Source organism: Phacochoerus africanus, chromosome 8 (assembly GCF_016906955.1).
Source record: "Phacochoerus africanus isolate WHEZ1 chromosome 8, ROS_Pafr_v1, whole genome shotgun sequence".
Classification (NCBI taxonomy): Eukaryota; Metazoa; Chordata; class Mammalia; order Artiodactyla; family Suidae; genus Phacochoerus; species Phacochoerus africanus.
Window position 1 is genome coordinate 60,239,579 of NC_062551.1, and position 239,146 is coordinate 60,478,724.

At 45.1% G+C, this 239,146-nt stretch overlaps 5 protein-coding genes, 2 long non-coding RNA genes and 1 pseudogene across 23 annotated transcripts; 5 read left to right on the forward strand and 3 right to left on the reverse strand.

Moving 5' to 3' along the window:
- The first annotated feature begins 49,193 nt into the window (after positions 1-49,193).
- LOC125132848 (zinc finger protein 239-like) lies at positions 49,194-56,206 on the forward strand. 2 transcript variants are annotated; one of them, XM_047790642.1, is made up of 3 exons: positions 49,194-49,386; positions 53,781-53,872; positions 54,863-56,206. In XM_047790642.1, the coding sequence occupies exon 3, from the start codon at positions 54,929-54,931 to the stop codon at positions 56,036-56,038; it is 1,110 nt and encodes a 369-aa protein (XP_047646598.1). In that variant the 5' UTR covers positions 49,194-49,386; positions 53,781-53,872; positions 54,863-54,928; the 3' UTR covers positions 56,039-56,206. The 2 variants fall into 2 exon arrangements, with proteins under 2 accessions (XP_047646598.1, XP_047646597.1); XM_047790641.1 differs by lacking the exon at positions 53,781-53,872.
- A 42,422-nt stretch (positions 56,207-98,628) lies between these two features.
- ZNF667 (zinc finger protein 667) lies at positions 98,629-125,467 on the forward strand. Of its 9 annotated transcripts, XM_047790625.1 has the most exons (8): positions 99,411-99,488; positions 103,330-103,413; positions 104,037-104,215; positions 109,184-109,300; positions 109,585-109,676; positions 111,168-111,294; positions 112,806-112,898; positions 122,629-125,467. In XM_047790625.1, the coding sequence occupies exons 5-8, from the start codon at positions 109,644-109,646 to the stop codon at positions 124,206-124,208; spliced, it is 1,833 nt and encodes a 610-aa protein (XP_047646581.1). In that variant the 5' UTR covers positions 99,411-99,488; positions 103,330-103,413; positions 104,037-104,215; positions 109,184-109,300; positions 109,585-109,643; the 3' UTR covers positions 124,209-125,467. The 9 variants fall into 9 exon arrangements, with proteins under 9 accessions (XP_047646577.1, XP_047646580.1, XP_047646578.1 ...); XM_047790621.1 differs by lacking the exons at positions 99,411-99,488; positions 109,184-109,300 and adding an exon at positions 98,629-98,867; XM_047790618.1 differs by lacking the exon at positions 109,184-109,300.
- Positions 125,468-140,843: 15,376 nt separating this feature from the next.
- On the forward strand, positions 140,844-146,737 carry LOC125132858 (uncharacterized). The gene is made up of 3 exons (XR_007136339.1): positions 140,844-141,228; positions 145,809-145,906; positions 146,707-146,737. It is a non-coding gene; the product is annotated as an uncharacterized LOC125132858 (long non-coding RNA).
- Positions 146,738-148,139: 1,402 nt separating this feature from the next.
- ZNF583 (zinc finger protein 583) lies at positions 148,140-183,294 on the reverse strand. 6 transcript variants are annotated; one of them, XM_047790615.1, is made up of 5 exons: positions 182,621-183,294; positions 166,272-166,371; positions 157,120-157,246; positions 156,736-156,831; positions 148,140-150,289 (listed from the first exon to the last, which is right to left on the reverse strand). In XM_047790615.1, the coding sequence occupies exons 2-5, from the start codon at positions 166,278-166,280 to the stop codon at positions 148,812-148,814; spliced, it is 1,710 nt and encodes a 569-aa protein (XP_047646571.1). In that variant the 5' UTR covers positions 166,281-166,371; positions 182,621-183,294; the 3' UTR covers positions 148,140-148,811. The 6 variants fall into 6 exon arrangements, with proteins under 6 accessions (XP_047646571.1, XP_047646569.1, XP_047646568.1 ...); XM_047790613.1 differs by lacking the exon at positions 182,621-183,294 and adding an exon at positions 168,147-168,285; XM_047790612.1 differs by lacking the exon at positions 182,621-183,294 and adding an exon at positions 168,129-168,186.
- Positions 178,455-199,048, forward strand: ZNF582 (zinc finger protein 582). Its single transcript, XM_047791395.1, has 8 exons — positions 178,455-178,475; positions 179,692-179,779; positions 182,445-182,788; positions 183,022-183,193; positions 185,158-185,263; positions 187,015-187,355; positions 187,611-187,706; positions 197,613-199,048. The coding sequence occupies exons 1-8, from the start codon at positions 178,455-178,457 to the stop codon at positions 198,932-198,934; spliced, it is 2,490 nt and encodes an 829-aa protein (XP_047647351.1). The 3' UTR covers positions 198,935-199,048.
- Positions 195,964-197,271, reverse strand: LOC125132160 (solute carrier family 25 member 36-like; annotated as a pseudogene).
- Positions 199,049-200,615: 1,567 nt separating the features above from the next.
- LOC125132857 (uncharacterized) lies at positions 200,616-222,146 on the reverse strand. Of its 2 annotated transcripts, XR_007136338.1 has the most exons (4): positions 221,941-222,145; positions 220,800-220,881; positions 202,646-202,793; positions 200,616-201,297 (listed from the first exon to the last, which is right to left on the reverse strand). It is a non-coding gene; the product is annotated as an uncharacterized LOC125132857 (long non-coding RNA). The 2 variants fall into 2 exon arrangements; XR_007136337.1 differs by lacking the exon at positions 200,616-201,297 and having other exon boundaries at positions 221,941-222,146.
- A 341-nt stretch (positions 222,147-222,487) lies between these two features.
- Positions 222,488-233,802, forward strand: LOC125132846 (zinc finger protein OZF-like). Of its 2 annotated transcripts, none has more exons than XM_047790633.1 (5): positions 222,488-222,585; positions 226,709-226,781; positions 227,067-227,138; positions 228,150-228,272; positions 231,156-232,499. In XM_047790633.1, exons 2-5 carry the CDS (start codon positions 226,751-226,753, stop codon positions 232,250-232,252), a joined length of 1,323 nt encoding a protein of 440 aa, XP_047646589.1. In that variant the 5' UTR covers positions 222,488-222,585; positions 226,709-226,750; the 3' UTR covers positions 232,253-232,499. The 2 variants fall into 2 exon arrangements, with proteins under 2 accessions (XP_047646589.1, XP_047646588.1); XM_047790632.1 differs by having other exon boundaries at positions 222,490-222,585; positions 227,035-227,138; positions 228,150-228,276; positions 231,156-233,802.
- Positions 233,803-239,146: the final 5,344 nt, after the last annotated feature.

The window sequence follows — 239,146 nt, forward strand, 5'->3', positions numbered from 1 at the left end:
ATAAATAAAAATAAATCAGGAGTTCCCGTCGTGGCGCAGTGGTTAACGAATCCGACTAGGAACCATGAGGTTGCAGGTTCGGTCCCTGCCCTTGCTCAGTGGGTTAACGATCCGGCCTTGCCGTGAGCTGTGGTGTAGGTTGCAGACGCGGCTCGGATCCTGCGTTGCTGTGGCTCTGGCATAGGCTGGCAGCTACAGCTCCAATTAGACCCCTAGCCTGGGAACCTCCATATGCCGCAGGAGCGGACCAAGAAATAGCAAAAAGACAAACAAATAAATAAATAAAAAATAATAAAATAATAAATCAAAGTACATTTGATTTACAGTGTGTTAATTTCTGCTGCAGAGCCAACTCACTCAAATATACATTCTTCTTCGTGTTCTTTTGTATTATGCTTTATCACAGGATAGTGAATGTAATTCCTTATTCTACAGTGTAGGATTTGTTGTTTAGCCTTTTTTTTTTTTTTTTTTCCTTTTATGCCCCCCAACACACACACCCTCATTGCATATGGAGTTCCTGGGCCTGGGATCCGATCTGAGCCACAGTTGCAACATGCGGCAGCTAGGGCAACACCAGATCCTTTAACTTACTGTGCCAGGCCAGGGATCAAACCTGCGCCTTGTCTATGCAGAGACCCTGCCAAGCCCATTGCACCACATCGGGAACTCTCATCCATGTCATATGTGCTAGTTTGCATTTATTAACCCCCAATCCCCAATCCCTCCCTCCCCAGCCCCCTGCCCTTGGCAGCAGCCAGTTCTCTGTCAGTCTGTTTCCCATCATTTGGGTCTGATGTTAGATTCCACATATAAGTGATATCATATGATATTTGTCTTTCTCTCTCTGACATACTACACTCAGTAAGATCTTGTCTAGGTCCACCCAGGTTGTTGCAAATGACATTATTTTGTTAGTTCCTAACCCAAATCTATCAAATCAGAAACCCTGGGGGTGGGGTCCAGGCCTGTGGAAAGCCCTTCAGGGGACTCTGAACCTTTGCATAAAATAAATCCTATAGCTGTGGAGAAGATTCCAGAGGATCAACTTCTCAGAGGCAATCTGTTTTTTGTTTTGTTTGTTTGTTTTGTTTTGCGTCTTTTTGCCTTTTAGGGCCACACCTGAGGCATATGGAGGTTACCAGGCTAGGGGTCCAGTCGGAGCTACAGTTGCCAGCCTACACCACAGCCCCAGCAACTTGGGATCCAAGCCGTGTCTGAGACCTACACCACAGCTCTGGGCAATGCCAGATCCTTAAACCACTGAGCGAGGCCAGGGATCGAACCCACGTCTTCATGGATGCTAGTTGGGTTCGCTGACCACTGGGCCACGACAGGAACTCTGAGGCAGTGTCTTCTTCTCAGTGGCCTCGGAAAGGGTTCCTCCCTCATGTCAGTGGGTTGGCAAGGACGTAGCTGGGGTGGGGGTTGCGATGTTAAGAACCGAGGTGTAAAATTTTGATTCTTGGAAGTTCAGCAAAGTGAAATCTCATGGTGAGAAATTATTTTGCATTCTTGACACTAAGAAAAAAATTTCTTACAGGGAGGAGCTCAAGGTCTGAGGAGCGAGGGAGAATTGGAAAAGCAGGGCACTATCATTTTTTTGCTGCTTCCAGTTTCACACTGAACAAGCTAAAGTGTGAGATTGCAACTCGTTTGGAACCAATGTATATAGTTATTATGCTAAATATCCAGCAGAGGGCAGCAAAGATCTCCTGGTGTCTCCAAGTAATTCTGGCACCAACATCGAAAAGTCCCAATAGTATTTTCCATTCCTGGGTATATATCAAAAACAAAGACACTGATATGAAAATATGCATGCACCCCAATGCGCACAGTAGCACTTTAGAATAGGCGGGATATGGAAGCAATTCAAGTGCCCATCAACAGATGAATGGATAAAGAAGATGTGGTATTTACACGTACAGTGGAACAGTTTCAGCAGAGGCACAAATAAATGGCCATCATTTTAATGTGCACCTCTTTGTGGAGGTGGGTCTCAATATTGCTGCCTATGGGTTTTGTATTGAAGTTTAGCTGATTCGTAATGTCATGTTAGTTTCTGCTGCACAGCAAAGTGATTTAGATACATATATATATGTATATGCATACTTTTATTTATTTTTGTCCTTTTTTTAAATTTTTTTTTGTCTTTTTAGGGCTGCACTGTGGCATATGGAGGTTCCCAGGCTAGGGGTCCAATTGGAGCTGTAGCTGCCAGCCTACACCACAGCCATAGCAATGCCAGATCCGAGCCGCATCTGCGACCTACACCATAGCTCACGGCAACACCGGATCGTTAACCCACTGAGCGATGGCAGGGACCAAACCCGCAACCTCATGGTTCCTAGTCGGATGCGTTAACCACTGTGCCATGACGGGAACTCCAAGCCAATATTTTGTAATAACTCTACATAAAGTGAAACCTTTAAAAATTGTTTTTAAAATAATAAAAATAAAGGGGCCAAAATTAAATTAAAATATAAAATAGCCCTTGGAATCTAAAAAGTAAAACAAAGAACAATATAACGAAACAGAAAGAGTCACAAATATAGACAACAAACTAGTCGTTACTAGTGGCAGAGAGAAGGGGGAGGGGCACGATAGGTGGAGGGGTTTCATTGGCACTAACTACTCTGTATAAAATAATTTACAAGGGAGGGAGTACCCGCTGTAGCTCAGTGGAAACAAATCTGACTGGCATCCATGAGGACTCAGGTTCGATCCCTGGCCTTGCTCAGTGAGTTGTGAGCAGTGGTGTAGGTAGCAGATGCGTTGCTGTGGTGTAGGCCAGCATCGACAGCTCCGATGTGACCCCTAGCAGCCGGTGCAGCCCTAAAAACACAAAAATAAAAATAAGTTACAAAGATGTAGTGTGCAGTAAGGAAATACAGTCCATATTTAATAACAGTGTGTGGAGTGGATTCTGTAAAAATAATGAATTACTGCGTTACACACCTGAAACTAATATAATATTGTAAGTTAACCATTTCATTAAAAAAAAACTGCTTAAAATGGGGACATGTTTTTCTAATTGATATCCTAAGGAATGAGTATCCACGTAAAAAAATGAACCTTGCTGCTGTAGCGTGGGGGTGAACTTGATCCTTCTCAGTCGTTCACACGATCTGGCATTTTTTTCCTTTTATTAGAGTGGTATATTTAAATGTTGGCATAAAATGTTTTGTTTTGTTGGTTTTGTTGTTGCTGTTGTTGTCTTTACCCGCGGCATATGGAGGTTCCCAGGCTAGGGGTCTAATCGGAGCTGTAGCCTCTGGCCTACACCACAGCCACAGCAACGCCAGATCTGAGCCCTGTCTGCCACCTACACCACAGCTCACAGCAATGCTGGATCCTTAACCCATGGAGGGAGGTCAGGGATTGAACCTGCATCCTCATGGATACTAGCTGGATTCATTTCTGCTGTGCCACAACGGGAACTCCTCATTGTAGTTCTTTTTTTTAAAATTAATTTATTTTTTTGTTTCCCCAAGACATTATTTTTTTTTCTACTGTACAGCATGGTGACCCAGTTACACATACATGTATACATTCTTTTTTCTCCCATTATCATGCTCCATCATAAGTGACCAGATATAGTTCCCAGTGCTACACAGCAGGATCTCATTGCTAATCCATTCCAAAGGCAGTAGTTTGCATCTATTAACCCTAAGCTCCCCATCCACCCCACTCCCTCCCCCTCCCCCTTGGCAACCACAAGTCTATTCTCCAAGTCCATGATTTTCTTTTCTGTGGAAAGGTTCATTTGTGCCATATATTAGAGTCCAGATATAAGTGATATTATATGGTATTTGTCTTTCTCTTTCTGACTTACTTCACTCAGTATGAGAGTCTCTATTTCCATTCATGTTGCTGCAAATGGCATTATTTTGTTCTTTTTTATGGCTGAGTAGTATTCCATTGTGTATACATACCTCATATACCCAGATGAAACTTTCCTTAAAAAAGACACATGCACCCGCATGTTCATTGCAGCACTATTCACAATAGCCAAGACATGGAAACAACCCAAATGTCCATTGACAGATGAATGGATTAGGAAGATGTGGTACATATACACAATGGAATACTGCTCATTGTAGTTCTGATTTGCATTTCTCTGATTTTGGCGATGTTGAGCATCTTTTCATGTTCCTGTTGGCCATCTGCCTGTCTTCTTTGGAAAAAATGTCTACTCAGGTCTTCCTCCCATTTTGAAATGGGGTTGTTGGGTTGTGTTGCTGCTCTTGTGTATTGTGAAGAAAGCTGCTGTGAACAGGTGTGTGCAAATTCCCGAGTCCCCATTTCCATTCTTTGAGGTATATACGCAGGCGTCACACTGCTGTATCATGTGGTAATTCTGTTTCCATACTGTTTTCCGTGCTGTTCCAGAGCATTTTCCTTGTGTCCCCCATGTACGAAGGGTCCCAGTTTTTCACATCTTCTCCAACACTTGTAATCTCCCCTTTTTTTGAGAGTGACAGTGTGAGCTGAGAGCTCATTGTGGTTTTGATTTCTGTTTCCCTAATGATTCATGACAAGCATCTTTTCTTTCTTTCTTTCTTTCTTTTTTTTTTGTTAAATTTTATGGCCACACCCACTGCATATGGAATTTCCCAGGCCAGGGACTGAATCCAAGCCACAGGTGTGATTCCTGCCACAGCTGCAGCAATGCTGGATCCTTTACTGCATGAGGCTGGGGATTGAACCTGAGCCACCACAGTGACCCACGTCCCTGCAGCAACAATGCCAGATCCTTGACCTGCTGCACCACAAGACAACTTGAAATTCTTTGTATATTCTGGATATTATTAACCCCTTTATCAGATGTATGATTTGCAAATACATGCTGTCATTCCATAGGTTGCCTGTGTCCCTTGGGTGCCAAAAAGTGACTTTAAAACGTTTTTCTAGGAGTTCCCGTTGTGGGTCGTGGCGCAGAGGAAACAAATCTGACCAGGAACCATGTGGTTGCAGGTTCAATCCCTGGCCTCGATCAGCGGGTTAGGGTTCTGGCATTGCCGTGAGCTGTGGTGTGGGTCTCAGACGTGGCTTAGATCTGGCGTTGCTGTGGCCGTGGTGTAGGCAGGCAGATGCAGCTGCGATTGGACCCCTGGCCTGGGAACCTCCATATGCAGAGGGCGTGGCCCTAGAAAGCAAAGAAAAAAGGTTTTTCTCGCAATTTCATTTCAGTCTAATTGAAATCCACGCATTATCCGTTTATGACTTAACACCTGTTGAGGTCGTGTAGCTCCGTGAAACCGTGATCCCAATCAAGGTGATTTCTGTCCTTTCCAAACGCTTCCACATGGACCCGTGGGCTCCGTTCCACCTTCCTGCCCAGGCAACCACCAGCCTGCTTTCCATCATCACAGCTGAGTGTGTATTTTTTGGAATTTTCATTAAGCAGAGTCATGCCATCAGCAGCTGTCCCTTGGGTGTGATTTCTTTCACTGTGAATTTTTATTTAAAAATTGACCCTATCACGCCCTGTTTCAGTAATTCGTTCATCTTGTGGGTGACTATTATTCTGTTGTGCAGAGGTAACGTTCTCCCCTTATCTGTCCATGGACATTCGAGTTGTACAATGTGACTTTTTTCTAATGCACAAAATCTCCTGTATACATGGGTGTGTTTTTGGATTCTCCATGCTCTTCAATTTATCTGCTTGAGTAGCTCTGCTCCAGGAACACACTTTTTTTTTGTCTTTTTTTGCTATTTCTTGGGCTGCTCCTGCGGCATATGGAGGTTCCCAGGCTAGGGGTCTAATCGGAGCTGTAGCTGCCGGCCTACGCCAGAGCCACAGCAATGCAGGATCCGAGCCGTGTCTGCAACCTACACCACAGCTCACGGCAAGGCCGGATCGTTAACCCACTGAGCAAGGGCAGGGACCGAACCTGCAACCTCATGGTTCCTAGTCGGATTTGTTAACCACTGCGCCACGATGGGAACTCCGAGGAACACACTTTTAAGCACAGTCATTTTATAGGCATCTTTCTCACTCTTGTTCACTTTATTTTAATTCTAGTTTCCTGTGTGGGTATGTGCACTTTCTCTTTCAGTGTGAACTTTAGAATCTACTTAGGAAATTCCACATTTAAAAATCCCATTGGATAAATGCTGGAGAGGGTGTGGAGAAAAGGGAACCCTTCTATACTGTTGGTGGGAATGTAAATTTGTGCAATCACTATGGAAGAGGGTAGGAAGTTTCCTTTTAAAAAGTAAATAGAGAACTACCACATAATTAAGCAATCCATTCCTGGCCATATGTCCAGAGAAAACCATAATTCAAAAATATACATGCACCCCTGTGTTCACTGCAGCACAATTCACAATAGCCAAGACATAGACTCAAACTAAATGTTCACCTGCAGAAGAATGGATAAAGAAGACGTGGTACATGTATACAGTGGAATACTACTCAGCCACAAAAAGGACAAAATAATGCCATTTGCAGCAACATGGATACAACCCAAGATTCTCATACTAAGTGAAATAAGTCAAAGACAAATATCATAGGAGATCACTAATATATGGAATCTAGTAATAATGATACAAAAGAACTTATTTATGAAACAGTAACAAACTCACAGATCTTGAAATCAAACTTATGGTTACCATAGTGGAAATAGTGGTGGGAGGGATAAATTAGGAGGTTGGGATGATCGTATACAGACTACTATGTATAAAATAGATAACTGACAAGGATCTAGTGTATGGCATAGGGAAGTCTACTTGATATTCTGTGATAACATGTACGGGGAAAAAACTGAATATCTGGGGAGCTCCCATCGTGGCTCAGTGGAAACAAATCTGACTAGTATCTGTGAAGACTCAGGTTCAATCCCTGGCCTTGCTCAGTGGATTAAGGATTCGGCGTTGCCGTGAGCTGTGGTGTAGGTTGCAGACATGGCTTGGATCCTGCATTGCTGTGGCTGACCCCCAGCCTGGGAACCTCCATATGCCGCAGGTGCAGCCCTAAAAAGCCAAAAAAGAAAAAAAAAAGAATGGATATATGTATATGCATAACGGATTCACTTTGCTGTACACCTGAAACTAATACAACATTGAAACTGAGTCAACTATACCCAATATGATTTTTTAAATCCCATTAGAACGTCTTTTTTTCGTTTTATTACTTTCATTTAGTTTTATTGACTTCTATTTACGTTTTCCTGACAACCACATCTCCAGCCCAGTACCAGCGCATGTCCTATGCCCCATACATAGTTGCTGAAAGAGTGAATGTATAACATTACGGTGCATCCAGAGAATGGAAACCTATGTCACAGACAGACCTTTATCTACTGCTCTGGAAAAATGTCCTTGACAAACCATGAAAAAAAAAAATGTCACCTAACCCTAGGCAGGATGTGGTTCTATCTGCCTATCTGGCACAGGTGCATGCAGATGTGTGTGTGCAAGGGTGCATGCCTGTGCGTGGGTGTGAAAAATCTACACCCGACTAAACGGGTTGCCGTGAGGAGAAGATAATGGAGATGCAAAGAATGGGCAGAGAGAGTCGTGATTTCTCTGCATTTTTTAAGCTGCTATTATTGAAAACAGTAAAGATACTTCCTTTTTGCTTCAAAAACTTTTGGTGACTAGTGGTGGGGAAAAAAAACGCACAGAATTGTATCAAATCTACGATTCCAAGAGTGTAAATCTTGAGCTAAAGTGTGGTCCTGAGCCAGCTGAGAACCCAGGGTGGGGGACCTGGAAAGAGAAGTGAGTGATCCGACAGCAAGGAGGAAATTTTGCCCACAGAGAATAAGCCACTCAGCCAGCAGCTCCCTTCACCACACAAATGGAAAAAAAAAACAAAACCAATCCAGCCTCAGTGTCGACAGGTGGATTCTGCCTCATTACAGCCCCGATGTAACTCTCCTCTTGCAATTTCAAAGTTTTAATTCCCTCTAATGCGTTTAAATTTGTTTGTTCCCAAGCCTCTCTGGCCTGGAGCCAAGGCTTATCTTTCCCTTTGGTCTTCTCTCTGCTCCTGTCGCCTCAAAAAGAAACTGTTTTTCCCAAAGGCCCTGAAGTGGCTTGAATAATTGATCATAATTACACAGCCCAGCAGGACAGATGACGAAAACGGCTTCATCTACTGTGAAGGTCCCTTCGAGGGTTGTTAGGGCAATTTTAATGACCCGCAGAGCACGAGGCTCAACTTCTGCCAGGTGAGGTGCTAAATTGGCATCAGAAAGGTCCCTCTAAAGATGTGGAAATCATTCCTTGTTAACTGCGAGCCTCCAGGGTGTCCTGCTTGTTTCAAGCTTTATTAAAAAAATTAAACAGATCATTACGTGTTTCTGGTCATGAAGATAATGTCCACATGTTTACTGAATACTTCTGAAAAATCCCCGAAAGAAGGATAATGGAGAAAACATGTAAGATGCTCATAATCTCACCATAGAGAGACAATCAGTGGCTTTCGGTTTGGGGTTTTTTTTTTTTTTTTGCTTTTCTACTTAAAAAAAAATTGAAGTGTAGTTAATTTACAATATTGTGATACTTTCTACTATACAGCAAAGGGATACAGTTATACGCATATGTCTATTCTTTTCAAGCTTCTTTTCACTTTTCACTTAGGGAGTTCCCTTCGTGGCTCAGGGGAAATGAATCTGACTAGTCTCCATGAGGATGGAGGTTCGATTCCTGGACGCGCTCAGTGGCATTGCGCGCTCAGTGGCCTTGTGGTGGTAGGTCTCGGATGCGGCTGGGATCTGGTGTTGCTGTGGCTGTGGTGTAGGGTGGCAGTTGTGTTACCGATTAGACCACTAGCCTGGGAACTTCTATATGCCGGGGTGCGGCCCTAAAAAAAGAAAAAAGAAAAAAAAAAGAAAGAAAGATTCTTTTCACTTAGTATGATCATGTCTGCTGTGTGTTCTGATACTTTTCCTGTGAATATAACATAAATTTGCTTATATGCGTAGTATACACATTATATATATATATATGCACACGTACCATATACATTATATATACATACAAATACATATATACATGGGCATACATGTTACACATATATTTAAAATGCAGAACACGAGTTCCCATCGTGGCTCAGTGGAGACGAATCTGACTAGTATCCATGAAGACTCAGGTTCAACCCCTGGCCTTGCTCAGTGGCTTAAGGATCTGGCGTTGCCAGTGAGCTGTGGTGTATGTTGCAGGCATGGCTCGGATCCCTGGGTCACTGTGGCTGTGGTGTAGGCCGGTGGCTACAGTTTCAACTGGACCCCTAACATGGGAACCTCCATCAGCTGCAGCCATGGCCCTAAAAGACAAAAAAAAAAAAAACAAAGTCAGTCTTGCAGATGGAGTGGGGACAGAAGGCCCTGGTGGCGTGGGTCAGGGAGGGGCACTGCAGGGACCCAGGGCATCCCAGCCCTGAGGACCACACCCTGAGTTAGGCAGCACATGAAAAAATTCTGAGACGCTTTCAGAAGGTGGAAAGAGCAGGTGTGGGGAGGCCTGTATGTGGCAGGGGGTGAGCACCAAGAGCCAGCCGGTGGCTCTGCGGTTGTCCCCAAAGGGAAAGCCCAGACGAAGGGCAGGTCTGCAGGGGACAGTGAGTGTTCCTTGTTAGTGGTCGTGAGAGTTCTGCGGAGTGGGAGCCCAGGGACACCCGGAGGGGCAGGGGTCTGGGGTAGCCCCTGGACGTGGCCGTCGTCTGGGGAGGGTTCAGGAGCGCCCACAACCCAGAGAGAGTGTGCGGAGAGAGCCCTGTATCCGTGGGGGCTCCAGAGCAAGGACCATGGGAAGCGGGTCTGTTTAGGACCCAGGGCGATGATGGACGTGGTCCTGGTGAGGACAGGAAAACGGGACTGCAGAGCAAAGTGGACACGTGAGGGGACAGGGAAGCGCTGGACTTGCTGGACTTGCCCGGAGCAGGGGACGCATCCTGGCCGGAGGGTCGGCTGGAGACGCTCCCAAGGCCTGACCCCCACGCCCTTGAGGGACGTCCTGGGCGGGCAGGGAACACTTGCTCCCGGGATGCGGGCCGCCGGGTCCTTTCAGTGCCTCCAGGTCCAGGACGTGCAGAAACTACACACCCACGAGCTGCAGCTGCCTGGGGAGCTGGCCTTTCCCAGCCTGGTGTCCCGCCCACGCCCACCAGGGATGCATCTTCCCTAACTCTTGCAGCCCCTGGTGGTGTCGAGGGCCCTGCCCCCTCCTACCCTAGGCCCCCCCCCCTTCAGGAAGTCGCAAGGGTGAGGTTTGGGGCAGCGAACCCCACCTTTTCCGTGAGCCTCCTGGGGGCCACGTCCGCAGCCTCCAGCACCTCCCGGGTTCCAGTCTGTGTGGACACTGGGGACAGGCAGAGACATGAGAGTCCCTGCCCCGGATGTCTGACCCACAGTGGAGTGGGGGAGACAGACGCACCGACACACCTGCTGTGTCTCTCCAAGCTGGTCACACACTTTCTCCCATCTCACCTGCTCCAAGCTTGCCAGGTGCCCTTGACCAGATGGAGTTTGATTTCCCTCCGCTTGTACCTGGGCAGGGGGGTGGCTGGCTTGTCCCCAGCAGAACATGGCAGTAAGGCTGGTACAATCTCAATCTCTCTCTCTCTCTCTCTCTTTTTTTTACTGGCCCTGAAGGGCCAAGTAGCCCTCAGTGGACCCCTTGCCCAGAGGCTGCCACGTTGTGAGGACACCCAACAGGCCCGTCCCAAGTGGAGAGAGGGCAGCAGCCAGACAGCCCTGCTCTGTCACTCGTGGTCTTCATTCTCGTCATCATGGGAGAGACCCAGAGCCAGACCCAGCAGAGCGAACCTCCCCAGAAACCCTGCCCCCCCAAACTGTTAGATACTACAATGATCGGTGTTAAGCCACTGAGTTTGGGGTGACATGTCCTGGAGTCAGAAGCCACTTCCCACCCTGTACCTGGGATCCCCCCCATCACCTGGCCCCTCCGACATTTTCCGGGGAACACGCTTTGCAGCCTGCAGCCTTGGTCTGTGGCTAGCACATACGTCCCCTGGCCCTACCTCCAATGGACCCCTTGTGCCTTCTCCCCCCTGCCATCTGTGAGAAGCGGGCGTGAAACCCGTGAAGCCTTGCACTCGCAGAATGTTAGTGGCTGAAAACAACCTTTAAAGGATTCCATGGGCAGGATTTGTGTGCATGCCAAGCAGTTGATCTGAAGGTAAATACCGGCTTTGTGGCTCTAGGCTATAAAATATCATGAATAAATATACATAGGAGTTCCCATTGTGGCTCAGCGGTATCAAACCCACTAGGATCCATGAGGATGCGTGTTCAATCCCTGGCCTCAATCAGTGGGTTAAGGATCTGGTGTTGCCTTGAGCTGTGGTGTAGGTCACAGACATGGCTTGGGGCTTGGATCTGGTGTCGCTATAGCTGTGGTGTAGGCTAGCAGCTGACGCGCCGACTCGACCCTAGCCTGGGAACCTCCATATGCTGCTGATACGGCCCTAAAACGGTAAATAAATAAATATAAAGTATACAGAAGGCCGTGCATAAGTTATATGCAAATACAACACCATTTTATATGAAGGACTTATTGAGTGTTCTTGGATTTTGGTGTCCATGGGTGTGTGTGTCCTGGAACCAATCCCCTTGATTACCGAGGGATGACCGTACGGCTTTTAAAACCCAGTTATTTTTTAAGTCATCTCTATTGGAAATTAAGCAAACAAACATAAGTAAACAAAAATCAATATGTGGGGCATCTCCTAGTCTTTGTTACTGATGTACTGGATTTGTGGTTTTGCAGGGACAAGAGGTCCTCTAAAGAACCTTTCCCTCTCTGGTTTAATATGTGCAGAGTTTTCTAAGATGCATTATGTGGGTGTAGCATCCTTTAGAAGAGACTTTAGGAGTTCCCACTGTGGCTCAGTGGTTAATGAATCCAACTAGGAACCATGAGGTTGCGGGTTCGGTCCCTGGCCTTGCTCCGTGGGTTAAGGATCCGGCTTTGCCGTGAGCTGTGATGCAGACTGCAGACGTGGCTCAGATCCTGCGTTGCTGTGGCTCTGGTGTAGGCTGGTGGCTACAGCTCCGATTAGACCCCTAGCCTGGGAACCTCCATATGCTGCAGGAGTGGCCATAGAAAAGGCAAAAAGACCAAAAAAAAAAAAAAGAAAGAAAAAAAAAGAGAATTTGGGGGGTAAAGGAAGATCATGGCTTCCATGTCTGTCGATCTCTCCTTCAAATCGTTCCCACTCTTTCGGTCTTGGGGGCTTTGCACAAAGCGTATTTAAGCTGCACCTGCCCAGGTCGCCACCAGTTCAGATCTAACTCCAATGGCGCCACCTCGGTTTAGGTCTTTCCTGCCAACCTGAGCTAACACACCATCCCACACCCATCCATCCCAAGGCGAGATTTTACCTTACTTACTTTCTCTGCAGCCGTGACTGCTCCCTGAAAGGGTATTGTATGTCACAAAGAGGATTGTCCTCCTGTCCTAGGACATAAACGCCTTGGGGCTAGAGCGTCTACATCTCTAGTACCTCGACTACGTGATGCATGGACGATGTCTTGCTCATGGTTCTCTCCAGGCTCACAGTCACCTGACCAGGCAGATATGGGGCTGAGCGGCAGCATCCTGTGCTGGCTTAGGGCTGTGCCATTGGTGAGGTAGCCACCAGCATGGGGAGATGGTCAAGTTAAATAAGTGAAAATGAAATAAAACCACGTCTCCTCAGTTGCTTCATTTCAAGGGCTCAGTAACCACCCGTGGCTGCCATACTGGGCAGCACCATACGGAACATTCCCATCATTACAGAGAGTTCTGTTGGACGGAGCTGGTTTAGGGCACCCACTGAACATTCAGGTGCGTGGCTTCAAATCCCCGTCCTGACAGTTACTACCTGCGTCATTGTGTGCTGGCCTTTCATCTCGGAGTGTCTTTTTTGTTTGAATTGGAATATAGTTGACTTGCAATGTGGTGTTAGTGTCAGGTGTACAGCAAAGTGACTCCATTATACATATACCATATACACATATGGGTTCTTTTTCAGGTTCTTTTCCATATAGGTTATTACAGAATATGAAGTAGAGTTCCCTGTGCTATACAGCAGGTCCTTCTTACTTATCTGTTTTACACACAATAGTGTGTATGTGCCTATCCTCCCAAGCCCCCCCACCCAGCAGTTTTCTATTTGGTAACCATATTTTGATTTTGAAATCTTTGAGTTTGTTTCTGTTTTATAAATAACTTCTTTTGTTTCATTTTCATTAAATTCCACATGGAAGTAATATCATCTGGCATTTGTCTTTCTCTGTCTGACTTACTGCATATGACGATCTCTGGTTGCCTCCATGTGGCTGCAAATGGTATTATTTCATGCTTTTTTTTTTGTCTTTTGTCTTTTTTGTTGTTGTTGTTGTTGCTATTTCTTGGGCCGCTCCCGCGGCATATGGAGGCTCCCAGGCCAGGGGTTGAATCAGAGCTGTAGCCACCGGCCTACGCCAGAGCCACAGCAACTCGGGATCCGAGCCGCGTCTGCAACCTACACCACAGCTCACGGCAACACCAGATCGTTAACCCACTGAGTAAGGGCAGGGACCGAACTCGAAACCTCATGGTTCCTAGTCGGATTCGTTAACCACTGCCACAACGGGAACTCCTATTTCATGCTTTTTTATGGCTGAGTAATAGTCCATTGTATGTATGTACCGCATCTTCTTTATCCATTCCTCCGTCAATGGACACTTAGGCTGCGTCTTGTCAGTTTCCTTATCTATAAAACAGAGCCAATAACAGCTCCTCTCTCCTAGGGTAGCAGGAATTACTGGAGACACAGGCACTAGAAGAATGTCTGGTTTACAGTCAATGCTGTAAAAATATTAGCTGTTGCTACAATGTCTCCATTTTTACTTCTACCAGGAAAGCAAGGGCCAAAAAGGAGAAATCATTTGTCCAAGTTCACAGACTCAGGAGGAAAAGGAGCTGAGGTTTGACCCCATCCTCTTCCCCCCGCCCCCGTGCGAAAGAGTAGGTCCTTGTTAGTTATCTATGTTACATATGGTGACGTGTATATGGCAATCCCATACTTTTCTGATTTCACAGCCTGGTCCCTTCCCACGATATGCTGCAGGTCCCTTCTGGGCAAATCTCTTAAATTCCTTGCCCTCTTATCTGTTCAGCGGGGGACAAGAGAGTCCAGCAGACACTCCGTCTGGGGTAGACGTGAAGAAACTGATCAGAGAGCCGGCCAGAGTCCAGGAAATAGGTGGTCAAGGTGAAGGAAAGTTCAGCATCTCAGGACTTCCTAGACGTTGGGAAGAGATGGGAGGAGTGTTGTGTGTGAGGTGGAGCAGGTCACACCCGGTGAGCCTGTGACCCCCTCCCCCCACGTGGGAGTAATGGCCTCGGTGGCAGGGACAGAAGGCTCTTCCCTCCCACCCTGATGAAGCCCCGGGAACTGCATGGAAAGATTGCACTATCTTTTTTAATTGTCCTCTACAGAGCCAGGGGATTGCAGCTGATGGTTTCACTGCTAAATTTAATTATAATAGGTACAGTCACTCTGATTGCATTTTTGTTTTTGTCATACAGGCTGCTATTTGATTGTTATTTTTAGAGATTTTGGTATATTTTTCCACCCTTAAATTTTTAAAATTGAGATTAACTTCACATAACATAAAATTAACCATTTCAAAGTGTGTTCATCGGCACTTGGTACAGTCGCACAGAAAGCCCTTCTCCTTCTCATGAAGCCATCCGCTCCTTTCCTCTCCTGCTCTCAGCCCCTGACAAATCCTAATCAGCTTTCTGCCCCGGGAGTTGACCTGGTCTGGACCATTCACATAAACACAGTCGTAGAATATGTGGTCTTTTGTGTCTGTCTGGTTTCACTTGGCATCATATTTTCAAGGTTCATCCACGTTTAGCCTCTGTCAGCACTTTTCCTGTTTTTTTTTTTTTTGGTCTTTTTTTTTTGCTATTTCTTTGGGCCGTTCCTGCGGCATATGGAGGTTCCCAGGCTAAGGGTTGAATCAGAGCTGTAGCCACTGGCCTACGCCAGAGCCACAGCAACGCGGGATCCGAGCCGCGTCTGCAACCTACACCACAGCTCACGGCAACGCCGGATCCTTAACCCACTGAGCAAGGGTAGGGACCGAACCCGCAACCTCATGGTTCCTAGTCGGGTTCGTTAACCACTGCGCCACGACGGGAACTCCCTTTTCCTGTTTTTGTAGCTGGTGTAACCAGTGTGATAGACCACGTTCTGTTTATCCGCCCATCTGTGGGCCATCAGGTTGCATTCACCTTTTGGCTGCTGTGAATAGTGTGACTTCGAACATGGGTGTGTGTGTGTGTGTGTGTGTGTGTGTGTGTGTGTGTTTTATGAACTGAAGGCTGGTGTCCTCCCCAAATTTGTATGTTGAATTCCTGATCCCCACTGGGATGGTACTTGGAGGAGGGAGCTTTGGGAGGTGATGAGGTCATGGGGATGCAAGGAGTTCCCATCATGGCTCAGTTGTTAATGAATCCAACTAGGAACCACGAGGTTGGGGTTTCGGTCCCTGGCCTCGCTCAGTGGGTTAAGGATCCGCGCTGCGCTGTGGTGAGCTGTGGTGTAGGTTGAAGATGCGGCTTGGATCCCGCGTTGCTGTGGCTCTGGCGTAGGCCGGTGGCTACAGCTCCGATTCGACCCTTAGCCTGGGAACCTCCATATGCCGAGGGAGCGGCACAAAAAATGGCAAAAAGACAAAAAACAAAAACAAAACAAAAAGAGGTCATGGGGGTGCAGCCATCAGGCTAGGATTTGGGTCCTTTCAAGAAGAGACAGGAGGGCTGGCTCCCCCTCTTCTCTCCACCTGGAGTAGATGGCCATTGGCACGCAAGGAAGGGCTCTCCCCAGTCATCGGACCCTGGGCACACAGAGGGTCCCTCTGATTCAGACCTTATGTTAATGTAGCACCTTTGTTACAACTGATGAGTGAATATTGTTCCATTATTATTATTTAATTTTTTCATTAAAGTATTGTTGATTTAGGAGTTCCCATGGTGCCTCAGCGATAATGAACCCGACTAGTATCCATGAGGACACTGGTTCAATCCCTGCCCTCACGAAGTGGGTTAAGGATCTGGCGTTGCTGTGAGCTATGCTGCAGGTTGCAGACACAGCTCAGATCTGGTGTTGCCGTGGCTGTGGCATAGGCTCGCAGCTGCAGCTCTGACTCAGCCCCTAGTCTGGGAATCTCCATATGCCGTGGGTGTGGCCCTAAAAAGACCAAAGAAAAAAAATCATAAGATTTGTATGCATATCTGTACACATGTATATCATCTATTAAATGAATGTATATATCTAATGTTTACATATGATGCATTTTTTGGCCATGCATGCAGCAGGAATCGCATCCATGCCACAGTAGTGATCCAGGCTGCTGCAATGACAACCCTGGATCCTTAATCTGGTGAGCCACAAGGGAACTCCTATGCTATATTTTTAATATCCATATTGAACTGTTCTGTGTGCTTTGTAAATATTTATACAATTTTTTTGCATGATGATATTTTATTTTATTTTATTTATTGCTGCATGAATTTTATTACATTTATAGTTGTACTATATATATACATACAATTAATATTTTTAATAATCCTATGAAGTTGGAAATAACATCGTTCCCTTTTTACAGGGGAAGCTGAGGCACAAAGTGGTATAGTAACTTACTCAGGGCACATGGCCAGTAAGTGTTAGAAGCAGGGATAAATAGGGGAGGGAATATGCACAAAAATCTGAAAATAATTTTTTTTTTGGCCTTTATAGGGCCGAATGCGCAGCATATGGAGGTTCCCAGGCTAGGAGTCTAATCAGAGCTACAGCTGCTGGCCTACACCACAGCCACAGTAATGCCAGATCTGAGCCACATCTGCAACCTACACCACAGCTCAGAGCAATGCCGGATCCTTAACCCACTGAGTGAAGCCAGGGATCGAACCCATAACCTCATGGTTCCTAGTTGGATTCCCTTCCACTGCGCCATGACGGGAACTCCTGAAAATAATTTTTAACTCTGAGTAAAAGTACATCGGGGGATTCCCATTGTGGCACAGTAGAAACGAATCCGACTAGGAACCATGAGGTTGCAGGTTCGATCCCTGGCCTTGCTCAGTGGGTGAAGGATCCTGCATTACGATTTGACCCCCAGCCTAGGAACATCCGTATACCGTGGGTTTGGCCCCAAAGTATGTCCAGTGTTTTCTTTTGCTGTGTTGTTGTTAGAACAGCAGGGAAGAAGGAGGCAAAGGCAGGAGCAATGAGATTCAGGCAGAGTTTATTGATCAACAGAGCAGTCAGGAGCTCTGAGCAAGCAAGACTCAGGCTCCCCCTTGGGAGAGTGCTTAGTTTTTATAGACATGGGTGTTTTGTTGAGCCTGTCGTCTGCGGCCTGGGGCTCTTTGTTCTAGGGAACTCAATCCGTTCCATGGGCCTGTTGGATAAGAAGGAGACTGAACGTCTGAATTAGGCTGGGCTATGCTGATTTTTTTGTTGTTTTAGGCCTTGTTGCATTTCCCACCTAAGAGTTGTTTTTCCGAAATTTGCAATTTATCTAGGATGAGGTTGGCAAACTCTGTCTCCAAAGGGCCAGACAGCAACTGTTTTAGGCTTTAAGGGTCAGACAGTCTGTACCACATCTCGTCAACTCCGCCCTCGTGACCTGACATCACACAGATGATGGGCGAGGCTGTGCGCCAATAAAATGCTATGTGTAGGGAGTTCCCGTCGTGGCACAGTGGTTAACGAATCCGACTAGGAACCATGAGGTTGCAAGTTCCATCCCTGGCCTTGCTCAGTGGGTTAAGGACCTGGCATTGCCATGAGCTGTGGTGTAGGTTGCGAGCGCGGCTCGGATCCTGTGTTGCTGTGGCTCTGGCATAGGCCGGTGGCTACAGCTCCGATTCAACCTCTAGCCTGGGAACCTCCATATGCCGCGGGAGCGGCCCAAGAAAATGGCAAAAAGACAAAACAAAACAAAAAAAACATTAAAAAATGTTATGTATAGGCACTGCCGCTCTCATTCCATATAATTTTCATGTTATAAAACATTATTCTTCTTCTGCCTTTTTTCCCTCATCACTTAAGAATTAAAAAAAAAAAAAATTCTGAGCTCCTGGGCCTTACAAAACAGGAGCTGGACAGGAGAGAGGGGTCGTAGGATGGCAACTTCAGCGTGGAATCATTCTAAAGTGTTGGAGTTTTTTTTGTAATTTATCTTAGGTTTATTACATTTTTTAAATGATTTTTATTTTTTCCATTATAGCTGGTTTACAGGGTTCTGTCAATTTTCCACTGTACAGCAAGGTGACCCAGTCACGCATACACATATACATTCTTTTTCTCACATTCTCCTCCATCATGTTTCATCATAAGTAACTAGATATACTTCCCAGCGCTATACAGCAGGATCGATTGCTTAGGCAACAGGGTGCATCCACTAGCCCCAGATTCCAAGTTATCCCACTCCTCCCCCTCCTCCTTGGCAACCACAAGTCTGTTCTCCAAGCCCATGATTTTTAAAGTGTTGTTTTATGATAAATAAGCAGGCGCCGGCAGGAAGAAGCTGTCCCTGTGTCAGCCCCTGGCAGCGTGGGCACAGGTCTTGGACACCTGTCAGCCTCCAGGCCAGCTGGAGGGCATGTGTGGGCAGGGAGCTTCATCCTTGGAATCTGGGAGAAGAGTGGGTGACCAGAGTCCTTTGTGTCCTGGAAGGAGATCGTCCACCCCAAGTCCCGGCCCCGCCATGCACACATCAGGGCCCCTGTGGAAGATGCTCCTGCTGATTCTGTCTTTCCTGGGACTGGCAGGAGCCTGCATTCCCCGGGAAGGTAAACCTGTCTCCCTCCTCCATCTCCTCTTTCAATGCAAGCCTCCCTGTGGCTGGCCTCAGCCTCCTGACGTCCAACCAGCCTTCTCCTCGCCTCTTATGTAGACATTCTCATTTCCCCTTTCCCTTGGTGGAGGTGGTGGTGTGGATGAGTCCTGGGTACCATGGAGATGGACAGACCTGTGTCCGCATCCTGGTTTAATCACTGACTCCTTGTGATGTTGGGGGTGGGGCAGACCGCCTCCGTACACCTCACTGTCCTCATCTCACCCACGGGCATCGTCAGCATCTCCTGTCCACAGGATTGCTGTGTGTCCTGGATGAGGTTAAGCCTGTGTAGTGCCCAAAGTTAACAGGATCATGGTTACGGAATTCTAGTGAGACCCCAGACCTCAACGATGGAAAGGGACTTGAGTCTTGTCACAGAGCTGTGTTCCTCCTGCCTCATTCACTCCACAAGCATGTACTGAGGCTCTGGTTTATTCCATGTGGATGAAAAGAGAGACCTGATCCCATCTGCTTGGAATTTTCATGTTGGACAAACGCATCCTAGGGTGGCTGTTCAGGAAAGGTGGCAGAAGAGACATTTGGGACCGTACATTGAGGAGTGGGAACTAGCCAGCTGAGGCCTTAAGGGGAGACGGTTCGGGGCCGGGGGTACTGCATGAGCAAAGGTCCTGGGGCAGGAGGCTTCTGCCCCTTTGTGGATCTGAGAAGACCGTGTGTCTGGAGCAGGGGGGATGGGTGGGCGGCACGGTGGGTGGGATTGTGGCTGGTGGGAACCGGGAAGAGGCAGGACCTAGAGCATGTGGGTATCACAGGTGGAAGAGGAAGCTGTTAAAGGGTTTTCTGAAAAAGAATATCTTATTTAGGGGTGTGCGTGTGTGTGCGTGCGCGTGCGTGTGTGCGTGTGCGCATGCGCGCTTAAACAATCAGTCTTGCCCCTGCGCGAAGAACAGACTGGACAGGAACCAGCATAGAAGGAAGGACACCCATTAGGAGGTGGGTAGAGTCATCAAGGTGGAGGCAGGGTACGTGGATGTTTACAAGGCTTTGAGGAGCAAGAGTGCACAGGACTGGGTGGCACACGAGAAGCTGGAGGTTAGGGAAATCGAGGGAAAGGCACCCATGATTTACTTTAATTTAATTAATTTACTTATTTATTGCAATTGGATGATTGACGCTTCCCTTAACTGAAAAGTGTAAGTTCTACAAAGCAACTGGTTTTTAAGCTTTTATTTGTTTGTTCATTTATTTTGTCTTTTTAGGGCCTCATGCAGATCATATGGAGGTTCCCCGGCTAGGGGTGGAATCAGAGCTGTAGCCACCCGCCCACACCATAGCCACAACAACACAGGATCTGAGCAACATCTGTGACCTACACCACAGCTCATGGCAATGCCAGGTCCTTAACCCACGGAGCGAGGCCAGGGATGGAACCTGCGTCCTCATGGATGCTAGTCAGATTCATTCCCGCTGAGCCGTGAGGGGAAATCCACACTTTTATTTTGAAATAATTTTAGGCTTGCAGAAAATAGAATTCCCAAATACCCTAAGGTGATGGTAGGTCATCTTACCTAACCATAGAGCAGGGACCAAAACCTAGACCTTGGAGTTCCCGCTGTGGTGCAGCAGGTTAAAGATCCGGCATTGCTGCAGCGGCACCTCAGATTTGATCTCTGACTAAGGAACGTCCGTATGCCACAGGTGCAGCCAAAAAATAATAATGATAATAATCAAGACCTTAACACCAGTGCAAAACTACAAACTAGGTCTCAGACCTTATTCAAATGTCACTGGTTTTCCCACAAATGTCCTTTTTATATCTAAGGATGCAGTCCAGGACCCCACACTGCACTCACTGCGTCATCACACCTCCTTACTCTTGAGATTAGTTTCTAGAACATGTGACTGACGTTGGCCAATGTTTCATGACCTTGACATTTTTGAAGAGCCTGGGTGGGATATTCTGCAGAACGTCTCTGGGCTTGAGTGTGTCTGGTTTTCTCATGATTATGCTGAGGTTACCCATTTTAGGGAGGAATACCACAAAAGGGGTGCTATGCCACTCTCTGCACATTTTTTTCAGGGATTATGTGATTACGCTTTGTCTTATTACTCAAGATGTTAAGTGCGATCACGTGGTTAGGTGGTGTCTGCCACACTTTTATAGGATCCAGGTACCATTATTTCCTTTGTAATTAATAACTATCCTGGAGGAGATTGTTGGAGACTATGCAAATACCTATTTCTCCTCAAATTTTAGCACTGTTTTAGCAACCATCTGTGGACTTTTCTGCAGAAATGATTATTGCATTTGCGTGATGGTGATTTTCAATTTTTCTTATTCCTGCTACATGTATTGATTGGAAGTCTTCTGTAGGGGAGACCCAATGCTTCTCTATTTGTTTACTCAAGTAATTATATCCATGTGAACTCATGAATATTTATTTTATTAACAAAACATAACAGGTTATTTTTTGATGGGTGAGAGGGCCCCCTCAGATTCTCTTTTAGACGTGCTGTTTGAAGAGCCTGTACAATGTTCCAAGCATCCACAAGTCACTGGTTCCAGGAGATTAGAGCTTAAGACATGGTGTTTACTGCTGTACTAGCCTCTCTCTTCCACCAGTCTCACAAATGCCTTCAGAGCAGGCGCTGAGTCTCATTCATCTGCATTCCCAGCATCAAACCCGTGGCCAGTGTATGTGGCCACGGAATGTTGGCTGGATGGAGACTGGATCGGTGGATGATGAACGAAGGGCGGGTAGATGGATGGATAAGGGGGGATGATGGTTAGATGCTGGACAGACAGTGAACGGATGAATAGATGGAAGAATGGATGGATAATGAGTGTGTGGAAGGTGGGATGGGTAGTGGCTAAATGCATGAATGGATGGATGATGCACCGGCAGATAGTTGGTGGATGATGGGTGGCAAGATCGATGATGGGCTTGAGTAGCTTTATCGATAGGGTGGGTGGGTTAGCTGGTCTCCAGGGATATTTTCTCCTCTGGTGTCCTTGGGCACTGCAGTGATCTGAGTCTAATGACGAATTCTCTCCCTGCCTCCTGCTTCCTGCTCCTGTCGGGATCCGGATGGCTAACATTTTGCCTCCAGTCGCCACGGAAGAAAAAAGTAAGAACCGTCAAGTCAGCTCCTCTCAGATGCCTGCAGATTTTAAGACTCCTCTGGGGATTCTGGGGAAACGTGGGCTTTGTTTTGGGAGCCAAGGCATAACTAGTACAAGCAAGCCACTGCCATGTTTGTCTCATATTGATGCTCACTGCCCAAAGATCTGCCCTCATTCATCCTTCCGTCTGGGGAAGAGAGGCTCCATGGGTGACTAGAAAGCTCTCACCAGCAAGAAAGAATGGTTAGACTCTTTCCAGTAGAGTCACACACTCTGACCAATCCACCTTCATTCTAGCTGGAGCTTCTTGCCTTTTATGGCCTCAGGGACCCTGAACATGCTAATTATTGAGGATCCCAAAGAAGTTTTTTTGTTTGTTTGTTTGTTTGTTTGTCTTTTGTCTTTGTTGTTGTTGTTGTTGTTGCTATTTCTTGGGCTGCTCCCGCGGCATACGGAGGTTCCCAGGCTAGGGGTTGAATCAGAGCTGTAGCCACCGGCCTAAGCCAGAGCCACAGCAACTCGGGATCCGAGCCACGTCTGCAACCTACACCACAGCTCACAGCAACGCCGGATCGTTAACCCACTGAGCAAGGCCAGGGATGGAACTTGCAACCTCATGGTTCCTAGTTGGATTCGTTAACCACTGCACCACGACGGGAACTCCAGAAGTTTTTTTTTTTTTTTAATGTAGGTTATCATATTTACCTTATTAGAAATCTAGAATTTTTCATTTAAAAATATTTATTTACACACCTGTCCACACATACATGGGAATTGCTCAGCATCACTCGCCATTAGAGAAATAAGAATTGAAACCTCAATGAGATACCATTTCACATCCATTAGGATGGCTAGAACCAAAAAATAGATGACCGAACGTATTGGCCAGAAGGTGGAGAGATTGGAATGTTGGTGAGAACATAAGATAGTTCCGCTGCTTTGGACACGGTCCGGTAGTTCCTCAAAATGTTAAATACTGCATCACCACATGACCCAGTGATTTCTCTTCTGTGCAAGAGAATTGAAAATATATATCCACACAAAAACGTGTATACACGTGTTCATGGCAGCACTATTCATAATAGCCAAAAAGTGGAAACAACCCAAATGTCCATCAACTGAAGGATGGAGAGATAAACAAAATAATATCCACACAATGGAGTATTATTCAGCCATCAGAAGAAATGACATTCTGACACATGCTACAAATAGGTGAACCCTGGAAACATCATGCTAAGTGAAAGACGCCAGTGTCAAAGGACTACCCGTTACCGTGTTCCTTTTATATGAAGTGTCTAAAACAGGCAAATCCATAAAGCTGATGGGTATTCAGATGGCTTCCAATAGTTTGGCTCTTTTAAACAAACCCCCAATCAAAACATCTCCAATCTTATGTAATAACATGCATGTTTTAGAAATGAATTCTAAGGGAGTTTCCTTATGGTGCAGCGGGTTAAGAATCCATTGTCGTTGCTGCAGCAGCTCAGGTCACTGCCGTGGTGAGGGTTTGATCCCTGGCCAGGGAACGTCCACATGTCATGCGCATGGCCAATAAAAAAGAAGTGAATTCTATAACTATGTATTACATTATATACAATTATTATGTCAATGATACAATTAATAAGTATATAATATGTAGTTAATATATAATACAAATATATTACATTATATCAATACAATTCCTATATATAATTAATTATGTGATTTTACAATTTTACATATGTATTAGATATCATCTATCTTTAGGATTCATTTATAAAGCTGTAATGTTAAAGGGCTCCCCACATCCTTGCCCAAAGAGTTATCAAGCCGTCTGACCTTTGTCTAATTGTATGTGACAAATTACGTAAAAAGATTGTCTCTTGAGATCCCTTCCCATAAAACAATAGCAAGTAAATGAAGGAACGAAGAAATGCATGCGGAAATTAACTGAGCAGGAGAATATTGGTACTAACCCAACTTTCTGTCTTGCTTTTATCTTCTATGTCAATTCGTTGACACCTGGGTCTGTTGCCCTTTCCAGTCAAATGTAAGTTTTATTTCCTTCTCCGTACATAACTAGGGAGCCCGTCAACCAGGGAAGGAAGGGGTGCAGGTAGCGGGAACAGGGCTGAGCGCCATCCTCGACGTGGGCAGTGGATATTATCCACTCAACCACGCCTCCAGACCCAGAATCTGTAGATCTCTGGGGGCAACTGGATGGACTCTGGGGAGACCAACAAACTTCTATAATCTTGTATAAAAGTGGGTGAGAGAGAAAGTGAAGCTTGGAGGTTTTCTGGGAATGGGCACTTCATAGATTTGATTGGATTTTCAGCAGGACCTTCTGCTCTAAAACACACAGCTGGATTGGATGGGATAATGTGTATCCATTGCTGGGTTTCATGTGATAAAAATTCGGTGCGGAGTAGACAAAGCTCCCTGTTTTCCATGTCTTAACCATCCTGGTCTCTGACTTTTGGTTGTTATGGAGACCCTTCCACTGCCAGCCTCCAGAGACTCGGACGTGGGGGGAAGGGTTTGGATGCCCCAGACAAGGGGATCCCTGGGTTTCTGGACTTCTGGGATAAACATGTCTCTGTAGGGGTGCATGTCTCTTAGAATGAGTCCCAGCTTCTCATTCTGGTGCCCTATCCGAGGGGATGCAATGGGGGATGAAGGATGACCTAATTCATTTCATATTCTCTCTGAACCTCTGTGGGAAAACGACCCCACTGGCTCCCCTGGGTGCTGCCGGCATGTCCACAGTGCTGAAAGGTAAGACTCCTGCTCCATCTCCTTCCTTTTGATTCTGAGGTACTTGTCTGACAAAAGCAATTTCTGCTGACCTTTAGTGAGTCTTTCTTCTCCTGGCTGTCCCAAGCTCAGCTTCTAATCTAGAGACATAAAAAGCTGAGACCTGTATTGTCTCGGTGAAAACAAAATACTGTACCCCTCCTTCCCCCTTAAAGACCGATGGCCCAGAAATTGAGCACGTTGCTGTGGTCTGTATGTGACTAAAGCTAAATCTGTCTACCTGAGATCTGATACTTGGACTGACCACCGATTAACATCTCTGTCTCCTAAGGTCAGGTAGAAAACAGTCACCGTTATCACTCACTATGCAGTAAGTCCTGTAGATGGTGCCTTCATTTGGGCTGCTGTGCAAAATACCATAGACTGGGCAGTTTGAACAGTGCGCATTTCCATCTCACAGTTTTGGGGGTTGGACATCCAAGATCAAGGTGCCAGCAGTGGAGTCCCTGGTGGGACCCACTCTTTAGACAGCTGCCTTCTCCCTGGGCCCTCCTACGGTAGAGGGAGTGCTGGTCTTTCCTGTTTTTTCCTTTTTTGCCTTTTCTAGGGCCACTCCTGGGGCAGATGGAGGGTCCCAGGCTAGGGGTCGAATCGGAGCTGTTGCTGCCGGCCTACGCCGGAGCCACAGCAACTTGGGATCCGAGCCGCATCTGCAACCTACACTACAGCTCACAGCAACGCTGGATCCTTAACCCACTGAGCAAGGCCAGGGATCGAACCTACAACCTCATGGTTTCTAGTCGGATTCGTTAACCACTGCGCCACGACAGGAACTCCTGGTCTTTCCTTCTTTATTTAGGGACACTGATCCCATCATGGGGGGTTCCACCTTCATGGCCTCTACTCAACCTAATTCCTCCCCAAGTCCCCCACCTCCAAACACCATCACCTTAAGGCTTCAACAGATGAATGTGTGGTGGACACATTCACTGGCCACCTGAAACCAGTTCAGTGAGATGAGACCACATCTTCATGACAGCATTTGCAAGTTGGAGAGGCAGGAGGCTAAGTGAGGAAGGGAAGTGATGGCCTGCACAAAGGGCCCTGGCTCAGGATCCAACGCCCCTGCATTCGGAGCCCAAGTTTGTCCTTTCCCAGCTGGACAGCCTTGGAGAAGTCACGTCCCCTCTTGATGCCTGCTTCATGCAGTTAAGTGTGGTGGTAGACGGGAGACACTTTTCAACTCAACCCAAGAAAACCAGGGTCCATAATTCTTCCTGCTTCTCTCCCCTGCCCCCCCCCCCCCATATTCATTCCTAGGTAAGAATGTCGTTATTATGTACATCATCATATTACACTTTCTAATGTGTAATGGCTGTTTACCCTGGGCCAGGAATTCAGCTAAGAACTTGGTGTGGGTTATGGTCCTCGGTTATCTCTGCGGCTCCAAGAGATGATGTCTGCATTTTGCATGGGCCCAGAGTTCAGGGACCAGCCCAAGGTCATCAAGTCAGTAAAACCTAGAGCTTGGATATCAACCATTTAATCCCCACCCCATGGGAACCACATGAAGTATCTACCACCAGATGACGTTAAGTGATACAGAGGGGGGTCTTGTGAGCTCCACGAATACAGAAGTTTCCACTAACAAAAGTAGTAGGATTTCTCCGTAGTGGAGGGCCCAACCCCAACCCCATGATGGGTCTTGATATTCTCATTGCATGTGTGAGGAAACAGAAGTTTTGTAGAGGAAGTTGGAGAGGTCTGTGTTTGAAATCTTGCACATTCGCTCCTCAGCTCCACGGGGCTTCACACACTGTCTCATTTCTCAGTGCTTCGGCTGTCCTCGTCAGCAACACATGGGCTGTTCTCTAATCTGAAAGGGTTGCTGCACCGTCAGTAGGAGGACTGCGCTCGGCACCTCTTTCTAGAGTCATAAAGCAAAGCTCCTCCCTCTCTTGCCTGCCTCGCCGAAGAGTGGTCCATGACCACATCCCAGCTCATTTAAATCTCCCCCGAATCACGTACAGAGAGACCCTCACTCATTTCACCTCTCCTCTCCCCATCACCCACTGTGGGTGCTACTTCCCCACCTCAGCCTCTGATCTTGTTTTGGTTTTCTACCTGCGATTTCATCTCCGTGGTCTCCTGGTCCCACCATCTGGACCACATCTGTCTCCTTGACCACCGTGCTGCTGACTCTTCTTCTGGACGGGCTGCTCTCAGGAATCGTGGGTAAATACCTTGCCGCATTCGGGATGCCCTTGGTCTGTGAACTTGGTTGGGGGAGGGGGGACCTTGGAGCAAGAATTGTCGACCATCAAATATGGGCTTGGGGGATAGAAACCCAAGGAAGGATCAGATATGCTCACTCTTTAGGAACTCAGAGGCTGGTGGGGAGCAGACCCACAAAAGAACAGAAATTAAAGTAGAGACTGTGAGCCTGCTAGTGGTACTGGGGCTGGAATAAAGGACGGTGGGAATGTTGAGGAAACCCTAAATCATGCCTGAGCTGTCATAGCCATCCTGTACCCCCCAAAGAAGAGTTTGTTAAATCTGTTGACCCGGGGACCAGTGAGGTAGGACTATTTCCTTCCATTGCATTTGCATCTTTTTATGTCTTCTTTCTCAGGAATGATGAGCAGGCTCTCTTCAGATGGTAAGTGGGAAGATTCTGTCTATTCCAGTGTTGTCTCTTATCTATAAGGTAATACAGACTTATGGAGTCGTTTGTGTTCTTATTTAGAATAAGTATTTCATTCATTTATGTTTTATTTACTTTGGAAGAACCATTCAGATATTGTCCAATCACTTTTTGTTTCTTTGAGTTTTAAGGTAATAGAGATTTTCATTACTCTATAATGCAAGAGCTAGGATTTTACCTAATGTATGTTCTGTGGTCGATTTTTACTTATTTATTTTTATCTTTTATTTTCTATTTTTTTGGTCTTTTTGCCTTTTCTAGGGCCGCACCTGCAGCATATGGAAGTTCCCAGGCTAGGGATCGAATAGGAGCTGTAGCCGCCAGCCTACGCCAGAGCCACAGCAACTTGGGATCCGAGCTGCGTCTGCAACCTACACCACAGCTCATGGCAACGCCAGATCCTTAACCCACTGAGCAAGGCCAGGGACCAAACCCGCAACCTCATGGTTCCTAGTCAGATTCATTAACCACTGAGCCACCACGGGAACTCCTGTGGTTGATTTTTAAATTATTTGTTTGTTTGTTTGTTTGTTTAAAGGGATGCAGGTGTGGCATATGGAAGTTCCCAGGCTAGGGGTCGAATCAGAACTACAGCCACCGGCTTATGCTAGAGCCACAGCAATGCCTTATCTGAGCCTCACCTGTGACCTACACCACAGCTCATGGCAACGCCTGATCCTTAACCCACTGAGCAAGCCAGGGATTGAACCCACATCCTCATGGATACTAGTCAGGTTCATTTCCACTGAGCCACAATGGGAACTCCAATTTTTTCTAAGGTATAAAAGTAGAATACCACACGGGAAAAGTTGTAGGAACACGAAGCGAAAGTCCAAATCCTTCTCTCCATCCCATCCCCAGTTCTACCATCTAGAAACCACCACCATTACTACTAGTCTCTTGTGCAGTTTTACAAGAAATGTTCACACTTGTATATGCATAGCCTCAACACTTTGAGTTTAAAATATTATGCATTTCAGCAATGGAACTTTACCTCTTTCAGATGTCTGAATAATATTTCATTGACACTCATATGATTTAAGGAGTCTCCTGTTCACAGAAATTTCATTATTCCTTAATTTATTCTTGTTTTACACATTTGTTTTTATGCCATTGCAAGCAATGCGAAATAAACTTTTTTTTTTTTTGTCTTTTTAGGGCCGCACCTGAGGCACATGGAAGTTCCCAGGCTACGGGTCAAATTGGAGCTGTAGCCACTGGCCTTTGCTACAGTCACAGCAACCCCAGATCTGAGCCTCATCTGCAACCTACAGCACAGCTCAGGTCAATGCCGGATCCTTAACCCACTGAACAAGGCCAGGGATCGAACCCGTGTCCTCATGGATACTAGTTGGGTTTGTTGCCACTGAGCCACAACGGGAACTGCACAACGTTCTTTTACAGTCATTGATAATTTTGTTTTTGCATACACATATTTTTAAGATAAATTTCTCAAAGGAATATGACTGAATTAAAGTTAAGTTTGGACAGAGGTTTAAAAAATGTGCAGTTCCACACACAGCCTGAAAGAATGCTAATTTCGCCACACCTTCAGCAACATGGGGCATTATCTAACTTCTTGCTTTTTAAAAAACGAATTTTATTGGACTATAGTTGGCTTAGAAAATTGTGTTATTTTCAGGTGTACAGCAGAGTAAATCAGTTATACATATATATCTTTTCCTTTTCAGATTCTTTTCCCATATAGGTATCTACACAGTATTAATTAAATTAGCGTGTGCTATGCAGTAGGTCCTTGTTACCTATCTATTTTATATATAGTAGTGTGCATATGGCAAACCCAACCCTCTAACATATCCCTCCTGCCCCATAACTTTTTGATTTTTTGATAACGGGATGGCTGAAAGAAATCGGTCCCCAAGTTCACAGGTAGAGAGGCTGAACCCCACGGGAGTTCCTGCAACATCTATTACTATCCAATCTGATGCTATCATTATGTTTTCCTTTAAATCGACTCCGTGTTTTACTTAAAGAGGTAAGCTTGAAAAGGACACCTAATTTTGAAAAAAGGAAAGGAAACGATGCTGGGCTCTCTTGTGGTGCAGCGGGTTAAGGATCCCGCATTGTGCAGCTGTGGTACAAGTAGCTGCTGTGGCACAGGTTCAGTTCCTGGCCCGGGAACTTCATATACCACGGGTGTGGCCGAAAAAGAAAAAAGAAAAGATGGAGTTCCCGTCGTGGCGCAGTGGTTAACGAATCCGACTAGGAACCATGAGTTTGCAGGTTCGGTCCCTGCCCTTGCTCAGTGGGTTAACGATCCGGCGTTGCCGTGAGCTGTGGTGTAGGTTGCAGACGCGGCTCAGATCCCGAGTTGCTGTGGCTCTGGCGTAGGCCGGTGGCTGCAGCTCCGATTCGACCCCTAGCCTGGGAACCTCCATATGCCGCGGCAGCGGCCCAAGAAATAGCAACAACAACAACAACAAAAGACAAAAAAAAAAGAAAAGAATTGTAAAGGGAATCAGATGTAAAATTAGATACTCCCACTGTGTGATGCCAAGGAGTTAAAGCGAAACTGTGCCACCTGAGATCTCACCAGCCCCAAGAGTTCATGTCCAGTTGCACAGGACAGGCGGGGTCTAGAGGAGGAAGCCAAGTGGAGGCGGGCTGGGCTTCCAGGAAAAGTGCCTGGATTCCAACCCAGCTGGGTTCCTTCCAGCATCTGGGACCAGCAACAAGTCCCTCCTCTTCCCCATAGAGTAAGGCTGGTCTTCTGAGCTATAAGAGGTGTTGGAATAAAATATATGAAAAAGTCAAGTATTAGGGAGCTGGTTCAGTGGGTTCATCAGCCCCACCCCCACCATTCCATGGGTTCTGGAGTCCAAAGCCCGCATCACGGTTTGCACTCCTACAAAGATGACAGGAATCTGAAAAAGGAATGGATACCTCACTCCTCTCCACCCTGGGTTGTTCAGCAGCTCTGTGCTTTCTCTGTTCTCCCATCAACCAGGAAGGAGAACCCTCCCTCCCTGGTTCCCAAGAGAAATCTACTCAGATCTATCATTGACACGTTTCCGTGAAGACGACAGTGTCAAGAACAGTCACAGCCTTGAGTAGAGGACATTCTGCTGCCCCCCCCCGCCCCCGTCTCTGCTCGCTTCCTTTCTTTTTTTTGAAATTTGTTAGGTTTCTTTTTAAATTTAATTTTTATTTGACGTTGCAGTACACTTTACCATAATGTGTTAGTTTCAGGTGTACAGCAAAGTGATAAAGTGATATTTATAAACTATGTTTTATATATAGAAACTATGTTTATATTTTACATATGTTATATATAAACCATTTATATACATGTAAATATAGGTATACACACACACACATATGCACACATACCATTCTTTTTCAGGTTCTTTCGCATAGGTTGTTGCAGAATATTGCCTAGAGTTTCCCCGTGCTACACAGTAGGTTCTGGTACTTATCCATTTTACATATAGGAGTGTGTCTATGTCAATTCCAAATGCCTAATTTGTCCCCACCTCCCTCCTTCCCTTTGGTGACCATAAGTTTGCTTTTGAAGTCTGTGAGTCTGTGTCTGTTTTGTACATAAGTTTGTTTGTATCACTTTTAGATTTCACACATGTGTGATCCATGCTGTTTGTCTTTCTCTGAATTACCTCACTGAGCATGAGAATCTCTAGGTCCATTCGTGTTGTTGCAAATGGCATTATTTTCCTCTTTTTTACAGCTGCGTAATACAGTTTCTTTCTTCTTGTCTCCCCTTTCCTTCTTCCCACGTTGCCAAGTGAGCTTCAAGTCCGCCTCCTTCTAACAGGCTGAATAATGCAGCTCTCCACAATCCCTGCCTTCCAATAACCCATTTCATCCATCCACGTCAGTGACCCAGGACCTCCCTCCTTGGAAAACAGCTGGACTTTACAAACAGCAAACTGTGCTTCTTGGTCACTCTATGACGTGACCGTGAAGCTAAGGGTCAATGGCATATAGCCACCACGAGGCAAAATAAACTAATACGTGGCGTCAAGGCTGGATGGGGCAACAGTCACAGGCTCCTGGGGCTGGAAATCAGCTGTACTGACGGGGAAAACCGAGGCCCAGAAAAAAGCAGAGCGTCAGAGGCCAAGTGGCAATTACCAAAAACGTCACGAAGCCCCTTTGAAAAGTCAGTGTGTTCTCAGGGCTCTGCCTGGATTGTTCCTTTTAATTCTCACAACCCCCTCAGAACGGTGCTTGCCGTCATCATCTAGAGTGACCCCGGGCACCCAGCACCTTCCCAGTTCGAGCCTTAAAACTCTCTCACCCTGGGAACCCCTTCGAGTCCCAGGGAAACCAGCACAGCTGGTCATCCTGTCATCATTCTGCTTTTATGGGAGGCGCCCAAGACCTAAGAAGGTGGGGTGAGTTGCCGAAGCTGGTCATTGACAGAGCTCGGTCCAAACCCTTCCATGAGCCTCCACGGTGCTTAGGATGATATCTGAGGTCTTTAAAATCACCTGCAGGGTCTGCAGCATCCAGCTCCAGACACCCTCGTGCCCTGGGGGTCCCCTGCTCCTGCGCCCCCTCCGCGGGTCTCCCTCAGTCCCTCCGAAGCTCCAGACGCCTCCCCGCCAGGACCATGCCTGCCATCCTCCCTCCACCTGGGGTCTCGCCTCGCTCCCCCTCAAGTGACTTCACCTGGCTAACCCCTGCTCATCTTTCAGGTCTCAGACTCAGTGGCAATCCCTTCAAGAGGCCTTCCCTGGCACCCCCACAAGGTCAGCAACCATCACCCCCTTCTAGGATCCTGCTGTGCCCCGTAGGTTTACCCAGAAGCACTCAGCCTGCCCGTATGAAGTTTCTGACTCTTGTTTGCCCACCTTGCCGACTAGACCCAGCTCCCCCGCATTCCCTGTGCATATGGACCTTGTCTGCCTTGCTTTCCATGTACCTCCCACACCTGGCACATAGGAGCTGTCCCAGGGATATTTGTTGGAGAGAAAGCATGACTGCGTTCTGGAATCGGAGCCTTCATCTACCTCATCTCCAGGAGCGCTTCTGCCCCCTGCTCTCCTCTGACTGGTCAGGGATGTTTATGGAAAGGTGACTAGGACCCAAATCCTAATGCCGATTTCTCTTTCTTCTCTGCACGGTTGGAACCTGCATTTTGCATTCTCGCCTGCAGATAGGACCGAAGAAGAGAGTGAGTACTGGGATGTCCTGAGCTCGTGACCTTGAGATGACATTCCCATAAGCCCCTCTGGGCCTTAAAACTTTTAAGGTTCTTTAAAAATCCAGGGGACGGGTTGGTGCAGGCCCTGGCCTTTAGATGTTGGCCTGGGGCCAGGCGCATGGTCAGTACAGCTAGACTGCAGCTGAGGTGTGCTGGGAGCATTTAACAACCGCCTCTGACGGGAACGGTGGGGAAGGGAGCCCTGATGTGGAGCGGCCGCCAATTTCTGTGGTGTCAATGCTTCAACTCTGGCTGATGTCAAGCTACTGATGATTTCCCAGTGGCATGCAAAAGCTTTAAAAATTTTTTTTAAAAAGTTGTGGGTGGAGTTCCCGTCGTGGCTCAGTGGTTAACGAATCCAACTAGGAACCATGAGGTTGTGGGTTCCATCCGTGGCCTTGCTCAGTGGGTTAAGGCCCTGGCATTGCCATGAGCTGTGGTGTTGGTTGCAGAGGCGGCTCAGATCCCACGTTGCTGTGGCTCTGGTGTAGGCCGAGGACTGCAGCTCTGATTCGACCTCTAGCCTGGGAACCTCCATATGCCATGATTTCAACCCTAGAAAAGACACACACACACACACACAGAGTTGTGGGTGATGGGGAAGCAAGTTCTCTCTCCCATCTCTGCTGCTCCTCCCGACAAAGCCTCATCCGCCTTCCACGTCCATGGCCTAGAAAAATGTGTGACATGCAGCTGGGCTGCACAACTGTTTCCCGAAGGAGAAGGGTGCTCCCTACAGCTGCTGAGGCGTGTTATCTCTGCCCATGGGAAGGAAGAGAATGACCCCTGAAGCCCACCTCCCTTTGTTATGTGGCTGATTCTCACACTGGCGCTTTGCACCAGGTGGAGCTCAAGTATCTGAGTGTGTATGGTTCCCCAGACTGGCTCATCTTCAGAAACTTTTTAAAAAGGAAAAAACGTGGATTCCTCTGTTCCACCCAGACCTTCTGCATGAGAATGCCAGTGGGTGGAACCTAGGAATCTACTCCTTCACAAGATGTCTCATCTCTTCAAATCCGATTTGATTCACATGGTTTGGGAGCCCTTGAGACAGAGCGGGTGTTGGCAGACTGCAGCCTGGCCCGCTGCCTGTTTTTGTAAATAAAGTTTCATTGACACGCAGCCTCACCCGTTTGTTCATATATGGTCTGCAGCTGCTGTCACGCTGCAATGGCAGAGTGGAGTGTCACCGCTGAGGCTGTGTGACCTGCAGAGCCTAAAATAGTCACTATCTGCTTCTTTACAGAAGTTTGTTGACCTCTGAGCCAGAGCAATGCCTCTCAGGGTCTCTGGGTTTTTTTGTTTGTTTTTTGTTTTTTTTTTTTTGTTTCTTTGGGTTTTTTTTTTTTTTTTTTTTTTTTGCTTTTTAGGGCCACACCAGCAGCATATGTAGGTTCCCAGGCTAGGGGTATAATCAGAGCTACAGCCGCCAGCCTACACCACAGCCACAGCAACACCAGATCTGAGCCACATCTGCAACCTACACCACAGCTCAGGGCAATGCTGGATCTCTGACCCACTGAACTAGGTCAGGGATGGAACCTGAATCCTCATGGATACTAGTTGGATTTGCTGCCACAGTGGGAACACCTAGACTTTTAAAACTGAAACACGTTCAGCTATTGTGTCAATAGCCCTTCTTTCATTTATAAAGCAAGGTAATTATGTCCTTATTATTTTAAGATCGCATCCCTGTAAGGGTGAGATAGAGAGATATTGACTATTTAGGAGTTCCTGCTGCAGTGCAGCGGGTTAAGGATTCATTGCTACAGCTGTGGCATAGGTTGCAGCTGGGGCTCAGGTTTGATCCCTGGCCCAGGAACTTCCATATGCTGTGGTGTGGCAAAAAATTTTTTTAATAAAAAGTATCAAAAAAATAGAGTGCATGCAAAAACTAATGCATCTGTCACCAAGTTAACAGTACTGCACTGTCAGTTTACTGGTTTCCATAACACACTGGGCTTGGAGAAGAGGCTGCCATTGGGCACAGCTGGCTGCTGGGACACAGAGATTTCTCTGCAACATCTTTCTGCAATGTCTTGTGAGTCTATAGTCAGCACACAATAAAAACTTCAAACTAACTCTAAGAATAGTTCATGAGGCGTTCCTGTCGTGGCGCAGTGGAAACAAATCCGACTAGGAACCGTGAGGTCGCGGGTTCAAGCTCTGGCGTCACTCATTGGGTTAAGGATCTGGCATTGCTGTGAGCTGTGGTGTAGGTCGCAGACGCGGCTTGGATCCTGCGTGGCTGTGGCTGTGGCTGTGGCTGGCAGCTGTAGCTCCAATTTGACCCCTAGCCTGGGAACCTCTATATGCTGCAGGTGTGGCCCTAAAAAAGCAAAAAATTAATGACCAAGTAATGGAAGGTACTTGAGGGGGGCATTTAATGTTGCTCTTATTTTCTTGCTCATTTGTTTTGCATGTTGACTCCCCGACTTCTGGTCCTGCTCCACCTTCCAGTCAAAAGTAAGTCATTCTTCCTTTTCTGTGGGTATTTGAGAGGGTTTCAGTTGCTGGGGCAAAGAGGAAAGAAGAAAGAGAAAGGGAACTTTGGAATGTTCTCCATTTAGGACCTGGGTTGAGAGAGACTCTCTGTTAAGGGGGTCCCAGTCTACCCCCTGTCTCTGAAGGAGGCTCAGGGTGAGCCCACCAGGATCCACACGCCCCCTGAGGCTGCACAGTAGATGCCAAGAGTGTGTGGGATGCGGTGGGTCCGAGGCTCTAAGGCTCCAGATTTTACCAGAAGCCGAGGACCACCCCCCAGAACACAAAGACGTGTTGAGTTGTGTGCATTTGTGGAGGAGGCTGTTGGATAAGGAGGCCCCAAAGGTGCCACTTACTCTTTCCTCCAGCGTTCTCCCTCCTGGCCTCTCCGGAGAGAAATGAGATCAACCTGGGTCAAGGGGATCCTCTTCTGATAGTCGTCCTCATCCCTGGGGGACAAACCCCAGAGAGAACAGTACCTGGGGATTCTGGCCACTTGGATAAGTAGGTCTGCAGAGGGGGTCAGTATAGCAGAAGCATCTAGGGTCACCTAGAGTCTTGGATGCAAGACTCGGACTTTGCAGCCCTGAACATGGACCCCTCTTCCTTCTGGATGGACGACCTCAGAGATCCTGGGTGGACACCTCCCTGCCCACATGCCCTGGGATTTTGATGGGAAGCACGTTCATGGGCCAGGACGAGGCAGAGTGGTGGGAACCCAAAGACCCCTCCCGTGAGGTCTGGGAAGTACTCTCACTTCCGTCAGGCGTGAGGGTCTCTTGGAGAACCAGCAGGTGGGAAGAGCCAGGAAGGAGCCTTCAACACCTTTCTGTCCTGTCCTCTCTGTCTCTGCCGGTGCTGATGACTCCTGCTGGGATTTCTCCTCCCTGCTGCCCGGACCACAACAGTATTGAAGCGTAAGATTCTTGTTCTGCATCGACTCCCCCCTTTTGTCTGTTCCCTTTCTTATCTCTGCAGATGGGGTCCTTTTCTAGCCATAGCTCACCTGTCAGAGAATTTTTTCCACCCCCCACCCCCCACCACTGGAAAAAATAGCTCTACTACTTTCACTTTCAAAAAGGTGGGGTGTTGGAGTTCCCTCGTGGCTGATGGGTTAAGGATCCAGCATTGTCACAGCTATGGTACAGATTCAGCCCCTGGCCTTGGAACTTCCACATGTCAGGGATGTAGCCAAAAATTAAAAACAAAATATGGGATGTCTAATGGGAACCACCTCCCGCCCCACATCAGGGGTATGGGCACCATTATCCATTCACGGCGCTGGTGGTGACATAAAGTAACCCTCACTGAGCGTTTCCTGAGGGCCAGGCCCCAGAAGCAGCACCTTTAATGTGTTATGCTGTGTACTCCTGCACGGCTCCTTCAAAGGGCAGGTGCTGTTCGTATGCAAGGTGCCCACGCCATGGTGACCCTAATACATGGAGACGGAGTGGTATCTGCCTTTCCAGGTCCAGGTCCATGTCCAGGGCAGGTCCTTTAAGCCACTGGCTTTCCCCTCTAACCCACACAGTGGGGCTCTCAGTGGTCTCCCCCGTTAACTTCTCGGCACAGCCCACCTGGGCCCTGCTCTTATTTGCTCCCAATCTCCCCTCCTTCTGATCTTGTTATTTTGTTTTGTTTTGGTTGCATTGCTCATGGCCCCTTGGATGCAACATGCTGGACTTTGCAACCCTGAACATGGTCTTGGCTCCCGGACCCCACTTCCTTCTGGATGGATGACCTCAGAGATCCTAGGTGAATATCTCCCTGCCTGCATGCCCTGGGGTTTTGGCGGGAAGCTTGTTCATGGTCCAGGACCGGGCAGGGTGGCGGAAATGCAAAGGTGAATCTGATGTGTTGGTACCTCGACCCACACGCCACATATGCTGATGGGGAGACAGGCAGATAGTTCTAATTCTATCCAAGTCAATGTCCTGAGGAAGGCCATGAGCAGAGGTGGGAGGTAGCCCCGGGGGGGCTGGTCGAGCCTGTTGATCTGAGGGCAAATATGCTGTTGTAGGCAGTTCAATCTCTGTGTTGTCTCTCTAGGTTTGCTGAGCCTGCAGGTGCTAAATGGTAAGTAGTCACTATGCCATTTGGCCCTGTCATTTGCTTTTGCTCCTGGGCACAGAAAAATAGAGTTATTAGCTTTTTTTTGAATGTTGGAAAAGCCTTTAGATATCAGCCAACGTCATGCTCTTATTTTTTTTTTTTTCTCTTTAGAGCCACCCCTGTGGCATATGGAAGTTCCCAGGCTAGGGGTCGAATTTCACCACAGCCTCAGCAATGCTATATCCTAGCCAAATCTGCAACCTACACCACAGCTCACGGCAATGCTGGATCCTTCACCCACTGAGTGAGGCCAGGGATCGAACCCTCAACCTCATGGTTCCTAGTCAGATTCGTTTCTGCTGCGCCACCACAGGAACTCCCCAAACCTCACACTCATTATCATCATCATCTTAGCATGATAACTGGCCAACTTTTGAATTCCCTGGTGACACAGTGGGTTAAGGATCTGGCATTGTCACTTCTGTGGCTCAGGTCACGCCTATGGCATGGCCAAAAAAAAGGTCTAGCTTTTTTCGTTCGTCCAACAGTGAATACCAGTTAATATTAGTTACCCTGTGCTAAGTCCTGTTCTAGGTGTTGGAGACCTAGCAGGGAGTAGAACAGACGAAATCTATGTCCAGGTGGAACTGTGAGAAGAGAGAGAAAACAAGTAAACAGAGAAGTAGCTTAAAAGTTTGTTGGATGCTAAGTCCTAGGAAGACTGTAGAACAAAGGAGAGGGAAATACAGTGTGGGGGAGGTTGGCACGTTTTTATAGGGTGATGACAGAAGGTGACATTTGAGCAAAGGCTTGAAGCTAGGGAGACAGTCGTGTGTGCATCTGGGTGAGGTATGTTCCAGGCAGAGGGAACAGCATGTACAAGGGCCCGGAGTCAAAGGAGTGACCAGAATCAGGGAGGGCAAGGGGGCTCATATTGCATTCTTTTCTCTCCTCATCTGAGGCACCCGGAAGCACTGATTACAATTTGGTCTCCACCCATTTCATAATTTGCTGATGGTTTCTTTTTCTCGCTTTCTTCCCACTCCTCCCTTCTTTCCTCTTCCTCTTCCTCCTCGTCCTCTTTTTAGAAGAAACAAATGGCTGCAAGGAAGAAGGTAGGTGCATGGAATTGTGCCTGTTCCCACTGAGAGGACAGGGAGCTCCTTCAGTCGGGGCTACGGCAAAGCCTTAACAAGAGGAGATTTCAGGTCCAGGCTTCAGTACCTGGGAGGACGTCTTTCCGAAGGGCAGCCAGAGTCTTCCGACCACCCTGCCCCTGCCTACTGCTCCCTGGTATCAAGGAGACCAACACACTGAGGTCTGAGTGAGAAACACTTTTGGCTTTCCCAGCCGCTTCTTCTGTTGACCACTGAAGAAGTCAAGTGTTCCTAGAGCTGGAGGGGGACATTGAAACCGATAAAGAAATATAGCTGTTCTAAATCTGTGCTCACACAGAAGCATCAGTGGTACCTATATAGAAGGAAAAGGGACAAAACTAAAAGATTTAGCTCAATCCCTGATCCCGGTGGGGGACTCGAACCCCTCTCTCAGTAGATGATGGAACGAACAAGTAGCTAAAACTGAATGAGAATATAGATTGAAACAGTGAACAGCCATGACCTGCCTCACATGTGGGGACTCTGCCCCCACCATTGGCAGAAGACGCAATCTTTTCATGTGAACAAGGAATTTTTTTTTCTTACCAGAATCGGCCATATGTTGGTTCGTAAAGCAAGCCAGTGTCAGGTGGGAGTCATTTAGAGTATACTTTCTGAGCCCAGTGGAATTAGGCTATAAATCAACAATAAAAGAAATCCACGCCTGTACATTAATAAGTATTCTCCTAAATAACCCATGGGACAAAGGAGAAATCTCAAAAACAATTCACATTTTTTTGGTCTTCTTCCAGGGCTGCACCTGCGGCATATGGAGGTTCCCAGGCTAAGGGTCTAATCGGAGCTGTGGCCGCCAGTCTACACCACAGCCACAGCAACACAGGATCCAAGCCGCATCTGCAACCTACACCGCAGCTCACGGCAACACCAGATCTTTAACCCGCTGAGCGAGGCCAGGGATCGAACCCACAACCTCATGGTTCCTAGTCGGATTCGTTAACCACTGAGCCACGACAGGAACTCCTGCAATTTTGAATTGAATAATAATAAGGATAACACTATCAAAACCTGAAGGATATAGACAAAATTGTGCTAGAGAGGAAAATACCATCTTCAATGCATACATTAAAAAATACATTTTTTTGCCTTTATTTATTTATTTATTTTTCGGCCGCACTCTCGGTATATGGAGATTCCCAGGCTAGGGGTCCAATCGGAGCTGCAGCTGCCAACCTACACCATAGCCCAGCAACGCAGGATCTGAGCTGCATCTGCAACCTACACCACAGTTCATGGCAACGCTGGATCCTTAACCCACTCAGCGAGGCCAGGGATTGATCCCTAGTCAGATTCGTTTCCCCTGTGCCACTATGGGAACTCCGTTTTTAAATTTTTTTATTTTGTAAATTAAACTTGGGTTTAATTACACCCATTAATTGGGTGTTGTGCCAATTCCTGCTGTCTGGCATAAGGACCCAGGCATACATATATATATACATTCTTTTTCTCATATTATCTTCCATCCTGTTCTTTCCCAAGAGACTAGATACAGTTCCCTGTGCAGTACAGTAGAACCTCATTGCTTATCCACTCTAAATGTCATAGTTCACATCTATTAACCCCAAACTCCCCGTCCATCCCACTCCCTTCCCCCGCCCCCAAGTCCATTTTCTTTGTGAGTCTGTTTCTATATTGTAGATAGGTTCGTTGGTGTTTACATGCATATAGTAAAAGAAAAAAAGGAAGGGAAACAGAAAAAAACAATGATTTGAGTACCCATCTGAAGAATTTTAAAAAAGAAAAACCAAAATGAACCTGAGTACGAGGAAGGAAGGGATAAAAAGTCAAAGGGAAGAAAAGCACAGTACAGTCAACATTACTTAGCAGAGGGTTCTTCCGGAAAGACCAGTAAAAATGTAGTCCCCTAGCACCACTGATAATAGACATAGTCACGGAGAAACAGTGAGCAAAACCAGCAGGGAAGAAGGGAACCTTATCAAGATCCTGCAGGTATTACAAACACGGTGAGATGATAGTTTGAAAAGCCTTATGCCAATTGAATGGAAAGATTAGATGAAATGGACAAAATCTTAGGAAAACCCAAACTAGCAAAAGAAAAAACCAAAGGTGAAAGAATATCTGAATAGTCCTCTATTAAAGGAACTTAGCTTGTAATTAAATAACACTGACACACACAAACCTCCCAAGGTCGGATGCTTTTAATGGTGAATTCTCCCGAACATTTAAGGAAGAAACAAACATACTGACCTTACATGAAATCTTCTATCAATTTAAAAATAGTCACTTTCCACAAGTTCCCTGGTGGCTTAGTGGGTTAAGGATCTGGTGTTGCCACTGCTGTGGTATGGATTCAGTCCCTAGCCCAGAAACTTACACATGCTGTGGGCATGGCCCAGAAAAAACAAAACAAAAACAAAACAAAACAAAAAAACCTGTCAACAGTCATTCATGATTTTTTTTTTAAATAGCAAAGCAGGAATAGAGGAAACATCTTCATATAATAAAAAGGAGCTACCAAAAACTTATAGCCCTGGTTCACGGTGAAATACTGAGAGCTGCCCCACTGAAATCACCTGTGATTCTGGCTACTACTTCTGTCTTTTGTACCAGAGGTGTAATCTAGGGCAGGTCTTTTTCAGACAAGAGAAAAGAAATGAGACTATTGGGATTACCATGGAAGAAAAGAAGCTATCATTAAAAAAATTTTTTTTTTAACATTTATCTTTAATTCAATCAAGGTTCATACTTCCTGAAATGCTCCTTTGCCGGACAGTGTACTGGGAACCTCAGGGAATAAGTCTGGTCCAGAAAAGGAATCACAGTGTTTACAAACAAGTTTATCTTTGCTAATCCATCCAAGCCAGCTAGCAAACCCCAAGACCAAATGTCAGAGATGATTCAGCTTTACTGGCCCCCAAAAGCATTTGGGAGGAGAGCAGACCTCCCAGGGGCCACATGAATGCCCTGGGCTATGGATCTGATGTTTAGAGAAGCTCTCCCTTTTTACAGATATGCTTGTGTACCTACAATATACCATTGATTGGGAGAATGTACCAGAGGGGTTTATACTAGGATGTTGGTGAAATGTAATTAACAAAATCTCCTCCCAACCCAGAAAACCTCTCCACAAAGGTAAAAGAGAAGGAAACCAGCTTTATTTCAGAATCAGTATTAAACTAGAATGGAAAGTGTTATCTCAAGATATCCGCTCAAGGCATTGCAAAGACGAAAAGACGTCTCTTTTTATGTAGCCAGGTAGATACAACCCGTTACATACATGTTCTCAAGATACACAGTAACTAGACCTCAAGTACAGCACCACTGAGACAGCACCATTTATTATCCGTCTTAAATTCTCCTGGAAGTTGAGGGGACCCTCTGTGCCACCCAATTGGCTTTCTCCAAAGGGAAAATAAAGCTCTCATCGATTTACGCCGGGAGATAGTTTTACACCTCGAAGCAAAGTGTTTGCAGAAGTTAGGTTCCTGCCTTCCCACCGAAACTGGATATTTAACTTCTTTTCCAAGAGAGCTTCCAGGGTCTTTAAGAAGGGCATTTCCTGTGTCGGGTTGTAAAGCTGCCAGGAGGATTATGTAGCCTTTTTGGAAGATTTGCATTCATTTCCAAGGGACAGAGAAAGGAATGACAACTACAATTTTTAAAGTAAATTCTCTAAGAAAAGGAGAGGGGGAGTCTCTTCCTGATTTTTTTTTTCTTTTTCAATGTGTATTTCCCTTTACACTGCTCTATTTTTCGACTGGGAGCCCATTTAGAGAGGTGAGTTATGGCAGACATCCAGAAATCACAAATCGCCAGAACAGTAAAATAGTGTTGAGAGTTTATTGTGCGTATAAGAACAGTTCTCAGACTGGGAGCTTTCAAATTCAAAGTGATATAAAGTCCAGGGGCAGGGTAGCTTATAAAGCGAAATTGAGGAAAGGGTTTGTGCTTTAAAAGGGTGGGTGTTACAATGGGGGTGACAGACGGCGGTGGGATTGGTTAAAGGCGACTGCCTCATACCATTTGGGGGTTGGGGGGGGAGATGACTTAAGTTCCTCTTGTGGTTATCAGAGGCATTTAAAAGAAGTAATTTAGGCTTATTCTCTTGGCTTCTATGAGCCTGGAAATGGTGGGATTCTAGGTCAACTACTTCAATTTCAACCTCACCCTAATGTGTAAAATTTTTCCCGCAGGAAATTATAGAGTAAGTTAAAAAATAATAATTTAAATTTCACTTATGTTCCTGAAAGCTGCTGGATTTAGGTTAGTTTTTAAGGACTCCTAATGGGTTTCACCCACTCAGGGAATTTTCAAGTCCCACTTCCATTCTGTATTTTTTTTAAGTGGCCCACACAGATATTTTATTTTTTCAGATGCATTTTATATTTAATTTTATTTGTATTAGTTGGTTTTCTTTCTTTCTTTCTTTCTTTTTCCTTTTTTTTTCTTTTTCTTTTTCTTTTTCTTTTTTTTTTTTTTTGCTTTTTAGGGCTGCACTCACAGCATATGGAGAATCCCAGGCTAGGGGTCTAACTGGAGCTGTAGCTACTGGCCTACACCACAGCCACAGCTATGCAGGATCCAAACTGCCTCTGTGATCTACACCACAACTCACAGCAACGCAGGACTTTAACCCACTGAGCAAGGCCAGAAATCCAACCTGCAACCTCGTGGTTCCTAGGCAGATTCGTTTCCGCTGCACCACGACGGGAACTCCAGTTGGATTTTTTTTTTTCTTGTTTGTTTTTTTTGGTATATAATACTTTCACTAAAATTTAAAATGGGGGCGTTCCTGTCATGACTCAGTGGTTCACAAACCCAGCTAGCATCCACGAGGCACGGGTTCAATCCCTGGCCTTGCTCAGCGGGTTAAGGATCCTGCATTGCCAGTGTGCTGTGGTGTAGGTGGCAGACACGGCTTGGATCCCAAGTTGCTGTGCCTGTGGTGTAGGACAGCAGCTACAGCTCCAATTCATCCCCTAGCCTGGGAACCTCCATATGCCTCAGGTGCAGCCCTGAAAAGACATAAATTAATAAATTAATTAATTTAAACGGGGAAAAAAACTTTAAATGGAAAAAGCAGGGGGGAAAAATGTTGGGCAGGTAAAAATTAGAGGAGGTCCGAAACGAGGAGGTGGTAGGGTCCGATGGACACCCCTCCCAGCCCCCCAGCCCCCCAGCCCCGCGAGGAGTGTGACTAGGAGGCTGGGGAGGCCATAGTCAGCAGGAGACAGAGGTGGGGCTGGCGCGAGGATGCAGAGGGGAGGTGGGGAATCCGGCCTCAATGGACCAAGTTTCAGCCCGGGAGGCAGATGGGTTGTGCGTGGGCAGTTCAGAAGCATCAGTGCGGACAGAGATCCGCGAGCCGCACGCCTTCACGTCAGTCGCGTCTGTTTGATTCTCCCCAGTGAAGTTTCTCCCAACCCCCATCCCGACCAAGAAGCCACTGAAGAAAAGAACCAGATGGAGCTCCTTGAGATGCGTCTACATGATCCTCACCTTCTTGTTCGTGTCCTACAACAAAGGCGACTGGGTAGGAGCGAGGGGGAGGGGAAGGGGAGAGGGGAGCACGGAGGGAGGAGCCCGTACCTAATGGGGGAGGGTGAATGGACAGGGGGAGGGCGAATGGACGGGGGGGGGAGGGGAGAAAGGATGGGCGGAGCAGGTACCTAATGGGGGAGGGTGAATGGACAGGGGGAGGGTGAATGGACAGGGGGGAGGGGAGGAAGAATGGGAGGAGCAGGTGCCTAATGGGGGAGGGCGAATGGACAGGGGGAGGGGTGAATGGACTGGTTGGGGAGGGGAGGAAGGATGGGCGGAGCAGGTACCTAATGGGGGAGGGTGAATGGACGGGGAGGAGAGGCGGAGGGGGAGGCAGCCCAGAGGGTGGGAGGGAGGACCTGGTACCCAAGGCCCTGGCGGGGTGTTGGTGAAGGTACTGAGGGAGGAGGACCTTTTGTCACCAGTTGAACCAGTAAGTAGAAGCGCCCATGATTTGGTGTGGGGGATGGGAAAGCAGAGGCCCAAGGAGGCAGGTCCCTGGCTTGGGCCTTTGTTAGATGAATGGTTCTCAGATGGGGGTGATCTTGCCCCCCAGGGGCACCTGGCAGCGTCTGGAGCCGTTTCTGGGGGCCACAATAGGGGGAGGGGTTGCTACCGGCTTGAGCAGGTAGAGGCCGGGGCCGCCACTCCACGTCCCGTGTGGCACAGGACAGCCCCACAGCAGACTGGCCCTGGTCAAAACGTCGTGATGAGGTTGAGTGACCCCCAGGGTAGAGGGTCGTGTCCCTACCGGGGGAAGCAGTGAACTGGCTGGAAGATGGGGCAGGACGTGGGAGCAGCGAGAGGGGAGGCGGAACAGAACCACAGCACCCGGGATGTCACCACCAGAGGGAAGGTGGAGAGGGAGGGGGTCCAAAGAGAAGGAAAGAGGAGTGGGGAGAAGGGGAGGGATGGCGGCTGACTCGCCTCTCCCTGCCCTTCCTCCTCTGTTTCCGGTTCACGTCGCCTTCATCCTCCCAGTGTTACTGCCATTACTGTAACCCAGAAGTGGACACCAGGTATGTCCCCGCTGGGGAGGGCGTTTTGTCCTCGGCTAGGAGGGGGGCTTGGTCCCCATGGCCCAGCATTTGAGCAGGGAACCCCGGGTGGGTCTGTGAAACTCCAGTTTTAGAGTCACAGAATTGAATGAAAAGTCCCCGATTCATCATCGCAATCTCAAACCACTGCTTACACCTGAGAGGGACATGGTGCGCTGAAGGAATTCATTTAGGAATTCCCTCAATAAACGTTGTGTGGGAGACTTCTTGTAAGGTGTGGCAGAATACGTGTAACACAAAATTTACCGTTAGGGATATGTGGTACGTGCACCATGTTGTGCAACCTTCACCAATATCTAGCTCCAAAAATGTTTCATCATCCCCCAAGGACTCTCTGTACCCATAAGCAGTATCCCCACCCCCCGCCCCCGCCCCCGCCCCCACCCTCCGGCCCTGGGGAACCACTCATCAACTCTATGTATTTATCTATTCTGGACTTTTCATATAAATGGAACCATATATATGTGTATGGCTTCATCACTTAGCATAATATTTTCAAGGTCCTTCCAAGTTGTAGCAAGTATCAGTACTTATTATTATTACTATTATTATTTTGTCTTTATAGGGCCGCACCTGTGGCATATGGAGGTTCCTAGGCTAGGAGTCCAATCGGAGCTGTAGCCACCAGCCTATGCCAGAGCCACAGCAATGCAGGATCTGAGCTGCATCTACTACCTATACCACAACTCCCGGCAACGGCGGATCCCTAACCCACTGAGTGAGGCCAGGGATCGAACCCCAGTCCTCATGGATGCTAGTCAGGTTTGTTAACTGCTGAGCCGTGACGGGAACACCAGTACTTCTTTTTTATGGCTGAATAGTATTCTATTGCACGACCAGGCCACATTTTGTTTATCCATCCTTCGGCTGAAAGACATTTTTTTCCCTCTTTATACTTGTCACTAGTGTTGCTGTGAACATTTTGTCTACAAGTTTTTGTTTGAACATCTGCTTCCAGTTCATTGGCGTACACACCCAGGAACAAAATTGCTGGGTCAGGGAGTTCCCGTTGTGACACATCAGTTAACAAACCCAACTAGTGTCCACCAGGACACGGGTTCAATCCCTGGCCTTGCTCAAGGGTTAAGGATCCACCTTTGCCGTGAACTGTGGTGTAGATTCGGCTTGGCTCTGACATTGCTGTGGCTGTGGTGTAGGCTGGCAGCTACAGCTCCGATTCAACTCCTACCCTGGAAACCTCCATTTACTGAGATTTTGGCCTTAGAAAGACAAAGAAAAACATTGCTAGGTCATAGGATGATTCTGTGCTTAACTTCTTGAGAAATGCTGTCAATACATTTTTATTGAGTAACTGTTCTATGATGCATCCTGGTTTTGTTGAAATGGTTAAATGGTGAATTCTATGTCATGTGGATTTTGACCCCAATTTTAAAAAAACTATAAAAAGGGATAAAGTCACCATCAGGCTGCAGTTTTTGGACCCCTGCCTTAGACTGTGTGCTCCTCCAGGAGCAAGAAGACCCCTTGATCTATCCCAGGGCAAACCTTATATACTCAATCAGAGCACCATCCAGCATGACCCCAATGTGCCAGGTGGAGGTGGAGGGGGATGGGGACAGCCAGGGAGGTCCCTGTGCTCACAGAGTGCACCCTCTAGTGGGAAGGCAGGGGATAAACCATCAATCACCTGAGTTTCCTGGAAGGTGCTGTGACAGAGAGGAACTGGAGGGGGCAGTGTTGGTCCCCTGGGGATTAGAAGAACCCCTCTCAGAGGAGGAGATATTTACACTGAGTGATGGAGACTAGCTGGCCAGCTGAGATCTAGGGAAGCATGTTCCAGGTGGTGCATCAGCCCGGTGGGTTGGAGGGACAGAGCGAGCAGAGCCCAGCGGGTGAGGAGAATGGCCTGGGATGTAAATTGAGGCACAAATACATTTCCCTCTTCTTTCTTCCCTTCCTTAGAAGTGACCCCTGCTGTGCTTTCTAGCAGCCCTGCTGCACCTCCACTCCGCCGTCACAACTCCTCTGTCTCCCAGGCAGACAGTCTCACCTCTCCAAGAAAACTCTGTCCCCTAGACGGCCGATTTGGAGGGTAAAGCGTTGGGTCCTTTGAGGAATAGCGCCTGTCTGCTCAGAGGCGTGGCAGGAAGGTGTCTCTGAGAAGATGCGCCCAGAGAGTCACTGAGCCAGCGTCTGCAGGGGTGCTCCCCACACCTCCTCTTAAGCCTTTCTCAACACTTCCGCCCGTAGCCGTAATAAAATGTGCACTTGTTGAAATGGCTGAATGCCCAGTTCTTCCACTGAGACGTATATCGATGTAGTGAGGGGGGTGGCAGGGGTGCCGAGAATCCTGTCTCACATTTCATTCTGGCAGCCACCCCATGAGGAAGGTTCGGTTTGGCTGCCTGTCTGACCAGCACCATCTTGGTTGTTTTAAGAACACTTCGCCTTCAGTTCCACCGTCGGTTTGTTTTTATTTCCTTGAAGCTGGTTCTTGGAATTGTGGCTCCTGATGTCAGCTTATGTCACGGCGGCCGTCCAGTCGCCATGCAGTTACCTTCTTCCACCTGGTGGGGGTTTTGGTCTCTCAAACCAGCTCAGAGGCTACGGCTCAGAATATTATCTATAACCCTTGAAGAAGAACTAAAGATGCTGGACTTAGCTTATAGACGACACTATTTTTGTTTGGTTTTGACTGTTTTCCTTTGTTTCTGCCTTTTCTCCTTTCTTTGATTAAAGTTATTCTTTGGCTAAAGACAAAAGCAAGTGGAGGATGTGGAGGGAAAGGACCGGCTCCCTTTCATTCTGATACACGTGTGTATTGTGAATTGACCACTGCAATGGCAACATCCATCCCCTCACAGTTACCGTTTTCATCTTGTGACGAGCTCCTTTAAGATCCAGTCTCTCAGCAGCCCTCAAATACACACACAGCAGATTGCAATGAGCTGGAGAGAGCTTACCAGGGGCCCAAGGCGCTGCAAAGTATACTACTGCTTAGGAAAAGCAGTGATTTTTTAGGAAAAGCCCTTGCAGAGCATTGGTTGGGGGGGGGTGGAGGCTGACTTTGTCCCCCGCCCCCGCCCCGCCCCAGGAGATATTTATTAATCTCTGGGAATGATTTTGGTTATCAGGACTAGGGGGCAGGGTGGGGTGTGGCTCCTGGCAGCGGTGGGTGGAGGCCAGGGGTGCTGCTCTATACCCTACAGTACACAAGCCTCCACTCCCAAATGTCAACAACGCCGAGACTGAGAAACACTGGTTCCCTTTCAGAGTTTCCTCGCTGGAAACAGCCGTCCCCTACCTTGTTCCCTGCTGTCTCCATGGCAACCGGGCATTTCGTAATGAACTGCTGAATGACTAGATGAAGGCCCAGGCGGGCAGGGGGATGCAGGGGTGCTCTTGAGACCCCATAGTGGCCTAGGTTGTCAGGCCTGAAGGTCTCCAACCAAACTGGGAATAAAAAATAACAATAAACAAAAACTAGCCAGTGAATCCGGTGAAGGCTCTGAGTAGTTGCTAGAAAGCAGGCACCCAGGCACGATCATTTTCTATAGACTATTTCAAGAAAGCTTCCCAGAGAGTTTCTGCTGAGGTTCAGCGGTAAGAACCCGACTAGTATCCAAGAGGACGCTGGTTCGATGCCTGGCCCCGCTCAGCGGGTTAAGAACCCGCCTTGCTGTGGCTGAAGCTCCGATTGGGCCCCTAGCCTGGGAACTTCCATATACTGCCGGTTGGACTCTAAGAAAAAAAAAGCAAGCTTACCAGATCCCAGGACGGCAGCCCACAAACGCCCACTCCCCAAGCATCCTCCCACAACCCGCCCAAACACCACAAGTTCACAATTGATGGGCGAACCTCCCCACAAATGACCCCAAGGCCAACGAAAGGGCCCGGACACCGTGGCAAGACCAGGCAAGCAGTGCCAGAGAAAGAAAACGGGAACGCTGGATCGAGGGTCTTTCTCACTTCCACCGGCGACCTAGTTGCTCGGTGACCACTGCCTGATCTTGTGGCCGGCTCCCTGCCCCGCCGCAGCGTGCGGTACTACAACTCCCAAAAGTCTCTGCGACCATTTTCCTCATCCCCCTCCCTCCCCCTCCTTCCCGCTTCCCTAGAAAATAACAGTTGGTGGAACCATTCGCCAGAGCTTTCTAGCCACGAAGTCATCCTTGAATATAAGATTTTTATCATGTTCTTCTTTTTATGGACAAGGGCACTCTCGTTGTCTCCTCCCCTTTGAAACTACAATACCCAGAAGTCTCTGGCCCTCAGGCTGAAGGTTGCCTTGGAGACAGAGAGAGACGCCGGAAGCCAGAGAATGAGGCGGGGCCAGGGTAAAAGAAGGATTCCGATTGGTGGAGTCGTCATAGCGCTGGCTTTGAAGGACAGGTCAAGGGGTGCGCGTGCGCCGTGCGTTGGCCCAGCGCGCGTTCTCGGTCGGCCGAGTCTGGGGGGGTCCTCAAGCCCCCCGCGACACGACGCTGTCGCAGGTTGCGCTGGGCAAAGGCGAATCCTGCGCAAACCAGACGCTCCGGCCGCGTTTCCTTGGCCGGAAGTGCGCGCTCCATAGAAGTGTCCCGGGAGGTAAGTGCGATCCCTAGATTCCCCAGCCCCGGTTTCTGAATCAGCTTACATGTTTCCATGGTAACAGTCCCCCCGCATGTGACATCATAGCTCCCGTTGGGAAAAGATGGGGCAGATTTGAAGGGCTTGCGGATAATGAGCCGCTGCCCCCTCCAACGGGCGGCCTACCCTGTACCCCCAATTTCATCTGCTTTGGGCCTGTTTCCGCCGCTTTGCGAAGTGACCTTTGGAGCCCCTTCCGCCGCCCTCAGTAGTTCTTGGACCCTGGGCGAGGTACACTAGCGCTGTGCCTCAGTTTCGCCATCCGTAAAAGGAGGAGGATGCTAGAATTTGACTCCTAGAGAAGGTTGCTGTGAGGATTAAAGAGCCTTGAGATGGTGCGCCGCACACAATAGCCACTCAAGTGTTAGCGTCTCTGACTGTCATCGTGATCATTGTTCCCTTGGGTTTTGGACAGGTCCCTCCCCTGCTCTGGGGTCTCATGGTTGACTTGCAAACTGGGTGCTTTGGGGGTTGTGTGTCTGTGTCTTTCTTCAGAGCCTCACCCGTGACATATGAAAGTTCCCAGGCCAGGGGATCTAATAGGAGCTGCAGCTACCAGCCTACACCACAGCCACAGCCACAGCAGATTCCAGCTGCATCTGTGACCTACACTGCAGCTCACGTCAATGCCAAATCCTTAACCCACTGAGCCTGAGCGAGGCCAGGGATGCAACCTGCGTCCTCATGGTTATGGCTTGAACCTAGCCAGAATCTAGATTGAGACTTGAACCCATCTGCTGGGACTCAAACCCAGCCTAAACCCATATTGGGACTTGAACCCACAGTTTTTAAATTAGAATCACTTACCCAGTGTCTGGACTTACTGATGTTCAGTTTCTGTATGCCTCTACGCAGAATGAATTCAGCGAGACACAAACTGACAGGCAAGAAATAGATTTATTAAGATAGGATGCCTGTGGAGTTCCCATCGTGGCACAAGGGAAACGAATCCGATTGGGAACCATGAGGTGTGGGTTCGATCCCTGGCCTCCCTCAGTGGGTGAAGGACCTGGCGTTGCCCTGAGCTGTGGTGTAGGTCATAGATGTGGCTTGGATCTGGCATTGCTGTGGCTCTGGCGTAGGCCAGCAGCAACAGCTCCGATTCGAGCCCTGGCCTGGGAACATCCATATGCCGTGGGTGCAGCCCTAAAAAGCAAAAATTAAAAATTAAAAAAAAAAAAAAAGACAAGAAGCCTGTGAGAGATCAATGAGGACAGGCAAGGAGGCTTTGCCCTGGGGATTAGATGGGCTACATTTTTATAATCCAGGGGGAGCGGGGAAGGGAAAAGACTGCCTCTTTCCTCTTTCTTCCAATCGTAGCTCCTCCTTGGTGTCCAGTAAGAGTATTTGACCCTGTAAGGTCAAACTAGGACTATCAAGGTGCTGATTCAAATCAGCAGAAGGGTGGTCCTTAAACTCCTGCCCTTGGTCTGAACCTGAATGCAGGCCTCCCTCCATCCCCCACCCAATAATGACCTGAGGCATAGCTCTTGCCTCCACTAGTCAAGCAAATCTGCTCATTCTGATGGCTTTCTTGAACAATTATTATTATTATTATTATTTGTCTTTTTGCCTTTTCTAGGGTCACACCTGGGGCATATGGAGGTTCCCAGGCTAGGGGTCGAATCGGAGCTGTAGCCACCAGCCTACGCCAGAGCCACAGCAACGTGGGATTCAAGCCGCATCTGCGACCTACACCACAGCTCACAGCAACGCCGGATCCTTAACCCACTGAGCAAGGCCAGGGATCAAACCCACAACCTCATGGTTCCTAGTCAGATTCGTTAACCACTGAGCCACGATGGGAACTCCATCTTGAACAATTATTAACTTACAGTGATCTCCCAAAGTTCCCTAGGTTTCCCTACTTTAATTGTCCCCTATTGGGACTTCTTACCTACCTGTGTAACTATGCTATTCCATGCCTCTCAGTAAGACCCTGGAATTCCAGAAGCTTGTCCTTGTCATGGCCACTGCTTGATGACCATGGTTAGTTCCTAGTCCTTGGCCAGCCCTTCCACCTGTCCTCAGGTAGAAAATGGTGGGGATGGGCTTTTCCAGCTTCTGGTCCAGGCACTGCCCCTGACTTTGCCCGGTGACATGGGACATGCTCTTTGGTCCAAGCTTGCCCTCCATCATCTCCCATCTGTGAACTAACCAAGATGTGCCCAATTGATTTTTTTTTTTTTTACTTTTTAGGGCTGCTCTTGAGGCATATGGAGGTTCCCAGGCAGGGGGTCTAATGGGAGCTACAGTTGCCGGCCTATGTCACAGCCGCAGCAATGACAGATTGGAGCTACATCTGCTACGTGCACCACAGCTCACGGCAACACCCGATCCTTAACCCACTGAGCAAGGTCGGGGATCGAACCCTCAGCCTCATGGTTCCCAGTCAGATTCGTTTCCACTGCACCAGGACAGGAATTCCCCAATTGATGTGAATTACATTTTTTTTTTCTTTTTTGGTTGCCTCAGTGGCAGTGGCATATGGAAATTCCTAGGCCAGGGATTGAATCCCAGGTGGAGTTCCTTAACCCACTGTGCCAGCCCAGGGATCAGACCCGTATCTCCACAGAGACAAGCCGGATCCTTAACCCACTGTGCCATAGTGGGAATTCAAGGGGTGCCCAACTGAATTTGGAGGTTTCGTTCAGTGCTAACATTGCTGTCAGGACATCTCGTGTCCCCCAAAGGCCTTGGTACCCCGCACTTTGTGCTGTTAAGCAGCTTTTTCCTCTTTGTATCAGATGTGGCTTCAACTTCAACAAGGTTGGTTTTTTCCAGTTTTGTACCAAAATCAAGCCAGTTCATATTTCCCTCCCTGGGTCTCTGAAATAGGACTCCAGCTAAGTCAGTGCCCCCATGACCTCTGGAGACATGTGGTCAGGAAGTTATTTTTTCAGTTGCTTTCTCTCTTTTCATTGTGTTTGCTGTTAGGACCATGATGGTCAGGACGGGAAATTTCCCCTTCCACCCCTCGAGTTCTTGTGGCTAGACTAATACTAAAATTGACACAAGACAGGAGTTCCTGTCGTGCCGCAGTGGTTAACGAATCCGACTAGGAACCATGAGGTTGTGGGTTCGGTCCCTGGCCTTGCTCAGTGGATTAACGATCCGGCATTGCTGTGAGCTGTGGTGTAGGTTGCAGACGCGGCTTGGATCCCACGTTGCTGTGGCTCTGGCGTAGGCTGGTGGCTACAGCTCCGATTCGACCCCTAGCCTGGGAACCTCCATATGCCGCAGGAGCGGCCCAAGAAATAGCAAAAAGACAAAATAATAATAAAATAATAATAATAATAATAATAATAATAATAATAATAATCAGAGCATCTCCCTCGCTGCAATCTATTGAAAGTCAGCCCTTGACACAAGGGTTTGTAACGCAAAAACAAAAATATTTTAAAAAGACGAAAAAAGAAAAAAAAAACACAAAAATAATCAAAGTGCCATTGAGGCATATTTTGGGGCACCCTGTCCTGGTCCCCAACATGATACTGGCTTTCTATTTGGAGCAGTACAGTGATGTTTCATGTTAAAAATAAACTTTGTGAAGTTCCCTTCGTGACTCAGTGGTTAATGAACCCAACTAGTATCCATGAGGATGCAGGTTCGATCCCTGGCCTTGCTCAGTGGGTTAAGGAGTATTGCTGTGAACTGTGCTGTAGGTTGCAGACATGGCCCTGGTGTGGCATGGCTGCGGCTGTGGCATAGGCTGGCAGCTGTAGCTCCAATTCGACCTGTAGCCTGGGAACGTCTGTATACCAAGGGTGTGGTGTTAAGAAGCAAAATAAGGAGTTCCCGTTGTGGCTCAGTGGTTAACAAACCGGACCAGCATCCGTTAGGATGCAGGTTTAATCCCTGGCCTTGCTCAGTGGGTTAAGGATCCGGTGTTGCTGTGGGGTGTGGTATAGGTCGCAGATGCAGCTCGGATCTCTCATTGCTGAGACTGTGGTGTAGGCTGGCTACAGCTCTGATTGGACCCCTACCCTGGGAAGCTCCATATGCTGCTGGAGTGGCCCTAAAAAGACAAAAAAAAAAAAAAAAAAGAAGCAAAATAAACAAACAAACTTTGCACATGCAGTGACTCTCAGTCTTGGTTGTATGGATGTCAGAGCTACTTGGGAGCTATTAAAAAAAAAAAAAAATCCTATGCCCAACCCCACCTCTGGAAATTCATTCCACTTGTCTTGGCCAGTGCATTGCTTTTATTCCCAGAAGATTCTAATATGAATGAGGGATTGAAAAACACTGACTAGTTAAAGGTCTGTTGTGCTCTAAAATTTATTAGTTTTGCTCACCCCTAAATCCTAAATGGGTCTTTGCTTGTCCTGCCTTTGGCTTCCTTCCTTCAGTCACGAAGCCCTTCACCTGAACCAGCAGCCCAGGGAGGACTGCATTTACTGACCGCCTAAGGAAGAGTCCTTCGCCTTGCTACTTCTGGCAGGTAGAAGCTGCTGGCATTCCCTGGGGCTAAGGACTGAGTGTTTGTCTGCCCCCACCCCATTCCTATGTTGGAGCTTTAATGGCCAATGGAGCTATTTGGAGGTGGAGGCTTTGGGAGGTAATTAATTGGTTTGGATGAACTTGGCAGTAGAGCCATCCTGGTGCAATTGTTGCCCTCAAAGGGGGATGAAAGGACCGGAGTTCACTCCCTCTCTGCATCCATGGCTTGTTCTGAGCCACTCCACCACCCTGGAGGCTGGAGAATCCAGTCTTTTTTTTTTTGGGGGGGGGGGGTCTTTTTAGGGCCACACTGGTGGCATATGGATCCTTAACCTACTGAGCAAAGCCAGGGATCGAACCTGCCTCCTCATGGATACCAGTCAGATTCGTTTTTGCTGAGTCACATTGGAAATGATCCAGTCCATTTTTTTAGGCTGAGGGCTGAGGCAGGGGGGCGGGGGTCCCTCAGCAGCAAGGAGGTGGAGCCGAGATAAACTTGTTTGGAGCTAAGCCCCCAGGCCTCATCTGGGGAGGGGGTTGGGGGGTGCTTACCCAAGAACAGAAATCCTTTTTTTTTTTTTTTTTCCCCGTTTTAGAAATCCCATGAGACAAATCCCATAGGATAGCACTTTTACGTGGAATCTAAAATATGGCACAAATGAACCTCTCCACAGAGCAGAAGCAGACACAGACAGAGCCGACTTGTGGCCGCTGAGGGGGAAGGAGTGGGATGCACGGGGAATTTGGGGTTAGTAGATGCAAACTATGACATTGAGAATGGATGCTCAGATCCTGCTGTACAGCGCAGGGAACTCTCCAATCACTTGGGATAGACCATGATGGAAGATAATATAAGAAAAGAAATGCGGGACCCAGTCACTTTGAAACTGGCACAACGTTGTCAATCAACTATGATTTAATTTAAAAAAAAAAAAAAGGAAAAAAGGGTAAAAAAAAATGCCTTGGATAACGTGCATTTTCAACCTCTCAGCTGGCGCGACTTGGCCGGACACACCAGAGCAGGGATGTTTCTGGAGAGTAAACGCACGAGGCTGCAATGAGGGGCACTCAGTGTGCTGAGCTCCGAGAGGCCTGGAGGCAGGACCCACCCGATGACCCGGAGCCGCTCCTGGGAGAACTGACCAGCGTTCAGGACCGAGGTAACCGAAGTTACGGCGGTGGGAGGAACGCCCTCCCGACGGCGCACACACCTCGGAACGCGGCTGCTGAAGGGCCGCGGCATCGGTGTCCGATCCGCGGCAAAAGCTTTGAGCAGCAAGCCGACCTCCTGGACCACCAGAAAATCTCCACGGGGAGGAAGCCGTTCCAGTGCGGCGAGTGCGGGAAAGCCTTCAGCTACCCCTCGGCCCTGAAGGTGCACCAGCGGACACACACCGGGGAGCGGCCGTTCCCCTGCGCGCAGTGCGGCAAGGCCTTCAGCCACAGCTCGGCGCTGCTCCTGCACCGGCGCGTGCACACGGGCGAGCGGCCCTACGCGTGCGGGGACTGCGGCCGCGCCTTCTCGCAAAGCTCCTCGCTCGTCCTGCACCGGCGCACACACACGGGCGAGCGGCCCTACGACTGCCCCGCGTGCGGGAAGGCCTTCGCGCGCCACTCGGCGCTGGTGGAGCACCGGCGGGTGCACACGGGCGAGCGGCCATACGCCTGCAGCCTCTGCGGCAGGGCCTTCAGCCAGGGCGCGCACCTGGCGCGCCACCGCAAGGTCCACGTGCAGCCCAAGGCGCACGGGTGCGGGCACTGCGGCAGGGCCTTCCGCTCGCCCGCCGCCCTGCTGCAGCACCGGAGGATCCACACGGGCGAGCGGCCCTTCGGGTGCCCGGAGTGCGGGAAGGCCTTCACCCAGCGTCCCTACCTGGCGCAGCACCTGCGCGTGCACGCGGGCGAGCGGCCCTTCGAGTGCGAGCGCTGCGGGAAGGCCTTCGGCAAGTGCGCGCACCTGGCGCGGCACCCGGAGACGCACGCGTGCGTCCGCGCGCCGGCGGGGAAGGCGCGCGGCGGGGACGCGCCCCAGGGGCCCGCGGACGCCGGCACCTCTGTCGCAGAGCGCCGCAGGCAGCGGCGCCCACCCCACCTCTGCGGGGACTGCGGGAGGGTCTTCAGGTGCAGCGCGGCCTTGGTCCAGCATCGGCGGCTGCAGGCCTGCTGACCCGCGCGGCAAACTGCGGGGCGGGCCTTTCGCCGGCAACTTGGTTCAGCACCTCGGAGACCCCGGGGGTAGGATTTGGGGCAAGGAGTCAGCAGCGGAGCCTTAACGAGAAGCGGCATTATGCCCCCTTTTTGAAAAAAAAATATATTGGAAAACCTTATTTTGTCAGTCTCCGATTTTCCACGCCTCTTACTTTGGACCTGACCTTGAGGACGTACGTGTATCGGCCACCGGACCCCTTGGCTCCCCCTGGCCGAGCAGGTACCTCCTCTGGGCTTGGAGGGTCAAGCAGGCGAGGGGGCTGCTTAAGGGACGGTCGTCTAGGAGGCTGGGAGAGCAGGGGGCCTGGAGGCCTCTCTGGCTTCTCCCCTACATGCAGGAAAGTGGCCTTCGAGTCGGCCCAGAGCGCTGTGGGTGTACAGGTGCTGCCCTAGGGCTTGATACAGGGAAAGCCTTGAGTGCTTGCGCCACCCCTCTTATCGTGTTACAGGTGGGAAAACGGAGGCCCAGGCCCTTGGGAGCTGGGATGACCCAGGATGGCGACCCGGGCAGCGGGGCCCAAGGAAGTCTTCTCCTAAGGAGGCAGCTCATGACTCCTGTGCTCCCTACCCAGTGGCATCCTGGTATTTCATCCCCTGGGGCTTGGTTTCTCCCACCCCCTCCCCCGTTTCCCAGACAAAAAAAAAAAACAAGCATAAAATAATTCAGGCAAGGCTGCTGGTGCAGGGCTCTCCCCTCTGCGTGGCCTCCAGGGCCCCAGGGTCATTGGCGAATGAAGTCGCCCGCGGTCCTTTTGAGACAGAGTGGGGGCGGCGGGGGGGGGGGGGTCCATGCCTCCTCCAGGAAGCTGTCTTTACCCTGCTCTGCGGGGAAGGGCTGGTGTTGGTGGCCACTGATCCACCGGGGGAGCCAGGAGAAGGAGTCTCTTTGTCTTGTAAATGTCATCACCAGCCTCAGCCGGTTGTCATAGTGACTTTTTTTTTTTTTTTTAAGCTGACCCTGCAGGCTTCTGGATGTTAAGGGGATTGGCCTTCGTCCCTTGGTCCCTGGGAGGGAAACTTGAAGCCTTCGGAATCACACAGGGGCAGGAGGGCCTTGTTATCCCAGGGTGGGCCCCTGGGACCACAGAGCAGTGATGCTGAGAGATGACCCATGGTAGCTTGGGGGCAGGCCTGGTCGTGCTGAAGCCAGAAAGATGATACCGGAATCCGGGTTCTTGCTCACGCAGTCGAAGATTGACCTCCGTGAACACACGGGCAGCAAGCAAGCAAGGTCTTTATTGAAGGAAAGCAAATAGCTCCCAGGGCTGCTGGGAGCGGGGAGAAGAACCCCCCCCCCCCATTGTCTATAGGAGTTTTTATCCCTTAAAGATGGGGGGGACCAACACGGGATCCAGAAAGATGTGGTTTTCTCCCATTGGCCTTGCTCAGTTACCTATATCAGTCCTTGTCCCATAGGAGTCTTAAGGGAGGAAATTTCCCATAAGCCTCATGGGTTTTTTTGCCCTTTTCTTTCTGTAAACTGAGTCATGGTTTTAGGGATTCGTGTCCATCTGGGCGAGGTACACTCCATCTAGTAAGCAAGGCCTGTGGGGATGTTACTCCCTGGAGCCCTTAAGCCACAAATGTTAATCAATAGCCATATCAGAGAATTTGTTGAAGCCCACGCTCCTGTGCTGACGAGCTTCAGTGCCAGAGAGACCAACCGCGGTGCTTGGAGGTCGGGGCTTGGAGCCGCCTGATAAACCCAAGCTCTGGGCAGGAGATGCTGTGGGCCCACGATTGAGTTAAATCATTGAGGGGCCCGTGACCCAGTCACCCATGCCTGCTTGATGACACCCCGGTAAGACCCTGGATGCCCACGGCTTGGGTGAGCTTCCTGGCAGGTGATACACTGCAGCGTGCCAGCGTGCAATGGAAGCTTTGCATCCGGGACTCTCCCAGCCTCCCTTTGGCAGCTCGGAATTTGTATCCTTTCTTTCTTTTCTTTTTCTTTCTTTCTTTTCTTTTCTTTTCTTTTTTTTTTTTTTTTTTTGGTCTTTTGTCTTTTTAGGGCTGCACCCGTGGCATATGGAGGTTCCCAGGCTAGGGGTCCAATAGGAGCTACATCTGCCGGCCATAGCCACAGCCACAGCCACAGACATGCCAAATCTGAGCCTCGTCTGCAACCTACTCCACAGCTCACGGCAACACCAGATCCTTAACCCACTGAGCGAGGCCAGGGTTCAAACCCACAACCTCGCGGCTCCTAGTCGGAGTCGTTTCTGCTGCGCCTCAAGGGAACTCCCTGTACCCTTTCTAATTAAACAGTATCCCTAAGTCTAGTGCTTTCCAGAGTTGGGAGTCATTCTACAGAGTTATCAAACCTGAGGGAATTGGAGTTCCTGTCGTGGCTCAGCTCCGATTAGATCCCTAGCCTGGGAACCTCCATATGCCACGGGAAGCGGCCCTAGAAGAGGCAAAAAGAAACAAACAAACAAACAAACAAACAAAAGAAACCCCACCAAAAAACAAAACCTGAGGGAAGTGATGGGAATCTCCGAATTTACAGCCAATTAGTGCAGAAGCAAAGGCGGCCCCTGACCCTGGAACTTGGGACTGGTGTCTGAAGTCAGGGCCATCCTGTACCCTTAACCAGTGATGTTTGCCCCATTTAATCTAATTCTTTCAATGCTTTTATGATTTTATTTCCCCCGTCCATCAGGTCTGATCTAGAATCTGGCTGGTGGTGTTCAGACTGAAGCACTGCCCAACCTCCAGCCCCCAGATTTCATTTGCTAATGGTTCAAGCTGCTTAAAAAGCAAAGCAAGGCGTTCCCGTGGTGGCTCAGTGGTTAACAAACCTGACTAGGAACCATGAGGTTGCGGGTTTGATCCCTGGCCTTGCTCAGTGGGTTAAGGATCCGGCGTTGCCATGAGCTGTGGTGTGGGTCGCAGACGTGGCTTGGATCTGACGTTGCTATGGCTCTGGTGTAGGCTGGTGGCTACAGCTCCAATTGGACCCCTAGCCTGGGAACCTCCATATGCTGCAGGTGCGGCCCTAAAAAGATAACAGAAACAAAAAGCAAAGCAAGAATGACCACTGATCTGGACCAGGCTTCTGCTTTGTTAAGGCTAACGCCAGCTGCATTTCTCAGAGTGTTTCCTGAACACGAAGCAAAATGCTAGAACCTGGACCTCAGTTGGCTCCACAGTCAACTCAGATGGGCCATCTCTCTTTCTGCCCCTGCTTCCTGATACAGGGCATCCTGGTTAAGTGTTTGTCCTCAGCGTCCTGACCTGGGGCTGTAGCTACCTAGCAACGGGCGGGTGGCCAGTTTTAGGTCCTCTTGTTAAAATGCTGGATGGCCTCTCCTGAGTCAACACACACACAAGGCTGCCACACCCAAGGCTCTTAGGACAGGGCCTGGCGCAAGCATTCAGTAACCATCAGTGATTGCTTTAGAACTATGTTTTAATGGTGATAAATGCAAAATGGCTGCGACATTGTTGCTTTCAAAAACGATAGAGGTTCTCTGTTTAGGAGTTCCTGCTGTGGCGCAACTAATTGGCATTGTCTCTGGAGTGCATGAAAGCAGGTTCAATCCCTGCCTGGCACAGTGGGTTAAGGATCCGGCATTGCCACAGCTGCAGTGTAGGGTGCAACTGCAGCTCAGATCTGATCCCTGGCCTGGGAACTCCATATGCCGTGGGGCAGCCAAAAAAGAGAAAAAAAAGATGTTCTCTGATTGATAGAATTTGTATCAGTGAATGCTACTGTGTACCAAGTACTCCTGTGCCCGAGTATCTAAAATGCTTTTTTTTCTTTTGTCTTTTTAGGGCCACACCTGCAGCATATGGAGGTTCCCAGGTTAGGGGTCTATTCATAGCTGCAGCCGCTGGCCTACACCAGAGCCACAGCAACAGCAACCTCAGATCTGAGCCACGTCAGCTCACAGCAACGCCGGATCCTTCACCTACTTAGCGAGGCCAGGGATTGAACCTGCAACCTCATGGTTCTTAGTCGGATTTGTTTCCGCCGCGCCACGACGGGAACTCCCCGAGCCTGTAAAATGCTTTTGTTTCTTAACCTTCACCGTGGTGCCATGACTAGTTCCTCTCAACAGCCCCGTGTTCTACCAATAAGAAAATCCATCCTGAGACATGAACCTGTCTGCAGAACAGAGACAGACTCCCAGACCTGGAGAGCAGACTTGTGGCTGCCAAGGGGGATGGGGACGGGCTGGGATGGACGGGGAGTTTGGGGTTAGTAGATGCAAACTGTGACATCGAGAATGGATAAGCAGTGAGATCCTGCTCTACAGCACAGGGAACTTGTGATAAAACATGATAGACGGTAATAGGAGGAGAATGCATGTATGTATGTGGCCGGGTCACTTTGCGGTACAGCAGAATGTGACAGAACAGTGTAAATCAACTGTAATAAAAATTAAAAAAAAAATCAAACCTGGAGTTCCTGTCGTGGCTCAGTGGTTAACAAATCCGACTAGGAACCATGAGGTTGCGGGTTCAATCCCTGGCCTTGCTCATTGGGTTCAGGATCCAGCGTTGCCATGAGCTGTGGTGTAGGCTGCAGACGCGGCTCGGATCCCACGTTGCTGTGGCTCTGGCGTAGGCTTGGCAGTTATAGCTCTGATTAGACCCTTAGCCTGGGAATCTCCATATGCTGAGGGTGAGGCCCTAGAAAAGGCAAAAAGACAAAAAAAAAATCAAACCTGAAGTAGGCTGCCTCACTTGGCCAGGGGTACGGAGCAGGTAAGGAGACTCAGCATGTCCCCTTGAGGTCGAAACCCGCTGCCAGCCACCCATGTGGCACCTTTGGTATTAGCGTGATTACATAGCAATGTCCAAGAGGGGTTTATACTAAGAAACAGACTTTGTTTTGGCCTTTCTCCCCATTCCGGACACAGGGCTCCCGCAATCCTCGGAATTCCCTACGTGGTGAGAATGACAAAGACGCCTTTGCTGTGTTAATGAGACGGCTCTGGGTTTGCACCTAAGGATGCGGGCTGGTTGCCTGGGAGACAGCCTTGTGATGGAGATTGGCAATGGCCGGTGATGGAATCGAGCTTGCAGAGGTTCTAAACACCCAGGTGGCCGGGCTTCTGAGAGCTTCCAGGTGGGCAAACAGGCGGAGGTCTGGGGAGATGCAGCAGGAGAGAGCGAGGACGCGCCAGGCCCTTTGCCCTCCCCTCGTCCTCGGCTTCGCTTCCAGCAGGCCGTTCCAGACTTAGATCCTGTCGTCATAACCCGGTGGTCTGGTAAGTAGGATGGCCTTCTGAGTTTTGTGAGCCAGTCCAACAAATTTGAGCCCAAGGAGGGGGTCATTAGACCACAAATCGGTGCCGGCGGGTTAGAAGCATAGCTGACAGCCTGGGCCTGCATTTGGCGTCTGACCCAGAGGGAGCCGCCTGTGAGCCCTTGACCTGCGGGACCTGACACTGTCTCCGGGCAGCTTGTGTCCGAATGGAGTTGAATTGTGGGACAGCCACCTGGTGTCAGAGGGTTGCTTGGTGGTGTGTGAAAAAAACACACGTTGTCATTGGTGTCTCAAGTGGAATGTGTAACCCCTCTCTGGATTCCTGGGTCCTGTGCCTCTGGGAAAGGTGCCCTTTCTTTTTGACTCTGAGCAAGATCAGGATGGTCCACGCACCTGCGAGCGGACCTCCAAGGTGTGGGGAGGTCTGGTGGTGAAACGTGGCTCCACTCGCTGCCTTCCCAAGGCCTTCCCACGCCTGCCCTGTGCCCTGCATCCTGCAGGGCAAGGGGCTTCCCCTGAAGCATCCAGCTTTCATGGGCGGGAGCCAGCCTGCGTCATAACTCGTTACCGTTTCATGCAAATTAAAATCGAAAACGTCCTCAGGCTGGATTTCCCTGGTGGCCTAGAAGGGAAGGGCCTGGCATGGTCACCGCTGTGGCTGGTGTCACAGCTGTGGCTCGTGTTCAGTCCCTGGCCTGGGAACTTCCGCGTGCCTCGGGCGAGGCCAAAAAAAAAAAAAAAGTTCTCAGGCTTTTGGTGTTTAAATGGTGGCTCCCTGACCAGCACCTTCTGGGAAAACTGCAAATTCCCAGGTGCCCACTCCAGACCCACAGACCAGAAACACGGAGAGGGAGTCCAGCGCTCGTGGGTTTAAGTGGCCCTTCAGGTGATTCTGATGTGCTCAAGTTTGAAAACGGTGTGGGGAAGGGATAAAGTGAGGATGCTTAGGAAACCTGGCTGTTCCCGACATCCTTTATTGGGGGCGGGGAGGGGTGTCAAGACTTTTCTTTGTGGTTTCTTGTTATGCAATCCGTCCCCCTGCCGCTTACAAAGTCAATACTCACACGGTGGAGTGGAAAGATGCCTTTCATCAGAGTGCCAGCAATCCGGGGAGATGGTGGGCTCAGCGGCCCCCCAAACACCTCCACAGGTTCTGCTCGGCCATGAGAGCATTTAAAGAGGAACAGGGATGTCTTCTCAGGTAATCACAGGGGGAGGGTCCAAGCTGTCGCCATCCCCTGCCATGTGCAGGCTCGAGGACCCTTAGAGGCTGCCTTGTTCAGAGCTTGGTCCTGAGGTTATGGAAGCGGAGGCTGGGAAGAGCGCTAGCCATGTGTTATTTACTTATTTTTCATTTCTACGTCTTTGCTCCATGGAAAGAACCAGCAAATTAGACACGGTGTTGTGTGACCAAAGATCTGAAGGGTGTGTTCGGGCCGGGGATGAGCAGGGAGCAGGGATGTGCTTGGTTTAAGGTTAGTGACAAGACAAGGGGGTGCCTCCTGCAGAGAGCTCTTTGCTGCAAAGGGCTTTTTCCTGCCCAAAGCTGCTTATATTCTGACCAGGGAAGGAATGCTAGGCACGCGTTAGAAGGTTAAGATTCTTAGTCCTTTAAGGCTCATAAAAACCCAGTCATTGCTAAATTATGGCAAGGTCTAGTCTTTGCCAGTTGCAGAGCTTCAAAGCAACCTATAGCATTTACTTAATCATGGATTCATCATGGTCGGGGTGGGGGTGGGGGTCTCTGTCAGGGACAGTGGGCTTCAGTCAGTCCCAGGTGGTGATGGGATCATTAAAAAATAAAAATAATAAAAAAAAAAAGAGTTCCCGTCGTGGCACAGTGGTTAACGAATCCGACTAGGAACCATGAGGTTGCCAGTTCGGTCCCTGCGTTTGCTTAGTGGGTTAAGGATCCGGCGTTGCCGTGAGCTGTGGTGTAGGTTGCAGTCGCGGCTTGGATCCTGTGTTGCTGTGGCTCTGGCGTAGGCTGGTGGCTACAGCTCCGATTCGACCCCTAGCCTGGGAACCTCCATATGCCGCGGGAGCGGCCCAAGAAATAGCAAAAAGACAAATAAATAAATAAATAAATAAATAAATAAATAAATAAGAAAGAAATGGTAAATCTGTGATAGGATGGCGGTGTTAGTGCCGTGGTGGCGATAATATTGCAATATAAAATCAAATCTACGCATTGTACCTGCTAAGCCACGCAGGGTTATATGTCAGCTCTATCGCAATAGAGCTGGGCGGGGGGGGGGGGGGGGGGGGGGGGGGAGGCCCACCGGGAGGTGCAGCCCAGGTTGAGAGCCATTTCGGTCCAGAAGTACCTCCTTCTTCGTCCTCCCACTCAGAGTACCTGCCCTGCTGCCAGGCTGCCAGCCACACCTGGCAGACACCTTTGGGATGCTGTGGCGTTGGCGGGGGTCAGAAAGACAAAGGAATGGGCAACCATGAGGATGTGAGAAGTGCTGGGAGGAGAAGTACAGGATCCCCGGGGATCCCCAGCGAGGAAGGACTTCCTTCTTCCAAGCTGGGGGAGGGGAGGCAGAGCAGGGGGGGCCGTGGTCCCCCAGGGACGACTTCCGGGCAGGGGGAAGCACGGGGAGAGAGGGATGGGGTGAAGGTGGGTGAGGAGGGCACATTACTTCTGCCCGCTTCCCATGGCCCAGAACACCAGCTGCAAGGGAGGCCCAGAAGGGTGGTCTTGACCAGGCTGCCCTCAGACCATCGGAAACTGAGTTCCAAGCCCGGCGCCAGAGAGACCCTGACTACGCAGCAGAAATTCTGCCAACTTGCGACACCATCTCATGGCATCCTTCCCTTCACGGAAGATGCTTATAAATGCGGACACTGAGTCATGGTCTCTGAGCCTCGGTTCCCGCCGCTGGCGTGTAGGAGGCATCACTCCCTCTGTGCACTTATGGGATTTAAGGAGGTAACAAGTGTTGCGAGTCGCTCTGTTGAGAGCACCTGGCCGGTAGGAGTGACTCGCGCGCCACCTTGTGGTTGTAAGCACGCCGCCTTGGCGCCACCTCGTGGCCACATGCAGCAATTGCTCGTGCTGAGCGCCGCGATGCTGCTTGTCTCGGTTCTCAGACTCGGCTCCCTTGGCAGGCCAGGCAGATGGTGCAAGGGTGGGAGGCTGGCTGAGCGGGAGACCCAGGGGGCGATGGGGACTGTTGCACCCTGGGAAGCCATCCCAGATCTCCAGCAGAGTGTTGCCAGGTAGTGGTGCAGACCTGGAATTAATTCCCCTCAACTGTGACCCCCCCCCCCAAGAAATTGCAACACGTGTGGAAAGCATCTCCAGCTTTAGAGATGGGAACTAATCAAAACTTTTTTGTGGGAGTTCCCTTGGTGGCTTAGGGTTAACCAACCCAACCAGTATTCATGAGGACACGGGTTCCATCCTTGATTCACTCAGTGGCTAAAGGATCCTGCGACGCCCTGGGCTGTGGTGTAGGTTGCAGACGCGGCTCCGATCCCGTGCTGCTGTTTCCGTGGAGTAGGTCGGAGGCTATGGCTCCGATTGGACCCCTAGCCTGGGAACCCCCATATGCCGCGGTTGTGGTCCTAAAAAGAAAGACAAAAAAACCAACTTGTTTTGTGAGCACTGTGCGGGCCCACCCCTTTGTGATGCCTTATAATATGGCCTTGGAGTATTTCAAAATCTTTCCCTCGCCTTCTGGATGGTTAATTTTCTGGGTCAACTTGACTGGATCAAGGAGTGCCCAGATATTTGTTTCTGGGAGTGTCACTGAGGGTGTTTCTGGAAGAATGAGCATCTGAGTCCGCAGACTGGGTAGAACTGATGGCCCTCCCCAGTGTGGGTGGGCATTACCCACATCCACTGAGGACCTGGACAGAACAAAAGGGTGGGGCAGGGAAATCCTCTCTCTACCTGGCTGTCAAGGTGGGATGTTGGTCTTTTCCTGCCCTTGGACTGGAACGTGCACCACTGGCTTTCCTGGTTCTCCAGCCAGCAGACAGCAGACTGCAGGACCTCTCAGCCAATCATTACAAGAAAATTCTTCATAATAAATATACATGCATGTATGTATGCGTGACCTATCTCCGATTGGTTCTGTTTCTCTGGAGAACCTTGGCTAATACAGTGACATTTTATTAAGTGCCTCTTATGGGCCCATACTTTACCTGCCTTATTTGGAGGAGACAGGCACAGAGAGGTTGTGTGCCTTCCCCAAGGTCACACAGCTTTATTTTTTTCTTCTAATTTTATTGAAGTATAGTTGATCTATAATGTGTTCATTTCTGCTGTTTGGCAAAGCGATTCAGTTATATATATTCTTTTTTAAAAAAAGCAATCTTTTTCATTATGGTTTCATCACAGGATATTGAATATATTTCCCTGTGCTACACAGTAGGACCTTGTTGTTTAACCATCCTGTATATAATAGTTTGCATTTGCTAATCCCAAACTCCTCATCCATCTCGCTTTCTCCCTCCACCCCTTTGGCAACCACACATCTGTTCTCCATGTCAATGAGCCTGTGTCTGTTCTATAGACAGGTTCATTTGTGCCATATTTTAGATTCCACATAGAAGTGATGTCATATGGTATTTGTCTTTCTCTTTCTGACTTTCTTCACTTAGTATGAGAAACTCTAGTTCCATCCATGTTGCTGTAAATGGCATTATTTCATTCTTTTTTATGGCTGAGTAGTATTCCATTGTGTATTATGTACCATATCTTCTTTGTTCATTCATCTGTTGATGGACATTTAAGTTATTTCCATGTCTTGGCTATTGTGAATAGTGTTGCAGTGAGCATAGGGGTACATGTATTTTTTTGAATTGTAGTAGTTTGTCTGGATATATGCCCAGGAGTGGGATTGCTGGGTCATAGGGTAGTTCTACATTTAGTTTTCTGAGGAACCTCCATACTGTTCTCCATGGTGGTTGTACCAATTTACATTCCTACCAACAGTGCAGGAGTGTTCCCTTTTCACCACACCCTCTCCAACTTTTGTTATTTGTGGACTTATTCATGATGACCATTCTGACTGGTGCGAGGTGGTACCTCATTGCAGTTTTGTTTTGCATTTCTCTAAGAATTCATAACGTTGGGCATCTTTTCATGAGCCTGTTGGCCATTCGTATGTCTTATTTGGAGAAATGTCTATTTAGATCTTCTGCCCCCCCCCCCTTTTTTTGTCTTTTTTAGGGCTGCACCTGTGGCACATGGAGGTTCCCAGGCTAGAAGTTGAATCAGAGCCACAGCAGCCAGCCCTGTGCCTCAGCCACAGCAACGCAGGATCTGAGCCTTGTCTGCAACCTACACAACAGCTCACGGCAATGCCGGATCCTTAACCCACTGAGCGAAGCCAAGGATTGAACCTGTGTGCTCATGGATCCTTGTCAGATTGGTTTCTACTGAGCCATGATGGGAACTCCTTCTGCCCAGTTTTGACTGGGCTTTTTTTTTTTTTTTTTTCATTGAACCGCATGAGCTGTTGGTATATGTTGGAGATTCATCCCTTGTTGGTCACACCATTTGCAAATACTTTCTCCCGTTCTGCAGGTTGTCCAGGTCACACAGCTTTAGATGGTTTTTATCTTTCCGTTCACTGTGGGCCACACTTACCATACTTATTTTTCCTTTATGTGTAATGCCTCTGGATATTTGAGTTTTCTTTCTCTTTTTTTGCTTTTTAGGGCCGCACTCGCAGCATGTGGAGGTGCCCAGGCTAGGGGTCAAATCAGAGCTGTAGCTGCCAGCCCTCACCACAGTTCATGGCAACGCCAGACCCCTAACCCATGGAGTGGGGCCAGGGATCGAACCAGACACCTCGTGGTGCCTAGTCGGATTCGTTCCAGCTGTGCCATGACAGGAACTCCGAGTTTTCCACCTCCAATATACAGATGTTAAACACACAGTTACACACTAGTTTTGAATTTAGGGCCTGAAAGTGACTATGAATAAGACTAGAACCAGTCTCCTCATTTGACAAATGAAGACACTGAATTCTACCAGAGTTATTCAGGCAAAATCCCATAGCTAGTTGTTTCAAGAAAAAGATGTTAAGTATTGGGAAGAACGTATAAAAAGTACCTATGGAGGAGTTCCCGTGGTGGCGCAGTGGTTAACGAATCTGACTGGGAACCATGAGGTTGCAGGTTCAATCCCTGCCCTTGCTCAGTGGGTTAACAATCCGGCGTTGCTGTGAGCTGTGGTGTAGGTCGCAGACGCGGCTCGGATCCTGTGCTGCTGTGGCTTTGGCATAGGCTGGTGGCTACAGCTCTGATTCAACCCCTAGCCTGGGAACCTCCATATGCAGCAGGAGCGGCCCAAGAAATGGCAAAAAGACAAAAAGACAAAAAAAAAAGTACCTATGGAATCTAGATGAGCTTGGGAAAAAAATACATCGATGCCTCTGGATAGAGGAGGCAAGCATTGGGAAGGGGGGTGCATTGTGACGAAATGAGGCTGGGGGTATCAGGGAAGTGGGGGGGGGCGCTGAAAGGGCTGAATGTGGTCGTGTTGGGGGTCCCCAAGCCCTCCCCCAGGCTTGATGATTCTCCAGGAAGACTGGACTCAGCCTAGAGCCAGCCTCCTGGCTGTGGTTCACTTCCGCCAAGGATACAGGGCGCAATCAGCAACAGTCAAGTCACGTGGGCGGAGGTCTGCACAGAAGCAGCCCCAGCTTCCAAGGCTTCTCCCTGTAGACTGGGCACACTCAGGGCCTCCCGGGACCAACTGTGACAGCACCTGTGGTGAAATAGCAGCTCACGTTTCATAGCAGGACAAGAAAATTGAAACATACACTTGTTCTCCGCTCTCCTCCCTCTCCTCGTGCATATGCATGAACCAGACCTCCTTAGGAGATAACCTTCCTTCTTAATTGTTAAAAAACCTTAAAATTTTTTTTTTGTTTGTTTGTTTTTTTAGGGCTGCACCCATAGCATACGGAGATTCCCAGGCTAGGGATCGAATCAGAGCTGTGGCCATCAGCCTACGCTAGAGCCACAGCAACGTGGGATCTGAGCTGCGTCTGTGACCTACACCACAGCTCATGGCAACACCAGATCCTTAACCCCCTGAGTGAGGCCAGGGATTGAACTTGTGTCCTCATGGATACCAGTCGGATCCGTTTCCTCTGAGCCATGACGGGAACTCCTAACCTCCCTTCTTAATTGCATAAAGGGTCACAACTCCTTAGGAGTTAAACGTCCTTCTTAATCTTATAAGCGGCCACCGTGACTCCTGACCCACTGTGACCCCCAATCTGAGTTCACTTCTTGGTGGGTGTCAAACCAGAAGACCCCACCAGCCAAAAGAGCAGGAGAAGGAAGGATTTATTACTCGCAGCAAGTAAGGAGGACACCGGCAATCTTTGCCAAAGCAGTGTCTTCCCACCAGCAAAACTGGAGAAGATTTAAGCTAAGGGTCCATGCGTATCCATGAGGGGCTTGAGCAGAGGGGAATCCAGCCCAGAATCGTGGCCAAGTTTGCATCTGAGTTGGAGTGGATTGAAGTCAGCAGTGTTGGGAAGAGGCCACGCCATCTCTTTAATTCCAGTTGACCTGGTGGCCAAGCCCTCGAGGGGGGCTCAAATTCTGCAAAAACAGCTCAAGAATGTGCTGCAGGCTGGTGTGGAAATAGAAGAGGAGTCTTCCCAGCTGACTGATGACCTTTGCTATGGCAACTTCTTTGCCAGAAGACAGTTTGTTCCCGGGTTCTTTTGTCCCCTCAAGATGGTGAATTACTGAGATCTGTTCACAGATGGGCACCAGGTCCAGGCTCAGGTCACAGAGCGGCCTTGGCCAATGACGGCCTCTCTGTGTCCAGCAAGCCTTGTTCCCTTTCTCCCTGTGCCCCTCCCCTCTCGGCTTAGACCACTGCTCAATTTGCACAGGGACGTGAGGGCCTGGATTGTGTGCACTGCCAGTGTGTCATTTGATAATAACCCTTTGTCTCAAAAATTTGTATAACTGAGCCTTGACCTGTAACAGGTGGCACAGTCCTCAGAGCTGAAAGGCCATCTCCTGGGGTATTGTCCTCAGGTTGGCGAGAATTCAGTTTTCCATTTCTTTCTTAGGTTGACTAGTGATTAATTTTTTCATGGACATCTGTGAAATGTTCACCAGGGAACCTCATTAAAGACTTAGTGCCAGGAGTGCCCATCATGGCTCAGGGGTAATGAACCTGACTAGCATCTATCCATGAGGATGTGGGTTCGATCCCCGACCCTGCTCCGTGGGTTAAGGATCCAGCATGGCCGTGAGCTGTGGTGCAGTGCACAGATGTGGCTCGGATCTGGCATTGTTGTGGCTGTGGTGTAAGCCAGTGGCTACAACTCCAATTCGACCCCTAGCAGGGGAACTTCCATATGCCTCAGGTGCAGCCCTAAAAAAGACCAAAAAAAAAAAGTAAAAAAATTTTAAAAATATAAAGACATAGTGCAAAAGGTTCTGATTGGGGTGGTCACAAAGGCACCCTCTGCCTGGCACCTACCAAGATCCCAGACTCCCAGAAGGAAAGCAGGCATTCAGGGTCAACCACACTGTTGGTACAAAACAGCGTAGGCAGCATGAGTTTCTCTAGTCAGTTGGTGATGGGAGCCCCCCCAAAGCCAAGCTCCCAGATCAGCCAAGGCCCAGAACTGCAAGGAGGCCAGGTGAGCTGGGCTTTCCTTGAGGGCAGAGGATATGGTGTGAGCGTTGGCTGTGCAACTGGAGTTTTGCAGAGTTGCATCTGTAAAAAAGAAACAAGAGTTCCCTGGTGGCTCAGCAGGTTAAAGATCTGGCATTGTCACTGCTGTGGTGGAGGTTCGATCCCTGGCCTGGGAACTTCCGCATGCTATGGGTATGGCTGATAAAGTAAAATATGACTTTATTTCAAGAAGAAACAGCTGGAAAAAACCTACATGATCACGTCCATAGATGCAAAAAAAAACACTGAACCCAATTCATCATCATCTATTTATGACGAAATACTATCGGAAACCTCTAAGTAGAAAGAAGCCTCTGTAACCTAATAAAAGCTAAAACCTAATGGTTTTTACCCAAAAAGCCCACAATCACTCTTATTATTCAGCAGTCTGGAAGTCCTAGCTGGGTCTTCTTGTGGATTTTGTTTTGTAAACCTTCCTCGCAACTCCATTCCTTCCCTGAAAGAATGTGTGTGTGTGTGTGTGTGTGTGTGTGTGTGTGTACTTGTGAATACACATGTCTATATGTAAATATATGTATTTATATAACTGAACCATTTTGCCATACAGCCGAGATTAACACATGATAAATCAATTATACTTCAGTTTAAAAAGAGAGACGTTCCCGCTGTGGCTCAGCAGTAACAAACCCAACTAGGATCCCTGAGGACGTGGGTTCCATCCCTGGCCTCGCTCAGTGGGTGAAGGATCGGGTGTTGCCGTGAGCTGTGGGGTAGCTCACAGATGTGGCTCAGATCTGGTGTGGCTATGACTGTGGATGTGGCTGGCAGCTGTGGGTCCAATTTAACCCATAGCCTGGGAACCTCCATATGCCATGGGTGTAGCCCTAAAAGCAAATAAATAAATACATAGAGAGGGAAAAAAAAAAACAACCTTATCTCACCCTAGATGCAATGGATGAACAGTGAGGTCCTACCATACAGCGCAGGGAACTGTATCCAGTCTCCTGGGATAGAACAGGATGGAAGAAAGTACGAGAAAAAGAATGTGTATATTTATGACTGGGTCACTAGGCTGCACAGCAGAAATTGGCATAACACTGTCAATCAACTATACTCTACTTTTTTAAAAAAAAGCACACAGAGGGAGTTCCCATTGTGGCGCAGCCGAAATGCATCCAACTAGGAACCAGGATGCGGGTTCGATCCCTGGCCTTGCTCAGTGAGTTACGGATCCAGCATTGCCGTAAGCTGTGGTGTAGGTCACAGACTCGGCTTGGATCTGGCCGGCAGCAATAGCTCCGATTGGACCCCTCTCCTGGGAACCTCCATATGCGATGGGTGCAGCCCTAGAAAGACAAAAAGACAAAAAAAAATGCACACAGAGAATGAGCACCTGACATAGACCCACCCACTTCCCTTCCTCTATCCGGTGATGAGTGGTCCAGAGCACAGCATACATAGGGAATGGGGGGGGGTTGTGCTGCTGTGCAATTTTACTGGTGCAAAGATCAAGGCAGGGAGTTCATTGTCAACATGGAGAAATGCAGGGGACCCTTAAGGCAGAACCCTGGACAGTCCTTGCTGTTGTCAAGGGTTTTGGACCTCATCCAACTGTCTGCATTGGGGAAGAGAGTCTTACTGTGATGGGCCGGGTCGTAGATGTTTTCAGCCTCGTCAGCCAGACTGTCTCCATCACAGCCTTCAACTCTGCCATCGCAGTCCCAGGCAGCGCTGGACGATATGTAAAAAAGACCCTTTGGCCTGTGGGCCCTGGGGTACTGACCCTTTTCTGAGTGACTCAGCGGACCTGACATTGGCGCGTTTTTGGCCAGAAAGGTTGTTGGTGAGGATTGCTTCATGAGCCCTGGAATCTTGGGCTCCATCTCGGACTCTCTTTCCTCCTCCACTCAAAGCCAGACTGGACAAAGAAATCTGCCTCCCACTTGGAGCCCCGAGATGCCAAAGGAGACCCTGGGAACCCTGGTTTGTGGGCGGCCGGGACTCTCAGAATTTGCAGGAGGGAGGAAAGCAGATCCTCGGATGGAAAACCTGAGCCGACTCTCAGCTCTTCCAAGGGTGTGGTTTTCACGCCTGCACCTCACCTGTTCTATTCACAAATGGTCCCTCTGGGCAGGCCTGACTCTCAAAGCAGCAGTGGGAGCAGCCTTGACGGGGGACCTGGCTGGACCCAGGAGGACAGCTCTCACTGCAGACAGAGCGGGGAAGCTGCAGGGAAGCAGAACCCTGATGTCACAGGGTTAGACCTGCAAGAGAAGGACGTCCTCTTGATTCTTAGTGTGAGTCAGGATCAGGGGCCGTATCAGCTTCATCAGTGCAGGGTTATTATAACTCAGGGCGTTTGGGCTACACCTAAGAGAAGTTCCAACACAAAGAGGCGTCAGCGATGAGACAAGCTTCAGACGCTTTGCGTTTCCCCCCCAACTGGGCACATCTGAAAAGGATCCCATTCTCATGTCCTCAGGGGCTTTTCTCACGGTGGCAAGATTGTCATCAGCTGTTGCGATGTCCATCCATGAGCCACGAGGGCCACAGGAGAAAGAGGAGAGCTCTCGGAAAATACTCATGTGCGATATGGACGCTTCTGGTCCAGAGCACCCTGATAAACACGCTATCTGGTCCCACGGGTGGGCGCTTTTCCTTATGCCTTGCTTGGACTCAGGGCTGGGGTCAGCAAACAGAATCACAGGGTTGAAGCCCGGCGTGAGACATCATCAGTGCCTTCAGAAGCACGCGAGAGATGGATTTATCCCGAAGGAATCAGATTGCACGCGGAAAGGTGGGGGTTTGAAGTGTAGACACGGAAGATCTGTTCGTGCAAGGAGTGCCTCTTTCCTCTCCCGGGATGAGAAGAGGGAAGTTCGTAGCACAGCGGGAGGCTCTGAGGAAGGGGCTTTTTGGTAACCTAGCAGGACCCCGGGGACCCCACGTCCTCTCTCTAAGCACCTAGATAACAGTATCCAGTGCGCCCATCCTGAGTTGTTTTACGGATGCTCAAACCCCCACCAAAGGGAAGAAGTTAGCTGCCTGATGGCCATGAGTGTGTAGCCCCCAGACCCACTGGAGCCTGAGAATGGATAATGTTAACCCCTGGGACACTGCCTCCTGACCTCACCATCAACCAATCAGAACTGTGCACAAGCTGACCACACTCCCTGGGACACCCCTTCCTCAGCTGGTCTTTAAAAAGCCCCCCTGAAACCCTCTGGGGACTCCTTGGTGCCTAATAAGCGCTGCCCATTCCTGCACCACCACCCCTATCAGTAGATGGGCCTTACTCGGTGAGGGAACGCGGATGGACGCTTGGTCCGGTAACATTTTCAGCCCGCAAATAATTCCCCGTCCCCAGAGCCCACCTGCCCAGCAGATCTGAAAGCAGCCCTGGGCAGCGCACCACAGATGGAGGGGGGATGTCCATTTTCCATCCTGGACATGCAATGCCCGGTTCTCCCCAGGAATCCCCTGAGAGGTGGTGTGGACGTCAGGGATCACGTGGTCCCCAGGCAGAGACTCCTAAATCCCTTCCCCTCAGCAGGGATTATCCATTCTTTGTGGTTGTGGAGCAGCTGCTGGAGAGACGGCTGGAAGGGTGTGACCTCAGCGTGGACTCGCGCTCGCCCACGAGTGTCCATCACCCCTTCTCTTCCTTCCTGGCGGACCCTAGTTAGTGCTCTGCTGCCCGTCTGCCCCACAAATCCGGGGTTAGGCATCCCTGTGCCTCCAGGGAAGAAAGACTCTCCGTTGCATTGGGCGTGACTCTTGATGGGTCTCAGAATGTCCCTCGTCCCTTGCCACTCAAATGAGCCCCACAGGATTGCCCTGAGGGGAGGAACGGGGGCTCTGCGGAGGAAGGAGGTGCAGAGAGACACGTTTCCTGTCTGTTCTGTCTTTGGTCCGCCCCCGCCCCCCACCGCGAACCCTGGAACCGCTGAAGACTTGAGGATGAGGAGACGCTAGGGGGCTGCACAGGTCCAGTCTTCAAACAGTGAAGCACCCACTGTGACCCAGGCACCGTCGCAAGGGGTTGAGATCCTTCCACAAACAAAGCTGAAGCTGACCTGATAACCATCTATTCTCCGTGTATCTGCCCTCCCCCTCACATTAACTCCATGAAGTCAGAGACTCCTTTGCGGTGGGCACCTCGAAATCTTTGCAGAGCACTGGTGAACAAGGAAATGCACACCAAAACGTGGTAACCTATCCCCTCTCCCCTGTCAGAGCGGCCATCATCCAAAAGAACACAAATGACACATTCTAGGCTGTGGAGAAAAGGGGACCCTTGTGTGCTGCTGGTGGGGATCTAAGTTGGTGCAGCCCCTGTGGAAAACACCAGGGAGATGTCTCAAAAAACTGAAAATATAATCATCACATGGCCCAGCAAGTCCACTGCTGGGCATCTAGCTGGAGAAAAGGAACACACTAATTTGAAAAAATAGACACACCCCAATGATCACTGCAGCACTATTCGCCATCGTCAAGACATGGAAGCAGCCTAAACATGTGGTACATATACACAATGGAATACTACTCAGCCATGAAAAAGAATGAAAGGATGGCCATTTGCAACAACACGGATGGACTTGGAGCGTATTATGCTTAATCATGTGATTCATACAGAGAAAGACAAATACTACGTGATATCACTTGTATGTGGAATCTAAGAAATACAACAAACTAGTGAATATAACAAAAAGAAGCAGACTCACAGACACAGAGAACAAGCTGATGGTTACCAATGGGGAGAGGGAAGGGGGAGCAGAAAAATAGGGCTAGAGGAGTAAGAGGTATAAACTATGAGGTATAAAATAAGCTCTAAGGATATATTGTACAACATGGGAAATATAGACATTTTAAAGTAACTATAAATGTGACTATAAATTACATTATAACTGAAAAAATTGTGACTCACTGGATTGTACACTGCAACTTGTATAATATTGCTATACTTTAACTAAAATTTAAATATGCCATTTGAAGCAACATGGGTGGACCCAGAGATATCATACTAAGTAAAGTAAGTTAGAAAGAAAAAGACAAATACCATATGCTATCCCTGACGTGTGGAATCTAAAATATGGTACAAATGAACTGATCTACAAAACAGGAACAGACTCACAGAGAGAACAGATTTGTGATTACCAAGAGGGAAAGGGGGTGGGGAGGGATAAATGAGGAGTTTGGAAGGAGCAGCTACACACCACTATGCATAAAATAGATAAAAAACAAGGACCTATTATTGTATAGCACAGAGAAATATGCTCGCTCTCTCTATATATATACATATAAAACTGATCACAATTCGTTGTACATGTGAAACATTGTAAATCAGCTACATGTCAATACAAATTTTTTTTTTTTTTTTTAAAGAATGGATGAGAGAAATTCCTCTTTCTATCCACTTAGCAGCACAGGTTAACCCAAGGTTTCCTGGCAACTGTTGATTTCAAATTCTGGGTGGTATATGAAATACAATAGTCAGGAGTTCCCATCATCTTGAAGCAGAAATGAATCTGACTAGGAACCATGAGGTTGCAGGTTCAATCCCTGGCCTCGCTCAGTGGGTTAAGGATCTGGTGATGTGGTGAGGGGTGGAGTAGGTCACAGACACGGCTCGGATCAGGCGTCGCTGTGGCTGTGGTGTAGCTCTGATTCCAGCCCTACCGTGGGAACCTCCATATGCCGTGGGTGCAGCCCTAAAAAGAAAAGAAAAGAAATATAACAGTAAGCGCTGAAACGCCTAAAAGATCTCCTTGAAAGAAAGACAAATCCTCCCGGGGTTATAATAAAGAGAAACGTGGGGAAGGATAACTGCTCTGACCCATGAATCCTTTTAGCTGTGGTTTCAGGTTTCTGTAAACTGGATTTCGGCTTTTACTGGATGCGCCAGAGAAAGAAAGGCTTTATGTGTCTTTTTAGGAGAGCTGACAATGAGACAACCTCTGCACCTAAATTTAGGTCACTGAAAGCTTTTGTTTGTAGCACAAGAAGGAAGTGAAAAAATCCGCTGTGAATTCATTCCGTGATGGGCTTCTCTACTCCCGCCTGGGCTCTGGGTGCCGTGACCAGATGTCCGCGTGGTTGACACGGCCGGCGTGAACACAATTCTCGGAGTTCAGTGTTCACTCCCCAAATAGTCTGAAATTCCTCGGCAAGAGCTACGGCTTAAAAGGTCATAACCCAGCTGTTCATAGAGGCATCACGTAAAAAAAGATTTTAAAATCCTCTTAGATGGGCACTCCATTCACTGGGCATTCTAGAAAATTTTTTCAAAATAGGAGCGTAGAGTCTATTACTTGAAATAATGTTCTGACAGACAGATGTTGAGCCAAGGACTGATTTTAGTGTTATTTGGGCTTCGTGGTTGCGGTTTATGGGGAAGAGTGGTGAGACAGTCCACAGACCAGGAACCTGCATGCAAGGGCGGCACCTGCTTACCTGTGCGGCCCCTTCCGGCCACCAGAGGGCACTCTCATTGACGAAGATCCTTGCTTGTGAAGAGCTGCTGGCATAAAGACGGCCAATATTCACCAGGCGGAAGGAACCTTCCGGAAGCTCTTTCCCATAAATAATCTCGAACGTAGCAGGGATATCTCCACTGGCATCAAAGGAAATTTCTTTTTCGCGGGGACTTGTGATATTGGATATAGTTCCCTGTGCTGTACCTTGTAGGACCTTGTGGTTTAACTATTGCATGTATAATAGTTTCCTAAAGTAAGGCAGGAGCTGTGGGTACCAGGGATTGTGAGTTGCTGGGTCTGGGGCAGTCCCGTCCAGCCTGTTTTTCCTTAGCTCTTCAGGAGGGGCGCTATTGTAAACAGGAGAGAAACGTAGACACACACATGTGCTTTTGGAATACAAACCGGAAGCTCTCCATCTACCTCCAAATTCTATCCTCCCTCCCAAGGATAACTAGTTCCCAGTTCGATGTAGCCACACAGAAGGTTACACCTTTTTGCCAAAAGCCCAGACAGTAAGTATTTTTGGCCCGGCTGCCCACGGAGTCCGGGTCACCTCTATTTAACTCTATCCTTGTTGTGTAAAAGCGGCCACTGTCAGACATACATGAGTGGGTGTGGCTGTATTTGCATAGAATTTGACTTGCAGAAATAAACCCAGCACCCTGGGTTTGGATCACAGGCTGTTTGCCGACCCCCCCCCCCCCCCACCTAAATCTTTCTTCTATGTTCACACTTTTGTCTGTGATGCATCTTTTTATCTGTGGGATCATTCCTGGTTCTGTGTGCCTTCTGACCGGTGGCAAAGTGACACAGTTCTTTATATACATACAGTTTTTCAGAGTCTTTTCTGTTGTGGTTTATCACAGGATATTGGATGTAGTTCCCTGTGCTGTACCTTGTAGGACCTTGTGGTTTAACTATTGCATGTATAATAGTTTCCATCTACCAACCCCAAACTCCAAACCATCCTTCTGCCCCCCCCAGAGTCATTTCTTGATTCCGAAAGTAAACCCAGTTGTTGAAAGGAACATAAATATACCTTTTTTTCTCCACAAATGAGTATTTGGCTGATGGATCTCTCTTCTTTTTCTCCTCGCAAGTGTGGTAAAATAAATTTAGCTGTTCATCTCAAAAGGATGCTTTCTCTTCATCAGGGGAGCGTTTCAGCATCTAATTAAACCGGCTTCTCTCTTCCTTGGCCCTTCTGACTCTAACCTCATGGGGCTCTCTTTTCCATGCTGCTCATCTTCTTCCTGCCTTAGAATTGTCGCTCATGGAGACCTTTCTGGAAAGTCCCAAGCTCACATCCTCAAGTGATCACGCAGGTGTGTGTATTCAAAAAGCGGCTCTTGGAGCGTCTTACCCCACCTGCCCATCTCCCTCTCTCCATCACACCAGCTCTGCCCGCTGCTCTCCGCTGCTAGAATTGTAGTGTAATTATATTAACAGCTGGGATTTTATGGTCCTTGAGAACAAGAATGGGCCTTCTTAGGCTCCTAAGCTGTGCTGGACACAAAAGAAACGCTCGAAAAAAAAATCTGCAGATAAAATGAATCATTCAGTTCCTTCCGTTCTCTGACTCCTCTACACCATCCAAAATGCAAAACGAACACAACATGTAAATCAACTTAACGTCAATAAAAATTAAAATAGGAGTCCCCACTGTGGCTTAGTGGGTTGAGAACCTGACACAGCATCCATAAAGACGTGGGTTTCATCCCTGGCCTCCGTCGATGGGTTAAGGATCCAGCGTTGCTGCGAGCTGTGGCATCGGTCGCAGACGTGGCTCTGATCAGGTGTTGCTGAGGCTGTGGTGTAGGCTGGCAGCTACAGCTCCTATTCCACCCCTAGCCTGGGAACTTCCACATGCCGAAGGCGCAGCCATGAAAAGAAAAAAGAAATTAATTAATTAAAATGTAAATTTAGGAGTTCCTGTCATGGTGCAGGGGGAACAAATTCGACTAGGAACAATGAGGTTGCCGGCTCGATCCCTGGCCTTTCTCAGTGGGTTAAGGATCTGGCACAGCTGTGAGCTGTGGTGCAGGTCACAGATGCAGCTCGGATCCTGCATTGCTGTGGCTGTGGTGTAGGCCGACAGTTGTAGCTCTGATTCGACCTCTGGCCTGGGAATCTCCATATGCCACATGTGTGGCCCTAAAAAAGCAAAAAAAAAAGTAAATTTAAAAAAGTATAAAAAAAAAAGTTTCCAATATGTATGTAATTTTCTGGCAGATGGCAGTGAAGTATTTTGTCTTAATAAAATTATCAGCGTGTGAACGTTTTTCTCAAAAGTAAGGAAAAACCTTACTCACCTTGAGGGAGGAAATCCTTTTTCTAATTTTCATGAGAGAGACATATTGAATTATCTTTTTTTGGTAATTTATTGAAAATTAGAGAAACGAGTTTTTGTATGTCACAAATATTGTGTAACAGGGTTTTTAAATTGTCTTTCGAGCTTGTTTAATGACTCTCTCTCTCTCTCTTTTTGTTTTGTTTTGTTTTGCTTTTCAGGGCCACACCCATAGCATATGGAGGTTCCCGGGCTAGGGGTCAAATCAGAGCTGCCGTTGCTGGCCTGATACCACAACCACAGAAATGCTGGATCTGAGCTGCATCTGCAACCTACACCACAACTCACAGCAACGCTGGATCCTTAACCCAGTGAGCCAACCTGCATCCTCATGGATACAAGTCGGATTTGTTACTGCTCAGCCACAACAGGAACTCCTAAAGGCTTTTTTTTTTTTTACTGCAGAAATATTTTAAAATATTTTGTGCAGTCCAGTTTATTATATTTTTCCCTTAACTTCTGTGTTTACATTGTGCTTAAAGAACCCTTCCCTATGACATTGGAAAAGAGATTTTTGTATATTAATTATGTAATCATTCAGGATTTTTTTTTTTGTCTTTTTGCCATTTCTTGGGCCGCTCCCGCGGCATATGGAGGTTCCCAGGCTAGGGGTCCAATCGGAGCTGTACCTGCCAGCCTACACCAGAGCTACAGCAATGCAGGATCCGAGCCGCATCTGCGACCTACACCGCAGCTCACAGCAACACCGGATCCTTAACCCACTGAGCAAGGCCAGGGATCGAACCCGCAACCTCATGGTTCCTGGTCAGATTCGTTAACCACTGCACCACGACGGGAACTCCATTCAGGATTTTATATTACCAACTGCACACTGAAGTCATACATTATATTATTTTATACTAACCTATAGGGAAAAGAATCTGAAAAAAAAACTATATATTTATATATGTATGTATATATAATACATATTATTCAGCCAACAATTAAGATATAGCTGAATATATATAATATATACAATATATAATATATGTGTATATATAATTACATTAGTATAATACTATAATATAATATATAAATATGATTATATAATACATAATTATATATATGTCTATATAATACATATTATTCAGCCAATAATTAAGATACGGCTGAATCACTGCACTGTACACCTGAAACAGAACATTGGAAATCAACCATACTTCAATTTAGAAAATTTCTTATTTTTTTCAAACTATTGAAATAATTTTTCTGTCTACCATTGACATATAAATGTAGTGATTTATAGATTTTTTTGTATTTATATGTATAGATTTCCTTGTACTGAGCCGTACGAGACATAAATTTCTAGGTAGAATGTTCTTCAATTTGTCGTGTTATTTGTCCTTTTCATGCTCCATTGAGGTTTATTTGCTAATGTTTTACCTAAAATACTTGAAATGAAAACAAATCGAAACCTCATGATCTCTGTCCCTTTCCATCCACCACTGTGACCCTCTAGTTAAAACATGATTTATTCAGCTTCTTTTTTTCTCCTGTATTTTTAGGGCTGCACCCATGGCATATGGAAGTTCCCAGGCTAGAGGTCGAATCGGAGCTGCAGCTGCCGGCCTACACTACAGCCACAGCAACACCAGATCTGAGCCACATCTGTGACCTACACCACAGCTCGAGGCAACACCGGATCCTTAACCCACTGAGCAAGGCCAGGGATTGAACCCCCATCCTCATGGATCCTAGTCAGATTTGTTTCCACGGAGCCATGAGGGGAAATCCCTTACGCAGCTCTGTGTGTCGACAACCCTCCGCTATGCTGACCTGTGTTACAAACCTGGAATTGAATCAAATGAATGAGAAAGAATCCACTGTTACCCTCCCCACCTCACTTCGAGGGTAGAAGCGAGACCTCTCTCGCCCGGGACTCAATGCCCCAGCACACTTTCCTGCTGGTAAGACAGGCCTGTCTCTCACCTGCCAGGGCCAGGGGGGCCCCGGGTCTCAGCCAGGGTCTCCCCGAGATGCTCGTCCATGCTCATGGCCTGGAGCGCGTGTGCGACACCATACACGGCCGTGTCGCCGTTGCAGAGCGTGCCCGGATCACCCAAGGTCGGAAATGGCTGGTTCTGGTCCAGCTGACCTGCTCCTGCACAAAACTGGATTTTTCCAGTCTTTGGTTCTATTGGCCATGTGGACGGACCACTCACGTTTAAAATTGCTGCTCCTGGAGTTCCCATTGTGGCGCAGTGGTTAACGAATCCGACTAGGAACTATGAGGTTTCGGGTTTGATCCCTGGCCTCGCTCAGTGGGTTAAGGATCCGGTGTTGCCATGAGCTGTGGTGTGGGTTGCAGATGCAGCTCGGATCCTGTGTGGCTGTGGCTGTAGTGAAGGCCGGCGGCTACAGCTCTGATTAGACCCCTAGCCTGGGAACCTCCATATGCTGCGGGAAGCGGCCCTAGAAAAAGACCAAAATAATAATAATAATAATAATACTAAAATTCCTGTTCCACAGCCAGCCCCAGGAGGTCTCTTCTCGAGTCCTGGTCCGCTGGCTGAAGGATGCTGAGATGGCCTCTGTCATCTCGGGCTCCGTGAAGCAGAAGGGCCTGTGCAGGATCTGGGCAGTGTCCGGTGTGGCCACGGTGTGGTCACTCTGCACGGCGAACAGGCAGATCCACAGCCTCCCTGCCACGTCCCCAGAAAGGCTCCGTAACACCAGGCAGAAGATGCCATTGCTTATAAAGACCAACACGACCTTGGCAGTGGATCCCCTCAGTGCCTTGGCCACCTGCACCATCTTTGCGCTGGGTAGGTAGGCAGGGATCATTGCACCGAACTCAAGGCACACCCCAGTGTTTGACAGCTCGGCACTGATCAGCTGACTGCCCCGCTGGCCGCCATCGTCGTCCTGGGATGCCAGGCCCACCCATGCCCACGCAAAGTGGGTCAGCAGCTTGGTCAGGCCTGGGGAACAGGCCTGGTCGCTGGCAATCGTCCAGAGGCAGGAGGGGAACTGGGCCTTGTCACTGAGGATGATGGCACTGGAGGCGAAACGCACCAGGAGGGAGAGCTGATTTTCACAGGATGAGAGAGAAAGAGCGGGGCGGGACAGTCAGAGCCGGCGACAAACCTCTGACAGTGTGAGAACGGGGGAGATAGGTTCTGACCATGTATTCCATAGGCAGGACAGTGCAGGAGTTCCCGCTGAGGCTAAGGGAAAATGAATCTGACTGGCATCCATGAGGATGCAGGTGCCATCCCTGGCCTCACTCGGTTAAGGATCGAGCGTTGCTGCAAGCTGCAGCGTAAGTCTCTGGTGTGGCTGTGGCTGTGGTACAGGTTGGCAGCTGCAGCTCAGATTTGACCCCTAGCCCAGGAACGTCCATGTGCCACCGGTGCAGCCTTAAGAAGAAAAAAAGGAAAAGAAAAGATAACGCATATTGATCTTGAAAACAAAGCAAACTTCCAGTTACAAAAGGGAAATACTGTGGGGAGGGTAATTATATACACACTGCTGTATATAAAATAACCAACAAGGACCCACCGCATGGCACAGGGAGCTCTGCTGAATATTCTGTAGCAACCTAAATGGGGGCAGAATCTGAGAAAGGTTGGACGTGTGTGTATGTATAACTAAGTCACTGTGCTACACACCTGCAACTAACACAAACTGTCAACCGACTAGACTCCCATAGAAATGTTTTTTAAAAGAGCAAAGAATCAGTGCCTTAAAATAGCCAGTGGTCTTTTGGGAAAATGGTGGGTGCATGCATTTTGCCATATTTTTACTCCCCCCACCCCGAGACAGATATCACAATAAAGTTTGGAGTTTGGAGTTCCCTGATGGCGCAGCAGGTTAAGGATCCGGCATTGTCCCCACAGCAGCTGGGGTCTCGGACCCGGGAACTTCCACGTGCCCCAATACAGCACCCCCATCCCCAAAATGGAGTCCATATATTCAGTGGGGAATATAATTATGAACAAAGATTGAATTTGGCAACATTGATTACGTGCCAAGGAGGACACGGGTGGGTTTTTAACGCCCTCATGATCGCTTTCAGGTCGGTTTTGCTGTCGTGGACACCCAGGAACATTTTGGCGTAGAGAGGTAAAGTGATTCCGCGTTCTTTCAGCGAGCATATGTCTAACAATCGTTTTGATGTAGGTCAGTCTGGGGACAAACCTGCCGCTCTTTCTGTAGCCCTGGATGAAAATATCTTCCTTCATCCTTGCCCTCAAGATCCAGAAAACACAAACTCAGCCTCCAGGATGCACCACGCTCTGAAACAATGGCTTGTCCTCCGGAGATGAGCCACCTCGCCATCCTTGCTCCTGGGTGATGGCCGTCAAAAGAATTGGGCAAATCATAGGTTCTTCCGGTTCTGTTTTTGTTTTTATTGGAGGGTCGTTGATTTACAATGCTGTCTTAGTGATTCAGTTATATAGAGCTTTTTTTTTCCTTTCTCAGATTCGTTTCCCTTATAGGTGATTACAGAATATTGACTAGAGTTCCCTGTGCTATACAGCAGGTCCTTATTGGTTATCTATTTTATATATCGTAGCAGCGTGCCTGTGCTAATACCAAACTCCTCATTAACACCCCGTTCCCTTTCAGTAACTGTAAGTTTGTTTTCTATGTCTGTGGGTCTCTTTCTGTTTTGTACATAAGTTCATTTGCATCTTTTTTCAGATTCGGTATATAAGTGATATCATATGGAATTTGTCTTTGTCTGCTTATCTCTAGTAATAATCTCTAGGTCCATCCACATTGGGGCAAATGGTGTTATTTCATCATATTCTATGGCTGAGTAATATTCCATTGTGTATCTGTACCACATCTTAATCTGTCCCTCTGTTGATGGACATTTAGGTTGTTTCCATGTCTTGGCTATTGCGAACAGTGCTGCAATGAACATCTAGGTACAAGTATCTTTTTGAATTAAGGTACTTCTACCTTTAGCTTTTTGAGGACACTCCACAGTTTTCCATACTGGTTGTACCAATTTACCTTCCTACCAGCAGTGTAAGAGGGTACCCTTTTCTCCATACCCTCTCCAGCATTTGTCATCTGTAGTTTTTTTGACAATGACTATTCTGATGGGTGTGAGATGATACCTCACTGTAGTATTGATTTGCATTTCTCTAATCTATATGCTTTTCTGATATAAATCTGAAACCCAGAGTTTTCTGTGAGAGAATCAAGCAGAATTTTAAAATCCCCTGAAATTTATATCCAGATATTATTTTTAAATTTATAGTAGGATCAACATGTCTTTGTAGTAAGAGGGATGGGCGGTTCGGTGTGGGAGGAGGAGGGGAGGAACGCCCGGACGCCAGGGGAGGTGGGTAATGAAACTTTTTGCAAGCCTGGACACCCCTGTAAAAGATCCTCTTAGGGTGCCCCACGCTCCTTGTGTGAAGGGTGTCACATCCTGGGCTCACCATGGTGGTTCAGGAGCTCATCTCTGAAGTTACAGTTCAAATCTCATTTCCTCCTTTTCTGCATGTGAAACTGAGAAAGCTACTTACCTGAAATATGCCTCCAGACTCCTCATGACTCACCACTATTCCTACCACCCAAACCACTATGCATCCATCCCAGCTTCTGCCACTCTGCACTAATGGAAAATCAGCAAATCAGCTCTCCCTTCAACTGGCTAGCCAGGTTCTTCTTGCACCAAACATGAGCTAGGTTAAGTAGGAAGAGGGAATATCCTTCTTTTTGTTTTTTGTTTTTTGGCCTCAATTGAAGCATGCAAAAGTTTCTGGGTCAGGGATTGAACCCAAATCGTAGCAGCGACCTGAGCTACATCAGTGACAATGCCTGATCCTTAACCACTGAGCCACCAGGGAACTCTGTGAGACTATCCTTCTGATGAAATAAAATTTATATGTTAAGGCAGGACAAGAAAAAAATTACATATAAGATTCTTGACCTGGAGTTCTCTTGTGGGGCAGGGGGTTAAGGATCCAGCATTGTCACTGCAGGGGCTGGGGTTGTTGTTGTGATGTGGGTTTGATCCCTGGACTAGGAACTTCCACACACCTTGGGCATGGCCAAAAAACAAAAAACCAAAAACCTCGATCTGTGGGCCTTCTCTCCCCTTCGCTAATGTGCAGGGTGCATCTGCATTATACATCATCCAGAGCTCCTCCAGGTTGGGGGTGCCTGCTGCGTTGTAGCAATCAATCTATTTTTCACCTTTCTTCTGATGCTAGCCATGCAACTTCTTAAAAGAACAGCATTCTTGGAGTTCCCCTCATGGTTCAGTAGTTAACCAACCTGACAAGGATCCATGCAGATTCTGGTTTGATCCCTGGCCCCGATCAGTGGGTTAAGGATCCAACATTGCCATGAGCTGTGGTGTACATCACAGATGCAGCTCAGATCTTGCGTTGCTGTGGCTGTGGTATAGGCCAGAAGCTGTAGCTTCATTTCAATCCCTAGCCTGGGGGCTTCCATATGCTGCAGGTGCAGCCCTAAAAAGCAAAGCAAAAAAAAAAAAAAAAAGGAATGGCATTCTTAAAGGAACACAAGTAATAGTCATTGCAGAAGATGCAGAGGAAAGGGAACCCTCCTGCACTGTGAGTAGGACTGCAAATTGGTGCAGCCACTGTGGAAAACAGTATGGATGTTTCTCAAAAACTAAAAACAGAACTATCACATGACCCAGCAAGTCCACCCCTCTATTTGAAAAAAATCAAAAACACTAATTTGAAAACATACATACACCCGTATACTCATGGCACCACTAATCACAATAGCCAAGACATGGAAGCAACCTACATGTCCATTGACAGAGGACTGGATTAAGAAGCTGTGGTTCATGGACACAATGGAATATTACTCATCCACAAAAAAGACTAAAATAATGCCATCTGCAGCAACGTGGATGGACTTGGAAGGTGTTTGCTAAGTGAAATAAGTCAAAGACAAATACTGTATGATATCACTTATGTGTGAAATCGAAAAAAGACAAGGAACTGGTGAATATAACAAAAAAGAGGCAGACTCACAGAGAGAGCAAACTAGTGGTTACCAGTGGGAGGAGGGTGATGGGGGGGAGTGGGAGATACAAACTATTGAGTGTAGTGAGGGCTGCAGGGATATATTGTACAATGGGGAATATAGCCCACATTTTGTTCTAAGTGTCCTGTAACCTTTGAAATTGTGTGTAAATCAACCATACTTCAATACCTCTCTTAAGACAAACACCACCAGGAGACAAAAACGTTTTTAAAATTGCATAGAAATTTAAACAGTAAAAATTAATTTAGAAAAAATAGTGTTCTCTCCCAGCTCTGCAGGGGATCATGGTGACTTTTTTTTTTTTTTTTGTCTTTTTAGGACCACACCCACGGTATATGGAGGTTCCTAGGCTAGGGGGTCGAATTGGAGCTGTAGCTGCCAGTCACAGCCACAACCATAGCAACGTGGGATCCAAGCTGCGTCTGCGACCTACACCACCGCTCACAGTAACACCAGATCCTTCACCCACTGAGCAAAGCCAGGGGTCAAATCTGTGTCCTCTTGGATGCTCGTCAGATTAGTTTCCACTGAGCCGCAGTGGGAATGCCGGGTCACAGTGACTTGCTGCTCTCTTGGTACCTGCTTACCTGGACGATGTATCATTGGTGAACTTTACGTAAAATACCAGGATGTCATTCTGGTGCATGATCCTTTGTCTCAAAAATGGGTATGACTATGCCTTCAACGTCCAAAAGATGGAAAGTTCTCAGAGCATCTGGGAGTCTCCTGAGTTACAATCCTTAGCCTGGCTGGAATAAAATTCCCTCTTCTTAACTTGATAAGTAACTGAATGTCCTTCCTGCTTCCAAAACATGGGCAACTATTTTTGGGGGTTCCCTTGTATATCTTTCTTTTATTTCTTTATTTTGAATCTCAACCTTTTATTGAAGGATAGTTGATTTACTGTACACCTTTCTTTTAAAAAGCTGCCCTTGATCCCAAATCGTGGCAACACCATGAGTACGCAGCCCTGCCTGACAGACACACACACATAAGGGAATGGAGATCCCTTTCGGGCTTTCCTCTCGGAATTCCCAGTGAACCATTCTGTCCTACTCTCCTGGCCCATGGTGAAGAGTGGAGCTCATAGCCTCTGAAATGCCCAGGCAGGAAGGAAGTCTCAACCCCCTCTACTGCAGATTCTCCAAAACGAGCATTTCTTGTGGAAAGTCTAGGACTGTCAGAGTTTCGTCTTAAAGAGGTGCCGCTGTTGTGACTATTTTTGTTAGGATGGTGGCGTATAGATAATATCGCTTCGAGGAGACTCAGCCATCCTCCAAGAATTGGAAAGGTTGGTGTACTTGCTGACCACAGGATGTGAGACCTCAATATGATGCCTTGATCTTTTAGTATGTGATAACAAAACTGCCAGTGATGATGACAAGATGAAGAAGGCAGAGTGGAAGGGGGGAGGAGGAAGAAAAACGGCAGCAGCATTATTAAGAAGGAGGCACGTGGAGTTCCCTGATGGTCTGGTGGGTTAAGGATCTGGCATTGTCACTGTAGCAGCTCAGGTTGCTGCTGTGGCATGGGTTCGATTCCTGGCCGGGGAACTTCTGTATGCTGTGGATGCTGCCAAAAATAGATAGATAGAAGTAACTAATTAAATAAAAAAAAATTAAGGAGGAACAGGAGGGTAAGAATAAAAATGATACCACCATTTACGTCTGTCCCTCAAACCTCCTGTCGGCCTCTTGGGAGGCGACCAAGGACTTGCTCATTTCTGTCATTTAGGAAAAGGAGTTTCAAAAAGAATTTGACTGGTTACACCTCAGTTAGAAAGCCCATGATGCGTGGAACAGAGAGGTGGTGCTGCATAAACATGAGGGTCTCTGGGCCACTCACCTGGGGGATTTTGTAACGTCCCTAGTATCTCGCCATTGGAATAGAAAGAGCTGACCTTGTGGCTCCGACCACGGAGGCCAGAGGAGGGCGGCTGTGGCAGCTGTAGTTAGGAATGGGGTCCTTTCCGCCCGAGTGCAGATTCACCGTCTCCGGAAGGGCCAGGGACACCATGTCCCTCGAGTCCCGAAGGGAGAAACCCAGGGTGAGGGTGGGAAGCAGATGGGCATCTCTGCTGATCTCCTCCACGGTCAGCACAAAGCGCCGGGCCCCTCGGAAGCTTCTCTCCGAAAATCTGAACCAGAAATATCAAGAATCAGGCAAGAAACTATTCGAAGAATAAATCCAGCAAGGTTGCAGGATACAGAAATCAACTCCCCCAAATCAGTTGCATCTCAAATAGAGATTCTCATACAAAGTGAAGTAAATCAGAAAGAGAAAGACAAATACCATATGATATCCCTTATACGTGAAGTCTAAAATAGGGCACAAGTGAACTTATCTTCAAATTTGACAGAACGTTATAAATCAACTGTAATAGAAAAAATAAAAATCTTAAAAAAAAGAAACACACTCACAAACATAGAGAACAGACTTGCAGTTGCCAAGGGGGAGGGGAGAGGGAGTGTGATGGACGGGGAGTTTGGGGTTAGTAGGTGCAAACTATGACATTTAGAATGAATGGATAAGCAGTGAGGTCCTGCTGTACAGCACTGGGAACTATGTCCAACCTCTTGGAACAGAACATGATGGAAGATAGTATGAGAAAAAGTGTGTATATATTATATATATATATATTATACAATATATGTGACTGGGTCACTATAATGTATATTTTATATTATATAGGCTATACCTATATTATATAATATGTGTTATATATAATATATATATATGATGGGGTCACTATGCTTTACAGAAGAAATTGGCACAACATTGTAAATCGACTATAATTAAAAATTTTTTAAATATATTTTAAGAAAAAATCATTTGCATCTCTATGCACTAATAATGAGCTATTAGATAAATTCAATAACCCCATTTACAATTGCCTCAAAAAGAATAAAATACCTAAGAATAAAATTTAACCAAGGAGGTGAAAGACCCATACACCGAACTCTCTAAGACATGGTTAAAAGAGATTGAAGACACAGAGAAATGGGAAGATACTCCCTGCTCATGGATCATAAGAACTAATGTTAAAATGTCCACACTACCCAAAGCAATCTACAGATTCGATGCAATCCCTAGCAAGATTCCAATGCTATTTTTCATGGAAATAGAACAAGAAACCCTAGAATTTATGTGGAACCACAAAAGACACAAAACAGCCAAAGCAGTCTAGAGAAAGGAGGGCAAAGCTCAGGGCATCAAAATGCCTGATTTAAGCGAGTTCCCTGGTGTCTCAGTGGGTTAAGGGTCCAACATTATCACTGCTGTGGCTCAGGTTTGATTCCTGGCCTGGAAACTGCCACATGCCACAGGTGTGGCCAAAAAAGACCAGAAAAAAAAAATCTGGGTGTTAAACTATATTACAAATCTATAGTGATCAAAACAGTATGATATTGTTGGTACAGTGCTAGTATACTCCACATGGTATAAATCAATGGAACAGAATAGAGAGGCCAGAAATAAACCCATGCATATATGGTCAATTAATTTATGACAAAGGAGCCCAGACTATCCAGTGGAGAAAGGACAGTCTTTTCTTTTTTTCTTTTTTTTGTCTTTTTTTTTTTTTTTGTCTTTTTGCTATTTCTTTGGGCCGCTCCCGCGGCATATGGAGGTTCCCAGGCTAGGGGTCGAATCGGAGCTGTAGCCACTGGCCTAGGCCAGAGCCACAGCAACGCTGGATCCGAGCCACGTCTGCAACCTACACCACAGCTCATGGCAACACCGGATCATTAACCCACTGAGCAAGGGCAGGGACCAAACCCGCAACCTCATGGTTCCTAGTCAGATTCGTTAACCACTGCGCCATGACGGAACTCCAGGATAGTCTTTTCAATAAATGATGTAGGAAAACTTGATAGTCACATGCAAAAAAAAGAGAAAGGGGACCTCTGTCTTACACTGTACACAAAACCAACTCAAAATGGGTTAAAGACTTGAATGTAAGACCTGAAACCGTAAAGCTCCTGAAAGAAAGATGTAAGCTCCTTGACATCAATCTTGGCGATAATTTTTTGGATTTGACACCAAAAGCAAAAGTAAGAATAGACAAGCAGAAGTCCATCAGATTAAAAAACTTCTGCATGACAAAGCAAACAATCAACAAAATGAAAAGGCAATCTATGGAATGGGAGAAGATATTTTCAAATCATATATCTGATAAGAGGTTAATATCTAAAATATATGAAGTACACGTAGGGAATTCCCATCGTGGCTCAGTGGTTAACAAATCCAACTAGGAACAATGAGGTTGCGGGTTTGATCCCTGGCCTTGCTCAGTGGGTTAAGGATCCGGCATTGCTGTGAGCTGCGGTGTAGGTTGCAGACAAAGCTCGGATCCCTCGGTGCTGTGGCTGTGGCTTAGGCCAGTGGCTACAGCTCTGAGTAGACCCCTAGCCTGGGAACCTCCATATGCTGCGGGAGTGGCCCTAGAAAAGGCAAAAAGACAAAATAACTAACTAAATAAATAAATAAATAAAATAAAATATATGAAGTACACATAGAAATTGATAGAAAAAATCTGGTTTAAAAATGGGCAGAGGATCTGAATAGACATTTTTCCTAAGAAGACATATAGATGGCCAACAGGCACATGAAAAGATGTTCAGCATCTTAAATATCAGGGGAGTGCAAATCAAAATCACAGTGAGATATTGCCTCACACCCATGAGAATGGTTATTATCAAGAAGACAATGGAGTTCCCTTCCTGGCTCAGTGGTAATGAACCCAACTAGCTTACATGAGAATGCAGGTTCAATCCCTGGCCTTGCTCAGTGGGTTAAGGATTCAGTGTTGCTGTGAGCTGTGGTGTAGGTCACTGATGAGGTTTAGATCTGGTGTTGCTGTGGTTGTGGCTTACGTGGGCAGCTGCAGCTCAGATTCCACTTCTAGCCTGGGAACTTCCATATGCCTTGGGTGCAGACCCCAAAAAGATGAAGAAGAAGAAGAAATGACAAGTGTTGAAGAGGATGTGGAGAAAACAGAATCTTCATGTTCTGTTGATAGCAATGTAAACTGGTGCAGCCACTGTGACAAAACTGTATGGAAGTCCCTAGCAAAATTAAAAACAGACCTACCATATGATCTAGCAATTTCACTTCTAGGTATTTATCTGAAAGAAATGCCACCTCATGTTCATTGCAGCATTATTTATAGTAGCTAAGGTGTGGACACAACTCAAGTGTCCATCAATGGATGAATGAATAAAGAAAATATGATATACATACACATGCGATATACAGACATGCATACACACAATGGTTGCTGTTGAAATTCGGGCAGGGTCATTCTTTAAGGGGAGCTGCACGTGCATTGTAAGACGTGCTGCAGTGTTCCTGATCTCCACCCAGTAGATGCTGGTAGAACCCCTTCCAAAATTGTGTCAAGGAGAAAAATGTCTCCGTGCTTGACCTCAGGGCCCTTGTGGGGACCTCACCACTAAGGACCATTGGTGTAAAAGAATGACACGTGCTACGCCCTGGATGCTGGGTGCCACTCTGTGCCAGGACGAGAGCATGATGGGAACATGGAATAAAATATCAGGATTACTAGACCAGCAGCTAGAACCAAATTCTGTGTGCTTGTCGCTGTCAGAAACATAGCATTGTGCATGCCATCCATGCTTGTTTATTCCCTCTAGCATGTTGCTGGTCCCTCTGTATACAAAAGGAGCTCCTTACTGAATCTCTCCTTTGAGGAGCGTGAGGAGATGGGCCACGTCTTTGAACTCCAGGGGAAGGGCTCATGCTGCCTGAAATCTCAGTTTTCATCCCACGCTTACTCCGTCGCCTCTGAGAGACACCTGAGGATGACGTTGATGATGGGTCCCCTGGGCTAGGAGCACACACACCCCTGACCCTGGGCTTCACCCCATGGACACTCAACAAGTAGAGAAGTGGGATGTCCCACAGGAAGCATGACCAGCTTCCTTTGCACTGAGGTGCCTCCCCCTCCAAAGAGCTGTTCTGGGTCACTTGTAACCACGTCCTCCAAGAACTGGGGTTCTTCCTGAAAGGATGAAAATGCAGCCTAACCCTCCAAGACCCCAAGAAGGTAGTAAAGAGCCCTAACTCCAGCTTCCTAAAAAGCCCTAGATGCCCTCGAATTCCAGACCCTGCTCCCTGCCAGTAAATAGGTAGAAGGTCACACTTCTTGCTGTTCCAGGGCCTGCTCTCTGTATGAAACTAGGTGAAAGGACGTAAAATAGGCCCTTGAGTGCGTGATCCTGGCCTAAGTAAGATACCAGGAAATGAGTTGACTAATCGCTTATCTGGATTCTGTAAGACTGCTGGCGCCATAGAAGAAATGATTACACATTGAAAGCCCTAGTGACCTATCTCAACTGCAATCTGTCACTCTGCCCAGGAGCCCGCGCAAATGCAGACCTCCGGAACTGTAGAAAAATGATTGGTCCACGGAGCGCGGGCTCTCGATATTTTAAAATGATTGGTCCACAGAGCGTGGGCTCTCGATATTTTAAAATGATAGCGGGCTTTGTTGTGAACCCCATAAAAGCTGTCCCGATTCCGCACTCGGGGCCGCAGTCCTCTACCCCTGCGTGGCGTACGACTGTGGGCCCCAGCGCGCTTGGAATAAAAATCCTCTTGCTGGAGTTCCCGTCGTGGCGCAGTGGTTAACGAATCCGACTAGGAATCATGAGGTTGCGGGTTCGGTCCCTGCCCTTGCTCAGTGGGTTGACGATCCAGCGTTGCCGTGAGCTGTGGTGTAGGCTGCAGACGCGGCTTGGATCCTGCGTTGCTGTGGCTCTGGCCTAGGCCGGTGGCTACAGCTCCGATTCGACCCCTAGCCTGGGAACCTCCACATGCCGCGGAAGCGGCCCAGGGAAATAGCAAAAAGACAAAAAAAAAAAAAAGAGTAAAATCCTCTTGCTGTTTGCATCAAGACCACTTCTCGTGAGTGATTTGGGGTGTTGCCTCTTCCGAGTCCGGACGAGGGGGATTTTCCTTCTACTGGCCCTTTCACTCCCAGGATGGTGGTTGGAAAGATGCCTCTCCCCCTCTTTTCAGCTGCAGAACTTCCAGATCCAGGGGGTTGAACCCTGCACCACAGCAGTGACAATACCAACACCGTAACTGCCAGGCCATCAGGGAACTCCAGGGAAGTTCTTGATTGATCCTGTAGGTCTCAGCCTTGGAGGAGAAAGTTTAAGGCACCTCCATACTATTCTCCATAGTGGTTGTACCAATCGACATTCCCACCAACAGCGCAGGCGGGTTCCCTTTTCTCCACACCCTCTCCAGCATTTGTTACTTGTGGACTTGCTAATGAGAGCCATTCTGACTGGTGGTACCACATTGCAGTTTTGATTTGCATTTCCCTATAATTAGTGATGTTGAGCATTTTTTCATGTGCCTGTTGGTCATCCGTATGTCCTCTTTGGGTTGTCTTGTTTTTTGCTATCGAGTTGTAAGAACTGTTTGCATATTTTGGAAATTAACCCCTTGTCGGTCCCACCATTTGCCAATTTTTTTCCTCCCACTCACTAGGTTTTCTGTTTGTTTGTTTGTTTATGGTTTCCTTTGCTGTGCAAAATCCTGTAAGTTTGGTTAGGCCCAATCTGTTTAGTTGGGTTTTTTAAAATTACCTTGAGAGAATGGTGTCAGAAAATATTTTGCCTATGTTCTTTTTTAGGAGTTTTATGGTGTCATGCCCTGTATTTAAGTCTTTAAGACATCGCGGGTTTGAGCCCTGGGCTCGCTCAGCGGGTTAAGGAGCTGTCATTGCCATGAGCTGTGGTGTAGGTCAAAGATGTGGCTTGGATCCTGTGTTGCTGTGGCTCTGGTGTAGGCCAGCAGCTGTAACTTAGATTGGACCTAGCCTAGGAACCTTCATATGCCAGGGGTATGGCCCTAAAAAGACAAAAAAAACACAAAAAAACCCAAAGCCAATATTAATTCTTTTAATCCAAGAGCATGGGATATCTTTCCATTTCTTTGAATCATCTTTAATTTCCTTGATTAATGTTTTATAGTTTTCAGCATAAAAGTCATTCACCTCCTTAGTCAGGTTTATTCCTAAGTACTTTTTTTGGGAGGTGCAATTTTAAAGAATACTTCATCCAGCAAAGTCGGTAAAGAATATTCCAGACAAGCAATAGCTAAAGGAATTCATCGCCACTAGACTGGACTTAGAAAAAATTGTTAAAGGGACTTCAAGCTGAAATGAAAGACACTAATTAGTAAAAGGAAACCATATGAAATTATAAATCTCACTGGTAGGGAGTTTCCATCGTGGCTCAGTGGTTAATGAATCTGACTAGGAACCATGAGGTTGCGGGTTTGATCCCTGGCCTTGCTCAGTGGGTTAAGGAGCTGGTGTTGCCGTGAGCTGTGGTGTAGGACGCAGATGCAGCTCAGATCCCACATTGCTGTGGCTCTGGTGTAGGCCAGTGGCTACAGCTCCAGTTAGACCCCTAGCCTGGGAGCTCCATATGGTATGGGAGCGGCCCTAGAAAAGGCAAAAGACAAAAAAGAAAAAAAAAATTGCTCTGAGCAAAGCAGGAGACATCTTTCTTGGAAGATTCTGCTTCCTGAAAAGCAAACAGCACCCAAGGCATGACTTGCAGAGTTAAGTACCAAAGACTAACACCTTGACCTGTGAAAGGAGACATCTGTGGTGTGAATTGTCAAGCTCTCTGAGGGCCAGAATGAACCTGGCCTCCAGGCCAAACCACATCCATGTTTGTCTTCGTTCTCACCACCCACCTTCACTCTGTCTGGCTGTCCTCACCGCCAGTCTTCTGAGCACACTTGTTCACTGAATCTTTTATACAAAAACACCCATTTCAAGCTCTGTTTCTAGGAAGCCCAATACAAGAAACTAAACTCCAGGAGCCATCCGCAGAATCAGTTAAAGCTGAGGATGGGATTCTGGAACTGGACCACTTACTAGCCAGATAGCCATGAGGGTGCCAGTACCAGCAGAGGGGGCCGTATAGACAGACCCTGGCATGCTGTCCCAGTGCAACAGCTAAGGCGGTCAGCAAGCAATACTGAGCAATACTGCGTTATGAGCTCACCTTGGCCTTGGAGGTAAAGAATAACGGGTGAAAGACTTGAGCGGGGGATCTGGGAGCTGAAGTGCTGGTCCTTCTGTCTTCAGATGTTCATTCCCAAGTGGAGCTTCCTATTCATGGTGAACAAGTCCAGGTGGCAACTACCTGTCATCAACTGGGATCAATCACTACAGACAGGAACTAAACCTTGGCAGGGACAAGCAAAGAATTAGAACTACTCAGATCTGTAAACCTCCCATCTCCCCATTCAGTTCTTTCCTAGGTCATCCTTCACGTCCAAGGCCAAGGTGACGTTGCCAAAATTTGTCCTCAGTCCCCTGGTGCCAAATAGAAACATGGAGGCAGAGTTTTGGGTAAAGAAGAAAACGGCTCTTACTGCTTTGCCACACAAAGGAGGTCACGGCAGGCTAATGCCTTAAAGACTGTGCCCTCCCTTGGGAAGAAGTGCAGGAAGGTTTACTGTATAAAGAAGAAAAACATGGTTCCAGATGAGAATCAGGGTTGAGGACAAATATGCATGCTTCTTTCTTTGGGTGAACCTTTAGTTATTGATGTTGGTGTCATGAGATCTCGGCATCATCTGGTGGTCTTCTGAGTTACTGTATCTCTTTTTCCTAAAATAAAAAATACTTGCAAAAAGGGCATATTGATCCAAGATGAGGGCAATCTAGGAAAGTCCCTAAAAAAAATATCATGTGCTTATCACCTTTGACCCATCGGCAGTTGTGCTCAGGGTACCTAATCTGTAGCTCACGGGTGATTGTGTTTAGGGTGAAATTAAGCCCGGGAGAAGCACAAGGAAGGGCCCTAAGCTATTCCATTTTCAATGAGTCGTTTCTAAAAGCAGCATGAGGAATATAACTTTTCCCTTGGGTGCATGAGATGCCTGCATCCGTGGGCTAAAGATGCGATGTCAGTTTGGGTCACTCCTCTCGTGGTCCTCCACGCCTGTGCTTGTGGGACCGATGAAAACTTGATTCATTTAAGTGAGCTATTACAGAACTTTGTTCAGTCCCAGGTTCGTGCATGAGACCATCTCCTTGGGATTGTTCCAGAGAACGCCTTTGTTTTCCTTGTAGCCAGGTAAATCTCTGCTGCCCCCGCCTGTAAAGCGTCCGACATTGAGTTGCTTTTGAGGAAAGCCGTTCTGTTACAAATCATTTTCTTCCAATTCAGAGGAAATAACGGATTGGGTGTTGAGTTTGGAAACCCAGTGGTGTCCTTCTAATCACGATGTCTATGTAGAGCATGTCTTTCCCAATCGACTGCGCCACAAGCCGACGTCGTGTGATTTCAGGAGCGCGAAAGGAAGGTTCTTCGTTTTGACTGTATTGGAATATCGTTGACTTATAATCGTGTATTAGCTTCAGGTGTACAGCACAGTGAGTCAGCCATTCTTCCTCCCCCCCATATAGGTTAATACAAACTATGGTGGATTTCCCTGAGCTGTACAGTAGGTTCTCATTAATCATCTATTCTATAGAGTGGTGTGTGTGTGTGTTACTTCCATCCTTCAAATTCCTTCCTCCCCACCATGCTTCCCCTGTGGCAACCCTAAGATTGCTTCTGAAATCTGTGAGTCTGCTTCTGTTCTATATATAACCTCCCCTGCATAATTTTTTAGTAGATTCCACATATACGTGATATCATATGATATTTATCACTAAGATCTAACTGTGAATATTTGTAGGACCATAACTATGAATCGGTACCCTTCATAGATTTTAGTTTAAATCATGTAGGACACCTTATCTAAACTGCGCGAAACTCTCTCAACCCATCTTATGTGATGTAGTGGATGAATGATCAGAATATTCTTTTTTTGGTCTTTTTATGGCTGCACCGTCGGCATATGTTAAGTTCCCAGGCTAGGGGTTGCATTGGAGTTGTAGCTGCCAGCCTACACCACAGCCAGAGCAACACGGGATCCATGACGCACTGAGTGAGGTCAAGGATCAAATCCAAGTCCTCATGGACCCTGCTCGGGTTCGTTACTGCTGAGCCACGTTGGGAATGCCTCAGAATATTCTTACATCACAATGTGTTGTATTTTATGAACATTGTACTGAATTTCTATTGGCTTATCTATATAAGGGTCATTTATTTGACTGTGTTCTCCATGACTCTGGAAACTGTTGGGAAGAGGGAAATTCCTTCCTATCCTGCTTAAGTTCTTGTGGCTGGACTAATAAAACTGACACAAAACATTAACAGGAGAAAGACAAAAAATTTAATTCATGCCAAAGAAATGGGACCTAAGAAGTGGGCAAAGCAGGCAGCCCTGGATCCCGCCCCCATCCCCCACCACATACGATATTGTGATTTATAAGAAGAAATATGTATGTGTGCTTTGTCATTTCCAGGCACAGAGCCCCACAATCCCTTGGAATTTCCCTCCTGAGGAGTCCTGCCAAAGTGCCTTTTGTTATGTTAATGAGATGAATGGGCTCGGAACTGGTTGCCAAGGGAACCAACCAAAGGATTAGAAAACTGAAGCCTTGGTCCCCTCCCCAGAGCTCCAGGGAGGGAAGAGGGGCTGGAAACTGAGTTCCATCACTAAAAAGCCATCGGTTTAAGCAATCAGACCAAAGTAATGAAGCCTCCATTAAAAACTCCAAAGGATGGAGTTGGGAGAGCTTCCCGGTTGGTGAAGCAAGAGTGGCAAGCATGGACGCTCCACATCTCTTCCCACGTGGCTTGTCCTCTTCCATCTGGCAGTCCCTGAGTTACATCCTTTTATAAAAAGCCAGTGGTGATCTAGTGAGTAAAACATTTCTCTGAGTTCTGTGAGCCACTCTAGCAAATTAATGAAACCCAGAGAAGAGTCCTTGGGCCTAGAGGGGTCAGTCAGAAGCAGGTGATATCTAGACTTGGGACTGGCCTCTGATGTGGGGGTTGGGGGCAGTCTTGGGGACCCAGGCCTTAACCTAAGGGTTCTGATGCTCTTGCCAGCTAGTGTTAGAATTCTGTTGAATTGTAGGACACCCAGCTGCTACCAGAAAACTTCTTGATGGTGGGGAGGGGGGACTGAAATAGCAGCATCACACTGGAAGTGTAATGAGAATTACATATACTCACACGCACCTATAAAAACGCAAAAACTGGGTCTCTCCACACGCACTCACATACACACACAGATGGTTTTCCAAATGCATGCACACAGCCGCAAAAACTGAGCCACACACATACAAGCACACATTTACACTAACGGTAGCTACTGTACACGCCTTCACTATCTTTGGTCTCCAACACACACACACACACACACCCAAGTGGAATCTATAGTCAGTATTTTAAGCTCCGTGAGCCAATTCTGTTGCAAGTGCTCAGCTCTGCCACCGTGCAAAGTAGCCGCAGAGGCTACATCAAGGTGCGTGAGCACACGCATTCAAAGTAAGTTTCCACACATACGTACCAACCACAAAAGCTAGGTTTCTCACACACACGCAAAATACAAGGGTACACAACCACAAAAACCGGGTCACACACATACAAATACGAACATACAATTCCAGAAACAGTAACTTCTACCCACATTCACTGTCTTTGGTTTCCAACACACACACGTTCTCGAACAATGATTCATGCTCACACACATACACAATAACAAAACCTGAGCCTCACAAACACAAACGCAAAATCACAACCCAGAACCCGAAAGCCCAGGGTATAGAGGCAGCCTCTCACCTCCGGGCTCCTCCCACAGACTCGCGGTCACCTCAGCGGCCACAGGAGGGCGCCCGCGTCCTCGCCCGGGGCGGAAACGAGCCGCAGAGGCTCCTGGGGGATGTAGTCTGGGCCCACAAAGGCGCCGCGCAAAGGATTCTGGGGCTGTTCGTTCAGTGAACGCGCAAGCGAAATCTCACTCCTAGCCTAGGGGAACATCCCTCTGCCTTTCTCCGCGGTCAGTTCTCCTCCAGACGGGACAAATCAGAGCCAGCGCGGGCCAGGACGCCTCAACTTCACGATCCAGGCGCGGCGGTCCAGAACCGCGCCACGTCCCGGAGGCTTCTGGGAATTGCAGCCTGAGCTCGCAGTGCACACGCACGAGCGCGCGCATTACCATCCGCGGGTGAGCCCTGCTCCAGATCCCTCTGAGCTCCGGGCACAAAAGGGGAAGGGTTTTGGGGAGAAACGCTCCCGGACGGAGACGTGTAGGTGTTGAATCCCGAGGGCGGCGAGCTGGGGGAGCTGGGTTTAGCTGAAGGGATCAAGGAAGGGCCCCAGCAGCTGCATACTTCTACGTGATTTCACAAGCACAGTTACAGGTGGGGCCCCCAGACAGCCCCAAGCAGAATAGCAGGGCCGGGGAGCTGCGTGACTTGGTGCAGGGAAGGGGCTTCGGGCCGGCGCGCGTGCGGCGGCGCCCCAAGAGCGGCTCTGATTGGATGAGCGTGCCTGCGTACACCGTTGCGTGTAGAGGGGTAGGGCCTCAGGCCCGTGACCACGAAAAGGTCCCCGGAGAAGCGAGCGAGCGCCTGCGCGCCGCGTGGCTTTGTTTAGGGGCGGGGCCTCGCCCTCTCGGGGACGCCTTAGGGGCGGGGCCTTGGCCCGCCGACGTGTCCCGCGCGCGAGGGGGCGGGGCCAGCCAGCGCGACTCCCGGCTCGCGGAGGCAAGTGCGCAGGCGCGGGGGACGCGCGGAGCTGAGCGGGTGGGTGCCGCGAGGACACGACGCGGGAGGACGGGGAGAGGGTGAGTGTAGGTGTGGGGTGTGGGTGTGAGGTGGTGAGACTCCGCGCCCGCGGCTGCCTGGCGTTTTCTGCCCATGACCGCCTGTGGGGCTGCGTCTGGTTGTGTGTTGAGGGTGTGAGGTGAGGGACTGTGACTGCACCGTGCGGCGGCGTCTCCGCGTTGTGTGTGTGTGTGACGGAGCCGGCCCGTGTGGTGACGGGAGAGGGCCTCGGGACCGCGTACCTTTGCACCGCGAGGTCTGTGGTGCGTGAGGAACAAGGGACTGCGCCTGTGGGGCGGGGGAAGGGGCGCTGGGGGCTGGGAGTGGGTGCGTGAGTGTGGCTCAGAATTTGTGTTATTGGGGCGCGTTCGTGCGTGTGCGTGTGTGTGTGAGGGGGAGAGAGTGACGTAGGTGGTCTTGCCTCGCAGTCTGCAATGGCTGCGTAATTTGACCAGGTGCTGTACGACTGCGAGTGGGCGGTTGTGAGTGTGTGGCAGCGTGTGACTGTGCTGTCCCGAGGTCTCTCCTCCTAACCGTGGAAGGCGGCGGGGGGGGGGGGGTCCCCTTGGAGAGGATTCTGAGCGGCTCTACAGGTGTACCAGCTCCAGGAAAGGGATTATGCTTGCGATCCTGAGAGGCTCTCCCTCTCGGTAAAATAAGATGAGAACAGCACCAGCCTCGGTGTTGGAAAGATTAAATTGCGTAACGTGGGTGAAGCACCCAGGGCAGAGCTTGACACTCTCCAGACCTCGTCTAGGTGCTGTGTGTTCGTCGTGCTGGTGGTCGTGTTTCCTTGTCCTGGTGCGGGGGTAGGAGCGCCGGGGTGAATGCTGGGGGAATGTGCATCTCTCAGCTTTTGCGATTGGGGGGTCCGCCTCCAAAGACTGAGGATCTGATCTCATCTTGCTGATGAGCGATGCCCCTGGCAGCCCAGCTGCTCCTAGTTGGCTATTTCTGCGTGCATTTGAAGGGAGGGCGGAGTCGGCCCTGGTCTCTGACGTCTTTGGCTGCATATGGGTGTGTGTCCGCTTCCTAATTAGTGCAACCTGTGGGATTCTGGGACTTCTGGTTCCATCACTTACTAGTGACGTTGGGAGAGGTCACTTAAATTGCTGCCCCTCCTTTCACCTGCAAAATGAGGATAATAATAGTACCAGTCTTAGGCTTGTGGGGAGTGTTGAGAGGAAGAGCGCCAGATACAAGCAATATATAAATGATAATTGCTTTATTATTAACATAATAACTGCAAGGATTCCACACCAGAGAATAAAATCCACAGGAATAAAAGTAAAAAGTGGAGCCCTAAAGAAAAGGTTTCAGTCAAGAGATGAAATAACCCTAAAGTCTGAGTCAGTCTTAGGTTTGGAATTTTCTAGTCAACGTCCTAGGAAGTCAGGGACAGAGGGTTTTCCTGGATGGCGATATCACAAGGGCACCCATGGGTTCAAGACCCAAGCTGGGAAGTGTCAGGGACAGAGAAGGGGTATTTCATGATAACACAGGGGTCTGGTGACATCTTTGTGTCTGTCTAAACCAGCTTTCCTCCAGCCATGGGCAAGTCAGTCAGCTCCCAAGCCAGGAATGTTCACCTTCGATGACTCCTTGGAATCCTTTGGTCAGGGAATCTAATGAGAGTTTGGCTTTGAGCTTATCAAAGATTTTTCTCCTCCCCAACGGTGAGGTATGGGCTTCAACAGGGAGAGGTCAAATCTCCAATCCACCGCTGATGCTCAGAGACTAGGGCAGTAGTTCTAAACTATGGTCTCACATAGTTTAGAACTCTGAAAAGATTAAAAAAAAAAAAAAAAAAAGCCTGGTCTCAGTCCCCAGAGATTCTGACTTAATTGTTCTGGCACGGGGCCCAGCCATCAATATTTATTAAAAAACCTCCTAGGAGATTCTCATGTGCAAACAAGGTTGAGAGCTACACCTGTGAGAGTCTGTGGGCTCCTCAGGGCTTCTCAGAATGAAATTAATTTAATGGAGGGGAGGGAAGAGGAGGATACCAGTGACCACTGCTTTTAATATCTTATCAAAGCAGTCCTAACAGCTGCATTTCCCTGCAATAGGGACACTCCTAGCTGTATCCTACAAGTGAGGAACTCAGATCTGTTCCCATGGCATAGCAAAGAAATGGCAGGGCTGACATTCAGATGCAAAGCCTGTGTTTTCTATTATAGATGGGTTTGAGTCTTTGGAGAAAGTAGCTTCCTATATCCCTGGCCTCTAGAACTGGCAGGTTCTAGGTAGGCATGGTCTTAAAATATTAGGTGTACAACAAAAACTGGCTGAACAAAAGCAGTGTAACTGTGTGGGTGCATTATTGGCTGGCTTTCAGGTATGTCAGGAACCACCCCCCAACTCAGTACCCAGGAGAACCTCCCCAGGATCACAGGGTTTTTGTGCCCACCATGGCCGTGGTCTAGTGACTCTTTGAGGCTTGTTCTCATCCAGGTTCTAACCATCCTCACCTTAGGAGCAAGAATTTAACTTTGTGCTAAACTGTAAAGCCCTTTCCCACCGTAGGGTCTGGGACATGGAAGACAGGCCAGGTTTATAGCCCTGAGCTGAGGTAGTGTGGGATCCAGCTTCTTTATTTTATTTGTGTTGTTTTGAAGAGGTAATTATGTATGCATGATACAAAATGCCACAGCATAGATAGGGAAAAGTGAGTTTTGAGTTTCCAAGCCTAGTGACCCAGTTCACTTCTTCAGGAACAGTCACTGCTACCAATTTCATTATTTCCCTTCCAGAACTTGTCTGTAACTTTTGAAACTCATATATTCGTATCCTGTGTTTTGTTTTTTTTCTAAGCATTTTTTCTCTACCTTTTTTTCTCCTCATTACACCATATCTTTATTTTATTTATTTTGCCTTTTTGTCTTTTTAGGGCCACACCCGTGGCATGTGGAGGTTCCCAGGCTAGGGGTCTAATTGGAGCTACAGCTGCCAGCCTACACCACAGCTCATGGCAACGCCAGATCCTTAACCCACTGAGCGAGCCCAGGGATTGAACCCTCAACCTTATGGTTCCTAGTCAGATTCGTTTCTGCTGCGCCATGACGGGAACTCCCATATCTTTATTTTAATTTAATTTTTTTGCTTTTTAGGGCTGCACCCACGGCATATGGAGATTCCTAGGCTAGAGGTCAAATTGGAGCTGTAGCTGCTGGCCTGCATCACAGCCATAGCAATGCCAGATACGAGCTGCATCTGTGACCTGCACCACAGCTTATGGCAACGCTGGATCCTTAACCCACTGAGCAGGGCATGGGATCAAACCTGCAACTTTGTAGTTCCTAGTCGGATTCATTTCTGCTGCACCGCAACGGGAACTCCATTACACCATGTCTTGAAGATCATTTCACACAATACATGTAGAGCAGATTTCTAAACCTTGGCACAGTTGACATTTTGGGCCAGATTGCTCATTCTTTGCTCTGGGCACTGTCCCGTGCATTGTAGTATGTTTAACAGCATCCGTGGCCTTCACCCATTAGATGCCAGGAGCACCCCTCCCCAAGTTAGGACAACCACAAATGGCCCAGACATTATAAGTGTCCTCTTTGGGGCAAAATTGCCCTCAATAAAGAAGCACTGATGTTGTGCCGCCTTGTTCCCTTTAAGGGCTACATGGTGTCCCATTTGTGCATGTAGCATTCACTCATTTTCTTATTGATAGGCAGTTGTTTCCATTCTCTAGGTAGAAGTAGTAATTGTAATAGGGAAGAACCATTGTATTCTCTTACAAGTTAATCACCAAAGGGACATTTCTCTAAGCTTAAATTATACCTAATAGCCCATCTCTCAGAACCCTGCCTCCCAGGTAAGGAGCATTAAGCTAAAAATACTTTCCTTTAGCTCACAGGAGACCTCCTGATGAGGCCCACCTGTGAAGGACTGCAGGCGGCAAGAAACTAACATTTGCTTAGTACCGGCACGACTGTAAGTGTGTTGCATGTTAAAATTAATTTAATTTTCACAACAGCCGTGTGGAGTCAGCATTGTGTTTACCTCCTTTGACTGTTGAAGAAGCTGAGGCCCAGAGAGGACAGGGAGCAAATCCAAGGTCACACAGGTAGGGGCCGGCAAAGTTGGGAGCTGAACCCAGATAGCCTAGCTCCAGACAGATGACCTTCGCTGAAGGACTGTGCTGCTGCTTCCTACAGCCCTTGTCATTTTACACACCTGCAAGGATGTCTGAAGACAGATACCAGAAATGAGATGACTGGGTTTAAGGGCATGTGCACCTTCAGTCTTAAAAGATGTTGACAGATTGCCAGTTTCTATCCAGCGGCACTGAGAGTTCTTACTACATCCCTTAGTATCAGGCTTCCTCGACGATGCTTGGTGTATAAAGGAAAAGGAAGGCAGGAAATAGTCATATGCCTGTTGCCAAATATATCTCAGGTAAACTTTTAACAGCTAAGAGTGAGGCAGGTTTTGTTTACCACATTGTACAGATGAGTGAATAGGCTTTGCGTAGCTCTTATATAGCCAGTAATTGGCAGAAGCAAGCTTAGAATCCAGAATTATCTAATATCAAATTGCTGTTCTTTGCTCCCCAGCAGTGCTGAGTTCTTGGAAAGAATTATTTTGTGGACAGGATTGTGCTGCTTAATTTGGAGTGTGTGTAACAGACACAAACAGCTATGGGAAACCACAGGATGGACGTGATGCCACTTCCTGGAGCAATCCATTTTACTTGAGGAATCAGAAGGGAAGCGCCAAGCAATGTACTTATCTGGTAAATGATTTAAAACCTGATTTTTACACTTACACAAACTCAAATTTATTGTAATGTAGGATGCAAAAGTTCTATGGATGTTTCCGAACAAAACAGAAGATTTCAAGAGTTTTGTGTGGTTGGGCAGCTGCTTTGGGCTGTTGTCCCAGTTCATAAAGCCAGGCATTAACCCTCCTCTACTGTGCAGGGACATTAGTGAAAAATTCTCAGAGGCCGTGTGGCAGTGGATTGTTGGAGCTGGTTTGCCCTGGCTCACATAAACCCGTTGTGCACACTTCTCCCAGCTCCATGCTCAGTGACATCAGTTTGATAGCTTACAGTGGGCCCTGGTGGGAGTATTTACACCATGGAAATTGGCAGATGCTACAAATTATCCAGCATTCCACTGTCCCAGGATTGAATACAGGGAGAATTTAGGCATCTAGGATGTTTTTGTCACCATTTTTCTATAGGGGAAGCCTTGCTTAGCACAGTCAGTGAATTGAAGGTCAGGCCACTTGGTGTTTCACTGAGCCGCAACTTCTCAAGCTTGACATGGTCTGCTCCAAATCTCCCTAAGTCCTGTGGCACTCCAGTATAACAAAGGTGAACATCTCAGAACCGTGGAGCCACACTGACGCCTCCCACACCCTGCCAGAGAGGACGATGAGGGCATTTCCTCTCTAGACCTCGGTCTTGCACCAAGAGGGCAGATTGTGCTGCTTGTGGCCAGGGGCTCAAACCCGAGCTTCATCCCTTAAAGCTCTGGGACAACAGTAGGACTTCTCTCTTTCATACTCAAAAGGAAAAGTGCATTATGAGTATCTAACCCAGCTCTCGTTCTCATACTTACTATTAACTGGGAAGCAGTGTTGTCATCCGGGTTTGAGCACATCTAACACGCACAACCCCATTGCTTCCCCAGAGCACCTGAACAGAAGAAAAGTAATTCTGCCTCTCTTCTAGACTCAGAGCCCTAGCCACACTAATGACAACAATGACAAATATAGCTACCATGATACTATCTTTTTTAATACTTAAACTGTAATTGATTTACAGCGTTTCACATACGCAGCATAGTGATTCAGTTATGCATATATATGTATATCTTTGAGATGCTTTCTGATTATGTCAGTATAAGATATTAAATTAGTCCCCTGTACTATACAGTAAGTCCTTGTTTATTCTAAATGTAGTAGTGTGTATCTGTTAATCCCAAATTCCCCATTTATCCCTCCCCTACTGTATTCCCTTTGGTAACCGTAACTTTCTTTTCTATATCAGTAATTCTTTTGGTTTTATCAGTAAGTTCATTTGTATCATTTTTTGAGGATTCCACATATAAGTGATTTCATTTGATATTTGTGTGATTTACTTCACTTAGCATGACAATCTTGAGGTCCATCCATGTTGCTGCAAATGGCAGCATTTCATTCCTTTTATGGCTGAGTAACATTCCATTGCATATAGGTACCGCATCTTCTTTATCTGTTCCTCCTCAGTTGACATTTCGGTTACTTCCATTATTTGGCTGTTGTCAATAATGCTGCTGTGAACATTGGTGGGGGGTGTGCATGCATCTCTTCATATTAGATTTTTGCCTTTTCCAGTCGTATGCCCAGTTTGAACAATGGAAGACTTCAAACTATGTTGAATGAAATTGGTGAGAGTGGGAGTTACCATTGTGGCCCAGTGGAAATGAACCGACTAGTATCCATGAGGATGTGGGGTTGATCCCTGGCCTTGCTCAGTGGGTTGGGGATCTGGCAATACGGTGAGCTATGGTGTAGGTCGCAGACGCTGCTCAGATCTAGCATTGCTGTACTGTGGCGTTGGCTGGCAGCTATAGCTCCTGTTTGACCCCTAGCCTGGGAACTTATATATGCCACAGGTACGACCCTGAAAAGACCAAAAAAAAAAAAAGTGGTGAAAGTGGACATCCTTGACTTGTTCCTGATCTTGGAGGAAATGCTTTCAGCTTTTCACCTCTGATTATGATGTAAGCTGTGGGTTTGTCATACATGGCCTTTATTATGGTGAGGTAGTTTCCTTTTATGACCAATTTTTGGAGAATTTTTATCATAAATGGGTGTTCAATTTTGTCAAAAGCTTTCTCTGAATCTATGGAGATGATCATATGATTTTTATTCAAGTTGTAAATGTGCATCACACTGATTTGTGGTTGTTGAAACATCCTTGCATCCCTGGTATAAATGCCACTTGATCATTTTAGTATGTATCATCTTTTTAATATGCCGTTGGATTTCATTTGCTAGTATTTTGTTGAGGATTTTTGCATCTGTGTTTATCAGTGATATTGGCCTGTAATTTTCTTTTTTGTGGCACTGTTTGGTTTTGTATCAGTGTAATGGTGGTGTCATAGAATGAGCTTGGAAGTGTTTTTTCCTCTGCAATGATTGGAATAGTTTCAGAAGGGTAGGTATTAATACTTCTCTAAATGTTTGAGAGAGTTCACCTGTGAAGCTGTCTTGTCCTGGACTTTTGTTTGTTAGAAGTTTTTTAATCACTGTTCAATTTCAGTATTTGTGATTGGTCTATTCATATTTTCTGTTTCTTCTTGGTTCTGTCTTGGAAGATGGCACCTTTCTGAGAATTTCTCCGGTTTCTTCTAGGTTGTCCTTTTTATTGGCATATAGTTGTTTGCAGCAGTCTCTTAGGAGCCTTTTTAATTCCGTGGTATCAGTTGTAACGTCTCCTTTTTCATTTTTAATATTGATTTGAGCTCCTCTGCCTTTTTTTCTTGCCAAGTCTGGCTAAAGGTTTATCAATTCTGTTTCTCTTTTCTAAGAACCAGATTTTAGTTTCATTGATCCTTTCTATTGCTTTCTTCATCTCTATTTCATTTATTTCTGTTCTGATCTTTGATTTCTTTCCTTCTACTAACTTTGAGTTTTGTTCTTTCTCTTTTTTGCTTTAGGCGTAAGGTTGAGTTGTTTGTGTTCTGTTTGCTGAGGTAAGATTGTATTGCTACAGACTTCCTTCTGAGAACTATTTTTGCTATGCCTCCTAGTTTTGGATCACCATGTTTTTGTTGTCATTTGTCTCTAGGTATTTTTTGATTTCCTTTTTGGTTTCTTTAGGGATACATTGGTTGTTTAGTAACATTTTTTAGCCTCCACATGTTTGTGTTTTTTATAGTTCTTTTCTTGTAATTGATTTCTAATCTCATAGCATTGTGGTTGGAAAAGATGCTTCATATAATGTCACTTTTCCTGAATTTACTGAGTCTTGATTTGTGGCCCAGGATGTGATCTATCCTGGAGAATGTTCCACGTGCACTTGAGAAGAGTGTATATTCTGCTGCTTTCAGATGGAATGTTCTATAAATATCAGTTAAGTCCCTCTGTTCTAGTATGTAGTTTTCTTTTTTTCCTTAGGGCTGCACCAGAGGCATATGGAGGTTCTCAAGCTAGGGGTCGAATCAGAGCTATAGCCACTGGCCTATGCTGCAGCCACAGCAATGTGAGATCTGAGCCATTCTCTGACCTCACCACAGCTCACAGCAATGCCAGATCTTTAACCCTCTGAGTGAGACCAGGGATTGAACCCGAGTCTTCATGGATACTAGTTGAGTTCATTAACTCCTGGGCCCCGATGGGGAACTCCCTAATGTATAACTTAAGCCCTGCGTTTCCTTATTGATTTTCTGTCTGGATGATCTTTCCATTGATGTAAGTGCCAAACATCCTTAAAACTTTATAGTAACTGAATTGAGGATTGGTTTTTAATTTTAGATTTATAATAATTTAATTTTTTATTATAGTTGATTTACAGTGTTCTGTCAACTTTCTGCTGTAGAGCTGTGTTCCCCAGTCATACATATATATGCATTCTTTTTCTCATGCTATCTTCCTTCATGTTCTACATCAAGAGATTGGATAGAGTTCCCTGGGCTGCACAGCAAGATTAATAATAAATTTTAATTCAGTGATTTTATTTTATTTTATATTATTTTATTTTTTTGCTTTTTGGGGCCACACCCATGGCATATGGAGGTTCCCAGGCTAGGGGTTGAATCAGAACTACAGCTGCTGGCCTATACCACAGCCACAGCAACACAGGATCCGAACTGCATCTGCAACCTACACCACAGCTGCCAGATCCTTAATCTGCTGACTGAGGTGAGGGATCGAACCCGCCACCTCATGGTTCCTAGTCAGATTCGTTTCCACTGTGCCACGACAGGAACTCATTATTATTATTATTATTATTATTATTAGGCTGCATCTGCATCATGTGGAAGTTCCTGGGCCAGGAATTGAACACACACACTACAGCCTTGACCCAAGCTGCTGTGGGGACAATGCTGGATCCTTAATCTGCTGCCCCACAGGAGAACTCCTAATTCAGCACTTTTAATACTTATCATTTTATTACAGTTTTAATAGTAAATGAATTGAAGTTACATAAACTTGACATCTCCTCCCTTCCTCTCCTTCTAACCTGATGCACACCACTGAGGTTTCCCTTCCAGATTTCCACACAGCTACCTGATGAATCCCCCCTTCAGCTCTAGCTTCCCCTTTCCCCACAACTAGCACACACCCAGTTTGACACATATCCACCCCCCCAAATTTTGTTAAATGTCACATCATTCACATCACTCTAGCTCAGCACCCCCACTCCCAAGATGCCTTATCAGACTCAGTCAGGATCAATTCCAAACTGTTTATCACCCCTTTATGATCTGGTCCCTCCTGACCTCAGTCTTAAGAAGCCCACTACTCCACACCTCGCTCACTCTGCTCCGCACACTACCTTCTTAGCTTCCTGCCACATGCCAAGCGTGAGCCTGACGCAGGGCCCTTGCGCCTGTGGTACCTTTACCCAGAATGCCTGTCTTCCAGTGCCCAGATGGCCCACGCTTAGACCACATTCACACCTCAGCTCAATGATTCCTCCTCTGAGAGGCCTTTCCCTACTACAGCATCACTCCATGCCCTGCTTTGGTCCTTTTTTTCTTCATAGCAATGATCTCAGCTAACGCTGTGTTCCGTATGGACTCATCTTCCCTGCTGGAATGTAAGGCACTTGAGAATCAGTACCTCTGTGCTCTCTCTCACCTGGGACACTGCCTGGCATCTGGTAGGCATTCAGGAAACACTTGTCAAATGGAAGGAGAGGTGTTTGCACGTCTCATTTGCCTCCTAATCCAGAGCCTCCTATGATCTTAGGAACAGTTCTTAGGTGCTGTGGCACCTCCCTGATTCTGAGAAGCGGTGGGAATGCTTCAGAAGATGTTCTAACATCTACCCCTCTGTGTGCATGTCTGTGCATGTATGTGTGACCATGGTGCGGGGCCCTGGAATTCTTATCCTAGAGACCCCCCCCATACGTGCAGTAAGCCTCATGACTTCTGTTTTTCCCAGCCCCTTCTTCTCAGCACTCTGCCCCTCTCCAGATTTGAACCCTCAAGGGGGAGGAAAGGATGCCTGCTGCACGTGGGAAATCCAAGTCCAAGGTAAGCAACAATGACTCTTTCTTCAGGAGTGTTCCATCTTGTAAGAAACCATTTGCTTTCCTTCCATGGGAACATCCTGCCCCATAGAGACCCAACCAGGACCTGGTCCAAGTTTTTCCTTCCTTCACCACGGAGGACGGGAGGAAGAGAAGGGTTCCAGTGACACCCCCCCCCCCTCCTTTTTTCTCAGTGTACACATGACCATTCACCTACTCTTTCAGCATCTCCAGGGTCTCTCTGCCTGTGTTGGGAGAAACGCCCTCCCCAGAGAGAAGACCGGGGCCACCGTGATTTCTCAAGGTGGACATGAGTGTCCAGGTGGTCCTGCTGGGTCAGAGGATGTTATGCTCCAGATTTAACCTCTTAATGTTGCTTTGCTTTTACTTGTGCAACCCACATGTACTGGGAGGAAGTCTCTCTAACTTGAAGAGACTCTTCGTATAACCCTGTATTCCAGTTGAGGTAGCTGCAGCCAGGCCAGTGATGCAGCTTCCTGTAATAAGCACATTTATCACTCTAGATGATCAAATGATTTTCTACAATAAGCCTCTTGAATGTACTTTCTCATAATGAGTACTTTTGCCCTCCAAGTTATGTGTATTCATTCTCTGTTGCCACAGACTTGGCATTCAAAACAGCATGCATTTGTTACCACATGGTTCATGGGTGGGAGTTGAGAACAGCTTGACTTAGCTGGGTCCTCTGCTTTGGGTTCACCAGGGTGAAATCAGGGTGTCAGCCAGCTGTGGTCTCATCTGAAGCTCAGGGTCCTTTTCGAACTCATTTGCGATTGGCACAATTTAGTTTGTTCTCCTGATTCCCATGTGGCTCCCTTCATCCCATCTTGAAACCAGCAATAATGGGTTAAATATCACTTAAGCTTCAGATCTCCCTGACTTGCCTTTCCGCTCTCCTCTTTTACCTTGTTGGTAGAAAGTTCTTGCCTCTTAGGGGCTCCTGTGATGACATCAGGCCCACCAGGCCTATGTTACGGTCACCTGTTTAGGAACCTTGATTACATCTGCAAATAAAGTTTCGCCATGTGTAATGCACTCACATGTGCGTTAGAAGCCAGACTGCCCAGATTGAATCCCAGCTTCTTCTTTTACAAGCTGTGAGACCTTCAGTAAGCCACCTCAGCTCTCTGAGCCTTGATTTCCTCATCTGCACATTGCTGTGATTCTCTTGGCAGTGCCCAGTTTACTGGCAAACATGAGGCAGTACAGGAGGGGACTTAGAAAGTTTCCTTGTCTCTGTCAGTGCCCAGTAAGTTCACGATGATACGCTTTTTTATACAATACAGTCTTTTAATAACAGTGATTGCATTATGCTTTATTCAATATCCCTGCCCCCTTTGGCCCCAGAACCGCACATGTTTCCTTAGTAGAGTCCCAGCATCATGTATCTCCCAGATTTGGGCAAGCCCCCTGTTTTCTCCAGCCACATGGAAGCACAAGCCCCTGTGAAAGGATGTGTGACTTTCCATTTCAGGCACCAGTGACGTTTGGGGATTTGGCCATCTATTTCTCCCAGGAGGAATGGGAGTGCCTGAGCCCCATTCAGAAAGACCTATACGAAGATGTCATGTTGGAAAACTACCAGAACCTGGTATCTCTTGGTAAGGCTTTCCTGCTCCCACAATTCACAACGGGCCCATTGGAGGACAGGAGTCAGGCCAGTCAGGAAAATAGAAGCCACTCCAGTTTTGTGGACTTTTTACAGTAGCCTTATTGAGATAAAATTCACACATTACACAGTTCACCCATACAGAGTTTACAGTTCGGCAGCACTTAGTGTATTCACAGTGTTACGCATCCATCGCCATAGTCACTTCTAGAACATTTTCATGACCACCAACCTCATACCCCTTAGCGATCATTTTTTATTTCGCCCTGCCCACTAATACCCCTTGATTAGGCCAACCTTTTCTGTCTCTATAATTTGCCTATTCTTGGCCTACCATGGAAATGGAATCGTAAATACGTTGTCCTTTTTTTTAGGGCTGTACCCGTGGCACATGAAAGTTCCCAGGCTAGGGGTTGAATTGGAGCTGCAGCTGCCAGCCTACACCTCAGCCACAACAACATGGGATCTGAGCTGTATCTGTGACCTGCACCACAGCTTACGGCAACGCTGGATCCTTAACCCACTGAGTGAGGCCAGGGATTGAACCCATATCCTCATGGTTACTAGTCAGATTCGTTTCCATTGCTCCACAACGGGAACTCTGATGTGTTGTCCTTTGTATCCAGCTTCTTTCACTTAATGTAATATTTTTGAGGTTGATCAGCATTTTAGCATGTATTAGCACCTCGTGGCCAAATAATATTCCACATCGTGTTTATCTGTTCGTCAGTCGATGGGCATTTGGGCTGTTTGCACTGTGACTATTAGGAATCTGCTGCTGTGAATGTTTGCATACAAGTTTTTGTGTGGATGCATATTTTCTTTTCTCTTGGGTGTATACCTAGGGGTGGTATATGCTGGCCATGTAATAACTATATATGTATTCTTTTGAGGACACCTGGGTTGTTTTAGAATTTACTTAACAGGTACTATTAAAAGGTGCTTACTGGACACTGAGGTAACACAGAGATGGTAACTGCAGGACACAGCCACCATCCCAGGGCTGGGAGGATAGAGGGAAGTTTCCTGGATTTAGAGAAAGGGAAGCAGACTTCTGAAGGAGAGGGGCACACTGCCAAGTGGGTGTAACCTCCTGAGAGGCGAGAGGAAGCTAGTTCTGACAGTGCACAGAAAAAGAGAAAAGCAGAAATTGCAGCCACCAGTACCCTGTTTGGTGGATGCTGCCCAGGAGCAACTGGCATAGAGGTGTGGATTCCAGAAGACTAGACAACAGTGATCTTAGGAACGGAAAGGTGATAGCTAAGTTACCAGCCTCAGGAGTTTGGTTCAATTTTTCGGGAAAATAGTTGGCTTTGTAGAGTTAGAAATGAATAGTTCTGCTGGCAGTGCCTGAACTTTTGTCTAACTTACTTTCCACCTGCCCTTCACATCCTCTGCTCTCCTTTTGTGCTGATAAACCTCCATTTTTGTTGATACAGAGCTCAGCTCTAACAGCCGTGGTTCTCACCTCCTGCTCAGTTCTGGTGTTTTTCCTCCATGCAGGACTTTCCTTTCGGAGGCCGAATGTGATCACCTTATTGGAAAAGGGGAAAGCGCCCTGGATGGTGGAGCCGGTGAAAAGACGCCGGGGCTTGGGTGAGTGACGGAAAACCAAGGCTTAGAAGTTGGCATTGCATGTGAGGGTGCCCTCCATCGTGAGGGGCACCATCTCTGACATAATAGGTGGTAGCCACTCTTTTCCACCTCAAAGGCCCCAGGCTCGTGCAGAAAACTCCAGTCTTCAGTATGAGTTCCCAGGGGGAGAATAACCAACGATTAATAAGCCCCTTACTAGGTATCTGACACTCTTAAGTATAGGTTCCTCCCAGCAACCCTGAAAGGTACTCTGTATTTTTATTCCTATTTTATAGATGAGGAAGCTGAAGACCAGAGAGGTTCAGTGACTTGCTTAAGATCATCCAGCTAGGAAGTGGCAGCAGAGCTGGGTTTGAACTCCAGTTTCTGGTCTCAGAAGCTCAGCTTTGGATAGCCTCATTCACCTTTCAAGTCTCCTGCCTTAGCTTTCATACTTCCCTTTAGAGAAAGTGTATTCTGACTTCTGTCATGATAGCATTTCTAATGGTCATACTTGCATCATTTTCTCCGTTCCTTTAAAAAAAATTAAAAGTATTTTCCCATAACTTTTATTTTGTCTGCTTTTCAAGTACCTGCTCCCTTTTCTAGTAGAGTTCTCTTTGGTTGCTGAAGTTAACAGGTTTTTTTTATTTTTTGTAATTTTTTTGTTTTCACAGTTTTATGAGTTTATTTTTTTAACTGTGGTAAAAAAACTAAACAGGTAACATATTTACCACCTTAATCATTTTTAAATGTGCAGTTAAGAGTTCATATTGTCAAGCAAGAGATGTCTAGAAGTTTTTACAATTGCAATCCTGAAACTATACCCACAAAGTACTAATTCTTCCAATCCCTCCACCCCACCCTGTATGATTTTGACGACTATGGATACTTCATACTTCAAATGCAGTATTTGACCTTTTGTGACTGGCTTTTTTCGCTAAGCATGATATCCGCAAAGTTCACCCATGTTGTAGTATATGACAGGATTTTCTTCTTTTTTTAAGGCTACATAATATTCCATTGTATGTATATACCACATTTTCTTTATCCATTCATCTGTCAGTGGACATTTGGGTTGCTTCCACCTCTTGGCTACCGTGAATCATGCTGCAGTGAACATGGGAGTACAGATATCTCTTCGAGATCCTGATTTCAATTCCTTTGGATATGTACCAAGAGGTAGGATTGCTGGATCATATGGTAGTTCTGTTTTTAATTTTCTAAGGAACCTCTATACCATTTTCCATAGCGGCTGCACCATTTTTCATTTCTACCAACAGTACACAGGGGTTCCAACTTCTTATCCTCACCAGCACTTATTTTCTGTTTTTTAATAGTGGCCATCCTTATGGCGTGAGGTGATATTGTGGGTTCAATTTGCATTTCCCTAATGATTAGTGATGTTTAGTATCTTTTTATGTGTTTATTGGCCATTTGTCTATCTTCTTTGTAGAAATGTCTATTCAGGTCCTTTGCCAATTTTTTAATAGGTTATTTGTCTTTTGTTTTTACGTTATAGAAGTTCTTTATATATTCTGCATATTAATCTTTATCAGATAATATGATTTGCAATACGCATACATTGCCTTTTCACTGTTGTTTTCTTTGACATGCAGAAGATAAGTTCGATGTAGTCTCATTTGTCTAGTTTTAAAATTTTGTTGCCTGTCCTTTTTGTGCCATATTGAAGAAATCAAGTGCCAAATCCAGCATCCTGAAGCTTTTCCCCTGTGTTTTCTTCTAGGAGTTTAATAATTTTAGGTCTTATATTTAGGTCTTGAATCAGTTTTGAGTTAATTTTTGTATATGGTATCACATAAAGTTCCAAGTTCATTATTTTGCAGGTAGATAGCTTATTTTCCCAACACCATTCGTGGAAGAAACTGTCCTTTCTTGGCAGCCTCGTTGAAAATCGTTTCTGGGCTCTCTATTCTCTTTTATTGTTCCATGTATCTATCTTTGTGCCCTTATCCACCATCTTTTTTTTATTATTACTGTTTTTACATTTTTCTTTTTTTGGCTGCCCTGCGGCATATGGAATTCTTAAGCCGGGGATCAAGTCCGAGCTGCGGTCACAACCTACAGCACAGATGTGGCAACACTGGATCCTTGAACACACTATGCCAGGCCGGAGACCGGACCTGCATGCTGGCACTGCAGAGATACCACCGATACCATTGTGCCACTGCAGGAACTGCACTACCCCTCATCTTAATTATCAGGATGTTTGTGGCCTCCTATTTCGTTCCTCTCTTTCAAGATTGTTTTGCCTATTTAATGTCCCTTGAGATTCCATATGAATTTTAGGACTGTTTTCTATTTCTGCCAAAACTGCTCTTGGGATTTTGGTAGAGATTGCATCGAATCTGTAAACAACCTTGAGTGGTAGGGACAGTTTTCCAATATTAAGTCTTCCAGTCCCCAAGCACAGGATGTCTTTCCATTTATTTCTGTCTTTGATTTCTTTTAGCAGTGTTTGTAGTTTTGCGTGTACAAGTCATTCATCTCTTTGGCTAAACTTATTCCTAAATATTTTATCCTCTTTGATGCTGTAATGGGATTCTTTTCTCAGTTTCCTTTACGGAGTAGTCATTGTTAGTGTATAGAAGCACTGTTCATTTTTGTATCCTGCCACTGTACTGAGTTTGTTTACTCTTTGTTCAAAGAGGTTTTGGTGTGGAATTGAGGTAGTTCCTTCTGTTCCTAGTTTGTTGAATATTTTTATCACGAAAGAGTATTGAATTTTGTTAAAAGCTTTTTCTGCATCGTTTGAGATAATCATGTGGTTTTTGTCCTTGAATTTGTTCAATGTTATATGTTACATTGATTTTCCCATATTTAACTATCCTTGCATTCCAGGTATAAATCCCACTGGCTCATGTATATGATCCTTTTAATGTGCTGTTGAAATTGGTTTGCTAGTGTTTTGTTTAGGATTGTTGTATCAATATTAGTCTGTAGTTTTCTTCTGGTGTGTCTGTTTTTGGTATTAAGGTAATGATGGCCTCATACAGTGTTAGTGATTATTCCTTGTGCTTGTATTCTCTGAAAGAGATTATGGAGAACTGGAATGATTTCTTCCGTAAATGTTTGGTAGGATCTACTAGCAAACGCATATGGGCCTGGAACTTTCTGTTTGGGAAAATTACTAATTATGATTCAGGATTTTTTTTTGGCCACATCCATGACATATGGAAGTTCCCACGCCAGGGATCAGACCTGTGCCACAGCAGCGACCTGAGCCATAGCAGTGACATGCTGGATCTTTAACTGCTAGACCACCAGAGAACTCCTAGTTCTGTTTTTAAAAGAGATGTATGCTTCTTCAGATCATCTTTTTCTTGTGTGAGTTTTGGCAAATTGTCTTTTAATCATCTAGGTTATCAGATTTGTGGACATAGAATTTGTTCAGTTTTCGGAGTTCCTATCCTGGTGCAGCGGAAACAAATCTGGCTGGGAACCATGAGGTTGCGGATTCGATCCCTGGCCTCTCTCAGTAGGTTGGGGATCCGGCATTGCCGTGAGCTGTGGTGTAGGTTGCAGACGGAGCTCGGATCTGGCATTGCTGTGGCTCTGGCGTAGGCTGGCAGCAACAGGTCGGATTAGACCCCTAGCCTGGGAACCTCCATGTGCCTCGGATGCAGCCGTAAAAGGACAAAAGGCAAAAAAAAAAAGTTCAGTTTTCCTTCATTATACTTTTAATTCCCATGAAATATGTAGTGATTTCCCTTTTTTGGTTTTTGATAATGGTAATTTTTGTCTTCTCTCTTTTAGCCTAGCGACAGACTTATCAATTTTATTGATTTTTCAAAGAACCAGCTTTTGATTTCATTGTATTTCTCTACTGATCTCCTCTTTTTGGGTTTACTGATCTGCTCTAGTTCTTATTCTTTTTTCTTTTTTCCTACTTACTTTGGATTTAGTTTGCCCCTCTTTTTCTGGTTTCTTAAGGGGGGAACTTAGATTACTGACTTTAGATGTTTGTTCTTTTCTAATACATGCATTCAGTGCAGTAAATTTCCCTCTAAGCACTACTTTCAGTGCATCTCACATTTTGATAGGGCGTGTTTTCATTTTCATTTATTTAAAAATATTATAAAATTTCTCTTGAGATGTCTTCTTTGACCCATGTGTTATTTAGAGGTGTGAGGTTTAATCACCAAGTATTTGGGGGATTTTTTCCAATCTTTTTGTTAGTGATTTTAATTTCATTGTGGTTTGAGAGCAGACTTTGTATGATTTCTGTTCTTTTAAATTTGTTCTAGGTGTATTGTATGGCCTAGAATATGGTCTGTCTTGGTGAATATTCCTTGTGAGCTTGAGGATGATGTTAATTCTTCTGTTTGATGAAATAATCTGTAGGTGTCAGTTATATACCGTTGGATGATGGTATGGTTGGGTTCCGTATGTCCTTACTGATTTTCTCTCTGCTCATTCTGTCCACTTCTGAGAGGGGGTGTTGGAAGTCTCCAGCTATGATAGTGGACTCATCTGTTTCTCCTTGAATTTATATCAGTTTTTGTCTCATGAAGTTTGATGCTTTGTTGTTCAGTAAATACACATTAGGAATTGCTAAGTCTTGACGTTCCTGCTCTGGCACAGTGGGTTAATGATCCAGCTTGTCTCTGTGGAGGCACCCATTGGATGCCCAGCCTGGCATAGTGGGTTAAGGATCTGACATTGTTGCAGCTATGCTTCAGCTCTGGCTCAGATTTAATACCTGGCCTAGGAACCTTCGTGAATGCCACAAGGGTGGCCAAAAATGAATGAGAAAGAAAAAGGAATCGTTATGTCTTCTTGAAGAGTTGACAGCTTTATCATTGTGTCATACCACTCTTTTTTTTTTCCTTTTTCTTTTTTTTTTTTTCTTGTCTTTTTGCTTTTCTAGGGTTGCTCCCGCGGCATGTGGAGGTTCCCAAGCTAGGGGTCCAATTGAAGCTGTAGCCGCCGGCCTACGCCAGAGCCACAGCAACGCAGGATCCAAGCCGAGTCTGCAACCTACACCACAGCTCACAGCAACGCCAGATCCTTAACCTACTGAGCAAGGCCAGGGATCGAACCCTGCAACCTCATTGTTCTAGTCAGATTCGTTAACCACTGCGCCACAATGGGAGCTCCATTTTCTTAGTTTCTTTTGATGAGTGTTAGCATGGTCTACTTTTATCCATCCATTTACTTTTAATCTATATGTATATGTGTCTAAAGTGGGTTTCATATAGGTGAAATACAGTTGAGTCATGTTTTTTGATCCACTCTGAAAATCCCCTTTTTTTTTTTTTGTCTTTTTGCTATTTCTTGGGCCGCTGCTGCGGCATATGGAGATTCCCAGCCTAGGGGTCGAATCGGAGCTGTAGCTGCCAGCCTACGCCAGAGCCACAGCAACATGGGATCCAAGCCGCGTCTGCAACCTACACCACAGCTCACAGCAATGCCGGATCGTTAACCCACTGAGCAAGGGCAGGGACCAAACCCACAACCTCATGGTTCCTAGTCGGATTCGTTAACCACTGCGCCACGACGGGAACTCCTGAAAATCTTTTTTAATGGGAGCATTTAGGCCATTGACATTCAAAGTGATTTTTGATGTAGTTAGTTGAATTAATATCTACCGTATTTGTTACTGTTTTCCATGTGTTACCTTTATTCTTTATTCCTATTTTTGTCTTTTACTCTTTTTTTTTTCCTGCCTTTTGTGATTTTTTTTTTTCTTTTTAATGCCATACCTGTGGCATATAGAAGTACAGAAGTTCCCAGGCTAGGGGTTGAATTGGCGCTGCAGCTGCAGGCCTAAACCACAGCCACAGCAATGCCAGATCCGGGCCACATCTGCAACATAGGCCACAGCTTGTGGCAACGCCGGATCCTTAACTCACTGAGCAAGAGCAGGGATAGAACCTATATCCTCCTGGATACTAGTGAGTTGTGTTCTTAACCTGCTGAACTACAACAGGAATTCCCTACAATAAACATTTACAGTTAATCCATGTCCACTTTTAAATAAAACTGTACCACATCATGGATAGTGTGAGTACCTTCTAACAAAAAAATGACTCCTTCCTCCTGTCCCCTGTATTATTGCCATAATTTCCTTAACTTACATGTATAAGTATGCATTAACATATAGACACACATAAGATAAATACATAAGCACACATAATCAAATACATTGTTGCTGTTATTTTTGAATAAGCTGTGATCTATTTGACCAATTAGTAATAGGAAAATAGGGAATTCCCGCTGTGGTGCAATGGGATCAGCAGCATCTCTGCACACAGGATGCATGTTCAATCCCTGGCCCTGCACAGCAGGTTAAAGGATCCAGTGTTGCTGCAGCTGTGGCATGGGTTGTAGCTGTGGCTCAGACCTGATCCCTAGCCTGGGAACTCCGTATGGCATGGGACAGCCAAAAAGAGGGGGGAAAAAGAATAAGAAAATAATAGGTGAGTTCCTATTGTGGTGCAAAAATCTGACTAGCATCTACAAAGACGCTGGTTCAGTCCCTGGCCTCACTCAGTGGGTCGGAGAGCCAGTGTTGTGGTGAGCTGTGGTACAGGTTTCAGATGCGGCTCAGATCCTGCATTGCTGTGGCTGTGACTCTGATTTAACCCCTGCCCTGGCAACTTCCTTATGCTGCAAGTGCGGCCCTAAAAAGCAGAAAAGAAAGGATTCTTTTTGGTTTTTTGCCTCAATTTATTCTTTCTTCAACGTTCTTCCTATATGTAGATCTGAGCTTCTCCTCTCCAAAAAACCTCTTTTAACATTTCTTGCAAGGCAGGTGTACTGGCAACAAATTCCCATAATATTTGCTTATTTTGGAGGAAATTTTCACAGGGTATAGAATTCTAGGTTAGTGAGTTTTACCTCTTAGCACTCTAAGTATTTCATTCCACTCTCTTGTTGCTTGCATGGTTTCCGAGAAGTTAAAAAAATCTTTGTTCCTTTACACATGGGATCTTCCCTCTGGCTTCTTTCAGGACTTTTTTCTTTGATTTTCTGTAGTTTAAAAAAGATATGTCTAGGACTAGGTTTTCTAACATGTATATCCTGCTCAGTGATCTTTGAGCATCTTGGATCTGTGATTTGGTGTCTGACATTAATTTGTGAAAATTCTCAGTCATTATTTCAAATGTTTCCTTTTTCTCTTCTCTTCCTGGTATTTCCATTACACATGTGTTATTTCTTCTGAAGTTGTCCGTGTCTTTGGATGTTCTGTTCTGCTGTTTCAGTCTTTGTTTTCTTTGCTTTCTAGGTTTTGAGGATTTTATTGATAAATTTTTAAGCTTTCGGGATCTTTCCTCAGCTTTATTAAATCTACCAAAAAGTGCGTCAAGGGCATTCTTCATTTTCAGTAGTGTTTTTGATCTCTTAACATTTTATTTATCTTTATTTTTATTTTTGCCTTTTAGGGCCGCACCTATGGCATATGGGAGTTCCCAGGCCAGGGGTTGAATTGGAGCTGCAGCTGCAGGCCTACGCCACAGCCACAGCTTGGATGTTGAATCCAAGCTGCGTCTGCAGCCTGAACCACAGCTCACAGCAACAATGGATCCCAGCTCCACTGAGTGAGGCCAGGGATTGAACCTGCATCTTCATGGATACTAGTCCAATTCGTTTCCATTGTGCCACAATGGGAACTCCCTCTCTTAACTTTTTTTTTTTTTGTCTTTTTTGCTATTTCTTGGGCCGCTGCCACGGCATATGGAGGTTCCCAGGCTAGGGGTCAAATCGGAGCTGTAGCCGCCAGCCTACACCTGAGCCACAGCAACATGGGATCCAAGCCGAGACTGCAACCTACACCACAGCTCACGGCAACGCCGGATTGTTAACCCACTGAGCAAGGGCAGGGATTGAACCCGCAACCTCATGGTTCCTAGTCGGATTTGTTAACCACTGCGCCACGACAGGAACTCCCCCTCTCTTAACATTTTATATTGGTTCTTCCTTATGACTTCCACCTTTCTGCTTACATTGCACTTTTCTTCTAATATGCTATTGTATTTCATCCATTAGAGTCCTTAGCATATTAAACATACTCATTTAAAATTTGGGAGTTCCCATTGCACCTCCATGGGTTAAGAACCTGATGTAGCATCTGTGAGGATGCGGGTTCAATCCCTGACCTCAATGGGTTAAGGATCTGGTATTGCTGCAAGCTGCAGTGTAGGTCACAGATGCAGCTTGGATCTGCTGTTGCTGTAGCTGTGGTGTAGGCTGGCAGCTGCAGCTCCACTTCAAGGTCTAGCCTGGAAACTTCCATATACCGCAAATGTGGCCCTAAAAAGAAGGAAAAAAATTTAAAAATTTAAAACTTATCCTAATAAGTCAAACATCTCTGCCGTATTTGAATCTGGTTTTGATATTTGCTGTCTTTTCAGGTTGTGTTTTTTGCCTTCTGATATGTGATGTAATTTTTTCCTGATAGCCTGCCCTGATGTACCATTTAAAAGGAACTGCTGTAATGTGAGGGTGAGGTTAGGAGGAAAGAACTCTCTAGTCCTATGATTAGGTTTTCAATCATTTAGTGAGCCAACTTCTCTGGATTGTGAACATCACAAGTGATTCCGTTTTTTCCTACCTCTCAGGTGGGACAAGCTGGCTAGAGCCAGCTGGAGTTGGGTATTTTCCTTCCCCACGTCAATTAAGCTCTGATAATACCTGGGTCTGGTGGGCTTTGGTTAGCTAGTGTCCCTTGAGGGGGGAGGCCTTTATAAGAGGAACAGACTGCTTGGTCAAATTTAAAAATGAATCCTTTCTCCTCCCCCTGTTGGCAGCCTGAGAGAATTTTTCTCCCATATTAAGATGAGAATCTGATTAAACTCCTAAAGATAAATCTCACAATATTGTGTGGGCCCCCTATGACAGGGTCCCCCTGGAGTTTTTTTAACTCTTAGACTTGTTGGCACTGAGCTTCTGACAATTCATTAATTATAGTTCAGGTTTTCCTACTTCAGCACAGGTTCTCATGGTGATTTTGCTTGTGAGTCTCTGCTCTGGTAAGTTGTGACTCCCTGTATTCTTCTCTTTGTCTCTCCAGTCTTGGAGGAAGTGGTTTTTCTGAGCCCACCCCTCTATAATGGATCTAAGAAGAGTTGTTGGCTTTACCGTTTGTTTAGTTTTTTACTTGTTAAGGCAAAATGGTGACTTCCACACTTTTACAAGAAGAGCCAGAAACCTCAGTTTTTTTGTTGTCGTTGTTTTGTTTTTCTAAAATTTAATTTTAAGAACACTTTTTTTTAAATTTAAAACTTTATTGAAGTACACGTAAAATTCACGCATTTTAAGTGTATATTCAGTAGTTTTTGAAGATTTACCAAATTGTACCACTATCACCACAAACTAGTTCTAGAACACTTTTGCTACCTCAGCAAGATCCCTCACGCCCATTTACGGTTAATCCTTGTTCCCACCTTCAGCTCTAGGTAACCACTAACTCTCTGTAATTTGCCTTCTGTCTTTTCTGGACATTTCATATAATAAAACCACATTCCTCTATTAAACAATTTATGGAGTTTAATGTATATCATTTACATTTATTCTATAAATAAAACCTTCATTCATTTCAAATTACAAGCTTTCCTAAAATGCAGTTATTAAATATTTCTGTAAAACCCTTACCATGTTAAAACTATAATAATACACTAAAAAATTATTATTCTGGTTATCATCATTTGTTATGATTGATAATGATTGCACATAGCTTAATTTTTCTACTAAAGGAAAACAAATTGAATATCTTGATGTCTTTCAGACTTAGGGTCTAAGTTTGAGACCAAGAAGTTACCTCCAAATCAGTGCAACAAATCTGGGCAAAGTGTCTGTCAGAAACCAGTTTCTGCACCACAAAAAGTTTCCAGAGGAAAGAGAGGCTGCAAGAAAAATTCAGTCCTAATAAAACCCAAGAAGATTCATTCAAAGAAGAAATCTTTAAAGTGTAATGACTGTGGGAAATTCTTTAGTCAAAGCTTATCTCTTAAACTTCATCAGAACTGCCATACTGGAGAGAAGCCTTATGAATGCAGTGATTGTAGAAAAGCTTTCAGACAGATCTCATCTCTCATTCTTCATCAGAAAATTCACAGTGGAAGGAAAAGCTATGAATGTGATAAATGTGGAGAAAGTTTCATTCGAAGAACGAGCCTTATTCTACATGGGAAGAGTCATGATGAAAAAGAAATCCTTGACTGTGGGAAGGAATTGGGTCAATGCCCACCTCTCAGTATACATCGAAAAATTCACTTTGTCGAAAATGTGTACCAGTGCAGAAAGTGTGAGAAAGCCTTCATTCGAATGTCATCTTTTTTACTTCATAAGAAAATTCACAATGGGAAGAAAATGCACAAATGCAATAAATGTGGTCGAGGCTTCAGGAAGAAATCAGTCCTTGTTATACATAAAAGAATTCATACTGGAGAGAAAACTCATGAAAATGAGAAGGCCTTAAGTATGAGTCTGCAGCAGAAAAGTCACCATTTAGGGAATCCTTATAAATGCAGAAAATGTAAGAAATCCTTTAGTAGGATTTCATCCATTATACTTCATCAGAGAATTCACAGTTCAAAGAAAGCCTACAAGTGTGATAAATGTGAGAAGGTCTTCAGACGGCTTTCAACTCTTATTCTACATCTAAGAATTCATAATAGAGAGAAACGGTACAGATGCAATAAATGTGAGAAGGTCTGCAATCGGCATTCATCCCTCATTCAGCATCAGAAAATTCATGCAAGGAAAAAGAAACTGTTTGAATGTAAGGAATGTGGGAAGATGTTTTCTGGAACTGCCAACCTTAAAATACATCAGAATATTCATTCTGAAGAGAAACCTTTCAAATGCAATAAATGTAGTAAAGTTTTTGGCCGCCAGTCATTTCTTATTGAACATCAGAGAATTCATACTGGAGAAAAACCCTATCAGTGTGAAGAATGTGGGAAAGCCTTCAGTCACCGAATATCTCTAACCCGACATAAGAGAATTCATACTGAAGACAGACCCTATGAATGTGATCAGTGTGGGAAGGCCTTCAGTCAGAGTGCACACCTCGCCCAACACGAAAGAATTCACACTGGAGAGAAACCATATACATGCAAAACGTGTGGGAAAGCCTTTAGCCAACGCACATCCCTTATTCTACATGAAAGAAGTCATACTGGAGAGAAACCCTATGAATGTAATGAGTGTGGTAAGGCATTTAGCAGTGGCTCAGATCTTATTCGGCATCAGAGAAGTCATTCTTCAGAGAAACCCTATGAATGTAGTAAATGTGGGAAGGCCTATAGTCGGAGCTCATCCTTGATTCGACATCAGAATTCACATTCTGAAGAAAAGGCATAAAATTATTTTTAAATAAAGCAAAGAGGGATGCTGGCAAAGTAGCAGAGACAAGCATGGAAAAATGCATTTGTCCATAACATAAATTGTGTAAAAATGGGACAGTTTAATGATGTGTTCCAGTTTGAAAGCCAAAGAACAAAAAGACATTAATAGTTTTAACCTGAGGATTTGAATCAGCTGAGGCAGTGGCTTTATCATAGGTCTTAGTTTTAAAGTAGCAAGCTCAGATGATTGGCTCAGTTATTTTTAATGAAGAGCATTCTTCATTTGATAAACATCACCAACACTTTACTTCCAGTGTAATTTTAAACTATTTCATTGGTCAGATACAACAAAGTGAATTGTAAATCTGTTTTTTTCTGGATGGAGCTTTGAGCCTAACTAAAGATCACATAAAGAGTTTGAGTTTGTCTCTTAGAACCAAAAGTACCACACAGAATGGATTTCCTCCACAAACTAGGGTACTACTTTGAGCTGACAGATACTCGTGGATGAGAATAAAGATTGTGTGGACTCAGTTGTGTGGAGCAGTAGAGTCATTAACATACTCTGGATATGAACATATATGACCTTCAGGGTGTGAAAAATCTAATGAGCCTGGACAAGCTAATTGGGAGAAAAAAACAAGAAGAACGAGGAACTTCAGAGCAGGGAAAAATTGTTGTTTTACTTGGAAATGAATTTATATTTATATGAATAAACATTGGTATTTTCATATAAGAACACTGGTGTGCAACAAGTGATTAGCGGAGAATGGGACGACATGGACCAAATATGTCCTTCCAAAATTGGTGTGTTTAAAACCCTAAGCTCTAATGTGATGGTATTTGGATTTGAGGCCTTTGAGAGATGATGAGGGTTAGATGAGGTCATGAGGGTGGAGCCCTCATGATAGGATTAATATTTTTAAAGGAAGAGACATCAGAGAACTTGTTGATTCTCTCTCTGCCATGTGAGGACACAGCAGGAAGGTGGCTATCTACCAGCCAGGAAACTAGGCCCTCACCAGTATCCAACCTTGTGGCCTCCTCATCTCAGACTTTCAGCCTGCAAAACTGTGAGAAATTGCTTTTAAGTCACCCCATCTATGGTATTTTGTTATGGCAACCCCAAGACTCATACATGAGAAAAAACCTGCTTTGGTGTGCTAGGCTTTTTTCTTGTCAGTTTTTTACCGTATGTATAATCGTTTTCAGTCCCTCTTTCCAGTTTGTGCAAAATATGTAAGAAATAAAGTCAGAGTTCTCTTTTGTAATTGAGTTACAGGAAGTTGGACTCTTCTGTGTAAGTTTTCTTGTTGCAAAAACTACTTTTGAAAGCACTCATACCTTGTTCAAACACCTTTGAGGAATGTTTGACCACATGGTTTAGGTTCCTCTAACTCTGACCACAGCTAAGAAAACAACACCTGAATTTGTGAAGGGCACATGCATGCAGGATAATAGAACAATTAATTTTCTATTTAAACTTGCCATTAAATTTCCTTTTCCAGGAGTTCCTGTCATGGCTCAGTGGCTAACAAATCCGACTAGGAACCATGAGCTTGCGGGTTCAATCACTGGCCTCACTCAGTGGGTTAAGGATCTGGCGTTGCCATGAGCTGTGGTGTACGTCACAGACACGGCTCGGATCTGGTGTTATTGTGGCTGAGGTGTAGGCCGGCGGCTACAGCTCTGATTAGACCCCTAGCCTGGGAACCTCCATATGCTATGGGAGCGGCCCTAGAAAAGGCAAAAAGACAAAAAAAAAAATTCCACTTAAACTTCCAATTAATTTTCCATTAATTTTCATTTAATTTTTCAATCTCCAAAATCAGCCTAAAAATTCTACACTTCAAGCAAACGGATGAGCAGATAACACAGAGAAGACTCCTGTGTAGGTATGTTTTCTCCCTGCCCTTCTATACACACACCCTTCTGCTTTAAGTCTTCTACCAAGAGGTTGGTTCCAAATCAATGATCCTAAATCTACTAAAAAGACATTGTTCTTGCCTGCAGGCACTTACATTTTACTAGAGTACAAGATACTTAAACATGGAAGCGTATAAAGTACACAGGTAACACAGAGGATCATGAACTCCATGGCGATAGATGACTTATGGAGCTGGTGATAGTGGATGTACATGTATATATACACGTGTGGGTTTTTTTTTCTTTTTTTTAGGTCCACATGCTTGGCATATGGAAGTTCCCAGGCTAGGGGTCAAATTGAAGCTGCAGCTGCCAGCCTACACCACAGCCATGCCAGATGCAAGCCATGTCTGCGACCTACACCATAACTTAACGGCAGTGCTGGATCCTTAACCCACTTAGTGGGGCCAAGGGTTGAACCCAAATCCTCATGAGTATTAGTTGGGCTCATTACTACTGAGCCACAATGGGAATTCCTGGAGATGGTGGATAGTATTAAAGGGAGAATTGGTATGTACTAGGCAGACAAAAGTTGGGACACTATTGAAGGCAATAGAGAAAGTACAGATGTACAAAATACTGGCTTAGGGTTGTGGAGTATTAGAGGAATTACAAGTTCCAGCATTTAGTATGTTACTGGCACACAGGAAGTGGTAAGCACTCAACAAATGTTGAATGAATGAGTGAAAATAGCTTAGCGGGACTGTCTCTGAGGCATAATCCAAAGGGAACACCAGAATTTGAAAGTCACCCAGACATTGAGATCAACCCTTGGAGAGCAAGCCCTCGCTCTAAGAAATCACTGTGAGTCCTGAAGGCTGTGTTGAACTTAGGGTAATCATTGCAACAATCAAGCTTAACCTGGTCCAAATCTTGTATTAGTGGAAACCTATGTTAAAGGCTTAACAGAGGAATGACTTGACCATTTCCAGGAATTATATCTATTTATCTCTGTTTGTACTGTGCTATACAAGCTTCCTTAGTTTTTGCCCTCCCCCCCAAAAAATTTTTTTTCACAAGAAAGCAAGAAAAATCATCCCCCACCAAGAGACAAAGCAGTGCAGAACTAGATTCAGACTACCTGACACAATCTTAAATAACTGACTACTTTAAAAGGTCTTATGAAGAAAGTGCACAGCAGGCAAATTAGTCGGGTCATTTGATCAGAGAGAGAACTGTAAGAATCAAATGGAGACACTAGAAATGAAGAACTCCGTAAACGGAAAATACCTTCAACAGCCTCACAGATACACCTGACACAGCCACGGAAAGACGACGTGAACCTGAAGGTAAGTCAAAGGACATCAGAACACAAACCTACGTAAAGCCCAAAGGCTGTCAGGAAAGATTACCGGGAAAAAAAAAGTCATTGCATACAGAGGAACAAAGGAAAGCAAAAAGCTGTCTCTATGAAATGTTTAATGACAGTGTCTTTCAAAATTGATAGAGAAATGAAGACTTTCTCAGAGAAAAGAAAAACTGAGAAGATACATTGCCAGGAGACCCCGCATTAAAAGAAATACTTTAACAGAAGGGATGTGAAAAACAACATATCCCTGGATGTGTACAGAGGGACAGATCTGGAAGTGGAATAAATGAAGGTAAGCTAATTTTTCTTTTATCTAAATATCTAAAAGACAGCTCTCTAAAACAGTAAAGTGTTTTATGTTGCGGCATATGTACGTGTAAACATATGACAGAAGCACAAAGGGTGGGAGGGAGAAGGTGGGAATATCTTGTGTAGAAGCTGTGCTTTTTAATGGCCTATTTGAAGATCTATTCTGATTAATGGGTATATCATAACCGGAGAGTAACCACAAAAACATTTTAAAGAGATATAAGCAATTAAGAGAATAAAATGAAATAACGATCTGGAACCCAGTATGAAGGCAGATAGTGAACAAAAACCAAAGAATAGGCAGAACAATTAGAAAATAGTTAAGAGGATAGATGGCTTTTAATCAAAATACATAAAAAATTACTTCAAAGGAAATGGTCTAGGAGGTCCCTAGAGTTGTGGCCCAGTGGCAGCGAACCTGGTTGGTATCCATGATGGTGTGGGTTTGATCACTGGCCCCACTCAGTGGGTTGAGGATCTGGTGTTGCCATGAGCTGTGGTGTAGGTCGTGGACACGGCTCAGATCCTGTGGCTGTGGTGCAGGCTGGCAGCTGTAGCTCTGATTAGACTTCTAGCCTGGAAACTTACATGTGCAGCAGGTGCAGCCCTGAAAAGACCAAAAAACAAAAACGGAAATGGTCTAAATATACCAGATGAAAGAGATTGTAAGGAGCTCCTGTCATGGCTCAGAGGTAACAAACCCAGCTAGTATACATGAGGATGCAAGTTCAATCCCTGGCCTTGCTCGTGGGGTCAGGGATCCGGCATTGCCACGAGCTGTGGTGTAGGTTGCAGATTCAGCTCGGATCCCGAGTTGCTGTGGCTGTGGCATAGGACAGCAGCTGCAGCTCTGATTTGACCCCTAGCCTGGGAACTTCCATATGTCCAGGTGTAGCCCTCAAAACCAAAAAAAAACGATTGTAAGATTGAATGAAAAAGCAGGACCCAACTCCATGTTGTCTAGTAGAAACTCACTCTAAAGGAATATATAAAACTTAAATAGCGGGGAGAGGTAAGATTATACAAACACTAATAAAACTGAAATCACTGAAGTAGATTTCAGAATGAGAAATATAATCAGGGATGAAGAGAAACACTACATAACAAATTTTCTAGGTAAACATAACAATCCTAAATATATATACATGAAATCAGAGGGGTACAAAGAACACAAAGGAAAAAAGAGTATGTAGAGATAAAGCTTATGATCTCCATTGGAAACTTCACCACTTCTCTCTTTGTTATTGATAAAACAAGTAAAAAATCTGTAAGGCTATAGAAGAATTGAACAGCACAAACAACCAGTGTAACGAGTTGGCATTCATAAAACATTCCATTCCACAAGAGTAGAATACGCTTTCCAAGTACACATGAAACATTTCACCGAGACATCATAAAACAAGTCTTTTTTTTTTTTTTTTTTTCCCTCCACTTTTTAAGGCCGCACCTGCGGGCTGTGGAGGTTGCCAGGCTGGGGGTCGAATCGGAGCTACAGCTGCCAGCCTACACCACAGCCAGAGCAATGCCAGATCTAAACCATGTCTGACCTACATCACAGCTCACAGCAACGCTGGACCCTTAACCCACTGAGCGAGGCCAGGGAGCAAACCTGCAACCTCATTGTTCCTAGTTGGATTCGTTTCTGCTGTGCCAAGATGGGAACTCCTTTTTTTTTTTTCCCCCACAAAACAAATCTTAATGAATTTTTTAAAATTATGTAAAGTATATTCCCTGATGATAAAAGACTAAATGAGCAATAACAGCATGGAATCTGAAAATGTTTGGAAGGTATAAATTAGAAATTCCATTTTAATAGATCTCAGAGCGGTTCTGATTATCTCATTTCTTCTTGAGTGAAGTTGGCAGTTTGATTCAAGAAACTTTTGTATTTTATCCAAATGGTGAAATTTGTTTGCAAAAAGTTCACAGCATTCTCTTATCATCCATCTAATAACTAGAATTTGTAATGATGTCACTTCTGCCATTCCAGATGTTGGTAACTTGTATATTTTCACTTTTTCTTCCTATTGTCCGAGTTCACCAGCTTTTGCTCTTCTCTTTCCTCTTGATTTCTATCCATTCTTATTCTAACTTTGGGTTTCATTGCTCTTAATTTTCTAATTTATTAAGGTGTAAATTGAAGTTATTGATTTGAGAGCTTTATTTTATAACTTAGTGCTGTTATGTTTCCTTCTAGGTATGGAGTTAGCTGCATGCCTCATGTTTTGATGTGCTATGTTACAAGCTTCATTTATTTCAAAATACTTTGTTTTCCCATTTGCTTTCTCTTTTATCCATAGGTTACTAACTATTAGACCCAAATATTTGGGGATTTTCCAATTATCCTTCTATTATTTACTTATAACTTGTACCATTCTGGTCAGAAAACATTTTATATGGATTGAATCTTTTTAAATTTATTAATTAATGTTTTAAGGCCTGGAATGTTATCTGTCTTGGTAAATGTTCTGGGTGCGTTTGAAAAGAACGTGTATTCTGTTCCTGGGTGGAGAGTGTTTTTAAGTGTCAGGTCAGATAGGCTGATAGCATTGTTCAAGTCTTCAGTATCCTTACTGATTTCCAGTCTACTTGTTCTTTTGAGAGATGGATGTCAAAGTCAGTTATAGTTGTGGATTTGTCTGTTTTATTGAAGTACAGTTGATTTACAACGTTGTATTAGTTTTAGGTGTAGAGTGAAGTGATTCAGTAATGTATACATCCATTCTTTTTCAGATTCTTTTCCCATATGGGTTATTATAGAATATTGAGTAGAGTTCCCTGTACTATACTGTAGATCCTTGTGGATTATTTATTTTGTTTATAGTAGTATCTTTATTCCTTTTTTTTTGTCTTTTGAGGGCTGCACCCGTGACATAGGGAGGTTCCCAGGCTAGGGGTCCATTGAGAGCTACAGCTACCAGCCTACACCACAGCCACAGAAACGCCAGATCTGAGCCACGTCTGCGACCCATGCCACAGCTCATGGCAACGCCGGATCCTTAACCCACCGAGCAATGACAGGGATCGAACCCTCAACCTCATGGTTCCTAGTAGGATTCATTTCTGCTTTGCCATGATGGGAACTCCTACAGTAGTATCTTTTAATCCCAAGATCCTAATTTATCCGTCTTCCACCTTCCCCCTTAGGTAACCATAAGTTTGTTTTCAAAGTCTTTGAGTCTGATTCGGTTTTGTGAATAAGTTCATTTGTATCATTGTTTTAGATTCCACAGAAGTGATATCATATGATGCTTGTATTTCTATGTCTGACTTCTCTTACTATCTTACTATCATAATCTCCAGGTCCACCCATGTTGCTGCATGTGGCATTATTTCATTCTTTTTATGGCTGAGTAATATTCCATTTTACATATATACATATATCACATCTTTATTCATCTGTCAGTGGACAGTTGGATTCAGCATATTAGCTATTATAGACGGTGCTGCAATAAACATTGGGGTTCTGGTATCTTTCCAAATTATGGTTTTCTCTGGATATATTACCGAGAATGGGATTGCTGGATCATATGGTAGTTCTGTTTTTAGTCGTTGTTGGTTGGTTTGTTTTTGACTGAACCCAAAACATGCAGTATAGTTCCTGGGCCAGGGATTGAACCTGCCCCACACCTGTGACCCAAGCTACAGCTGTGACCACACCAGAGCCATAACCTGCTGAGCCACCAGAGAGCTTCTATTTTCAGTTTTTTAAGGATCCTCGGTACTGTTTTCCAAGGTGGTTGTATGAATTTACATTCCCACAAACAGTATAGGAGGATTCCTTTTTCTCCATACCCTCTCTAGCATTTATTGTTTGTAGATTTTTTTTCTCCTTTTTAGGGCCACATTCAGGGCATATGGAAGTTCTCAGGCTAGGGGTCAAATTGGAGCTGCAGCTGCCAGCCTATGCCACAGCCACAGCAAAGCCAGATCCAAGCTTCTCCTGTGACCAGTGTCACAGCTTGTGGAAGGGCTGGATTCTTAACCCACTGAGCAAGGCCAGAAATTGAATCCACATCCTCATGGATGCTAGTTGGGTTCTTAACCTGCTGAGCCACAGGGGAACTTCAGTTGTTTGTAGATATTTTGATGGTAGCCACTGTGACTGGTTTGAGGTAGTATATCATTGTAGTTTTGATTTGTATTTTTCTAATAGTGATGTCAAGCATTTTTTTTATGTGCTTCTTGGCCATCTGTATGTCGTCTTTGGAGAAATGTCTGTTTAGATGTTCTGCCTGTTTTTTTGATATTGAGCTGCATGGGATATTTTTGGAGATTAACCCCTTGTTGGTTGCTGTGTTTACAAATATCTTCTCCCATTCTATGGGTTTTCTTTTCTTTTCTTTCTTTTTTTTTTTTTTTTTTGATGGATTCCTTTGCTGTGCAAAAGCTTTTAAGTTTTTTTAAAATAATTTTTATTTTTTCCATTATAGCTGGTTTACAGTTTTCTGTTAGTTTTCTACTGTACAAGATGACCCAGTCACGCATAGATAGATACATTCTTTTTTGCACATTATCATGCTCCATCATAAGTGACTAGATATAGTTCCCAGTGCTATACAGCAGGACCTCATTGCTTATCTATTCCAAAGGCAATAGTTTGTATCTATTAACCCCAAATTTCCAGTCCATCCCACTCACTCTCCCTTTCCCTTGGCAACCACAAGTCTTTTCTCCAAGTCTATGAGTTTCTTTTCTGTGGAAAGGTTCATTTGTGCCGTATAGTAAATTCCATATATAAGTGATATCATATGGTATTTGTCTTTCTCTTTCTGACTTACTTCGCTCAGTATGAGAGTCTCGAGTTCCATCCACGTTGCTGCAAATGGCATTATTTTGTTCTTTTTTTGGCTGAGTAGTATTCCATTGTGTACATGTACCACATCTTAATCCATTTATCTGTCCATGCACATTTAGGTTGTTTCCATGTCTTGACTATTGTGAATAGTGCTGCAGTGAACATATGGCTGCATGTGTCTTTCATGGAAAAGTTTTGTCTGGATATATGCCCAAGAGTAGGATTGCTGGGTGTTATGGTAGTTGTAGATTTAGTTTTCTAAGGAGTTGTAGGTTTAATTAAGTCACATTTGTTTATTTTTGCTTTTAGTTTCATTACTCTCAAAGGTGAATAAAAAGATATTGCTGAACATGGATGGACCTAGAAATTATCATGCTAAGTGAAATCAATCAGACAGTGAGACACCAACATCAAATGCTATCACTTATATGTGGAATCGGAAAAAAGGACACGGTGACATTCTTTGCAGAACAGATACTGACTCACAGACTTTGAAAAACTTACGGTTTCCAAATGAGACAGGTTGGGGGTGGGGGGATGCACTGAGGGTTTGGGATGGAAATGCTATAAAATTTGGTTGTGATGACTTGCACAACTATAAATGTAATAAAATTCATTGAGTAGTTTAAAAAATGAAACCATTCTGTATTCACTGATGTGAAATGATCTCTCAGCTGTAATAAAGGAAAAAAATCAAGGTGCAGCAGAGTATATGGCCATTGGTGTTCAATATGAGTTTATAAATATGTGTTTATGCTTGAAAAAAAAAGATATCGCTGAGATTTACGTCAGACAGTGTTCTGGCTATGATTTCTCTAAGAGTTTCAGTGTCTTAGATTTAGGTTTATATTTAGGTTTATATTTCATTTTTAATTTATTTTTGTGTATGGTGTTATTGTTCTAATTTCATTCTTTTTCATGTAGCTGTAAAGTTTTCCCAGCACCAATTATGGAAGAGACTATCTTTTCTCCATTGTATATTATTGGTTCTTTTGTCTTAGATTGACCATAGGTGTGTGGGTTTATTTTGGGACTGTCTATCCTGTTCCATTGATCTATATTTCTGGATTTTGGGGTGCCAGTACCATACCATTTTGATTACTGTAGCTTTGTAGTATAGTCTGAAGTCTTACAATCTGATTCCTCCAGTTCCATTATTCTTTTTCCAGATTGCTTTTGCTATTTGGGGTGTTTTGTATTTCCATAAAATTTTAAAGTTTCCTGTTCTAGTTCTTTGAAAAATGCCATTGGGGGAGTTCCCATCATGGCACAGCAGAAACGAATCTGACTAGAAACCATGAGGTTGTGGGTTTGATCCCTAGCCTCGCTCAGTGGGTTAAGGATCTGGCATTGCTGTGAGCTGTGATGTAGGTCACAGATGCGTCTTAGATGTGGCATTGCTGAGTCTCTGGCATAGGCTGGAGGCAACAGCTCCAATTCAACCCCTAGCCTGGGAACCTCCATATGCTGCAGGTGCGGCCCTCAAAAGACAAAAAAGAAAAGAAAAATGCTATTGGTAACTTGATAGGGATCTGCATTGAATCTGTAGATTTTCTTGGGTAGTATGGTCATTTTGATAGTACTGATTCTTCCAGTCCAGGAACACAGTATGTCTTTCTATCTCTTTGTGTCACCTTCAGTTTCTTTCATTAGCAACTCATAGTTTTTGGTTTAGAGGTCTTTTGCCTCCTTAGGTAGCTTTATGCCTAGGTACTTTATTCTCTTTGATGTGACAGTAAATGGGATTGTTTCCTTAATTTCTCTTTCTGATATTTCATCATTAGTGTATAGGAATACAAGAGATTTCTGTGTATTGGTGTGTGTGTGTGTGTGTGTGTGTGTGTTTAGGGCCGCACCTGAGGCATATGAGGTTCCCAGGCTAGGGGTCTAATCGGAACTGTGGCTGCTGAACTACACCAGAGCCACAGCAATGCCAGATCTGAGCCGTGTCTGCAACCTACACCACAGCTCATGGCAACATCAGGTCCTTAACCCACTGAGCGAAGCCAGGGATTGAACCCGCAACTTCATGGTTCCTCGTTGGATTTGTTTCCGCTGTGCCAAAACAAGAACTCCCTGTGTATTGATTTTGTATCCAGTAAATTTATGAAATTCATTGATGTTCTTTGATAGGATTTTCTATGTATAGAATCATGTCATCTGCAAACAGTGACACTTTTACTTCTTCCTTTTTAATTTGGATTCCTTTTCTTTTTCTTCACTGAAAAAAGTCCTGCCATGGCTAGGACTTCCAAAAACTATGTTGAATAAGAGTGGTGAGAGTGGGCATCCTTGTCTTGTTCCTGATCTTAGATGGAATGCTTCACCTTTTCACCATTGAATATCACATTAGCCATGGGTCTGCCGTATATAGGCTTTATTGTGTTCCCTCTGTGCCCACTTTCTGGAGAGTTTTTATCATGAACGGATGTCGAATTTTGTGAAAAGCTTTTGGTTTTAGAAGGATAGCTATTAACTTGTCTCTGAATGTTTGGTAGAATTCACCTGTGAAGCGATCTGGTCCTGGACTTTTATTTGTTGGGAATTTTTATATTACTGATTCAGTTTCAGTACTGGTAATTAGTCTGTTCATATTTTATATTTTTTCCCTTGTTCAGTCATGAGAATCTCCTTTTCTAAGAATTTGTCCATTTTCTTGGTGTATAGTCTTTTATGATCCTTTGTACTTCTGTGGTGTTGGTTGTGACTTCTTTTTCATTTCTGATTTTATTGATTTGGGCCCTCTCCTTTTTTTTTTATTGCTGAGTCTGGCTAAAGGTTTCTCAATTTTATCTTTTCAAGGGATCAGCTTTTAGTTCCATTGATCTTTCCTATTTTTTTTAAGTCTCCATTTATTTCTGTTCTTGATCTGTATGAATTCTTTCCTTTTACTAACCTTGGGTTTTGTTTGTTCTTCTTTCTCTGGTTGCTTTAAGTGTAAAGTTAAGTTGTTCGTTTGAGATTTTTCTTGTTTCCTGAGATAAGCTTGTGTCGCTATAAATTTCCCTCTTAGAACTACTTTTGCTGTGTCCAATAGGTTTGGATTGTCATGTTTGCATTTTTATTTGTCTATAGGGTTTTTTGCTTTTTTTTTGTCTTTTTGCTATTTCTTTTGGGCCACTTCCATGGCATATGGAGGTTCCCAGGCTAGGGGTCTAATCGGAGCTGTAGCCGCTGGCCTACGCCAGGGCCACAGCAACGCGGGATCCGAGCCGTGTCTGCAACCTACACCACAGCTCATGGCAACGCCAGATCGTTAACCCACTGAGCAAGGGCAGGGACCCAACCCGCACCCTCATGGTTCCTAGTCGGATTCGTTAACCACTGCGCCACGACGGGAACTCCTGTCTGTAGGTATTTTTGGATTTCTTCAGTGATCCATTGGTTGTTTAGTAGCATACTGCTTATCCTCCACATGTGTGTTTGTTTTGAAGTTTTCTCTGTAGTTGATTTCTAGCCTCATGATAATGTGGTCAGAAAAGATACTCAACATGATTTCAGTTTTCTTATATTTATCAAGGCATGTTTTATGCCCTAGTATGTACTCTGTTTGTAGTATGTTCCATGTGCACGTGACAAGAATGTGTATTTTGCTGCTTTCAGGTGGAATCCTCTATAAACATCAATTAAGTCTATTTTGTCTAATGTGCCATTTAAGCCCTCTGTTTCCTTGCTGGTTTTCTATCTACACGGTCTGTCCATTGATGTGAGTGTTACTGCCCCCTGCTGTTACTGTGTTACTGTCAGTTTCTCCTTTTATGTCTGTTAATATTTGCTGTATATATCAAGGTAGGCCTCTGTTGGGTGCATATATATTTGCAGGTGCTTTATCTTCTTGTACTGATCCCTTGATCAATATGTAGTGTCCTTTTTTATTTCTGGTGACAGTTTTTATTTTAAAGATTTGGATTTGTCTGTTTCTTTTCATAGTTCTATCAGTTTTTCCCCGTATTCAAGTAATTTTTCTTTTCTTTTTAGGCCACACCCATGGCATATGGAGGTTCCCAGGCTAGGGGTCAAATCAGAGCTGCAGCTGCCGGCCTACACCACAGCCACAGCCATGCAGGATCCAAGCTGCATCTGCGACCGACACCACAGCTCCCGGCAATGCCGGATCCTTAACCCACTGAGCAGAGCCAGGGATCGAACCCACAACCTCATGGTTCCTAGTGAGATTATTTCCACTGCACTACAATGGGAACTCCAGCTTCAAGTAATCTCTTCACATGCATGTTCTGATTAGTATTCAGAGTCAACTCAGATAAAAATTCTGCAGATGTCTAGGGATTTTTTCCTCTTAAGAACTTTCAGAAACTTCATCTGGTGAATTCCAGCCACCTCAGTCTCGTTGACTCCCAGCTGCATTTCCTCAGCTTAGGGAAACCACAGCCTGGAAAGACTCCTTTCAGTTTCTGGGGAAATCAGAGGCCTCACCTCATTTATCTCCCATTTATCAAGGATCCCTGTTTCTTTGCCTGCTATCCAGTGTCTTAAATTCCAAGGTTTCATATATTTTTGTCCACTGTTTCATATGGGAGGGTAAACAATTCCCTGTACTTCCACCTTCCCCAGCAGTGCAGATCCCAAATAAGCATTTAGTGAGGGTAAGAATCACTACAGATCTAGGATTTATTTTTTTATTTTTAAAAAGCTTTGCAATCAACATTCTTTTACATAGGCTTTTGAAGTTTTTTACTAATATTTTTAGAGGATTAAATTGCTGTATCAAAAGAGAGTCATATTTTATTTTATTTATTTATTTAGGGCCACACCCACAGCATATGGAAGTTCCCAGGCTAGGGGTCAAATCTGAGCTGTAGCCTCCAGCCTACACCAGAGCCTCAGCAACTTGAGATCTGAGCTGCGTCTGCAACCTACACCACAGCTCACAGCAATGCCAGATCCTTCACCCACTGAGCAAGGCCAGGGATTGAACCTACGTTCTCATGGATGCTAGTCGGGTTCTTTAACCGCTGAGCCACGATGGAACCCCGAGAGTCATATTTTAATAAATATTGGCAACTTGCCTTTCCTGTTCACAACAGGAACATTTGCCATGATGAGTTCTTAGGTGAATTTTATGTACCTTTGTCTCAAACTGCCTACATCTTGCCCACCTTGAGATATATTAGTGAAGTTTTTCAGAATTTCTTCTGTCTACTTTTTCTCCACTGTGCTACTTTAACTAGAGGGCAGAGAGTGCCAAACATACTGGCATGTTCTTTTAATTTGGCCCTGACGGTTGTTTCTGTATTATAGTTTTTATAGTGTGTGATATAAGGTGGTATCACTTTACTCTTTCAGTGATGCTGACATATTCTTTTGTTGTTGTTCAGTTTTGTTAAGAGCAATTTCTTCCTTTTTTTTTGGTTTTTTTTTTGCCTTTTTGCTTTTGCCTTTTTGCCTTTTCTAGAGCCGCTCCTGTGGCATATGGAGGTTCCCAGGCTAGGGGTCTAATTGGAGCCTAGTCTAATTGTAGCCACCAGCCTACACCACAGCCACAGCAATGCCAGATCCAAGCCGCCTCTGCAACCTACACCACAGCTCACGGCAATGCCGGATCCTTAACCCACTGAGCAAGGCCAGGGATCGAACCCGCAACCTCATGGTTCCTAGTCGGATTTGTTAACCACTGCCCCACGACGGGAACTCCAAGAGCATTTTCTAAGTCTGAGTCTACTATTTTTCCACAGGGTCTAGAGTTAACTTTTTTTTTTTCCCTTTCTTCCTCCCTCCCTTCCTTTCTTTCCTTCCTTGGCTGCCCCATGGCATATGGAGTGCCCCAACCAGGGATCAGATCCAAGCTCCTGTTGCAGCCTGTGCCGCAGCTGTGCCAACACTGGATCCTTTAACCCACTGTGCCAAGCCGGGGATTGGACTTGTGTCATGGCGCTGCAGAGGTACCACCAGTCCTGTTGTGCCACAGCAGCACCTCCTAGAGTTTACGTTTTTGAATGAATAGAGCTCTTCCTGATCTAGCTATTTATCAAACGCCAATGAGTCTCAAATATTACTGTGTATTCAGATCACCTGGGCATTTTGTACAGCTACAGATTCTGAATGACTAGGTCTGGATTAAGGTCCAAGATTCTGGAATCCTGGCAGATTCTCAGGTGACGCCGATGCTGCTAGGCTATGGCCCACTCGCTGAGTAGCAAGGACTTAGCATTTATCTTGCAGTCCTGCATGTCCTTTGCAGCTTCCCGCTCCTCTGTCACGTGACAAATTACCTTTTCAAAACCCACGTGTTTCCTCCTTGCACACTCCAGCTCCTCCCCTACCTCGCTTTTCCCATTATAAACAGAGTTTAGGGAGACAGCTTTTCTCTTTTTGGCCATGCCCATGGCATGAGGAAGGTACCAGGCCAGGGATCCAACTCATGCCACTGCAGCAACCCAAACCACTGCAGTGACGATGCTGGTTCTTTCACCTGCTGTGCCCCAGGGGCACTGCTTTCCTAGGGAGACTTCCGAAGCCAGCCCTTTCACATCCAGCCAAAGTCAGGGGGCCCTGTCTTTTGCCCTTCCAGATACGCCACTGCTTGGGAGGAATGTGGTGCTCAGTGCGTCATCAGTTTCTGCTCCTGGGGTTCTCCCCACATTTAGCAGCATTTCCTTGTGGATTTTGAGACTTGGATTATAGCTGTTTCTTTACTTCATCGAAGACGGAACTTCCATGTCTGCTGCTGCTTCTTCCTGTTGCTTTAACTTGCTTTCAGAAAGGAGAAGTGGATAGATGTCTTGATTCCACACTTTAAGTTCAGAATTTAGTAACTATTTTGGAAGCCTCCTCATCCATACCTTCGAATTTCCTCCTTAAGGGAGTGTACCAGTCTCCCCCTCTTTTCTAGAGACCAGGAAGAGCGAGGGGGAAATGAGGTTTTCTTTTTTAAAGGCAGTCCTGGAGTTCCTGTCGTGGCGCAGTGGTTAACGAATCCGACTAGGAACCATGAGGGTGCGGGTTCAGTCCCTGCCCTTGCTCATTGGGTTAACAATCTGGCGTTGCTGTGGCTCTGGCGTAGGCCGGCGGCTACAGCTCCGATTCGACCCCTAGCCTGGGAACCTCCATATGTCGCAGGAGCGGTCCAAGAAATGGCAAAAAGACAAAAAAAAAAAAAAAGAGTTTGGAGTTCCCATCGTGGCGCAGTGGTTAACGAACCCGACTAGGAATCATGAGCTTGCGGGTTCGGTCCCTGCCCTTGCTCAGTGGGTTAACGATCCGGCCTTGCTGTGAGCTGTGGTGTAGGTTGCAGACACGGCTCGGATCCTGCGTTGCTGTGGCTCTGGCGTAGGCCGGCGGCTACAGCTCTGATTCGACCCCTAGCCTGGGAACCTGCATATGCCGCGGGAGCGGCCCAAGAAATAGCAAAAAGACAAAAAAAAAAAAAAGAAAAAGAAAAAGGCAGTCCTCTTCGTCGAGCAGAGCTGCTTCCCTTCATGGAAACAGCTTCACTCCGTTAGCGCTCTTGGACATCTGTGCAGGAAGCCTTCTTCGAAGTGCTTTAAAAGGAACTCCCCTGAAGCCTCAGGCACGAATGGTCCAGGTGAGTTTCAACCACCTGTCACCCACTCTAGTAGTCCCTTGCTGTTGGAGTTACCTTGTCCACCACACAGCTGTCTAAGGAGTCTAGCCAGGTAGCGTAATAACAAGCTGCTGCGTCCTGAGTCACTTGACCCATGGAAATTCAACTTAACCATATGCTCTTGAGGCTCAGGCAGAGCCCTGTCGTTAAACACAGTATTTCTGCAGCAAGAGACATGAGTATTTACTCACTTAGTGAATCAGTAGATCCCTCCTGTCAGTTCACGTCTGCATTTTCTTTACGGGAACTGATTCTCAACTGCCCTCTACCCCGCCCCCATTCCATGGGACATTTTGTTTTCTGGCCAATCCAGTGATCTAGTCCCCTCACATACGGACTTGACCCAGACTGGCCAAATAACCCATATCATGGATTAGGGGACTGGTCTACAGTGTGCATACAGCATGAACTGAAATGAATTAGTTTTTCCTCCCAGGGACTGACAGAAAGGCTGAGAGAGAGAAGATCACCATGCTTTTGAGATTAAAAACTCTAAGGATTTTATTTTTTATTTTTATTTTTTTGTCTTTTGCCATTTCTTGGGCCGCTCCCGCGGCATATGGAGGTTCCCAGGCTAGGGGTCGAATCGGAGCTGTAGCCGCCGGCCTACACCAGGGCCACAGCAACATGGGATCGGACCTGTGTCTGCAGCCTGCACCACAGCTCACAGCAACGCTGGATCCATGACCCACTGAGCAAGGGCAGCGATCAAACCCGCAACCTCATGGTTCCTAGTTGGATTCGTTAACCACTGCGCCACGACGGGAACTCCATAAAAACTCTAAGGATTTTAAAGTCTAATATCATGTACCATTTTATTCCTACCAAATGACAGCCTGCCCGAGAATGAAACAACTGAAAGAACGATGAGCTACTCATCTCGGATGAATCGGAGCACCTAGGTCCCGCCTGCCTGAGGCTGGACCATACATGCTCGGCATCTTTCAGCTTAAGGAGCTGATAAATAACCTTTTCCCTAAACGAATTCGGACTGAGTTTCTGTCAGAATCCTGATTATAGCTGCTATAGTCTTATTTGTAAATTCATCAACTTCATGCACTCATTTACGAGTCTTTCTTATCAGAGAACAAGGACTTAACTCATCCCATCAGGTAAGTTAAATGAGCCTCTCTGATGTATTTTTAACTTGAAATATAGCTGACCTGTACTTCTTACTCGAGGTATATAGAGGAGATGTCGGTTTTAGAAATGGCCCTTTACATACCCGAAGCATATCGCCCCCTCGCTTCAGTCTCTTATTTCCCTGGCAAACTCCGCCGTCCATCAGCTGTATTTTGCCTTTCCGTTATTAAGTAGGTAGATCAATATATACATGTACAAGACTTCAGGGATTTTTCTGTTTTGAAGTGGGAAACAAAATAGCATTAGATCCTTATCACCATGTAAATGTTATTCCCCGAAGGGCCAGAACCAAGCAGTATGCGAAGATGATATTTCCTCCTATTAAGTCCAATATTGTGACCCCAGTTCCCACTCAAAGGAGTCTATTTCTAATATCCGTCATACAGATTCTTTTTAAAATTTTAGCTATTTTCCAAAATTGACACACTTTATGAGGGCTTGGCTTCTAATAGGACCATGCTGTTTGGTATGGCTTTGCCTTTGTTTTTTTTTTCAAGAGCCAATAATTGCCTTTCTTGTAACAAACTTTTGTCTTCACTATATTACTAGAATCCCCAAACTTGAAGAGTTCCTTTGGGGTACACCGGGTTACGGATCTGGCATCGTCACGGCTGTGGTGCAGGTTCTTTCCCTGGCCCAGAACTTCATACGCCGTGGATGCAGCCAAAAAGAACAAACAAATCCTCACGCTTCATGTTAATTCTATGTAACCCCTTCCAGTCTTCCTCAAGTTTTTCTTCCCTGTCTCCCTGGATTTCTAGCCTACCAGTAATTTGGTCTGATTGCTGCAGGATGACCATGCTAGTTATCCTCAACCCCACTGTACCAGGGTAGGTCCACTGCGTAAAGCCATTCTTGTTTCTTTCCTTTTCCATCCAAATGTTGCTAATCATTTAATCTCCTATATAAAGGACAGGGGGAGTAAACTGAAGTAAACCACACATACAAAATACCAGTATTTGGGAGTTCCCTTGTGGCTCGGCAGGTTAAGGATCAGACATTGCCACTCCTGTGGCATAATTCAATCTGTGGCCCAACCTCAGTTTTATTTTATTTTAGCCTCATGTTTTTTTTTTTACTGTTTGGATATAGACCTCTAGATTCCATGAAATTTTACCTCTTGAGTTGACAAGTGCTGTTTTGTATTCTACAATCTAATATTGCTCATGGAGTCCCCATTGTGGTGCAGCAGAAATGAATCTGACTAGGAACATGAGGTTGCAGGTCCGATACCTGGGCCTTGCTTGGTGGATTAAGGATCCGTGAGCTGTGACACAGGACACAGATGCGGCTGAGATCTGCGTTGCTGTGGCTGTGGTGTAGGCCGGCAGCTGCCTCTGATTCAACCCCTAGCCTGGGAACTTTCATATGCCCCAGGTGTGGCCCTAAAAAGCAAATAAGTAAATAAATAATATTGCTCATGGGAGGGAAGGCTAATGCTGTCTTGATTATTATTATCTTTTAGGAGAAATTAACATTTTTTGGAAAACTTAGGATAGTCTCATCTGTAGTATTATGAAATTCCACAAGCATAATTCTGGTGCCTTTTTTCCTATTGTAATTGTTTTTATAATATAATTGTGATTGTATAAGTGTGGTTGAGCACTTCAGCTTGCTCACCATTCAGTGAATTAATCCACATTGAACAGTCATAACTTTTTTCAGTTTAGAAAGATTCTTAACCACTTATTTAATACAGTGCTCTTAGATTTTCTCTATTAATTTTTTTCTCTGAAATGTGCATTAGTTAGACATTGGACCTTGTAAACTTCCAAGTCCCTTTTGTCTCTCATTTTCTTTTAGATTCATGAACTTGAAGAGTTTCCATAATTTTCTTTCAAACCTTCTATTATTACAGCAGTAATGTATTTTCTTTTTTCTTCCACCCTACAGCATAGGGAATTCCTGGCCAGGGATCAGAGCTGGGCCTCAGTTGCACCCTATGCTGTTGCTGCAGCAGTGCTGGATCCTTAATCCACTTTGCCGGCCTGGGGATCAAACCTCTATTCCAGCACTCCAGAGATGCCTCTGATCCCATTGCACCAGAGAGGGAACTCCAAGAATGCTTTTTCATTCTTAAAGAGTTCTTACTTAATTCTTTTTGGTAGCTTCTCATACTTGCTTTAAAAATGCATCATCTGGAATTCCCATCGTGGCGCAGTGGAAAATGAATCCAACTAGGAAACACGAGGTTGTAGGTTCGATCCCTGGCCTTGCTCAGTGGGTTAAGGATTCAGATGCAGCTCAGATCTGGCACTGACGTGGCTGTGGCATAGGCCAGCAGCTGTAGCTCTGATTAGACCCCTAGCCTGGGAACCTCCATATGCTGCGAGTGAGGCCCTAAGAAGACAAAAGACAAAATAATGCATCATCTGATAAATCTCAGACTAACATTAAATGTTAATTTTCTTCTCATTATATAACTTCTCCTCTTCTGGGTTTCGGCTGTCTCTTGGTCCTTATGCTGATACGTTTCTTCATCTGTGATGATCCTTAGTTGTCTGTTCACACTTAAGAATGGTATGGTGTAGTTATCTTAGGTAGATAGCAAAGGTTCTTGTAGCTCTCTTTACCTGAATGAGAAGGTTTACTAGACTCTCTGTAGGCAAGGGAAGAGCTGGTGAGTTGGTGAGATTCTCCAGAGTCCAAAAAAGTTTTCACCTTAGGCTGCCAGCTCTCACCCTAGCTGACCTAATTCTCCATAACTTCAATTTTTCCATGGTGTGAAATTTTAAATGGTTTGCAATTTTAAATGATAACATTCTTGGAGGTCCTGTTGTGGCTCAGTGGTAACTACCCTGACTAGTATTCAGGGGATGCGGGTTCAATCCCTGGCCTCGCTCAGTGGACAAAGGATCCAGCATTGCCATGGGCTCTGGCATAGGTCGCAGATGCAGCTCGGATCTGGTGCTGCTGTGGCTGCGGCATAGGCCAGCAGCTGCAGCTCCAGTTTGACCTCTAGCCCCAGGAACTTCCAGTTCTCTCTCCAAAAGAAACACTTATCCGTTGGATGTGTCCAAGACTTTTTCTGAATGTTTGCATGCTTATGAAAACGTCTTAGAAATAGGTTTAAAATCTCTGATATTCTATTATTAAGCACATTTTTCATTTTTTTTTTTTGTCTTTTGTTGTTGTTATTGTTGTTGCTATTTCTTGGGCCGCTCCCGCTGCATATGGAGGTTCCCAGGCTAGGGGCTGAATCGGAGCTGCAGCCACCGGCCTACGCCAGAGCCACAGCAACGCGGGATCCGAGCCGCGTCTGCAACTTACACCACAGCTCATGGCAACGCCGGATCCTTAACCCACTGAGCAAGGGCAGGGACCGAACCCGCAACCTCATGGTTCCTAGTCGGATTCGTTAACCACTGCGCCACGACAGGAACTCCACATTTTTCATTTTTTAATCAGTTTTTTATTGACAAATCCCCACTACTACCAGTCCTTTCTTTTAAACTGGTGCTACTATTTCCGTGTAGCCTATGTATGCCTCTATTGATTTAGATTTAGACTGAAATTTAGATTGTTTCCAGTTTCATATCTGGAAACAATCTGCCCGCCAGAGGTTATAGTGAACATTTTAAAAACTTCAGTGCCTCCAGCGTGCCAGTAAGGAGTACCCATTTCTCCACACAGTTACCAAGTCTTTATAATACGTTATTTAAATTTGCATCTCAGTACTAGCCAAGTAGGGACTCATATTCATTAGTCATTTTCATTTCTTCTATGATTTGCCCATTCTTACCTTTGTTCATTTTCATTCTTTCTTGGTTGTCCTTTACCTATTTGTAGCATTTTTGTTTTTGTTTTGCTTTTCAGGGCTGCGCCCCATGGCATATGGAGGTTCCCAGGCTAGGGGTCAAATCGGAGCTGTAGCCACTGGCCTATACCACAGCCATGTGTCTGTGTCCTACACCACAGCTCACAGCAGTGCTGGGTGGAGGCCAGGGATCGAACCTGCACCCTTATGGATGCTAGTCAGATTTGTTTCTGCTGAGCCACAACTAGGAATATCTCCCTATTTGTAGATATTCTTACAGCTTTCCCTTTGTCATTTTTTCTCTTTCTGTTGCTTATCTATTAACTTTTTAAAAGCACACTAACTTTTGATATAACCAAGTTCATTAATCTTCCCTTTATGGCTTTCATTTTTGTCTGATTTAGGAAGATATGTCCAACACCAAGGTTAAAAACATATCCTACTATATTATCTTCTAATACTTTTGCTGTTTACTTCTACACACAGGATTTATGCAGCCGGAACTCATTTTTGTGAATGGTGTGCAGGAAGGCTCCCATTCAGTTTACTTATATACTTATGAGCGTTCCTGTGGGTCACAGAGGGTTATGGATCCAGTGTTGTCACTGCACAACTGGGGTTGCTGCTCTTGTGCAAGTTCGATCCCTGGCCTGGGAACATCCACATGCCACAGGTGTGGCAGAGAAGCGGTGGGCGGGGGGCGTGTTTGGAGTGGGAAAGCTGTTGGCAGGGGTACTGTCTTCACTTTCAAATAGAAAACCATTTAACGGTCCTGTCGTCTTGTCTCCTTAGCTCCAGCCTCGACACAAGCCAGCTCAAAGCTTGAACTCTGCTGGGGATGCTGTAGGCAGACCCCCATTACTGAAATTCCCATCACGCAGAAATTTCAGGTAACAGCGTCTTCTCCCTTTCATGAAAAACATTCTTTTCCCTTTTGTCTTTTACCAAATTTCTTTCATCCACTGATGACTTATTTTCTGCTTGTTTGATACATTTCATATTTATCTGTTTAATAGGCTATAGAAGATAAACTTGTTTTTTTTCTTTCATCTTTTTGCTATTTCTTGGGCCGCCCCTGCGGCATGTGGAGGTTTCCCAGGCTAGGGGTCAAATCGGAGCCATAGCCACCGGCCTACGCCAGAGCCACAGCAACACAGGATCCGAGCCGCGTCTGCAACCTACACCACAGCTCACGGCAACGCCGGATCGTTAACCCACTGAGCAAGGGCAGGGATCGAACCCGCAACCTCATGGTTCCTAGTCGGATTTGTTAACCACTGCGCCACGACGGGAACTCCATAAACTTGTTTTTAACTGCAAAAGAAAATCTTGATTTCCTGATGAAAATTCTGAAATTTGTTATTTTTAGAAACATGGTACAGATTCATACTCCCTCACATCAGTAAAGAGAAGTACCTCCTCTGCTGTGCTCTTGCAGTGCAAATTTTGTCAGTCTGATATCGAAAAATGGCAGTTCGTTTGTTTAACTTGTACTCTGATCCTGGTGAGATTCAGTACTTACCACACTTGCATCAATCACCTGCTGCCTCTTTATACCCTTTGCCCATGAAGGGAGGTGTTATTTTCTGAGTGATTTGTAGGAATACTTTTATGGTAAGGATATGAATTTCATAGGTTAAGTGTATTTTAATCATTTTATACAATTTTTTTTTTTTTTTTTGCTCTTTAGGGCCGCACCTGCAGCATTTGTCAAATCGGAGCTACAGTTGCCAGTCTATACCACAGCCACAGCAACCTGAGATCCAACCCACATCTGAAACCTCACCACAGGTCATGGCAACACTGGATCCCTGATCCACTGAGCGAGGCCAGCGATCAAACCTGCATCCTCATGGATACTAGTCGGATTCATTTCCCCTGCACCACAATGGGAACTCCAATTTTCTGCAATTCTCATGTTTAAAAACCTTTTGTACCATCTCTGACTGCATAAAAAGCATATTAAAGTTCTTATGCAGTCAAACCTGGAATCTTTGTTGCAGGCGGGTTTTGGATCTCATGTTTAGGAAGATTGTTCTCCATGATTGTAAAGCATGTTGTGGTGTCCTATAATGACACTGGTTTCATTTGGATAAAGTGAAGATATTATTTTGTATAGCAGTAACTTTTTTCTTTTTGGCCACACCATGGCAGTGATTACACCAGATCCTTAATCTGCTGAGCCACAAGGCAACTCCCGGAAATAACTTTTTTGAATAGAAACATATTTGGCAATATGTTTAAGCCACTGACATGAAATATCTTTATATTTATGTGTGTATCTGTTGTGAATGTGTGTGTGCATGCTGATACACACAAAATGTTTTAGGCCTTAAAATATTCTTAGGATTTTGTTAGTTACAAAGAATCTGTAGATTAATTTGGGGCCTACTAACCTATGACTATGAGTCTTCCCCCAAAAAAGGATAAAATGTCTGTTCTTTTCATCCTCCATTTAACTTTCATCATTTTCTTTCTACCTATATTCTCTTGAGAACTGGCTACTGCATTGATTGCATACTCGAAGCCTTCGGGAGTCAGGAAGTGATGTAAAGTCATGAAGGGAGCAAGGAGTGATGTGAACCCTGGAGAACTGGAAAACTCATGCCCACCTCAAGGTATGCGTATTCATGTTAAACTTGATGCACACCGAGTCAAACATATTCATCAGTTTTGACCTACAATTTTGGTTTCTTTTCCCTCTAGTTTTGAAATGATAGCTGAGAAAGCCTAACAGGTTTTTCTGTTTAAATGACATGGGTTTAATACAGTTCATCTACCTGTAATTAGGGGAGGAGAGTTAAATTTTATTTTCTATTCTTTGGCTATTGACTATATAAAGTTCTCTTTTAGAAAATATCTATATTGCTTTTGTTTAAATGATGACTACATCTCAGTAAGTTTTACTTACTACAAGTGATTTTTAAAACCTGGCTTCTTAAAACTGTTGAATAGATAATGTAATTAGTTTTTCTTATCAACAAAATCAGTTCTCTGTATGTTTATGCTGAAACTGAAGGCAGCATCTTAATCATCATGGACTCTGACATCAGCTCTATTACATCTTATCATCCACCTTCAAAACAATGGCTACTGTTCCTAGTTAAAAATCTTTACAGTATCTTGAGTCTTGAGGTGTTGTTTTTATTTATCAATCATTGCTGAGATGATCAGGTCTTATCTGTATACATAGTATCTTTTTATCTATTACCTTAATGTTTATTGAATGATTATGCTAGGCACTCTGCTGAGCAAATTACATGCATTATCTCACTTAATCCTCTTGTTAACTTCTGAGGTAGTACCATTATTATTCCCGTAACATAAATAAGAAGATTGAGCCTAGAAATGACAGAATGTCTGTCCAAAACTAGAGGTCTAGAAAATGGAAGAGTAAGAATTGAAAACCAGACCTATTTGATGCTGGCTGTGAGTTCTTGATTTCTTGGTTAAGTATCTAAAGAATGAGATGGATAGTGACATGAGATGGGACTTTGAAACACAGACTGGAACGAGGTATTGGCAATGAGAAGGTGTCTTTTAGGCGACTTTGAGGAATATGTGCCTTGACCTAAGAACTATGGGATGCTAATGAAAAGTTTTAATGAGGGAGAAGTGATATGATCAAACTTTTAAATACAAGTTTGACTGCAATATGGACAACGAGCAGGAAATGGTAACTACAGGGAGACCAATTAGAAAGCTATTTCCATAGTCCATGTCAAATAGATTTCTGTGTGTTGGACAAACATAATAGAATGGAAGCGTATTAAAGGAGTTAGAGTCAAGGCCTGTTTAGGAGATCAAACCTATAGGTCTTGGCAACTGACTGGACATAGAGGGTGAGGGAGAGGAAAGAGTCAAGAATGACTCCATTGTATGTATTCGCTCATGATGAGCAAGGTGGGCTCTCTGCCTAAAAGATTTCCTGCAATCTTTACATTCATAGGGTCTCTCTCCAGTATGAATTCTTTGATGTAGAGTAAGGGATCCACTGTAACTGAAGGCTTTTCCACAAATGTTACATTCATAAGGTTTCTCTCCAGTATGAATTCGCTGATGTTGTGCAAGGCCCGCATTCTGGCTAAATGTTTTCCTACATTCCTTACACATGTAAGGTTTCTCTCCAGTATGACTCCTCTGATGTTGTGCAAGTGATGAACTGTTGCTGAAGGCCTTCCCGCATTCAATACATTCATAGGGTTTCTCTCCAGTATGAACCCTCTGGTGTTGATCCAGGTAAGCAATCTGGCTGAAGGCTTTCCGACATACTTTACATTCGTAAGGTTTCTCTCCAGTATGAACTCTCTGATGTTGAGCAAGGTGTGCGTACTGGCTGAAGGTTTTCCGACATTCCTTACATTCGTAGGGTCTCTCTCCAGTATGAATTCTCTGATGTACAATCAGGTATCCACGATGGCTAAAGGCTTTCCCACAGACACTGCATACATAAGGTTTCTCTCCGGTGTGAATTCTCTGATGCTGAGCAAGAAACGAACCATTACTAAAGGCCTTTCCACATTCAATACATTCAAAAGGTCTCTCTCCAGTATGAACTCGCTGGTGTTGAGTCAGGTGTGCAATCTGGCTGAAGGCTTTTTTACATTCTTTACACTGATAAGGTTTCTCTCCAGTATGAACTCTCTGATGTTGAGCAAGGTGGGCATTCTGGCTGAAGGCTTTCCGACACTCTTTACATTCATAGGGTTTCTCTCCGGTATGTATTCTCTTATGCTGAGCTAGGTTTGCACTCTGGCTGAAGGTTTTCCCACATTCAACACATGCATAGGGTTTCTCTCCAGTATGAATTCTCTGATGAAGAGTAAGAGATGAGGTCTGGTTGAAAACTTTCTCACATTCATTACATTTCAAAAGTTTCTTTTCTACATAAACTTTCTTACGTTTCATTTCAGCAGGTTTTTTCTGGTACCTTCTCTTTTGTGGCTCATGTTTATGTATTCTTTCTTTGGTAGGAAAACTCTGCTTTATGTCAAAGATTGCACCCTGATGGAAAGTCTGCCAAGATTTAGTATATTCATTATTTTGCTCTCCATTGAGGATTTCTTTATGAGTGATCATCAGTTGACCAGGATGCACCTCCTGACTTCTCAACTGGTTCTTATACCAATCCTCACTTGTACAGTCTTCTCTCAAACTGGAGCAGTCAAGGTTATAACTAAGATGGCTTCTTGCCATTATCACTACTTTGGATGATTCTTCATATGTAACTTGCTTTGATGAAAATTCATTGTTTTTAGATGCATATTCCCAATCTAAAAGATATCAAGAAAACAAATGTGTTTTATAAGTTTTCTAATGCATAATTACAAAAGAAAAATTGGTAAATGACATACACAAATTCAAGGATTTAACAGCTGTTAAACACAGTCTAATAATATACGAGATTATAAAGAATGAGAACTTTGTAAAATGTATTAATAAATGAATTAATTGGAGTTCCCATCACGGCTCAGGGGTAACAAACCTGCATCCTAGTATGGGTGTATCTGTTAGGATGCAGGTTTGATCCCTGGCCTGGCTTAGTGGGTTAAGGATCTGGCATTGCTGTGAGCTGTGGTATAGTTTCCAAAGCCAACAGCTGCAGCTCCAATTCGACCTCTAGCCTGGAAACTTCCGTATGCTGCAGGTGCGGCTCTAAAAAGAAAAAGGAAAAAAAAAAATCATGCATAACTATCTATATGAACAGTCTCCAAATACCATTCCTCTCTTGCCTCATGTTTCCTGCATACAAGCTAAGTTCATTATCTTTTAAAAACCAATTTCATGTCAATATGACTAAAAAAAACCTCTGTAAGATCCCCAGACCCCAAAACATAGCAGATTCCATTAACTGTCATAGGTGTACAGAAAACTATGTGGTTAAACTTTTGCAACCTGAAAAGGATCTTCCTGAATATCATTTTCTATATGATACGTTCCAACCAAGTGTAAATTTTCAGTTGATCACAAAGCTAAGAAGCCTTTATATACAAGTCATTTTCTATCAAATTGCTTGATTTTATTAACCTGCCACAGGCGTTAAAACCTGTGGGTTAATCTGTTTTACCCTTTCTATTCCCAAATCGAATCACCTGTTATTCTGTTCAAGACTTTCGAATGGTCTCTCACTTTATAGTAAAATCAAAATTTCTACTATGATTTACAAAACCAGTGTAACACATAAAGACACATGTAGAACTTATACAAAACTTGCTATGTAAAATTATAGGAAATCGAATCCAGGAAAATATGAACGTGTAATCACAAGTGCAAAGTTACTTGGGCAGCAGATACAGCTCTTCTTAGTTAGGAACAAACCCCTTGAACATTGTCAGTGACGGTAATCACACTATTACCAAAGGGCAGCCACTTTATTACAGTTACTTGACAATCCCTTACTTGAAGGAAATGAAGGAAAACATTTGGGAAACAGAAGGAAATATAATTGTTGAAGAGCAGTTTGTCCAAAATATCAGATGTGATAGTTATTGTTCTTCTATCTAATGATTTTTGGAGTGGTTGAATCATGTAATTGCAAAGGCTGGTTATACTAAAAGTTGGTATTGTAATCATGTTAGTCTTATATCAAATTTCTTCCAATATGCGATAAAAAGTGCAAAGTTAAGTTTAATATGTGAAAATCGTTGTAATTCTAGAAAATCATGTCAATAGATAAGAAAGTATTTTAGTAGGATTTCCTATTGTGGCTCAGCAGAAATGAACCCGACTAGTATCCATGAGGACACAGTTTGGATCCCTGGCCTCACTCAGTGGGTTAAGGATCCGGCATTGCCATGAACTGTGGAAGAGGCCTCAGATGCAGCTCGGATCCAGTGTAGGATAGATAGATATGGAGATCAAGAGAACATAAGAGTTCAGAATTTAACACATGCATATATGGTCAACTGATTGTCAGCAAAGGTACCAACAAGACAATATAATGGGGAAGGGAAGGTCGTTCTAACAAAGGGTACTGGAGCCACTGTATATCCAGGGGAAAAAAATGAACTTCAAACTTTACCTCACCCAAGACACAAAAATTAGATTAATGGATCATATTCCAAAATGTTAAAGCCAAAACTATAAAATTCCTAGGAGAAAAATACTGACTGAATGAACTCTCTGTGACCTGAGGGTAGCAAGAATTTCCTGAATGTGACACAAAAAGGACAAAGACAATAATTTAGACTTCACAAATACTGAAAGCTTTTGATGTTCAAAAGACAGCGATAGAAAAATAAAAACACAAGCCACAACTGGTACATGTATCTTGATACACATAAATGACAAAGGACTTGTATTAAAGGCTGTATAGGCATACCTCAGAGATACAACAGGTTCACTTCCAGGCCATCCCAATAAAGTAAATATTGCAATGAAGTGAGTCACGTGAATTTTTTGGTTTCTCGGTGCATATAAAAGTTATGTTTACACTATACTGTAGTCTGCTTAAGCGTGCAAGAGCATTAAATCTTAAAAAATCAGTGTACATAACAATTAAAAAGCACTTACTGTTTAAAAATACTAAGCATCAACAGACAATGCAGGAATTCCATAAAACTTCAATTTGCAAAAAAAGTGCAATAACGTGGAACACAACAGAATGAGGCATACTTGTATAAAGAACTCTAACAATTCAATAAGAAAGACAACCTAATAAAGCAAAAGATTTGAACAGACACTTCAAAAAAGATACACGAATGGCCAAAAAGCCATGAAAAGATGCTCAACATTATTACTTATCAGAGAAATGCACACTAAAACTACACTGAGAAACCAGAACACAATCATCAGAATGAATAAAATAAAAAATACTCACTAAAATATGGTAAGGATGTAGAGCAACTGGAAGTCTTCCACATCACTGGCGGGAATGAAAATGGTACAAGCTCTCTGGAAAACTGGCAATTTCTTAAAAAGTTAAAACATATTCCTATCATATAACTCAGTTTTTCCACTTTTTTATATTTTCCAAAGAGAAATAAAAACGTGTGTCCAAACCAAGACTGCTTAATGTAGCCCCAAATGGCAAACAACCCAAATGTGCTCGAGCAGGTGAACGGAAAAAACAAAGTGTGGACCATCTACACCAAAGACGGCTACTTGGCAACAAAAGGAATAAAGCATTCATACGTGCAGCACTGTGGGGAAGTTTTAAGTAATTGTGATGATGAAACAAGCCAGACAACAGGAAGATTCCATTTAGTTTACAAGCAGACTGATCTACAACGAGACAGATCAGATTCGTGTTTAAAGCCAGGAGTGAACAAGGATGGACTGCAGAGAGGCACAAGCTATCTTACGGGGTGATGGTTTCATGGATGTATACAACTGTCCAAACTCAGCATATTGTTTACTTTATATGAATGCAATTTACTCTGTAATTAACAGTTATTAAGAAAAAAGATGACAGGTGGAAACAAGCATTAAGACAGCCTTTAGTGGGAGTTCCCACTGTCCCTCAGCAGAAAGAAACCTGACTAGTAATCATGAGGATGCGGGCTCAATCCCTGGCCTCGCTCGGTGGGTTAAGGATCCAGCATTACTGCACGCTGCAGCGCAGGTTGCAGACACATTTTGGATTCCATGTTGCTGTGGTTGTGGCGTCGGCCAGCAGCTGCAGCTCCAATTCAACCCCTAGCCCAGGAACATCCATATGCCGCAAGTGCAGCCCTTCTAAAAAGTAAAAAAACAGGGAGTTCCCATCGTGGCTCAGCAGTTAACGAACCTGACTGGCATCCATGAGAACGCAGGTTTGATCCCTGGCCTTGCTGAGTGGATTAAGGATCCAGCATTGCCCTGAGCTGTGGTGTAGGTTGCAGACGTGGCTTGGATCCTGAGTGGCTGTGGTTCTGGCAGCTACAGCTATGACTGGACCCTTAGCCTGGGAACCTCCATATGCCACAGGTGTGGCCCAAAAAAAGAGAGAAAGAAAAAATAATTTTAAAAAAAGTAAAAAAAGAAAAAACTTGAGTAACATAACAAAACTCATGATACGCAGCAAACACTTTACACTGAAAATAGAGACTATACCTTGGAACATACAGAACAGACACAAAAACTAACTGTACATTAGGCCACACAAAATCCTCAAATGTTAGAAAGTAGAATTAGTACTAATTGCTATCCTGATCAAATATGACACTTTGATCAAAATACAGTAAAAGCAGAAAACTTTCTTTTAACCAACACTTGTATAAAAGAAAAAATTTTAAAATAGATTGTCTAGGAAATGCAAATTAAAAAACACTAAGGGAGTTCCTGCTCACCTCCTAGAGTAATGACAATAAAATAAAAATAAACAAATGGGACCTAATCAAACTTAAAAGTTTTTGCACAGCAAAGGAAACCCTAAACAAAACCAAAGGACAACCCATAGAATGGAAGAAAATATTTGCAAATGAAGCAACTGACAAGGGATTAAGCTCTAAAATATATAAACACCTGTAGCTCAATACCAATGAAACAATAAAAAAATGGGCAGAAGATCAATTCTCCAATGAAGACCTACAGATGGCCAAAAAACATGAAAAAATGTCCAATGTCACTAACAGAGAAATGCAAATCCAAACCACTATGAGGGGAGTTCCCATTGTGGCTCAGCAGAAATGAATCTGACTAGTATCCATGAGGACGCAGGTTCCATCTCTGGCCTCAGGGGGTTAAGGATCTGGTGTTGCTGTGAGCTGTGGTGCAGGCAGGCAGCCACAGTTCCAATTCGACCCCTAGCCTGGGAACCTCCATGTGCCACGGGCCCAGCCCTAAAAAAGACGAAAACAAAACTACTATGAGGTACCACCTTACACCAGATGGCCATTATCAAAAAGTCTACAAGCAATAAATGCTGGAGAGGGTATGGAGAAAAGGGAGCCCACTTACTCTGTACATGGGAATGTAAACTGGTGCAATGCCATGTAAAATAGTATGGAGACTCCTCAAAAAGCTAAAAACAGAATTACCACGGCGATCTAGCAACCCCACTCCTGGGCATCTATCCAGAGAAAACCAAGACTTGAAAAGATACATGTACTCCAGCATCACTGCAGCACTATATAGAATAGCTAAGACCTGGAAGCAACCTAAATGTCCAATGACAAAGGAGTGGATAAAGACAATGTGGTATATACACACAATGGAATATTACTCAGCCATAAAGAGGAATGAAATAATGGCATTTGCAGCAACATGGGTGGGCTAAGAAATTATCGTGCTAAGTGAAGTTAGATACAGGTATCATATGCTATCACTTATATGTGGATTCTAAAAAAAAGGGTACAATGAACTTATTTTGCACAACGGAAGCTGGAGTTCCCATTGTGACTGAGTGGTATCGGTGACTAGTATCCATGAGGACACAGGTTCAATCCCTGGCCTCGTTCAGTGGGTTAAGGATCCAGCACTGCTGTGAGCTGTGGTGTAGGTCACAGATGCAGCTTAGATCTGGTGTTGCTGTGGCTGTGGCACAGACCAGTGGCTACAGCTCCAATTCAACACCTGGCCTGGGAACCTCCATGTGCTGCGGATGTGGCCCTAAACGACAAAAAAAAAGAAAAAAAAAACACAGAAACTGACTCACAGACTTGGAAAACCTTATGGTTACCAAAGGAGACAGGTTTGGGGGAAAGGATGGGCTGGGGGTTTGGGGTAGAAATGTAATTAGGTTGTTATGATGGTTGTACAACTATAAATATAATAAAGTTCATTGAAAATAAATAAAAATAGATTAATGAGGAGCAACCTAACAAATATTTTTTAAAAGAACACCTATACCAAATAAGAAATTAAAATTTTGAATTACTACAGATATAAAAGAAAAAAGAATTGTAAGATTATTATGCTCAGATTCGTAGAAATAAATCTGTAACCTAAATGAAAAGGATAACCATCTAGAAAAATGAAAATTTATATAATTTAACTCATGGAAGAAACCAGAGCGAGACCATTTGCCAGAGAGGACGCTGAGAAAGTTGCCAAAGGTCCATTTCCCCACAAAGGCCCCAGTACCAGGGTTTGTTTCTCAAACCCTAAGACGAGTAACCGCATTCCTTAACACCAGCATCTCTAAATCAGACTTTTTCTCTGAGCTCCCATCTCCCTCCAATGGTATGTTGCATTTACTCACTAGGAAATCTCCCCATTTCAAATTCGTCATCTTTTCCTCTGCCAAGCTATTCTTTCCTCTGACTAGTTTCTATTAAATGCTATCACCCTCCAGTGAAACCGAGACTTGAAAATACAATTGGAAAATGCTTTTTCCTTTGATGATTTGTAAACCTCTGAATAGTCCTAAAAACTGAGCAGAATGATTTTCTCAAAGTAGAAACCCAGTGAGCCTTGGTAAAAGATTAAGTGAATCAATCAATCAATCCTTGAATCTCGAAGGAATAAGTGGAAAAAAAAAAAATAGGCATTGCTGTGTCTGGATTTTTACAAACAGTATGGAGCAATCTGTGTAAAACTAAAAAGCAAGGACAAGGAGATACAATGACACCTGGATCAGAGAACAGGAAAATGTTCTCAGAGAAGAGAGTAATGTGTGAGAGAATATATACAAGGAGACACGGCTGAAGCACTCATGCTGGTGACACGTCTTTCTTCCCAGGCCTTAAGCCTTTAAGAAGAGCTACCCAGGAACCATCAGTTAGGAGCTGGAATCTTTCATGGACCGCTGAGCTCTTCCTTGCCATGGCCTCTACCTCCCTATTTCTCTCTCACTCACCAGGACGTGCGCATCTCGTCCCCTCCTTCTTCATCATCCAGGGCTCTTTTCCTTGTTCCAATAATGAGATCACATCTGGCTTAGAAGCTGAAACTCCTGCTTACAAGAAATAAAAGGAGAATTAGCCAGGCCCATAAATCAAATCAAGTTCCTTGGTCATCAGGAGGGCAGGGGCATCCCAGAAAGGAGCAGAGGAGGAGGTGAAGTATTCTGGGCGATGGGCAAGATGAAGGTGCATCAACAGTCTAATGAAACTGCCAGTGCTCCAAAACTCAACTTATTTGAGGGAGTAGACAGAGAAACTTAGAAATCCAGTGATTCCCAACCATGACCTCGGAGAGCAGCCCTGTGTGCCCATTCTGAATCACAGGGAGACCTGCTTACCCAGTGACACCAGGCTCCTGTAGTTCTCCAGCATCACCTTCCTGTACAAATGCCTCTGAGCAGGGCTCAGCCATTCCCACTCCTCCTGAGAGAAATCCACAGCCACATCCCCAAAGGTCACCAAATCCTGAAATGACATAAACATATTGTCTGCAACTAGTGTTCTTACCCTCGCAGACGCATAGTTTGAGGACTTAAACTTTCTATACTTCTGGAGAGAAACTTTGCTTATAGCGAAATTTTCTGTCCATATCTTGGGTTCTGAGCAATGCATGTCAAGTAATTGCTAGATGACTTATCATGTTTAGTTTTAATATTCTATCAAGGAAGATGTACATATCAGAGAGTCTCTACTGATGGAGAAAAGATACACACTAAAATGGGCAATTAACAGAATACCGTAAACAATCAAGTGTGAAATGATACATTATTCACACAAAATGCCACAGCATTTCTCAATACAGAAAATTAGGATAGACTGAGGCAGTGAAAAAAGTCTCCAAGAAGGAGGCAGAAACCTAAGTTACCCCTTATAAGATATACATGGTCTAAACCAGCACTGTTCCAACTTCTACAACGGCAATGGTCAATGTTCCAGCTTATCAATAGGGTGTGTGTATGTGAATATATATTTGATGCTTATAATATTGGTTTTCTAAAATAAATACATATGTAATAAACACAGAAGTTTTATGGTGACTCTGCAAAAATATAACTTAAACAAATGTATGCTATTACAGAGAATAATCAGGGATGACAAAAGATTATCTAACAGCTCTTTACAACACCGTAAGTCTCAAAGACAGCTGGTAACTTATCATGCTACCTCAGAAACAACACAATAGTAATTTTAAGCACTATTAATTAAGTACTGAACACTTCAAATGTGATAATGAGGTGCATCAAAAAATAACTAGCTCTCACTAGAGGAATATGCCCCACTGTGCATATTTAATGGGCAAGAGTTTTTTTAAATGTTAAAACACAGCACTCACACACCACTGTATGTTGAATTAAGGATCTTTATAACATGGAATAAGACCTAGTCCATTCCTTTTTTCTTTTCCTTTTTTTGCTTTTTAGGGCCACACCCACAGCATATGGAAGTTCCCAAGCCAAGGGTTAAATTGAAGCTAAGCTCTCAGCCTATACCGCAGCCACAGCAACGTGAGATCAGAACCACATCTGCGACCTACACCACAGCTCAGGGCAACCCCAGATCCTCAACCCACCGAGCGAGGCCAGGGATCAAACCCGCAACCTCACTGTTCCTAGTCGGATTCGTTTCCACTGCGCCACAACAGGAACTCTGCTAAACCTACTCTGAAGCGAACTGATATGCAGATGCCCTCAATACATGCCCGAACAGGTAAAGAGACTTATTAAAAACTGAAATACTGCCACACTGGTTGGTAAACAGCTATTGCACTGAGCCCTAGGAGTGACTATCTTCTACCTCCCCACAATCCAGCAACCAAAGGGAAACGCCCCGCACACTGTCAGTTTCCAGGATCTCAGCGGGCGTGAGTTCTGGTATGTGCCCTCGCCTTCGTGGTTGTCAAGTATGAACATCGTTCCTGTTCTTAACACGCCTCTCTGCAGAGTAACGCCTGCCGGGAGTATGCGCATAGAGCGCCAATGACAGAAGGAAGACGAAAAGACTATATAATGAGTAATGAATACATATCCTAGAATGGCCACTAAATGAATAATATTAATTGATAAGATAATAGGGAAAAATACCTGATTTATCTAAAAGAAGGCAAAAAAGGAGAAGTAAAAGAACAGATAAAATAAATCATAACATGGTATACCTAAACACAAATATATCAATAATTACATTAAATGAAAACACACTAAACACTATTTTCAAAAAAAAACCAAGATTATCAGACTGGACATGCAAAAACCAACCAACCTTTTAAGGAGACAAAGGGGGTTGTGGGAGGCCTAAGAGATTGGCAGGGAAAACAAAAAAAACCTTTCTTTTGCTTTTTAGGGCCACACCCACAGCATATGGAAATTCCAAGGCTAGGGGTCAAACTGGAGCTGCAGCTGCTGGCCTACGCCACAGCCACAGCAACACGGGATCCAAGCTTCTCCTGTGACCTACACCACAGCTCATGGCAATGCCAGATCCTTAACCCACTGAGCGAGGCCAGGGATTGAACCTGCATCCTCATGGTTCCTAGTCGGGTTCATTACTGCTGAGCCACAACAGGAACTCCAAAAAACCCTCTTTTTAAGAGGCATACTTTATTTTTATTTTGTTTTATTTGCTTTTTAGGGCTGCATTGTGGCATATGCAAGTTCCCAGGCTGGGGGTTGAATTGGAGCCACAGATGATGGCCTATGCCACAGCCACAGCAACGGGATCCTTAACCCACTGAGTGAGGTCAGGGATTGAACCCGCATTAAGAGGCATACTTTAAATAAATAAATAAATAATATATATATATATATTTTTTGGTCTTTTCTAGGGCTGTAACCTCAGCATATGGCGGTCCCCAAGCTAGGGGTCTAATTAGAGCCGTAGCCTCTGGCCTATATCACAGCCACAGCAACATGGGATCCGAGCCGAGTTTGTGACCTACACCACAGCTTATGGCAATGCCGGATCCTTAACCCACTGAGCGAGGCCAGGGGTCAAACCCGCAACCTTATGGTTTTCTTAGGTGGATTCGTTAACCACTGAGCCACGACGGGAACTCCATACTTGAAATACAATCGTTAGAGGCAAGGGTTCTCAAAAAAGTATGCATTAAAATCACTGTGGGACTCAGTGTTGTTTCCTGGGCCTCACCGTAAGAGCCTGTGATTCAGGAGGTGTGAGGTGGCATTCTAAAAACCATCTCGGCTGATGGGTTCTGTCTGTCTCTATAGCACCTACCCTCTGCTTTCTCCTTCTGTTACCAATTCAGTGGCCACAGAGAAGAGGTAGCTGCCTCTTGCCTCCCTGATCTCACTCAAAGATGAGGAATTCATTCCTTTGTTGATTCATATATTAACTTTACAAGTACTTAATGAATGCTTACTACCTAAAATGTTCTAAGAGTTGGGAATACAAAACTGAACTGAATATAGTTCTTCCTCTTGTGGAGTTAATATTTTAACACAAGAGGAAAACATAAACTCCTGGGCATATATCCAGACAAAATTCTAGTTTGAAAAGATACATGCACTCCAATGCTCACAGCACTATTTACATTAGCCAAAACATGGAAACACCCTCAATGTCCACAGACATATGAATGGATAAAGAACATGTGGTTTATATACACATACGCACACGCACACACACACACACACACACACAGGAATATCAGCCATCAAAAAGAATGAAATAATGCCATTTGCAGCGATACAGCTGGGCCTAGAGATTATCATACTAACCAAAGTAAGTTAGAAAGAGAAAGACACCACATGTATCACTCACATGTGGAATCTAAAATATGATACAAATGAACATATCTATGAAACAAAAACAGACTCACAGATACAGAGAATAGAGAATAGATTTGGGAAGGATTGAGAGTTTGGAATTAGCAGATACAAACCATTATATATAGGATGGACAAACAACACAGAACACAGGGAACTATAAATAGAGTAACAAAGATTAATTGTAGCACAGGGAACTATATTAAATATCCTGTGATAAATTATAATGGAAAAGAATATGAAAAAAGGATATATCATGTGTATGTATACATATATATATATATGTATAGCTCAATCACTCTGCTGTACAGCAGAAATGAACAGTTTAAATCTACTATACTTCAATAAAGTTAAAAAATTCTTAAAGATGAAAGAAAAAAACATAAGGTCATATAACGTCAAGTGGTCTATAATGTCAAGGCCACAAATCAAGCCTCAGTAAATTTAAGAAAACTGAAATTATATTATCAAGCATCTTTTCCACCAAAATGCTGTAAGATAAGAAATCAACTCCAAGAAAAAAAAAGCAAAAATCACAAATATCTCAAGGCTAAAAAATATGCTACTAGAAAACAAAGTGGTCACTGAAGAAATTAAAGAGGAAATTAAAAAATATCTAGAGAGAAATGACAACGAAAACCCTATGATCCAAAACTTATGGGATGCTGCAAAAGCAGTTATAAGGGGGAAGGTGACAGCAACACAGTCTTAACTCAGGAACCAAGAAAAATCTCAAACAACCTAACCTTATACCTAAAAACAGCTAGAGAAAGAACTACCAAAATCCAAAATTAGTGGAAGTAAAGAAATCATAAAAATCAACATCAGAAATAAATGAGGCGTAGACAATAGAAAAAGTCAATAAAACCAAAAGTTATTTCTTCGAAAAGATCAATAAAATTGATAAACCTTTGGTCAGACTCATCAAGAAAAAAGGGAGCAGGCCAAATCAATAAAATCAGAAATGAAAAAAAAAAGTTACAAATGACACCACCGAAATACAAAGGATCTTAAGAGACCACTACAAATTACTATTTTCCAATAAAATAGACAATCTAGAAGAAATGGACACTTACAGAAGTACAACCTTCCAAGACTGAACCAGGAAGAAATAGAAAATATGAATAGACCAATCACAAGTACTGAAATTGAAACTGTGATTTAAAATTTCCAAAAAATAAAAAGTCCAGACCAGATAGCTTCACAAGCTTTTTATCAAGCATTTACAAAAGAGTTAACACCAATTCTTCTGAAACTCTTCCAAAAAACTGCAGAGGAAGGAACATTCCCAAGCTCATTCTATGAGGGCACATCACCCTGATACCAAAACCAGACAAAGATACCACAAAAAAAGAAATTTAGGCGTTCCTGTTGTCGCTCAGTGGTAATGAACCCAACTAGTGTCCATGAGGATACAGGTTCAATCCCTGGTCCCCCTCAGTGGGTTAAGGATCCAGCATTGCCATGAGCTGTGGTATAGGTCACAGACACGGCTCTGATCCTGCCTTGCTGTGGCTACAGTGTAGGTCGACAGCTGCAAACTACGATTCAACCTCTAGCACAGGAACTTCCACATGCGGCAGGTGTGGCCCTAAAAAGACAAAAAAAAAAAAATTTATAGGCCAATATCACTGATGAACAGAGACATGAAAATCCTCAGCAAAATATTAGCAAACCAAATCCAAAAATATATTAAAAGGATCATACACCATGATCAAGTGGCATTTATCCCAGGGATGCAGTGATTCTCAATATCTGCAAATCAATCAATGTGATGTATATAACATATTAACAAACTGAAGAATAAAAACCGTATGATCATCTCCATACATGCAGAAAAAGCTTTTGACAAAACTCAACACCAATTCTGATAAAAATGCTCCAAAAGTGGAGTTCCCGTTGTGGCACAGTGGTTAACGAATCCGACTAGGAGCCATGAGGTGGCGGGTTCGATCCCTGCCCTTGCTCAGTAGGTTAACGATCCGGCGTTGCTGTGAGCTGTGGTGTGGGTCGCAGACGCGGCTCGGATCCCGAGTTGCTGAGGCTCTGGTGTAGGCTGGCAGCTACAGCTCTGATTGAACCCCTGGCCTGGGAACCTCCATATGCCACGGGAGCCGCCCAAGAAATGGCAAAAAGCCAAAAAAAAAAAAAAAAAAAAGCTCCAGAAAGTGGGCATAGAGAGAACCTATCTCAACTTAATAAAAGCCATATATGACAAACCCACAGTTAACATCATTCTCAACAGCAGAAAACTGAAAGCATTTCCTTTAAGATCGGTAACAAGAAAAGGATGTCAACTCTCATCACTTTTATTCAACATTGTTTTGGAAGCATTAGCTGGAAATCTGAGAAGAAAATGAAATAACAGGAGTCCAAATTAGAAAAGAAGAAGTGAAAGTGTCACTGTTTGCAAATGCCATAACACTATACATAGAAAATCCTAAAGGTGCTAGCAGAAAACTATTACAGCTCATCAATGAATTCAGAAAACTTGCAGGATACAAAATTAATATACAGAAATTTGTTGCATTCCTATATACCAATAGCAAAATATCAGAAAGAGGAATTAAGGAAATTATTCTCACATCAAAGAGAATAAAATACCTAGGAATAAACCTATCTATAGAGGCAAAAGACCTATACTCTGGAAACTATAAGATGAAACTTACAGATTACATTGATGAAAGAAATCAAAGAGGACCAAAAAAATGGAAAGTTATGCCACGTTCTGGGGTTGGAAGAATCAATATTATCAAAATGATTACACCACCCAAGATAATCTACAGATTCAATGCAATCCTGATCAAATTACTAATGGTATTCTTCACTGAACTAGAGCAAAAAAAAAATGTTTAAGCTCCATGGAAACACAAAAGACCCCAAATAGCCAAAGGGATGTTGAAAAAGTAAAAGAGAACTGGCGGAATCAGCCTCCCTGACTTCAGGCTATACTACAAAGCTATAGTAATCAAAACGGTGTGGTACTGTCACCAAAAAAGGAATACAGACCAGTGGCACAAGATAGAAAGCCCATAAATAAACCCACACACCTATGGTCAATTAATCTATGACAAAGGAGGCAAGAATATACAATGGAAAAAAGACATTAAGTAATGCTGGGAAAATTGGACAGCTGCATGAAAAATAATGAAATTAGAACATTCTCTAACACAAAAATAAACTCGAAATGGACTAAAGACCTACACATAAAACTCCTAGAGAAAAACATACAGATACGCTTTGACATAAATCACAGCAATATCTTTTTGGATCTACCTCCTTAAGTAATGAAAACAAAAACAAAAATAAACAAATGGCACCTAATTAAACTTAAAAGCTTTTGCATAGCAAAGGAAATCATAAAAAGAAAATGAAAAGACAGCTCATGGAATAGGAGAAAAATCACTGCAAATGAAGCAACCAACAAACAAAGGATTAATCTCAAAAATATACAAACAGTTTCTGCAGGTTTATATCAAGAAATAACCCAATCATATTCTGGGCAGAAAATGTAAATAGGCATTTCTCCAACAAAGACAAATGGCCAAAAAACACATGAAAAGATGTTCAACATGACTAATTATTAGAGAAATGCAGATCAAAACTATATAGAGAGGTGTCACCTCACTCCAGTCAGAACAACCATCATTGAAAAGTCTAGAAACAATAAATGCTGAAGAGGGTGTGGAGAAAAGGGAACCCCCACCCTCCCACACACACCGTTGTTTGGAATGTAAATTAGTACAACCACTATGGAAAGCAACATGGAGGTTTTTAAAGAATAAAAATAGGAGTTCCCATCGTGGCTCAGTGGTTAACGAATCCGACTAGGAACCGTGAGGTTTCGGGTTCAATCCCTGGGCTTGCCCAATGGGTTAAGGATCCAGCATTGCCGTGAGCTGTGGTGTAGGTCGCAGATGTGGCTCGGATCCTGCGTTGCTGTGGCTCTGGCATAGGCCAGTGGCTACAACTCCAATTAGACCCCTAGCCTGGGAACCTCCATATGCCGCAGGTGGGGCCTTAAAAAGACCGAAAAATAAATAAAATAAAATAAGAATAAATAAAAATAGAACTACCATATGATCTAGCAATGCCACTCCTGGGCATCTATCTGGAGAAAACCATAATGCGAAAGGATGCATGCGCCCCAATGTTCACAGCAGCACTATTTACATTAGCCAAGATGTGGAAACAACCTAAATGTCCATCAACAGAGGAATGGATAAAGAAGATCCGGTACAGGTGTACAGCGGGATATTACTCAGCCATAGAAGAGGGCGAAATGGTGCCATATGCAGCAACATGAGTGGACCTAGAGATTGTCATCATGCATGAAGTAAGTCAGAGAAAAACGAATGTCATATGGTATCACTTATAGGTGGAATCTAATAAAAAATTTATACAAATAACTTATTTATGGAATGGACGCAAACTCACAGAGTTTTAAATCAAACTTATATGGTCACCATAGGAAAAACTGGGGGAGGGGCGTAACTGGGAGGATCAGAATGACATATACATTACTGCCTAAAGTGGATGGTTAACAAGGACCTACTGTATAGCACAGGGAAATCTACTCAATGGTTAGTAATAACCTGTATGTGAAAAAAGGATCTATTAGTATATGCATGGCTGATTCACTGTGCTGTACACCTGAAGTTAATACAACATTGTAAATCAACTATAGACCAATACAATCAAAGAATAAAAAAAATAAAATAGTATCATTACATTATCATATAACAAAACTAGCAGGCACTAAATTCCATGAAAACAGTCTATTTTTATTTACCACAGTATTGCTAGCACTTAATATACAGTTAATCTTTAATAACTATGTTCAGCAAATGAATAAGTAGTTTCTATTCTTATCTGTATTTCCATTTGTTTCTGGACATTATATCCTGATCTTTTATTTCTTCTGGCTCCTATTCTACACTGTTTACTGTTTAGTTATTACAGATGTATGATACAGATGTATTTGTTAATACATCTGTCATAGGAATAAAAGTACTTCCTATTATTCTTTTTCAAAAAAATTTCCTGTTTTTCCATATTAACTCCACTGATCTTTACTGGATGACCAAGAACATTCCAGCTTTAGCCTGCTATTAACTCAGGATGTGCCTAAAATAGGGCCTCATTACTCCCATGGAATCCTACTCTTCAAAGCCCACAGAGTGCCTGAAAAAAGTCCCTGCCCTAATCGACCCATACGTTAACACTCAAGTTCCTGCAGATCCCACTCCTCAAAATCACCTTGAGCAAGAGACCCTATCATATACTGCCAATTACCCAACAGCCTTTGTCTTGTGTACCTCTCAAACACACGTCTGTGGACTCTAAACTGACAGTCCCATCTGAACACACACCTCAACCTCAATGAATCAAGTTCCTATAGTGAAGACTTTCATATCCTACCAAGAAGTGTATTTATTTATTTTTGCCTTTTGAAACTTCCAACTGAACACCTAACTCATAGGAAGTCATAAACTCTCAAATAAACATGAAAATTCTGGCTGAGGGAAAAAAAAGGGAAGACCACTGGAGTTTGGTCGACCTCCTTTTACTAGACTGGAAAACATGAATGAATGGGTCACTGAATGAATGGAACATTATTAGGATGGGGAATTTCAGAGGAAAAGCAAAATGTTCATATAAAACCTGAAAAACAAGGCACTTCGGGGAAGAGAGAAGAAATGCTTCCTTACCTCGGACATGGCTTTAAGAATTTAAGAATTTATAACAGCTCTTCTGTCCTCCTCCTCAGGCTCCTCTCTGGGAGAAGGGCACTGTCCAGAGAAAACAGAACTGGAGAGGGAGAAAGAAAATGTAAAATGCTGGGTCTGCTCTCAGCTCCCAGCATCACTAGCCTAGAAACTCCCCTTTCTTTCTCTCTGCCCTTCTCCTCAACCACAGAAGTAGATAAAAGGTGTCACTGAATTGGTCATTCCTATCTAAATTTACAATGCTTTCACTATGTGCTGTATTTCATTTTTTTGAAGTATAGTTGATTTATAATGTTATATTAGTTTCAGGTGTTCTCAGTGTAATGACTCAACATTCTTATAGATTATACTCCACTTAAATCCCCCATGTGCTTTAGATCTCAATATGCAGTATAAACTTTCTGTGCATAAGACACCTCCTTGTTTATATTTATAAACAGTAACAGTTTTACCCTTCAGAATGGCACTACCAAGTAGGGAGTATTTCCCCCTTCACACAGGAGGGCTCTTCATCAGGGAAATTATCCAAGGCTTCAAGGTAATAAGTAATTAAGCCCAGGTGGAATCCAGCGTCTGACTCTTTAATCTTTCCCCCTTATGATGATGTGAAAAGGAAATGTATCTCCACCCTTTCTAGATGAGATAAAGCTACAAAGTGAATGCCTGAAAGAAAACATCTTTACACAGAATAAGCCACAGAGGGGTTATGTGGTCTGGAGGACACTGGACCAAAGAGGACACTGCTTCTGGCCCTAGATTATGATAAAATGCACCTGAAAACCAATCTCTTAACTTCTCTAAGCTATTTCCTCAGAAAGAGGTTAGGGGGTGCGCTGTGCAGGAACGGTCACTGAAACCCCTTAATCATGAGAAATTCTCCACTAACTTCAGTGCCTCGGAGAGTAAAGCAATTATCTCAGGAGCAACATAACTTAGTGGTAAGAACCACCAAGCTTTGAGGATCAGAATGCTTGCACTCGAAACATCTGATCCACTACTTACAAGCTTTGCAAACTCCACTCTAAACCTCAATTTTCTCATCAGCAGGAAAGTACCTACTCCCTATCAGTGGCTGAAGAAACATGAGATGATCCACAGAGAGCACTCAGCACAGCACTCCAGGCGCTCAAAAAGCATCAATTATTCAGTCATTTATTTTCACAGAGAGCACAGAGTAGGTCTCCTCTTCCTTTTTCCTCCCCAACTCCTCGCTGGGAGAGGGAGAGAAAGACCTTCGGTGCCAGAGAGGACTAAGGTCCAGCGGCCCAGTCTTCGGCAGTCCAGGCCTAGGCTTTCTCGTCTTCAGCTCTCTTCCCTCTCCCTCCTCTTCTCTCCTTAAACTCCAGCTTTTCCCCTTCATCTCAGCCTCTCCCCCACAACACGCTCTCCCAAATCCTGAGCACCCCAGGCTCCCACGCCACAAAACCCCTCACGCTGACAGCCTGTGGACATGCCCCCGAGAGGTCGCCTGCCCTCCCCTCGCCGTGGGTCACGCTGACATGACGACACACGGTGCCATGTACTGTCACACGCACTGAGGTCACACCATCTACAGCAAGCTCGCGCGTACAGACACAGCTGTGCGTTCCCCGTCACAGATACTGTCACACCAACTCACGGTCCCACCACACACACGGTCACCACGTTCACACGAGGTCACGCAGTCACTGTCACACACTCTCACGCGATTCCACACTGCCTCGCACACAGCCCCAAGGTCTCACACACTGTCACGCATGGTCTCACTGTTCAAACACGGCAACACCTTGACACAGTCCCACCCGCCAGAGGCCCCCTCACACGCCCGCTCCCGCCCCGCAGGCCTGCTCAGACGCGCACCCGCCGCGGGCTCCTCACCGCCTTCTCCCTGAGACTCGGCACTTCGCTCCGCGCGGTTGGCAGAGGCCGGGAGCCGAGGCCCCGCGGCCGGGGCGGGACGCGACCTGGGGCCGGACCCGCGGGCTCACAAAGGCGCCGCGGCGCTCGGGCTGGCGGTCGGCGCCGGCCGCAGTGGCCGCTGGGAAATGGAGTCCGAGGCCGAGCGCGGGGCGGCGCGGTGCATCCTGGGACTGCTCGCCAAGAGCGCAGCGGCTCCAGCCTCGTCCTTTTCGAGTCGTCTCCGCCGCGATCCGCCAAGCCCTGGACCTTCCGACCCAGAACCGAGACCAGCCCAGCACACGCGGTCTGTCAGAACCCCCGAGTCCCGCCCTGAACTAGACGGGCCTGCCCGGACTGCGCAGGCGCTGCTTGCTGGCGTCGCGAAGGCGTCCAGAGGCGGTGCACGCGCCGGCCGCGCGTGGCGGAGCGAGCCGTGGGGCGCACGCGCAGTGGCCGAGCCCGCGCCGGGGCGCACGGACTGCGGCACCTGACCTGGAGCTGGTGAAACGCAGGTGGCAGTGCGGCGCGTGGAGGGCGGGGGCCCGCACCAGAGGGATTCCGGAAGGATGCGGGCGTAGTTACGAGTTCAGGTGCTCGGGATTTCCTTTCTTGTGTTGTTCTCTTTCTTCCCTTTTCTCCTTACCCTGTTTTTCCGTTCTCCATTTATTGAGCGCCTGCTGTGTGCCAAGCAGTGTTGTAGGCCCTGGGGATGTAATTGTGAACAAGCTAAAATCCCCACCCATGGAGCTGGATGTTCGAATGCGGGAGAAATTTAATAGTTAAAAAAAAGAATACTAATATATATTGGGAATTTATGCGCGCTATAATGAAAAGCAAAGCATAAAGATCATTCTTTCAGTTCCTTGTTTTTTCAGTTAATATACTCTTGTTCCTATTCGACGTATGTCTGAAAGTATAAACTTTTTCTAGCTCGAACTCACAGTCATGTCTCACCTCTTTTGAAACTGAGTTATAGGATGCAGTGCTTCAGTGTAATTTGTCTTACCAAACTAACCAATGACAAAGCATCATAGGAGGGGGGAACTTTTATATTGGGGCAATGTAAAAATGCAAATATTCACAAAAATATTGAAACACTGCATATGGTAATAAAATTTTGCATATAAGCAATAAGGACAAAAGCGGAGAAATAACAGTACATTTGTTTGAAACTATACAACTTATAAAACTAATTGTGTGATGATGAAGCAACCTGTAGAAACTTAACTTCTTGGGTTAAGTTTTTGGGTTTTTCTCTAAGGGAGGAATAGAGCTGTTAAAAATTCCACTAAGACTACAATATCAGGAAATTGTTGCTATGTGTAAAAAGTAAAAGAAACACAATCCACAAAAACTAATTGGTTTGGGGTTTCAGTGTTGCAATTATGACTAATAAACTTACCCCTTGCTTTTGGAAACCATACAAACATTATGTAAGTTAAGACATATCAGTAAATATCCAGGCATTTGCAGCCTTTTCCACATTTCACAAATGTATGAAGAAATCAGGCATCTTTGGCTTGAGGTAGATAAGTGATAACATTTTTTGTTTTCATTGATTACCTTTTAAGCTGCTGCTTTGGCAGAATCCTCTACAAAGCTTGTATCAAAATTTACTGTTGGAGTTCCCTTGGTGGCGCAGTGGTTAATGAATCCGACTAGGAACCATGACATGGCGGGTTCGATCCCTAGCTCTGCTCAGTGGGTTAAGGATCCGGCGTTGCCGTGAGCTGTGGTCTAGTTTGAAAATGCAGCTCGGATCCTGAGTTGCTGTGGCTCTGGTGTAGGCTGTTGGCTACAGCTCTGATTGGACCCCTAGCCTGGGAACCTCCATATGCCGCAGGAGCAGCCCAAGAAAAGGCAAAAAGACAAAAAAAAATTTTTTTAAACTGTGACTTGCATAAAAAACATTTATCATTTTCAAATCGATAATCAGCAAATAGATGTCTTCCTAGCATATATAAATTTAATGTAATAATCTAAAGTACATAATCTTGAGTATTTATAGAATCTGAGACAGAAGGACCCACTTATTTTTCCCACGTCGTCACGATGAAGATGTAATACATTTAATTTCATGGGTTAGTACTGGAGAGAATTTAAGTCTATACACTTTTGAGTTAAGTTTTGTATGAGGTATGCTATCAAAGTTCTCTCTTTTCTTTTGAGGTATGATATCAAAGTTCTCTCTTTTTTCTTATGGATGTGTAATGGCTCTAGAATTATCTGTAGAAAAGGCTATTCTTCCTCCACTGAATTGCTTTTGCACCTTTATCAAAAATCAGGTATCGGACACGGACTTGTATCCAGGATATGTAATGAATAGATACAGTCAACGAGTTAAGGACCCCACATTGTAACTGCAGTGGCTCAGGTTGCTGCCAAGGCCCGGGTTAGATCCCTGGCCTGAGAACTTCCACACGCTGGGGATGGGGAATATTCATAAAGTAACTACTAAAAGTACAATTAACACAATTTAAAAATGGGCGAAAGCTTTGAATAGGCATTTCTACAAGGAAGATAAACAGATGGTCCAAAAGTAGGTGAAAATATGCTCTACATCATCAGTCCTTGGGAAATAAAACCACAATAAGTAACCACTTCACACACACCAAGATGACTACGACATAAAAGTTAACAGTTGTTGGGGAGTTCCCGTCGTGGCGCAGCGGAAACGAATCTGACTGGGAACCATAAGGTTTCGGGTTTGATCCCTGCCCTTGCTCCGTGGGTTAAGGATCTGGTGTTGCCATGAGCTGTGGTGTAGGTTGCAGACTCGGCTCGGATCCTGTATTGCTGTGGCTGTGGCGTAGGCCGGCGGCTACAGCTCCGATTGGATCCCTAGCCTGGGAACGTCCATATGCCGAGGGAGCAGCCCAAGAAATGGCAAAAAGACAAAAAAAAACAAAAACAACAAAAAAGCTAAAAATAGTTATCATATGACCCAGAAATTTCAGTCCTAGGTGTACACCTAAGACAAATAACACACATGTGTGCAAAACCTAGTACACAAATTGTTCACAGCAGCACTATTCGTGATGTAGCCAGAGCAGAAAAGCCTCTAGTGCCCATATTATTCAGCCATCAAACGTAATAAAAGAAGTACTGATACGCATGCAACATGGATGTATCTTGAAAACATTACACTATGTGAAAGAAGTCAGTCACAAAAATGACTGTGTAGTGCATGAATCTATTATGTGAAATACCCGGAATAGGCAAATATCGGAGAAAGAAAGTAGATTAGTGGTTGCTTTGGGCTGATGGGAGGAGATGAAGAATGAGCATTAAAGTAGGGTTTCTTGTTGATGTGGTGGAAATTTGTAAATTTAGATTGTGGAGATAGACAACCCTGTGAATATACTAAAATACCATTGAACCGACTACTTGAGTAGGTAAACTTAATGGTCCATAAATTATGTCTCAGTAATAGTGTTAAAACCAATGGAGGGTATTAGCGTGGGTTTACTTCAGATTTCTCTTTTTTGTTCTGTTGAGCTATGTGTGTATTGATTATGGTAAGCATTGATCCTGGGTAGCGGTCTCCCAATTTATTCTTTGTTAAGACAGTTTTAGCTATTTTAGAGCATATGCCTTTCCATATAAATTTGAAGAAAACCTTATTAAAGTCTACAAAAAAATCTTTATTTCCATCTGTTTGGCTTGGATTTTTGTTCTTCTAGCTTCTGGATGTAGGAACTTAGAATAGTAAGACCCTTCCTTATTTCTAATGTAAGCATTTGGTGCCATGAATTTCCCTCTTCGCCCTGCTTTAAATACAAAGTACAGATTTTGTTGGGTGGTTGGAAAGAAAAGCTACCCTCCTCCTCTTTTTCTTGCTTCTCAAACACTGCACAGCGCTTCTGACAGCAGATGCCTCAGCATGTTTTCCCCCCCACACCAAGCAATTCTGCAAAACCAGCTGGCTGGCCTAGAACTTAATTCCAACCCTATCAACCTGGAGATGGCATCAGCTCCCAGACAGTAAGGGCTCAATCCCAGGAGACTGCGCCTCTTCAGATGCCGATCACAAGTCCTGGTTGTCGCCTGTGTTTCTGACCAATGAGCTCTTAGCTGGAGACTCCCATGACCCCTCTCCTCAGGTTTGATTAGCTGGCTGAAGTGGCTTACAGAACCCAGAAAAAGCGTACATAGCCGTTGACATTTAGTATCAAAGCTATAAGAGGAGTTGCCCTTGTGGCACAGTGGAAGCAAATCCAACTTGTATGCATGAGGACACAGATTCCATTGCTGGCCTCACTCAAGGGGTTAAGGATCCGGCATTGCCCTGAGCTGTGGTGTAGGTCGCTGATGCGGCTCGGATCTGGTGTTGCTGTGGCTGTGGCGTAGACCGGCAGCCGTAGCTGCGATGTGACCCCTAGCGTGGGAACTTCCATATGCCAAAGGTGCGACCCTAAAAAAAAGGATATAATAAAGAGTACAGGTGAACCTCCAGATGGAAGCGATTCAGTGAGCAAGATTTATAGGAAGAGACCACTTCCTGACTCTTGTATGGATGTCTTCTCACAGTAACCTCACGTGGTAGAAGCAGCAAGGGAGCTCTAGAGGCCTCTTTTTTTTGGTCACGCCCCCAGCATACAGACGTTCCCTCCTCCAAGCCGCAGCTGTGACCTATGCCATAGCTGCAGTGATGGCAGATCCTTAACCCACTGTGCCACAGTGGGAACTCTTCAGGGATCCTTTTTTTTTTTTTTTTCTTTAACGTTGCCAACTTTATTTTGTGCATTTGTGTCAGACTGTTTAGTTTACAAGTTTCAAGGCTCTCTCAAATTGTATAATTTGCTTGAGAAGCACATTTAAAACACTTTTTTTTTGTTTAAAGCTACGTTCAACATCAAACACGTAACTTTTGACAACTTCCATCTGTGGACAAAGCTCATTAGTGTTATTTTCTTTCTTGTTAGGTTCACACCCATGGCACACGTAAGTTCCCAGGCTATGGGTTGAATCAAAGCTACAACTGCCGACCTACACCACAGCCACAGCAACGCGGGATCCTTAACGCACTGAGCGAGGCCAGGGCTCAAACCCCCAGCCTCGTGAATACTAGTTTGTTACTACTGAGCCACGATGGGAACTCCTCATTAATGGTTTTTTAAACAGCACCTTGCGTCCAACATGACTTTATAAAGAAAATATGTATTTGAACCCTTATTTGATTAACTGCACCATTAAAACATTTGACTTAAATTATTGGATCATCCCAAGCTGGTGTACTTCTGATTTCTCACTGTTTAGGCTACTTTGCCTGTCAGTCTGATTGTCTTTTTCAGTGGTCTTGTATAATTTTTCGTACAGTAATTAAAGGCAAAGGACTAGACGCCCCACTGTGAGAGATTACACATGACTGTACCTTTATTGCACTTAATCAAAGTGGTGTGGCGATTTATAATCGCTTGCATTGCTTCACAAAGTAAATGTTTCATGTCAAATACTAGATCAGCACCTAAGTCATTTCTACTGAATCCTGTTTAGATAACAGGAACAAAAGAAACCCTCAGCGGCCAGTAGCAGCTTTGGTTTTGGAGTGACCACTGGACACATCGTGTTAAGGATCTGAAGCAGACCACGCAGGAGTTCCCATCGTGGCTCAGCAGTTAAGAACCTGACTAGCACCCATGAGGATGTAGGTTCAATCCCTGCCTCGCTCAGTGGGTTAGGGATACTGCGTGGCTGTGGCTGTGGAGTAGGCTGGCGGCGACAGCTCCGATTCAACCCCTAGCCTGGGAACTTCCATATACCGAAGGTTCGGCCGTAAAAAGCAAAACAGAACAAAACAAAAAAAACAAAGTAGACCACACCCTGACATAAGGTAAGCACTGCTAGTGTCTGTTTTTTTTTTGGTCATGCTGTGATGCAGGATCTTGGTTCCCAGACCAGGGTCTGAACCCTGGCTGCAGCAGTTAAAAGTCCTAAACCACTGGACTACCAGGGAACTCCATATTGTTTAAAGTCCTCCTCCTGATCTAGAATTTATACCAACTGCCGGCTCAGCCTGCCAGCTGGGGGGCCCCTCCAATGGAGAAGCACGAAGCAGTTAGGTCTTGCACTTGCCCTTCCACAGGTGCTGCCTTGTCCTCAGAACTGATGGCTTTCACTGAAGCCCAGGAGACAGCTCCTCACCAAGAATCTGGATTATGAAGGACTGTGTGTTTATTTAGGGGCCTGTGCTGGGCCCAGCAATGAAAAAATCTAATGCACCTTCACAAAACTTACTGTGAGCCATCCAAGCTATCTGGGACATATCCGAATAAGTGGGTGGCCCTAGGTGGCAGTTTCTGCAAATAGGCCGTGAATACACCTTAGCCAGATGAGTTAAGCTCAGGCAGCTCAAGACTGGAGGCCCGTTCATGCGGAATACACGACAAGGCCACAACTGGGTTCTATCCCCCCTCCCTGCAGATGCCACCCACGCCGCGCTTGGATGACCCCCAGGGAGAGGACACTCGGACTCACAGGGAAGGCACAGGAAGACGCAGAGACTGAAGGAGCCCTGACCTCTCCCTGAGGAATTTCAACCTTGGCTTGGCTGAGGCGTGAGGCGTCAAGTCCCAAGCCCCACCCGTAACCAGGTGCCACCTTGCTGCTCGAGGTTAAAAGGGCCGCCGAAAGTAGGCTCTCTAGCTGCCACCGCTGCAGCCTGACCCCAGGGGCTCCAAGGCTGAGCCATCAGGGATCTCTTTTAAGGGCACTAATCCCATTTCATAAGGGCTCCACCTTTGTGACCTAAAATCAACTCCCAAAGGCCCCACCTCCAAATACCACCTCATGGAGGGTTAACTTTTAGCTTTTTAGGGCCGCACATGCAGCATATGGAAGTTCCCAGGCTAGGGGTTGAATCGATGGGTGCTACAGATGCAGGCCTACACCATAGCCACAGCCACACCATATCCGAGCTACATCTATCACCTACACCACAGCTCACAGCAATGCTAGATCCTTAACCCACTGAGCAAGGCCAGGGATCCAACCTGCATCCTCATGGATACTAGTCAGATGCCTTTCTGATGTGCCACAAAGGTAACTCTGAGTTTCAACTTTCGAACGGGGAGGAAGGACAAAAACATTCAATCTGTATTACCAAGCAAATTCTGCTCACTCGGGGCGGGGAGGGAGGGTAAAACTACATTTATCTAGAAGGGAGACTGCAGCATCTGATTAGATGGGGGTCGTGAGAGGGGATGAGTAAAGGACACCTGGGTTTCTAGAGTGAGTGGGTAGTGGTGCCAGGTGGCTTAGGTGCACAGCTCCATAAGTCTGAATAAAACACACACAGCTCCCTGAAATACACAGTCACACACTCAGAGTGAAAAGATTTATGAGCAAAGATAAGCTATGAAGACAATAGTCAAAGGTGAATAACAGATGTAGGTAAAATACTTGAAAATTTGAGGGAAATTAAAAACCTTCTCAAATAATTAGAGGGCTCAAATATGTATTATTGATAAAACTTTCTTTACAAATACATATTTGAAATATTAGAATAATGAAACACTGAAAATCATTTGAAATTTCTTGCAGTTAACTTAGAAACATGCAATCTTAGAACAGCATATGCTAATGTCAGTAGTAACAGCAAAACACAGGTAAACCTTAAATAATTGCTATTAATGAAAAAGAAAAACACACAAACCAATAGAAACAAAACCATAGTTTTGTTTCCTTTCCTTTTTTTTTTTTTTTTAGGGCTGCACTCATGGCATATGGAGGTTCCCAGGCTACGGGTGGAATTGGAGCTGTAGCTGCCAGCCTCCACCACAGGCACTGCCATGTGGGATCCCAGCCAAGTCTGCGACCTACACCACAGCTCACAGCAATGCTGGAACAACCCACTGAGCAAGGCCAGGGATTGTGTCCTCATGGATACTAGCCAGGTTCATTAACCGCTGAGCCACGACGGGAATTCCTCCTTCTTTGTATAGATTATATGTCGGGAAAGTTATGGGAGGGGCCCAGGGTCATAGTCATATACGAGGTGAGTAGTTAAGACAGGGTCAGAGTCCACTTTATCGTTTCTTGCTCCAGAACCATGCCTCCCCACAGTTAACCTCTGTAAGAGAGAGCCTTCCTTGTGAATCTTGTAAGGGGCCGTGACCCATGACTTGTGACTCGATTTGTACGTGTAGACCTGGATTGTAGACACTGCTAACAATACCTCATTTTGACGATAACCTTTTGTCTCAAAAACGTACATAACCGTGCTTTGACCTCTGACAGGTGGAAGAGTCCTCAGAGCTTTCAGAATGAATGTCTCTGACTTAGAATCCTCGGGTTGGCTCGAATAAAAATTTCCATTTCTTCCTTAGATCGGTTACTGATTATTCCCTTAATAGAAATTTCAGAGGCCTGGTCATAAAAGACAATGCAGATTCTGGATCACTCATTCTAGGGGAGGCCAGTGATCATGTCATAAAGACACTCATCAGCCCTGTGGAGGGGCCTATGTGGAGTGAAACAGACCTCTTGCCCAAAGCCAGTGAAAGCGGAATACAAATCAGATTCCGTGTCCTCCGTTTCTTGTTTGTAGGAAATAGGCTTCATTCAGCCTCCTTGACTTTCCCTGAGTTCCAAAAGGCAAATTAAAACAGTTGCTTAACAGGAGTTCCCACCGTGGTGCAGGGGAAACAAATCTGACTAGTATCCACAAAGATGCCGTTTCCATCCCTGGCCTTGCTCAATAGGTTAAGGAAACAGCATTGCCTCAAGCTGTGGTGTGGGTCACAGATCGGCTTGGATCTTGTGTGGCTGTGGCACAGGCTAGCGGCTGTAGCTCCAATTCAACTCCCTAGCTTTGGAATTTCCATATGCCACAGGTGTGGCCTTAAAAAAAAAAAAAAAAAAAGCTAAATAAAATAAAATTAAGAAAGAAATGAAAGAGAATTACTTTATAGAAGAAATGTTTTCATCATTCTTTTTTTTTTGTCTTTTTCTAGGGCTGCACCCAGTGGCACAAGGAGGTTCCCAGGCTAGGGGTCGAATCGGAGCTGTAGCTGCTGGCCTACACCGCAGCCACAGCAACTCGGGATCTGAGCCGAGTCTTCCACCTACACCACTGCTCATGGCAACGCCGGATCCTTAACCCACAGAGCAAGGGCAGGGATTGAACCCACAACCTCATGGTTCCTAGTCAGATTCGTTAACCACTGAGCCACAACGGGAACTCCCTCATCATTCTTTTAATAATGCGTAATATTCACAATTAGTCATTGATAAATCATGGAAATTTTTTAATCTTCAAAGTACAAATTCTACAGATAGCATTCAGTTCACCACACTTTAGAGTGTAACAAATTCCAAACAGATGGAAATAAATGCATTTAAAACATCCCTATAAAGTTCAACAGAAAAATATAGACTTTATAATTTAAGGGTAAGAAAATGACTTTTGAGCAAAATAAAAGGCAGAAAGAAAAAAACTGATTTGCCTCAATATATAACAGAGTAATACAAAAAAGCTACCTAATAAAAATACTCACCAATTTAAGATTTCAGTCCAGACATCTCCCCTGAAATCACACTCATTGTTTCCACTTGTGTGTCTAACAGACATTTCAAACTGTCACATTCCAAACCAAACACAGCGACAAGACTGTGACTCTGGACTGCCACACGGGCTGCCCACAACCAACCTATCCCTACTTGGGGTCCTGGGGTTCCTTGCCTTCAGCCTTGTCATGAATGTGAGGCCCCACTCAAAACCTGTTCCGAGTTAGGTCATGCAGCTGCCTGACACTCAGCCTCAGGAACGCCAGTGGACCCACTCCACAGCACTGACCAGCAGCCCTGATACTAAATCCATCCTTTGTGTTTATTTCTTGGGAAAACCAGCACAAGCCCAGAATGGCCCCGTGACCTTCTCCTCTGGGCACCTCACACTCTACCTCCTCCAGGTCCCAGCCCAGAGTCCAGGGCACCAGTCTGTTTGGTTCTGTTTCCAAGAGACCTCGTGGCTTCCGTGACATCATGAAGAAAACGTCTTCTGAAGGTGCTTTCTCCAAAGTTCCACCACCTTGGCTCACCCATCACTCAGCAGGCAGAAGTAACACTTCCTCCGCCTACAGGTACTAAGGTCTGGTTTGCTGGCAATACCAGCTCTGTAACCTTTAGCGAGTCACTTAAGCTCTCTCCATTTCCATTTACTCCACTGTCAAAATGAGAACGATAATACCTACGTTATACCGCAAGTATATGGGACGGACAGAGCACAGCCACACAGCTTTTAAAATGATGAGTTCGGGACTGTTGGAATCTGATAGCTTTTCAAAGATGGAGGAGTCTTTCAACGAGGTAAGAAGAAAAGTTTTTCTTGAAGAATAAAAGGGACAGGACCCTGGGAATAGGGTAGAATTTAACTGGATGCTGCAGGGCATTTGTTCTCTCATGCTTCCTTCCCTCCTTCTTCCCTCATTCAGACTCGCTTAAGCCAAGGCCAGAACTAGAGTGAGGTGAGTGAAGCACTCCTTCAGGCATGACATTTAAGGGGACACCAAAAACAAAACAAACAAAAACCAACCAGAAAAAAAAAAAACAAACCAAAAAAACATGGTACTTCAATAAAATACTTTTAAAAATGAAGGTTAATGTCAAACAGATTTTTTTGTCATTTCTAGGGCTGTACCTGCGTCATACGTAGGTCGCAGGCTAGGGGTAGAATCAGAGCTGGAGCTGCTGGCCTACACCACAGCCACAGCAACACCAGATTCTTAACCCACTGAGCAAAGCCAGGGATCAAACCCAAGTCCTCGTGGATATTAGTCAGATATCTTTCTGCTGAGCTACAACAGGAACTTCTCAGATTAATGATGAATGGAACATCAAAATCTGAGAGACAAGATCTGGTTACTATGTTAAACCAAAAAGTGAGCAAGATTGAACTTCACACCTTAAGAACCTACAGTCCAGAAGAGGTGCAAATTCAAATCATTTGATTAACTATGATCACTCTGAAGTGACTAATTTTTTTGTAACAAGTTATGTGTGGGGAGATAATTTGAGACTACAAAGATATCCCATTCGTTATCAGTCTTCACCAAGAGATTTAAAATCAATGAGATTTCTGCCTAAATCAATTACTACTATGACGGTGGAAAGATGTTTTCTAACTCGTTCCTTTTACTAGTTGGAGTTCTTCTATAAGTTCTTTCCCTTCTCATCCATTCATCATTGTATTTCTTTATTTCTTTATTTTTGTCTTTTCTAGGGCTCCACCGGTGGCATATGGAGGTTCCCAGGCTAGGGGTCCAATTGGAGCTATAGCCGCTGGCCTACACCAGAGCCACAGCAACGCCAGGTCCGAGCCGTATCTGCAACCAACACCAGAGCTCACAGCAATGCCAGATCTTTAACCCACTGAGCGGGGCCAGGGGTTGAACCCACAACCGATACCAGTCGGATTCATTAACCACTGAGCCACATCGGGAATTCCCATTCATCATTTATTTTAGTATGGACATATGAATATTTTATTGAGTTAAACTCTTAATGTAGTTATACTGATGCTCAGATTGTCCTAATTTTGCCCACAGAAGCCTCCTTCAAGCTAAATCCTGAAGAGCACACTTCAAAGAGCTTTGACAAACATATGCATTCAGGTAATCACCCCAAATCAAGATATGAAAGTTTCCATCAACCCAGAATGTTCCCTTCTGTTCCTTTTCAGACTTTCCCCAGACCCCTGGACCAAAGCAACCACTGATCTACTGTCCATCATATAGTTTTGCCTGTTTTAGAAATTCACTTCAAATAGATATATGTGCACCTTAGCTTACCACCAAAAATTCAAGGAGACTCCTATGACTATTTCTGGAGCTCTCTTTCTCTGAGTATCTCCTTCCACTCCCACACTCTGCTCATCAAATTCTAGTTACTTGAGTTTCCCAAGCTCTGTTGTCTCACTTTAGCAAATCTGCTGTGCTCTTCTTGGGCTCCTCCTTCCTGCATTGTCTCAACTATGCCTTCAGGTGAGAAAAGGCCACAGCAACTATAGTATCTCATTTATTCTCCCTTCTCTCAAGGATCAAAGTCTTGCACTACCAGTTGTCCAATATCTGAAAAGACAAGTATTACCTAGTTTTCTGTTTATAGAGTGGGATAGCAAGTTTAGTTCTCTTACACCGGCACAGGTGTAAGCAGGGAATCCTCCATATTTTTTTGAGCATTTCCCTACTTTTTGGCACAAGAAGATATTCCATACTCATCTAGTACTTTCCCTGCCACTGTCCTAGAATCAGCCATTTCCCCAAGAAACTTTGATTCCTTTTATTAGAAAATGGTATTTAGAGACCAAGGTCTGGATACTTAGGTATGCTTATTGATACTGGGGCATCACTGCTTCCAGGGCCCATTCAACAAATAGAGTAGAAAACATAAAAACACAGATACTTTTTTAAAAATAACAAGACTAATTTTTTTATTTTACAAGTTTTTGAGTTACAGAAAAACTGCAAAGATAGTACAGAGGGTTCCTACATTCCCTGCACCCACTTTCCTCCACGACTAGCACACATTTTTTACAATTAATGAACCAACATGAATACATTACTATTAACTAAAGTCCACACTTTTTCCGTTCCAGGATCTCATCCGGGATACATTGTTTTTAGTAGTTGTCTCCCCTTAGGTTCCTTTTAGTTGTGACCATTTCTCAGACTTTTCTTGTTTTCATTGACCTTAACAGTTTTAAGGAGTTCAGGGCAGATATTTTTTCAAATGGCCCTGAATTAGCGTGTCTGATATTCTGCCATTACACTGGGATTATGTGTTCTGGAGAGGAAGACCACAGAGGTAAAATGTCATTTTCACCACATCTTATCAAGGGTACATGCAATCACTGTGCCCTCACTATGGATGTTAACATTGATCTAGTGAGGGAAACAAACACACTTAAAAAAAAAATTTTATGACCACACCCACAACATATGGAAGTTCCAGGGCCAGGGACTGAATCCAAGCCACAGCTGCAACCCGCCTGGATCCTTTTAACCTACTCCCCCCCGGCAGGAACTCCACACAAACACATTTTTAATCATGAGTTCACACGAATCTAATACCACAGGATTCTTCCCTACCTTCCATCATCCACTCACTCTTTTCCCATAGTAAAACACTGGCTTCCAACAAATCAATATATTTATTTATTTGCTCAATCCTATGATGCATACAAAATAGTTTCCAAATCACTGCTATTATGAAAAAGAACCTACAAAGTTGAGTTTAGGGGTTGCTTGCATTTTTTTTTTTTTTTGGCTTTTTGTCTTTATATAATAGAAATATAGGCTCCTTATCTGAGATATATAAAGTTGTAAAAACTTTTGTCATTTTTCTTTTGCCTTTGCTTATGGTGTATTTTGCCTTACAAAGTGCTTTAGCTTTGTGTTCCCAAGTGTAGCAGTCTTTTCTTGTATTAAGTTTGGATTTTTAAGTCGTAATTAGATAGCCTTTCCACACACTCAGGTTATAATGGAATTCACCTCTGTACTTGTCTGCTATTTGTACGGTTTAATTTAGAACTCTGATAAAGTTGGTGATTATACTTTTGTATGATATGAAGTATGAATACACTTTAATTTTTTCCCCAATGGTTATCCAGTTATTCCTCAGGGTTGCTCATTAAGAAGTCCATTTTTGGAGTTTCTGTGGTGGCTCAGCGGTTAAGGAACCCAACCAGTATCCATGAGGACACGTGTTCGATCCCTGGCCTTGCTCAGTGGGTTAGGGCCCCCGTGTTACCATGAGCTGTGGTGTAGGTCGCAGAGGCGGCTTGGAGCCTGCCTTGCTGTGGCTGTGGCGCAGGCCAGAGGCTGTAGCTCATATTCGACTCCTAGCCTGGGAACTTCCATATGCTTCAGGTGCGGCCCTAAAAAGATACACACAAAAAAGTCCATTTTTATCCCAATGACTTGCTACCCTTATCATACAGTCTACTTCTCTGTTTAATATTTCCAGGCTTTCTCTCCTAGCTGACAACTCATGGGCTAATACCCCAGCTACCATCATAGACTTATTGGCCGCCCTGGGGGCATGTGGAGTTTCCTGGGACTGGGACTGAATCTCCACCGCGGCCGAGACCTATACCGCCACAGCCGCCGCGCAGAATTCCTTAACCCACTGCACCGGGCAGGGATCGACCCCGCGCCTCCACGGCGACCCCAGCCACGCCGTGGGACTCAACTCGCCTCGCCACAGCGAGGGAACTCTTGTGCAAGATGTTGTAAAATTGGTTACGGAACCAACTCCAGGGCTTTTACCTCCCTCCAGAACATCTGGTAAAATGCCTGCTGCACGGTCCTGACGACTCAACACGTGAGAAGAAACTTCGCACATATACCGCCTCTGCAGCCACACACAGACGTCTGCCCGGCGCTGAACGGTCCCAGCCACACACTCAACGACTGAGTCAGAACACGCACCGCCAAGGCCGCTCCCACACTCACCTGCCGTCGGAGAGACGACCACGCGCGGACAACAAGCGCAACACACAACTTCACGCAGCAGCCGGTGGACACAGCGCACCCCGTCCCATCCCAGACGGTCTCTTTCTCTCACACACAGACACACGCACGGACCCGCCCACCAGAAACATCGCGAGATCTCGCCTTGCGGTTTGGTTACTACCTTTGGGCCTAGAGACTACGTTTCCCAGAAGCAACTGCAGCGCTGGTCCAATCGGGACGCAGCATTGGCGGTGCTTTGTGCGTCTGCGCCATCTTCCGGCTCCCGACTCCGCCGGTTTCTAGGAGGAAGCGCCCCGAGGCTAGAGTGGGCGCGGCAGCGGGGGCATCTGGATCCAAAGAGGCGGCAGGTGAGGGGCTCCGGAGCGCGCCAGGTGTTGTAGGGTCCGCGTGGGAGCGAGGTCCACGACCAGGCAGGTCTCGGGCTTGAGCAGAACCGGAACATCTCACCCCCACGTAGGTCAGCGGCTTTCCTGGCTCTGGACTACATCTCCCATCGGCCCCCGCAGCGCGCCCTGCTGGCGCCCCCTACCTGCAGTCGAGCTCATAGCCCGGGTGCATGGATCCCTAAGGTGGGTGTGTCTCTTGGAGGGTCCTGAGCTCCAGAAAATTCTTGCTTATGGATGTTTTGCATTTATTCTTAACGTAGTTGGTTTTTTGTTTTTTTTGTCTTTTGTTGTTGTTGTTGTTGTTGCTGTTTCTTGGGCCGCTCCCGCGGCATATGGAGGTTCCCAGGCTAGGGGTTGAATCGGAGCTGTAGCCACTGGCCTACGCCAGAGCCACAGCAACACGGGATCCGAGCCGCGTCTGCAACCTACACCACAGCTCACGGCAACGCCGGATCGTTAACCCACTGAGCAAGGGCAGGGACCCAACCCGCAACCTCATGGTTCCTAGTTGGATTCGTTAACCACTGCGCCACGACGGGAACTCCTTTTTTTTTTTTTTTTTTAAATCTTTGACGAAGTGAGTTGCAAGACCCCAGAAGATCTGGAACCACTAGTTTATTCCGCAGCATAGTGAGGTTCCCAGACTAGGGGTTTAATCCGATCTGTAACTGCCGGCCTACAGCCACAGCCACGCCAGATCCCAGCCGCTACTGCGACCTACGCCCCAGCTCAGGGCAACGCCAAATCCTTAACCCAGTGAGCAAGGCCAGGGATCGAACCCCCATCCTCAGGATACTAGTCGGGTTGGTTAATCACCGAGCCATGACGGGAACTCCGGAACGGCTAGTTTAGAAGCTGTGACATGTTTGAACATTTTACCGGATCTTGTTCAAAATTTGTTCAACCTTGGAGAAACGGTTGGGTAAATCACAGGCCAGCCCTATAATAGAATATTTACAGCTGATACATATAATGCTTAAAAAAAAAGTGGTCACGAGGAAAAAGACCTGTTACGTGCTATTAGGAAACATTTATCATTATTTCATTTACACACTACTTAGAATTAGATATTTGTAACACTCCAGGCACTCTAAGTTTTTATGAAATGAGCCTCCGCATCTTAATACTCAATACATCTTAATACTCAATGTTTTCCATTCTGGTTTTGGTTTCGTTGGGGGGGAGGGGCAGTTAGCCTGGGCATGGGTGGGTTTGACGTCTTTTTGTTGTTGCTTTTGTTTTATGGCCGCACTCTTGGCGTATGGAAGTTCCTGGGCTAGGGACTGAATCCAAACTAGGGATGTGACCTGCACAATGGCAACCACAGGATCTTTCAACACTTCGGGATGGGGAGGTGGGGGTGCTGCAGTCAGGTTCTTAGCCCACTGTGCCACAGTGGGAACTCTGGGTTTCACTTCTTTTGCTGCATGTTTTCTTGTACAAAGGGCTCCGTTGTGAGTATCTTTCATTGTCAGCTGATATTGTCAACCACATCATTTTTGATAGTTGCTTGGCATCCATCATATGGCTGTGTCAAAAATGATTCAACCACTTGCCTGCCTGTGAAATGTACTAACTTTTTGGTTCAGTTTTTTAGCAAATATTATGCACATAGCTTTGCTGTCACATTTGTGCAGGGCCGTCTTTATGTGACGAGAGTGGAGCACTGGGCCTGCTCCATCTAACTCGCCCACTGCCGCCATTTGTTGGCTCGAGGCAGGGTCCACAAAATCATGTCCACAAGGCCTTGAGTTGGGCTGTGGGGTTCTTTGAGAATTTGGAAGTTAGGTTAAAAGCCAAGGAGACTTCCAAAGGTGTTATACTGAGGACATGAGAGTTAAATATCTGGGAAGGTTTCACTGCGGGCCGGGCTGATGCATCTCAGGCAGGCTGTGCTCCCAGGACTGAGGACAGCCTTCCTTTTCCCGGGGACACCACGTCTCCGTAACGGGACCACATCTGAGCATCCCTAGCTCAGATTTGCATCAGTAACAAGGTGGAGCTGAGTAACGGCCAGAGTTTGTCCCAACTCCCTCTAATTTTGGGGGGGGTGGGGAGTAAAGGAGGCAGGCACTCAGTCTGGGAGCTGAGGCAAGCCTGGCCTCTAATGTTTGCTTTTTCCTCCCTCAGCTCTGCCATCTCCGGACTCTGCCCTTCCCCAGGAGAGAAACCGGGAGCAGGACTCATCAACCCATGAAATTCTGAAAGTCATGTCCCTCGTGAGTTTTAAAATCATGTAAATATTTGCTTTCCTTATCCTGTAGCTTCCCATCTGGGTTCCATCCAAGAATCGGGTTCTCAGATGTTCCCATTTTAGGGAATAAAAAGACCAGGCAGCTAGTACCCTCTCCCACGGCCCCATCCACTTGGACCGGTGCCCAGAAGGATTCATTTTATATACCATTCATCTTCTGATGGCTTTGTATTCCGCTGTGAGGCCAGAGGGAGAAGAAATCCCCTTCCTTACATAAAATGAGAGCATCCCTTACAGGGACTGAGGTGTGGTGAAATGAAGATGAATGCTGGTAAGGGATCACACACAAAAGCAGGGGAGCTAGTGTTGGTTGGTCTCAGTTTCAGTGTGGGGGTGCCATCTCCTGCTACTGACAGGTGTGTGTGTGGCTGAAGTTTAGATGAAAATCTATGCAAGATTCGTTGTCAGAACTAAGGTCTAGGAGTTCCCTTCGTGGCTCCTTGGTTAACGAACCTGACTAGGATCCATGAGAATGCAGGTGTGGTGTAAGCCCGCAGATGCAGCTCAGATCCCACGTTGCTGTGGTGTAGGCCAGCAGCTGCAGCTCTGATTCAACCCCTAGCCTGAGAACTTATGCCACAGGTGCAGCCCTAAAATAGCGCAAAAAAAAAAAAAAAAAAAGAATTAGGAGTTCCCGTTGTGGCTCAGTGGTTAACAAATCCGACTAGGAACCATGAGGTTGTGGGTTCAATCCCTGGCCTTGCCCAGTGGGTTAAGGATCCAGTGTTGCCGTGAGCTGTGGTGTAGGTAGCAGATGCGGCTCGGATCCTGAGTTGCTGTGGCTCTGGCATAGGCCGGTGGCTACAGCTCTGAATAGACCCCTAGCCTGGGAACCTCCATATGCTGCGGGAGCGGCCCTAGAAAAGGCAAAAAGACCAACAACAACAACAAAAAAAATTATGGTCTAGTTTGAGGTTGCACAGAGCATTTGAATCTAGGTTATCCTCCATCCGCTTCTTCAGTTTAAAAGCAAGCAGAATACAGAGCTGGGGGTTTTAAGACAATCAGTTCAATGGATTAATTGTTCAGAATCTGGATTGTCATAGTTTTGGAAGAGCCTCAGGAGATCTGACCTCTGGAGACCACTGTACCCAAATTAAGAAAGTGGTTGAGTGAGTTTTCTTCACTTGATAAAACTGTACAGCTGATAAAATCTTCATTCGAGAATTTTCTCAGGAAAAACGTGTGTGCTATGTTCTGCTTTCACACAATGATGAGTCTTTGTCTTAAAGCAGATCTTGACCTTAATGAAAATGCTCTTTTCTAAAACAGAAAACACTATTTTAAGGAGTGCCTGTTGTGGCTCAGCAGGCCAAGAACCCAGCATTAAGTCTGTGAGGATGCAGGTTTGATCCTTGGCCTCACTCAGTGGGTTAAGGACCCAGCACTGCCGCAGGCTGCAGATGCAGCTCAGATCTGATGCCACGGTGGCTGTAGCGTAGGCAGGCAGTTGCAGTTCTGATTTGACCCCTAGCCTGAGAACTTCCATATGCCACCAGTGCAGCTGTATTTAAAAATAAAGGAAGAAAATATTATTTTAATAAAATACGCTGGGAAAAGTACCAAAAATTGTTGGGTTTCGTTGTTACTCCACACAAGTACAAATGATAAGCCTCACGCTGAGAGGCATGTACCAAGGACACAGCAGGCAGTCTCTTTGCTTACACTGTTTGTCACAACTGGGAAAACGCCATTTGACTAGATTTCAGTTTTCATCCCAGACCTAAGTAAAGAGCTTTGGCTTGCAGTAAAAAGGAAAACTCGAGACTGTATGAACATCTCTTTTACCTGTGCCCATCTTTTCCTGTCACCTGTTCACATCGGAGGCCTCCAGCCACCGCCTTTTCACCAGAACAGCCCATTCCTGCGGAGCCCGCCTCCCTCTCTCATCCCACTGAAAAACCTTGCCTTGAATTCTGCACATCACAGACCTGCCTGTCCTTCCAGGGGTCAGCCTTGTTCCGGGACGTGGCCGTAGTCTTCACCCGTGAAGAATGGGAGCAGCTGGCGCCTGCGCAGAGGGATCTGTACAGAGATGTGATGTTGGAAACGTATGGCAACCTGGTCTCACTGGGTAAGGCCACGTGGTCAGTCAGTTTGGAGGTTCCCCTTGGGCACATCTGTGACGTCCTTGTCCATTTCAGGGCATTGTTTGAGCGGTTAGAGGGCAGCTCCATGGCCTGAAGCTACATCTCCCCCAGTCCTCGGGTGACTCGTACATTCCCTCAGCCCCTCCTGCCGCTGCCTCTCCTGCTCAGTAACAGGCCCTGGTTCTGAATTCCGGGGCTCCACACCGTAACGGGGTGGCGTGTTTTTATCTCACATCCAGGCCTCGCCGTTTCCAAACCTGAGGTGATCGCCTTCCTGGAGCAAGGCAGAGAGCCCTGGATGGTGGAGGAAGTGGTGACGGGAAGCCTGTGCCCAGGTGAGTGAGGCATGTGTCGGGGGAGAAGCCACCGCAGACACCCGTCCAGCTGGTTAGCGAGGAAGCAGGCCCTTCGAGGTAGAAAATTTTCCAAGTTGCCAGACTCGGAGGTCCGGTCTCAGTCATCATCTTCCTTAGCTTGTCAGAAGCACTGGACAAAAATGCTGTTCCTTCCCTCCCGAAACATTCATGTGTGTGGGGGGCAGCTCTGCCTCTTGCTCTCGCCTCTGCCATGAACCACCCTCCGCCTCCCTGGTGGATCTTCTCACCCACAGTAAAAGCTGGAGCACCCCAGCGCTTAGGCTGGGCCCCTCCTCTTTACATCCATTCCCCAGGACCTTCTCCGTGACCAGGCGGTACACACCGTCCATACCCGTGCTATCTGATGTGGCCACATGGAGCTGTTGACATTTTAATTAACGACAATCAAACACATTTTAAAACGCACTTGCCGCTGTCACATCTCAGATGCTCAGTGGCTGCTTTGTGGCTCCTGGCTCCTGTACTAGACAGTGCAGAGAAAGAACAGGGCCATCACTGGGGAGAGTTCTTGCGGCCGACCCAAATCACGACGTTCACCGTCGACTTCTCCCTGGAATTGCAGATCCTCCACTTGGACTCCACTCTTAGGACTCCACTTGGGTGTTCACCAGACATCCTGAGATTAAGTCCAGAAGGGCATGCTGCATCCTTCCTGGCAGACACACTCTTCCCCATTTCTTCGGCACGTTAGCAACAGGGGCCTCTGTTCTCCGTGCTCTAGGCAAAAGCTGTTGAGGCTTCCTGGACTGTGTGTGTCTCACACACACTCGGTCTGTCAGCATGAGCTCTACCTGGACATACACAGAGGACATAACCCTTCTCACCAACAGCACCGCTACCACCCTCATCCCCACCACTCTTGGACTGTTGCAGCAGCCCCCTCCCTGTGCTTCTGCGCCCGCGCTTGTCCGCTGCACTTCATTCTCCACCCATCGGTCAGAGCACCCTCCTCAAAACGGCAGTGAGGGTGTATTACATCTGCTTAAAACCTGCGACGACCCCCATCTCACTCAAGAGAAAATCCAAAACCCATATCACAGCCTAGAAGGCTCTAGTCTGTACTGCAGCTACCAGCCACAAAGCTATTTAAGTGTTAACGAAAACTGGAGTTCCCATCATGATTCAGTGGTTAACGAACCCGACTAGTATCCATGAGAACGCAGGTTCAATCCCTGGCCTGATCGCTGCTCGGTGGGTTAAGGAAGCAGCGTGGCTGTGAGCTGTGGTGTAGGTTGCAGACGGGGCTCGGATCCATGTTGCTGTGGCTGTGGTTCCCGAGCCTGGGCATCTCCATATGCCATGGGTGTGGCCCTTAAAAAAAGACAAAAAAAACACACTAAAATGAAATAAAATGTAAAATTCCTTTCCACAGTCACCCTAGCCACGTTTCCAATGCCAACTAGTCAAGTAGAGCTAGTGGCTGCCATACTGGACAGTGCAGAATAGACGTCTTCAGCATCACCAGAGTTCGGTGGACTTCATTGCTCTATACGATCCACTTGCCTGCCTCCACTCTGACTTCATCTGCTGCCTCTCGCCATGTTTCTTATTCCATGACGGCCACACCAGCCTCTCTGCTGTTGCATTAACACAGATGCTGGCAAGTGTCGTCTTTAAAAGTCCAGGCAGTAAACGTACTAAGCTTTGCCAATTAGATGGTCTCTGTCGCAACTACCCAGCGCTGCGGTGGGAGTGTGCACGCAGCCAAGACAAGTAGGTACAGCCCATCTCTGACACAGCAAGCTTATTTCGGTTTCAAGGCTTCTTTGCCTGCTGTCCCTCTGCCTGGGGTGCTCTGGCGCTGGGTAGGTGATTTCTCAGCCTCAGCAGTGTTGACTTCGGGTGGGAAAGTTCTTCGGCATCGGGGTGGTAGGGGTCATTCTGTGCACTGCTAGGATGTTTAGCAGCCTCCCTGGCCTCCCCTCACTTGTGACAGACAAAGAAGTCTGCAGACACTGTTGAATGTCCCCTGGGGGGGCAAAATCTTCCCTGACGAGACCCAAAGTTACAATGTGACATGAATCCAAAAACATGTCCATTGGAGTTCCTGTCGTGGCTCAGTGGTTAACAAATCTGACGAGGAACCATGAGGTTGTGGGTTCGATCCCTGGCCTTGCTCAATGGGTTAAGGATCCGGCATTGCCGTGAGCTGTGGTGTAGGTGGCAGACGCAGCTGGGATCCCACGTTGCTGTGACAGTGGCATAGGCCAGCGGCTACAGCTCCGATGAGACCCCTGGCCTGGGAACCTCCATATGCCAAAAGTGCGGCCCTAGAAAAGACGAAAAAAACCCAAAAAATTCAAAAACATGTCCATAAACATCTTCTACAACGTACACAGCACTGTGCGAAAATGTCAAATGGGAACCTAAGAACCCACAAGCATTACAATGTGGCAGATTCATCCACGCTGAAGTGGTACTTGGCTCTCGGGAGTGAGCGAGGTCAGGCGTGGAGTGAGTGTGGGAGAGAAGGTGCCTGCTACCGTGTCGTGTGCGGACATGCTCATGGTTCAGGGAATTAGAACCTGAGCATATCCAGGGGTCGTCATTCTGGCTATCACAGCTGAAATGTCAGAGAACAGGTTTTTGCTTTTGTCACTTGAATTTGACAGCATGTGCTTGTTTGTTTGAGGTGCGCAGTTTGTTTACTCCTTAGATACATGGGCTTGTATCATATATATGTGTACAATTTAAATTACTCAATGAATTCTATTACATTTATGGTTGTACAACGACCATCACAACCCAGTATTACGGCATTTCCATCCCAAACCCCCAGCGCACCCCCCCCCACCCCCTTCCTGTCTGATTTGGAAACCATAAGTTTTTCAAAGTCTGTGCGTCAGTATCTATTCTGCAAAGAAGTTCATTGTGTCCTTTTTTTAGATACCACATCGGTGATAGCATTTGATGTTGTCTCCCCACCTGACTTCACTTAGCGTGCTAACTTCTAGGTCCATCCATGTTGCTGCAAATGCTGTTATTTCTTTCCTCTTAATGGTTGAGTAATATTCCATTGCGTATATGGACCACATCTTCTTTATCCACTCCTCTGTCAATGGGCGTTTAGGTTGCTTCCATGTCTTGGCTATTTGTATATAGTGCTGCAGTGAACACTGGAGTACATGCATTTTTTTCAAGTCATGGTTTTCTCTGGATAGATGCCCAGGAGTGGGCTTGCTGGATCCAATGGTAGTTCTATTTTTTAGTTTTCTGAGGAATCTCCATACTGTTCCACAGTGGTTGCACCAGTTTACATTCCTACCAACAGTGTAATAGGGTTCCCTTTTCTCCACACCCTCTCCAGCACTTTGTTTGTAGACTTTTTGATGATGGCCATTTTGGCTGGTGTAAGGTGGTAGGTACCTCAGAGTGGCTGATTTGCATTTCTCTAATAATGAGTGATGTTGAACAGCTTTTCATGTGTTTTGGGGCCATCTGTATGTCTTCTTTGAGAATTGTCTATTCAGATCTTCTGCTCATTTTTTGATGGGGTTGTTTGTTTTATTTTGTTTTGTTTTTTGGTGTGACGCTGCAGAAGGTGTTTATAAATTTTGGAGATTAATCCCTTGTCAGTCGTTTCATTTGCAAATATTTCTTCCCATTCTATGGGTTGTCTCTGTGTTTTGTTTAGGGTTTCCTTTGCTGTGCAGAAACTTTTAAGTTTAATTAAGTCCCATATGTTTATTTTTGTTTTTATTGTCATTACTCTAGGAGGTGGATCTGAGAAGAGTTTGCTGTGGTTTATGTCAGAGAGTGTTTGGCCTATGTTTGTGTCATATTTAAAGAGAACTTCACCCTCTGCAGTTACGAGTCTCCTAATTTTTTCTAGTTTATTTATAGTGTTGTGTTGCATGTGGAATTTTTCCTAGTGTAAGAAGTGATTTCCTCGTACTATCCAGATTATTATCTAGTTATTCAAACAGAATTTATTAACTTATTTTCTCTCTTCACCACTCATCTACAAAGCTACCTTTGTCATCCGCTTTATCACCTCTGTATTTGGATCTATTTTTGGACTTTCTGTTCTAGCCCATTAATCTAACCATGTGTCTATTATTTTTTTTATTAATTAAGGGTTTAAATGGTTTAAATATCTGGTAGAATGTCTCTTTTCACTCTTATTTTTCAGAGTTTTCCCAGCTAGTCTTACTTTATTTTTCTATCTGAACTTCAGAACCAGAATGTTTGCTTTCAAAAAAAAAAAAAAAAAAAGCATTTTCTTATTGCAATCACTGTAAATTAATTACTTAATTTGTTTATCTATTTTGTCTTTTTAGGGCCGCACCTGCAGCATATGGAGGTTCCCAGCCTAGGGGTCCAATCAGAGCTGTAGCTTCTGGCCTACGCCACAGCCACAGCAACATGGGATCCGAACTGCATCTGCGACCTACACACGCAGTTCACAGCAATGCTGGATCCTTAACCCACTGAGCAAGACCAGGGATCAAACCCGCAACCTCGTATTCCTAGTCGGATTCACTTCTGCTGTGCCACAAGGGGAACTCCCTAAATTTATAATTAATTTAGAATAAAACTGATTTTATTGCGTGGAGTCTTCTATTGAAGAACATGACAGGCTTTTCCCTTCATTTATGTCTATCCCTGATGAAGGTTTTAACATTTTCCTGATATAGATCTGTCTCTTATTATATTTATGCCTAGGTAATTTATATTTATTGCTGCTATTGGAAATAGTATAACTTATAATATTAACTAATATGGCATTCACCTATATTATACACCAATTGGTTATTTTTATATATGATAAAAACCATTTATATCTTCAGATTAATTTTGTAGCTAACCCACCTTGGCTGAATTTTCTCATTGTTTAATGACAGTTTTCATGTAATTCTCTTGAGCCTTCTAAGCAATTAAATCATCTGCAATTGGTGATTATGTTTTTATATTTTTATAACTTACAGGTTTTTTCTCTTGCTTGATTAGGATGCCGATTATGTAGTACCCCCAAAACAGCAGGGTTTTTTTGTTGTTTGTTTGTTTTTTGGTCTTTTTTGCCATTTCTTGGGCCACTCCCGTGGCATATGGAGGTTCCCAGGCTAGGGGTCGAATCGGAGCTGTAGCTGCTGGCCTATACCACAGCCACAGCAATGCCGGGATCCGAGCCATGTCTGCGACCTACATCACAGCTCACAGCAATGCTGGATCCTTAACCCACTGAGCAAGGCCAGGGATTGAACTTGCAACCTCATAGTTCCTAGTCGGATTTGTTAACCACTGAACCACGACAGGAACCCCCAGAACAGTGTTAATAAGAGTAGTTTACATACTAATCTTGTTCTTGACCTTAATAGGAATATTTTTAGTGTCTATTCATTAAGCATAATATCAGCCAGAGAAATGAGATAGGGATATTTTCTTAGGTTAAAGCAGCATTCACCTTTTCATATTTTTTTTTAATATATAGAGTCTGGATTACATGAATGGATTTCCTAATATTGAACTCCTGATACTGAATACTGAGTCTAAACATTCAAGTGTTGCATTTCTTGAGCCAGTTGTGGTCATTTATAGTTTTTCTGGAAAATGTTTTTAATTTTTTTAAATTTATGGTAAAATATACATAACAAAATTCACCTTTTAAAGTGTATAGTTCATTGGCATTTAGTATTAGTCATCATTATCTAATTTTGGAATTTTTTCATCACTCGGTGATATTGTGATTTATAGTAAGAAATATGTTTTTGGTCTTCATCCTGGTTTTCTGGCGCATAGCTTTAAAACCCTTGGACTCTCCAAAGTCCTGAGTGTCTTCTGTATGCTAATTAGATCACTGGTGGCTGGGTCTCCTGGATAGCTTCAGGATGGAGGCTGGATGAGAGGGAAACCAATTAGGTGATCAGAGGGATGGAACTTTCAGCCCCCACCCCAACCTCCTGGAAGAGGAGAGGGGTCTGGGAGTTGAGCTCATCACTGATGGACAGGATTTGGTTAACCATACCTACATAATGAGGTTTCCACAAAAATCCCTCAAGCATGGGGTTCACAGAGTTTCCAAGTTGGTGAACTGTGGAGGTGGCGTGGCCAGAGACGGCATGGAATCTCCACATCCTTTCCCCCCATCTTGCCCTATGCATCTCTTCCATCTGGCTGTTCCTCAGTTACACACTTTGTAACAAACTGGTAATATAGTAAGTAAACTGTTTTCCTAAATCCTCAGAGCCATTCTAGCAAATGATTAATCCCATGGAGGGAGTTGTGGGAAACCTGCGATTTATGGGGGGCACTGGTGGAAGCAGTCTGGTGAGACTGAGCCCTTAATCTGGGAGATCTGCAAAAAGAGTGTCAGGATTGACTTAAATTTGTAGGTTGTCCAGTCAGTATCTGCCAGATTTGGAGAACTGCTTGATGTGAGTGAAAAACCCACACACATCTGGTGACTAGAAGTATCAGAAGTGAAATAGGGAGAGTGTGGTGTTAGAAGTGTTTTTCCTAGACATACCCCAGAAGGAAACCCCATACCCATGAAGCAGCCATGTCTTATTCCCCCTTCCCCCCAGCACTTGGCAACTAGTAACCTGCTTTCTGCCTCAGTAGGTTTTCTTATTGTGGATACTGCACAGAAATGGAATCATATGTGGCCTTTTGTGTCTGAGTTCACTTGGTATGTTATCTTTAAGGTTCATCCATATTGTAGCATGTGACAGGATTTCTTTCCACTTTAAGGCTCTATTATATGCCACAATTTTTTATCCATTCATCTGTCAGTGGACATTTGGGTTGCTTTCACCCCTTAGCTATTGGGAATAATGTAGTGAACATGGGTGTGCAAATCTCTCAGAGTCAATTCTCTTGGTTATATACCCAGAAGTAGAATTGCTGGGTCATACAGTACTTCTCTTTTTAATTTTTTAAGGGCCACTATGCTGTTTGCCATAGTGATGGCACAAATTTACATTCCCACCAGTAGTGCACAAAGGTTCCAGTTTCTCCACATCCTGTCAACGCTTGTTATTTTGTGTTTGTGTGTGTGTGAATTTTTTAATAGTGACCATCCTAATAGCTGTGAGGCAATATCTCGTTATAGTTTTGATCTGCATTTCTCAAATGATTAGTGATGTAGTTTGAGCATCTTTATATAGACCTGTTCACTTGTATGACTTCTTTAGAAAAATGTCTATTCAGGTTCTTTGCCCATTTAAACATTTTTAAACAAGTTATTTGTGGCTTTTGGTTGAGTTTTAGGAGTTCCTTATACATTCTGGATATTAACCCCTCACTAGATACATGATTTGCAGATATCTTCTCCCATTCTGTAGGTTGCCTTTTCACTCTCTTGACTGTTTCCTTTGATGTGCAAAAGTTTCTAAGTTTGATACAGTCCCATTTGTCTATTTTTGCTTTTGGTACCTGTGTTTTGGGTACAATATCTAAGAAATCCTTGCGAGGTGCAGTGTCATGAGGCTTTCCCCCTGTTTTCTAGGAGCTTTATGGTTTTAGGTCTTTAATCCATTTTGCGTTATTTTTTATATGTATGGCATAAGGTAAGGGTCCTGCTTCTTTCTTTTGCACATGGATATCCAATTTCCTCAGCCTCCTTTGTTGAAGAGCCTGTCCTTTCCTCATTGCATGGACTTGGCACTCTTGTGGAAGTTCATTTGACCATATGCATAAAGGTTTAATTTCTGTGCTTTCTCTTCTGTTCCACTGATCTTTATGTTTGCCTTTATGCCAGTACCACACTATTTGGATTACTGTAGCTGTTTAATATGTTTTGAAATCAGGAAGTGAGAGACTTTCAATTTCTTCTTCCTTTTCAAGATTGTTTTGGCCATTTGGGATCCTTTAAGGTTCCATATGAGGAAACCCAAACATTTCAGTGCTAAGACTATACATAAAATTTGGGGTCAGAAACAATAACTACTAATGCTAATTCATGTCCCAAACTGTGCCAGGTCTTCTCAGCAAAACATGAAAATAATCCAGAGGACCTCACTAGTATTGTTGCTATTTTGCAACTTTACAAGGAGTAGAACAGAAGTTAGAAAATAAGTGCTGTCTTTGTATAGTTAGAGCACAGTATATAATCAGCAATGGCTTAATTCAGATGAGTGCAAAAGTGCTCATGGAATAAACAATGTACTTTGATTGCCATCAAGCAACAAAACTCAATTGCATCACATGTCTGTAACAGAAAATGTGGCAGTTTGGAGAGAAGTGTGCTTTTAATGTCATGTCCTTAAAGGCAGATATGTTTTTGTGTTTTTTTTTTCACATTACCAAAAAGACCAAGTAATGTGTGATCACTTGAATTACTCAAACCACTTCCATTTGGGCATAGTTACATATTCCCAAACTAATTTTCTTCTGTCCACCAGGATGGCTTTAATATTGCATGGTCTACTACAGTCTTTTGGTTGTCTTTCTTTATAGGATGGCAGCCATATGTTGCTAATCATTAAATAGATGGACCACCAATTCACAGGTGGCCATCAGAATGACTGTGTTTGGAATCTGTCTTACCTGAGTTGTTAGACCACAGTAAAGAGACCCATAAAGGGAGCTTCCTCCTGAACAACCAAACATGGTGTCTGAAAAAATACTTCTACTTTATGCCCTCTTCATATGGTCTTGTTCTTAAAACTTCATGTGGATGAACTATGGTTGTGGTGCAAGTTTTTGAGATGATAGCAGCATCATTCCCCCAAAATCTGATACTTCTTTTACAGATTTTCATTATCTGCCATTGTCAAAGTAATCTTTTACTCCAGTAGTTTTTGCCTAATAATTTCACAAATAACCAAATGAATAGGAGTCTCTGATATGCCACCAGAGGAAGCAGACATGCCCTTATAAAATCTTCTTTGGCCTTCTAATATACTTGACGACCACATTCAAGAGCTCTCATTCACTTTTCCCCATAGTTCCTTGCATGAAGCTGCAACAAATTCTTTTTAGCCAAATGGGACTGATTTCTGTGATTATGGTAAAATAGGCCACTGTAATCGAAATCATGTACCAGGTAAAATCAAGATCAAATACACCATTCAGCCTTTTCCTTGCAATTTGAATAACCAGCAAAGAATGTTGCTCTGGAAGATGCTACCCCATTAAATTCAGGCCTGATCTTCTAAATAAGGAGCAAGGCCCTCCTTTACTAAGGTCACTGTTAGGCAAAGGAAAGATCCAAGGAATACGGTCCAATTGACATTAGCTCTAGCCATGATGTTCAGCTAAACTTCAGAGCCAGAAAGCATCACAGCAGAAGACCAAGGCTGAATTATTACAACTTCCAGTTGTAATAGCCCTCCTATACCACTACATTCCCTTACAAGCAGATGCACTGTCAGGTTCCTCTGGCCAGAGAAGTATCTAGTCACCACTCTCCATCATTTAAAAATTCCACTTTATTGCCATATAATTTATATTCAAATAAATGCATGCATTTTACTATAATAAGAGTACTCACAAATGTGTATACTCACATAACCACCACTACAGAAAAATAAAGAACATTTTCATCACCCTTAAAAGTTTCCCTTCCCACACAGTTGCTCATAATCTCAGCCAACAAATGATTTGCTTTCTGTCACCCTAGGTTATATTTGTCTTTTCTAGGGTTTCATAGAAACACTCATTTTTAAAAATACGGTTCAGAGGTGATTCTGATTCATATTTACATTTTAGAAATACTCTTATAATATCTCTAATTACCTCGTTAATCTCAATTTATGGTCTTTCCTCTTTCTCTGTTTTACTTCTCCATTTTCTAATTGCTTAGTCACGTTCAAGAACTTACAGATATTATCTTGAGTCTAAAGTTTCCAATTTTTACTACAGTAGTTCTTTTTTTCTGGAAAAGGAAAAAACAAACACATACTTGTTTTGTTTTTTTTTCAGTATTGGAATCCAGGTATGATACTAAGGTATTATCTCCAAAGCAGCACAGTTATGAAGTACAGTCACCACGGTGGGAGATAATGGAAAGTCTTGCAAGTTATGGTCTTGAGTGCTCAAGTTTCCAAGGTAACTGGGAATGTCGAAGTCAATTTGACAGGCAAGAGGGAAATCCAGATGGACATTTAAGTCAAATGATAATCAATAATGAGGAAATGTCCACTTTCAACCAGCAAGCATCCCTCACTTTTTATCAGAAAATTCATCCCAGAGAAAAGCCCTATGGATATAATGAATGTAGAAAAGACTTCTGGCAAGAGGACTTCCTTATTAATCATCAAGGGATTCATATTAATGAGAAACCCTATAAATGTAAAGAATGTGGGAAGGCCTTCAAATATGGCTCACGACTAATTCAACATGAAAATATTCATTCTGGCAAGAAACCATATGAATGTAAAGAATGTGGAAAGGCCTTCAATTCTGGTTCAAATTTCATACAACATCAGCGAGTTCATACTGGTGAGAAACCTTATGAATGTAAGGACTGTGCAAAGGCCTTTAGTCGAAGCTCACAGCTGATTGAACATCAACGAATTCACACTGGTGAGAAACCCTATCAGTGTAAGGAATGTGGCAAGGCCTTTAATAGGATCTCACATCTTAAAGTACATTATAGAATTCATACTGGTGAAAAACCCTATGCATGCAAGGACTGTGGGAAAACCTTTAGTCATCGTTCTCAGTTGATTCAACATCAGACCATTCACACTGGCAAGAAACTCTACGAATGTAAAGAATGTGGAAAGGCCTTTAATCAAGGTTCAACTCTTATTCGACATCAGAGAATTCATACTGGTGAGAAGCCCTATGAATGTAAGGCATGTGGGAAGGCCTTTAGGGTCAGCTCACAACTTAAGCAACATCAGAGGATTCACACTGGAGAGAAACCCTACCAATGTAAAATATGTGGTAGAGCTTTCAAACGGGTCTCACATCTTACTGTACATTATAGAATTCATACAGGTGAGAAACCATATGAATGTAAGGAATGTGGGAAAGCCTTCGGTCATTGCTCACAACTGATTCAACATCAGGTAATTCATGCTGAGGAAAAACCCTATGAACATAAGGAATGTGGGAGGACTTTAAATCACGATTCACCTACTATTCAACATCAGAGAATGCATAATAGAGAAACACAAGTGAACTTAATAAATGTAGAAAAGCCTTCCATCAACACTTATCCCCTATTAATCATCAGAGAATTTATGTTAGCAAGCAACCATATGAATGGAAATAATGGAAAGAGTCCATTAGCTTAGGCTAATCACAACTTACTCTATATCTTGGGGAAAGACTTAAATAATGTAATGCAAGTGAGAATTCCTTTGTTCAGAGCTATCCTTTATCCTAATAAAATTCATACTGAAGAAAAACTATATGGATGCAAATTTTTTAGACCATGATTGTCAAAGAAAGGTTGGAAAATATTTTGTCTCTTAACACACTCCAGAATCACATTTTTCTAACCACAGTGTAATATTTTAACAATAGCTAAAAGAGTGAATTTTCTCAGAAATTCACACACACACACACACAAAAAAAGAGCCAAATTACTTTTGGGTTAACAAGGAACTAAAAGAATGACAATGAGGGTTTTACATGCCAAGAAATGTGGGATGTGGCTGAAACTACTCAGATCAACTATTACGGCCTTTAAGTGCATGCTAAACATGAATATACGAGTGACAATATTCATATATACTAAATGTGCTATTTAAGAAGCCAGAAAAAAGAATACCAAACACTTTGGAGTCTTTCTTAATTTCCATGTTGTTTGTTTTGGAAGGGGTTGGTTGCCTACCTAGCAGCCATACCCAGTTCATTACTACTTGCGGCCACTGTGTCTTGCCTTAGAATCTGAAGAAGTCAGATGCTAATTTTCAGCCTTCTTTGCAGCTAAGTATGGCCCATATGTCCTAGTGTATGGCCAGTATGGCTCTACAGGGCCTTCTGGGAAAGAGCTTCCTTATTCAGAAAAGATAGATACATTAGGAAGATTCACTCCCCTTTCATTTCTTACTTTTAAACATTTTCCTCTGAGAACATGATGCCTGGAGCTGCTGTAGCCATTTCTGAACCAAGAGCAGAAAAGAGAGGACCTCAAAGAAGCTGACTGAGAACCCTAAGAACACTGAGCTATGAGGCCTATTTGGAACTATCCCTTTGAGGCCTTCTCATGTAAGAAAAATAAACCTTTTAGTTGAATATTTTGTAATCTTGTACCTAAAAACATCCTAAATGATATAACTTCAAATTTTATTTTATTATGATTGGTAAATGTAACCTGAAAATATATATTTTGAATTTCACATTTTCCTCAGTGGCTCAGTACAGGATTGATTTTTATATGTGTTCCATAGCACAGAAAAAAAAAATACATATCCTTTTTTGGATATGAGATTCTTATATTTAAGCCAGTCAATTACAATGATAAAACTCTCCACATTCTTATATAATTTGGTATACTGGATCAGAATTTCCTGAAATTACAAAAAAAAAAAAAAAGAATTTCCTGAAATTGAATTTTTTTTAGCCACAATCTTGAATTTCCAGAGATTTTTATACTTAATGTTGCATGACCTATTAAGACGTATGACTTAACTCCTATTTATGAATCATACTTTTATCACTATATAATATCCTACTCTACCAAGTGTAGGTATTGACAACATATTATTGACAACAGTAGATCTGAGTGGTTGCAACAAGGACTATGGCCACAATGCCTATTTCTTTCCTGCCTGGCCCTCTAGATAATAAACTTGCCAACCTTGGCCTAGTGGAATCCTTTTGGTATCAAATGGATTTTGATGGTTTTTTTGGTATCAAATGGATTAAATGGTTTTTGCCCATTCATTTATTTTCAGCCCCTGTCATTTTAGTTATTTTTTTAAAAAAGCTGATTTTCTAAAAATAACTCAAAACACGAATTAATTTTTCTGTACAGAAATTCATTTTTATTTAGTAAATTATTCCTTTCATTTTACATGGTATGTACTATTTATGTAATCTTAGTCTTTTCTTTCCTTATGTTTGCTGATCCTTTTCTCTTGCCAAACTGGAATTTCCCACTATGCTTAGGGTAGTGGTTCTCTCCCCATTCTTAATCATTTGGATGGAATAAGAGCACTGTTATATTTTCTAAACCAGCATTAATTTTCTTTGCTACTCTCCTCCAGGAAACCATCCTTGCTTTCTCTTTCCCTTCCTTCACGGCCTGTTCTTACATTTCTTCCATTTCACTACGGTAATAAAAACTCACAGTCCAGAGCTTTTAGTTTTATTTACTTGATGCTTACATTACTTATTGCCAGACCCATTCATGATTTCCATTTAAACTTAAATATAGTACTCCAAGTAACATTCATTGCTGGCCACTCTTTGTTTACTGTTTTCTCCTCTCTTACAGTTTTATTTCCAGTGCAATTTGGCTAGACTATTTTATTGAGTGTTGATATTTATCTAAATACCTGGTATATAGCTGGTATTCTCTGAATCCTTTTACGTCCAAAAGAGTTTCTGGACCTTCACAAATTATATTATTGGTTGGAGGAATGTTCTTGGATTATAGTTTTTTCTCAGTAATCCAGAGATGTCACTTCACTAAATTCCGGCTTCTGACCTAGAAGAGGAACCCAAAGCTGCTCTGTTTCTCTCAGCTTATGGGGATTATTCATTTCCTGTTGCTGCTGTAACAAACTATCAAAACTTAGTGGCTAAAAACATTTATTATCTGGAGGTTGGAAGTCTGAAATAGGTCTCAGTGGGTCAAAATCAATGTCTTGACAGGGCTATCTATGTTCTCTTCCAGAGGCTCTATGGGAGAATCGATTTCCTAGCCTTTTCAGCTTCTAGAGGCTATCCACATTCCTTCACATGGCCTTTCTCCATCCTCAAAGCCTGCAAAGGCCAGCTGAGTTTCTCACATTGCATCATTCTGACCCTTGACCCTTCTGCCTCTTTCACCTTTAAGGATGCTTGTGATTATACTGGGCCCATCTGGACAACCCAGGATAATCTTGTCTTAAGGTCAGCTGATTAACAACCTTAATTCTATCTGCAACTTAATTCCCCTTTGCCATGTAACAACATACCCACAGGTTCCTGAGATGAGGAAGTAGACATCTTTAGAGGCCCAGTGTTCTGTGTCCCAGCATTTGGCAAGAGTTTCTGGAGTTCCTGGTGTGGTGCAGTGGGTCAAGAATCTGACTAGAGTGGCTCAGGTCCCTGTGGAGGTGCAGGTTCAATCCCCAGCATAAGTCTCAACTGTGGCATGGATTCAACCCCTAGCCTGGGAACTTCCATATGCCATGGGTGCAGCCATAAAACTTTTAAAGTTTCTTTCTATCCTTGGAATTCAGAAATTTAGCAGGATATGTTTAGATAATCTTAAGTATTTTTTTAGCCCAAGATAATTTTCTTCTAAATATTGTTTGACTAGTATCTTAATTGTTCTATTTTCTTTTAAAATCTTTAATATCTTGAATAAGCACTATATCCTGATTCAAAAACTTCAAGATCTAAAAAAGATATGCACTAACAAAGTGTGAGATTCAACTTTTTATGCCTCTGTCACCTCTTCTTTTAGAATCAGTAATTGCTAATTCTTAACATAACCCTGCCATCAGATTATATTTTTTTATTGGAGAAAAAATAAGACAGAGATATAGAAAAAATTAAGTGACTTGCTGAAAAACACAGAGCTAGGATGTGACTGGTTGATTTAGTATTTGCAATGAGATCTGTATGGCTCTAAAATTTCCTTCCATGAAATATAAGGCCTGCAGGGAAACGTTCCTCTCTTTATTCCCACCCCATATATGTGGAATCAAGGTGGGATATTCCTTAGAGAAAGCACTATCAGAAATAGATACTTGCTTCTTGACATCACAGAAGCCATGAGGCCAGATGAAAACAAAATGATATTAAAGGACAGAAACGCTGGCTTTGGGTTTGGCTCAGGGACTCACCGTTGCCTTTGGACAAGCTTCAGAACCTCGTGAGAGAAAGCGTCCTTCCTCAGAGTGAGCACAGCGGGCCAAGAATATCCTAGATCAGAGTTTCAGGATGGGGAAAGCCAATTCTTCATTCCAAGGCCTCCTCAATTTCTCCCAAGCCCTATTCCAATCGCAAAAGAAATGAATGACTGTAGTATCTGGGACAGAGAGAGCTAAGACAAGATGTACCATAATAAGTTGTTTCATTTTAACATTTTAGGCTGACTGTGAATTTTTCTCTATAATAATTCAGAGTTGTTTTAAAGTAAAAGTCATGTCTTTACCATGTTATATGTTATCTTTGTTCTTTGCTACAGAACATCAGGGAACTAAGAAATAAGGAGTTATTATCCACATAGTTATTTCCAAATAGGGAAAGCGAACCTGAAAGCAGGGATCACAATTCCACAGGCAACGAAAGAGAAACCCACATTTACATTATTTTCTTAAACCTACACAATTTTGAACAACTCCGGTCACGTCCATACAGTCACACTGAAAAAAACGTTGAGAGTAACACATTCTAAGACCTGCAGTCACCCAAAGACACGTCACAAAGCCCTGCTCGCACGGCCACGCACCACATCGCAGAATCCCAACACCACCGACGCAGAGGCACGTGTATCCACCCACCTGCCCCGCCCCACAGTCACAGGCACCGCCTTGGGCCAAACTGTTTCATGTCACAGAGCCGCACAACCTCACTCGGCCTCACACAGGCTGCCCCACACCTCACACCCGGAGCCGTACGCAGATCAGGTCGAGGCCAACAGGCACAAAAACTCAAGAAGAAAGTTCCGGTTCTGGGTGGCCAGACGAGGCCGAGGTTGAGGGGCTGAAAGGTCGCACTTGCGCATGACCAGAGCAAGGTGCTTAACTGCACTCCCAGAAGCCACTGCGGCCGGGGCCCAATCACCGCTCGGGTTCGTCTTCCCAGCATTCTTCGGGCGAACGGCCCGTCCGCAGGGAACTACACTTCCCAAAAGGGGCTGCGGTGAGGCCGGTCCTCGGGCGCCTCGGTGTGGTCAGGCTGAGGAGGCCGCGCGCCCTGGAGTTTCGAAGGGATAGGTTTCGCGGAGCCTTGGGCGCGTTTTGACTCAGAGAGGTTGTCGCCGCGTCGGTGCGAGTTCGACCATCCGCTCTGTCCGCGCCCAGCCCAAGCTCCTAAGGGGTGACGGGGAGGGTATTTGGGAGGTTCGAGGGTGGTGGCGGGATGACCCACTCCTGGCTCTCCTGCTTCTGGACCACATTTCTCATCCTGGCGGCAGGGAATGTGTCCAGCCCCAGCGTCTTTTCCTTCCTAAAGATTCTTAATCTGGGGTCCATAGACCCCACGAACCACTTAATGTTATGGGCGGTTTTTCTTTTTTTTTCTTTTTTTTACCCCAATTTGCACTTTCCCTAGAGAGAGGACTCTAGCTGTATAGTTCTCCAAGGCATCTGATCCTTCCCCAATATATTATCAAAGACAACCAGAGCGGGACAGAAGCTAAAGCTCCACGAAGCAAATGTGATTCAGAAACTGTTGCCATAGGGCGAGAATTTTGCCCATAACTGGGCTCCATTCCAAGAACAAGTGGGGATTTACAGTCAAGGAGCAGGGTGGGGGGCGCTGGATGTACAATTCCTAAGGTGAAAATCAAGGATGAGAGGGAGAATCTGGCTAAAAGGAGTTAATAGGATGCTTGCGAAAGGCTGGCCAGAGCAAGGAAATACTGAGGATGAGAGGGTTCTTGATAAACTGACCTAACAGTTCCAGCTAAAACTAGGCAAAGGGCAGTCCGCTGGGATATCGTGAAGGTAAAAAAAATGGATCTACTGGAGTTCCCGTCGTGGCGCAGTGGTTAACGAATCCGACTAGGAACCATGAGGTTGCGGGTTGGGTCCCTGCCCTTGCTCAGTGGGTTAACGATCCGGCGTTGCCGTGAGCTGTAGTGTAGGTTGCAGACGCGGCTCGGATCCCGAGTTGCTGTGGCTGTGGCGTAGGCCGGTGGCTACAGCTCCGATTCAACCCCTAGCTGGGAACCTCCATATGCCGCGGGAGCGGCCCAAGAAATAGCAACAACAACAACAACAACAACAACAAAAAAAAAGACAAAAAAAATGGATCTACTTAGAACCATTCTATTTTTCACTTTCAGTAGAGTATTCAGTAAGTTACACCAGGCGTTCCCGTCGTGGCACAGTGGAAACGAATCTGACTGGGAACCATGACGTTGCAGCTTGGATCCCTGGCCTCGCTCAGTGGGTTGAGGATCCAGTGTTGCTGTGAGCGGTGGTGTAGGTCGCAGACGCAGCTCCGCTCTGGTGTTGCCTGGCTCTGGCGTAGGCCGCCAGCTGTAGCTCCAATTTGACCCCTAACCTGGGAACCTCCACATGCCACGGGGGCAGCCCTACAAAGACAAAAAGGCAAGATAATAATGTTACATGAGCTAATCAACCCTTTGTTATAAAATAAAATAGGCTTTATGTTAGATGATTTTGCCCAACTGTAGGCTAAGTGGTCTGAGCATGTTTAAGATAGATGAAGCAAAGCTATGCTGTTCAGTAGGTTAGGTGTATTAAATGCATTTCTGACTTAGAATACTTTCAACCTACAGTGGGTTTATCAGGCCATAACCCACAGTAAATTGAGGAAGAACTGTGTGTATGTAGATATATCACTATGTAGCAAGCACTATAATGAGTGCTTTAGTTTAACTTAACCCTCACATCAACCCTTTGAGGTATATATAGTGTCACTTGTCCTATTTTAATATCAGAGAACTGAGGCATAGAGAAGCTGCCAATACAACTCCAGCAGTCTCACCCTAGTTTGTAGTTTTGTTTTTTTTGTCTTTTTGCCTTTTCTAGGGCCGCTCCCGCGGCATATGGAGGTTCCCAGGCTAGGGGTCTCATCGGAGCTGTAGCCACCGGCCTACACCAGAGCCACAGCAATGTGGGATCCGAGCCACATCTGCAACCTACACCACATCTCACGGCAACACCAGATCCTTAACCCACTGAGCAAGGCCAGGGATCGAACCCGAAACCTCATGGTTCCTAGTCGGATTCGTTAACCACTGCGCCACGACGGGAACTCCCCTAGTTTTTACTCTTAATGTATGTATACCACCTCTCAAAAATTTGGAACCACTGGTCTAGGAGGAGTCTGCAAAAGACTTTGAGGTCTTGTCTAACAGGAGTGCCCTACAACCAAGAATGGGCAGGAGTTCCTCTTGTGGTGCAACAGAAACGAATCCGACTAGTATTCATGAGGATCCAGGTTTGATCCTTGGCTTTGATCAGTGGGTCAGGGATCCAGTGTTGCCATGAACTATGATGTAGGTCGCAGACGTGGCTGGGATCCCCCATTGCTGTGGGTGTGGTGTAGGCTGGCAGCTGTAGCTCCAATTCAGTGCCTTGCCTGGGAACTCCCATATGCCTCGGGTTCAGCTCTAAAAAGCAAAAAGCGAAAGCAAAAACAAGAATGACTGTGCAAATCATAGACTTACATGTGAATCTCATATGTCCATCCATGTGATGAATTACTATACAGTTAATAAAAATTATATTTATGAAGAGTTTTTCAGAACAAGGAAGAATCTCTGTTTATGATAATGGGAAACATTCACAGCAATGAATGTGTTCTCAAGGAATAATGGGATTTAAACTGCATCTAGTCAGAAAGAAATTTACAAAGATTATATCCAAATACTTTTTTAAATGAATAACCCCACGGATGTTAGGTAATCTATTTAACTGGTGTACTATTAGTGGACATTAAGGCTATCTGAACAATTTCTTTATAGCGCCCTCTTTCCCTTTTTTTGTAGCACATTTACCCTTCTCAGGGTCACGTGGTCACTCAGCTCTCAAGTCTAAAATTGTTAAGTTTTTCTTATCAGGATGGCCACAAAGATATGGCCATCAACTCCACCTGAGCAGAGTGGTGGGGATGACTAATCCCCTTCCTCTCCTTCCACATCTATCCACTCAGAGGGATGTGTACACACTCCAGAATGGCAGGAGTCTCAGCTGTTCGTGAAGAACATCTTCCTCTCGGAGTTCCTGTTGTGGCGCAGTGGAAACGAATCTGCCTAGGAACCATGAGGTTGCAGGTTCCATCCGTGGCCTCGCTCAGTGGGTTAAGGAGCCGGTGTTGATGTGAGCTGTGGTGTAGGTTGCAGACGCGGCTCGGGTCTGGTGTTGCTGTGGCTGTGGTGTAGGCTGGCGGCTTTAGCTCCGATTGGACCCCTAGCCTGGGAACCTCCATATGCCGTGGGTGCGGCCCTCAAAAGGAAAAAAAAAAAAAAAAGCAAATATCTTCCTTTCATCATTCATCAGCTATCATCTGAGTGTCATGATTCCTCTCTTCAGGGTCTCCAGGGAACTGCTAAAGTGTTTGACTGGCTTTTGGAAGCAAGAGTTTGACATGTGTAAAGCTGGAAGCAGGTCTGAGTTACCTCCGACTCTTTCCCGATTCTTCTAGCCATGCTCTCCACCTTCCCGTTTTAAAGTCCCCTCCAGGGACTGGGTATGTGAAAAGCAGCAGCGTGACCAGGTCCCCACTCATGTTCCCACATGCGGGGCTTAGTAATTCTAAGCCAAGTGTGACTGATTTTTGGAACAAGGGAATAGTGTTGAGGGTGAGGAGACAGCAACCTAGTAGGTGAGTAAGAGGGAATCTGAGATGGGGGCAAAAGGCTCCTCTGTTTGTTTTTCAGGGGTTTTTCCTCCTAAACGCTTTTCCTCTAAGGTTTACAGAGACAATGAGGCTCCTCTCACATGAGATCTTAAACTTTTACTTCTGTCGTAGGGCTCAAGCGAAGCTGCTGTTATCAGACTCCCAAATATGTTGGTGCCAACAGTGCAAGAATTTATTTACTAGACAGGGGCTGCCAGCACCTTGATCTCAGGCTATGCAGCCTCCCGAACTGTGCGGAATAAATTTCTGCTGTTTATGAGCCACGCCGTGTACGGTATTTTGTAAGAGCAGACCAAAGAGACGAAGCCGGTGGGTGACATGCGTTTGGGCTGGCCGATAGTTACAGCTCCATAGACAGAAGTTCATTCTCCCCGATCCTGCTAGGCTCAGGCTAGGGTACCTTTCCCCGCTGTCCTAGGAAGGGTTGGGGCGGACGGACGTCTCTTTCACTTTCACCCTAAGTAATCCTTTGTGGATTCATCTCAGCGTGGGGAGGCTCTTCCCCGAGAAAGCCCACCTTGGACAGCCTTGGAACTGTCACACCTTTCCCGCTACCCTAGGAGATCATCTGAACTAACAAGAGGAATAGCACTAAGGGCAAACCAGCCTCAGTACTCTTACTGAGTCTAGAGGTCACGTTTCCTTAGATTTTTGCCTGGTAATTCTGGGGCTTTTTTTTTCCCCCAGATCTTTCATAAAGATCTTTGACAAAATTTTTTTTTTTTTTTGGTGTAAGTTGTATTTTTATTTTTCTGTCTTTTTTTTTAGGGCCAAACCTGAGGCATATGGAGGTTCCCAGGCTAGGGGTCGAATTGGACCTGTAGCTGCCAGCCTACACCACAGCCACAGCAATGCCAGATCCAAGACACATCTTCGACCTGCACCTCAGCTCCCAGCAACGCCAGATCCTTAACCCGCTGAGCAAGGTCAGGGATCAAACCCGCAACCTCAGGGTTCCCCGTTGGATTCACATCTGCTTGAGCTACGACAGGAACTCCAACATTTCAGTTTAAACTATTTCTACTAAAGATGCTCTGACACCCGGGACTAAAACAAGCATCTCTGCTTTTTCACTACTTTTCAGATCGGGTATGCCAACGGCAGAAAAAGGAAACACTTATAAACAAAGATCTGGAGAACCTCAGTTTCCAAGAAGACTGGGAATGGGAAGGCACATTCAAGACCGATCGCAGAACTGAGGACAGAAGCTCCCAGCAAGTCATCATCGCTCATGAAGAAATACCCACTTTGAGACAGCAGTCACCCCATAACCTGCTTCACAGAGTTCCACCTGGAAGTAAACCCCTTGTGTGTCATGAATGCAGAGAAGGCTTTTGGCAGAAGAAATCTCTTTTTAGTCATCAGAGAATTCATACTGGTGAGAGATCTTATGAGTGCCAGCAGGATGGGCAGGCTTTCCACCACCGTTCCTATCTTGCGCAACACCAGAGAACTCACACTGGGGAAAGACCTTACGAATGTAAACAATGTGGAAAGGCCTTTGGTTCTGTTTCGCTCTTTACAAGATATCAGAGAATTCACACTGGGGAGAAGCCCTACGACTGCAAGGAGTGTGGCAAAACCTTTGTTTGGCTCTCATAACTTAAGGTACGTCACCGAACGCATAGCGGTGAAAAGCCCTATCAATGTACCGCGTACGGAAAAGCTTTCGGCTACTTGTCACTGATTATCAAACATCAGAGAATTCATACTGGAGAAAAGCCCTATGTCTGTGAGGAATGCGGAAAGGCCTTCAGAGGCATCACGCAACTTCATGAACATTGGAGAATCCCCACCAGTGAGAAGCCATTCAAGTGTCACGCATGCGGAAAGGCCTTTGGCCATCGCTCGTACCTTCCTCAACACCAGAGGATCCACACTGTGGAGAAACCTTACAGCTGTGAAATGTGTGGGAAGGCCTTCAGGCAGGGCTCACAGCTCAACCACCACCAGAGAATTCATACTGGTGAGAAAGCCTGTAAATGTAATGAATGTGGGAAGGCCTTCAGGCAGGGCTCACAGCTCAACCACCACCAGAGAATTCATACTGGTGAGAAAGCCTGTAAATGTAATGAATGTGGGAAGGCCTTCAGGCAGGGCTCACAGCTTAAACAACACCAGATCATTCACACTGGTGAGAAGCCTCATGAATGCAAGGCTTGTGGAAAAGCCTTTAGTCAGTGCTCACAACTAACTCAACACCAGAAAGTCCATTCCTAATGTAAGGAAGAAATGCAGGAAGGCCTTCTGACACGCTCATCTTCCTCAACTTTAAGGAATCCATGCTCCAGAAACCCTACAAATAAGTGAAGCGAAGATGCCACTGGTCTCAGCCTTCAAGGAACATCAGTTAATTACACAGAACCTTGTGGATGTGCAAGCATTTTTTGGTTCCACCACGATATTCATCACTAAAGACCATAATGATAGGATGCAGACAAGCTTCCCAACACTACCTATCAGTCCTTAGTAACTGGAAATTTTGTACTGGCTAGCCACCAAGTAAGTAGAGAAATTTTGGAAAGCCTTTAGTTTGAGCTATTCCTTACTGACATAAGGGAAAGTAATCCTGTGAATGTCAGCTACGTGAGAAGCTCTTTAGCCGTTAAGTCTCTTTTCATCAGAAAATTCACATCAAAGAATGTAAATTATTAAAAACAAAGCAGAGTGTATCATTTACTGTACATCAGAAAATAACACAGTGACTAAAACCCCAGACATTTCAAACAACAGTTAAACACTGAGGTTAAGGAAGACGTGAAGTTTGTCACAAATCAGACAGGACTGTGGTTCAGGTAAAAATGTAATAAATCAGATATTAACAAAATATGTTACCTTCTACCTAATATTTTCTCCTTCAGTGAAACAATGAGAGCACTATGAATTGAAAGAAAAGAGTATGAAACAAAAACCTGTGGGATGTGGCCATATCTATACTCAAAAGTTAAAACTTTAAAGACCACTTGAGGAGCTAGAATATGAACATAACTCAGCAATAGACAGAATTAAGGAAAAAAAATCATTGAAATTTAAAGAGAAGTAGGTTTTATTAACCTTGAAGACTCTCCATTAAAAGAACATAAGCAGCTACAAACGTCACAGAAGTAGAAATATAGTATTATTAAAAATAAGGGCAAAATAACACACACAAAAGACATTAAAAAATAAAAGTGACTGTTTTACATCTTTGATATCAATAAATTTCAAATTTTAGATGAACGTCACTTCCTAAAAACAAAAAACTAAGTTTCCAGAGTTGATTTTTTTTTGTCTTTTTGCCTTTTCTAGGGCCTCTCAGCAGCATATGGAGGTTCCCAGCCTCAGGGTCTAATGGGAGCTGTAGCCACCGGCCTACACCAGAACCACAGCAGTGTGGGATCCGAGCCACGTCTGCAACCTACACCACAGCTCATGGCAACGCCGGATCCTTCACCCACGGAGCAAGGCCAGGAATCAAACCTGCCACCTCCTGGTTCCTAGTTGGATTCATTAACCACTGTGCCACAACGGGAACTCCAAGAGTTGATTAAAAATTAACAACCAACCAATTTTATAGGGAATACACTTAAGTGGGTTTTTTTTTAACTCTAATATTATCAGTTGTTAAGAGCAAAGATTAACCAAATCTTTTATAAGAGTACAGAAAATATGATAGAAATTTCCAAGTTTGAAAGATGCAGATTTGAATGAAGATCAGAATGAAGTCATTATAGCAATCAGTTACTACAATCTCAGTGATTCTTGATCTGTGACAAGTGTACTTCACTATATCAACTAAAAATGTTTGTGGCCATAGTAACATCCATGAGTTGCTTATATTATCATGTATAATTATGTGTGAGAGGTATTTCTAATACACTGACATTATTCCTTCCAAGTATAATATTTTCATATTAACATATACTTTGACATGTCTACAAACCATATCCTATCCAGCATTTACTCCATACCATGTTGGTATGTGGTCATTCCTTTCCACTTTATACATGCTCACATGTGTGGTGGCTTCTCATTGTGTTTTTTTTTTTAATATCGTTGATTCACAATGTTCTGCCAATTTCTGCTGTACAGCAAAGTGACCAGTTATACATAATACATACATTCTTTTTTCTCACATTATTCTCCATCCTATTCTCTCATTGTGGTTTTAATCTGCATTTCCCTAATGACTACCATTGAACCTGCTTTCATGCACTTATCTGCCATTCGTTAATTTTAAATGAAATATCTGTTCAAATCGGTGGCCCATTTATAAGTTGGTTGGTTTGCTTTCTGTTGAGTTTTAAGTCTTCTTTATATATTCTAGATCAAATCCCTTATCACATCGTGATACGCAAATTTTTTTCTAGGCTGTTGTCTTCTCATCTTAGTAGTATATTTGGAGTTGCAGAAATTCTTTTTCTTTTTTTTTAAATTTTTGGACACACCTGTGACTTATGGAAGTTCCAGGGCCAGGGATCAAATTCATGCCACAGCAGCAACCCAAGCTGCTATAGTGACAACACAGGATCCTTAACCTGGTGCTCCACAAGAGAATTCCAAGAAATTCTTTTTTAAAAATTATTTATTTTTTATTAATCAAATGGGTTTATCACATCTGTAGTTGTATAATGAAGAATTCGAAGAAATTCTTAACATCAAAAGAAATCTTTGCCTAACCTAAAGCCACACGTATTTTTTCCTAAAAGTTTTATAGTTTTAGGTTTTACATAGACTCTGATATTTTTGAGTCAGTTTTTGCATATAGGTATCCAGTTGTTAACAGCATCACTTGATAAAACACTTTCCATTCTCTACTGAATTGCTTTTGCTGCTTTTTCCAAAACCAACTGACCATACAAGTACAGGTTTATTTCTGGATGCTAGTTTATTACATTAACACCTTTTTCTGTCTTTATGCCAATACTGTCTTGATTACTGAACCTTTGAGTCCTGAAGTCAGGCCTCAACTTTATTCTTCAAAACTGCCTTGACTCTTCATCTTTTTTTTGCATTTCCATGTGAACTGTGGAATCAGCTTGTTGATTTCTATTAAAAAGCCCACAGAGATTTTGATTGAGATGGTGCTGACTCTAGAAATGAATTGTGGGAGAATCTACAGCTCAACAATATTGGGATTTCTGATGCATAAACACATCTCTGTATTTCTTCAATATTTCTCTCAACTGTGTTTTGTAGTCTTTCAAGTATTTCATTTTGGGGGGGCCATTTTAAGAGGTATTTTAATTTCAATTTCTGATTTTCACTGCCAGTGTATAGACATGTAATTGGTTTTTATATATTAATCTTGTATTCTACAACCTTGATAAATTCACTTTGGGGAGGCCACGCCCCCTGGCAAGTGGGAGTTCCTAGGCCGGGGATAGAACTTGTGCCAGAGCAATAACCCAAGCCACTGCAGTGACAACACCAGATCCTTAACCCACTGCGCCACAAGAGAACTCCAAATCCACTTATTTCTAAGGCAATTTTTTATATAATCCATAAGATTTCTATGCAATTAAATACAGTTTTACTGTTTCCTTTCTAGACTGCCTTTTGTTTCTTTTTCTTGCCTTGTTGCGCTGGTTAAGGCCTCTAGGACAATGTTTAATTCAAGCAGTGAGAAAAGACTTCCTCGCCTTTTTCTTGGTCATCGAAGAAAAGCATCCATAAATATGATGGCAGCTTTAGGGTTTTTGTAGATAGATGTTTTAGACAGCGTGGACTCCCGATTACCAAATACCATGACTGGTGGCTTACATTTATTTCTGACAGTTCTGGAGTCTGGGAAGTCCAAGATCAAGGTGCCAGCAGATCTGGCGTCTGGTGAGCTAGGTGTCTAAATTCATCTCTTCCCATAGCAGGCCTTGGAACTGCAACATAGGACTGCCTCGTTTTTCCTACCACCAATGAATCAGTCCTTCTCTGCTATCCATAAACAATCCATTTCTTCCCCTCCTAAGGCTCCCTCACCACAACACAGAGCCTTAGATGTAGATGACACTCAAAATCAGAGATGTATGTGTATAAAGACACAGTTCGGATACTGTTTCATCTACTAAGACTCAGTTACACACTTCCAACTTACATACCAAGCTGCACTTCAATTTCAAATGACTTCTTAATACATCACCAATGTACTCCACCTCTTCCCTATCAACCTAAATATCACCAAGTTTCACAACTAAAACAATACTCACTCCCACATATCAAAACAACCAATTTTGGAGTTCCCATTGTGGCTCAGCGGTAAGCGAACCCGACTAGCATCCATGAGGACGAAAGTTCAATCCCTGGCCTCAGTGGGTTAAGGATCGAGTGCTGCCTGTGAGCTGTGGTGTAGGTCGCAGACACGGCTCGGATCTGGCGTGGCTGTGGCTGTGGCATAGGCCAGCGGCTACAGCTCCAAGTGGACCCCTAGCCTGGGAACCTCCATATGCCATGGGTACAGCCCAAAAAGACCAAAAAAGAAAAAAAAAAAAAACCAATTTTGATCCTTCTCATTATAATTCCTACTTTGCACAAGGTTTATGGAAATAAGCCTTAATTCCACCCCCTCCAAATCAAATGTAAAATAATTCCAAGTTTCTAAACTTTTAAACAATCTCAGAAAAGAATTAGCATAGTCCTCAGAAAGGCGTGCTTGCAAGGTTGGCCCCTGACTGGTCTCTAACTTGGATTTCAGGAGGGTTCCTGCCATTCTTAGAACTGATGAAAGTACCTTACTGTGCATAAATTATTTGTGCAAACAATGTAGCCTATGCCGAACTCTTCCAAGAGTTTGGAACATTCGCACACACCAGCCAAAAGATACATCGGTGACCAGCTTCCAATAAAATCTCTAGGCTGGAGTTCCCGTCGTGGCGCAGCAGAAATGAATCTGACTAGTATCCATGAGGATGTGGGTTGGATCCATGGCCTCGATCAGTGGGTCAGGGATCCAGCACTGCCATGAGCTGTGGTGTAGGTCGCAGATGCAACTGGGATCCTGCGTGCTGTGGCTGCGGCCAGCAGCTGTGGCTCGGATTCGACCCCTGGACTGAGAACGTCCATGAGCCATGGAAGCGGCCCTAAAAAGCAAATAATAATAATAATAATAATCTCTAGGCAATGAGTCTCTCATGTTGTCCACCAGAGAACATCTCAGACACATCACAAATCTTGGCTTGAAGAATTAAGCACATCCTCTGTCACTCCACTGGGAGAGGACTCTCGGCAGATCCCACCAGTTTCCTCCTGACTCTGCCCCGTGAGCCTTTTCCCTCTGCTCATTTCGCTTTATATCCTTTTGCCAAAATACATCTTAGCTGTAGCGTAGTGAAAGAATTTAATGTTTCCCAGAAAGAGCTCTAGCCTTTGCCTTTGGCTCCCGGGAGGCCATCTCTGACCCTTTGGGATGTCCTGCCTGATAAAATTATCTTTGTTTACTGAGGAGAACATGGCCCACGCCAGAGAGTCAAACAAGGTGACTCACGGTGGGGATGTGTTATCTCGGTGCCAGTGTGACCTCCTGGGCGGTAGGGACGGAGGAGTGACCCCCCCCCATGACTATGTGACTGAGCCCCAGTAAACAAGGGACAACTAGGCTCAGGAGCACAGGGTCACACACTGTTGCTGGGAGGAGTCTACACCGTCTGTGACTGCCCTGTGAGAAGACAAACCTTCTTGGACTCTGCCCCCTGCGGCTCTTCCCTTGGCTGATTTTTTTTTTTTTTTAAAGGGTCACACCTGTGGCATATGGAGGTTCCCAGGCTAGAGGTCGAATCGGAACTACAGCTGCCGGGCACAGGAACAGCCACACCAACACCAGATCTGAGCCCTATCTGTGACCTACACCTCAGCTCATGGCAGCACCAGATCCTTAACCCACTGAGCAGGGCCAGGGATCGAACCTGCAACCTCACGGACACTAGTTGGATTCGGTACCCCTGAGCCGCAACATGAACTCCCCTTGGCTGATTTTAATATGTATCCTTTCATTGTAAGGAACGGCAACCAAGACTATGGACGTTTCTAGTAAATTCTATGAGTCCTTCCAGTAAAGTATCAAACCTGAGCATGATCTTGAGGACTCGACTATGCAACTGGTATCGGAAATGAGGGTGCTCTTGGGGGCTCGTCTCACAGCCATAAACACAACTATGTGCCAAATCCTGTGACTGTGCCCCGTAGATCATTAGGAGGGGTGATCTGGGGGGCCTGTAACATGTCACTAGTTAAAAAAAAAAAGTTACTGGCTAAATGATCGAGGAATCCATCTATTCACTCAATCAGAGAGATGGGTCATTTTGCAAGAAACAAACAGCCGTATCAAAGAATAGGGCTTTGTAACAACACACAGAGCCTTGCCTAAGATCAATTGCAAAAAGAAGGATGTGCTGATGAGAATGAGGATCACGGATTTAACAGAACCTTCCCGTAGATAAGGAGGAGAGACGCACCTGCAGTCTCTGAGCTGGCGCGCAGTTACAAAGTCAACATAAGTGCCGAGTGATCACAGCGGATGATCACCGTCCCGACAGGAACTCAACTTGGCGAAGCCTCAATTTCTGCACATCTGAAACATCTGAATGGAGCATCGTTCATAGCTCATGGTGCTGTGGCCTCTAGGACCAGCTGGCCTATGACAGGCACGGCACCCCGACTTTGTTCCCTTATCCCACCTGGCAGTGGGATTCTTACCTCTTCCCTTACTGTTTGTTATCCAGGGCAGCTTCCCATGCTTCAACAGTGAAATTATATCGGACTTAAAAACAGAAAGGCCTGTGAAAATAAGCAGAAAAAAGTGGCCATTCTGTGGTTGCTCGAGTGTTTCGACAGGGCCACACACAATCAGGATAGAGCCCTGATAAAACGAGCAAAAAAGTTTAGAAAAGTATTTGGGAGATGGGATAAGGGAAGCTGCTCAGTCCAATTTTCATATTTCATGGACGTTCAGAGCCTCACCAAAGATGCCCAGTAGAACGAGAAGACACACCCACGACCCCATGTAGCGATAACCTGCCTCTGAAAACTGCGGCAGATGTGTTATTACTTCACTTCATCCACCCTCGGGGCCTGCAACAGGTGCAAGCAGGCAAGGTTCACCTTCAGCTGGAATGAGTCAAGGGAGGAACTGAGGATGCCTAGCTCATGGCGAGTTTCCCTTCCCAATATCCTGAGACATTAAGGACCTCCTCCCACAACTACAATTCACAATGATTCAGCCACCAGGACTGCCCTGTACTGTGTCTGTCCTTTCCAGATACATCGTGTCTGCACCACCTGTTTGCATCAACAGCACGTGAGATCAGTGAAAGTTTATTTTATGGAACACAACGAGCTCTGTGCCACGGTGACAAAGGTTAACATCAACACACAAACTGCTTTCTTCCGCCGTGTTAACTCGATGAACATCAAGGCACCCCCAGGGTAGCACAAATCTATTAACGCTTTCACTTGCCACCAAACGCTATTTATTTTTAACAGCTTCACGAGGGTCCACTGTGAAAACCAGAAAGCTCATTTTTAAGTAGATAAATCAATGGTTTGAGTAAATTTAGTCTGCAACCATTAAATTATTTTTAATAATACTCGGCCATCAAAAATCTATGTATCTAGGAGTTCCCGTTGTGGCACAGTGGTTAACGAATCCGGTGAGGAACCATGAGGTTGCGGGTTTGATCCCTGGCCTTGCTCAGTGGGTTAAGAATCCAGTGTTGCTGTGAGCTGTGGTGTATGTCGCAGATGCAGCTCAGATCCCACATTGCTGTGGCTCTGGCACAGGCCGGCGGCTACAGCTCCGATTCCACCCCTAGCCTGGGAACCTCCATGTGCCGTGGGAGTGGCCCAAGAAAATGCCAAAAAAAGACACCCCCCCCCCAAATCTATGTATGTAGGTAAAGAATGACAGTTGACAAATTTACACATACAGTAAAGAGACACTATTAAAGAAGATAAAAACAAATCAAATATTTTCATATTTTACATCAAAATAAGAAAAGTGGTTCCAGGTTATATAATTAAAGATGACACTTATTCTCTTGTTATGTACCCTCAACAATCAGTCAAACCCTCAACAATAACCATACAGCATTTTTTTAAATGACAATTTAAAATCATCCCAGTATGAAAAAAATGAAAAAGATTTAAGAAATCTTCAGTATGAATGAGTGCCCTATTTTTATAAATTTTTTACAGTGTAAATGCACACCAAAAGGGTCACAAAACATTATTAAGTGTACATGAATTTTCACAAAGCAATCTACTCACAGAAGGAGAACCCTGATCAAGAAACAGGAGTTCCCATCATAATTCAGAGGAAATCCATGAGGACAAAGGTTCGATCCCTGGCCTTGCTCCGTGGGTTAAGGATCCGGCATTGCTGTGAGCTGTGGTGAAGGCTGGCAGCTGTAGCTCCAATTAGATCCCTATCCTGGGAACCTCCATATGCCTCGGGTGCGGCCCTAAAAAGGCAAAAAAAAAAAAAAGAAAAGAAACAAACAAAGCACTGGAGTTCCTGTCATGGTGCAGTGGACTGAGAATCTGACTGCAGCAGCTCAGATTGCTGTGGGGGTGCAGGTCCAATCCCCAGCCCAGCGCAGGGGGTTAAAGGATCAGGCGTTGCCGTAGGCAGCGTAGTTTGCAGCTGTGACTCAGATTCAATCCCTGTTCCGCGAACTTCCATATGCCAAGGGTGCAGCCATAAAATTTGTTTTAAAGAGAAAAAAATTAACAGCGCATCACCAGTACCTCCATGTTGCCCTGGTAGCCCTCTTCTAGACACTAAGACCTCTCATTAGCCTGAGTCCTGTCACCAGAGATTAGATAAACCACATTATTTTAATGAACCAATTTTTTTGATACTCCTCGGATCCTAGTATCTTTTCCATGACTACTACATCTTCTAAAGTATCACAAAAAAGACAGGTACAAAAATCTTCATAATTTTATCCAGAACAGCCAAAACAACCAGAAACATTCCAAATAAACAGACTGTAGTGTACTAATACAATGGAATACTACTCAGTAAAAAATAAACTAATATAGGCATCATCAAGGAATCTCAAAAAGCATGCTGCACGAATGAAGCCACATGAATATACATACTACCTGATTCCACATTTGTGAGTTTCAAAGAAAGGGGGAAAGGGAGGTAAAACAAATCTACTGTCATAAAATCAAGAAAGTGGTTTGCTCTGAGGGTGAGGACAGGAAAACAGGCATGAGGGAACTTTCGGGAGTGATGGAAATCTATCTTGATTTTAGTGGCTACCACAGGGCTGTAATCAACAGCGAAACTGCATAGTTAATATCTGTGTTTTATTAACTGCAAGTTGTATTGCACTTACAATTATAACATATGAAAGTGTCAAGAGAGTGAGAGTTCCCCCTGTAGTGCAGTGGATTAATGATCCGGCTGTGGAGGCGCATGGCCCTGTGTAAGTGGGTTAAGGATCCAGCATTGCTGCCGCTTAGGCTCAGATATGACCCGTGGCCCAAGAACTTCCATATGCCCTTGGTGCGGGTAAAAAAGGAAAAAAAAAAAAATCAAGGGAGTAAGAGAAGCATGGGAAAAGGTGTAATGGTTAAAAACAGCCCTACGCATAAATATTTCATGTGGTCAAAATAAAATACAGAAAGAAAAAGAATAAAATGGTAAAAAAAAAAAATCTGTATAGATTGTGTACGTTTCAACAACTATATATATATATATATATATGGCTGTTAAAATATTTTATAGTTTTCTCTTTAAGCACAATTTAGCGACTTTTCAAATAATAGGAGTCATCATAATAACACATATAGAGAAAATACTTCTTTTCCTAAAGGAAAGAAACTAAGAGTTTCCTCTTTGAGAAGAAAAAAAAATGTTTTTCAAAATAAAAATGCCTTGGAGTTTCCATCATGGCTCAGTGGTTAACGAATCCGACTAGGAACCAAGAGGTTGCAGGTTTGGGCCCTGGCCTTGCTCAGTGGGTTAAGGATCTGGCGTTGTGGTGAGCTGTAGTGTAGGTTGCAAATGTGGCTCGGATCCTGCGTTGCTGTGGCTGTGGGATAGGCCGGTGGCTACAGCTCTGATTCAACCCCTAGCCTGGGAACCTCCATATGCCGCGGGAACGGCTCAAGAAATGGCAAAAAGACACACACACACACACAAAAATGCCTTGCTATCAATATTCAGAGGGAAAAGAAAGCATCAAATCTGCTTTACTGCACAGAAGTTCAGAGCCCATGAAACCACCTTCCACAGAGCCCTCCTCCAGGAAACAGAGACAGTTCACGCATCTTCCTTGTTGGTCGTACTGTCTTGTTCCTCATTTATACAAAGCTGATAAGGTATTTCCACAAGTGCAACCTGCCTCGTGCATAAGCTATCAAACCTCAAACTGGATTCCAGTTCATCTTGTACTAGCGCCCTAGTCAACGTCCTGATCCTCATAACCCGGACTTCCATACTCAAGACCCCAATTACATTCTTGTTTCCCAAATTTTCCAAAGGAAGCCTGTGCCATTCCCAGGACCAAAAGAACCAAAATCATTTTCTATCGGGATTCTCTTGTGCTAGCTGCTATGGTGTGAGATCGATCCCTGGCTCAGGAACTTCCACATGCCACAGGCGTGGCCAGGAAAAAAAAAAGAAAGAAAGAAAGGAAGCAAAATCATTTTCTATCTTATTTGTTCTCAACCCCGAGGCTGTGAAGGTCAAAGATGGCTGAGAATTCATTTCTACTTCAAGAAGCCGACAATCTTCAGGAAACTTATTTTTGACCCCAAGAGTGTTCAGATGATTGGTCAGAGTAGAGATTCAGAATAATTCACTGAATGAAAAATGAACATTTAAAGTAGAGAAAGAGAGACAAGTGGAAAGGGGACACTTAGAGTCCCGCCTTTTGCTGGAATTAAAGGACCAGGACGTCACACGTGTCGGCCTCTACTGCCCAAGCAGTTTCACGAGGAGTGTTAAAGAGAAACACCACAGGGCCAAAATGGCATCACTTCGGCTAAAGCCGGTAAGAGTAAACCTAACTAGTTTTGATCTTTCCCCAAAAACATAATCTTAAATCGACAAGTTTGAAATGTTCTGGGCATCACCACTGAGGTAATTTGTCACATGGGTCCTCTCTACCCACCCCCCAACCAGAAGAAGCAATCTGCATAAAACATGTGCCTTTCCTTCCCCACCAAAAGAACCTGGCCCCAAACAATCAGTCAATCAATCAATCAATCTTTCTTCCTCTCTCTCTCTTTCTAGATAATGATTTCCTTAGCTCACCCTCGTTTCCATAAAAGCCTTCCAATAAACCGATCCCCAGAGTGCCCCTCTAGCTGTCAGATGAGATGCAGCCCAATTCACAAACTGTTGCATAACATCAGTTAAAACTTAGTCGTTGAATTTTGTTTTCTACCAGACGAGACTACATGTTTCCAGGACTTAAGGAATATGATGTGCAGTTAACAGAGGTAAAACAAACTCACCTGTTAGGCCCACTTTGGCAGAGCCCTCTCAGAGGAGGCACAGAGTCCTGGTGCAACAGGAGGGAAAGCGGCAGGACACAATCTAGATAAATAAAGAAGGGGAGCAGCTGTTAGGATTTGATAAAAAAAAAAAAAAACAAAACAAAAACAGCTGGAACCGGGTGAAATCAAGAATAGTCTGGTCATTCATTGTTAACTCAATATACCTTCATTATAACACAAAAATTCATCCCCCTTTAGACCCTGACAGTTCTACAGCAGAGAGCATAAAAGGCCAAAAAGTGGGCAGTGGCTCATTTCCTAGGATATCCCCCCCTTTTTTTCCGGTCTTTTTAGGGGCGCACCCAGGGTATATGGAGGTTCCCAGGCTAGGGATCAAATCTGAGCTGTAGCTACTGCAACCTACACCACAGCTCACGGCAAGGCTGGATCCTTAACCCACCGAGCGAGGCCAGGGATCAAACCTACGTCCTCATGGATGCTAGTGAGATTCGTTTCCGCTGAGCCACGATGGGAACTCTATCCCCAACTTTTAGAATACTCCTCCCTCTCCTCAGCCTATGAAATAATTACTCAGTCCATGAAAAACAAACCCATATCCGGGGAGGGCTCTCACTTTCTGAGAAGGTCAATTCTGCCTGGAGTGTGTTTTTCTCTAAATAAACTCACTTTTGCTTTCCTATGGCTTCCTCTTGAATTCTTTCCCACGCAGAGCCAAGGACCCTCACTTGGTCCTCAGACCTAAGGACTGCACGTCCTGGGACATGGCCTTTCCCTCTCTCACAACACGGGGAACAGGGAGCTGAGGAGAAAGCAAGTTGAAGGAGACCAGGATCTCAACCCCCTTGCCATCTATTGTCGACCGTGCCTGGGAACAAACTCCAAGAAAGAGCTGTCAAAACATAACTGTTCAGTGTTGAGCAGCGGTTCCCAAGTACGTAACGGGGCTGTTTCAGTGCCTCCGCTGCCTATTCAGGGCGAAATTAATACACGCACAAATAACGGTGAGTTTAATGATAGCTGCCGTGCACGCGCACGCACACAGTCGCACACACAGAGCCTCCGTCATAAACACCAACACACTCAACACGCCTGGGCTACTTCGCACTCGCCCACTCGGGCGGCCTCCCAACCCACAGACCTGTGGACGCCGGGCCGAGCTCCCTCGCAGGAGCGGTTCCGAGCCGTGGCCGCCCCGCCCCCCACGCGAGCCGAACCTCAGGTCCCCCCCCCGCCGCGGGGAAACCGGCCCCAGAACTGGGGGAGCGCCCGGGACGCGCGCCAGGGTCCGCTGGTGCCGCCGGATTGGACACGCCCGCGCGCAACGCCGCGGGGGTTCTTGGGAGTGGCGAAGCCTCCGTGCGCGCATGTGCAGCGTCACCACTGTTGTCCCGGAGACCAGAAAGCTGTGGGATCCCGGCCCCGCCCAGGGGCTGAGACTTCGGGAGCGAGGGGCGGGTCCAGGACTGGGCGTGTCTGGGTTTGTCCAAGAGCCTGGGAGCCTTTATTCGGAAGAGCGTGGCCTCCTCTCCCCCGCCTTGGGTCTCCGGAGGGGAGGGTCTTGGAGAATAGGACGCGCTTGCGTACTGGTGTCCGTGGAGGCGCGGCCTCAGCGCGATACGTCTCTGGGGGGCGGAAGGCGTCGCGAGTGACAGACACGCATGCGCACTCCGTCCCTGGGGGGCGTGGCCTCGCGTCCTCTGGAGCCGAAGAGGGCGGGCTGCGCAGGCGCATAGAGTACGTCGCCGCCGATTTCTGGAGAGACGGAAGCGTTTGGGGTTACCTGGTAAGACTTCCCGGTCGGTGGAGGGGGAGGGGGCCTTCCGAGAGTGCCAGCTGGGAGTGGTCGCCGGAGACCTGTGTGCCCGGGCTGCCAGAATCCGTGTGTCTGGCGGCCTGTTCTGAATAGTCGTTTGTCCGTATGGTTATGGGATTTGCTTCGCATCTCTGGGTGTTGCCTGACGACTCTTCTGAGCCCTGGAAAGGCTGTGTGACTTTTTGCGAATCATTTAATTTTTCGGAACTTCACTTCGTTCATATATAAAATGGTATTACTAGAACAGGTTCGTTTGCCTGGTACTGAGACCTTAGCCCAGGTTGACCCTGCCTGCGGGGCCTTCACGCTGTGATCCCAGTTTATTGTTTGTAGAAAAAAAGACTCTAGTCTCTTAGGCCTTCCCAGAGTCCGAAGGAGCAGGTACAAGTAGTTACTAATTACAGAAGTGAGGGCATGCAGAAACAAATGACAAGCAGTCAAGCAAGAAGAGGAGTAATAGTTTAGACAGTAGTTCACTGATAAAATCCGTGAGTCTTAGTTCCTCCTCAAAAGACACGCATAGGAGTTCCCATCGTGGCTCAGTGGTTAACGAATCCGACCAGGAACCATGAGGTTGTGGTTCGATCCCTGGCCTTGCTCAGTGAGTTAAGGATCTGGCGTTGCCGTGAGCTGTGGTGTAGGTCGCAGACGCGACTTGAATCCCAAGTTGCTGTGGCTCTGGTGTAGGCTGGTGGCTACAGCTCCAAATGGACCCCCTAGCCTGGGAACCTCCATATGCCGCGGGAGCGGCCCTAGAAAAGGCAAAAAGACCAAAAAAAAAAAAAAAAAAGACACGCATAAAAACCTGACCCATACCTTTGAGTTGTTCTGCAGAAACTAAGACCACCACCTTGGCAAAGGATGGTGACTACATGCTGACAAGAAGAACCAGAAAGTTTATGTTGACGCCCCACATAACACCTGGTACCTCACCACCGGCCAATCAGAAGAATGTCCACAAGCTGAAATCGTTCACCCCCACCTTTACCCTAATGTTGCCTTTACACTCCTGCCGGAAAGTCACTGGGGAGCTTGGGTCTTTTGAGCATTAGCTTCCCATTCTTCTTGCTTGGTGCCCTGAAATAAATAATGTACTTTCTTTCCTTCACCGCAACTCTGTATCAGTAGATCGGTTTTGCTCTGCATTGGGCAATTGGACTACAGCTGAGTTGGGTAATAACCTTGGTTCAAATGTACTGCAGAGAACCAGTGACCTTGAGAAAAGTGCCTACCATGCAGGCCTTCTCTCTCCTCAATATATTCCTTGATCCACCTGAGGATTTTTTTTCCCAGCCCAGAAACTCTCCAGCAGTTCTTGCTTTCCTGGGGGGACTCTGGTTACATAGGCCCATTTCCATTCACCCCTCAAGTATCCAGTGTTCTTCCTCTTGACCATTCATTATACCTTCAGAAAATTTTGTTTAGCAAATCAAATTGACAGCAGTGTTTTATGAAGGATTTTGATGAACCAAAGGACATACCTTGAGGGGAACCCAGGATGGTGGAGTATCTAGAAACTATGTCTCATGAGAAGAGATCGGAAAACCTGTGTATGTTTGCCTGGAGAAGAGATAATTGCAGAATAGTATGAAAGTGTGTCTCTGGGTAAAAGGAATTTAATTGCAGCTTTTTTTCCTATGAGCTCTAGAAATAGAACCAAGTAGAAATAAGAGAGTAGCAGATTCAGACTAAAGTACTTTTAACAAATGGCAATAGCAAAACTGAATACGCCGCTTCCCAGTAGGGTAATCAGTGGGTTACATGAATGGTGATGATGATTGCGACTTTATTTTTTGCCGTATCTTCAGGCTTTTAAAAAATGGTGAGGAGTTCCTGTCATGGCTCAGCAGAAATGAATCTGACTAGCATCCATAAAGACACATGTTCAGTCCCTGGCCTCACTCAGTGGATTAAGGATCCGGCATTGCTGTGAGCTGAGGTGTAGGTCGCAGATGCAGGTCAGACCTGGCATTGCTGTGACTGTGGCAAAGGCCAGCAGCTACAGTTCCGATTCGACCTCTAGCCTGGGAACCTACATATGCCACAAGTGCAGCCCTAAAAAGTAAAAAAAATAATAATAATAAAAATAAATAAATAAATGAAAATAAAAAATGGTAAAAGATTGAATTCCCATTGTGGCTCAGTGGGTTAAGAACCTGACTAAAATCCATGAGGATTTGGGTTTGATCCCTGGCCGCGCTCAGTGGTTTAAGGATCTGACATTGCCACCAGCTGCAGCGTGGGTTGCAGATGCAGCTTGGATCTGGCATTGCTGTGGCTGTGTCATAGGCCGGCAGATGCAGTTCCTATTTGACCCCTAGCCTGGGAACTTCCATATGCTGCAAGTATAGCCCTAAAAAGAAAAAAAATAAGATATCATTTACTCATCTATTGGCTTTTTTCTAATTTAACCAACTCTCCAACCTCTGTACTTTTTTTTTTTTGTCTTTTTGTCTTTTTGCCATTTCTTGGGCCGCTCCCGCGGCACATGGGAGGTTCCCAGGCTAGGGGTCGAATCGGAGCTGTAGCTGCCAGCCTACGCCAGAGCCACAGCAACTTGGGATCCAAGCCGTGTCTGCGACCTACACCACAGCTCACGGCAACGCTGGATCGTTAACCCACTGAGCAAGGGCAGGGATCGAACCCACAACCTCATGGTTCCTAGTCGGATTCGTTAACCACTGCGCCACGACGGGAACTCCCCTCCTGTGCTTTTTTTGTTCCAGGATTCAAACCACATTGCATTTACCTGTCATGTCTTCTTAGTTTCCTCCAATGTATGATGTTTTATTCTTTTTCTTGGAAGATCTTGAAACTTTTTTGTTTGTTTTGTCTTTTTAGGGCCACGCATGTGGCATATAGAGGTTCCCAGGCTAGGAGTCCAGTCGGAGCTGTAGCCGCTGGCCTATACCACAGCCACAGCAATGCCAGATCCAAGCCAGGTCTGCAGCCTATACCACAGCTCATGGCAACATGGGATCCTTAACTCACTGAGCAAGGCCCCACCCTCATGGATGCTAGTGGGGTTCATCACTGCTGAGCTACAACGGGAACTCCCTGTAAAGTTATTGTTTTAGTCTTTGTAACTAGTAAGTCTCCTGAGATGAGGTAGTCTGAGACTGCAAATATCCTTTTTCTCAACTTATTTTCACCCATTAAATTCATCATGCCTTCTCACCTGCAACAGTGATTTCTGTTAGGCTTACCTAATACTGAATTTCCTTTTCTCTTACTCCTTATACATCTATTAATTGGTGTGCTGTAAAGAAAAGCTATCTCTTCTCCACTTAACGAATTTACTCAGTTCTTTATATCAGAATGGGTTCATGGCTAATCAGTTTATTCTGTGGGTTATAAGCTAATGTTATAACTATTTATTTTGTCCAGGTTGTCCCTGGTTTAGCCACCGGGAGCATCCTCAAATTGGCTTCTGTGTGTTTTATTTATTTATTTATTTATTTTCCTTTGTAGGGCTGCACCCGTGGCGTATGGAAGTTCCCAGGCTAGGGGTCAGATTGGAGCTACAGCTGCTGGCCTGCACCACAGCCACAGCAATGCCAGATCTGAGCTGCGTCTGAGACCTATACCTCAGCTCATGGCAACACCAGATCCTTAACCTGCCGAGCAGGGCCAGGAATTGAATCTGCATCCTCATGGATATTGGTTGGGTTCCTCACTGCTGAGCCTCAGTGGGAACTCCATGTACATTTTCTGTTAAATTTATCTCTAAGTATGGTATCTTCTTTGTTGTCCCTGGGAATGGTTTTTTCCCCTGCCGTTATGTCCTCTCTTTATTGTTTCCATTTACGCCAGATATTTATTTGTATAGCAGTAATTATTACTAGTATAGATTAATTCTTCATCTTGCTACTTTGCTGGATTCTTCTGTTTTCATTTGTTCTCCTTGTCCTATTAAATCCCATTTCACTGATGAAAGCGACATCAAGCACCTCTTCTCGTGCTTATTACCTATGCTGATAAGTCTTTAAAGCATTATTTGAATTTTTGTGGAAGGAGGAATTTCTACACTAGTGATGCCAGGAGCTGAAAAAGTAGGCCTGGTCTCTCTTATCTGTCCTCTTTCCTTCCCCAGCTCTGACTTCTCTGGATTCTGCCCTTTTCCAGACAAAAAGGAATGGCTGCTTCAGCCCTGTCGGAGCGTGAAGGTAACACATGTAAAGCACTCAGAACAGTCATTGCTGTGATTATTGTCATTATTGTCAATGAAGATTTTGTGGAACAGGTGTGCAGACATCACAGTAGGCGTTCTCACAACTGCAGGAACCAGTCGTGCTCATAAAAAGGAGTTGGGTTTGGGCACCGCAGTGCACTCTGTTTTGATGTTTTACTGGTGGCGGGGGGGAGTAGTAGATAAGAGGGAATGACAACAGATTTAAGGCTTTTTTTTTTTTTGGATAGTTCCTTCCTTTTCCTCAGCTCTGTATTCACAGGACGTCATTCCTCGAGAGAAAGACCCCATGAAGGGGAGCATGACCACTGGACCTCTAGATGGCACCGCACGGGTGAGTTATGGTTTCCTTCCTTCCTCCCTCCCTTCCTTCCTTCCTTCCTTCTTTCCTGCAATGAGACCCAAAAGGATAAAGTCATCTGGTAAAATGGAGAGCCTCATGAATACCAGATGATCAAGTGCCCCCAGCTTTAATCCCACGTCTAAGGATAAATTTAAGAAGTGAGGGGAGTTCCCACTGTGGCTCAGTGGAAACAAATCCAACTAGTAGCCACAAGGTTGTGGGTTCAATCCCTTGCCTTGCTTAGTGGGTTAAGGATCCGATGCTGCCATGAGCTGTGGTGTAGGTGGCAGTCGTGGCTCGGATCTGGTGTTGCTGTGGCTGTGGCATAGGCCGGTGGCTACAGCTCCGATTGGACCCCTATCCTGGGAACCTCCATATGCTGTGGGTGTGGCCCTAAAATGCAATAAATAAATAAATAAATAAATAAATAAATAAGAAGGAGTGAGAGGAGTTCCCATTGTGGCTCAGCAGGCTAAGAACCCAACTTGTATCCATGAGGATGCAGGTTCGATCCCTGGCCTTGATCACTGGGTTAAGGATCAGGCGTTGCTGCACCTTTGCAGTATAGGTTGCAGATGTGACTTGGATCTGGCATTGCTGTGGCTCTGATGTAGGCTGGCAGCTGCAGCTCCAATTTGACCCCTAGCCTGGAAACTTCCATATGCCGCAGGTGTGGCCCCAAAAGCACGCACGCGCGCGCGCACACACACACACACACACTCACAAATCCTTATTTCCAGAAAAAGTTCCTGGGATCCTTTCCTCAAACAGGGCCCACAACCAGTTTTAACAATTTGAATGAGAAGATAGGCTACTTCTTATCCAAAGAGTTGGTTTTCACTGTCTATACATATTTATGTGTATTTGGCAAAACAAAAACAAAAAAACCCTCTGGATCCTTTGGTACCCACCACAACACCCAAGCAGTATGTGCTTTTTTTCAGTCAAGACTTTGCCCTTCTCCCTAGGGCCTTGTGAGTAAGAAAGTGTTTGCCATTTCAGCAATCAGTGACATTCCAAGATGTGGCCATCAGCTTCTCCCAAGAAGAGTGGGCATTCCTGGTCCCCAGTCAGAGAGAACTGTACACCGCTGTGATGTCGGAGACTTACCAGAACCTGGTCTGGGTGGGTAAGTGCAGCCCTGAATTCAGCCGCTGTTTTCTGCTGTTGCCTTCTGTTGGAAATCTCTGAGGGAACTACTGTGGCCTTTTGCTTTATTTTTTTGTTCCACATCCCATGAAAAGCTCATTAGAAGTGGACAACTTCCTCTTTCCCATCCTTCAAAAACCTTTAAACTTTGGCCTTTTTTTTGGCCTCACCTGTGGCATGCTGAAGTTCCTGGGCCAGGGATCAAATCCTCACCACAGCACTGACCTGAGCCGCTGCAGTGACACCAGATCTTTAACCCAGAGGAACTACAGGGGAGTTCCTGCCTGGCCATTCTTTTTGATTTAATTTTTAGGGGCAAACCCACCGCATGTGGAGGTTCCCAGGATAGGGGTCCAATCGGACCTATAGCTGCTGACCTACAGCACAGCCACAGCAACGCAGGATCCAAGCCTCGTCTGTGACCTACACCATAGCTCACAGCAATGCCAGACCCTTAACCCACTGAGCAAGGCTGGGGATTGAACCCACCACCTCATGGTTACTAGTCGGATTCATTTCCGCTGCGCCACGATGGGAACTCTTGGCCATTCTTAAAAGGACTTTTATCCTGGTTCCTGTGGGAGTTAGCTGAACTCTGGAGTGATGATGACATGGATAATTGCCATGTCTTGCTCTTTAAGCAGGCATTTCTGTATCTGAGCTTGATGTAGCTTTCCTGTTGGAGCAACACACACAGCCCTGGGGGGTGAAGGCCGAGGAGACAAACTCTTCACAGGCACATGACTTGGGAACCAAGTAGAAGGAAAGCTGTACATGCAAAAGGCCATCTGCTCCGTGGAGATCCCAGTGTGGCGCAGTGGGTAAAGAATCCAGCGGCAGCAGCTTGGGTTGCTGCTGTGTCTCAGGTTCATCCCCAGCCCGGCACAGTGGGTTAAGGTCATGGTGTTGCCACAGCTGTTGTGTAGGTCACAGCTTTGGCTCAGATTCAATCTCTACAGCTGCTGGCCTACACCACAGCCACAGCCACACCAGATCTGAGCCTCATCTGCCACCTGTACCATGGCTCACAGCAACACTGGATCCTTAACCCACTGAGTGAGACCAGGGATTGAACCTGCAACCTCATGGTTCCTGGTTGGATTCGTTTCCACTGTGCCATGCCGGGAACTCTGACCATGGGTTCGGGGTGTTTGGATCTCTCCCTTCAGAGGGCCTCCCTCTGAGCTCCCCAGTGGATCCAACTTTCATCCTCATTGGTCACCCTATTCTCCCATCTTTTTATTTTATTTTACTTTATTTATTTTTTTGTCTTTTTCCCTTTTCTAGGGCCGCTCCCAAGGCATACAGAGGTTCCCAGGCTAGGGGTTGAATTGGACCTGTAGCCACCAGCCTACTCCAGAGCCACAGCAACACGGGATCCGAGCCACATCTGCGACCTACACTACAGCTCATGGCAGCATCAGATCATTAGCCCACTGAGCAAGGCCAGGGGTCAAACCCGCAACCTCATGGTTCCTAGTCGGATTTGTTAACCACTGCACCACAATGGGAACTCCCTCTCCCATCTTTTTAAATAATTACCTCCAGCCTCCAAAAGTTTATGATCAGCTTTCAACCTTTCCTCTCTGGATTGATTCTCACCAGCTCACATTTTCATTTCATGAGGCTGTTTTCTCAAAAATGTGCTACAACACTCATTTTCTTTACCTATCCAAAAAGTTCTCATTCTGTCCTACAATTAACTGAATTTTTTTTTTTGCTTTTAGGGCCGCACCCATGGCATATAGAGGTTCCCAGGCTAGGAGTCCAGTCAGAGCTACAGCTACTGGCCTACGCCACAGCAACGCGGGATCCGAGCCTCGTCTACAACCTACACCACAGCTCACAGCAATGCTGGATCCTTGACCCACTGAGCAAGGCCAGGGATAAAATCCTCATCCTCATGGATTCTAGTCGGGTGTGTTAATCACTGAGCCACGACAGGAACTCCCTGAATAAGTATTTCTGAGAGCTATTCCATTGACAAACATATTCAATCTTTAATTCTGGCCAAGAATGGGAGTTTTCTAAGGAAATAGCCCCCATCAAGGAATATATGGTTTAAGAAGAAAAATTAAGAGACCTTCTTAGACACCCTTGGCAAAACGGGAGCCAAGATTGGAGAATTTCAGACAGGATGACTACTGCATACCCACTGGTGTGGCCAGGGACCAGCACGTCAGCAGTGGATGGCATGAGGTCTGGCCACGTGTGTGTGCAGTTTACCTGTACTGCCTAGACCTGTGCAAGCCCAGTTCTGGGCACACCTCTTGTACCTCATGGAAGATTGCCCAAGTCCACCCCACCTGAGAGCTGGCAGTTTGGGCAGTACCTAGCTGGTGTGGGCAATTTGGGCTACATGAGCTGTGGATGTCTACCTTAGTCTGTTCAAGCTGCTGTAACAGAAACACCTCAGACCAGGTGGCTTAAGCAAAAGACTTTTACATCTCATAGTTTTGGGGTCTGGGAAGTGCAAGATCAAGGCACTGGCAGATTTGGTGTCTGGTGAGGGCCCCCTTCTTGGTTCACAGGTGACCATCATCTCACTGTGCCCTCATGCAGTGGGAGGAGTCCCTTTTATGAGGGCACTAATCCCATTTATGAGAGATGAACTTAGATACTTTAAGTGAATATTTATTAATCAACCACACTTCACTCTTTAAAATTTTAAAGTTAAAAAAGTAAAATGCATTTCAAGTTCAAAAATAATAATAAATGGATATTTATTTGTTCCTAGCTTTTTTTGTCAGTAGAGTCCCCGTACATATATCCTTAAGTACTAGAGCCTTTTTTTAAGGATAGATTCTCAACAGTGGGAATATACACATTTATATTATGTACTTATGTATTCATTTTCAGGAAGCCAGTCAATACAAGAGAGCAAGGAATCGTCTTTAAGTAAGAGCATAAAAGAAGAAACATACCAACATGAAATAGTGATGGAAAAAACAAGCAGTGTGTTTAAAAAATATAAAAAAGTTTCCCATGCCAGGACTGTCATTCAGCCCAAAACTCTCAAGGAGGAGAAATGCTGCCAGTGCCTTGAGTGTGGGAAATCCTTCAGTCGCCGCTCAACTCTGGTCCAGCATCAGAGGATCCACACAGGAGAGAGACCCTATCAGTGTGGTGAGTGTAGCAAAGCCTTCAACCAGAAGGCCCACCTCACCCAGCACCAGCGCGTCCACACGGGTGAGAAGCCCTACAAATGTGGACAGTGCCGGCGGGCCTTCAGCCAGATGACCAACCTCCATCAGCATCAGAGCATCCACACTGGAGTGAAGGTCCATGGGTGCAGCGAGTGTGGGAAGGCCTTCAGCCGCCCCTCAACCCTTGCTGATCACCAGCGAATCCACAGAGGAGAGAAGCCCTTCAAATGCAAGGCCTGTGGCAGAGCGTTCACCCAGAGCGCTCAGCTTATCAGGCACCAGAAGATTCATTCCGCAGACAAGCCCTATGGATGCAGCAAGTGTACCAAGTCCTTCATCCGTCTCTCTTCCCTGATCGAGCATCACAGAACTCACACAGGAGAGAAACCCTATCAGTGTGAGGAGTGCGAGAAGGCCTTCTGCCGCCTCGTGCAGCTCATTCAGCACCGGAGAATCCATACTGGTGAGAAGCCCTACATGTGTAAGGAGTGTGGGAGAGCCTTTACCTGTAGATCCCATTTCGTTGTTCACCAGAGGAGTCACACGGGAGAGAGACCCTATGCATGTCCCGTGTGTGGGAAAACCTTCAGTAGCCACTCTTCCCTTGTTACGCATGACAGGACTCACAGTGGTGTGAAGCCATTCGGGTGTCATGTGTGTGGGAAGGCCTTTAACACGTCCTCCTCACTCTGCCAGCATAAGAGAATTCATACTGGGGAAAAGCCCTTCAGTTGCCATAAATGTGGGAGACCCTTCAGGTGCAGGTCACACCTTACTCGACATCAGCGAATTCATGCAGGAGAATATTGACAACAGCCCACTGGACTTGAAAATGTTACAATTCCAATTATTTAACGATCAGTCAAGATCTTGGTAACAAGCACCCTTGGTTGACTCTGACTCTCTTAGAAAAGCAGCTCATTCTTAAGGTCTTGAGAGCTCATTGAGTGGATGGGAGGGATGGCAGTGAACCCATTTTTGGAAACAGGAAGAAGCAAAACAAACTGTGTTTAAGAGCAGAACATGAAGGAGTTCCCTTGTGGCTCAGTGGATTGGATTAAGGACCTGAAGTCATCATTGCTGCAGCTCAGGTCACTGTTGTGATACAGCTTTGATCCCTGGCCCAGGATCTTCTGCATGCTGCAGGCATGGCCAAAATAAGTAAATAAACAAATAAAAATACCAAAAAAGGTAACAACAAGAAAAATATATACCTATGTATATTGGATTATAAAGGAAGAGATAAACCTGCTTTTCTTCATCTCGGTAAAGCATTTTATAAGGTAGTATCATCAGTTTGAGTCCTACCATGAACATCCTCTTCAGTTTTGTGACCAATGCCTACTGTCACGTTTTACTACACCTATGCCCTTTTTCTTTTCTCTTTTTCACACAGCCCATCAGCTTCGAGTAATGTACTGCGTAATAATGTGGGTTCAATCCCTGGCCTTTTAACTTCTACATGCTGGAGGGCACAGCCAAAAAAACAAAGGCGAGAGAGAGCAGAAACCACTGTCCTGCGATATAGAGAGCTCTGGTCTTCTGCTCCTACATGTCCCACACAGCTGCCATCACTAACAAACTGGCCCTCAGTCTCTGTCACCTCACTCCCAATGCCCTGAAGCCAAGTTTCCAGTGTGGGCATCCTGACAGCTGAAGACAAGGCCAAGAGATCTCTCTTGAGTTTTGCTTCTGTCCTGGTGGGAGAGAAACCATATGCTACAAAGTTCAAACACGACAGGGAACTCTCCTCAAATGGGAGGGCCTTGGACATTGTACATCATGAAAAAACAAGCAGCTATGACTTAATGCTTTGTATCCTAAAAATGGCCCCCAGATATGGTCCCATATTTAGCTTTGAGTTACCTGACCAGTGTTCTTTCCTGAATTTTCTTCCACACTTCCCACAGCTGCTATATTTTAAAGATTTCATCACTGTGTCTGTTGCCTTTGAACAGGAATAGAGAGACTGACACAAAGGAATAGCACCAGATGGATGGAAGGGGTTTCATAGATGTTAGGGGATGTTCCTAAACTGAGCACACAGGATTTTTTTTCTTGAATTCCTATTAAACTCGGATATAAGAGCATTTTTTAAAATGCATGCACCAGTTTAGAGCAAAAAATAATAATAAGCTCACCAGTCAAGCTAAGATGGAGATTATTCCAGCACTTTAGAATCCAGGGAGTGTCCTTGAAACACTATTTCTCTCATACCTCAGTACCTCGGGTTATCAGTTCTTTAGCTTTTCACTATTGTTTTATCACCTGTGGATGTAAACCTAAATGGGATGTCTATTTTTTTCTTGGTTTTGAACCTGAAATAAAGGGAATCACACCAAACCCTTTGGCAACTTTCATCTTAAACTGCCTTTGAGATTCATATATACATTTAAATGAGGTTCCCCTTTGACATCGCCACACCCTGCAAACATAGCAACAGATGTCACTTGGGTTGGTGGTTTCTAAGTTTTTGCCTTGAGTCCAAGGAGAATCTTCTCCATGTCTTCTGGCCCATTCGCAAGGCTCTCTCCAGGGGAGAGAGCCAGCTTGGACTGCTGGAGGCTGTGCACATTCACTAAGCAATTTTTCCAGGTCCTTGTACCACTAAGTGAGCTATATTCATCCATAGCAAGATCTTTGCCATGGAAACAGTTCCTACAGCTGGTTACATTCTAAGAAATCCATGTGGCCTCAACAGTAAACAAGGCTTCAATGACAGCAAACAAGGTCTTGATGAGTGAGCCCCAACACTCGAGTTGTGTGGTCTGGCACAGACTTTCCTCTTACTCAGATACATCTTAGGCATTGCTTCAGGTGCCATTAAGACAGTCAAATTAGGGAGTTCCCGTCATGGCTCAGTGGTTAATGAATCTGACTAGGAGCCATGAGTTTGCGGGTTCGATCCCTGACCTCGCTCAGTGGGTTAAGGATCCGGTGTTGCCGTGAGCTGTGGTGTAGGTCCCAGACACGGCTCGGATCCCGTGCTGCTGTGGCTCTGGCATAGGCTGGTGGCTACAGCTCTGATTAGACCCCTAGCCTGGGAACCTCCATATGCCGCAGGTGCAGCCCTAAAAAGACAAAAGACAAAAAAAAAGTCACATTAGCACATACACACCCAGCTTCCTGATTTCAGTATCATGATACTGCCTTACTTTCCCTTCATTAAAAGACTCTTCCAAATGAGTGGTCATCTAATTTAAATTCTGCACAAAGGGCGGGGAGTTGGGTTTTACAGAGTTCAAATTGCACGTACACCTCCAGAGCAGATGAGCCTTACAAGAAAATAAATGACGTTTAAAGGGAAGGAATCCACTACTGAATGGTTTTGAGATCCAGAAAGGTTCTCAGAGAAATGTTACTGGGCTCGGTTTCGAAAAATGAACAGGCTTTTTCAAAGGCAAGTTGAATAAGTACCTTCAAATCAAGGGGAAAGGCCGGAAAACTCAAGGTGCTTGTGAAGACCAAGATCCCCGGGTTTAGCTCCCCCATAGATTGTGGGTTCTATTTAATCCTCTCAGGCCACGTGTCTTGCCCCCGTCCCTGCTTTACTTTTCTCCCCAACCCTTAGTTTGCTCATTTATAATGCTACATATTTGTTTATTGTGCATCTATTCAGTGCCAGAATGTGATGTCCATGAGGAAAAGAATTTTCTCCAGTCTAGAAAGGTGGCTTAGATGTTGTAGCTCATTGCTAGATACTTATCTGTAAATGAATAAATAAATGAATGGAAGCCTTAATAACTCCTTGACTTGGACTCAGGGTTTTATGCAGTTCTGCTGAAAGAATCTCATATACTGTTTGAAGCCTTAGGGTTGTGATTGCTATAACTCAGATTTATGTGTATTTATTTATTTCGTCCTTTGTCTGTTGAGGGCCACACCTGCGGCATATAGAGGTTGCCAGACTAGGGGTCTAATCAGAGCTACAGCTGCCAGCCTGTACCACAGCCACAGCAACACCCAATCCAAACCACATCTGTGACCTACACAACAGTTCACAGCAACGCCGGATCCTTAACCCACTGAGGGAGGCCAGGGATCGAACCCACAACTTCATGGTTCCTAGTCGGATTTGTTTCTGCTACACCACAACGGGAACTCCTGCTATAATACAGATTTAGACAGTGGTCCCCATGGCTTGCTTAGCTACACTGATAATTCAGTTTATACCCATTTTGCATAGCTTATGTGATATGGAGAACATTACATGAAAAAGACTGAGATTGTTATTGGAATAGGCACCTCTGTCAGGATTCAGGATCTGGAGAGATTTCAACTGCAGTGTTTTAACTGGTCTTTATCTGGAGGAACCCAGCCCCTCCTGGCCTGACCCACTGCTTGCCTGTCTGGTAGCCAGAAACTATAAGATGCCCACAGTTTGAATTGTGGAAAGATAATAGGAAGATATGAAAGACACTCAAGACTCATTCAGAGCATTCTTAAGATTTCTCATCCTAAGCAAGAAAATGCTTGTGAACATGGATTTGGAGGTGCTTATCCAAACCAAGTAGATCAAACTTGTGGTTTAGCAAAGTGTGTTGACATAGATTAAATCAGGAGAGGTTATTAAAATTTCTAGAACGACGGGTGTAGACCTGTCCTAAAAATCTATAGCACAGTAAGGGACATCTTTGTGCCAGAAAGAAGAAAACTCTAATTCAAAAAGACACACCCCAATGTTCACAGTAGCACTATTTACAATAGCCAAGACATGGAGGCAACCTAAATGTCCATTGACAGATGAGGGATAAAGAAGATGTGGTATATATAGAATGCCATCTAAGAATCCACATAGAACCGGGAGAGGGTTGTAGATTAGTCCACTAAAGACTGCTCTCGGGGAGTTCCATTGTGGCTCAGTGGTTAATGAATCCGACTAGGAACCATGAAGTTGTGGGTTTGATCCCTGTCCTCGCTCAGTGGGTTAAGGATCTGGCGTTGCCGTGAGCTGTGGTGTAGGTTGCAGACGTGGCTCAGATCCCACGTTTCTGTGGCTGTGGCGTAGGCCGGCAGCTATAGCTCCAATTCGACCCTTAGCCTGGGAACCTCCACATGCCGAGGGAGCAGACCTAGAAAAGGCAAAAAGACAAACAAACAAACAAAAAAACTGCTCCCCTCACCCCTGTGTTACATTCAGCCAAAAAAAAAAAAAAAAAGAGGGAGTTCCTGTTGTGGCTCAGTGGTTAATGAATCAGACTAGGAACCATGAGGTTGCGGGTTCGGTCCCTGCCCTTGCTCAGTGGGTTAACGATCCGGCGTTTCCGTGAGCTGTTGTGTAGGTTGCAGACGAGGCTTGGATCCTGCGTTGCTGTGGCTCTGGCGTAGGCCTGTGGCTACAGCCAGTGGCTACAGCTCTGATTCGACCCCTAGGAACCTCCATATGCCGCGGGAGCAGCCCAAGAAATGGCAAAAAAGACAAAAAAAAAAAGAACTAATGGCAAAAAAGACAAAAAAAAAAAGAACTAATGGCATTTGCAGCAACGTGGATGGAGGAGATTATCAAACTAAGTGAAGTCAGCCAGAGAAAGACAAATACCATATGATATCACTTATATGTGGAATCTTAGATAATTATACAAAGGGAGTCCCCACTGTGATGCAGTGGGTTAAAGATCTCGTGTGGCTGCTGCTGGGGCTCAGATTCCATCTCTGAAACAGGAACTTCCATATGCTGCAGGTGCAGTCGAAAAAAAAAAAAAGAATACAAATGAACTTATTTACAAAACAGAAACAGACAGACATAGAAACCATATTTATGGTTACCAAAGGGAAGGAGGGGGAGGGATGAATTAGGAGTTTGGGTTGACATAAATACACTACTAGATATAAAATAGATAACCAACAAAGACCTACTGTATAGCACAGGGAACTGTATTCAATATCTTGTAATAACCTGTAATAGAAAAGAATTTGAAAAAAGAATGTTTTTATATATGTATACCTAAATCCCTGTGCTGTACACCTGAAACTAACGCAACATTGTGAATCAATTATACAAAAAAGGAGGGAGAGGAGTTCCCGTTGTGGCACAGTGGTTAACGCATCCGACTAGGAACCTTGAGGTTGCGGGTTCGATCCCTGCCCTTGCTCAGTGGGTTAACGATCCAGCGTTGCCGTGAGCTGTGGTGTAGATCGCAGACGAGGCTCGGATCCCACGTTGCTGTGGCTCTGGCATAGGCTTGGCAGTTACAGCTCTGATTAGACCCCTAGCCTGGGAATCTCCATGTGCCGCAAGAGCGGCAAAAAAAAAAAAAAAAAAAAAAAAAAAAAACAGAGGAAAGAAGGAAAGGGGAGTTCCTGGTGTGGCTCAGCAGGTGAAGGAGCCAAGTCGTATCCACGAGGACACAGGTTCCATCCCTGGCCTCACTTGGTGGGTTAAGGATCTGGCATTGCTGCAAGATGCAGCATAGGTCACAGATGCAGCTTGGGTACTGAGTTGCCGTGGCCATGGTGCAAGCCAGTGGCTGCAGGTCCGATTCACCCTCTAGCCAGGGAACTTCCATTGCAGCAGGAAAGGGAGGGAGGAAAAAAGAGAGTGAGAGAAAGGAAGAAAAGAAAGGATTCAATTTTTCTAGGGGGTTTTTGGCATATTCCATATGTTGTTCTACAAAGGACAGTCATTTATTTTTTGCCCCCCTTTTTTTTTTGTCTTTTTAGGGCCGCACCTGTGGCATATGGAGGTTCCCAGGCAAGGGATGGAATCGGAGCTGCAGCTGCCAGCCTACGCAACAGCTACAGCAACGCCAGATCCAAGCTGCCTCTGTGACCTGCACCACAGCTCACAGCAACACCGGATCCTTAAGCCATTGAGTGAGGCCAGGGATCGAACCTGCATCCTCATGGTTCCTAGTCAGATTTGTTTCTGCTGAGAGAGACAGGAACTCCAGTCATGTCTTCTTCAAATAAAGACAGTTTTACTTGGTCTTTCTGCCTAATGTAATTTATTTTTCCTGGCCTTATTGCACTGGCTGGAGCCTCTGGTAGAGAATTAAGTAGAGGAAGTGAGACCAGATATCTTTGCTCTGTTCCTGATTTTAGGGGGAAAGAATCCATATTAGCTTGTTTTGAAAATGTTTTTTTATTAGGTTGAGGAGGTTCCTTTCTTTCCTAGTTTGCTGAGAGGATTTTTGTTGTTGTTCTCCTTTGTACACCCGCACCTGCGGCATATGGAGGTTCCCAGACTAGAGGTCAAGTCAGACCTACAGCTGCTGGCCTACACCACAGCCACAGCCACGCCAGATCCTTAACCCCCTGAGCAAGGCCAGGGATCGAACCCACACCCCCATGGAGATTACGTCAGGTCCTTAACCCTCTGAGCCTTAATGAGAACTCCAGAGATTTTGGTTTTGATTTTGCTTTTATTGTTTTTGTTTTGTTTTTTTGTGGGGTTTTTTGGCCACGCTCACAGTATGCAGAAGTTTCTGGGCCAGGGATCAAACCCAAGCCACAGCAGTGACTCAAGCTGCTACAGTGACAATGCTGGATCCTTAACCCTCTGTGCCACAAGGGAATTCCTGGGTTTTTTTTAAATCACGAGTGGAGGTTGCATTTTTTTTTGTCTTTTTTGCATTTTCTAGGGCTGCTCACATGATCGAACCTGCAACCTCATGGTTCCTAGTCAGATTCGCTAACCACCGAGCCACAACGGGAACTCCGGATGTTGCATTTTGTCAAAAGCTTTTTCTGCATCTATAAAAATGA

Excerpts from the sequence above, each read along its gene's own strand:
- LOC125132848 (XM_047790642.1), top strand. The coding sequence starts at position 54,929 with ATGAGGGGCACTCAGTGTGCTGAGCTCCGAGAGGCCTGGAGGCAGGAC.
- ZNF667 (XM_047790621.1), top strand. The coding sequence starts at position 109,644 with ATGCCTGCTGCACGTGGGAAATCCAAGTCCAAG. Across the intron at positions 109,677-111,167 it reads GTGGGAAATCCAAGTCCAAG|GCACCAGTGACGTTTGGGGA; the intron begins GTAAGCAACAAT and ends TTTCCATTTCAG. Across the intron at positions 112,899-122,628 it reads GAAAAGACGCCGGGGCTTGG|ACTTAGGGTCTAAGTTTGAG; the intron begins GTGAGTGACGGA and ends GATGTCTTTCAG.
- ZNF583 (XM_047790611.1), bottom strand. The coding sequence starts at position 157,264 with ATGTTTATGTCATTTCAGGATTTGGTGACCTTTGGGGATGTGGCTGTG. Across the intron at positions 156,832-157,119 it reads CAGGAGCCTGGTGTCACTGG|GAGTTTCAGCTTCTAAGCCA; the intron begins GTAAGCAGGTCT and ends TCTTGTAAGCAG. Across the intron at positions 150,290-156,735 it reads GACGAGATGCGCACGTCCTG|ATTGGGAATATGCATCTAAA; the intron begins GTGAGTGAGAGA and ends GATATCTTTTAG.
- ZNF582 (XM_047791395.1), top strand. The coding sequence starts at position 178,455 with ATGGAGGAGTCTTTCAACGAG. Across the intron at positions 179,780-182,444 it reads TGACAAACATATGCATTCAG|AACATCTGGTAAAATGCCTG; the intron begins GTAATCACCCCA and ends ACCTCCCTCCAG. Across the intron at positions 183,194-185,157 it reads CAGTCGAGCTCATAGCCCGG|CTCTGCCATCTCCGGACTCT; the intron begins GTGCATGGATCC and ends TTCCTCCCTCAG.
- LOC125132846 (XM_047790632.1), top strand. The coding sequence starts at position 226,751 with ATGGCTGCTTCAGCCCTGTCGGAGCGTGAAG. Across the intron at positions 227,139-228,149 it reads CTCTAGATGGCACCGCACGG|CAATCAGTGACATTCCAAGA; the intron begins GTGAGTTATGGT and ends TTGCCATTTCAG. Across the intron at positions 228,277-231,155 it reads CCAGAACCTGGTCTGGGTGG|GAAGCCAGTCAATACAAGAG; the intron begins GTAAGTGCAGCC and ends ATTCATTTTCAG.